Source organism: Hippopotamus amphibius, chromosome 5 (assembly GCF_030028045.1).
Source record: "Hippopotamus amphibius kiboko isolate mHipAmp2 chromosome 5, mHipAmp2.hap2, whole genome shotgun sequence".
Classification (NCBI taxonomy): Eukaryota; Metazoa; Chordata; class Mammalia; order Artiodactyla; family Hippopotamidae; genus Hippopotamus; species Hippopotamus amphibius.
In genome coordinates this window covers 6,843,870-7,132,227 of record NC_080190.1, presented here as the reverse complement: position 1 = coordinate 7,132,227, position 288,358 = coordinate 6,843,870, and the positions used below count along the sequence as shown (strand labels likewise).

At 42.4% G+C, this 288,358-nt stretch overlaps 1 pseudogene; it reads right to left on the bottom strand.

Annotated features, from left to right (window-relative positions):
- Positions 1–166,230: 166,230 nt before the first annotated feature.
- LOC130854165 (40S ribosomal protein S27-like) lies at positions 166,231–287,926 on the bottom strand (annotated as a pseudogene).
- Positions 287,927–288,358: the final 432 nt, after the last annotated feature.

Sequence of the window (288,358 nt, the reverse complement as noted above, 5' to 3'; positions counted from 1 at the left end):
CTTTTACTAGGAAGTGCAATCCTAGGTACAGGGAGGGTGACACAGGGGAGGAGGACGTGCATTGCCTGGTCTCCCAGGACCATCCTGTGAGGGGCCTGATGGCTCCCATCTCCTGTTGGCCAACCATTCTTCCGGTGAGACATTAACGCCCCCCACCTCCAGGCTGCCTGGGTGTGAGTGCCTGATGGGTCCTGCAGTATCTCATGCCTCAGCATCGGCAGGGAAGACTGAGGGCAGAGGCAAGACCTGGTCAGGTGCTGCCTGCGGGAGGTTGGGCTAAGCCCTCCTGGCCCTGCTTGATGCAGCTGTGACTGGAACAAGGACGCCTGGGAGGTGCCCACGCGGGACCCTGGCTGACTCTGCCTCTCGTTCTCTTCGTCACCCTGACCCACACCTTTTTCTTTGGTGTTGTTTGCCGTGTTGTAGATGTGATGACAGGGAAGAGGAAAGATAAATGCACAGTCCGTCTTTCACCATGAAAAGCAAGTATCCTCTTCATTAAATGCTTCATGTGCTTCTTGAAATACGAAGATGTGAACTTGGTGGTGTGTGGAGGAATGTTGAACAACTGGCTTTCTGTGGAGCAAGCCCTGATTTGTAGCATTTGCTGATGTCTGTGGTGTAAATACTGCCACCACAGCCAGTGTCAGGCACTCCACGTAATGTCACTGAGTGCAAGCTGGGAAGAGATGCCTACAGTTAGCTCTCGTGAGCCGTACCCAGCACACCCCTGTGTGAACTGGACAATAAGTAATGAAGGATAAAATAATGTGGGGGGCCTGCTCCACGGTCAAGTTGTGAGTAGCAGAAAAACTGAGCAACAAACAATCAAAACAGCAGTTTTCCATGAGCTGACCTTTTGTACATAACAAATACCCAACTTACCGATGAAATATTATAAAATAGCTGTTCCTAAAATGGGTACTGCTTATATTTCTCAGCTAGGCCTGACCGTTTTGGATTATTTCCAAATCCAAGTAAAATATCAATGACAGCAACAACAAAGATGAAATAGAGAGTTTGAGGAGGATGCAAGGACAAAGCGTAGCCCACCTGTTGAGCCCAAGGCTCCACAACCAAGCAGACCTAGGATCCCATCTCCACTCCCACCCAAACAACTATCCTTCCCTGCAACGTCGAACCTCAGTGACCCTGACCCACGCACTTAACTCCCGTGGCCTCTTGTCCATCAAAGGGATTTTCTTTTGTGAAACACAGCGATCTCACCAGATGAGCTTTGCCTAGGCCCCACTCTAGACAAATTAAATAAAAATCTCCTTATGATTCTAATGTGCCTCTGGGGTTGAGAATCACAGCTCTGGTTGGTATAAAACACAAATGGGCTTCATGGCAAGGGATGAGTCGTGGCTTTTGGTGTCCTCAAGGGCATCCCTGAAAAATCAAACCCCGCCTGTCAAGAAAATTCTTCTAGTGGCTTCAGTTGTCACTTGAAGACCCCTGAGGGAATGCCTTTGAGGTTGGTCCACATGCCTACGGCCACACTGGATCCTGAACAGCCCAGAGTCGTGGCCTTATGACGGACTGGCGCTCCTATCCCAGTTTCATGGAGTCTAAGAAGGCATGGCTCCTGTAAGATGAATGGAGGTCATCCAGGGGCTTACAGGATTGTCTGCAGAGAAGCTTGTTGCTCTTCTACGACCTGGCTGGATGGAAATGTTCATAAGTCCTGGCGACTCTCAGGGATTCAGAGAGATGATTTCCCCAGAGCTCAGGCTCACCCTCAGCCCACGCATGCAGGGCTTGTGTTCACCTCCATGCTTTAGCTGCCCTGACATTTCAGGGTCTGGCATCCAAGTCCACCTGATCTTATCAATGATGCTTTTTCCTTAATGGATTTTGACCATATTTACTCAGATTTTGCTTTTCTTTCTTTTTTTTAAGCTCTTTATTGGAATATAATTGCTTTACACTGTTGGGTCAGTTTTTGCTGTACACCAAAGTGAATCAGCTGTATTTAACACATAAATTCCCATATCCCCTCCCTCCCGTGACTCCTTCCCATCCTTCCTATCACAGCCCTCTAAGTCATCACCCATTATTGAGTTGATCTCCCTCTGTTATGCAGCAAATTCCCACTAGCTATCTATTTTACATTTGGTGGTGTATATATGTCAATGCTACTCTCTCACTTTGTCCCAGCCTCCTCCTCGCCCCTCCACCCCATGTCCTCAAGTCTGTTCTCTACATCTGCATCTTTATTCTTGCCCTGTCACTGGATTCATCAGTACCATTTTTTTAGATTCCATATATATGAGTTAGCATACGGTATTTGTCTTTCTCTTTCTGGCTTACTTTGCTCTGTATGACAGTCTCTAGGCCCATCCATCTCACTACAAATAACTCAATTTCATCCCTTTTTATGGCTGAGTAATATTCCATTTTATATATGTGCCACATCTTCTTTATCCATTCATCTGTTGATGGGCATTTAGGTTGCTTCCATGTCCTGGCTATTGTAAACAGTGCTGCAATGAACATTGTGGTACATGTTTCTTTGTGGGTTATGGTTTTCTCTGGGTATCTGCCCAGTAGTGGGCTTGCTGGGTCATATGGTAGTTCCCAGATTTTGCTTTTCTAGACCAAAGAGGCCCACAGCTTGCAGCCTGACCTCCTCAGCAGCTTCAGCACCACTTGTGTAGCCCTTCCACAGGTGGCCTCCTCTAGCTCACGGTTTTACAAATATGTAGATGGGTAAATGCTGTCCAGTCTTATTTCATTGCTTGTATACACTGGATGCTCTTGGTTGGAAGTAACAGAAAACCCAACTAGGAGTGACTTCAACAAAAGAATGTTATCTCATGTACCAGGAATTCTGGAGGTAGACTCACATAGTATCAGAGACCCAGGTTCTTCTTACTTTCCACTCTGTCCTAACTCTCCTGTTGCCTGTTTTTCTCAGGCTTGTTCCCTAATGTTACAAGTAGGTGCCCCAATGCCCAGCTCCCTGAGCAGACACACGATGTGAGCAGCAGAGGAAGAGTCTTTTTCTCCTGTGATTTCCTTCTTATCACCTTTTATCATTCTTTTCTTTTTTTTATCAGATCTTGCTCTGGAGCTTTCTAGAAGTTTCCCTTAATATCCCATAGGCCAGAATTTCATCATACTCCCACCCCAAATGATCATTGGCAAAGAGAACGCATTTATCATGAATGATTTAAACTCATATTTAACTTCTGAGCTGCCTGCCTGAAGCACATTGCCATCTCATAGCAAAGAAAATTGGAGTTTATTAGCAAAGTAAGTGGGGATACGTGGTTGTAAGGTGAGCATCTAATCATGTCTGTAGCCTCACACATCTTGATCACTGCAGTGCACTTAAGAAATATAACTAAACTGCACATGAAAAGATGCTCATCATGGTTTATTATTAGAGAAATGCAAATCAAAACTGCAATGAGGTATCACTGGTCAGAATGGCCATCATCAAAAAGTCTACAAATCATAAATGCTGGAGAGGTTGTGGAGAAAAAGGAACCCTCCTACACTGTTGGTGGGAATGTAAATTGGTGTAGCTACTATGAAAAATAGTATGGAGGTTCCTTCAAAACTAAAAATAGAGCTACCATACATCCAGAAGACAAAAACTCTAATTTGAAAAGATACAAGCACCCCGATGTTCATAGCGCACTATGCACATTAGCCAAGACATGGAAGCAACCTAAATGTCCATCAACAGATGAATGGATAAAGATGTGGAATATATACAATGGAAAATTACTCAGCCATAAAAAACAATGAACTAATGCCATTTATATCTACATGGATGGACCTAGAGATTAGCATACTAAGTGAAGTAAGTCAGACAAAGATAAACGTTATATGATCTCACATATATGTGGAATCCAAAAAAATAATACTAATCAACTTATTTACAAAACAGAAACAGACTCACAAAGAAAACAAACTCATAGTTACCAAAGAGGAAAGAGGAAAGGGGAGGGGGAGGGACAAATTAGGAATTTGGCATTAGCAGTTACACACCTTTTCTAATTTTCTAGCTGCTTGTGTCTTCTGTACATTATCTGAGATTTCCTTGGCTGACCTTCTAGGCCAGGAGTCAGCAAGCTACAACCTATGGGGCAAATCTGGTCCACTGCCTGTTTTTGTACGGCTCTCAAGCTAAGGATCGATTGTATATTTTTAAAGGGCAGAGAAAAGAAAAAGAATAATAATATTTCAAGGCAGGGGAAAATTCAAATTTCAGTGTTTATAAATAAAGTTTTATTGATGCACCACCTTGCCTGCTCATTTACATCTTGCCCCTGGCTGCTTTGGGCTACAACCGCAGAGTTAAGCAGTTTTAACAGAGACTGCATGGCTTGCAGTGCCTAACATATTAACTCTTTGGCCCTTTACACAGAAAGTTTATTGATTCCTGTTTGAGAATTACCAGCTCGGGTTTTAGCCATGCTCATTCTACTGTTCAGGTGGTCCACTGAATTTTTCGATAATAGTATTTTTAATTCTAAGAAGTTTATTTCTCTGGTATGCTTTTATGAGATGGATCAGCTATTTTGTTATGGGCTTAATATTCATTTTTATTTTAAGTAAGCTTTTCATATAAGTACAAATAAAGTACAAAGTGTAAAACTCAATAAATTTTCACAAAGTGCATATATCCATTTAACCAACTAAAAGGCAAAGATAAATAAAATTAGGAGTACCTAAAAGCCCCATTTGTACTCCCATAAAGACTTCGCACCAAAAGGTAACCACTCTTCTGATTTCTAACTGGGTTTCGAACTTTACATAAATAGAACCATTTGGTATGTATCTTTTTATGCCTGGCTCCTTTCACTCAATATTATGTCAGTGAAATCTATGTTGTATGTAAAGCCATCGGTTGTTCATTTGCATTTCTAAATATTATTCCATTATATGGCTATATCACAACTTACTTAACAATTATGCCAAAGTTGTTTACAATTATGGGCTATTAAAAATAGCACTGCTAGTAATGAGGTGGATAGACCTAGAGTCTGTCATACAGAGTGAAGTAAGTCAGAAAGAGAAAGACAAATATTGTATGCTAACTCACATATATGGAATCTAAAAATGGTACTGATGAACTCAGTGACAAGACAAGAACAAGAACGCAGATGCAGAAAATGGACTGGAGAACTCGAGGTTTGGGGGGGCGGGGGGTGAAGGGGAAGCTGAGACGAAGTGAGAGAGTAGCATAGACATATATATACTATCAACTGTAAAATAGATAGCCAGTGGGAAGTTGCTGTATAACAAAGGGAGTTCAACTTGAGGATGGATGATGCCTTAAAGGACAGGGATGGGGAGGGTGGGGGGTAGTCGAGGGGGGGGGAATACGGGGATATGTGTATAAATACAGATGATTGAACTTGGTGCACCTCAAAAATAAAAATAGCACTGCTGGATATAGGGAACAGACTTGTGGTTGCTAAGGGGGAGGGGGAGTGGGGGAAGGATGGATTGGGAGTTGGGATTAGCAGATGCAAACTATTATATATAGAATGGATAAACAACAAGGTCCTACTGTATAGCACAAGGAACTATATTCAATATCCTGTGATAAACTACCATGGAAAAGAATAGGAAAAAAGTGTGTATGTATATAACTGAATCACTGTGCTGTACAGCAGCAATCACCACAACACTGTAGATCAACTATACTTCAATAAAATAAATAAAAAACAAAAATAGCACTGCTATAAACATTCTTGCACATGTTTTAGGGAGCATGTTGGGTACATTTCTGTTAAAGAGGAATAGGTTGCTGAGTCATAGAATGTTCAGCCACAGCTGATAGTGTCACATTCCCACCAGAGTTCCACACCCTCACCAGCACTTGGTAGTACTAGTCTTTTTAATTTATGTCATTCTGGTGGATTGGTGGATATGTGTTCATATTCATCATGTTTTTTTTTTTTTTTGGCTGCTCCGAGTCTTCATTATTGTGCTCAGGCTTTCCCTAGCTGCACTGCGTGGGGGCTACTCTTTGTTGCGGTGTGCAGGCTTCTCATTGTGGTGGCTTCTCTTGTTGTGAAGCACAGGCTCTAGGTATTCAGGCTTCAGTAGTTGCAGCATGTGGGCTCAGTAGTTGTGGCACATGGGCTTAGTTCTTTGTGGCATGTGGGATCTCCCCAGACCAGGGATTGAATCTGTGTCCCCTGCATTGGCAGGCAGATTCTGAACCCCTGCGCCACCAGGGAAGCCCCTCATTGTGGTTTTAATTTGTATATCCCTCACGACTAATGTGTTGGAAAATTACCCTACATTAATGAGCCATGTGGATAGCTTCTTTTCGTGGCGTGTCTGCTCAAGTCTCCTGCCCAGTTTTCTTTTGGATTGTGTGTCTTCTTTTTGGTTCACAGGAATTCTTTATATATTTTGGAGACAACTCCCTTGTCACCTCCTCATTGCCTGCCTTTTTCATACTCTTAATAGTATTTGTTGTTGTTGTTTTTGTTGTTGTTTTTACCAGAAGTTCTTAATTTTTAGTGGTCTAACAATTTTTAAACTAATTTTTTTTTTCCCTTCAAGGTTAGTGCTCAATGTGATGCTTAAGAAATCTCTGCCTATTGTATGGCCATGAAGATATTCTCCTATTGTCTTCTAAAAGCTTTTTTGCCTGCCTTTTCACAAGTTGATCTTCAATTAACCTGAAACTGATTTTTGCTAATGATGTGAGGTGGTGGTTATGATTCCTTCTGCCCACATGGATATCCAATTGACTCACCTTCATCTGTGGAAAGGGTCATGATCTGCCACTTCACGGATGTGTCTCCTCTGTCATAAGTACAGTGCATGCGCATGTGTGGATCTCTTTCCGGACCCTGTGTTCTGCTCCACTGCTCAATTTGCTGGTAACACATGGCCTTCATGGCTGCAGCCTGGCAATAAATCTTGATACCTGGTAGTGCAAGTCCTCTGTCTTTGCTCTTCTTCCCGATCGTCTTAGTTATCTTTGACTTTTATTATCCCCTCATACATTTTTAATTTTTTTAAATAAATTATTTATTTATTTATTTATTGGCTGTGTTGGGTCTTCATTGCTGCATGCGGGCTTCCTCTAGTTGCAGTGAGCGGGGGCTACTCTTCATTGTGGTGTGCCGGCTCCTCATTGCCATGGCTCCTCTTGTTTCAGAACATGGGCTCTAGGCACTTGGGCTTCAGTAGTTGCGGCACATGGGCTCAACAGTTGTGGCTCACGGGCTCTAGAACACAGGCTCAGTAGTTGTGGCGCATGGGCTTAGTTGCTCCTCAGCATGTGGGATCTTCCTGGAGCAGGAATCGAACCTGTACCCCTGGATTGGCAGGTGGATTCTTAACCACTGCGCCACCCTAAGAATTCCCCTCATAAATTTTATTTTATTTAATTTAAAAAAATTTTTAAATTTATTTATTTACTTATTTTATTGGCTGTGTTGGGTCTTCGTTGCTGCACATGGGCTTTCTCTAGTTGCTGCAAGTGGGGGCTACTCTTCCTTGTGATGCGTGGGCTTTTCATTGGGGTGGCCTCTCTTGTTGCAGAGCACGGGCTCCAGGCGCGTGGGCTTCAGTAGTTGCAGTACATGGACTCAATAGTTGTGGCTCATGGGCTCTAGCGCACAGGCTCAATAGTTGTGGCGCATGGGCTTAGTTGCTCCACGACATGTGGTAACTTCCTTGGGCAGGGATCGAATCCATGTCCCCTGCATTGGCAGGCGGATTCTTACCCACTGCGCCACCTAGGAAGTCCCTCCCCTCATAAATTTTAGAATCAACTTGTTAGTTTGTATACACATTAAAAACATTTTCTGAATTTTTTTGGTATTTCATTGCATCTGTAACTTAATTTGGGATGATTTTATATCTTTATAATATTGACTCTTCAAATTCATGAATGTGGTCTTCCTGCCTCTCTCCCTTCCTTTAAGTCTTCTTTCATTTCCATCGATACTGTTTGCCTTTTGTTGTGTGTGTAGATTTTGCAACATTTTTGTTAAACTTATTCCTCGATATTCTGTTTTCTGATGCTGCTGTAAATGATATCACTTTTGAATTTAATTTGCTACATATTTGTTGCTGGTACAACTGATTCCTGTATCTTGACTTTATATCCAGTGACCTTAAATTCACTTAGTTGTATCATCTTTTATATTCCTAAGATTTGAACATGTCTGTGAATGATGGCAGTTTTTTTTCTTCTTTATTTAATGGCAGTTTTACATTTTCTTTCTCTATTCTTAAACTTTTTTCCTTGCCTTATTGCACTGGTGAAGACCTCTAGTACAATGTTGAAAAACATTACAGTGGGCAATCTTGTTTCATTCTCAATCTTAAAGGGAGGGGGAGATTTCAATATTTCACCATTAAATTATAATGTTTATTCTAGTTTTTTTGGAGGGTACTCTTTCTCAGTTTAAAGAAGTTTCCTACTATTCTTATTTTTGTTATGAATGGATATTGAATTTTATTAAATGCTTTTTCTGCATCTATTGAGATGATTATATAATTTAATAATGTGGTGCATTATTTTGATTGAATTTAGAATGTTAAGTAACTGCATTCTTAGAATAAACTCTAATTAATAATGACGTATTACCCTTTTAATCTATCAGCATTTGATATAGTTGGATTAATATCTACCATTAGACATTAATGATTTCTAACAGTTTTCCATTTTTTTGTCCTTGTTCTTTGTTTCTATTTTTTATTTTGACTTTTTTGTTTTTCCTGAGCATTCAAGCATTTTATTTTAATAAAATTTTTTAAAAATGTTTTTCTAAAAATTTTAAAGGTTACTTTCCATTTACAGTTATTACAAAATATAGGTTATATTCCTTGTGTTGTACAACACATCCTGGAGCCTGCCTTACATACAATGTTTTGTGCTTACTACTCCCTCATACCTATCTTGCCCCTCCTTCCCCACTGGTAACCACTAGTTTGCTCTCTATATCTGTGAGTCTGCTTCTTTTTTGTTTTATTCACTTATTTGTTATATTTCTTAGATTCCACATATACGTGATATCATACAGCTTTTCTCCTACTCTGTTTGACTTATTTCCCTTAGCATAATTCCCTTTAACTCCATCCACGCTGCTGCAAATGGCAAAATTTCGTTATTTTTTATGGCTGAGTAGTATTCCATTGCACATGTATTCTTTGTTCCTACTTTTGTCTCCCACTTGTTTTGCCTTTTGTTATTTTAATTGAGCATTTTATAAGATTCCATTTTTTCTGCTTTCCTATCATATGAGTTATACTTTCTTTTCCCCACTAATTTTTTTAGTTGTTGCCCTAGAGTTTGCAGTGTATACATGCAACTAATCCAATCCACTCTCAAATAACACTATATCACTTTATGGGTTGTATGAGTACCTTACAATAGCAAAATTACCCTAATTTCTCTTTCCTAGCCCTCATATCATTGCTGTCATTCATTTCACTTGTATGTAAACATACAGTATGTATATGTGTATACATACATGTGATACATACCTCATACATATATATGATGCATACATACCCCATATACATACATACATATATGCATTTTTACATATGTATACATACCTATACATATGTATGATATATATATGATACATACACATAATTGAATACATTGTGCTATTATTTTGAACAAACTGCTATCTGTTGGATCAATAAGAAAAAAAATTTTAAGAACTTTTATTGAGATACAATTGACATACAATAAACTGCATATATTTAAAGTGTACAATTTGATATTTCTTCTTATTAGTAATGTATATATGGCAATCCCAATCTCCCAATTCATCCCACCCCAGCCCCTCCACACACCCCCACCCCTGCTTTCCCCACTTGGTGTTCATATGTTTGTTCTCTACATCTGTGTCTGTATTTCTGCCTTGCAAACCGGTTGATTTGTACCATTTAAGAAAAATAAGTTTTAATTTAACCTTCACTTATTCCTTCTCTGATGCTCTTCCTTTCTTTATGTAGATCCAAGTTTCTGACCTATATAATTTTTCTTCTCTCTAAAGAAATACTTTTAACATTTTTTTTGCAAGGCAGGGCTACGGTAACAAATTTCCTTGGCTTTTGCTTGTCTGAAGTCTTTATTTCTTTTTCACATTTGAGGGATAATTTCACAGGGCACAGAATTCTAGTTTGGTGTTTTGTTTTTTGTTTTTCCCTCTCAACACTTTAAATATTTTATTACACTCTCCTCTTATTTGCATGTTTTCTGAGAAGAAGTTGAGTGTAATTCTTACCTTTGTTTCTCTGCAGGTAAGGTTTTTTCCATATGCTCTGGCCTCTTGCAGGATTTTTTCTTTATCTTGCCTTTTCTGTAGTGTGAAGATGAGATGTTTAAGTGTAGGTTTTTGGGATTTACCCTGCTTGGTGTTCTCTGAGTTTCTTGGATCTGTGGTTTAGGGTCTGAAATTTATTTGGGGGAAATTCTCAGTTATTATTGTTTCAAATGTCTCTTCTCTTTCTTCCTTCCTCTCTTTCTTCTCTTTCTGGTGTTCCCATTACATGTATGTTACACATTGTGTAGTTGTCCAACTGTTCTTGATACCGTCTTTGTTCTCTTTGCTTTTCAGTTTTGAGGAATATCCTCTAGCTCAGAGAGTCTTCCCTCAGCTGTGTCCAGTCTACTAATAAACTCATCTCAGGCATTCTTCATTTCTGTTATAGTGTTCTTGATCTCTAGCATTTCTTTTTGGTTCTTTCTTAGGATTTCCCTCTCTCTGCTTACATTGCTCATCTGTTCCTGCATGCTGTCTGCTTTATCCATGAGAGCCTTTAGCATATTAATCAGAGTAGCTTTAAATTCCCAGCCTAATAATTCCAACATACCTGCCATGTCTTGTTCTGATGCTCTCTCTCTTCAAATTGTGATTTTTTTGCCTTTTAGTATGCCTTATAATTTTTAATTGGACAGGATGTACTGGGTGAAAGGAATTGCTGTAAATAGGCCTTTAGTAATGTGATGCTGAGGTGGAGGAGGGAAAGTGTTCTAGTGTCCTATGATTAGGTCTCTGGTTCTAGTGAGCTTATGTCTCTATGCTGTGTGTTTCTCAGTTTTTTTCTCCGCACCTTAGGTGGGACAGGATGACTGGAGTGGAGTTAGGCTCTGATGAAACCCCAGAAAGTTAGGCTCTTGTTAACCAGCTTTCCCCAAGGACAGGGCAGGACAGAGCGCTTGGGTATATGTCAGTGTGGTTCCTTTTCCCCTTCCTCTGCTGGAATCCTGAGGGGATTCTTTTTTACTTCTGAGATTTATTGTGGGAATATGGTGGAGCTCCTGGAAGTAAATCTGACAGTATTTTGGGACTGGGTCCCCCTGGAGTTTTCAACTTCAGACTTGTCCATATGGAGCCCCTAACAATTCATCAATTATGGCTCAGGTTTTCCAACCCCAGCCCTGGTTCCCTCCATGGTTTCTGCTCTGGGTCTCTGCTCCGGTAAGTCATGACCCACTGTATTTCCCTGTCTGTGGCTCCAATCTTGGGGGCAGAGGTTTGACCTGAGTTCTCCCCTCTCTTAAGGACCCCAGGAGAGTTGTTGCCTTTTCATTCTACCCAGCTTTTTACTTATTGTTGGGATGGGGTGGCCACTTCCAAGTTCTCGGTCTGCAGAACCGGAAGCTGGAAGTTATCACTGAGTTTGACTTATTAATATTTGTTTAGGTCTTTTGCTCTTATGCTTATGAAGGATATTGGCCTGTGATTTTCCTTCATAGCTAACTGCAGATTCTAACATAGCCTGCTTTACACCAGTGTTTCTTACAGAGCGACCTGCCAGTTTATAAACCCCATCTATTAGGATTCTGGAAAGAACTGTTGAGGAGGGCAGCTACACATATTGGGAGGCCAGTTGGTATGTGTGCTTGAGCCCACCCAAGTCTTCTGTATTTCAGTAAATTGTACACCATCCACTGGTTGGTCAGGCCCCAAGCAGTATTCACCACTGGTTTCTCTTTTTACCCCACACTACCTTCACACATATTCAAAATTCAAACTACTTCTTGCATCTTCACTGCCACACCCTGTCTTAGCCACTGTCTTCTTTTGCTTGTATTACTGTAATTCTCTCTTAACTCATCTCCCCACCCTACTCTTGTCTTCTGTCCCCCTATGCTCAGAAACCAGAGACATCTTTTAAAAATCTATATCTAATCATGTCACGTTCCTGTTTCATCCATCCGATGAATTTCCATTGCAATTAGCATACAATTTAACCTTCTTATGGGGTTTCCAATAGGATGCAGCCCTTGTCTACCTGGTATATGTCATTTCCTCCTCCTTTCTCTCTTGTTATTGGGATCCAGCCTCCTAAGTACTCCATGAAATTAACAGGTGTTATTCTCTTTACAGCCCTCATCTGTATACAGTCGTATTTGTTTGTGTGCTGGTCATTTTCTGCCTGCCTTACCCCCACTCCCTGAGAGCTGGACATTCACTGACTGCCTACCCCAGCACTTAGGATGGTGCCCGACCCTGGAGGGCGCTGGAGACGTGTCTATTGACAACCTGCTTTGTGTAACCATCAGTTTAGTCCCACCTGCAGCTTCTCTTCCAGAGTTTCCCTAAACTCTCTGCTTGGCTGCAGACTCACTTTCTTGTTTTTCAAGACTGCTTTTTAAAATCTTAAAAGAAAAACCTCCTCTTTTTCATTTCAATGGAACCTTGCAAAGTAAGAGAGACAGGTGTGTGTACTTAGCCCAACCACGATTTTGATGGTATTAGCCCTCACAATTATGTGGTTTTCTCTGGCACTATTTAATGTATTCCTCCATTTCACTCATTATTGAGTGCCTGCTGTGAACCAGGCACTGTGCTGGGCACTGGGGAAATACCAGTGAACAAAACAGACAGAGATTCCTGTCCTTGCAGCTGGGAAGACCAGTAATAAATAATTAACATAACCAGAGAAAAATTAGATAGTACATAAGAAGGTGGTAAGTCATATGGAAAAAAGAATTAGAGCAGGCTGATGGGGGTCTGAGGTAGTGGGTGTGGAGGTGGAAACAGGTTGTGATATTTGGTAGTGGTGCGAGGGAAGGTGAAAAGGTGAAATTTGAGTAAAGACTTGAAGGAGGAGAGAGTTCACCAAGTAGGCATCTGGGAGAAGAGGCAGAAGGAATACTCGGCTCTAAGGTGGGAGACTGCCTGGAGGGTTTGAAGAACAGCAAGGGGGCTGATGTGACTGGCATGGAGTGAGTGAAGGCGAGAGACATAACAGAAGAGGTTAAAGAGGAACAGGAGGCCAGAACACATAAGGTTGTTGCTACAGACTGAATGTATGTGTCCTCCCAAATTCAAATGTTGAGATCCTGAACCCTAATATGATGTTACTAGAAGGTGGAAACTTTAGGAGGTGATTAGGTCATGAGGGTGAAGCCCTCATGAATGGGATTAGTGCCCTTATAAGAGAGACCCTAGAGAGCTCCTGCGCCCCTTTCACTATGTGAGGACAGAGGGAGAAGATGACCGTCTAGGAACAAGGAAGTGGGCCATCAGAGAATCTGCTGGTACCTTGAGTTTGGACTTCCCAGCCTCCAGAACTGGGAGCAATAAATTTCTGTTGCTTAAAAGCCATCAAGTCTATGACATTCTGTTATAGCAGCCAGAATGGGCTAAGACAGTTGTATGTGCCAAGGTTCTTAAAATGTGGAAGAAACTATGAGGTGGGATGAAGGAGTGAGAAGGCCAGGAGGAGGTAACGTGATATGGTCAGAAAGCGGTGCCCTGACATTACGATTTCCACTCTGGAGCAGTCTGTTGTGATGAAGAGGTCTGGAATGTAGCCATGGGAGAGGATGGCAAAGGTGGATGTGAAGTCATAAGGCCTGAGATGGATGGAACATGCATGCAGATGATGAAGTTATCCACATGTTGGAAAGGTCTGGGGTGGGGAGAAAGACTGGCTCACTGGACCCAGTTCCCCTCGTTCATCCAGCTGGACCAGTGCTGGACGAACGAGGGGAAGTAAATGGGAGATGAGAAGATGACAGCGAGGAGATGTGGTAGGGACTGGTACAGCTGAATGGTAAGAGACCCATGAGAAAGGGGGTTACAAGATGGTAAAGGAGTGATGGTTCTGAAGTCTTTTATCACCACCATCCTTGTCCCTGTGGTGTTGGTATGTGGGGAATGAGCATTCCCAAGAGATAAGGGCTTTCAGTAGAGCATGGCTTCAGCTTTATTACTCTTAAAAACATTAGGGGGATTATTTCTCCTCCGTCATTCAAGCCTTCAGTAAAAATAGTCAATACCAAATACTTTTCAGTCCCAAAGCTGTAAGTGCTTGGCATTCTGTGCTCATAATGTTTTTGCAAATTGATTGTTTCAAGTGTTTTGTTTTACTTAACTAATCAGGGTTAGCGGTAAGCCAACGAACAAATGTGTGCTCTCCACAGAGCCTCTCCAACTTCGAAGTACTGCTACCTCCCACCTCCTCCCCTCCCCCATCTCCCCTGGGGCTCAAGAGCATCTCCTGAGCCCTTCTGAGCACTCAGGTCTCAGCTGTCCTGGACGATCCCCCATCCTCCTCCCCAATCTGTTCTTTATTTCAGCACCCACTGCTTTTCCTTCATATAACTGACTCCAATCTGTAACCAATTTATTGATACTTTTTCTTTTTGAATAATCGATTTTTCTGATTAGAACATCATTTCACTAGAAGCAGCGACATCTGTCTTGTTTACCACTGTATTTCCTGTATAAGCCATAATACTTGGCACACAGCAGGTATCTAACTTGTTGGGCAGGTGATAGTGTCTCCAGTTTACAAATGACAAAAATGAAACTTGGAGAAAGTGGCACAGTCTGGATTCCAGCCCATGTCACCCAACCTTCCTATTTCCACAATCCCTCCTGGAATTAAGGAATGGCTTATTCCCTAATTTACCATGGTGGGTTAAAACAACCATAAGTCCTTTATCACATGGTGCGTAAGTCCCACTCCTCTGATCCTGGCTGGTCCAGAATTTACAATGGTGCTGCAGAAAGGAAGCTGCTCCGGTTCCAGGCTTGTCCTCTGCAGGGACTGGAGACTCTGCACTCCTCCCTCTTGGAACACTCTTGGGGTGCCTGAACTGCCATGTGAGGCTATCTTTCTGGAGCGACCACATGGCAATACCACATGGGGAGGCAGAGCAGCCCAGCTGACTCAGCTTATCAGTAGAACCCCCAGGTGACTCCAGTCCTAGCTGCCAATCTGCCGCAACTTCACATGGTCTCAGGGGAGAGCAGTAGAGGAATCTACCCGATGAGGCTGTTACCCTGCAGCCCATGAGAGATAAAAAGGTTGTTGTTTGGAACAGGGTGGGGACTAGGGTGAGGTAGGAAGGCACCTAGGCACAGGTGTAAGGAGGTGCCCACCCTGCACTTGTTGGACCTTGAAGATGAACATCTCCTTAAACCCAGTGCCCAAGGGGCCTCACTTGCCTCACTTACCTCACTTAGTCCTGGACTCTAGTTTTCAGCCGTTTGGTTAGGATGGTTTTTATCTGGCACTAGAGAATTGAAACACCGTGATACCTGGCCCAGAGCAGGTGCTTAGGGACCCACAGTAATGGAATCAATTAAGGTACAAATTACAACTTCCAAATAAGGTAATTTCCATAGGAATTCCTGGCCCTGGAATATTTTGTATTGAACTTTCTTTGACACATTCATTCTTGTATTAATATATTTCCCTGCTGTTCTAAACTCTGTCGTTTTCTCACCTCAGGAAACATTTCTGAGCATCTTCTTTGGACTTGGCACCATCCAAGATGCTCAGGGAGGGTGGGGAGAGGGTGGAGGAGACAAGTGAGCAAGACGTAGTTCCTGCCTTCCAGGAACTGAGACAGAGCAAGGCAGCCCTCTGTGGACGGCTGAGGTAGCAGAGCCGGTTCTGGGCTTCGGACGGGTGGGAGCCGGTGCCAGGGAGGTGGAGGCTGTGGAAGGGGCTGGGGGCTGTGATGTTTGAGCGGGGGGATGGGGGAAAGCTGTGGGGGGAGTGGGTCTGTGCGAGCTGGGAGGATGAACAGGGTTCTGACCAGGAACAACGAGGGGACAGGACAGAGAGAACACCTCGTGCAGAGCCATTCGACCTTGCCATTCGAGACATGTTGCCTTTTGTCCTTTTGCTCTGTTTTAGCCCTTTCCCTCACCCTCTCTGGAAGGATCAAGTACACGGGTGTTTACAGAGGTTTTGCCTCAGTGGCTCCCAGGACACTGCCTTTCTAGGCAGGTCGGTGACAGTTTCTGGTCAATGGCTGGCAATGAAGTCTCCATCACCCCTAGTCCATGCCATCGTCCTTCAATAAAATGCCCTAAACAGTCTTGAGCTCGGTGCTCCTATTTGCAGATGTTCTGTAAAAACCGACTCACTCAGAGTAAACACGGGAAAGCCTGTCTGAGTTCAAGACCCCAGCACTGCCTCAGGTCTGAGAAAAGGGAGCCGTGCAGAATGTCAGGCTGGGTCCGTTTTAATGTAGTTCTTTACACTCAGCACGTGGACTGTCTGAAGAAAAGTGCCCCAAGTGTCTTCAGAGAGCTCCTCTCCGTAGGTTAAACGTTTACCTTCTGCTCTGCTAACACGATTAATTTGCAGAATGAACCCTCTTTCCTCGTGGGGAGTGTCAAGGTAAATTCCTGTCCGAACTTCCAACGAATGCACCCAAAAGCTCCAGGCCCTCAGCTGGGGAGGGGAGTTGAGAAGTTGGTTCAGAATCCCAGGGAGGAGGCGGTGGGTCCCAGGTGGCAAAGGAAGTGGTTAAAGGGCAGATTGTCTTCCTGTGGTAACCTGCATGGGGCCAGGAGAAAGGTCGAGAAAAGCCCTTTTAAACCTTTGTGACCCGCTGGGGTATTCAGGTCCTCAGGGAAAGAATCCCCTTATTCTGGGACTCATGACTTCGGGGACAGTGAAACGTCTCATGGATCATACATCTTGTTCATAATGTAAATGTAAATATGTCAATCACACTTCTTCATTTTTATGTTGACAGAACCATCCTTTTCTTGTTGGGATGTCTAACGGAGGCTTGGCCCCCGAGGGCTGACCAGGCACCTGGCTGGCTGCCCCTCCCCATCCTTGGATCTGGGGGGCATTGTCAGTGGTGTTTCTCTTTCTTCCAGCCTCTTCTCCCTCAGGCAATAATGCAAACTCTCCGTCTCAGGCAGACAGGAGATGCAAATAAAGGTCAGGTGGAGGGCAGGCCCATGGCCAAGTGAGGTCCTTGCTCCCTCTGAAGGAAGGCAGGACTCAGCAGAGCCTGCCTATGGGAAACACAGGCCCAGTGTCCTACGCGGTCAGATCTTAATAAGAGAAGATGAATTTTTTCCTTGAAATTGGCAAAAGAACCTTGATAGATAAAACCAAACTTGTCTGTGGTCCCCACTGGACAGGGGTCGGGGAGGGGGTGGACATCTGACCTCTAGCTCTCTCAAGCCACTGGCTGTGTGACGTTGGGCAAGCCATGTCCCTTCTTGGGTCTCATTTTCCTCATCTGGAGAGTCTGGAAGTTTCTATCTCCAAAGAGTGGTTTAGCTGCAGGATTTGGAGCCCCCAGCACACGGTGTGACAAATGCTCTACCAGGTGGTCAATAAATTGATGTTGAATTAATAGAAGAATGAATGATTCATCTGGCCTTTTTTGCAAAGGTAATCAACCTCAGAACAAAGTCTTAGACAAGTTCCTCCTTTTTCTTAATGATTTCTCCATTGTTTTCTAAAATCTTCCTTTGATGTCATTCCCACCCCCCCCACCCCCCGCAGTTTTCAGTTTCTTTTTTCCATGAAACCTTAGCTTTTGGAAAAGCAGACCCCTAGACCCCTTTGCCAGTCTCTGGTAGCCCCGGGCTGGATGGCCGCCCACCCCTTGACAAAGCTTCTGGGGTGGTCCTGATGTGCTCCCGTGGTCCAGAGCTACTGATGGGAAGACCACACCCTTTCCACATCACATGAATGCGAACCTCTGAGAACCAGACTCCCCTGACGAGGCAGCCTAGGGCCAGCAAGGATGCTGGGCCCGTGGGGACGCCCTTAGTGGCTCAGCAGTCGGAAGGGAAATCGTTGATGGGGTTCATTTGTGGTTGTGGAAGAACAGGTGATTTCCCCAAGCATCTCCAGTCCAGGTGATCACATGGCAGCTGCAGCTTCTCCTTGCGGAAACCCCTACCTGTGCAAATGAAGTCACACCAACAGAATCGGATCCCAAAGATGCTGCAGATTAAGATGGGGTTTTCCAGTATGTATGGAATCACAGAATTTTTAAACTGAAGGGACTTTAGGAAAGAGGACAACCGGAAAAAGAGACTGACTACGTGTCACCCATTCTTCTGAGAGCTCTTTGTCACTCAGTCCTCAGATGAGATGAGGTATTATTATACCACTTTACCAATGAGAGATTGAAAGCTCAGGTGAGGATCACATAACGCATAAGCTGTAGAGCCAGGACTCAAACTCAGAATTATCTGGCTCCAAAATCCTCATTCCTCCCAAGGAATCTGGAGACAATCTCCCAGATTCGTCTCCTTCACTTGATAGGTGAATAAATGCGAGCTCAATGGCTTTGCCGAGGTCAAGAGTGAGTGCGCGAGCAGCTGGGGCTGCTCCTGCCCCATGTGTTTTCCAATGTCAGTTGTGGCCAACCAGAGCCCATCGGCAAAGCATCCAGCTCCAGGTGACGCCAGGCTGGTGGAGTCGGGTCCCCAAACACCAGGGATAGAAACCCTTGTGCCACTCCCCCCTTCTCATGGCATCCTCAACCCTGAGTCACTTTGGATCAGGCCAAGACAGTCACCTTCCAAAAGAAGCTACTGGAATGGTCATCAAAGGCCACCCTGAATATGGCTTGGGACACAAGAGCTTGTGGACAGTGGTCCATATATAGAGACCCACAGAACCCCTTCTCCTCTCGTCTCCCCTTGGGGTGCTGGCAGGCTTGTGGTCCAGGGATTTCACTCAGGGCACACCAGGGCAGCAGTGGTGGGGGTGACCCCATTCTTGTTTGCTGACCTCTCCCCTCCACTGTTCACCTGGACCTGCGAGGTTTCTGTGAGCTTCACAGCCGTTCTCAGATTCGTTTCAGCCTGGAAAGTTCTCCCACCGCTAAGCCACCTGTCAGCCAGCACCTCCCACACCAGATGGCCGCCCCCTCCCGCCCTCCGTGCAGTCCAGCCAAGCCCAGGCCCAGCATGGACAAAAGAGGTCCTGAGTGGCCATGGCCAAGGTCAAAGTGTCCATCTGGACGCAGGTATCACAGAGCTGCGGCGCTTCCACAGAAATGACTTTGGCAGGAGAGAGGTTCCCTGGCTTCCGGCTCTTGGTTCCCTGTCATTCTTGCTTCAAAATCAAACACTGTGTTCAGACGCCCAGCTTCTCCGGCAGGTAGGCAGCCCGCCTGGAGAGAGCCTTCCAAACGCCTCCTCAGGCAGGGCGGGTCTGCTTTCAGTAACTACTGAGGGCAAACCCTCCCATTCCTTTGCCAGAGAGAAGCCTGACCACAGATGGCTCCCTGGTCTGCCTGTGCAGGCCCTGGAGGCCTGGTGCTCCAAGGTCACGGCCAGCAACCCCTTCCTGCCCCTCCCTCCCCAGCTTTCCACACCCCTCCTGGGAGAGCCTTGAATTCTGAACTTTTTTCAGTGCCATCCCTCCTAAAGACTTCCTTTCAGCTCTTCAACTTGACCTCATACTGTGAGTCAGTCAAATGAAAACGAGAGGCAATGTTATGGTACCAAATTGTTTACAAAATAGAAAACTGAAGAGGAAAACTATGCTTTGTTTTCCACACAGTGAGAAATCTAATGGACCTACTTCTTTTCAATTCTCCCCTTTTCCTACGTGAACATAAGAAGGACGTTGAAATGGCCTTGCGAGAAGCTTGTTTTTGCTTTCAACCAGACCCTCTCCCTTCAAATCCCACTGGTAAATAATATATTATGAATTAAAAAAAAAATCCACTTCATTCTGAGTTTCCAAACCACAAGAACCCACTTCTTATTCTAAACAAGTGAACAAACATTTGTCTTCAGGGCCAAGATGTCAGTGTTAAAAAAACAAAAAACCGTAATTCCAAGTCTGGGCAAGGTTGACTACATGCAGTAGCTGATAACTGAGGTGTATTCATGTTTTTTCCTTACTTATTTTATTTTATTATTTTATTTTATTTTATTTCTGAAGTGGTAGCTTCAGGAAGGCATCTTCGTTTTCATTCCAATGAGGTATACATTGGCTTCAACTTTTCAAAACGGTACCAGAAATATCAGTTTCCCCAGGAACTGGTAAAATGGAACCCATAAGAATGATCTTTTTTTTTTTTATGAGGGACATGTTGAAACAGGGCAGTCTTATTTATATTAAGCCTGTCTGGGATGGTGGGTGGACTTGGCGCACATGAATTAAATGTTGGACTTGCAGTTCTGTTGGACTTCAGACAGGCATCCACGTTGACTGAACACTGGTTTGCTGGCACTCCTCAAATCATTGTTTGCTATCTCAGCATCCCAGCTCTTGCAGTCTTTTCCATTTGCTTCTTTATGGATGGGCAAGTCACCTGACAGCAGCCGCCTGGACGAAGCTGGCATTGCAGTTTTGCCATTCTTGCTCAGCTGTCATCTGACGCCTGCCATCACTTGCCAACCTCATTTACGCATTGCCAATTCTAGGGGGAGAATCAGATCTAATTTGAGCACCATTTGATCTGCTTATTTTATACACAGATGTGAGTACATCTCCTCTCTCTATTACATAAGTATTTAAGCTTTCATTCCAACTGTCTTTAAGCAGTTACTACAGCAAACAACTAAATAGACAACCCCCATGGTGCCAGAAATACCTTTTCATGGGCCTTGTTCTCCAATGCTCTCAAAAATAGAATGTTGTGAAATAAAGCAAGACTAGTGCAGGTTATAATAAAGTCACCCCAAATTAGCCAAATATCTCTCTGAACTATTTCATATACTCTGAAAGTGTCTGCTGAGAAGTGGTGGGTGGAGTGAGTCTTCCATGTTCCCAGTTTTAGCTCCTCCAAATGAAATATTAAAAATATTACTCCTGCTACATTTGGCAATATAAGGAAGCTTTCAGTAGTAAGTTGTTTGCATTCATCGCAGGTTAGCAGAACCACAATTTATGTGGTATAATAGGTGTGTATTCCTCAGGCACATAAATTGATCAGGGAGTTACTGAAACCCTTGAGGATGATTCATTCGCCCCAATGAAGGCTCACCAGGGGATGTGGCTAAAGTGCTGTGTCAGTAAAACCTTGCTCCCGTGAGTCAGGACTCAGTTATTCTTTTTGGCTGGATGATTCCGGATGCAAATGACTCAGTGCTGCTGTCCATGCAGTCAACGGGTGTAAATAAGCTATTTTATGGGTGCAAAGTATGTGTCTCTGAGTGCATAGACTTTCAGTCTGACTGATGTTTGTGGTTGTTCTGGTGGGCTTTGCAGAGAGGACCGCCATGCAGTCTTGGAGTTTAGAGGCAGGAGGCACCCCACCAAGATGGGAAAGATGAGTCAGCTCAGGCTGCTGTAATAAATACCATGGACTGAGGGGTGGGGGCTTAAACAACAGACATTTATTCCTCAGAGTTCTGGAGGCTGGAAGTCCAATATCAGGGTTCTAGCACGGTTGGGTTCTGGTGAGGGTCCTCTTCCTGGCTTGTTGCCGGCCACCTTCTGTATCCTCACATGGCAGAAAGCACATAGTAAGTATTTTCAGTTTTGTGAGCCATACAGTCTTTTTTTTTTTTTGTGGTGGGTGGAGGGGAGAATCATTTGGCCAATGCTGCCCATCATTGAAATTGGTGTTCCTGGCCTCCATCGTTTACCTTGATGCCCCTCAAGGTAACTGTGACCCGAGCTGAACCCCCACCTGTCAGATGATACCCAGAGCCTTCAACTTCAGTTCTTGCCCACCCCAAATCCTCCCTGGGCTCATTTCCATCTTTGGGAGCAAGTCTCATCTGTGAATGGTGAATGAATCCACTGAAATGGACTGCAGAGGTAACGAGAGCCTCCCCACCACGGGACCAATGTGTCAACAGCTGCTGCCACTCCAGTGGCTGCTCTCAGTGGTGACACTACCAAACTCAGGCATGGATGGGGATTGAGGCATCTCATTGTCTAGCATTTGTTTAAAGCCAGCCATGGGCAAGGTGTGGTGATATTATACAGAAGAGAAAATTGAGACTTGGGGCTGTTTGCTTATCTAAGGCCACATGGGTATTAAGTGGAAATGTGATTTCAATCAAGGCCTCTCTGACTTCAGGGATGGAGTCAGTCATTTTTTTTTTTTAAATCTTTATTGGAGTATAATTGCTTTACATTATTGTCTCAGTTTATGCTGTACAACAAAGTGAAAGAACCACATATATCCATATATCCCTATATCCCCTCCCTCTTGAGCCTCCTTTCCAACCTCCCTATCCCACTCCTTTAAGTCTTCACAAAGCATCAAGCTGGTCTCCCTGTGCTCTGCAGTAGCTTTGCACTAGACATCTATTTTACACTTGGTAGTATGTACATGTCGATGCTACTCTCTCACTACATCCCAGCTTCCCCTCCCCCTGGTGTCCTCAAGACCGTTCTCTACGTCTGCATCTCTATTCCTACCCTGCTACTAGGTTCATCAGTACCATTTTTCTAGATTCTGTAAATATATGTTAGCATACGGTATTTGTTTTTCTCTTTCTGGCTTACTTCACTCTGTATGACAGATTCCAGGTCCACCCACCTCACTATGAATAGCTCAATTTCATTCCTTTTTATGGCCGAGTAATATTTCATTGTATATATGTGCTACATCTTCTTTATCCATTATCTGTCAATGGACATTTAGGTTGCTTCCATGTCCTGGCTATTGTAACTAATGCTGCAATGAACATTGTGGTACATGCAGCTTTTCGAATTATGGTTTTCTCCAGTATATGCCCAGTAGTGGAATTGCTGGGTCATATGGTAGTTCTATTTTTAGTTTTTTAAGGAACCTCCATACTGTTTTCCATAGTGGCTGTATCAATTTGCATTCCCAACAACAGTGCAGGAGGGTTCCCTTTTCTCCACACCCTCTCCAGCATTTATTATTTCTAGATTTTTTGATGATGGCCATTCTGACTGGTGTGAGGTGATACTTCATTGTGGTTTTGATTTGCATTTCTCTAATGATAAGCGATTTTGAGCATCTTTTCATGTGTCTGTTGGCCATCTGAGCCATACAGTCTTATAGCACTAATCTCAGTCAGGAAGCCTCTACCATTGTGACCTAATTGTTTTCCGAAAGCTCCATCTCTAAATACCATCACGTAGGAGGTTAGGGCTTCAACATGTCAATTTCAAAGAGACACAGAGATTCAGTCCATAACAGAAAGTGATGGTTATAGATTGCTTTTTGGGAGGGAGACTACAAGGATGATTTAGGAAGGACCAGTGGGGGCTGAGGAGTGTAGAAGCAGTCACTCCAATGGGCTTCAGTGGCTCAGACCAGTTAGAAGCTTCCCCATCCTGCTGTGTTGAAGGCTCTTTGGAAATTTAAACTGCCCTGTGCTCTGCATCCCTCAGCTTTCATACCCTGAAGTGAAATACTTGAGCTGAAGTTTGTGATTCTAGGTCCAAAACTGAGGAGGAAAATGTGGTTCATGGTTGAGCTTAAACCTTGGGGAGATGCAAGAAAGAGAGGGTTCTGGTGAGCAGAGGGCATGTGGGAGGGCAGGATTGCCACCATCCTACTCTGCTTGACCCATGAAGTCTGGCGAATGGAAGCTCTTTGGGTAGAACCATCTTCAGGCACCTCTTCACTACATAAGTTACCAGCATTAATGAGATGAGAACCTCCTGAAGCTCCTCAGATAAAACATCTATTCACCAATGGCATCATTACTTTCACCTATGGATGAGGTGTCCTTGTGAAGGAGTTTCCTTCTGCATAAGAAGACTTGCTTCTTCAGGATCATTTGGGGGTTTGTGCAGAGGTAATGCACTAAACAGAATTCTGGGCTCAGAAATTGTTTCCCGGCTCCCTCCTGATTCTACTGAGGCTTAATTGACATGGAGTAACTTCCAGTGGGCAACCACTGATGACTTCTGATGAGCTGCAAAAGGAATGATGTTACCACTATTGTATACTCAAGAACAAGCACAGTGACTGAGTGAACATAGGTCACCAGAAGAGAGATGCTACATCACATGGTATGCATATATTTAACTTTATAAGAAACTGCCAGGAGAAGAATCAAGATGGCAGAGTAGGAGGACGTGCGCTCACTCCCTCTTGCAAGAGCACTGGAATTACAACTAACTGCTGAACAACCATCGACAGAAAGACACTGAAACTCACCAAAAAAAACCACCCCACATCCAGAGACAAAGGAGAAACCACAATGAGACGGTAGGAGGGACGCAATCGTGTTAAAATCAAATCCCATAAATGCTGGGTGGGTGACTCACAAGCTGGAGAACAGTTATACCACAGAAGTCCTGAGGGTTCTGAGCCCCACGTCAGGCTTCCTAACCTGGGCGTCCAGCAATGGGAGGAGGAATCCCCAGAGAATCAGACTTTGAAAGCCAGTGGGATTTGATTGCAGGACCTCCACAGGACTGGGGGAAACAGAGACTCCACTCTTGGAGGGCACACAAAAAAGTGTGCTCAACAGAACACAGGGGGAAGGAGCAGTGACCCCATAGGAGACTGAATCAGACCTACCTGCTGGTGTTGGAGGGTTGCTTGCAGAGGTGGGGGGCAGCTGTGGCTCACCCTGGCAGCAGGGGTTCTGAGAAGGGCTCACTGGCATGAGCCCTTCCAGAGTCCACCATTAGCTCCACCAAAGAGCCTGTAAGCTCCAGGGCTGGGTTGCCTCAGGCCAAACGACCACCAGGGTGGGAACACAGCCCCACCCATTGGCAGACAAGCAGATTAAAGTGTCACTGAGCTCCACCCACCAAATCGGATTAAAGTTTTACTGAGCTCCACCCACCCAGCCCAACCCACCATCAGTCCCTCCCATCAGGAAGCACCCACAAGCCTCTTAGACAGCTACCTCCACAAGAGGGCAGACAGCAGAATCAAGCAGTATCAGCACTATTTCATCTTGTGGAACTGAAAATCACAGCCACAGAAAGACAGAGAAAATGAAAAGGCAAAAGACTTTGTACCAGATGAAGGGACAAGATAAAACACCAGAAAAACAACTAAATGAAGAGGAGATAGGCACTCCTCTGGAAAAAGAATTCAGAATCATGATGGTGAAGATGATCCAGGACTCTGAAAGAAGACTGGATGCAAAGATTGAAAAGTTGCAAGAAAAGTTTACCAAAGACCTAGAAGAATTAAAGAACAAACAAACAGAGATATGCAACACAATAACTGAAATGAAAAATACACTAGAAGGAACCAATAGCAGATTAACTGAGGCAGAAGGGCGAATAAGTGAGCTGGAAGACAGAATGGTGATAATCACGGATGCAGAAAAGAATAAAGAAAAAAGAATGAAAAGAACTGAAGACAGCCTAAGAGACCTCTGGGACAATGTTAAACGCACCAACATTTGCATTATAGGGGTCCCAGAAGAAGATGAGAGAGAGAAAGGACCCGAGAAAATACTGGAAGAGATTCTAGTTGAAAACTTCCCTAACATGGGAAAGGAAATAGCTATCCAAGTGCAGGAAGGGCAGAGAGTCCCAGGAAGGATGAACCCAAGGAGAAACATGCCAAGACATATAGTAGTCAAACTGACAAAAATTAAAGAAAGAGAAAAGTTATTAAAAGCAACAAGGGAAAAACGACAAATAACATACAAGGGAACTCCCATAAGGGTAACAGCTGATTTCTCAGCAGAAACTCTGCAAGCCAGAAGGGAGTGGCATGATATATTTAAAGTGATGACAGGGAAGAACCTACAACCAAGAATACTCTACCCAGCAAGGATCTCATTCAGATTCGAGGGAGAAATCGAAAGCGTTACAGACAAGCAAGAGCTAAGAGAATTCAGCACCACCAAACCAGCCCTCCAACAAATGCTAAAGGAACTTCTCTAAGTGGGAAACATAAGAGAAGAAAAGGACCTACAGAAACAAAAACAAAACAATTAAGAAAATGGTAATAGGGACATACATATCGATAATTACCTTGAGTGTAAATGGACTAAATGCACCCACCAAAAGACACAGACTGGCTGAAGGGATACAAAAACAAGACCCATACATATGCTGTCTCCAAGAGACCCACTTCAGACCTAGGGACACATACAGACGGAAAGTGAGGGCATGGAAAAAGATATTCCATGCAAATGGAAATCAAAAGAAAGCTGGAGTAGCAATACTCATATCAGATAAAAGAGACTTTAAAATAAAAAATGTTACAAGAGACAAGAAAGGACACTACATAAAGATCGAGGGATCAATCCAAGAAGAAGAGATAACAATTATAAACATATATGCACCCAATATAGGAGCACCTCAATACCTAAGGCAAATGCTAACAACTATGAAAGAGGAAATTAACAGTAACACAATGATGGGGGGGAATTTAACATCCCACTTACACCAATGGACAGATCATCCACACAGAAAATTAATAAGGAAACACAAGCTTTAAATGACACAATAAATCAGCTTGATTTAATAGATATCTACAGGACATTACATCCCAAAACAGCAGATTACACATTCTTCTCAAGTGCACATGGAACATTCTCCAGGATAGATCACATTCTGGGTCATAAATCAAGCCTTGGTAAGTTCATGAAAACTGAAATCGTATCAAGCATCTTTTCTGACCACAATGCTATGAGATTAGAAATCAATTACAGGAAAAAACTGTAAAAAACACAAACACTTGGAGGCTAAACAATATGCTACTAAATAACCAACAGATCACTGAAGAAATCAAAGAGGAAATCAAAAAATACCTAGAGATAAATGACAATGAAAACACAACAATCCAAAACCTATGGGATGCAGCAAAGGCCATTCAAAGAGGGAAGTTTATAGCGATACAATCCTACCTCAACAAACAAGAAAAATCCCAAATAAACAATCTAACCTTACACCTAAAGAAACTAGAGAAAGAAGAGTAAACAAAACCCAAACTTAGTAGAGGGAGAGAAATCATAAAGATCAGAGCAGAAATAAATGAAATAGAGACAAAGAAAACAATAGCAAAAATCAATAAAACTAAAAGCTGGTTCTTTGAGAAGATAAATAAAATCAATAAACCTCTAGCAAGACTCATCAAGAAAAAGAAGGAGAGGACTCAAGTCAATAAAATTAGAAATGAAACAGGAGAAGTTACAATGGCCACCACAGAAATAAAAAGCACCATAAGAGATTACTACAAGAAACTATATGCCAATAAAATGGACAACCTGGATGAAATAGACAGATTCTTAGAAAGGTATAGCCTTCCAAGACTGAATCAGGAAGACATGGAAAATATGAACAGACCAATCACAAGTAATGAAATTGAAACTGTGATTAAAAATCTCCCAACAAACCAAAGTCCAGGACCAGATGGATTCACAGGTGAATTTTATCAAACATTTAGAGACGAGCTAACACCCATCCTTCTCAAACTCTTCCAAAAAATTGCAGAGGAAGGAACAATCCCAAACTCATTTTTATGAAGCCACCATCACCCTGATACCAAAACCAGACAAAGGTACTACAAAAAAAGAAAACTACAGACCAATATCACTCATGAATTTAGATGCAAAAATCCTCAACAAAATACTAGCCAACAAGGAGTTACTAGCGCTACAGTGGTTAGGACTCTGCGCTTCCAATGAAGGAGACATGATCCCTGGGTTCGATCCCTGGTCAGGGAACTAAGATTCTGTATGCCTCGCAGCGTGGCCAAAAAAAAAAAAAACCGCACAAAATACTAGCCAACAGAATCCAACAACACATTAAAAGGATCATACACCATGATCAAGTGGGGGTTATCCCTGGAATGCAAGGATTCTTCAATATATGCAAATCAATCAATGTATACACCATATTAACAAATTGAAGGATAAAAACCACATGATCATCTCAACAGATGCAGAAAAAGCTTTTGACAAAATTCAACACCCATTTATGATAAAAACTCTCCAGAAGGGGGGCATAGAGGGAACCTACCTCAACATAATAAAGGCCATATATGACAAACCCACAGCAAACATCATTCTCAATGGTGAAAAACTGCAAGCATTCCCTCTAAGATCAGGAACAAGACAAGGAGGTCCACTCTCACCACTACTATTCAACATAGTTTTGGAAGTCCTTGCCACAGCAATTAGAGAAGAAAAAGAAATAAAATGAATCCAAATTGGAAAGGAAGAAGTAAAACTGTCACTGTTCGCAGATGACATGATACTATACATAGAAAATCCTAAAGATGCCACCAGAAAACTACTTGAGCTAATCAATGAATTTGGGAAAGTTGCAGGATACAAAATTAACACACAGAAATCTCTTGCATTTCTATACACTAACAATGAAAGATCAGAAAGAGAAATTAAGGAAACAACCCCATTCACCATTGCAACAAAAAGAATAAAATACCTAGCAATAAACCTAACCAAGGAGGTAAAAGACCTATACTCAGAAAACTATAAGACACGCATGAAAGAAATCAAAGATGACACAAAGAGATGGAGGGACATACCATGTTCTTGGATTGGAAGAATCAATATTGTGAAAATGACTATATTACCAAAAGCAATTTACAGATTCAATGCAATCCCCATCAAATTACCAATGGCATTTTTCAAAGAACTAGAACAAGAAATTTTATGATTTGTATGGAAATGCAAAAGACCCCGAATAGCCAAAGCAATCTTGAGAAGGAAAGATGGAGTTGGTGGAATCAGGCTTCCTGACTTCAGGCTATACTACAAGGCTACAGTGATCAAGACAGTATGGTACTGGCACAAAAAATGAAATATAGATCAAAGGAACAGGATAGAAAGCCCAGAGATAAACTATGGTCAACTAATCTATGATAAAGGAGGCAAGGATATACAATGGAGAAAAGGCAGCCTCTTCAATAAGTGGTGCTGGGAAAACTGGACAGCTACATGGAAAAGAATGAAATTAGAACACTTCCTAACACCATACACAAAAATAAACTCAAAATGGATAAAAGACCTAAATATAAGGCCAGACACTATAAAACTCCTAGAGGAAAACATGGGAAGAACACTCTTTGACATAAATCACAGCAAGATCTTTTTTGATCCATCCCCTAGAGTAATGGAAATAAAAACAAAAATAAATAAGTGGGACCTAATGAAACTTCAAAGCTTCTGCACAGCAAAGGAAACTATAAGCAAGACAAAAAGACAACCCTCAGAATGGGAGAAAATATTTGCAAACGAATCAACAAAGGATTAATCTCCAAAATATATAAACAGTTCATCCAGCTCAATATCAAAAAAACAAACAACCCAATCAAAAAATGGGCAGAAGACCTAAATAGGCATTTCTCCAAAGAAGACATACAGATGACCAAGAGGCACATGAAAAGCTGCTCAACATCACTAATAATTAAAGAAATGCAAATCAAAACTACAATGAGGTATCACCTCACACCCGTTAGAATGGGCATCATCAGAAAATCTACAAACAGTAAATGCTGGAGAGGGTTTGGAGAAAAGGGAATGCTCTTGCACTGTTGGTGGGAATGTAAATTGATACAGCCACTATGGAGAACAGTATGGAGGTTCCTTGAAAAACTAAAAACAGAACTACCATATGACCCAGCAATCCCACTACTGGGCATATACCCAGAGAACACCATAATTCAAAAAGACACATGCACTCCAATGTTCATTGCAGCACTATTTACAATAGCCGGGACATGGAAGCAACCCAAATGTCCATCAACGGATGAATGGATAAAGAAGATGTGGTACATACATACAATGGAATATTACTCAGCTTTAAAAAGCAATGAACCTGGGACTTCTGTAGAGACATGGATGAACCCAGAGACTGTCATACAGAGTGAAGTGAGTCCGAAAGAGAAAAACAAATATTGTATATTAACACATATATGTGGACTATAGAAAAATGGTACAAATCAACCGGTTTGCAAGGCAGAAATAGAGACACAGATGTAGAGAACAAACATATGGACACCAAATGGGGAAACTGGGGAGGGTTGGGGGGGGGATGAATTGGGAGATTGGGATACCAAATTGTACACTCTAAATATATGCAGTTTATTGTAAAAAATTAAAAAATTAAAAATTAAAAAAAAAATTGTTTCCCATCATGAGCTGCTCAGGTCTTGAGACTCAATAGCTCCTGATCACTGGCACCTTATCTCCCTAATTCCCAGTCCTACAACCAGAGGGGTCAGCAAACTTCTTCTGGAAGGACCAGATAGTACATATTTTCAGTTTTGCAGCCTATCTAGTCTTGTAGCACCTGTTTAGTTCTGCTGTTATTGCATAAAAAGTAGCCACAGACAATATGTAAACAAATAGGTGTGGCTGTGTTTCAATAAAACTTTATTTACAAAAACAGGAAGGGGACAGGATTTGGCCCCTGCTGTAGTTTGCTGACTCCTAACCTAGACGATGTTTGTGGGTCAGCTGACTTAGGCAATAAAACATTCATTGGTTTAACAAATGTTTACCATGCATCTACTCTGTATCAGAAACAGTTCTAGATGTTTGGGATATATCAGTGAACAACAGCAACAAAAGTCCCTACACCTCTGTGCTCTTAAAACTTACATCTTGGTGCGGAGGCAGACAACAAACCAATGTGATGGCTCCCTTCTGTACATCTACTCTCCACCTTCCCCATCCCACCCAGAGATGCTCTGTTCCCTGTGGCCCACATGGGCTGCATCAATACACTCTCTTGTTTCCGACTTCCTCCCATTGGGTCCAGCCCATGAGAGGCACAGGCAAGGAGGATTTTTATTCCTCCAGCTTCTCAAGTATTCAGTCTATTTGGGTGTATATCTGTATACAGGTATCTGTAGCTGCATACATAGGTGTATTTCTAAGTAGCATAATTTTTCTCAAGAGAATATACTGGAAGCCCAATAGCACAGTGGTTAAGAGTATGGAGTCAGACAGACTGGGTGACTTCTTGGAGCTTCTGTCTTCTCAAGTGTAAAATGAAAATAGTAATAAACTGCCAAACTCACAGGACTGCCATGAGTGTTACCTGTGATGATGCAGGTAAAGTGCCTGGAACAGGGCCTGGCACATAGAAAAGCTCAGGAAACGATAGCAGTAATCAGGATATAATAGGTGGTATGCTGCAGGTCATGTTGGTGAGTTACTTTAAATATTGGGCTTGCTATGAACACATCCATTTAGGTCATGACTATAACAGACCCAAGGGCAAGTACATGGAGAGATTCAGTTGGCTTTGATACAAATGTGTCTTATACTGATCCATGATCTGGGGCCTGGCAAGGGGGAAGCATTAGAAGACCCTCCCTTCCCCCCCCCCCCCCCACCCCACCGCCACCACAAAAAATCCAACCAACCAAAGGAAAACACAATGGGTTCCTACAGCTACCAACTCTGAGACAGCAACCCTCACCTTGAGTCCTCTCCTTAACTCCTGGGTGTGTGACAGAACAAGGACCATTGCTGAAGTGAGAAGTGTCATCTGCTTTATGCGCAAGAAGAAGTGGCATGAGTGAGAATATATAGACGTCTAGGCAGCGGCCACTGACTTAGGCAGCTGGCTGGAATGGGAAGGTCAGAGACAAGGCAGTGGTGTAGAGGCACATAGATGTGCATGTGTGAACGGGCACAAAGTGTGCAGATCTTTATATCACATAGTGATGCTCCCTGGAGAGCATCTACTACAAACGAAGAGCTGAACAACAAAGCAGACAAAATGACTCTGCCAGCTGACAGTAACTGGACTTGATCACCGGCCACCCAGAAGTGATAATACAGGCACACGAGTGGAGGGGCCACGATGACAGAGGTGGAGGCTCTGCATGTGCTCAACAGCGTGGACTCCCACTTACCAGGGTCGGTCTAGCTATTCTGCCTCCAAATGTCCAAGCTGCAGCAACAGAGACCCACGCTGAACCTCTGATACGGCACTACTTCTTGAAGAGCCCAACCAGTCACTTGATGGAAAGTCAAATTTATTGGGCCCTTGCGTTCTGGAATGGCCCATGATTCATCCTCAAAGGGATATATACCTATTCCAGTTATGGGTTTACCTTTCCCGCCATAGAGGCTCAGCCAGCACTAGTAACTGGTGGTTTATGGAATGCTTGATCTGTAGGCATCGCATCCCAGGTACTATAGCATTCCACCAGGGCACTCACTTCTTAGGGAGGTGTGGGACTGAGCCCCTGACCACAGGATCCACTGCCTGCATCATACACCGTGTCACCCTGCAGCAGCTGCCTCAGGGAAAGCTGGAATGGCCTCCTAAAGGCTGTGCCAGCTCAGAGGCAGCACTCTTGAAAGGCTGGTCTGCCTTCAGAACACAGTATATTCATTAAATCAGAGACCTCACTATGGCTGGCCCTGCCCTCCCAGCAGGGAGAACGCATGATTCCCAGGCTTTAAACAGCAGGAGCAGGTGTGGCCCCGCTCACCGTCATGCCCAGTAACTGACCAGGGGATTTTGTGCTTCTTGTCTCCATAGCTCTGGACTCTGTTAAAAAAAAAGTTCCAACCTCAGAAACACTACCTCAGTCAGGTAATCAAGGTTAACCTCAACAGTATGTCATATTGATAGCATATACCCTTGAAATGATGTGATGAAGAGAAAAACAAATATTGTATATTAATGCATATATGTGGAATCTAGAAAAATGGGTACAGATCAACTGGTTTGCAAGGCAGAAAGAGAGACACAGATGTAGAGAACAAACATGGACACCAAGTGGGGGAAGTGGAGGTGGGGGGGCAGTTGGGATGGGATGAATTGGGAGATTGAGATTGCCATATATACATTATTAATAAGAAAAAAATCAAATTGTATACTTCAAAAAAAAATGATGTGATGAGACTGACACTCTCCTCTATCAAAACACATACCCCAGCCTAGGATAAGAAAAACATCAGGCGAATTCCAATAGAGGGACATCCTACAAAACCCTTGACCTAGTAGTTCTCAAAACTGTCAAGGTCATCAGAAATAAGGAAAGTCTAAGAAACCGTCACAACTCAGAGGAGCCTAAGGAGACAGGGTGACAAAATACGGGATCCTGGATGGGATTCTGGAACAGAAAAAGAACATTAGGGAAAAACTAAGGAAATCTGAACAATTATTTATTATAATTTAGTTACTATATTTTAATTAACATTCAAGAAATAATGCATTTAGTTAATAATAATGGGTGAATGTTGGTTTATTAATGGTGACACGTGTGTCATGCTAATGAAAGATGTTGACAATAGGGAAACTGGGTGTGGGTATAAGGGAACTCTAGGATCTTCACGGTTGTTCTACAAATCTAAAACTATTCTAAAATAAAAACTTTATTAAGAGAAAGTTTTTTGCTCTCAGAGGGAACCCACCCTTGCTGAGGGACACAGCAAGGGTCTCACTGAACTAGAAGCTTTGGCTGTTGCCCAGGAACGTTGGGCTCCTGTGCCAGGGACCATCAGACAAGGAACTGCCATCTTGGCAAGGAAAGTACCATGATCAGCAAAAGAAAGGGCATCTCTTTTCCTGTCCTTCTTTTCGATGACGTTTGGGAATTTTGTACCATGGCGTGAACATCCTGCTCTCTGGGTTCTCTGCTGTCCCGACTTTCCATTTCCTGCAGGCCTGAGTCGGAAGACACAGGACCTCCCGCCAGATCTCAGGACTCCGCAGAACTAGCTTCACCAACTTTTGTACAGGCCGCTGTGTCTTGGGGGCCACAACACTTTTAAAAGCTCAGGGTTTCAAATTCATTTTCTGGCAAAACAATGTTATCTCTGTAAGATATCACCAGGGTGCCCCTAAGAGCCTGTTTAATAAATAATGGTGGAATGGAATCCAGAACAGAACTTACCAGGGTGTTAGGTGAGACACAGTGGAGTTTGGAGTCAGGTGCAAGTTCCAAGCCCAGCTCTGCCACTTACTCACTATGACCTTCGGCAAGTTGCTTCATGTCTCTGACCCTCAATCTTCCTATAAATCAAATGGGAATGTACAGCTGTGTCACAATCTCTAAGTATTAAGTGAGATGACAAACCTAGACAGGTACTTAATATTACTTTCTTTTTCCTCCTTACAGTTTTTTAAGCTCTTTATTGGTGTACAATTGCTTTACAATGTTGTGTTAGTTTCTGCTGTACAACAAAGTGAATCAGCTATATGTATACATATATTCTCGTATCCCCTCCCTCTTGAGCCTTCCTCCCACACTCCCTATCCACCCCACTAGGTTGTCACCCATCATCGATCGAGTTGATCTCCCTATGCTCTGCAGCAGGTTCCCACTAGCCACCCATTTTACGTTTGGTGGTGTGTATATGTCAGTGCTACTCTCTCACTACATCCCAGCTTCCCCTTCCCCCCACATCCTCAAGTCCATCCTCTACGTCTGCATCTTTATTCTTGCCCTGTCACAATTTCCTCCTTAAATTGAATTACAGCTCCCCTTCCTGCCAGGCTGGTAGAAATCTCCATGTTAGTAATTATCAAGGGGCCCCTCCTTTCCTTAAATCACAGACATTTTCTTGGTGGTAAGAAAAGTAAGAGAAAATTCCCAGCTTTTTCCAGTCTTCCCATCCTGGACCTGAAAGACCCTTTAAGTGCAGGGGCGTGTAGGGGTGCTGCCCACCTCCGCGTTTGCCGTTCATTGGTCATTCATTCGTTCACTCATCAAAAGAGGTTAACATTCACAAACACTTAAAAACCTCTGTATGTTACACTGACTTCTGTTATTAAATACTATTGACACGTATATTGTGAATAAATTCTCCCTGTCCATGGGAAAAAAAAAAAAAGAGGTTAACATTCAACTGCATGTTATGTGTCAGACACATTTCTAGGTGGTGTAAGAGGGAGCCAAGGATGGAGCACAGTGGACCCAGTAGTGCGATGCCCAGCTCCCCGTCAGCAGCAAAGCCCTTATCCCTGCAGCTGATGGCTCTCAGCTGTGTCCCTCTCAGGCCGATTCTTGGAGCAAGGGTATTGCCTTGCCCAGGATCCTCCCCCTCTTAAGGGTAGCCCACGTCCACTGTGTGGTCGTTGTGGGGGGACAAAGGTCTGGCCCCTTGCACCAACTCTGAAGGGCTGCCCCTTTTTCTCCTTCTGAAATACCATCTTCAAGTAATTTCCTCAAAAGAGTGGACTAGGCATAAATTCCCTCCACCTTGCATCTGAACAACTTTGCTGAACACTTCAGTGTCCCCTCCAGTGTGCCACCTGCTTCCGGACAGGATCTTGGTCAAGGCACTAGGTTCAAAACGAGACGCCTGCAGGATTCTCAAGATCAGGCTCTACCACTTTCCAGCATCTATCTTGGTGATGACAAGTCTGAGGCCAATCCAATTCTTATTCCTTTCTAGGTATATTTTCTCTTTTTTATTAATTCTTGCTATGAAATTTTACAAAGATGTGTTATACCAGTTAGGAATGCTTTTACCTCTAAGTAAAACAACCTCCTCCTCAAAAAGTCCAACCAAGAGTGGCTTAAGCGATGCCCTTGAGAAGTAGATGGTCCCAAGTCAGAGGCACCAATTCAGTGGTTACATCAAGGGTGCTTTCTGTCTGTCCTACTTTACAAAGATGTAGAAGGAAAGGAATCTTCTCATTCCTGTGCCTGTCGCCTCATGGTTGAAAGACAGCTTCCACACCACACTCCTGCAACTAAGCTGAGGCAAATCGCGTCTCTTTATGCGGCTCTGATGAACCTTACTATGAAAGAACAGCCCCACCCCCATCCCACCCCATAACATCTCAACATCTCACTGGCCAGAGCCTGGCCACAGGTTGACCCCTGGACACTTGCTATGATCTGAATATTTGTGCCCCTACAAATTCATATGTTGAATCCTAACCACCAAGATGATTAGGAGGTGATTAGGTATCAGCAGATGCGGTCCTTGGGAGGTGATTAGGTGGTGAGAGAGTCAGCACCCCTTTCACCATGTGAGGACACAGCAACCACTCAGCCATCTACAACCTGCAAGAGGGCCTTCACCACCACCCAGCCGTGCTGCGGCCCTGACCTGGAACTTTCAGCCTCCAGAACTGTGCAAAATAAATGTTTGTTTTTTATAAGCCACCCAGTCTGTGATATTTTGTTATAGCCTGAATGGACTAAGACAACACTCATTGGTGAAAGCGAGTGTAATTTATTACAGTTGGTTAAGACCAATTAGAACTCATTCCCTGGGGCTAGAAGGGACATACTTTCCTGATGTCATAGGATGTCTGCCTGCTACCTTGGCCCCCAAATTGGAGAACTGTTAGCAGGAAAGAAAGAGGGAAATTGTTTTGGGGTCAGCTGTAGATGTCTGCTTTCTATGTCTAGATGTGGCCTTTTTACTTTCATGCTTTTCTTAATTTGAAGTCTCACTTTTTTTTTTTTACACTGGGAATTTTTTCCCTCATTATTTCTCTGATAGTTTCTTCCTCTCTGTCTTTTCTATTCTTTCTTTTCAAAATACTTTAAAATGAATATTGGACTTACTGGACTAATCCATCATACTTATTAACTTTTCTGCTAAATATCCTCTCTGTCCTTTTTTCATCTGTTTTAGATTTCCTTGACATCATCTTCCAATCTTTGTATTTTTTATTTCATTTACTATTTTATTTCAGATCTATTATATTTATATATATATTTCAATTCTTTTTCCTTTTTTCTATAGCATCCTATTCTTATTTTAAGAATTCAATATAATCTCAAATCTCTTTGAGGATATTAGAGAGTTAAAAAAACTCCTTTCCTATTTCTTGAGTTATCTCTGTTTCTTGCAGAGTTATTTTTGCTGATGTTGTTGTTTATTTATCTTTCTCTTTCATGCTGCATATTTTCCTCAAATGTCTGGTGCATTTAAAGAAGAGGGGATAAAAATGCCTGCTTCAGGGCCTGAGGCTATGTTCGGGGCCTGCTGACCTGAAGGTTCAGCATTCCTTAGGGTGCAGGGGCCCTCGTCAGCTTCCGTGATGGGACTGCCCCACGTGCCAGAAGGGTGCTTTGTTCTGGGCCAAGAGCTGTCCTTGTTCACCCTAGACTTTCCTTAGATAAATTGATTTAGAGAAGAACTCTCTGTTTTCTTCCTTTTAGGTAGTAATGCCTGGCCGACCCCTGATGGGTCTATAGAGAAAGGGATGTGTGAATCTGCGTGGGGACTTGACCATTCCAAATAGAGACCTTTAACAAATGCCTATTTTCAGCCCAACTTCTCACTGCTGCCCCCTGGAGGTCTGCAGTTATCAAGTCTGGAGACTCTCTGGGTACTTCTGTGCCAACTGAACTCTCCTGCCCCCCAGGTTCTGCCCCACTCTGCTCTGTTTCAATAACCAGGACTCTCCCATTGCCTTTACATCATCTAGAAATTCATTTACATTATTCTCTGAAGGCTCTCTTGGGTTCCCTTCACTGGTGCGTGCTCCTACATTTTAAATTTTCTTCAGTATTATTTTAATGAGGTCTCTGGAGAAAGGAGGGGCTCCATCTGGCCCTGGAAAGCTACTTGTGGAGGTTTGTTTTTTGATAGCTTCATTTCCTAAATATTTTTAAAATTTTAAACTGTGGTAAAAAACATATAGCCTAAAACTCACCATCTTGACCATTTTTAAGTGCACAGCTCAGTAGTGTTAAGTACATTTACATCGTGCAATCATCACCACCACCCGTCTCCAGAACTCTTTTCATCTTACAGAACCGCAACTCCACACCCGTTAAACAGCAACTCCCCATTCCTTCCGCCCAATCCCTGGAAACCACCATTCTACTTTCTGTCTCTATATATTTGACCACTCTAGCTACTTCACGTAAGTGGAATCATACACTGTTTGTCTTTTTTGTAACAGGCGTAATGTTCTCAAGATTCACCCATGTTTTAGCATATGTCAGAATTTCCTTTCTTTTTAAGGCTGAATAATATTCCATTTCAGTTACCTACCACAGTCTATTGATCTATTTATCCATCAACAAACACTTGGGTTGCTTCTACATTTTGGGCTCCTGTGAAGAATACTGCCATGAACATAGGCGTACAAATACCGTTGAGTTGTTAACAGGCTGCTATGCAAGAGACCCACAGCCAGTCAACTCCAAATTAGAGGCATCTGTGTGCCGATTTCCCACTGTGTTGGGATGAAACCATCACCATCATCACACTGTTGTCTATGTAATTCTCCAGTGTCTAGAGTTGTACCTGACATACCTCTTCTGGGTCCATTACCATAACTCATGGGGTTGCTGATGCAGATGCCATTATTTCTGCATTACGGTTGAAGAGTGTGAGCTACAGAGAGGTTAAGTGACTTGCCTCAGCTGGGAAGAGCTGCAACTAAAACTACGGAATAATTCTGTCAGCCTAAAAGACGTTGTTGAATTGTTGTATTTGCATAGACTCTGCTGTGGGTAGACGAAGTAGACACAGCCATGGAATGATTGTCTCTAATCTAGTAAATTTAATGCAACTTTTCCTAACTGATGAGACAGGTTGACGTAAATTTCATGTGAAAAAAAGAAATCTCTCTGAAGCTCTGCCAGCTAAGATAAGACAGAATATTAGATATGATTTAATTGTTAAAATTATAGAGATTCATTTCTCTTTATTTTTCACACAAGGGAACAAGGTAAATGCTCTTGAGTTGTTGGCGCTACGTCTCCCGTTTGTACATTCCTTCTAAACATGAACGTTATGTTGTTTATTCATCTGTTAATGACAGCTGATTATCAAACCATAAATATACATGTTGGATCTAATGGTTTGTGAACGTTAAACATCAGAGAGTAATATTTGTGGATATTTAGAGAACTCTACGGCTTCATCCCAATCACTATCTAGCTTGTTAGTTTTCTGTAGAATTATCTGATTCTTTGTGCTGTCAGCCAAATCATGTGTTAGGCAGAAAGCAGATTTTTTTCCCCCATTATTGCTATTTTTTTCTTCCTGTCAGTAAACAGATTTAAAAAAGAAAGAAACATAACTCTCTTGTGTAATCTAGGCTACAGATATCACATTTTTTCTATTTCTTTTGGAAAATAGCAAATGTGATTTCTTAAGGCTTTTCATTTTCAAATCATTTTAGGAACATTAGCAAATACATATGCACTCAGTATTTTTGTACCATATATTGGAGAAAAATAACAGATATGAAAGATGTTAAAGTTCAAAGAGCCCTCATCCTTCAGCCCTAAAGCCCCATGGTACTTATTTAAAATTAAAAAATATTTAGCCACTAGCGGTTTGCTTCCTGAATGCCAAGATACATTCATTTATTTTCTAAGCAGAGCCAGAGTAGCCTGGTGTTTAAGCTCTGACAGTATGCTGATATGTGCTGGAGAAAGACACACCGCTCCCCAGGGTATAACCAGGAGCCTCTGAGAACTTTTCTTACAATGTCTTCTTTCTTCCATTCACCCAGCAAACAGTGAAAAGCACCTACTAGTGCCAGGCCTGCACTCAGCCCTGGGGAAATAGAATTGTCTGTGCTGGAGGTTCTCAAGGTTGGTAGGATGGAAGGTAACATGGCAGAGTGGAAAGGGCTTGGTCAGAATCCTGTACTTACCTGCAAATAGTGTGGCCTTAAGCTCCCCAAGCCCTTCCTTGGCAGGGATGAAAACATATACCCCAAGGAGCTGGGAGATGAACTGGTTTACTCACAGTTGGCTCAAGGCACAGAGCTGCAGCCCTCAGGACACCCTTGGTTTATTTCCATTTCTTTTACTCCCTTTGACCCCTTCCAATGGTATTTCTATTCCACACACTCTACCAACAATGCTTTTTTATCTTCCTGCATTTTTGCTGCTATTTGGACCCTACTGACCCTCAAGTCTTGCCTTCCCTCCCATTAGCACTGTCCTGTTCTCATCTCTCTGACCTCTTCTTTTCTGGGGCCCTTGCACTATCTCTTCTCTTTCTCAGATAGTGAATTTTCACAAAGTCTCTGCTCGTTTATCCCTTCATAATAGTGGTCTTTTTGCATAAACCATCTCTGCCAATCCTTCTTCTTCTTTAGGCATCACTAATGTCCACTTTCCTGGTTTCAATAATCATCTTCACTCTGATGATCCCCAAACTGACGTCTCTGTTATTTCCACATTCAAACCTGTAGCTTGAATTTTCAACCAAATAGCCAACTTGGATGTTCACCTTCAACTCAAAAATCTCTAATGTTATATATATAATCTTTCACCCAAACCAACCCTCCAATTAGAATTTTCTTTTTTCCCCCCTCACTGTCAGTAGCACCATTTTCTCAATTATCTACAAAGGAAAAATTAGAGTCAAATCTAATTTTTTCTTTTCTTTAACTGCTTTTTCATTTACTTATACTATTTTTGACTCTTCTTTCAGAGCATTTCTGAGTGGAAAAGCATTAGACTAAGTCACGAAAAACAACAGCAATTTTTAAAACCCGTAAATAAACCCATAAACTAATAAAGCAGTGTATACAGTACGATCCCAATTTTGTTATCATTGTATTGTTTGTGCCTCTCTCCCATGGGCCAATCTAATTGACCTACAAATGTGCATAAAAATGGACTGAAAGAATGTTCAGAAAATGTTGATGGTAGGTGTCCTTCAGTAATGGAATTATGAGTGAATTTTACTTTTTTTTTTAAATGTTTTATTTCCCTTTTTATTTTTATTTTTGGACTTTGGATGCCCAGGATAGGATTAACTATAAGCCTTAGTTTATGATACACACTCATAATTGGCCCCTCTTATTTACCCTTTTGTTTACATCTTTGATGACTGCAGTCACCATCTATGCCCACCATCTAACCCAAGCTCTCGAACAGTAACATAAGCTTACATTTCCTGTGTGCTGCCCCCAACACCCAACATCTCCTGGGTCCTACCAGCAAGGCTTAAGGGATCCCACTGTTCCGCATCCCATCTGACACTTAGGATGTCAGGTTTCTTAATTTTTGCCAATTGAATGGGAATAAAATAGCATTTTATTGTGGTCTTGGTTTGCGTTTCTATAGTGCTAACAAAATTGAATATCTCTCTGTATATTTATAGGCTATATCTTTTTCCTCCTCTGTGAATTTATGGGCTTATGACTTCTCCATTTTTCAAAGAGCTTGTTTGTTTTTGTCATACTGATTTGTAGGAATAAGACGCCCACTAATGCCACTGCTATTCAATACTGTCCTGGAGGTCCCTGTCAAAGAATGATAAAGACATGAAAAATAAAGACTTTAGGACTGGAAAGGAAGAAATATATGACTATCGTTATCTGTAGATAATATTAGTGAGTACACAGAAAACCCCAAATAATCTACACATTTTTAGAATTAAAGGTGACTTTAGCAAGGTGGTTGAATATGAAATCAAAAGACAAATGCTGGTGGCATTTCTAATCACTAGCAATAAAGTTAGAAAATGTAATATTAAGAAGGTCATCATTATAATAGCAAAACAATGCAATACAATGACTACAAGTAAACCAAATAAAAAGATGCAAGACAAAATCTTAAAAATATGAAAGTCTTCAGTGAGACACATTTAGAAGACCTAAATAAATTGAGAGAAATTTCATGTTTGTGGATAGGATTTCAATCCGCTCCCCCCTCCACCCCCAATCTGATCTATAGTGTCAGTGTATCTCTATTCTGTGTTTGCTGTGAAGCTTGACAAGCTAATTCTATTTATGTGGAGTAGCAGGAAGACCAAGAGTATTAATAGGATATTTCAGAAAAGAAGAAAGAGTAAGACATACTTGCCCTATCAGATCTAAAGTATTATTTTAAATTTATTTATTTATTTATTTATTTATTTATTTAATTGGCTGTGTTGGGTCTTCTTTTGCTGTGCGCGGGCTTTCTTTGGTTGCAGTGAGTGGGGGCTACTCTTCGTTGTGGTGTGTGGGCTCTTCATTGCTGTGGCTTCTCTTGTTGTGGAGCACAGGCTCTAGGCACATGGGCTTCAGTAGTTGCAGCACATGGGCTCAAGAGTTGTGGTTCACGGGCTCTAAAGCACAGGCTCAATAGTTGTGGCGCACGGGCTTAGTTTCTCCGCGGCATGTGGGATCTTCCTGGAGCAGGGATCGAGCCCGTGTCCCCTGCATTGGCAGGCGGATTCTTAACCACTGCGCCACCTAGGAAGTCCCTAAAGTATTATTTTAAACATACGGTAATTAAGATAGTTGCATCAGTGCAGAAATAGGCAAACTGTGAATGGAACAGAACAGAGAGACCAAGAACAGACCCTTGCACATGTGGAAGTTTGAACTACCACAGAGGCGGCATGAGAAATCACTGGGGAAAGAGAGACTACTCAATAAATGAAGCTGAAGAGTTCCTTATCCATATGAAACATCAAATAAACTCTAAAAGAATTGAAGTCTTAACTATCAGAAGTGAAACATTAAAATACAGATGAATACCATTCTGATCTTGAGCCAGGATGGACTCCTTAAACAAAACCCAAATAAGCTGATCATAATAGGAAAGAAAGATGGCTAAATCAAAATGAAAGTCTTCTTCTTCTTTTTTCCTTAGTCAAAAAACTTTTAAAAAAGTGAAATGGAAAGCCAACAAACTGGAAGATATTTACAAAAGCGATAAGTGATAAACTATGAGTGTCAACAAAATATGAAAAACTCCTATAAGTCCTTTAAAAAAGATAATCAACCCAATAGAAACATGTTGTTTTTATATTTTCACAGCAAAACTCTACTTGTGTAATAAAAATGCACATTCTAAAGATATTACAAAAATAAGAGAAGATTAAAAGAGAAGTTGTCTTATCTATGAATATATGCTTTTTCTCCATTTTTATTCTTTAATGTCTCTCATTAAAAGGCTTTTAATGTTTTTCATGTTTAGATCTTGTGTATTTCTGATAGATTTCCCTTTAAAGATATAAAATAAAAAGAGACCAAATGTTAAAACAATTAATATAGAGATAGTTCTTATGGCCCAATACGAAAAGTACTCAACACAATAGAAAAATAGGCTAAGAATCTGATGAAAGAAAAACACAAATAGAGAATAACCATAAAAATGTTCTGTCTTACTAGCAATCAAATACATTAAAATAATAATGAAATAACATTTCTTCCATTTCCAAAGATTATAGGGATGATTATACTCAGATGAGTGAGAGAGTCATGTTCTCATCTACTGAAGCTGGGTGGGTGAATAATTCATTTCTGGGAAGCAATTTGTTAGTTTGTATCAAGAGCCTTTAAAATGTTCATATTTTTTGACCAAGTAGCCTACCTTTTTAAAATTCATGCTAAAAACAATTAGAGATGTGGTAAAAGTTTATAGATAGATAACAATGTTTACTATAGATAGATAGTAACTATAGATTGTTAATAACATTGTTATGTATAAACATAGATAACAATAGATAGATATAGCATTATTTATAATAGCACAAGACTGGAAACAAACAAACAAACAAAAACAAAAAGTGAAATAAAATGTGGTCCATCCATTGGATGAACTGTTGTACAAACTTAAATTTTTTTTATGCTCGAACAAGCTCATAAAGTCATATGAAAAAAAACCACATGATACCAATTTTTAACCTGTGAGATGAAAAAGACTGATAACACTAGTGATGGGAAGGATATAATTAAACAGACAGTATCACACACTTTGGGTAGGAGTTCAATGGTGTAGCTTTTTTGGTGGGAAATCTGGCAGCACTAATTAAATTTTAAATGTATAAACCCAGCAATTTTACTTCAGAAAAATTTTCTATAAATATATTTGTATGTGAGTGCAAAGAGTTTTTAAAAACAGTTTTCACCACATTGTAATTTGAAACACTCCAAAGTTTACTAGTAGATGACTAGTTAGCAAGTAGATTCGTATTATTAAATACAATATCAATCATCCTTACAAAATAAGATAGAACACTTGTGCAGAGATGAAAAGGTATGAAAGGTATAAGATTAAGGGAAGAAAGGTATGTCTTCATGTGAGTTTTCCTGGAAGCAGAGCCTGAGATAAGGATGTGGGTGCAAGCGGTTTATTTGGGGTGAGATCCCAGGAAGCAGGAGTGAGGGAGCAGAGAGAATGAGACACAAAAGAGGGAAAAGCAAAGGGGGCACATTACCACAGAACGTGGCAGAAGGGGCGGGATGCAACTGGGATCTCCTGAGAAGAGTATGGAAGGGCTCCAGAATTGTCCCCTGACTGTGGGACAGGAGATGGAGTCTCCGGGATGGAAGGTGAAAAGATGGACAGCGTGGGTGAGAGGAGTTGGCTCTCACACAGACCTGCCCACCCCAGTCGGGGCTGAAATCAGGGGTGGTCCAGGGGATGGGACCTAGGGTATCAGAGGAGTCCACTATAGACTGATTCAATTTGGTTGAAAGAAATAGTTTACATATACATAAAGACACGCACAAGACGCTCTCTTCACTGTGATCAGATTAACCGATGCCCTCTACTCGCTTGATGAAACATGGTCCATGCTTGTGTAGAATGCTTGGGACTAGTAGGTCATTCTCAGATGTTAGGGAGCATCAGAATCACCTGGAGTGTTTGTTAAGCCACAGGCTTCTGGGCTTCATCCCGAGAGTTTCTAATTCAATAGGTCTGGGTCGCGTTGGAGAATTTGCATGTCTAACAAGTTCACAGGTGATGTTGCTGTTGCTGGTCTAGAGCTCACTCATGTAGAACATGTGTGCACTTCCCCCAACATCTGGGTTGTGTGATTACCCTGAGTCCATCATGTTAGTTCCCAAACCTGTTTATGTCAGTTGTACTTGTTACTATAACCACATAATTTAATTAAATGTCAAATGAAATGATGAAATGTGAGGGGTCAGAGAAAAACATATGTCTGTAAAATATGAGTTGAATGCTACTGAAAAGATTCAACATAGACGAGTCATTGAAAAATTGCTACAGAATTAGGAGTGGTCAAGACAATGGTTAAAGTATCAATAATTGAAAATTGAAAATAGAATATTATTCAAAAAGATTGTTCGTAAATATCTGTTAGTCCATGCTCCATTATAAAGCATCTCAAAATAAAAATGTATGCCAATGTATTAACAGTGTGAGCTGTATAAGAAGTACATCTGTAATGCTCTTGAGTGCTTTACACTTAAAGAAAAGGTCTTGCACCTATATTAGAACATTGTCAAACACATATAAATTTGTTTTAATTTAAATATAGAGTTGAAGGTACTTATGAATTTTTTTCTGATTCCCTGCTTGCACTATTTTGATCAACTGACCTACCCTGATCTGACTGAATGAGAGAATTTCCACAGCCTCCACTATGAATCTTGTCCTAAAGCAGTACCCCACCCCACCCCACCCTGCCCCAGGCATGAAACTGGAAACCAGAAATTCCCATGAGGATTCCCCAATGTCCTAAACAGTATTTTGTTATTAAAAATGTCAATTTAGTGTTTTAAATTGGCAGCAATGTATAAAATGTACGATTTGGTGCAATCTATTTGAAACACTACCCTATCCCCCAAGTACACACAGAATAAATCTAAATCCTTACTGTGACCTTCAAGGGCTCTCTCAGACCTGATAAACATCTGTCTCTCACTCCCTGTCACTTCTTCTTCTTCCCTTCATATCCCTTGAATTACACATGAATTACATTTCCTAATTATGCAATATGTACCTTTTTTATGAGCTCTTTCCTCTGGTTATCCATCTAGAGACTCCTATTTATCCTTTAAAGCCCAGCCCAAATGTCTCATGACTGGGAAGCCTTTCCCAACTCCTTCCTTTATTCCAATAGCCCTTTGTGCATGGTCTTTGATAGTACTTATCAGATTTGCTGTGGTTTCAGTGGAACCCACAGAATCTTAGCTTTCAATGTCTAGGACATTTATAATCTTTCACCACATTTTACTTTACCACTTTACTATAGGTTTGTTCCATTTCTAACACTTGGAATGGGCTCAGTGACATTGTTCAAAAATATGAATGAATGAATGGGCACTCAAGACCTCTTATTTTTTTGATACTTTTTACTCAACTACTTGTAGAGGTAAAGATCCACTGCAGATTTAAATAAATATAATATATATTGTCTTGAATTACATCACTCATTCTCTTAATGCTTAGCAATCTCTTTTTATATTCATAAATAAAGCCCATCCCTGTTCTTAAAACCGTTTTAAACATAAAGGAGTAAAACTAAAATTGTTGAATAAATAGTTTTACTAAATATGATAGCTTCAGCAATTTACAGATTCATCAGTGAAACTTCTTAACCAAGACAACATGTGCTCCTCAGTTTCCTCAGCTGTAAAATGGGGCAATAATAAAACTGGCATCTCAGAGTTATGAGTTTAGAGAGATCATTTTTATAAAGTATCTGAACACAGTGGAGATCCAAGAAATGAACTGATTACGCTTTTGTTAAATTCAGTTTAAAAATACTTAGAATCTGTATAGCTATAGAGACCAGAGCCAACCATATGCATAACCTAAGATCCAGGAATCCCACTCCTAGATATTCACCCGATAGAAAAGCTCACATAGGTGCATCGAAAGACATGACAAGAATATTGATAACATCTGTACTCATCATAGTGCCAAATTGGAAACAATCCAAATGTCATCATTCGAAAAGATAAGTGCATTGTGTTACATTCACACAACAGAATTCTACACAACAAGAACACTAAATTACAACAGGAAAAACATGGTTGACTCTCCTCAACACAACGTCAGGGAAAGAAATCAGATGCAAAAGAGCATGCACAGTATATTCAATTGTCATAAACTTCAACAACAACAAACTACCCCATGGTGATAGAAATCGTGAGCAGTCATCCTTGCAGGGGGAGACACCGGGAGGGATCTGAAGGGGCTCTGGAATGCTGTGATGGTCTAGGTCTTGAACCAGGTGGTGATCTAGGTGTGCTCACTTTGTAAACCTTCATAAGGCTATTTACGACCTGTGCACTTTTCTGTATGATGTCACGCTTCAATAAGAAGTTTAATTAAAAAGACAAAAGACAAAGCTGGCTGGGTGATTGGAAGGATGGATTTGACAAACACAGCAACTAGGAATTCACCATGTTTGAATATGTAGCAGAGGTGCAGGGAAGCAGTTAAAGGAACCGTCAAGAACATATCCTCAAGTCTCTACGTGAATCTCGGGATGAAAAACAAAGCCTCTGACAGTAATAACTTGTTTTCTGTTTTCTTTTCTGGATGACACAGCAAAAATGCTTGTCACCAGATGAGACTGGAGAGCAGCCATCTGGAGAAATAAATAGTAATCTAAACTTCACACTGTACATCAGGATAAATTCTAAGTGAATCAAAGATTTATATGCAAAATAGAAAACCATAAGTTAACTACAAGAGAAATGAGAATTCCTTTTTAATCTTGGAGTGGAAAAGGCCTTTCTGACTGTGACAAAAGCAAGGAAACACTGACAAATTTGAAAACATGATAGTAGAAGTCTCTTGTATGGCAAAATAACCACAACCACATTACACACACAAAAGAAAGCAAACAAGAAACTTAAAAAGCAAAGCCAAAAGGCAAATGAAAACTGAACAGATAAATTGTAATTCATACCATAGTAAGAGGACTAATCCTCCAAATATGTAAAGAGCTCCTAAAAATCGATAAGAAAAAAAACAAACCAAACCAAAAACTTAGTAGAAAAATAGGCCAAATGATACGAATAGGAGAGAAAACACAAATTGTTCTTAAACATGAAAAGATGCTTGATCTCTCTCAAAATAAGAGAAGGGAAAATAAAAATGGAGACTATTTTTCATTTATTAGATTGGAAGAAAAACACGTTTGATAATACTCTGTTGGTGAAGTTGTGGGGAAATGTATGTTTATACATTGCTGTTGGGTGTGTAATTTGGTGCAGCCCTTCTGGAAGGCTATTTGGCGATATCTATCAAATGTATATGCCCTTGAGCTTGAATTCCAGTTCCGGGAATTTGTACTGTAGATTTTCTAGCTCACATGTAAAATGACGTATGCACCAGGTTATTCACTGCAGCATTGTAATCAGGAAAGACTGCAGAAAATCCAAGTCCATCAACAGATGGCTGACGCATCCACACCATCTCTATTTAGACGAAGAGAGATCTCCAAGATACACCATTATGCGGAAAAAAAGCAAAGGAGAACAATGTACATGATATCGTACTTTTTACCTAAAGCTGTGTGTGTGGCAGGTGGGGGCGATAGAAGAATCTATATTTGTACTTGCTTGATTTGTGTTACAATGCTTGGAGAAATACATTAAGAATCTCAAAACAGAGGTTATCTGAGTATGGAGATGGAAGTGGGTACAGACTGAATGGGTAGCAGACTTTTCCCTGATTAACTTTTCATATTAAAAGGTGTTCGCTCTTTGTGATTGTGTTAGCTATGTAAATAATTTAAGACAAATTAGGTATCACATCTTAGCCTGCACTGGTAGAGTTTTGGGTCAAATGCCCTGCCTCCTTCTTAAGCTGGTGATTTGGCAAAGGAAGATTAGAGAGACTTTACGTTCTTTTGTGGTTTGGGTCTTTCCATTAATAAAAGAGCAGCTAGGAGTCATGTACTAATCCAGGACTCATGTTTTCTTACAATGGTTTTTAGTGAAATAAAGGGATTTATTTATATGTGTGGGCCAACCTACTTTTGAGACTCATCTTAAACAGAGTTTTGGAAGCCTAGAACTGAGGAAGCAGAACCACAGGAAGGGTTTTTGGATCACTCACTTGTAGCTTTGAAGCCAGAGACAAAGGAGAGGCGGGTAGCAGCAGGGTTTGTGGAAAAAGTCAGCACATGCCAGTTTAACCCAATTACCTGGATCTTTCAAACACAAGGAGCCTTTAGGTAGAAATAATTCTGTGGACAAGTAACATGACTTCTTATTTTTTATTTTGTACAACTCGGAGACGAAGGAACCAAATCCACAGCCTGGCCGTGTCTGATTTCCAGACCCTCTCTTGAGGGGAAGGAGCTCCTGGCTTATGCCTGCAACACGTACTTCCTGAGTGAGTAACTGAGTGAACGAGGCTTTGCATCTCCATCGTTTGGGAAGAACTTGCACCATGCAGCCGGCAGGGTGAAAAGGAAATTAAGATGCATGTGGCCCGTGGACCAGCTTGATGAGTGGCTCTCCTTTAATTAAAGAGAACGTGAGGTGAAGTCGTTGTCTGCAAGTTACAGACTTTGAGAAATTGTCTCAATAAAGGAGAACTTCATTTGGCCTTAGGTAAAAGCCAATCAATAAATTAGTTGGCTGAGGGCAGAGACGTGAAGAGAGAGAGAATAGGGGTCAGGCCAGGGATCTGTGTAAAAACATGGTAGCGGCTGAAGGGGGGGCAGGGAGCGGCGCAAAGCAATTTACAAAAGGTAACAAAATAAAAGGGAAGGCATCGCCGCCCCATCCCCAGCGTGCACTTCCCGGTGATGTATAAACTCGCTGATCTTCGTTAGTGGTGCTTAGCCTTGGGAGAGGCGGACAGGGCGGAAAGGGGGCCTACTGTCACACCCCCCTTCATCCATTCCCCACACCTGACTGTTTCCACAGGAGAGAGGATGGAGCCTTCCTATCAGGAAATCACCGTCTTCGAGGAGATGTTCCGGGCTCTGTAATTCTCCTCGGAGCTGTTGCTAATGACGCTACGCGATTCTGAGGGGTGTCCTGGCCGAGACTCGGACCTCTCCTCACAGCCCGGGGGCTGAGGGCTGCGCTCCATCACCTGGAGGAGGGCGGGGGGGGGGGCCGCCGGCGAGGGCTCCCCCTGGCCTTTGTAAAACTTGAGTCATGGTGACAGAATCCTTTCCATCATCCTCTATGCCGCACCTTCCCGACTGCATTACCGTTATTTAGCATCCTTCCGCCACCCATAAAGCACTTTCCTGCCGTTTGTTGGTTATTTCTCACTCTCCTGAGGTTCGCCGTTCTCATCCGCTGTCTTGAGGAGAGGAGAGGACAGGAGAGGGAGATGGGAGGACCCTGTCCCAGGCTGCTGCCCTGACAAGGCCTCCTGTGCAGGTTGGGAGCCTGGCTTCTCTTTGGAGGAGGCCCCTGTCAGGTGAGTGCTGCGGGGCTGGAAATTCAGGGCCTGGCATATGGCCCTCTCTCCCCCACTGCTCCATTTTATGACGGTGGGCAAATCTTTCAGGCTCTTTTGTGTATCCTGATCTATAAAATGGAGAAATTATGGTGGCCCTTTTTCCCCTACAACGATGTCAGGCCAGATCTTCTGTTTTTCCCTAAGGTAATAAATTGGAGAGACCAAATATGAGAGTCAAGAAGAATTCACTGCGCTCTGAAGAAGGGCTCGTTTCTACGCTCTCCTGCTCACCTGCATCCTTGCTGAAAGGCCCCTCTGGGAAGGTTCCCCAACCCCTTCCCAACTCTCCAACGGCCCCCATCTCAGCAAAGTCAAAATGGGTCCCCAGAGTGGCCTGCGGTCCGCCATGGGTTTGCCCTCTCCCCATCTCTTACAGCACAGCCACCTGGCCCCACTTCCTGACCCCTTGCTCTCTCCTGCTCCAGCCACACCTGCCTCCTGTGCTTCCCGTACACACCAGCATGACCCCTCCTTGTACACACCTGTACCTACACCTCTGACTCAGCACTTGCTGGTTCCCAAAGCTGCGTGGTCGCTCACCTCCTGGGCTCAGCTCAGATGTCACCCTCTCTAAGAGGGCTCCCTGACCATCCTTGGCACCCCTGCCTTAATTCCTCCATAGCACTTTCAGCAGCTGACATGCTTGGCACTGTGCCATGGGTTTGCTTGTGTCTGTCTCCCCAGACCAGACTGTGAGCCCCTTGAGGGCAAAGATTTTGCTGCTTTCTTCCCTTGAGCATCTTCACTGGAGCCTTGTACATGGTAGACAATAAACATTTACTGAGTAAGTGAATATAGCTTGATTGCAGCAACTGATAAGAATTAGTAATAAACATTCACAGTACAATTTGCAAAATGCAAGGCCCCATAGTATTCATGTATTTTCATGTATTGCAGGCAATTTCTCAGTCACAAATTCACATGTGCAAAGATGATCACTTTATGTATACTGGGAGTTCACTTGTTTCCAAACCCCCAATTCCACCTGAGACAGAACATTCCATCTTGCCAATACAAGGGAACTCAGCATTTGCACCTGCCCCCTTCTGCCTCCATGGTTGGCTCCAGGGGACCAGCCTCTTGCCTGCTGCGTCCTCTCAGGCCGTGCTGGGTGGGGAAGCGGCAGTCTCCTGATGTGCCTCACCCCCACCTGGCTCTCCTGGGGTGCTCGCCCTGCAAAGGGCCACATCCCCCTGACCATGCCAGGCTGGGGAGCCCACCTGTAGCCTCACCAAGGAGACCCTTACAGCACCCCAGGACATCTTTTGCCCTCCACTCAGGCATGAGATGACTTTGCTGTCTCCTCTGATGCCCCCAGGAAGCACAGGCTGGTCCCCTCTGCCTACAGTTGCCATAGTCATTACTCTCTTCCCATCCTCTTTAAGGCTCTTTCCTCTCAGAGTTCCAGCAGGGAATAATTTTGGATCTTCTGACCCATCAGGGGCATCTTAGATGCCAGCCTGGGTGTTGGGAGAGAAGAGGGCCCATCGCTGGTGCTTGGACCCCAGCCTCCTCTCCCGGTTCTTCTAGCCCTTTCCTCAGCCTCCTGGAGTGGCAGGAGAACCACGCTGCTGGTGGCACGTTCTTCCCTCCACTGTGGTTCACACCCCGTCTACCAGGTTTCAGTTTTGATGGGCCAGCCAAGTTTTTAGAAATTCCCAAAGCCATTTCTCTCTTCAGGACCTGCCACTTGCAAACCAAAGGCAAGGCTGGCTGTCAAACCATGGCTAGGCATGGACTTTTGAGTCTGTTGGAAACTCAGAGCGAAATCACAGCAACCATCCAGAAGTAAAGCTATGTTGAATAATATTTCAAAATTGTATCTGCATGCACACGCATTGCTGAAATACAGTTTATCCAAATATTTCTACCTACGTAAGAGCATCTGACTGTATAGTCCTATTGTAGAGACGAAACAGAGGCCTCTCAGGGAGGAAGGGCACTGCCATCCTGAAACCTGTCATCTGGTTCCAAAGCTTGGGTGTTTTCTATGTCAGCTTTGCCTCTTTGGGCTCAAACTGGGCTCCATCATAAATATTTGATGACCTGTTGCCCTCATTAGCCTAAAGACCATATCTGATTGAATTCTGTGTCTTAAATTTAGCAGACCTGTTAGGTGTGGATTGAATACAAATTTCCGCTCCCCGAAGGCAGCTGCCCTTGGGCGCTTATTACAGAAGTCACCCCTCTTCTGGTGTTTTGCTCCTCTTTTCCATCTCTCTGTTGTGTAACTTGCTGGATAACTTTGGGGGGTATATTTTTTTTGCCCAATGTCAGAATAATGGGTGCTTTATAAAATTTTCAAATAATAAAAGTCATTAATTTTTCTCTGTAACAAATGCAAAACATATAATGAAATTACTGTCGCAAACAAATATTTTACAGAGAAAAATCGTAAGGTCCTTTGGTCCTCAAAGTGGATTTTCAGAGCTGCTAAAAATATACAATTATCCAATTATTTCATAGAGGACTACCTCTTTTTAGGTTAAGTAAATGATATGTATTTGTGTATACACGGATTTTAAAGACGTGTTTTTGTTTTTTTCTCCTTTGTTGAGCAAATTTCATTGCCTAATCTCAATGTTTATTCTGCTCACAAGACCGTCTGTTGGTGAGAGGTTGGGTTAGAAGTTCTCTTTAATTGCCTGGAAAGTCTTATTGCATTTCTCTGGTTGTTAAATACACATATTTATTCTGGTAGCGTCATGCTTAACACATTTGAAATGTGCCAAAATTTGGTTTTCCAGTCGGTGCAATAGCTAATTTCTAATTTTAAGGACAGTGACAAATCAAGGTCACTTTTAACAGTCAATCGTGCCATAAAAGCACGAAGACTGGCAAACGCAGCACCAGACTGACATATACACATGACCATGTATAAACTAGATGGCTAGTGGGAACTTGCTGTATTGCACAGGGAGCTCAGCTTGGTGCTCTGTGTTGACCTAGATGGGTGGGATGGGGGTGGTAGGAGGGAGGTTCAAGAGGGAGGGGATATGTGTATACTTATAGCTGATTCACTTCCCTGTTCAGCAGAAACTAACATTGTAAAGCAACTATATACTCCAATTAAAAAAAACACTTTGTAGAAAAAAAAGTAAATGTTTATTTTTCTGGTTCTCTCTGTATCTCTCCCACTCCTTCATTCATTCAATCGTTTGTGAATTCATCTACTGAACAAGTATTTATTGAGCAGCTATTATGTCCCAGGGGCTGCCCAGGCACCTGCTGGGTGCCGGGACACAGTCTTCTGGTGATACAGTGTCTGCCCTCAAAGAGCCAGTGATGGAGGAGGAAGGAGGGGGCGTGGGAGGCTTCCCCAAGGAGAAGATCCTTAAGGTGGGCTCTGAGGAGATGATCAGGTGAGAGAGGGCTAAGGGTGAGAACCTTGCTTCAATTTCCAAAACACTCCTTTCCCTGCTATAACTAGTCCCTGGGTTTTGTGCAATTCCATGTGGTTTTACTATTTCAAGCTCACACCTTCTATATCATGCCTTTGATAACTCTCCTCAGATAAAATAATTAAAATCTGCCCTTTGTTTCCTGCCAAGCCCCCCACCGATACAACTGCTTGGAAAGTTGTTTGATTGTTTTGTCCAGGCTGCCAGCCAAGATCCAAGTGTGTGCTTGTGTCTGTATGAGGCATGGGATTGGGGTGGGTTCCCTGGGCTCTCCCGGATGGAACTGATAGAACAGAATGCTGGAGAAGACCGGAGGGGTGAGAAGCAGAGAGGAGGAGGAGAGGGTCCAAAAGGAGGCCGTGGAGGTGGCCTGAGAGGCTGAGTCAAGGGCTGGAGCCTGACGAGGAGCTGCAGGTGAGCTGAAGCGAAAAAGAGCCATTTCCAACTCCCGGGACCCTGAACAGGGTGTAGACGTCGTTCTTCTGAGCCCTCTGTGCAAACTTGACTGATGGTAAAGCTGTTTGATGATGGGATCTTGTACCCCTTCCTCCAAAGGGAACACAGCATTGGAATTTTTTCTAAACCACCAGAATAACTGGAAACAACCAAATATTCAACAACTGGGGACAGCTTTAGTTTCTTTAGTGAAAGATTATCTAGGCCCTACAGATGATAGTTACGAAGATAACAGGTAAACATGGAAAATGCTTCCGTATGTGCTAAAAAACATGAATAAAAATGGTCTGTCCACTATGCTTACAGCTATGTAAAAATGAATGCATGTTGATAAGAACTAGAAGGGAATATGTAAAAAATAAAAACAACTTTGAGATTGGGGCAACTGTATTCATTAAGGTAACACAGGTAGTTGTAAAAGAGAAACCCTGAGATCTCAGTGGCTTAATGCACTAGAAGTAAATCGTTGCTCACAGCAAGTCCAATACAGGTACTCAGAGCCCAGGGCTCCTTCCAGCTCATGGCTTTGTGACAAAACAGTAAGGAGGTGGCTGTCTGCAAGCTAGGAAGAGAGTCCTCAGGAGAAACCAACCTGCTGATACCTTGATCTTGTACTTCCAGCCTCCAGAATTGTGAGAAAATAAATTTGTGCTTTTTAAACCACCCAGCCTCTGGTATTTTGTTACAACAGCCTGATCAGACTAATGCATGGCCCTCCCCCCACCAACTTCTCAGCAAAACTATTTGTCCCTTTAAAGCTCAGGCAGGAGATGCCATCCCCTCTGGGAATCCCATCCCTATGCCCAAGCTTCACTGAACATCTCTCCCTTGGGTTTTCCCAGGGTCCTGATGTCACCCTGCCCACATTGCTTATGAAACCTCATGGAGAAGGTGAGCTCCACAAGAGAAGGGACCATATCTGTATCTCCACACACCTGGCACAGCGTCTGTCACATAGCGAATACTCAATAAATGAATGGAGGAATGACTATTTCCAAACTAACAACAGTAGAGCAAGTAGGTACTCATTTTGATTGATTAAGGCTGCTCAGTGGCAGTCTTTGAACTGTGTGGCAAAGAGTCAGAGGTGTTTCTGTCAACAGGATGTCTGGAAAGACTTTATTTATGCTTGACTATGCCAAGCTTAATAATACAAAAGGGCAATTACGAATATGTTGAATGAGAAATAGGGCACCTCTCCTTAGCATGGTGGCTCCTCTGGGACAGGCTTGGAGGCTTGCAGGGTAATTATTTTTCTGTAATTTTTGATATCGAGTCTGTAGTGACTCTCTTGGCTAAACTGAAAACATCAACAGTTTCCTAAAACAATGAATGCCCCGGCACTTTACCTTTCTGGTAGGTGTTCTTCTCTCCTCCCCACTCAATTAGGTAGGCTATTTAAAATTCCGTCTTTCCTTCAAGGATCTCTTCAAGTCCCCTCTGCTCTCTGAAACCTGCCCCACCCACTGCAACCTCAAGAGCAGAGCTCTCACTGTTGATTTCAGTCCATGAATCATACTTTCCTCTTGAAGTCACCATAGGTTGGTGGCATTCAAGAGACCCTGGGTTGAGGTGATGTTGACAATAAAAGAAGGCAGACTAAGGATCTCTGAAAATCATCTCCTATAAAAGCAATGAGAACATTAGGAGAAATGGTAAAGACCAATTATTTTTAAAGAATTCTGGAAATTAACCAGAGGCTTGCAGTAACCCAAGGAGCATTTATTTATTCAAGAAAAATGGTTGAATCTCAATATGAAAAGCAAGATTTGTGGCAATTTTATTTGCCTTATGCCCACTGTCTCCTCCCCAGCCCTCAGTAACCTTGAAAACCAATAGCCTGCAATCACAATGAAAACCGGCAGCCTGGCAGACACTAGAAGGATCAGAACAGGGTTGAAGCTCCTTTGAAGCCCCATTACCAGAGATTTCTGTTTGACCAGTCTAGTGATTTCCTGGGAGACATCCCTCAAAAGGCTGCATTTATCTGACCTGACTCATAGCTACCCCTGTATGAGCAGCCTTTTCCCTGGCGGCATTTGTCAGAAACAGTTAGAGGTAATTGTTTAACATTGCAGCTTCCTGAGGTGGTAGATAACATTTGGGCAAACAATACACAAACCAAAAAGTTTAAAGGGAAAAACTAGAAAATGAGATATCCATAGGGAGCTTTGGAAATCTCTGACATCTTGTTAGGAATCTAGAAGGTCATGTACATGTTTAGGGATGTGAACATGCCCTGTGCTATGCATATGCTCAGGAAAGACCTGAGAAGGTCCTAAGTTCTCAACTTTGGCTAACTTTGAGGTTTTGTGCAAGCAGGAAGTGAAGGCTAAGATGGAGTTGAAGCCTGGCTGAGTGTTAAGGAGTGCCTAACACGTACACAGAGACTCTCAGAAAAGACTGGGAGACATATTGGTTCCAGGCATTTAAGGAAATCTCTGTCCAGTTATTAGCTGACCACTCAGACAACTGAGCAGAGACTTCAGTGGCCACGCGCACACAACAAAGAATAAGACTTTACAGAATTGGTTCATAAAAGTCTCCAAAAAACCAACAGCAATTACAACAAAGAGCAACAAAGACAAACTCTGGGGAGCGGGGAGAATCTAATATCCAGAGTTGTCACACTATATTATTTTAAATATGCAGTTTTCTGCAAAACAAAAACACAAAAACAAAGCAAACCACAAGACTTGCAAATAAACAAGAAAGTACAGTCCATACACAGGGGGGAAAAGTCAATAGAAACTGTTCCTGAGGAAGCCCAGACATTGAATTTACTAGGTAAAGATTTTAAATCATTTATTTAAAATATGTTCAAGAACTAAAGGAAACTATGTATAAAGAACTAAATGAAAGTATGAGAATGATGTCTCACCACATACAGAATATCAATAAGGGGATATAGGTTATGAGAGAAAAACAAATAGAAATTCTGGATTTGAAAAGCGCAATGATTGAAATGAAGAATTTACTAGAGGGGCTCAGTCACAGATTTGAGCAAGCAGAGGAGAGAATAAGAATACTTGAAGATAAGTCAACTGAGATCTTCCAGTCTGAGGACAGAAAGAAAAGAGAATGAAGAAAGATAAACAGATCTGTGGAACTCCATGAAACATACCAAAATATGCATTCTCAGCATCCCAGAAGGAGAGAAGAGAGAGAAAGGGTCAGAAAGAATATCTGAAGAAACAATGGCCAAAAACTTCCCAAATTTGATGAAACATATTCATCCACACATTCAAGAAGCTCAACAAATTTCAAATAGGATAAACTCAGAGATTCATACCAAAAACATCATATTCCAATTGTTGAAAGACAAAGACAGACTCCTAAAAGAAGCAAGAAATAACTCACCACATATGAGAGATCCTCAATAAGATTAACATCTGAGTTCTCATCAGAAACTATGGAGGCCAGAAGACAGTGGGATGACAATATTCAAAGTGCCCAAAGAAAGATGGTCAAGCAAGAAATAAATCCAGAAAATCATTCTTTGAAAATGAAGTTAATATAGCTCCAGAGGGTTTCCCTTGTGGTACAGAGGTTAAGAATCCACCTGTCAATGCAGGAGACATGGGTTTGAGCCCTGGTCCGGTAAGATCCCACATGCTGCGGGGCAACTAAGCCCGTGCGCCACAATTATTGAGCCTGCGCTCTAGAGCCCACGAGCCACAACTACTGAGCCTGTGCTCCGCAACAAGAGAAGCCACAGCAATGAGAAGTCTGCATACCTCAACAAAGAGTAGCCCTCACTCGCTGCAACTAGAGAAAGCCTGCATGCAGCAATGAAGACCCAATGCAGCCATAAATAAATAAATAAGTAAATAAGTAAATAAATATTAAAAATTTAAAAAAAAGTTCTAGAAAAACAAAAACTGAGTAATTTCATTGCTAACAGACCTGCCCTGTACGAAATATTAAAGGGAGTCCTTAAGGCTGAAATGAAAGGACAGTGAGCAGCAACTGAATCCATGTGAAGAAATTAGCAATACCAGTAAAGGTATTTACATAGGTAAATATAAAGGACAATATTAACGTGTTTTTATTTGTAATTCTTCCTTTCTATCTGATTTAAGAGACAAGTGCAAAAAGCAATATTTGTAAATTTGTGTTAAGTGACATACACTGTATAAAAATGTAATTTGTATGCCAGTAACAGCACAAGGGATGAGGGAGAAAATGGAAATATACAGGAACATAGTTTTGGTATGATACTGAAATTAAGTTGGTATTAATCTGAATTGTATTGCTGTAAATTAACATGTTAATTGTGATCTCTAGGGCACCCTCTAAGAAAATAACTACATTAAAAGAAAAGAAAGCAAAAGAGGTGACAATGGAATTAAAATGGTACATGAGAAAATACTTAACACAAAAAAAGGCAGCAACAGAGGAATAGAGGAACAAAAAGGACATAAGATATACAAAGCAAATAGAAAAATGGCATACATAAATCTTATCCTACCAGTAATCATAAAATGTAAATGGATTAAAACATCAATTAAAAGGCAGATATTGCTAAAATGGATTTAAAAAGTGATTCACTTATATGCTGTCCATTACAGATGTGTTTTAGATTCAAACACAAAAATAGGTTGAAAATCAAGGAATAGAAAAGAAAGACCATGCAAATGTTAATCAAAAAAGAGCTGGAGTGGCTGTACTAAAATCAGACAAAATAGACTTTAAGGCAAAAATTGTTACTAGAGACAAAGAAGGACAGTTTATAATGATAAAAGACACCAAGAGTATACGGCAACAATAAATGTTTTGCATCTAAAACAGTTCCAAATGCATGAAGCAAAACCTGACAGAATTGAAGGGCGAAATAGGTAATTCAACAATAATAGCTGTACCCTTCAACACCTAACTTTCAATAATAAAGACAACTAGACAGAAGATGAACAAGGAAATGGAAGACTTGCGGAAAAAAGTCTCAATACATTTACAAGGCCTGAAATCATACAAAGTATGTTCTCTGACCAAAATGGAATGAAATTAGAAATCAATAACAGAAGGAAATTTGGGAAATCACAAACATGTGGAAATTAAATAGCATATTCTTAAATAACCAATGGGTCACAGCAGAAATCACAAGTGGAATTAGAAAACTTTTTGAATGAATGCAAATGAAAACACAACATACTAAAGCTCATGGGACACAACAAAAACAGTGCTTAGATGGAAATGTATAGCTCTAAATACCTATAGTAAAAAAGAAGAAATATCCTGAATCAATAATCTAAACTTACACCTTAGGTAACTAGAAAAAGAAGAGCAAACTAAATTCAAAGCTAGCAGAAGGAAGGATATAACAAAGATTCAAGTTGGAATAAATGAAATAGAGAATATAAAAATAGAGAAAAATGAAAGAAAACCAACAAGATAAAAAAAATTCAAAAATCTTTAGATGGATCAGGAAGAAAGAGAGAAGACTCAAGTTACTAAAAGCAGGATTAAAAGAGGAAACATTACTAAATCCAAAGGATGGTGATGTAGTACTATGGATAACTGTACACCAACAAATTAGATAACCTGGATGAAATGGGCAGATTCCTGTGAAAACAGACATTACTAAAACTGACTTAAGAAGAAATAGAAAATTTGATAAAGAGATTGAATTAGAAATCAAAACGCTTCCCGCAAAGAAAAGCTCAGGATCAGATAGCTTCACTGGTAATTTCTTAAAGAACCAAACCTTAAAGAAGAATTAGCATCAATTCTCCACTGTCTTCCAAACACAGAAGAGGGGGGACAACTGCCCAAATCATTCTAGGGTCAGTATTACCCTAATATCAAAACCAGACAAAGACTTCACAAGAAAAACTACACACCAGTATCCCCTATGAATATAGGTACAAAAGTCCTCAACAGAATACTAGTAAACTGAATCCAGGAACATATGAAAAGGATTATATTCCATGTCTAAGTGGGGTTTATCCTAGGAATGCAAGACTGATTCAACCTATAGAAATCAATGTAATAGACCCACCCAGCCCTACCCACCATCAGTCTCTCCCATCAGGAAGCATGCACGAGCCTCCTAGATAGCTTCCTCTGCAAGAGGGCAGACAGCAGTATCAAGCAGTATCAGCAGTATTGCATCTTGTGGAACTGAAAACCACAGCCACAGAAAGATAGAGAAAATGAAAAAGCAGAGGACTTTGTACCAGATGAAGGGACAGGATAAAAACCCAGAAAAACAACTAAATGAAGAGGAGACAGGCACCCTTCCAGAAAAAAGATTCAGAATAATGATGGTGAAGATGATCCAGGACTTGGAAAAAAGACTGGATGCAAAGATCAAAAAGTTTACCAAAGACCTAGAAGAATTAAAGAGTAAACAAACAGAGATATGCAACACAATAACTGAAATGAGAAATACATTAGAAGGAACCAACAGCAGATTAACTGAGGCAGAAGGGCGAATAAGTGACCTAGAAGACAGAATGGTGATAATCACGGATGCAGAAAAGAATAAAGAAAAAAGAATGAAAAGAACTGAAGACAGCCTAAGAGACCTCTGGGACAATGTTAAACGCACCAACATTTGCATTATAGGGGTCCCAGAAGGAGATGAGAGAGAGAAAGGACCCGAGAGAATACTGGAAGAGATTCTAGTTGAAAACTTCCCTAACATGGGAAAGGAAATAGCTATCCAAGTGCAGGAAGGGCAGAGAGTCCCAGGCAGGATAAACCCAAGGAGAAACATGCCAAGACATACAGTAGTCAAATTGACAAAAATTAAAGACAGAGAAATGTTATTAAAAGCAACAAGGGAAAAATGACAAGTAACATACAAGGGAACTCCCATAAGGGTAACAGCTGATTTCTCAGCAGAGACTCTGCAAGCCAGAAGGGAGTGGAATGATATATTTAAAGTGATGACAGGGAAGAACCTACAACCAAGAATACTCTACCCAGCAAGGATCTCATTCAGATTTGATGGAGAAATCAAAAGCTTTAGAGACAAGCAAGAGCTAAGAGAATTCAGCACCACCAAACCAGCCCTCCAACAAATGCTAAAGGAACTTCTCTAAGCGGGAAACATAAGAGAAGAAAAGGACCTACAGAAACAACAATAAAACAATTAAGAAAATGGTAATAGGAACATACATATCGATAATTACCTTGAATATAAATGGACTAAATGCACCCACCAAAAGACACAGGCTGGCTGAATGGATACAAAAACAAGACCCATATGCATGTTGTCTACAAGAGACCCACTTCAGACCTAGGGACACATACAGACGGAAAGTGAGGGGATGGAAAAAGATATTCCATGTAAATGAATATCAAAAGAAAGCTAGAGTAGCAATACTCATACCAGATAAAATAGATTTTAAAATAAACAATGTTACAAGAGACAAGAAAGGACATTACATAAAGACCAAGGGATCCATCCAAGAAGAGGAAATAACAATTATAAATATATATGCACCCAATATAGGAACATCTCAACACATAAGGCAAATGCTAACAACTATGAAAGAGGAAATGCAAGGCAAAAATAGAGACACAGGTGTAGAGAACAAACACACAGACACCAAGTGGGGAAAGCAGGGAGGGTTGGGGGGGAGTAATTTGGGAGATTGGGATACCAAATTGTACGCTCTAAATATATGCTGTTTATTGTCTGTTAACTGTGTCTCAATAAAAGTTCTTAAAAAAATCAATGTAATACACCATATTTATAGAATAAACGACAAACTCCACATGATTATCTCAATAGATGGAGAGACCCTGAATCCAAAAGCTGTCTTGGCCACTCACTGATTTTGTTGTCTTGAGTGAATGCCTTGACAATACGGAGCCTTAGTTTCCTGAGTTGTAAAGAATTTAGTCAGTTAACATAACCAGCACAGTCACTATATTCTAGTAATTCTTACTGGAGAATGTGGGAGATTCCAATGCAGTAGACCAGGAGCAGGCTCAGGTGTGTCTATATGCATTTGATTGAGAAACTTTAACTAAAAAGAGAATATATGCGTTAATGTAAAAAATTACAAAGACATATGTGATAAAAGTCCTCTCGCGGGTGATGAACAGTTTCACATTTTCTGTGGCATTGGATGCCATGGGAGCCACATTTGCTGGGACTGATACTCATTAACAGGTGTGAAACACCACTTCTGGTACATAGTAGGTGTTCAGTGAATTTTATTTCCTCTTCTCTGGATACACTTCTCGTCCTCTTGTGTGATTTTTATGGAGCTCATTACTGTTCACATTGTTGTGGACTGAATGCTTTGTCTTCTGAACTAGCTTATGAGCTCCTTCAGGGGAGGGACCTGTGTCTTCTGTCACTTTTATGGTCATGCACGTAACAGATGTGTAGATTTGCTTTTAAAAAATATGTTGTTGGGACTTCCCTGGTGTCACAGTGGTTAAGAATCTGCCTGCCAATGCAGGGGACATGGGTTCCATCCCTAGTCTGGGAAGATGCCACATGCTGAGGAGCAACTAAACCTGTGCACCACAACTACTGAGCCATGTGCCACAACTACTGAAGCCCACGCACCGAGAGCCCGTGCTCCGCAACAAGAGACCCCACCGCACTGAGAAGCCCGTGAACCACAACAAAAGAGTAGCCACTGCTTGGTGCAACTAGAGAAAGCCCGTGCGCAGTAATGAAGACCTAATGCAGCCAAAAATAAATAAATTAAATAAATAACTTAACAAAATAAAAAATACGTTGCTGAGACCACATTAGAATTGATAAGCTAAATGAAACAATTTTGCTCTCATTTTAATTTGTAAGGTCATTTGGAAATGTTATAATCTAGCAACAATGCACTAGATACACTATTCTTTTTTCCCTGATGGCACTTAATTTATCACAGTGGTAGTGCTTGGGCCCTGCAGAGAACAATTACTACTACAGTGAACAGCATAGCACTGAGAGCATAGTAGGTCCTTAAACAACTGTTGAATTCACTGAATAGCGGTGCAGTATGGACTCATTGTTATTGATGAGAGAACAAAGAAAAACAGAGAACCTGTTTAAGACATGAAAGATGTTCGTGTCAGGATGAGCAATGAGTTCTTACCTATACCAAATGTGCACAGCAGCTTTTTGGAGACAAAAACAAAAGGTTATTTTGAAGGCAATCAATTTTGTTTAATTTTAACATGGCCACGTTCATGCCAAGCGATTAGCATTTTCTCGTTAGCTTAGCAACTGTGATATGGCGAAAATATTTGGCAAAATGCTGATTTTAGAAGTCAGATGTTGTGCCAACCTTGCTAAATGATCTAGATGTAATTTTTAAGCCACCCAACCACTTCACAATTGTTTCAAGGGGCCATAATAGCTTTTCATCAAAAGAACAATATTTTCCTTGGTGGAAAGAAAGATATTTAAAGTACTGAAGATAATGTTGGATACTAGAAAAAAAGAGAACACATTTGAGGCATTCGTAAGGTAGAGATATTGGATATTAAAGAAAAATCACTCCCTGGAGGAATCTGCCACTGTAGTTTTCATAAGGCCAGACGCTAGGAATGAGGTCCTGGTTTGTCACTCTCCGGGACCACGCTTCATGGGGTCGCAAGTGAAAGCGAAGAGCCTGTACTGCTCACACTGAAATTCATTTTTATTTTTATTTTGCCTTTCCATGTCAATTAGAGACTCTTTGGTAAAATGATTACATAATTTTCACAGAACTACGTTACTGCAGACTGGAGGATATAAAGCCTCTTAAATGTGACTAATGTACTCACAAATTCCTGCCCAGAGCACAATTTCTCAAGGGGGCCTTCAGCATACCATCTTTTTAAAGTGCAGCAGAGAGAGATGTAAATGCCCAAGAGATACAAGTGAGGCTTTTGGCTGAGATGGGGGATAAGCTCCTTGTTCAAACAGCCGACAGAGGTTCCAGGAACTAAAGTGTCCTTTGCTTTGGAACTCATCTCCACGCTGTGTTCCTGTCTTGTGATAAGGTTACACTGAATGGGGCTGGCATCCTTCAAGGTTGCTGTTCCAGAAAATATTTGCAAATAATTTGATGTGCTGTCAGCTAGCAGGCTGCAGTGAGCTCTTATAATTCAACATACTAATGTGGGTTTTCATGCCTTAAGCTATAAATAAGTTGGATATGCAAAAGTTTTTGTAATGTTTATTTAATAACAATATTTAAAAAATAAATCTTGATTATTCCATTGCGCTCCGATGGAAGTCTTCCACTCTGACGGTTGTCTGTGACCTCAGGCGGTTTCTCCCTTCCTTTGTCTCATTTGATATCACTAAAGAAACATGCTTGTTTTTCTTTTCGGGCTTTTGGAAGTAGCACTCTGATGCTTCTGCCTACATGCTCCCCATCCAAGTCTCTGCTTGTTAAATGACTGAACTCAATTCAAGTTGAACAATCCCAGCGGGATGGCGCCTCCATGGGCACAGGGCCCTAGGCTGGGCCACAGGAAGTAGAAGCAGGCACCCCTGGACCTGGAGCCCCAGGCTCATAAAAGACCAATCATATCACAACAGCAGTGCCCCCAGACTCTAGAAGAACACAGAAGGGAGTAACTGATCTTTTGTGCAGGAAGTAACCCTGGGCGGTACCTGCAGAGATGAACATAAGATTTCACCAGGTGGAGGCTCAGGAGCCAGGCATAACCATCTGACTGCACAAGGAGAGGGAGGCAGAAAGAGCGTGGCTCATTAAGGCAAGACAAACTGTAGTGGCCATTTTTCTACTAAGCATCTGGAATGAGGTCATTTAAACTGTGGATCTGCCCAGTACAGCTGCATGGCCCGGGGTGTCCCTTGCAGGAGACCTCCAGGAACTTCCTGAAGCTGGGCGCAGCCAAGAGCAGTGGAGTTGGGGGTCAGCAGGTAACGGGATCCTGGGGGACTGAAGGGCATCTGTCCGAGTGGGGGCGCCCTTCCGAGGGCCCATGGCTACACGCCCTTCGTGGGGTTGCTGTCACTGGTCCTAAAGGAGTATGGCATTTGACCAAGAAAGGAAACTAAAGTGATGCTCGTCCTTAGCTGATGTGCGTGCCCCAACTTGCCCCACACGCTCATTAAGGTTAGAGTGGCGGAGGCTGCGAGGTGGCAGACGCAGGATTGGGGGAACAACTTTGTGGCTTCACGTTGTCCCCAGGGCTGTTCCTAGAGCCAGGGTGGCACCTGCCTTTGGGGGAATTTGGCCTGTGCGCAGAGGCGGCCCGTGTGCAGCGCACAGCTGGGTAGGAAGAGGCTAGTATCCACCCCTCCCCGGCAGGAGGCGTGGCTTCTCAAGCCGGTGTGTCTGTTTTCTTAAAAAATAACTTTATCGAGACATAGTTTATACACCATACAAGATGCGCATTTAAAGTGCACAGTTCAATGGTTGTATATTCACAGAGTCGTGTACCCACCACCACAATCAATTATTGATTACTTTCATTACCTCCAAAAGAAGCCCCTCACCTGTCACTTCCCATCCCATCCCTCTCCATTTCTCCATGCTCCCAGCCATAGGCAACTACTAATCGACTTTGTCTCTGTCGGTTTGCCCGTTCTGGACATTTCATGTAAGTAGAATCATAATACATGGTATTTGTATTGGCTTCTTTCACTCAGCATAATATTTTCTAGGTTCATTCATGTTGTGGTTACAAGCTGCCTAAGTATCTGACACATGATAGGGGCTAAAACATAAGTGTTGAATGAAATAACGCACAAATTATAGTAGCTGTGGGGCAGTCACAGCCCTGGACCTGCCACGTGAAAACCTAGGTTTCTTCCCAGCCCAGCTCAGTCACATGCTGCCCTATGAGCCTAGGCTCTCATTCCGCCTCACTTTAGCGCTCATCTGTACCACCAGGAGAGCAGTCTCTGGTTCGTGGAGACTTGAATGACTCAGAGATGGTAAATTATTTTTGAAAATCTTCATGTCACATCTACATTTAGGGAAATACTGTGAACAGAGCAGTTAAAGAATACAAAACAATTTCGGCCTCTGGTGCAGACCAATAGTCAACAGCTTATCAACACAGATAAAAATTTTATTAATACTTTTTCCCCTTTCCTGCCCCACAATAAAATATACAGGTAAAGTAAAGGTTAAACCAGTCTTGAAAATATTTTTGTTGCTTTTTGAGCATATACAATTTGGGGGAAAGAATTTATTCATTACAGTTATACTCTACTAAGCAGAAATATATCTACGACTATGATTTCTTTTTATATTTTAAGTAAGTAGACTGGCTTTTTTTTTTCTCAAGCAAAGTCATAATTGTATTTATTTTAAATTTATATCCTGTCTGCTTCAAAAAGAAATTTGAGGCAGCCAGGAAAATCATAAGCTATAAAATGAGTAAGCTCCATTTTATACTAATAAAATAAAAGTTAGGATCTCATCAGTGAAACAACTTCTCTTTGTGCTGTACTGTGTGCAAATATTTGGATTACTAAAGTGAATTTATGAAGCAATTACTTTTAATGCTATAAGAGGAAATTAAGTACTCATTGATTCTTGATTTATAAGCTAGAGCTAAAGATCATGAAAAAGCAAATATAACTTAATTAAATGTCCCTTGGCTTTGCTACTCTTGAGGTCTTCACTCATAAACTTAGTAAAACAAACCATTCCTAGAACATAAATGTATATTGGTTCTTCCAGTTGGGAAGGCAAATAATTTACTGGTTAAATATATTCAGCAAAGTTAACCCAAGTGAGAGATTTTCCCAGTGTCCTCTGGGGCTTGAAGAGATAAAAGCTATTGTTGTAGTTTTAAGGAAACCATTGTCCTGGGAATGAAAGGCACTAACTTGCTGTAAAAAGGAGTAAACAAAGGGCATCTCATTTTTTTTTCTGTTCGAAATATATTTTAATATGCTTACAAAATAGACTATAGATCTGTGAAAGAAATAGAGCTTTATAGTCTATTCATTGGCTACACACTTGTGGTTATTCATTGCTGACAGTGAACACATTAACCTGGGATAATTTAATTGAATCTTCTAGTAATGTTGCTATTTTTCTACTCTGAAGTGTAAATGATTTTTAAAAATTGGGTTCTAAAATGTAACACTTCAAGTGATGTATACAGCAAATCAAAGCGCCAGCGCAAGTCCCCTTTTGTGCTTCGTGAGTTATTGATTAGAACAGAAAGAAAAAAGAAAGGAAAAAGAAAAAAAATACAGCAGCAAAAGAGTGTCCAATGGAAACAAGACCCACTGGCCAAGAATGTCCTCTCATTCTGAGGACAATGGTTTCCTTAAAACTACAACAATAGCTTTTATCTCTTCAAGCCCCAGAGGACAGTGGGAAAATCTCTCACTTGCGTTAACTTTGCTGAATGCTTACATTAGAAAGCTCCTCTTACGTCTTCTTCTCCTCAATCTCCACTGAGTAAGTGAGTCAAAGTTTAGGCTTCCTACCTAGTTGAGTCAAGGGAAGATTTATTCAAATCAGCGGTAAATGAACATGGACATTAAGAGTTTCAAAGTTTGTCATGGAAAATGAGGGTTTTGTGAAATTCTCTCCTTCATCATTGGGATAGATTGGAATCTCATCCTCAATGGCATATCACGCTGGTTTGAGGAAGAAAGTATCAAGAGACTTGACTTTTTAGGTTCTAGCCCAGGAAGCATTAGGATAACAGTTGTGAAAAATGGAATATGCTGACACCAAGAGGATGGAATTACCACTAGCAGAGCCTGGACTTTAGAGGCACTTTTTAAGGATGTACCCATGGGCTGGCAGATTTTCTCTTGGGTTGGTCTTGTGAGTAGGCAAACATTTATGTCTAGTGATTGACTGGCATTAGGGGTGTTCTGCAGTGACAGAGAAGCTTTCCTCCTGTTTTCCATTCTATGACTGAGTCCATGACCTTGGCCTCATTATGTTCTAATCACGGGTACCAATTGGTCCAGATTTGCATACTGGGTGCACTAAGAAATGCACTAAAAATATGAGAAAATCAAGGTGAAAAGATATATTAGTTTGCTAGGGGTGCTATAATGAGTACCACGGACTGGGTGGCTTAAACAGCAGAAGTTTATTTTCTCACAAATCTGTGGGCTGAAAGTCTGGCACCAAGGTGTCTGCAGGGTTGGTTTCTTCTGAGGCCTCTCTCCTTGGCTTGCGGGTGGCCATGTTCTCCTGTGTCTTTATACAGTCCTCCCCCTGTGTGTGTCTACACCCTCATCTTGTATAAGGACACTGGGCACACTGGATGTGGGCCCACCCCAATGACCTCATTTCAACTTAATTACCTCTTTAAAAATTCTGTCTTCAAATACAGTCACACTCTGAGGGCCAAGGTTAGAACCACAACATATGAATTTGGGGGGGCCACAACTTGGCCCACAACAGAAAAGCAATCTGGTAGACACAGTCAAGGCAAGAATAAAGAACTAAATGAAGAACTATTGTCTTTTTTACTTTTTTGGTTCATTTCTGTCAGGGGTGTGCTGGTAAAGGCTGGCCAAACAACTCTGAGGAATAAGAAACCTGATTTGTAGCATTTGCTGACTTCCATGGTGTAAATATTTCCAATCTGGCCTATTTTCAACGTACCAAAGTGACTTCACTGCATGTGGAGTAGAGAGGAAACCTGCAGAGTCATCTCCAGAATACCACCAATTTTAGGGACCAAGACAGAAAAGTAAAGGTGAAGAAATGGTAAGTTGAAAGCTATTCCTATAAGGGTTGATAATAGGAGGGAATTTTAAAATGCTGATTAAAATAAATTATAATTTTCATTTTGCTCTCATTTTCTTGTTAAAGGTAAGAATTTTATAGAAGTAGGGAGAATGAGGTCTGGGTGAAAAGAGGTAATATAAAAAATGTTAAAAGAGCTCCCATTCCTTGTAATGTGGCAGACTTGGAACCCGGAGACACCCCCCCCACCACCACACACACACCCCTTTTAAGTGTGTTAGTGATAAAAATAGGCCACTGAGGTAGGTCGGTTTTCTTCTTGAGAGCATTTGATGAACAGGATAACCCTGAATTTTGATTTTCACAGCTCCATGGGAACAGGAGACAAAGCTCAAGATCTATGTAAGGAAAATCCATGCTGCTACCCTAAAGCAATAGTTCTCTCCTAAGTGAGGGTGACTTGCCTACCAGGGCACATTTGGCAATGTCTGGAGACACTTTCGATTATTATGGCTGGAGAGCTGCTACTGGCACTTACTGGGCCACAGAAGGTGTTCCACACATGCTGTTGTGTTTGAGTTTAGATAGGAGCTATAACTATCAGTAGGATGACTGTACTTAGAAGTTAAAGGGACTTATCAACAGATGACTGATAAAGAAGATGTGGTACATATATACAATGGAATATTACTCAGCCATAAAAAGGAATGAAACTGGGACATTTGTGGAGACATGGATGGACCTAGAGACTGTCATACAGAGTGAAGTAAGTCAGAAAGAGAAAAACGAATATCGTATATTAATCCATATATGCGGAATCTAGAAAAATGGTACAGATCAACCAGTTTGCAAGGCAGAAATACAGACTCAGGTGTAGAGAACAAACATATGGACACTAAATGGGGAAAGCAGGGGTGGGGTGGGGAGGGGCTGGGGTGGGATGAATTGGGAGATTGGGATTGCCATATATACATTACTAATAAGAAAAAAATCAAATTGTACACTTTAAATATATGTAGTTTATTGTATGTCAATTATATCTCAATAACAGTCCTTAAAAAATAAAAGCAAAAATAAAAGTTAAAGGGACTTAATTTTATTATTCAAATTATTTAAACAAACAGTTTTTCATAGCAAAGCTTAAATAGTGTCTCATCTCTTCAGGGGGCTGTCTTGACTTGGGTTCCTCTAGAAGCAGATCCTGAGATAAGGTTGAAGGGATGAGTAGTTTATCTGGGAGATAATCCCAGGAAATACTGGCAGGGGTGTGGGGAAGTGAGACAGGAAGGGAAGGCAGCCACAAAGGAGGAATCACGGAGCCTGTCACTGGGTGGTGTCAGTCCCTCCGTGGCCTCATAGAAAGGGAGCAGCACGCGTCAGAGTTAACCCAACCGTGGACTTGGCATCTGGGTAGCTTGCACCACTGCCCACGTCCATCACCAGGTGAAGCTGCTTCCCCAGCGTTCGCTTCTTCCACACTTGTGACTCGTCCTGTGCACAGCCCAGCCCTCTCCCTGCTGGAGATAACCCCCTTGGCAGAGAGCTGCAGTGTTTGCAGTAAGCCTCTTTCTGCTTGTAGAGGTGAAAACTGGGGGAGCACGGGCAGGACACCCTCGGCATCTGCTTGAGCACTAGAGGCGTTTTGGGTAGAAAGCTGGGACATGTGAGCGTGGGCAGGAGTGGAAGAATTTAGCTTTGAGGAAGCAAGTTAGAGAAGAGCCTTGAGACAGTAAAAGGGCTTGAAAAAAAGGGGCAACTGCAGTAAGTAAATGGTCTCGGGGGCAGTAAGTGGCCAAAGATAACACTGATACTCACCTCGGATAGTGAGGGCTGTGACAGTCATTGGGGCTTGTCTGAACATAAAGGTAGAGAATTAGGGACATTATAAGCGTGCGCATTCCACATATGGAGAGGGTGAAGAGATAACAGTGAGCGTTGAAGTTAACAAGAAAAAAGGTTAACATTTTCATGCAGGGCAGGTGTGAAGAGAGATGATTTAGGCCGATCATTCCTAAGGGTGAAACAATGGATGTGGTTTCACTTCCACAGGATGTAGATTATATATTGATATGAAAACATACTATATAGCATAGGCAAGCAGAATTTTTAAAAGCAGATACTAGTAGGAATATCAAAGAAGAATTCAAGGAAAAAGGCGTTGAGCAAGGCAACCATTAGGAAGGGAGTGAATGGACATTTACTGGTTGCTCATTCCCCCAACAGTATCCTGATTCCCTCCCTCCTTGAGGAATTCATCAGTTTTCCATTATTAGCCATGTGTCCTATGGTGGGAATAACCCACTTTCAGCTCTGGGATGGGCCCCGAAAGAAAATAGATACTTAGTAGAAAGAGGGAGAGAACCAGATCTTGGTAGCATCGTTGCCGAACAAGGACTCCCTGTCTGATGCACAGAGAAGCCAGCGCTACGGCACCTGCTTTTGTGAAAAGAAAGCACTTTACTGCCAGGTCCACCAGCAAGGAAACAGGTGGCAAGGCTTGCAAACCTGTCTCCCCATTCGGGCAAAATTTAAGGGGTTAGAGGCAGAAGACTAGATTGGCCAGTCTCGAATCAGCCCATATAAGCTACTCCGGCTGCTGCAAGCCAACTTTTCCTCATCGAAGGACTTCTCTCTTCGTATAAGGGCTCCAGCAGCAACGTTTCTATTCTCTGAGTTCCCATCCTAGAGACATGGCATCCTGTCTCTGCTAAATAACTCCAGGCTTGATAAATCAACAGCCTGTTTGAAGCAAGCAAAACCAGTTTCAGCTGGTCGATGTTTTATGTGCTGCTTTAGCATCATTTGGGGCTGCTAAATCAGGCCTCATTTCTTTGACTTGTTAGTTACAAGAACCAGTACATTCCACTTATTGTTTAAACAAGTTCAAGTTGGGTTTTCTATCACTTGCAATGTGAAGAGTCTTTACTAACACAAAAAGTATAGTACACAATTAAGATGAAATTGTCATAATCTTTACTAACCAAGTAAAACTAATCATTGAAGTATATAAAGGAAAACTCTAGGAATGCAGGAGAAATAAGATTGTAATGGAAGACTTTAAAACTCCTCTTTAGCGACCAAATAAGAAACAAAAGTGAGCGTGTGAAAATTCGAATACTATAATTAATAAGGCAGGTCTAACAGATGTATTAACTTTATAGAGTATAACTGTGCAGGAGCCAATAGAACATTTACAGGTTTTTCACCATTAAACCACAACAAAACATAGTGTGTTCCCTAAAGAAGAAAGAGTACCACAGTCTCTGCCAAATATTCTGGGAGCTCATAACAAAGGTGGACGAGGAACACTCCCCCAAGCCTCTAAACCAAAGAAGAACCCTCCTTTCTAACCCATTTTCTGAAACAAGAAGGAAATAAAACTTGTAACTATAGAATATCTGGGAAATAACTACAATAAAAATACAAGTTTAAAACCTTTGAGATATAGCTAAAGTTGGACTCTAAGGGCATTTTCTATTAAGCACTTGGTTAAATAAAAAAGAAAAAATACATAACTCACGTACAAGTCAAGTAATAAAAAGAATCTGTATTTTCTGCTCAATTTTTCTGTGAATCTGAAACTGCTCTAAAAAAATAAAATCTGTTAGAGATTTCATAAATCTTAGGAAAATGGAAGTAAAAAACAGATAAAATTAAATGTTGATAAATTATAAAATGGTATTACTAATAAATAAACACAAGAGATAATTCTTGGGAGGTAGGGATCAATGCATTGCATGAAACTATTAACTAGCTTAGTCAAGAACTAGGAGAGAAAGTCCAAATATTCAAAACTAGGAATCACACAGGGAAACAAAGCATGGAGACATAAAATTTGAAGGATTCTAAGATAGTACGTTGCTGACTTTTGTGCCAATCCACTTAAATATAAGAATGAAATCAATGATTTCCAAGGAAAATACCCAAGTTCACAGTCAATGGAAAGATAATCAGAAAATCTAAATGGGCTGGTAACCAAGGAAAGAGAAAATATGTAGTTTAAGAAGTCTTATCCTACAGAGGTTCTAGACCCAGAGGTTTCATGGGCCATTCATTCAGACTTGCAAGGAACAGATAATTCCTAAGCTCTTTCAGACCACAGAGAAACAAGAAAAATCTCTAAAATCTGGTTAGAAAGCCAGAATTGGTAAATGACAGCATGCAACAAACCAGCCTACTGACAGACAAACAGCAGGACAATTTCTCTCAATACCCAGGTGAAGATCGGAATCCTCTACTGAAATATAGAATTTATGGGATATTAAAGGAATTATGACCAAGAGGAGTTTTTAGTAGAAGAGTAAAGGTGGCTTAATATTATGAAATCTATTAAGATATTCCACCATATATTAGCAATAGATACCAAAAACATTTGATATGCTTCAACAGCTTACTCACTTTTAGAAAACCCATGCTAAAATAGAAATAGATACTTTCTAGATATAATTTTGTGTGTGTATGGTATGTGTGTATTTTATAACACAAAACAATAGCCAATATACTGCTTACTAATAAAACACTGGAAGTAATGCCCATTAAAGTCAATAAAAGACAAGAGTGCTGGCTATTATTATAATTTGAGAGTTATCACTAAATTCCCATGCAACAAGGTTTTAGTAGTTTATACTCACATCAGCTGGATATGAAAGTGCCTGTTAACCTATACTCTTATCTAATTATGCTTTATAACCCTTTTAAATCTTTATCAACTTGATGTAGAAAATATTTTACAGTAGTTTTAATTATTATTTCCTTAAGTGTCAGTAAGCTGAATTCTTACATGTTTAAAACCCATTTATGCTTTTGTGAATAACCTATTCAAGTCCTTTGTCCATTCTTCTTTTTTGGCATTCTTTGTTTGATATTGTTGCATTTGTAAATTAATATTATTAACCCTTTGTCATACAGCTTATGAATATTTTTCTCACTTTGTCTTTAATCTTGTTGATGTTTCTGACATGAAGAAATTTAAGTGTTTTTATATAATAAAATACTCAATCATCTCTATAGCTTTCTGGCCTTGGTGTTCATACTGAGAAGGGATCTCTTGCAAGAGCATAAAAATATTCCCCATTGTTTTTTTCTAACAGTCCTATAGTTATAATTACAATTTTACATTGAACCCTCATACCACCTGTAATTTATTGCAGTGTAAGGATGGACGTAAGGCTACAATAGCTAGCAAATTTTCCCACCTTCATTTAATAAGCAATTCATTTTTCACTCATTGATTTCAGACATCCTCCTCAAACACTATTTTCTTTCGTAACCTCAGGTTTGAGTGTGTATTTTCCACTTGTCTGATTATTACTGTTCCACTACATATTGTTGTAGAAACCAGCAATATCGGCTCTAATAATATTTGCCAGAGCAAGTGCTCCATTATTCTTATATTTCAGATTCTTTCTTGTTTTTCTCACAAGCTAGTTCTTCTAGAAGAGCTCTAAAATTATTTTTTCAAGTTCCAAAAAAGAGTTCTCTTGGCATTATGACTGACACTCTATTGAATTCTAGTTTGATTTAGAAAGAAATACTGAGTACTTCTACCTAGGAGTAAAATACGTTTCTCTATCTTAAAAATCATTTTTATATTCCTCAGTGGAGTTTTATAATGTTATTCATGTACATCCTATGCATTCTTCACTAACTTTGTTCTTAGGTGTATTATATTTTTGATGCTAGTATGGATTTTCCATTATATTTCTTTAAATCATGTTTTGAAACCAGTTATTGATTATATATTGAAAGCTATCTGTATATTAATTTTAATTGGTAACCTACATAATATAAGTAACATAATATTATGAAAAATAACTATATTTTCTAAAAATATTATAGTAAATGGCATTGTTTTACATTTTTGCAAAGCTCTTTAATGTTTGGCTTAATGCAAGATGGCTTGATTCTCATATCTGCTTCTGCGTTCAATCTATTGTACCATCACATGTCATGTAGCCCCTGGAAAACTCTGAACTGTATGCTAGTAACAGAATGAGAGCGAAAAAAATTCAAATAACATCTTTATGTTATTATAGTCTTCTCAGGGACCTCCAGGGGTCCCTAAAGCACACTTTGAGAACCACTGCTCATAACCACTATTACTAATATTATTTACACAGGCTATAAAACATAGTTTTAAAAGAATCCTACTGCCTATTGAATGTCTACTTTGTGCTGGACACTCTCTTGAAGTCTTCAGGACAATCTTTCAGGGCAGGCATTATCACCTCCTGCCCCCTCTTCCTTTCCCCAGCTTAGAGACGAGCAGACTGAGACACAGGGACTCAGCCACTTCTCCAAAGTCACACACTGGAGGACAGTGGTGCTACAATCCACACCCAAGTCTACCTGACTTCAGAGTTCAAACTCTTTCCATCAACCCTGTCTCTCAACATATTCCATTAAAAACAATATATTAAGGTGAATTAAATGACAGCAACTTCTTTGATTTCCTCCCTGAGTATTCTGTTTAAATGCAACATGGTATTGGGACTTCCCTGGTGGTGCAGTGGTTGGGAATCTGCCTGCTAATGCAGGGGACCTGGGTTCGAGCCCTGGTCCAGGAAGATCCCACATGCCTCGGGGCAGCTGAGCCCATGTGCCGCAACTACTGAGACCTGCACACCTAGAGCCTGTGCTGCACAGCGGGAGAGGCCATTGCAACGAGAGGCCTGCACACCACACTGAAGAGTAGCCCCCGCTCACAACTACAGAAAGCCTGCACACAGCAATGAAGACCCAACATAGCCAAAATAAATAAGTAATTAAAAATTTAAAAAAAATGCAACATGGTATTATGGTACTTTGCGTGGCCAGGACTCAAGCCGACCTAAGCCCTTCCCTGGCCCCATCCATGCAGGACAACCAAAGCTCCTCCACGTGCTTCGCTGCCATTGCTTCTGACAAATGGCTCAGAACATGCTTTTAGCATACTGCATCACACGCTTTGGCGTAAGGACAATTATTCTGTAATAAATGAAAGGATCACATCCTCATGAAGAATAGGCAGCCGTGGTAGATCAATTTCTTAAAAAGATTTTCCCTTTATTACTGTCAAGGGGTTAGATCTAGGATAGTGTAGCACACAGATAATAAAGGTGAAATACAGGATACTTTGTAGATAACGACCATCCACTTTCTTTTTTCTGACAGTTATGGAGGGAAAGGAAAACCACAGATGTCTGATAAGACCCAGAGACATCCTTTCATTATGTGTCTTAAGAGACAGGAACAGTGAGAGTAGAGAAAGAGACATAGGAAAAAATTAGGAGGATAAAGAAAAAAACTGAATAGTCCCATATTATATGGGTGGTTTCTGATTACTGCACATCTGCAGACAATATTTGAGATTTATTTCTTCTCTCTGGGGATTCCTTGCTGGGCTGAAGTTGATGTCTGGAGCTATGTGTAGCTTCTGTGAAAGGATCCCGTGGCAAATTAAATTCTACGGTTTTGTCTTCATTCATAATACATACTTTATACATCTCTGCAAATAACCATTGGAATTTAAACTAGAAAGCGACAAAATAGTCCTGGCTGTGGGTCTAAGCAAAATTGGAACATTTGACTATTCTGAAGTCATCCCTGATCATCTTTTTCTTTTAACACTAGGCTAATCTTCTCCCACTGAAATGGTTCTTTCTTACTTTTAGAATGATCAACAGTGAAGAATGAAAACAAAGATGCTACAGCACAATTTCTCAAAATAAGTCTCTATGCTAACATCATCCATATGAAAATAGGAAGAAAATTACCATAAAAATTTAAAAAGAAAGGAAACGAAAAAGGAAAAAAAAAAAAGAAGCTAATCTATACTCCTTGCACGTACTGGCCTGGCCTTGAGAACATAGTAAAAGTTCTTTACAAATGACCACAAGTAATAATTGTGGGCAGGTTCAACTTTTTAATGGAATTATTTCAAGGTCTAAACTTATGGTTCCCATAACCACAATTCCAAATCTCCAAGTACTCCAAAGGCCTTCACCCCAGTCAAGCAGGATAAGTAAGACACTCCTCACTATTAAGATCACTAAGGGATGAAGTGAGAGAGTAGCACTGACATATATACACCACCAAATGTGAAATAGATAGCTAGTGGAAAGCTGATGCAGAACACAGGGAGATCACCTTGATGATGGGTGATGACTTAGGGGGATGGCATAGGGAGGGTAGGAAAGAGTCGCGGGAGGGAGGGGATATGGGGATGTATGTATAAATACAGCTGATTCACTTTGTTGTATAGCAGAGACTGGCACAACAGTGTAAAGCAATTATACTCCAATAAAGAGCTTAAAAAAAAATAACTAAGACAGAAGCACGCCCTGCTACAGTATCGAAGGTGGGGTTCACACTGGTCATAACTGATGAACTGACCAGCTTTTCATGTCAGTTTGGAGATCCGGGAATTTTCTAGACACACTTTAAGTCCAGGTGAAAATTCGCCTTTTTCTATATCTATTTGTAAGTGATCAGTTAAGTGAAAGAGAGGTAAGAGAATAGATTACAAAGACATCATGGAACAGTGCACATGGAAATAAATATATAAACATGAATGTAACAGAGTACCTAGAGAGAAAAAGGGAAAGCAATTATCCATAATTTCACCATCTTAACACGGCTCTTTGTAGCATTTTAATTTTTTCCCCTTCTGGTCTTTTTTACTATGTGCTTATGTATGTACATTCTCTCTCTCTAATAAAAAAAATGGTCATATTCATATTGTGCTACAATTTGTATCTTGTTTTTTTAAAATTAAACATTTAGTATCATTAGCATTCAGAAAATGCCAACATAATTTTAATAATTCATTTAGTGGATGTACCATAATTGATTATTCCCTTATGACTCTAAGGGCATGCTGTGTCTAAATTTTGTGTGTGTGTACAAAGAATATCTTCATACTGCTTCCCCTTTGTTCTCGTTCCTTTTCTCATCTTTGTTTTCTTTTACCCCAATTCTCACTTTCCCATTTCTTACTTTCTTCATTGAGCCCCAAGGTTTAGCTCCATCCACATAGCTGTGTTGTTGTTTCTGGCTGCAGTCAACATTCCTCGGTGTGCAGTCATCCCACTGTGTAAGCTGTCCACTCTCCGGGGCTGGGACCTGGGTAGTGGACTCCCCTCCACTACTGGTAACCCTGTCCTTTACATGTCCCTTTTGGGAACATACTTGTAATGTATGTTCCTTTTTGAATGTGTTTGAGAACTTCTGGGGAGGTATACCTGGGTGAGATTGTTGGATCATAGCTCTTGTAATACTGACTTTGACAAAGAACAGCTGAAGTTGCTTTCAGAATGATTGTGACTTTCTACATTTTTACCAGTAGTACATGAAAATTTCGTATCTCTATGTCTTTTCCAACACTTAAAGTCATCTCACTTTCTAATTTTTGCCAGTCTTGTAGATATAAGGTGGTTTCTCATTGCTGGTTTAATTGTCATTTTCTGATTTCTAATAAATTTGAGTGTCTTTAAATTGGCCTGCTAGCCTTTTGGGATTCCTCTTCTGTAAATTGCCTTTCCCCCATTTTTCTATTGGGGCTGTCCTTTTCTTTAGATTTGCAGGACTTCCTTCACTATCTCAGATAACTTTGCTGGCTTTAGACACTGCAAATAAATTCTCTGCTATCATCTTACTTTAATCTTTCTCTATGGTGTCTATTACGGGCCAGAAATCGTTACTTTTGATATAAATTCATTCACTCATTCATTCAGCATAAACATCATCATTATGCTTTATGATTTGTGCTATTAACGTTTCATTTAGAAAGTCATTCCCTTCTCCTAGATCATAAATACACTGTCCTATACTTTACTGTACAGACTTTATGATTTCATATTTACAATTAGGTTTGATGTGTCTGTAGTTCACTTTTGAACATGGTGATAGGTAGGAATCTCATTTTTTTCTCCATATAGTGAGCAAGTTTCCCCAATCCGATGCAATAAAATAATCTGTCCTGTTCATGTTGATTTGTGGTGTCACCTTTGTCATATATTAGGTTCTCATATATACATGGATCTGTTTCGATTGCATCAGTCAGGCTGTTGTCTGCCCTTATACTAATATCACCCTTTTTTTCTTTGCAGTGCATTCAAACAAATGTTAACTCTTCTTCACATTTAATTTAGCCAATCATGGATTTTTTTCCTATTTATAGCCACAATAAGTGTACTGAGTTCCTAAAAAATTTCAGAGGGAACTCTGGTTGATGTTACTCTGAATTTACACAGCAATTTGGGACAGCTAACATCTTTACAATACTAAATCAGCATACCCAAGAGCATGAAAGTCTCTACATTTATGCAATTTGTGATCTATGTATTATATTGGAGTTTTAAACTTTCCTCCAGAAAACTCTTGTATACTCTTTGCTAATTCCTAGATATATTTTTTCTATTGCAAATAGTGTCTTATTTTTTTAATTAATTAATTAATTTATTTATTTATTTATTTTATTGGCTGTGTTGGGTCTTTTTTGCTGTGTGTGGGCTTTCTTTTTAGTTGCGGTGAGTGTGGGCTACTCTTTGTTGTGGTGCGCGGTCTCCTCATTGCTGTGGCTTCTCTTGTTGTGGAGCCCGGGCTCTAGGCACATGGGCTTCAGTAGTTGCAGCACATGGGCTCAATAGTTGTGGCTCACCGGCTCTAAAGTGCAGGCTCAACAGTTGTGGCGCATGGGCTTAGTTGCTCCATGGCATGTGGGATCTTCCTGGAGCAGGGATCGAACCCTTGTTCCCTGCATTGGCAGGCGGATTCTCAACCACTGCGCTACCTAGGAAGCCCCAGTGTCTTATTTTTTAAATTGTATCTTCTAGTTGGTTATTGCTGGTATATCCTAGTTTGGTAACCTTGTTAAACTCTTTTATTAGTTCTTTTACTGATTATTCTAAATAAAAAAAATATTTACTTAATATTTATTTCATCAAAATTTTAAGATTTAGTTGCACACAGTTGTTCATAATTTTCTTTTATTACATTTAAAATTTCTATTATGACAGTATTAATTTTGTTCTATACATTTGATATTTTCCTTACTGATTTTGCTCTCTCCTTAAGTAGATGAACATGTCACCTATAAATACTCTCAGATTAACCTCTTCTCTTCTAATCCTGTGTCTCTACTGCTATGTGAGACAATACCGGTGAGAGTGGGCATTCTTGTCTTGTTTCTTTCTTAAGGGAATGTTTGTAAAATTTCTTCATTGAGTGTAAGTTTTGGTGTAGATTTTTTTTAAGAACTTTTACTGAGATACAGTTAACAGACAATAAACAGCATATATTTAGAGTGTACAATTTGGTATCCCAGTCTCCCAATTCATTCCCCCCCAACTCTCCCCGCTTTCCCCACTTGGTGTCCATGTGTTTGTTCTCTAAATCTGTGTCTCTATTTCTGCCTTGCATTTCCTCTTTCATAGTTGTTAGCATTTGCCTTAGGTATTGAGGTGCTCCTATATACGGTGCATATATATTTATAATTGTTATCTCCTCTTCTTGGATGGATCCCTTGGTCTTTATGTAATGTCCTTTCTTGTCTCTTGTAACATTGTTTATTTTAAAGTCTATTTTATCTGATGTGACTATTGCTACTCTAGCTTTCTTTTGATTTTCATTTGCATGGAATATCTTTTTTCCATCCCCTCACTTTCAGTCTGTGTGTGTCCCTATGTCTGAAGTGGGTCTCTTGGAGACAGCATATATATGGGTCTTGTTTTTGTATCCCTTCAGCCAGTCTGTGTCTTTTGGTGAGTGCATTTAGTCCATTTACATTCAAGGTAATTATCGATATGTATGTTCCTATTACCATTTTCTTAATTGGTTTGGGTTTGTTTTTGTAGGTCCTTTTCTTCTCTTATGTTTCCCGCTTAGAGAAGTTCCTTTAGCATTTGTTGGAGGGCTGGTTTGGTGGTGCTGAATTCTCTTAGCTCTTGCTTGTCTCTAAAGCTTTTGATTTCTCCATCAAATCTGAATGAGATCCTTGCTGGGTAGAGTATTCTTGCTTGCAGGTTCTTCCCTGTCATCACTTTAAATATATCATGCCACTCCCTTCTGGCTTGCAGAGTTTCTGCTGAGAAATCAGCTGTTACCCTTATGGGAGTTCCCTTGTATGTTACTTGTCATTTTTCCCTTGTTGCTTTTAATAACATTTCTCTGTCTTTAATTTTTGTCAATTTGACTACTGTATGTCTTGGCATGTTTCTCCTTGGGTTTATCCTGCCTGGGACTCTCTGCCCTTCCTGCACTTGGATAGCTATTTCCTTTCCCATGTTAGGGAAGTTTTCAACTAGAATCTCTTCCAATATTTTCTCGGATCCTTTCTCTCTCTCATCTTCTTCTGGGACCCCTATAATGCAAATGTTGGTGCGTTTAACATTGTCCCAGAGGTCTCTTAGGCTGTCTTCAGTTCTTTTCATTCTTTTTTCTTTATTCTTTTCTGCATCAGTGATTATCAACATTCTGTCTTCTAGGTCACTTATTCGCCCTTCTGCCTCAGTTAATCTGCTGTTGGTTCCTTCTAGTGTATTTCTCATTTCAGTTATTGTGTTGCATATCTCTGTTTGTTTACTCTTTAATTCTTCTAGGTCTTTGGTAAACTTTTTGATCTTTGCATCCAGTCTTTTTTCCAAGTCCTGGATCATCTTCACCATCATTATTCTGAATCTTTTTTCTGGAAGGGTGCCTGTCTCCTCTTCATTTAGTTGTTTTTCTGGGTTTTTATCCTGTCCCTTCATCTGGTACAAAGTCCTCTGCTTTTTCATTTTCTCTATCTTTCTGTGGCTGTGGTTTTCAGTTCCACAAGATGAAATACTGCTGATACTGCTGTCTGCCTTCTTGTGGAGGAAGCTATCTGGTGTAGATTTTTGACACATAACCTCTACTAAGTTAAAATGCACTCCTATTCCTAGTTTGCTAAGAACTATTTTAAAAACCATAAATAAGTGCTGTTTTTGTCATACAACTTTTAGGCATCAATTTTGATAATCAATTGCTATTTCTCCTTGAATCCATGAAAGTGATGAATTACATTCATAGATATTCTAAGGATGAACCATCCCCGCAGTCATGATATAAACCCTACTTGATGATAATGTATTTATTAGCTTTGGTTCAGTTAATATTTTACTTGTCCATCTAAGTTCATAAGTGAAGTGAACATGCAATTTTCTTTTCCTGTGGTTTCCTTATCCATTTTGGGAATCAAGCATACACTAGCCTCATCAAATAATGTAGGCAGCCTTTTCTGACTTCTGGAACAACTTATATAAGATGAAAATGAATTATTCTATGAAAAACTAGTATAACACACATAAAACTATCAGAGTCCTTTTTTTTTTTTTTTGTGGAAGGAGAGGAGATGAGGTCTTTGAACAGCTCAATTTATTTAACATTTATTTCATTAAAGTTTTAAGGTGTATTTTCACACTGTTGTTCAAAACTCCTTTTTTATTACATTTTAAACTATGTAATTGTGCCAGTAGTAATTTTGTCCCTTACATTTGATAATCCCTTTTTTCATTTTTTCTCTTGATCAGTATTGCTAAGGCCTGTCAGGCTTATTAATATTTCCAAAGAATAAGTTTTATTTTTGTCTAAACTTCTCTATTATTTATTTTTTATTATACTAAATTATAGTCTATTTATTATTTCTTACCTTCCCATTTGGTTTGGATTGCTCTGTAAGCTTTTCTCGTTTCTTAGCTTTAATTTGTATTTCATCGTTAAAATCTATTTTTATTGAGGCATAATTTACATACAGTGAAATGAATGATGCTTGTGTATGGTATACCCCAAACCCCAATCAAGATGTAGAGCATTTCCGTGATCCCAGAAGTTTCCTCCTGCCTCTCTCCACTCAGTCTTCATCAGCCTGCTAAGAGGCAAACACTATTATGATTTCCATCACCACATATCAGTTTTGCCTTTTCTTCAACATTGTGTAAATGCAATCATACGGTAGGCACTCTTGTGTTTGGCTTCTTTTACTCAGCATGTTTTGAGATCCATCCTTTTATTACTAAAAAATATTCATTGTGTAATTAAAACCATGATCTGTTTATTCGCTTACCTGCTAATGGACATGTAGGGTTTTTTCCCCCCTCTAGATTACCGTGAATAAATCTTCCAAGAACATTTTTGCACAAGTCTTTTTGGGGACATATGTTTTTGTTTTCTTTTAGGGTAAATCCCCAAAAATAAAATTACTGAGTCATAGGTCAGATATATGTTTAAGTTATAAGAAACTACCAATGTGTTTTCCAAAGTATTTATATGATTTGACACTTCTACCACCAGTGTAGGAGAGTTTGAGTTGCTCTGTGGCTTCGCTAACATTTAATATTGTTGGTCTTTTTGACTTTAGCCAAGCTAGTGAGTGTGAAGTTGGTTTCTTCTTGGGGTTTCAGTCTGCATCTCCCTCATGATTAATGATGTTAAACACCTTATGTGCTTACTGACCATTCATATGCCTTCTTTAATTAAGTATCTGTTTATGTCCTTAGCCTATTTTTAATTGGATTGATTATCTGTTTATTATTGAGTTGTGGAAAATATTTGCACAGTCTGGATTCAAGTCTTTTGCCAGATATATGAATTAAGATTATTTTCTTAATCAATCAAAAGAAAAAGCAATCTTTCAGTGACTTACCTTTCCTTGTTCTCTTTTTTTTTTAAATAAATAAATTTATTTATTTATTTATTGGCTCCGCTGGGTCTTCATTGCTGTGCACCGGCAAGCAGAGGCTACTCTTCATTGTGGTGCACAGGCTTCTCACTGCAGTGGCTTTTCTTGCTGAGGAGCACGGGCTCTAGGCTTGCGAGCTTCAGTAATTGTGGCACAAGGGCTTCAGTAGTTGTGGCTCAGAGGCTCTAGAGAGCAGGCTCAGTAGTTGTGGTGCACGGGCTTAGTTGCTCCGTGGCATGTGGGATCTTCCCAGACCAGGGATCCAACCTGTATCCCTGCATTGGCAGGCAAATTCTTAACCACTGCACCACCAGGGTAGTCCCCCCTTTTTTTCCTTGATAGTATACCTTGATGACTAGAAGTTTAAAATTTTGATGAAGTGGAATTTATTAATTCTTCTTTCATAGTTTGATCCTTTTTTGTTGTTTATTTGCTAAGATATTCTCCTGTATTTTCTTAAAATTAATTTTTATATATATTATTTGCTAACGTATACATTATTTGCTAACATATATTTGCTAAGATATTCTCCTGCATTTTCTTAAAATTAATTTTTATATAGGATGAGCAAGAGGGTACAGTACATTGTTTTCCTCATATACAGGCAGTCTCTGACTTAAAATGATTTGACATGATTTTTTGATTTTACAATAGTGCAAAAACCAATACACATTCAGTAAAAACTGTACATTGAATTTTGATCTTCTCCTGGGCTAGTGATATGCAGTACAATCCTCTCTTGAGATGCTGGCAGCAGTGAGCTGCAGCTCCCAGGCAGCCACACAATCACAAAGGCTAACAACTGATACACATATAACCATTCTGTACCCAGACAACCATTCTGTTTTTCACTTTCAGTACAGTATTCAATAAATTGCGTGAGATATTCAACACCACATTATAAAATAGGCTTTGCGTTAGGTGATTCTGCCCAACTGTAGGCTAATGTAAGTGTTGTGAGCATGTTTAAAGTATGCTAGGCTAAGTGATGATATTAGGTAGATTAGTTGAATTAAATACATTTTCCACTTGAGATATTTTCAACTTACGATGAGTATTTCGAGACGTAACCCCCACTGCAAGCCAAGGAAGATCTGTAGTTACCCAGTTGTTCCAACACCATTTGTTGGAAAAACTTTTTTTTTTCTCATTGAATTGCTTTGATGCCTTAAAATTCAATTAACCATAAAAATGTATGCCTCTGAACTTGCTATTCTGTTCCGTTAATCTATTTGTCTGTACACTACAAGCACACTACTTTGATAACTGTAAGTTTATAATGAGTCTTAAAGTAAGTTAGTGTACATCTTTCAACCTTATTTTGGTGATTCTAGGTCCTCTGAATTTCCAAATAAATTTTGGAATCAACCTGACTATTTATACACACATAGACACAAGCATGCACACACATCAGCTAAGAGTTTGAATGAGATTGAATCAAAACTATAGATTAATTTAAAGTCTTAGTAATGTTGAGTCTTTCAATCCAGGAACATGTTATATTTGTCCATTTACTCAGGTCTTGTTAAATTTCTCTCAGCAATGTCTTGTAGATTTTAGTGTACATCTTACTCATATTTTATTACATTATGCTAAGTGTTTCATGTATTTTGATACTATTGTAAATGGTATTTTAAATATTTTACTCTACAATTTTTCACTGCTGATGTGTAGAAATAGATTGATCTTTAAAATCTTGACTATATCTTGCAAGTTTGCTAAATTTGCTTATTAATTTTAATAGCCCTTTTTATAGTTTTCTGTATAGATGATCAGGTTACTGGTTCATAAAGACAGCTTCCCTTCTTTCTTTCTGAACTATATGCCTATTGTTATTTTCATTATTGCTTAGTTGCACTGGCTAAGACATCCTGTATAATGCTGAGTAGAATAGAAGTGGTGAGAACAGACAATGCTTAATATTTTACCACTGAGTATGATATTAGCTGTAGGTTTTAGCAAATGCCCTTTATCAGGTTGAGAAAGTTCCCTTTAATTCATAGTTTGGGGAAAATGTTCTTCATGGATGGGTCTTCAGTTTCCTTAAATAATTTTTCTAAATATATTGATGTGATCACATGGTTTCCTCTTTAGTTGATTTGACGTGATGAATACATTAATTTTTTAATGTTATATCTATCTTACATGCCTGAGATAAACCCTTGGTTTGTTGTTTATTTATTATTGGTTTATTAATTTAATATTGCTGGATTCATTTACTAATATTTTGTTAAGAATACCTGCATCTATGTTAATGAGGTATGCTTCTTTTTTTTTGGTAAATGTTTTTGCTTGATTTTGATATCAGTATAATTCTGGCCTCATACAATGAGTTGGAAAGTATTCTTTCTTTCTCTGTTTTCTTTGAGTAAAAGTGGTATGATTCCTTTTTTAACAGTTTAATACAACTCACCAGGGAAGCCATCTAAACTTGGAGTTTTGTTTGTGGAATTTTTTTTATTACAAAATCAATTTTAAAATTGATATAGAGCCTTGCAGATTTTCTATTTTTTCTTGTCATAATTTTGGTAATTTTTGTCTTTCAATCGTTTGTCCATTTCATCTGAAGTTTCAAAATTATTGGCTTAAAGTTGTTCAGATTGTTCATAATAATCCCTTATTATCTTTTTAATATCTGTAGGATCTGTGGTGATATCTTTTCTTTCATTCCTGATACTGATAATATATGCCGTCTCTCTTTTTACTTAATCAATCCAGCTAGAGGGTTTTTTTTTTTTAAATCATTTAAATCAAAGAACTAGCTTTTGGTTTCATTGATTTCTTTCTACTATTTGTTCAACATCTTATTGACTTCCACTTATATCTTTATTATTTCCTACCATTTTGTTTGTGTTTAATTTGTTTTTCTTTTTTTCATATTCTTAAAGGGGAAGCATAAATCATTAAGAATAGACTAGTATTCCTTTCTAAAACAAACATTTAAAATTATATATTTTTCTCTAACCACTACTTTAACTTCAACCCCAAAAGTCTGATATTTTGCATTTTCATTATCATTCAGTTTAAAATTCTTCTAATTTTTCCGGCGGTTGTTTCTTTGCCTCATGGGTTATTTAGAAGTGTATTACCTAATTTCACATTATTGAAGCATTTTATATTTGCAAATGATGCGACTGACATGGGCTTAATTTCCAAAATATACAAATAGCTCATACAACTCAACAACAAAAAAACAAACAACCCAATCAAAAACTGTGCAGAAGACCTAAATAGACATTTCTCCAAAGAAGAAATACAAATGGCCAATAGGTACATGAAAAGATGTTCAACATCACTAATTATTAGAGAAATGCAAATCAAAACTACAATGAGTTACCACCTCACACTGGTCAGAATGGCCATCATTAAAAATTCTGCAAACAACAAATGCTGGAGAGGATGTGGAGGAAAGGTAATTCTCCTACGCTGTTGGTGGACATGTAAATTGTTACAGCCACTATGGAGACCAGTATGGAGGTGCCTCAGGAAACTAAAAATAGAATTACCATATAATCCAGCCATCCGACACCTGGGCATATATCCAGACAAAATCCTAATTCAAAAAGATATATGCATGCCTATCTTCACAGCAGCACTATTCATGATAGCCAAGACATGGAAACAACCTAAATGTCCACTGACAGAGGAATGGATAAAGAAGATGTAGTACATATATACAATGGAATACTACTCAGCAATAAAAAAGAATGAAATAATGCCTTTTGCAGCAACATGGATGCAGCTAGAGATTATCATACTAAGCGAAGTAAGTTAGAAAAACAAATACAATATGATATCACTTATATGTGGAATCTAAACTATGACACAGTAAACCTAGGAAACAGAAACAGACGAACATCGAGAACAGACTTATGGTTGCCAATGGGGAGGGGATTGGGGGAGGGATGGAGTGGGCGTTTGGGATTAGCAGATGCAAACTATTATATATAGAATGGATAAACAACAACATCCTACTATATAGCACAGAGAACTATATTCAAAATCCTACAATAAACCATAATGGAAAAGAATATTTAAATATATATATATATTATACTGAATCACTCTGCTGTACAGCAGAAATTAACACTACTTTGCAAATCAACTATACTTCTACTTAAAAAAATGAAGCATTTTAAAGATGCCATTTGTATTAATTTCTAATATAATTCTATAGTGGTTAGAGAACACACTATTCATAATTTCAAATTTAGCAAGTCTTGTTTTGACCTTTGTGTCCACTTAAAAAGAACTTGTATTTTGTAGTTGTTGTGAATTTTGTTGTAAATATCCATCAACTTAAGCCTGTTGATAATGCTATTCTCCTATTTGTCTGACTTTTTGTCTACTAGTCTGTGAATTACTGAGAGCGGAGTGTTAAAATCCTTAACTATGCTTTTTTTCCCCTACTTTTCCCTATAGTTATTTTGTTTTTTACTGTGTTCTCATGCTCTGATTGGGTGCATACACATTTAGGATTGTTAGGTCTTCCCGATTAGTACACCCTTTTTCATTAAACACCTTCCCCTTTATCTCCTGTAGTACCCTCGTCTTTAATTTTATGTCTAATATTAATACAGCCATACGAGTTTTTCCATAACTTATAATATATAGTTAAGATTTTGATATCTTTTTCTACTTTTTAACTTTTAACCTACTAATGCCTGTATAGCCTTTATATTTAAGGGGAAACTCTTGGAAAGAGCAAATAGGTCTTGCTTTGTTTTTTGAATCCAAAGGAATTAGGCTAAAGTCATCTGAGGATAAAGAATACATTACACCAAAACGGGTCCAGGAAACTAGTAGGAAAGTGGGAATTGTTTTAGTAACCAAGACGGTGTCTGGTTAATATGAAAGGAAGAACATTTTAAATCCAATTATCCAGGTGGCCTAAATTTACTAAGCTATTTCTTAACCTCTAGTTTTATGTTTTCTTGACAGTCCTGATCCAAGAATGTATTACAGGAGGGAGAAAGTCACTTAATTTCAACCTCTTAAGGGGAAAAAAAAAAAAAAACAAGTAAAACAATCAAATAAGGAATTTTTGATTATTCCTCTTTAGACCCCTGCCCGTTCCTGAAGATGTGCTCCCTGGATAATTAAGTACTCTAGTGATAATCAGAGGCGTTAAGATGCTGGAACAGAGAGATGAGATTTCATTATTTTCCAATAACCTGTAGTCTTTAGGCTGTGGTACTCCTACAATCAATATTTTTATCTCTGTGAGGGCACTGTACATTCATTTTGTTATACATCTAGCATTTCCAAAGAGGCCATTGTTTCACACAAATAGAGTCAGCCCAGTACTCTGTTATTAAAATGAATTTTCTCCCAAGAGGCATAAAGTACTTGGAAAATTGCAAACTCCTGTTTTTAACCAGCATGACTTCCAGCAGTTTTAATGGATGTTTTTTCAAAAGAAGAAAAAAATCACCCTGACAACAAAACAGTTGTGTTTATCATCTCTGCCATAAAAATAGTGAAGATCTGACTGCTGTTCAGGTAATCAATTTCCATGAATTGCTAATAACAGTTATAAGACTAAGTCTCCCAGGCTCAGCAACTCAACAGTTGTGTGTGAGCTATAATTTGCTTTAAAAATAGTCATCTCACGATACAAATCCTGAGGCCATACTCACTGCTAACTTTTATGTAAGAGATATGGTTTGTTATTTATACAACATGTGCTTGCTACAAGGCACCTAATTGCACAACTGAGGCTTATCACAGAATTTTTATGTGCCAAACATCTTAATTTAACCTCAAAATTTAGTTTCTCAGCTCTCAACCTACCGTGGAAATCATGCTTTTGAAATTCGCAATTGTAACATGATACAGACTGATTTTTTTAAGGAGTTTGCTAAGTAATTAGAAGAATAGTAATTTAAAATTCAGTCTTCAAGAAACATATTGGATCATAACTTGAAGTGCTGTTTACAAAACTCTCCCTGAATTGTGTTAATGTTTGCTTCATGAAATAGGTTCTACGCCTTGCTGCTTTTGAAATCTCAGAGGAAGATTTTGTTGTTTTTATTGTATTCTGACTATATATTTGCATGCCTCTGACTTTGATTCACTCTGCTCTCTGAATGTGAAAAATGAAAAGGCCATATTAACGTGACACTTGCTAGGACAATGGCCCAGGTCCCTCTTGGTCGCTGAAAATCAGGATCATGAATCTTGATGGAGAAAGATGTCATTCCATAAATATGTAAGATGTCCTTAAGCTGAGAGATCTATCATGTTGGCCTTATTTGTCAGATGCTGAGGAGCAAAGCTGTTCTCCTGAGATGCTGGGGGTTCCCAGCAGAGGCTCCCTTCTAGAAAGAAGACTTTCACCGGAAGCTGGCCTGAAGACTGTTTTCTTCCCAGCTATTCTTCCCAAAGAATGTCCATCAAAGTGAAAGACAAAGAAGCGTTATTTAAACTGTGCAAAGAAAAAACTCCAGCAATCAATACCATCTACAACCCTAATCTTTTCGATAGGTTAGGCTGAGAAACTTGGTTGGAAGATCGATTTAGGTATGTTTTCAGTTTAGGTGTGAACTGTGCTTTATCTTGATGGTGTGGAATTTCACCTTTTACTATTAGATATGAATAGAAATTAGAGGTCAGAGCTGAAAATTTGGGCTTGGAATAATTTTCCCATTCATCCCATGTAATGCCTGCCTTCCAAACATTTAAGCATTTTGAGATAACATATACGAAATGTGCAGCATAAATTTTTAAAGCTTGCCTTCTATGAAAATGATTACACATAATACCAAATAACTACAATTTATGGTTCTCTGGGAAAACAGGAGGAATCAAATTATTCATGAAGGAAGATTTCACATGGTTATCAATGGGCTGTATGAGACCAACTGACAGGTAAAAATGGTACCCGTCACCACCAAGTAGATAATGTGACCTTAAGTTCCTTCATACTCTGTGCACTCCTATATTTGAGCGTGTTTTCTAAACTCTAAAAGAGAAAGGCCATAAGAATATACAGTGCCCATAGCTCAGTTGTATTTAGGGAAATGATACTCTTTGCTACCATATGTGTTTGTGAATGTGCAGGGGAATTATTTATGAGGGTGCTGGGGGTGCGGTGAGGGGAATCTTTTGGAAAATTAAATTGTACAAGTTAAAAAAGTTTAAAAAGATAAACCAGTCATCTATATTCTGAAGAAAGCTTATATCTATTTTTGCTTTTCAGTAATGAATGTTGGATACAACAGTTGTAATTTAGACACATTTTCAGCAAATTTTTTTTGTCTTTTAATTTCAAAGTCTTGGAACTTCCCTGGTGGAGCCATGGTTAAGAATCTGCCTGCCAATGCAGGGGATACAGGTCTGGGAAGATCCCACATGCCTCGGAGCAACTAACCCTGTGTGCCACAACTACTGAGTCTGAGCGCTAGAGCCTGCGAGCCACAACTACTGAGCCCACATGCTACAGCTACTGAAGGCCAAGCGCCTAGAGCCCGTGCTCTGCAACAAGAGAAGCCACCGCACTGAGAAGCTGGCGCAACGCACGGAAGAGTAGCTCCTGCTCGTCGCAATTAGAGAAAGCCCGTGCGTGGCAACGAAGACCCAAAGTAGCCGGGGGAAAAAAAAAGAGGGAGAGAGAGAGAAGTAATTTCAAAGTCTTAAAATACCAGAGCAGGGTGGGATGACTGAAACTGTGTAGCTCAGCGTTCCCCTCGAGGCAGGAATTTCTTGGGGAACAAACATTCCAACAAATAGTTATCCAGGAGTCACTCGGACCTTCTGTGAGACCCACACTTCTTCCCTTGTGAGGCAGCCTGCACAACCACTGCTGGTAGAAGAGTCTTCCTCACCTGCCGTGGAAGGTCCCTCTCTGTGACACATGTTCTTCCGTGGCACCACATCCTCTTCAACGACAGAGCACAGCTTTTCACAGGAGGGCCCGTCAACCTTGGGAGAGGGAATTCTAGCACTTTCAAACCTCCCCCTCTTCAGGCTAAAGAGTGTTTCACACTCTTTCCTTTAGAAAGCATAGTAAAGAGGGCAACAATGGCTCTCTCCTTTGCTGGGGTCATTGCTCCCTTGGAAAATCAGTTGCAAGCTGGCTCCCTTTCTCTTTCTAAAGCAAATAGACACAGGCACTTGCCCTTGAAAGTGGATGGCAATCTCGGCGGTCTCAGGAGGGCAGGTTGAGAACCGCTGGTCTCATGGGGGGTGTTCTTGTCGTCACGGGGAGTGGCAGAGGCCAGTGAACAGCACAGGGCATGGAGGCAGAAGAGCTGAGTGAGCTGCTGAGGGAGCACTGGGTGCAAGGAGTCATGGGGACATTTGTTTTTATTTTGATTCTTTTCAATGAAACCACTGACACGAGAGGGTTTTGTTTGAAAAACTAAATGCAGAGGATCCTGGTTCACTAAGGGCTGTGGACATGCTGAGGATCTGGTTGTGAAGGCGGGTGCATGTTAGTGGCCCGTTTTCCTGGGGACCACTGGCATCACATGCTAACCTCGCAGAAGGCCCTGGTGACTGGGAGCTCTCTCCCTTCCTATCACCATCCTTACTGTTACATGGCCATCGTCATCAGAAGAGCTGCCAATCTCTCCTCCATACAGCATCTTTTACTTTAGAATTAACAGCAATGATGCTGCAGCCTCACAATAACGAGTAAGGAACAATTTCACTTTCTTTTAAAGATGGGAAATCAAGTCTCCAAGAAGATAAACGAGTTGCTCAGGGACACGGGGTGAAAGTGTCCAGGACCCAGCTGGCCGGACTTCCTGTTACCCAACCCAGCTCTTTCATCCACACAAAGCCAACTCCCACCTACTAATCCAGTGAGCTGGACAATGATCTCATTAAGATGGAATGAAAATTGTCACATCCCAGCCTTTCCAAACGTCACTTGTCTAAGGCAGTGTCTTCACACAGGTGGGTTTGAAGTCCCAGGAGTGAATCCTTTACTTCTGGTCCCAGAGGAACCAGAGGTGAGCAGAGGGGAGGAGCAGCCTTTGCAAGGGGGAGTGACCCATGGAAGGAGGCGATGCCATCCCTTGTGAGGAGGGGGTTTGCTTGACCCTCAGCTTTGGGAGAACAAGTGGCCTTCCCTGACATTTTGTTCAGGGGCCGGATGACATCTAACAGTAAACAAAATCCTTAAGAAATCACGTTGGCCCTGGCCCCACCTAAGAAGTGTGAGCATGCCAGCCATCTCCAGAGAGCTCCATAGAGAAAACACACACACACACACACACACATACACACACACAGAGAGGAGGAGATGCATTAGGTCGGTGATCAGCTGTGTGTAGCTAATCTCTGCTTTTGGGTGTCTGATGCCAGTGTCTCTTTGACTCTAGCAATGCCTGCTCCATATTTATGCTCTTCACTTGCTTTTCTGACCTTGAAAATGCATGGAAATATTTTCCTCCACCACGGTTCCCAGCTTCACCGGTGAAGTCCATTCACGGCAAGGAGGGAGCACTGGTTGTTCAGACTTCGTGCTGGAAAGCTGTAGCAAGTCAAATCGCCTCACAATGTGGGACAGAAGGCACATCCCAGAGATGCCTTTCAGGCTGGGCAGGGAGTGGCAGCCCCTGTGTGCTGCCTTTCAGGCTCTCCAAACAGCTCGAGGCCACACGACTGGGAGGCCTGAGCAGGGCGTGCGCGCCAGGCAAGCAGAAACCAAACCACCAGGGCCTGCTGCAGAGACTCTGAGGGGACGCTGCGTTTTCCCCACAGTTGTGGACACAAGGCTACAATGTATGGGCTTGCCCCAGCCTCACCCCGCACCACGCAGGACACTCTGGTGCTGATGTGGGACTTCTGCTGTGAAAACAGATATAAGTGGGTTGTAGGTGGGCCCCAGGACAGGACCCCACCCACTGCCAGCACGTGCCCTGGGCACGTCTTACAGGAGGGCAGCATTGCCCACTGTCTAGAAGTGCCAGCTCCGGGGCTGCTATGCACTGTGCCTCCTTGACCTAGGCTTCTGTTAGAGATGCCAGCTGAGCCTTGGAGGACAAGATGGTTAATTTTATGTGTCAACTTGACTGGGCCATGGAGTGCCCAGATTAAATATTATTGCTGGGTGTGTCTGTGAGAGTGCTTCTGGATGAGATTAGCATTTGAATCTGTGGAGTCCCTAAAGCAGTTTGCCCTCCCCAATGTGGGTGGGCATCTTCCAAGCCACTGGGGGCCTGGTTAGAAGAACAAAAAGAAAGGAGGAAGGAGGACTTCACGCCCTCTTTGCTTCCTGCCTCACTGATTGAACTGGGATATCCATCTTCTCCTGCCCTTCCACTGGAATTTACACCATTGGTTCCTCTGGTTCTCAGGCTCTGGGGCTCGAATTGGAATTGTACAACTGGCTTTCCTGGGTCTCCAGCTGTAGATGGCAGATCGCAGGATTTCTCGGCCCCCATACTCATATAAGCCAACTCCTCATGATAAATGATAGATAGATAGATAGATAGATAGATAGATAGATAGATAGATAGATGGTAGAGAGTCTCCTGCTATCTGTTTCACTGGAAAACCTGAGTAACACAGAGGACCGGGGCCACGGGACTATTTCTAGAGTCAGGGATCCCAGTGCAGATCTTTAAAACACAAAGTCAGCACTCTTCTGACCGGCCACACTGCCCCAGAGCCAGTAGTATGGCAATATTCACAACAGATGGTCTCCCTGACCTGCTCACAGGACTCGAGATGACCAGAGAGGTGACTGAGCCTGATGTGCTAAGCCCCTGAGATGCTTTTAGTGGCACCGAGATGGACTTAATCAGTGACAAGTTATCCCCTTTCCAGTTCCCTTTGAATCACTCTGGTTCAGCCACGAGCAAAGTCCCCATCAGGTGTTAATCTTTAACATCTTTCCAATGCCCCAGGCTCAGAGCCTTCTGTGGACAACAGCTTCAGGTCAACTGTTAATAACTTTGTTGTGTGTTCATTGCATTTGCTTTTATAGTTATTTTTTCCCATTTGTGACAAGTGATACTTATTTTTTATTTACAAAAGTGACATGACATATAAAAATCAACATATTAGGACTTCCCTGGTGGCGCAGTGGTTAAGAATCCACCTGTCAATGCAGGGGACACAGGTTCAATCCCTGGCCCAGGAAGATCCCACATGCCCGCGGAGCAACTAAGCCCGTGAGCCACAATTACTAAGCCTGCGCTCTAGAGCCCACGAGCCACAACTACTGAAGCTCACATGCTCTAAGGCCCCTGTGCCGCAATAAGAGAAGCCACTGCACTGAGAAGCCCATGCACCTCAACAAAGAGTAGCCCCCCTTGCCACAACTAGAGAAAGCCCACGCACAGCAACAAAGATCGAACACAGCAAAAAAAAAACACCCCAAAACAAACAAAAAAATGTATTATTTTACAAAAGGTAATCAGTTTAAAGAAAAATATTAATTGAGGGGACAAATAGTGCACAAACTTCACCAAGGTTTGGAAAACACTAGTAGAAGACCTAAGGTGCAATCTTGGTTTTGAACCCTGGCTCTGCTGTTCCCTAATCACATAGCCTTATGCAGATCATCTAACTACTGTTAAACGACGAGAAAACAGAAACAGAGTTCTCCTTGGAGTATAAAGTAATAGTCAATCATTATTTATTGTTATTGTTGTTGAATAGTTATGTTTAAGAGTATCACGTCTCAGTCATGCTTGTAGTTATTTGTTGCTCTGACAACTATGGGTGGGCAAGGGGTGTGCAGAGAGCGCCCAGATACTGTAGGATCTCGGGTAGAGGCCTGAGGGCTGAGACCTGGGCAGGGAGGGAAGAAGCAGATTGTCCTGCTTAGGAGTAGGAACTGCAGAGCTATCCATCGAAGAAATGGACTCCCGATGGAATAAAAGGGTCTCTGCCAACGGGGGATCCAGAGAGGGGCTTCAGGGAAACCCGCAGCTGGATGCCCATGGCTCTGTTACAGATGGGGGCACGTCAGCCAACAGCACTGCCTGCAGCAGAGAAGCCAGCCCTTTCTTGAGGGGGATCCCAGTGTCCATCATGGTCCACACTGAGATTCTTGGATCCACTTCTTCGGGTGCCTCTGGAAGATGCTCCTGCAGGATTACTATTGGCCTCGTCCTGGGAAAACTTAGAAAAGGAAACTTTGCTGGATGTTGTACAGCTCCTCCCACAATTTTGGGGCCATGACTGATAGTATTTTTCTCACACCCCTAGTGCTTTTTTCACCTTTTTAAAAAAAAAAAAACAACTTTTGAGATAAAATTGACATATAATAAACTACATATATTTAAAGGGTATAATCTGATGAATTTTGGCATATGTATACACCCATGAAACCATCCCCATACTCAAGACATATGTTTCCCCCAAGTTTTCTCAGTCATCTGTCCCCCCAGTCCTCCCTGCGCCCCCATCCCCAGATGTGCTTTCTGTCACTATAGATGAGTGTGCATTTCATAGAATTTTATATAAAGAGACTCACATAGTATATACTCTTTGTCCCCCTTTTTTCAGCATAAAAAATCATCAATGCTGTTGTAATAGTTCCTTCCATTATATCACTGAGTCCATCATGTATATACCACAACTTGATTATACGTTTACCTGTTGATGGACATTTGTATTTATTTTCCAGCTTTTAACTGTTATAAATAAAGCCACTCTGAAGGTTTGAGTACAATCTTTGTATGAACATATGCTTTCATTTCTTTTGGGTAAATACCTAGGAACGGAACGGCAGATTTTTATGTTAGTTCTATGTTTAGCTTTTTAAGAAACTGCCAAAATGTTTTCAGAAGCAGTTGTGTCATTTTATATTCCAACTATATGAGGATTCATTCCAGTTCTAAATCCTCCCCAGCACTTGGTGTGGTCAGTCTTTTCCTGTTAGCCGTTCTGGTGGACACGTAATGATATCACATCATGGTTTTAATTTGCATTTCCCTAATTGAGTTCTGATGCTAAGCACCTTTTCATGTGCTTATTTGTCATCTGCACATCTTTCATAAAGTGTCCGTTCAAACATTTTCCCATTTCAAAATTGGGTTGTCTTATTACTCAATTATAAAATTCTCTGTGTATTCTAGATACGAGTCCTTTGTCAGATAAATTTTTACAAATATTTTCTCCCAGTTTGTGGCTCGCCTTTTCATTTTCAAAACAGAGCCTTCTGAAGAGCAAAAGTCTTAGTTTTAATGAAATCAGTGCATTACTTTTTTTATTATATAGTTTGTGCTTTTTGTTTGTTTGTTTTTGATATATTTAAGACATCTTTGCCAAATCTACATCATTAAGGTTTTTACTTGTTTTGTTTTATAATCTTAGCTCTTACATTTAGATATATGACCTGTTTCATGTTAATTCTTGTCTATGGTGTGAGGTAAGTGTTGGGGTTCTTTGCCTGCATATAAATCCGATTGCTCCAGCACCACTATCCTTTTCCTATTAAATTGTCTTGGCTCCTTTGTTGAAAAGCAATTGATCATGTATATGTGGGTTGATTTCTGGACACTATGTCTGTCTTTATGACAGAACCACACTGTCCTGATAACTGCAGTTTTTTAATGGGTCTTGTAATCAGGTAGTATACATTCTCCAACTTCGTTCTTTTTTTTCAAAATTGCTCTTGATATTCTAGGTCCTTTGCATTTCCATGTAAATTTTAGAGCCAGTTTTCCAGTTTCAACTTGCCTTCGTGCATGATGATGGGTCCAGGCATTTTCTGTTTACTTGGGCACCTAGGAAAGGTGGTGAGTGCAGCCCCTCCGTGCATGAAACAATGGGCTGGGGAAATGCCTGCGTCTCTGTCTCTCTCTTTCTCTGCACCCCTGCCCCTAAGTTGTATAATTATTCAATGAGTACTTCTGGCAATTAAAATTCTTGTTATGTAGTCATAGCCTATGTCAAGCATGTCTTCATGGTTGAATCTTTTTCTCTCATCTGGATGCCAGCAATCAGGATTCGCGGTACAGATGAAGACGGTGGAACGCTTATTTTAATAGGCTAGAAGACTTCCTGGCATGTTTTGAGTAAATTGTGCTACAGTCATCCAGAACTGGATTAATGTCTGTTTATTTATTTATTTATTTTTAAAATATATATATTTATTTTTAAAATAAATTTATTTATTTATTTTTGGCTGCTTTGTGTCTTTGTTGCTGTGCACAGACTTTCTCTAGTTGCGGCGAGCAGAGGCTATTCTTTATTGCGGCAAGCAGGGGTTTCTCAGTGTGGTGGCTTCTCTTGTTGCGGAGCATGGGCTCTAGGTGCGCAGTCTTCAGTAGTTGTGGCACACAGGCTTAGTTGCTCCGCAGCATGTGGAATCTTCCCGAACCAGGGATTGAACCCATGTCTCCTGCATTGGCAGGTGGATTCTTAACCATTGCACCAGCAGGGGAGTCCTAAGGTCTGTTTTATAAATAAGACCCAAATGGTATCACTTTGTCTGCAAAGCGTAACAGCCAGTGTTACCTGGTTACATCTCCATCTACTGTGTTAGGAAGCGTTCTCGTCCTCACTGTTTTATGTTTCTCTCTGAAGTACCAGGAAAGGACTCTATGTGACTCAGTCCAAGAGAGCTTTGTAATCATAGCCTAGAGCTGACAAACACAGAATCAGACCCCATTGGCCACAGGACATAGGGCTGTGTCCAGGGTAAAGATGTGAGGTGCCTAGAGCATAAAATGTACTAGCTGTTGGCTGGCCCTGAAAGTGAGTGCCACTTGAAAGTCTGTACCCTGGGCACCTCCTTCTCTGTACCCTAGTCCTGATTTGCAGGACAGTTGGCTGGGAAATGTTCTGAAAACTGCAGTGGATCTTAGTCATCAAGGACTCAAGTTTTCAGCCTAGTGTCATGCATTTTCTATATCCTTCTAAATTAAAAAAAAAAAATCTTCGTCTCCTTATGCAATTCCCATCTCCCAAGTCAAACCAAACTGAAACAAAAAAGACACAACTCATTCCCTGAATTGAGATCACATAGTGGGTTTTAATTAATTTAATTTTTCATAAATCAAACTTTTCTTTGGGGAGGTTTCTACTTTGTGCCAGGCCCTGGCTATGATGGGAAAGGCTGGGGTGGCCTCTGACTTGCAGCAGAGATGACCTCCTAGGGAGAGGAATAAACCCATGCATCATTAAAGGCAAAAGGGAGCTGGAAGATGCTGCAAGAGAGGGGCAGGTGCCTTCGGTCCTTGCTCAGGGCAGGGAGCGAGCACTTCTACCTCCAGGGAGAACCTCAGGGAAGAGGAGGTGTTTGAGCTGGGTCTGAAGGTTAGCACCCATCAGTTTTTATCACCCTGTCAACGGCAAAGAGTTACGACAGCACAGCATTGCAGGCGGGGAACAGTTTATGGCATTTTTCTCTTTTAATCCCCACAAAAATCTGATATATATATATATATTTTCACATACACACACACATATATTATATTATATCTAACATATTGTGTATGTATATTGCCCCCATTTCACAGATAAGAAAAGCAAGGCTTGAAGAGAGGGTAAGTCTCTTAGTTGAGGTTTATTTTTATTAGTAGCTCATAAGCATAAAAGCCAGGACTTGAACCCAGGCAGTCTCATGTCATAGCCCAAACATTAGCAGAGAAAAACCTTACTTTACATAAAATATACTCATGCTGAGCCTTGAGTGGAACCATTTCGGCTCTTATTATTTGGAAAGTTTCAGTATTTAAGTGTGTTGAAAAGGTGTAGCTCAACAAGTACTTTTCATCCTATAAGTGCTTGTGTGCAGACGGCTGTGAGGCTTCTGCTCGTCCACGGGCCTGTGGGGAGGACCGACCTCACCACCCCTTTGCCCTTACATGCATTCACAGCGCTAAATAAGGCTTTACCAGCTACAATAACACCCGTCAGTTATATGAGCTGTAGTGTAAACAATGAAATTCTTATTATGTACTCAGAATCCACAAAGCCATTTCCATGGAAACTCTGTTTTCATGTCATATCTTTAATGAATAGGTAATGAAAGAAATGCTGCATTTACAACTTCATTACTAGTTGAAAAAAATAGAAAGCACACACTCTCACACACACACAAACCCAGCCGTAAATTTGAATGATGGACGTTGTCATATTTTAGAACATGGTGAACATTACAGAGGAATTTTCAAGGCAGTCATTTTGGATTGAGTGGATGAAAGGAAGACAAGAAAATATGTCACCAAAACCCTACCCACCATGTCAGCAACTTGCAGTGTTAGTCTCATGCTTTATCTCATTATGATTTTAGTAATTTTGGCACAGAATGAGTCCCCACACCCAGGAACAAGTATGTTTGGGAGTGGAGAGGGAAAAGGTCAAATGAAACCCTTGTTTCCTCCAGGTACCCCCAGCTGACCTGCCTCTTTTTTTTGAGAGGGTATGTTAAACATGGTTTTTTTCTTTGAGACTTTCCCATCACGAGAAGGTTGATGAGATAGGAATCTGATTTGCTGTTAAAGGATTGCTTTAATGTAACATAAAAGATCATCTAATCACTGCATCTTAATCGCCGAGGGGAATCAGTTCTGTGACATCAGTGCAAGTGTCTTAAAAAAGCCTTTTACAAGAATTATTAACAAAGAATGTAGGCTCCATTCTGATGGTCTGATCAAGACGTGTGAGCAGGTCCGAAGGGACAGCGAGAGAACCGCAGGATGACAGGGAAGAAGAGGAGGCCATGACGCCGTATGCACACCCGCCCGGCCCCCTTCACAACAAGTAGACTGGTGTTTCACCGCCCCTGCCCACGCCCCTCTCCACCCCGTGCCACGGATGGAATGTGCAGATAGGGTGAGACATCGCGGGGCAATTTGATCGTCATGGAAAATTATATAAAACCTTATTCCCATTCCATCAAACCATCCTGTCTTCCCAACCTTGCCCAGGTCAAGTGTCTGACGGCTTAGTAAACGGCTCATGTTTCCCTGCCTGGTTATGCACTGTCAGGCGACCAAGCAATGATGTCCAGTAGCTCACAGAGCCTCATGTCCTCATCACCAGACCCCATCATTTGAGGTTTGTGATAATCTCAGTGATAACTGGGCTGAAGCTCATCTTCATCCATTACTAAAGAAACTGCTAAGAAAATCCACAGGGAAAGAAAGATTTCAGAAAAGATATGTAGACATATTTCAAATGCCCTTGGGTGGAGGAAACGCCCATTTGTCTAGAAAACATAACTTATCTATTCATTAAAGTTCTTTTCCTGAGAGCTTTGGACAGGTGATTTTTTTTCTCTTTTTTTTTTTTTATTTAGTGTAACTCTATGTACCTGAAAATCATAAAGCTGCACTTCTGTAATAATACTCCACAGATGAGAGGCATCATGCTGTCGAAAAGAAAAATACTGTTTGGGCTCCCTTTGAACTTACTGTGTGGCCTTGGAAATTCACTTCTCTGGGTGGTTTCCTCATCGATACATTCAGTGGGTAGGACAAGATGATCTCTGAGCTTCTTCCAGCTTTAGTGTTATATGAACTCACGTGCTCTTCACCAAGCCCCAAGCCCACCCACCTCTATCAGGCTGAAGCACAGGGCTGCCTGTGTGAAAAGTAGCTGGCCTGACACAAACGCTGCCTCTGGAAGGAACCGCAAGGCTCCTGACCTGACAGCAGTTCCCTCTCGGCGTCTCTGTCCATGGGCACTGCAGTCCTAGTCCACACAAGCCCCTGGGCAAACCACAGCTTCAGACTCCCTGGGGGGTGCTGTCCTGTGTCTCTGAGGCACTCCTGATGTGAACCTGTGAGGGCTACCTTGCCTGACGCCAACACACCTTCCCAACCCAGGACAATCCACCCAGCCTTTTATGTGGAGCATCAACTCTGCAGGGGGTGGGGGGGTGCCCTGGGGGAGGTCACAGCCCTGAGCTGGCAGTCAGAGCTTCTGGGCTTTGGGGCCCAGCTCTGTGATCCTGGGCAAATCACTCCAACCTTCCCTTTGCAAGTGAGAATGCCAACACCTGCCCCGTGAATATCTCTCTGGGTGGATCTGAGGACCACCCGAGAAAATGGGGTGGAACTGATTGATGAACTATAACATGAAATATAAATATTACAGAAAAAACACAGCAGACGTGCTCACCTCCCTCTAAGACTCAACAAGCTCCCAGCTTCTGTCAGTCCCACTGCTGACTGCCTGCAGGCACCCACCATATTCAAGTCAGGCCAGGTCATGGCTATGTTCTGCCATGTTTCTCTTTAATGCTTTTTTTTTTTTTTTGAGAGAGAGAGAGATTAGCATTTTTCTTTCCTTATTTCTACTCACAGCACCTTCCACAGTGCTGGGCAGAGAGGACACCACAATTATACTTTATATATGTTTGGGTCATTTGACAATGAACAATGACAGAATCTACAGAAAATACAAAGTGGGTTTTCCCTATAGATGTCATTCTTTTTTTAAAAGAAAAGCTTTTATTTATTTTTTAAAAATATTTATTTATTTATTTATTTGGCTGCACTGGGTCTTAGTTGCAGCATGTGGGATCTAGCTCCCTGACCAGGGATTGAACCCAGGCCCCCCTACTTTGGAAGCGTGGAGTCTTAGCCACTGGACCACCAGGGAAGTCCCGACGAGTCATCCTTTTGGTGAACATTTTCATTTCTGGAATTCTACCCTAAGGATATAATCTGAAATATGTAAAAAGTTTTATATGTTCATTTAAGAGTTATTTATAATAGGGAAAAGTTTTAATTAATATAAACGTCTGAAAGAGGAAAAGGAGTGGATAAATTTAAGTGTCTCAACTATGCTGACTACAGTGCAGCCATTGGAAACAGTATCTGAAAGAGTGGAAGTGCTACAGTTTCACATCCAGGCAGGAAAAAAACAGAGTGCCGAATTACAGACTCACCATTCATCCATTTATTCAACAAATGTCTCTTGAGCAGGTGCCCTGTACCAGGCATTGTTACAGGCGTGGAAGTGAAGCCCTGCACAAGGCATGTGGGCTCCAAGCTCTGGTGGACCGTACACATCAGTGGTAGCAGGATACAGGTGGAGATCTACAAAAAGCCAGCAAATAAACAACAAGGGAAATGCCGGGTGGTGAGAGACAGAAAGGACTGGGGCCATCAGGAAAGCCTCTCTGTGGATGGGATATTTGTGCTGAGGTCTGAATTACAGGATGGAAACACCCTGACAACACCAATGGAACAAGCACTCCAGGTAGAGCAAAGAGTCAGTGCAAAGTTCCTAAGGTGGAAATGAGGGTGGCTCATTTGAGGAATAGACAGAGGGCACAGTGGCTAGGGGGACAGTTATGAGTGAAGGTTGAGAAGGAAAGCAGGGCCAGATTCCAAAGCCTGATAAGCAGGGGAGTCAGTCAGGAGGCTGAGATGAGGACAGAAGGAAGCTCAGGAGAGGGTGGTGTGTGGGACCCCAGGAAAGGGACAGACTACTCAGCTGAGGGCCATGCAGCAAGTGGTCAGGAAGGTGGGAACAGAGAAGAGCAGGTTTTCACAACACGGAGATTGATGAGGACACCAGTAAGAGACATATATCTCCCCGACACCAAATCAGAAGCCTGGCTGGAGCAGGTCAAGGGCATGGAGACAGAGGCTGTAGTCATTTCTTCCTAGGAGTTCTGCTAAGATGGGAGTAGAGAAAGGGGTGATAGCTAGAGGCGATGTGGGGCCCAGGGAGGCAATTTTGCCCAAGATAAACACTAGTGGAGCCCTTCTATGCTGTTGGGAGTGAGGAGGGAGAGGCTAATGACTCAGGAAAGGAGAAGCAAACTGCTGAGAAGGTGCTCAGGTAGGAGTAGGACCAGCCTGGACGCACATGGTGTGGGCAGGGGCCACTGGGCTGGTGGTGGTGGTCATGGCAAGATGAGACCATGCCTCTCACTGCTCCTATTTCCCCAACTAAGAGTAGTTACCAGGTGAGACAGGAGAGCTGTGTGTGTGTGTGTGTGTGTAAGTAAGTGATTTCAGAAGGAAGAAGTTCTGAAGCAGGGACACGTTGGGTGCTCAGTAGGATTCGTGGCTGTGAGTTTTACACACCAGTCAGAATGGCCATCATCAAAAAGTCCAAAAACAATAAATGCCGGAGAGGGTGTGGAGAAAAGGGAACCCTCCTCTACACTGTTGGTGGGAATGTAAATTGGTGTAGCCACTATGAAGAACAGTATGGAGCTTCCTTAAAAAACTAAAAATAGAGTTACCATATGATCTAGCAATCCCACTCCTGGGTATATACCCAGAGAAAACCATACTTGGAAAAGATCCGTGTATCCCAGTGTTCACTGTAACACTATTTACAACAGCCAAGACATGGAAACAACCTAAATGTCCTTCGACAGATGAATGAAGAGAATGTGGTACATACATACAATGGAATATTACTCAGTCATAAAAAAGAAAGAAATAATGCCATTTGCAGTGACATGGATGGACCTAGAGTTTGTCATACTGAGTTAAGTAAGTCAGACAAAGACAAATATCATATGATACTGCTTAGATGTGGAATCTAAAAAATGATCAAATAAATGTATTTACAAAACAGAAACATACTCACAGACTTAGAAAACAAATTTATGGTTACCAAAGGAGAAAGGTCAGAGGGAGAGATAAATTAGGAGTTTGGGGTTAACATATATACACTACTATATATAAAATAGATAATCAATAAGGACCTACTGTATAGTGCAAGGAACTCTCTCAATACTCTGTAATAACCTATATGGGAAAAGAATCTGAAAAAATAATAGATACATGTGTATGCACAACTAAGTCACTTTGCTGTACACTTGAAACTAACACCACATTGTAAATCAAATATGCTCCAATATAAAAATAAAGATATACAGCTATGAATTTTAAAATTCATAGTCTCTCCCACCCCCAGCAAGACTGTCAGCTTCTAACAATGTCCAGCTGCTCGGGGGGGGCGGGGGGGGGGGGGGGCGGGGGGGGGGGGTGGGGGGGGTGATCAGGATGCTTACATGCACCTAAAGCCCAAACCAAAAAGATGGTGAGGAGATAGACCAAAACTCTCATGGTGGGTGTCTTTCGGTGGCAAGACCATGACGAGATTTCTTTTCTCCTTTCAATTTTATATATGTTCCAAATTTCCTATATGGAGTTTTAATAATAGTGTAAAAATAATTATCATTTTTAAAAGAAAAAAAAAACAGATGCAGAGGTGAGGGTGGTTACAACTCCACACATGTCAGATATTTTTTATCTGCCAGGGTTGCTCAGTGATGGTCCAGCAAACTATTCAAATCAGCTGGAGAGTATTTCCAATTCATGTTTTAAAAGTCAACTTTTTATTTTGTGTAATTTGAGATTTAAAGAAAAGTTGCAAAGATAGAGAGTTTCTATATACCATTCACCCAGATTCCATAAATTGACAACATCTTACATAAACATGCTGCATTTGTCAAAATTAAGAAACTATCACTGGTGCGGTTCTATAAACCAAGTCACAGATTGTAGCTGAATTTTGCCGGTTTTCCCACTAACATCCTTTTTCTCTTCCAGGATCTAATCTGGGAAACCACATTGCATTTAGCCAATTAGCTCTAAAAGATTCCTTGGCCAATGTGCAAAAATTGTTAATTTTATCTACTCCATAGTGTCACTGTGAGAATTAACTGAAAAAAGTCTGTAGGAACAAGCTTTGTAAACGGAACAGTGTGACACCGTACTGAATGATGTCGATGATGATACAAACTTCACATTGGGGTTAAACCTGTTCGCTGAAATTGAAGGGGGAAATGAGGATAGAAACTTGCATTTGCAGACCATCTTGTACTTCTTTAAGTGCCTGAATGTCTCATCTGCTAGTAAAAAGCCATCATGAATTGTTTACTGTATATGTCAAGCACTTTATTGTGTGTATATTAGTTTCTTAAGGCTGCTGTACCAAAGCGCCACAAACTGGGTGGCTTAAAACAGCATAAGTTTACTGTCTGACAGTTCTGGAGGCAGAAGTCCAAAATGAAGGTGTTACTGGGGTTGGATCCTTTTTTGGTGGCTCTGAGGGAGAATCTGTTCCATGCCTGTCTTCTAGCTTCTCGGAGTTGCCAGAAATCCCTGGCTTTTTTGTGTGTGTGGTTTGTAGAAACATTGCTCTAATCTTTGCTTCTGTCATCACAGGTGTTCTCTCTTTCTCTCTCTCTCCCTCTCTGTATGTGTGCATCTTTCTCTGTGGCTCTGTGTCCAAATCGCCCACTTCTTATTAGGGCACCAGGCATTGGAATAGGGCCCGTCCTTATCTAGTATGATCTCATTGTAATGCAGTTATGTCTGCAGAGACCTTATTTCCAAACAAAGTCACATTCACAGGTTCCAGGTGGGCCTGAATTTTAGGGGACACTAGTCTACCCAGTATAGAGCTCTAAGTCATTAGTTCATTTCATATGACTCATCAACTTCTACAAGGCAGATACTTTTATTACTCCCAATTTACAGACAGAAAAACTGAGGCTTAGAAAGGCAAATCACTTGCCCCAAGTCCAATAGCTTTAAGTGGCCATGTGCACACCTGGTCTCTCACACTCCATCTTCTTCACCACCATCTCAGTGTTTCTCAGTCTGGGGTTCAAGGTCATATTCTTGGGATTCCTCTAAATCTCAACCATAAGCTACAATTGTTGTACTTTTATTCTGACAATATCTCTTAAAACCCATGTCAACATATTATGGAATCACGCCGTGTAACCAAATGTTGTGCCCAGTGCCCAGCCTTGAAATTGTGGGTAGGATGGAGCTGGGGTCAGGACCAACCATGAGCAAACAGAGGACCACACAGGTAAAGACCGTCTCTCGCCAGGAGAAGCCCAGATGACGTCATGACATACCAGGCAAGCACAGGATCCCTGGGAGGTGAGCTGGGAAAAGCTCCTGTGACAGGGGGAGGTGAGGGGGCGTCAGAGGCAGACACCGGGGAGTTGAGGCCCTGGGAACTCACAGCCCTGCCCACCCAGGAGCACCCCGAGGAGAGTCACATTGTAAGAGGCAGTTTAATTCTGGTTAAAGAACATCATCGGTCACGTTAAATTCATGCTTTTAATTGGACTTTTAAAGTTTTATGGTTTTGTTGTATTTAATCTTTGAATTTGTTTTGGTTTTTATAGCGGTATAAGAGCTATAACCATAAGGAAATCACACCTAATTTATGTTTGCACATATTTGAGTAATATTATAATAAGAAGAATATGGTCAACCTGAGGAATTCATGAAGTTTTGCTCTAGTTGGAGAAAAACCAGCCTCTGCTCTCTCTTGTCTGCTGGCTTTGCTCCTGCCAGGACCTACCAAAGACGATGTGCTCTCACCCCGCTTTTGGGGGAGGAAACCTGGTCACCAGGAAGATGGGTAAGTTCCCAAGTGACGTCACACAGGTGATAATGTAGGAGAGCTGAGAGGACCCACCAACCGGTCAGGACTCCAGGAAGTAAGGGGTGGAAAACTTAATTCAAACCCACTGGAAATGTAAAGGGAACTTACTGGTGCATATGACTGCATAGATGAGGAGTAAAACTGACTTTGGGCTGGTTTTGGTCTGGGGTTCAAATATGTGACCAGGACTTGGGTTATCTCTTCTTACCCTCCCCCCCCCGCCCATTTCTCAGGTCAGCCCTGCCCCCAGGGTCCCAAGATGGCCACCAGCAGCTCCTGGGACTTGGTGCTTCTCCACTGAAGCCCAGCAGGGACCTAGCCGCCTAGAGGAAACCCCCACGATCCTCTTGGCTCTGAATGGGCTGCATGCCCATTTCCAAAGCATCCCTGGACCCAGGGGAACATTTGTGTTAACTGGCTTACGTTTAGGTTATGTGATCCCCTCAGAGCCTGGGGTGTGGCCAAGGCCACCAGAAGTGCATGGACTGAGGCTGGTATTTCCCAGAAGGAAACTGGGTGAAGTTACTAAGAAAAGAGTAAATGGATAATGGAAACAAACCTAACAGGTATCAAGGCGAAAAAACACAGTGGTTGAGATTGCATGCTTTATCTGAGTTTTTATCTCAATGCTACCACTTTTTTTTGTTGTGTGACCTTGAGCAGTCGCTTGACCTCTCAGTACCTCGGTGTCCTCAGCTGTCAAATGGGGATCATGATAATATCTATATCTTAGTGTTTTGGGGGGTAAAAATTAAATCAGATAATACACTTAAAGTGATTAGCCCAGCATCTGGGAGATAGAAGTCCTCACCAGATGTTAGCTGTTATTCACACCAGTTTTTAACTTGGTCCCAAAACACAGAGGCAAACAGTGAGGATAATGATGTCCAGGGTGAGGGCTGGTGAGGGCTCCTGAGCTTGACAGGTGAAGAACCTATACTTGTTTAGGATTAAGACCCCTGTTTCATCCCTTAGTCATAAAACCTCTTAAAAATGGTGTTGGTGGAATAAACAAATGAAATTTAATTAAACTTAAAAGCTTTTGCACAGCAAAGGAAACCATAAACAAAACGAAAGACAACCTACCAAATAGGAGAAAATATTTGCAAATAATATGACTGGTAAGGGGTTAATATCCCAAATACATAAACAGCTCATACAACTCAGTATATAAAAAAACACAACCCAGTTAAAAAAATAGGCAGAAGACCTGAATAGACATTTTTCCAAAGAAGACATACAGATGGCCAACAGGTACACGAAATATGCTCAACATCGCTAATTATCAGAGAAATGCAAATCAAAACCACAATCAGACATCACCTCACACCAGTCAGAATGGCTATTATCAAAGAGTCTACAAATAACAAACGTTGGCAAGGATGTGGAGTGAAGGGAACCTTCCTACACTGTTGATGGGACTGTGAATTTCTGCAGCCATTATGAAAACAGTATGGAGGTTCCTCAAAAAAACTAAATATAGAACTACCATGTAATCCAGAAATTCCACTCCTGGGTGTATAGCTGAAGAAAATGAAAACACTAATTTGAAAAAATACATGCATGCCAGTGTGAAGATGGGGAAGGAGGGGGGGCAAAATAGGAGTGTGGGATTAAGAGATGCAAATTGCTATGTATAAAATAGATAAGCAACAAGGATGTGAAATATAGCCATTATCTTCTAGTAGCTTTAAATGGAGTATAATCTATAAAAATATTGAACCACTGTGTTGTACACCTGAAACTAATATAATATTGTAAACCAACTATACCAAGTTAAAAAAGTGGGGTTGGTGGCAAGGTTTCCTTAAAGGTGGAAAAGGCTCAGGTTCATAGATGTCCTGTGTCCACAACACAATGCATGCACCTGTGTGGGTGTGTGTGCATAGGTGTGTGTGTGTATGTAGAACACGTGTGTGAGTATATGGATGTGTGTGGGGGCAGGGATCTGGAAGAGTAATCTGAGGTCCTCAGACCAATCTCCATTTTGGAACCATGCAATTAAGAGGATACCAACAGGCCAGTGGTCGGTGGGGACAAGAGCCCATGACCCTGGAAACTGTCAGAGGCAAAGGTGTGGCTCAGGGACCCCCAGACCTCGCCCTTCTCCCTCCCAGTGAGGTTAGGCTCTTGCTGATACTGACTCTGGTTCAAGGACCAGGAGGACCCTGGTGTAAAATTGTCCCTTAAACGGAAGGGCTTGGAGACAATGCGAGTCTCTCAGCACATGGTGGGAATCTGGGTATAAACAGGCAGTGGAGTAGCAGGAATTCCTCTGTTTTCTCTGCAACTCTGGTGGGACCCAGTGGTGCTGTGCAGGGAATGAGGTGAGCAGGAAAGGCCAAACCCCAAACCAGAACAAACAGCAAAATCTTTGCCAGCGCACGCTTCGCCTGCTTCTGCTCTGTGGAGCTGTCCCGCTCCTCACACCAAGTTCTGAATCCTGGGGACTTTCACATATATACACAGTATTTATATCACATTACATATGTAGTATGTGTGTGTCTGTGTGTAACTCCGTTGGCTGCCGAGGCACCGTCTTCCCCTACCTGGTATTATAACAACAAACCACCCCTCCAGTGGGCCTTAGGCTGCACAGGGTGACGTGCCAATGGGCAATATTCCTTAGGACAGGGACACTGAACACCATTCAACCTTGTTCACCTGCAGAGAGGATGTTCAGCTCCAGGTGATCAGAAATCCACCAAGGTGATTTAGATGCCCTCAACATTCTGTTAAAAGTTTTGGGTTTCTAGGTAGGGTTCTAATTCAAGCTCCTGTTGAAAATTTAATTAAAAACCATGAAAAGGAAATGCAGGGAGTAAATCAGTGAGGGGCTGTTCACGCGAGCACATTTTTTTTCATGGCAGGTTTCTTTCTGATCGGCAACCTGGGGACTTGCAGCAGGAAGGACTGAGAATCGTCTTTAAAGGTGAAATTGTAGAAAAGAGTGTGTAGCGATGCCTTCTCAGAACCTTCTGATTCATAACCAGGATAAAAATGGAAGGGTATAATTACTGATGTGCACCAAAATGTATGTAAAGAAGGCTTATCGTTGTGCATTTATGGTGCTGAAAATTGGGAAACGATCTAACTTTCTAAAATAGGAAAAGAGTTAAATCATGTTATTTTCACATGCTGGTCTTTAATGTAGTTATTAAAAATCATATTTGAAAAATATTTAATGATAGGCAAATACCTATGACTCAATGCCCAGTTTGAAAAACAAGGATTCAAAAGTCTATATATTGTATGATCCCAATTTTGTATTAGAATATACAGAGAAAAGACAGGAAGGAAATATTTAATATGATAACAATGGAAATGAAAGGTATGTCTTCATTGCTGAGTGGGGAGATCGTTGGTATTATTCTACTTTCTTCTTTATGCTTTCTTTACAAACCTTTTGCAAATGAATATATGTGTGTGTGTAGATATACATGTATACATGTATATATCACATATGTAATGTGATATAAATATTATGAATATATCACATTTATAATCAGATGGCAATTTTTTTACTTTTTATTTTTATTTTTTAAAGTTTGACTGCACTGTCTGGCATGCGGGATCTTAGTTCCCTGACCAGGGATCGAACCCATGCCCCCTACATTGGAAGCAGAGAGTCTTAATCACTGGACCGCCAAAGAAGTCCCTCAGAAGGCAATTTTGAAGATATCCAAGATAATAGGGAATGGCCACTGGGGCTACAAGTACATACTGTCAGCAGATTAAGAGCTTGGACAGTTATCTTGAGAATCCTCACTGAGCTGTGGGAAAATTTTTAAAATCAAGCCTTTCTGACTCTAAAAAAGCTTCCCTTCACTCTACCTCTTGCTGATGACTGTAGACTTTTGCCTTCTTCCTTCCTTTCACACTCATCTTTCTTTTTTTTTTAAACTTTTTATTTTATATTGGAGTATAGTTGATTAACAGTGCTGTGTTAGTTTCAGGTATACAACAAAGTGATTCAGTTATACATGTACATTTATCTACTCTTTTTCAAATTCTTTTCCCAATTAGGTTGTTACAGAATTGTGAGCAGAGTTTCCTGGGCTATACAGAGGTCCTTGTTGGTCATCTATTTAAAATATAGCAGTGTGTATATGTCAATCCCAAACACCCAGCCTTCCTGAGCTTCCCACGTGCGCCATCTCTGTACCTCTGAGACTCTGTCCTGATGATGATTGGACTTCTACTCCTCAGCTCCTTGGACAGTCTTCTCCCTTAGAACCTTGGTGACCTCCTGATGTTTGAATCCTCATTTGTTTTAGTCAGCTCGGGCTGCGTAACAGAACACCACAGCCTGGGGGCCTTAAGCAACAGACACTTATTCTCACACAGTTCTAGAGGCTGGATGTCCAAGATCAAGATGCTGGCAGGTTTGGTTTCTGGTGAGACCTCTCTCCCTGGCTTGCAGATGGTCACCATCTCACTGTGTCCTCAGGTGGCCTTTCCTTTGTGCAGGCACACTCTTTGTGTCTCTTTCTCTTCTTAAAAGGACACCAGTCTTATTAGCTCAGGGTCCCACCCTTACAATCACATTTAACTTTACCTCCTTAAAGGCCCCATTCCCAAATACAGTCACATTGGGAGTTAGGGCTTCAGCATGTGGATTTGGTGGGGGGGACATCATTCAGTCCATGACACCATCCTGCCAACACTGACAGCTCTGTGTCCACCATCTCCCACTTAGCTTTCAGGTACCATGCTCTTCTGCTTCTGTCTGCCTCTCTGGTATTTCTTCTCTAGCTTATTCACTATTACATTTTTTAAATTTGTTTCTTAAATGTTCAGGCTCTTGGGGCCTCCTTGGCCCCCCTGTTGTCTTATCCTGAGTGATCTCATCAATCTCTAGAGGTCTGTGTGCTGATGGTACCCAGATCTCCACTCTGACTCTCAACTTCTCCGCCTACTCCTGTCCCATTGTTCATACTGCCAACACCAGTCATTCTTTTTTTTTTTGGTTGCACTGGGTCTTTGTTGCTGTACAAGGGCTTTCTCTAGCGAGCAGGAGCTATTCTTCATTGCGGTGCATGGGCTTCTCATTGCGGTGGCTTCTCTAGTTGTGGAGCACAGGCTCTGGGTATGTGGGCTTCGGTAGTTGTGGCACACGGGCTCAGTAGCTGTGGCTTGTGGGCTCAGTAGTCATGGCTCACAGGCAGTTGTGGCACATAGGCCTAGTTGCTCCATGGCATGTGGGATCTCCCCAGACCACGGATCAAATCCATGTCCCCTGCATTGGTAGGCAGATTCTTTTTTTTTTTTTTTTTTTTGGTAGGCAGATTCTTAATCACTGTGCCACCATGGAAGTCCCTACACCATTCTTAACTGGGGACAATTCTGCCTCCCAGGGGACATTTGGCCATGTCTGGAGATGTTTCTGGTCATCTCAGATGGGGTTGGGAGTGCTACTGGCATCTAGTGGTTGCTGCTAAAATCCTACAGTGCACAGGACAGAATGATCCAGCCCCCAAAGTCAATAACACTGAGGCTGAGAAACCCCAGGTACATCTTGACTGAAAGTGTCCCCATCTCCTCTGCCTCCCAAGTGAGAACCTCCGTTTCCAAGCTGTGCCTCTCACACCTAGGTCATCCAGACAGATTCCCAGCCCCCACACCGTCTCCACCCACTGCCTCAGCTGGGGGCCCTTTAGTCTCCCTGATGTTGCAAATTCTTTGGGCTTAAGATGCCCTCCTCTCTTCCTATTGTTTTTCTGCTTCTGGAAGATCTTTTTCTTTAATTTGAAAAATACATAGAAGGATACACTGAGGAAAAAAATCATTACAATCTCACACTTGATATGTGAAGTAGAAAGCCCTTTCAGTCCCTCTAATTTCATCCCTGAGAGATTACCACTGGTGACAGTTTGGAGTGTACCCACCTAGTTATTTTTTCTGAAAGGATATGCGTACAGACATGCACACTTAAAAAAATAAAACAGGATTATGCTACATGTATTGTTCTGCAAATCACTTTTGTCCTTTAAAATTATACCAATTCCCAGGTCAGTATATATAGCTTTTCCTCATTCTTTTTAAAAGTATCTGGTGATACTGTTCTGCTCTTGTAATACTACAAACTTTTGCAGTATAAAATAACATGTTCATGACTAGGGCTAATAAATTATCTTGAAGGAAGTATATCCCCGGTAAAGAGCTATGGGCCGAAACTATTGGCTCAGTCAGAAGAGGTGTCAGAATGCATTGTCACTTGCAAAAAATTGGTTTGCAATTGAAAATAAAACCTCCCCCTTGGGCTTTTTTAAAGCTCTTGTGCTACCTGTTGGAGATTACTATGATATTTTCACATTTATCAACCAAGTTTACAAAAGCTTGGAACAAAAAATTCTCTTCCTCAGAGAGCTTGCTAAAGAGGAGGTAAGCCTCATGCACCCCAGTCCTCCTTCCCACTCTGGTTCACTCATTTTCAGCCCAAGAAACTTAAGCATAATTCTGCCTTCCGCGCACTACCAAAAAAAGGTCATTTCAGCACATTTGAGAAGGCTGGGTGGATAGCCTCCTGAATTGTTTGGGAATTTTGGGGTTATGAGTCCCTGACATACACAGATACTACAAAGAAATTACCAAACAAGCACGAAGTGCTCAGAATCATTTGTCTCCAGGTATACTTGTTTATAAACAATTGGCTTCAGCAGAACCATAGAAAGATACTTTTGTTCTATTCTGCTGAATACAGCAGTGAAGTCTGGTGGAATAAAGAAGTCCTTGCCCCATATAAAGAGTAACAAAAGCTCAGTGAACCACAGAGATGTTTTTCCTAACACCATTCCTGGAATTTGTATTGCTTATGATAAGAACATACTACCCAGTTCATTTATAAAGTCAGCTAACCAGTGGCCATGAGAAAAACAGTAGCCTATCGAATTTCGAGACTGAATTTCTTTCAGAAGATATGTGGGTGTTATTGAATCTCAGAGACCCAAAAGAGCAGATTCACAGACCAAAGCTGCCTAGCACATACAGCTGAGGTAGTAAAATAGCCTAGCAATGGATATGCACTCAAATCTAAAGGATCCTTCAGGCTAATCTCTTCCTTTCGCCCCAGTGGTCTTCTTAGTCCACGTGGGTAATTGAAACAATCTGTATTTTGACTGCGAGTGGTCTGAAAATGAAGTGACTGCAAGTTAGATATAAGACCGTGTTAAAAAAAAAAAAAAGAAAAAAAGAAATAAGACCGTGTGGGGTCAGGTGGTCTTTACTATGTCAGGTGATGGAATGAGATGTTTCTTGATCTTAAGGGTATAATCTTTACTTAGAGTTTCCTTAGTGTTTACTTAGAACTGGAAGGGCTCTGCGGGGATGGGGGGGGGGGTGTTTGGGGGGAAGGGCACAGGGTCCCACCCCTAATGCCTGACTTTACAAATGGGAAATCTGAGGGCCAGGATGTCAGCAAGTCACTTGGCTGCTCAGAGGTAGACATGAGCTTGATGTGAGTCTCCTGAGGCAGGTTCAGTAACACATCAGAGGGCAGAACTTGAACTTGGTAGAGAAACTGGAAGTGTAGGGGCCGTGATGAGGAAGAGTCAAAGTCTGAGTACAAACTGTGTCTAAATCCTTGGCTAGTTGCTGAACTATGGCAAGCATGTTCTTTTAACACTCGGAAGGTGGATGCAAGAGTGCTAGGTGCTGTGGTAGCTCATACATACTGTGGCTGATTTACCAGCTTACCTTGTTGATGGGGTGGTGTAGCTAGGTTTGCAGTTCCATCAATCCTATCAGGTCCCTTCAGCTTCTCTGGTCCAAGCCCATGCTGAGATGCAGAGGCAGCAAGTGGACATAAACTGTCTAATGATCTCCCATAATTACCCAAAGTCAAATGCCTTAGAAAAACTGCATATTCTCTATCATTGTTAGTGATTCTTGTTGTTTTAAAATCACACCCTGAGTGATACAGCATTCAAACAGAAAGAATAAGAAAGCTGCAGTGGCTATATTAACGTTAGATGAAATACATTTTAAGTCAAAGAGAATTATTAGAGACCAAGTTGGATAATTTATATGGCAACAAGGTTAGTACAGCAGGAAGATACAACAATTACATTAAATGTGGGTCCATGTAGTAACAGAGTTACAAAATACATGAGGCAAAATGGACAGAACTAAAAAGAGAAATGGACTAATCCACAATCATAGTTGGATATTTCAATACTCCCATTTTAGTATTGATTAAAAAAATAAAAACAGTAAAGACGGAGAAGACTTGATGAATACTATCAACCAATTGGACCTGTTGATATTTATTTCATCCAACAAGAGCAGAATGTACTTTTTTTCAAGGACATGTGGAACATTTACTAAGATAAACTGTAAAACAAGTCTCAATAAATTTAAAAATGTTAAAACAATACTCTAATCACAACAGAATTAAATTAGCAATCAAAAATAGAATGATCAGGCTTCCCTGGTAGCAAAGTGGTTGAGAATCCACCTGCCAATGCAAGGGACATGGGTTCGATCCCTGGTCGGGGAAGATCCCACATGCCACAGAGCAACTGAGCCCCTGCGCCACAACTAATGAGCCCCTGCTCTGCAACTACCGAAGTCCACACACCTAGAGCCCATGCTCCAAAACAAGAGAAGCAACTGCAATGAAAAGCCCATGCACTGCAACAAAGAGTAGCCCCTAGTCTCCGCAACTATAGAAAGCCCACACACAGCAACAATGACCCAATGCAGTCAATAAATAAAAATAAATTAATTAATTAAAAAAATAGAATGATCTCTGGAATATCCCCAAATATTTGGAAATTAAACACTTCTAAATAACCCATGGATCATGGAAAAAATTTCAGGAGAAACTAGACAATATTTTGAGCTGGATGAAAATGAAAACACAATTTATCAAAATTAGCAAGATACAGTAAAAGCAGTGCATAAAGTAAAATGAATATCTTTAAATGCTTATGTTAGAAAAGCAAAATGTTCTCAAATGAGTAATCTAAGCTTCCACTTTAAAAAGCTGGAACTAGATAAGCAAATGAAACCCAAAGTAAGTAGAAAGCAGGAAATAATGAAGAGTGGAAATCAATGAAACAGAAAACAAAAAACACAGACAAAATAACTAAAACCAAAAGCTTGTTTTTTGAAAAATCTCAATGAATTTAATGCACATCTACCTAGACTAATCAAGAAAGAAAGAAAGAAGACAAAATGTACCAATATCATGATGAATGAGAGAAGGGATTCTACAGGTATTTTAAAAAATAAGGAATTATTATGAACAACTTTATGCCAATGAATGTGATAACAGATGAAATGTACAAATCCCTTGAAACACATGGATTATCAAAATGAAAGCAAGAAGAAAAAAAAACATGAATAAAGAAATTGAATTCTCTATTAAAATCAGTTCTGCAAAGAAGATTCTAGATATTCAAGACTTTACTGGTGAATTCTATGAAATATTTAAGGCAGAAATGATACCAATCCTATAGAAAATCTTTCAGAAAATACGGAGAGAACATGTCCAACTTACTTTGTGAAGCCAGAATTACCCTGATACAAATGCCGGACAGACATCAGAAGGAAAAATATTAGAAAATTGAATCCACTAAAGCAACAACATCAAAACACATACCAGGAATGCAAGGTTGGTTTATCATTAGAAAATTAATGACTGTAAACTATTATATTAATAGAACAAGGTGAAGACCATACAACTATCTCAATAGAAGCAGAAAAAGCATTTGGTAAAATACAACACGTGTTCCTGAAAACTCTCTGCAAATCAGCAATAAGATAAAACTTCCTCAGACTGATAAAGAGAATTTATTAAAAGAAAAAATCCTACAACAAAGATCATGCTTAATGATGAAATAGTGAACACTTTCCTCTCTGAGATTGGGAATGGTCAAAGGATGTCCACTCTCACCACATCCATTCAGCCCTATACTGGTAGCCCTAGCAAGTGCAATAGAGTACACACACACACACACACACACACACACACACACACGCATACAGATTGAAAAGGAAGAAGTAAAACTATTTTTTTATTCTCAGGACACATGATTGTGTACATAGAAAATGATTCCCAAGGAATCTCCAAAATGGTACTAGAACTAATTAGTGATTTTAGTAAGTTCCCCAAATATAAGGTCAGTATAAGATTCAATATTTTTATGTACTAGCAATGAACAATGAAAATAAAATTTTAAAATATAATTCACAGTAGTATAGAAATGTGAAGTATTTAGGGATACACTTAATAAAATATGTACAAGAGCTATATACTTCAAAATACTGGTGGGATGAATTTAAAAACATAAAGAAAAAGCAAGATATAACATGCACGGGTTGGAAGATTCAACATTGTGAAGATGTCAGTGTTCCCCAAATCGATTTACAAATCCAACAGAATTCTTCACAGTTGAAGAATTCTTAGAAGTTGGTCAAATTCTTAGCAGTTCTTTCTGTAGAAACTGACAAGCTAAACTAAACTAAAATTTATATGGAAGTTCAAAGGACCTAGAACAGCCAAAAAGATTATTTAAAAAGAACAAGTTTGGAGGATTCACACTACCTGATCTCAAGGTTTAGTATGAAGTCACAGTAATGAAGACAGTATGGTATTGGCATAAGGATAGACGTATAGGCTAAGACTCTTATTTATATGATTAATTGTTTTGCATTTGGTAATTCAATGAGAACTTTTGGTCTTTCCAAAAGAACAATTGGATAGCCATACAGAAAAAGTCCTTATCTCTCACCATATGGAAAAATGAATGTAAAAAAATAGATTATAGACATTTCTGCATGACCTTAAAACTATAAAACTTCTTAAGTCAACATCAGGAGAAAAACTTTGTGACCATTGGTTTAAAAAGACTTCTTAAAAAGCAAAACAAAAACAAATAGAATAAAACCACAAACAAGAAAACCCTTTGCTCTTCATCAAAGTGAAGAAAATGAAAAGCTAAGCCACAGCCCAGGAGAACATATTTCTAAAACAAACATGACAAGGGGCTGTTGTTAAGAATATATAGAGAACGCTTACAATGCAATAAAAAAAAAAAGAGAGAGAGAGAACCCATTTTTTTTGAAGAGCCAAAGACTTGAACAGATATTTCATAAAATAAAATCTACAAATGGCCAATAAGCAAATGAAAAGATGCTCAGAAACAAATTAAAACCACATTAATAACTTAGTGAGAGAACACCAATCAACCATTTGAATGGTTAGACAACAGCTGATCATATCAAGTGTCAGTGAGGACGCAGAACTAGTAGAACTTTAATATATTGCTGGTGAAAATAAAAAAATGGTGCAGCCACTTTGAAAAACAGTTTGGCGGTTTTATTGAAGTTAAACATACTTTCCAAATGACTATCAATACCACTTCTAGAGGTCTACACAAGAGAAATGAAATATGTCTACACAAAGACTTACACATGAATGTTTATAGCAGCATAAGAGCCCCAAACTAGAAACAACCCAGTTGTCTTCATATGGTTAATGGTTAAACACGTTGTTTATCCAGTCAATGGAATATTACTCAGCAATGAAAAGGAACAAGCTACTGATATAAGAATACAGATTTATCTCAAAAAATGAAAGAAGCCAGACATAGAAGAATATAGGCTGACAATTCCATTTATATAAAAGTCTAGAAAAGGTGAAACTATAGTGACACCAAATAAGTTGCCAGGGGTCAGGGTTGGGGGAGAGGATTGACTGCAGCAGGGAAGTTTTTTTTTTTTTTAATTTAATTTTTTAATTGGAGTATATTTGTTTTTATAATGTGTTAGTTTTTGCTGTACAACAAAGCGAATCAGCTATATGTATACATATACCCCCTCTCTTTTAAGCCTCCCTCCCCCTCTCTCCCCTCCATGTCCCACCCCTCTAGGTCATCACAGAGCACCGATCTGAGCTCCCTGTGCTATACAGCAGCTTCCCACTAGCTATTTTACACATGGTAGTGTGTATATGTCAATGCTACTCTCTCAGTTCGTCCCACCCTTCCCTCCCCCTCAACTGTGTCCACAGGTCTGTTCTCTACACCTGCATCTCTTAGCAGGGAGCTTTTGGGGTGATGAATATATTCTATGTTGTGACTGTGGTGGAGGTTATGTGACTGTGTACATCTGCCCAAACTCATTCAACTGTGTACTTAACATGGTTGAATGTTATTGTATGTAAACTCTACTCCCCAAATGTATCCCTCTAAAAGCAAGAATAATTTCTGAACAAATAAGGACTTTAAGCAGGAAATTTGCAAAAAACTACGTTCTCCTCCCTTGTTGTACCTATACTGTCTATCACTGAGGAAGCAAGTTGATTCTTGCTTAAGATTAATAAGAGACTCTAGGGTAGCATTTGTGAATCCCATGATTACATGCGATATCAGAGGGCTTTTCTCATGGATCTCCCACACCCCTGTGCAGTAAGGGTGGCTATCTTTCCCCTCTCTCCTCCAATAGCTTCAAATCTCAGAGACCTTGGCTCAAATGTTGTACACTGGCATCTTTTTCCTCTTATCTAGCAGGACCAACCCAATGAGACTATCTTATTTTCACAGTTTACCAAGGGACGTTTGAACTTCCTTGGCACCTGATTTTACTGCCAATTCCTCCTTATCTACTCCAAATCCTTAATGCCTCCATTTTCTCTCATCCCCTTCCTTTTCTTCCCTGAGAGCCAATGAAGCAAAGCTTATAACCATCTTCTGTAAAACAACCATTCACACCCTTGAGGTATGGTCATTCAATCACATGCCATCCTTGCACACTGAGCTAAATACTCCTTGCGTTCACGCTTTTCATGTTTCCCTGTATTTCTCCCCAGAGAAGGGTGCCCTGGGCCTCTGGTTGAGAGTGTGCTGTGGTAACAGTCATTGTTTCCCAGGAGCCTAGGATTATGTGTTCCAGGAAGTGGGGAATGGGTTCTGCTACTTATTCATTGTACGACCTTGGGGCAAGTGGCCTCTCTGAACCTCAGTCTCGTCATCTAATTACTGGGCATCATAATATCTATGAGAGGTGCTGATGATGAGCAAATGCTCACTAATTTTCCTTCTCCACTCTTGCTCCCCAACCCAGAAATCTGCTAACTCCCCTCACACCTTGGAAAGTGTCCCCTGGCAAGTGCTATGACTGAAATCTACTTATCTAGGTGATTAAGATATTGCTTAGACACTGTATTTTTGAAAATTAATGAAGTAAGATAATAATACCTAGTACTGATATAGTCTTTGGTCTGTTATCTTAATTATGCTTTATGAAGCTACTATAAAACTGTTAAGTAAGATTACTGTAAGTTAATTAATATTTATTATACTCCTGGAAGCAAAGCAGAGCCTTTATAAATCAGGTACAGTGAACTAAAGAAAATTCTTCCTGAATTTGCAGGATCCAGTGCCACTGATGCTGTTGATTTGCAGCTAAATTAACCCTCAATTTTGAGCCAGCACTGCTGAAATCAGCAGGGACCCTCATGTATGAGACCTGGTGTGAACTAAGAACCAAGAAGAAAGAACTAAAAAGTCACTGAGGACCTGTAGCCCATTGCAAAGTACAGTTCTTGAGATAATGCCTGCAAAATGACAATAACAGCTCTTTTTCCCTTTTATCTCCTACTTTTCCTTTAGCCTTGTCACCAACTTCCCAATTTGTTGTCTTCCCATTAGTATATACCTATTCTTTCAGGGGAAGGGAAAGGAGGAGGTGGCAGGGGGAGGGAGGGAATAAAAGATGTGAAAGCACTGAACTAAAAGTAGCTATTGACTTGTCAATCAAACTTTGATTTTGCGCTGCATCAATGTTCCATTTACCTGCTCTTGCTTTATGCTACATGGCCTGGTGGTGTCTGTGATTTGGTGACTTAGTAAGAAGTAATATTTGGTGTCCAAATGTGCTTTAATTTACATGATCTTATAGATGTCTTTGATAAAGCTAAACATGCTTTACATATAGCCTCTCTCACCGTTATCATCACAGATTTTCTATTCAAGTTTGTTTCAGAATTGGTTTACATTTAAGTATCTAATGGAATGTTGACCAATTTGAAGACAGAGGGATTGACTACCCTGTATCTAAAAGCCTACCCTGCACCCAGAATAGACAGGTGTGTTTGCCTACACTCATGTGCACACGTAAGTCATTTATAAATATTTACATAGTACCATATGTACAAACCATATTTCTAGGATTTGTTTAGATGTTGGGATTTACCTACAGTGTGGTATTGGTGAAAGAATATGACATCTAGCAGAACAGCCCTGAGAGCAAATCCTGCCTCTAAAACTCACTAGCTATGTAACATCAGAAAGTCATTGTGTACTATTACTGCTCCAGTTTCCTCTTCTTTAAAAGGAGGACCATAACAACACAATAATAATAATTCCACCCATCCCTCCAGTCTTATACCTTATTGTATTTTCCAGGCACAAAAACCATGCATTTGGAAATTCTGCCCAAGGCAAGTTATTGCTTCCAGATTTTATAGTAACATGGATATCCAGAGTCACAGACTGGAATTGAATTTGGTACAATCTGAATACAACATTTCTCTAATGATTTTAAAAGATATAAATTCCATGCTTTTCTAAGATACGTTTCTACTTCACAACTATTAGGATGACTATTATAACAAAAAATTTTAAGCCCAGAAAACAACAAATATTGGCAAGGATGCTGAGAAACTGGAAACTCGTGCATTGCTGGTGGGGGTATAAGATGGAGCAGCTGCTGTGCAAAACAGTATGGTGGTTCTTTAAAGAAATTAAACATAAAATTACCCTATGATCCAGCAATTCCAATTCTGGGTATACATCCAAAAGAATCGAAAGTAAGGACTTGAACATGATCATTAGAGCATTGTTCACACTAGCCAAGAGATGGAAACGGATACACAAAATGTGTTCTCTCCGTAAGATGGAATATCATTCAGCCTTAGGAAGGAATGAAGTTTAGACACACGCTGCAACATGGGTGACACTGGAGGACATTATTCAGAGTGGAAGTAGTCAGACACAAAAGGACACACCTGTGATTCCACTTACAGGAAGTACCTGGGATAGGCAAATTCATAGAGACAGAAGGTAGAATAGAGGCTTCCAGGGGCTGGGGGAAGAGGAGACTTATTTCATGGGGACAGAGTTTCAGCTTGGGGGGATGAAAAAGTTCTGGAGACGGATAATGGTGACACTTGCACAACAACGTGAATGTACTTAATTCCACTTATTTTAAATGGTTAAAAGGTAAATTTTATGTTATGTATATTTTGCAACAATAAAATTTTCCCATGCTTTTCTTTTTTCCTGATCTAGCTACTTTGATTTAACTATCAGTCTTCCAAATACTAAATTTCAAAACTACCCAGCTTGGAAGGCCCAGCAGAAACTGATTAACTAGAGAAATTACTAGACTGTGACTTTGGTTGTGTAACTTCATCCCACGCCCCTCGTAAGTTGTGAAATGCTTTCTTTCCTCTGTGGTAGCTCTTATTTTAGCCTTTATAACCACGGTTCCAGTTCTCTATATATATATCCCATTCCACAGTACTATCTGTATCCCATTCTATACCATTTTAAAAAGGGTTCGTTTTATTTTACTTTGTTCTTGGGTTTGGTTTTGTTGGGGTGGTGGTGGCTTTTCTTTTTTTTTTTTTGACTGCACCAGGTCTTAGTTTCTGCAGGCGGGCTCCTTATAAGTTGTGGCAGGTGGGCTCCTTAGTTGTGGTTGGCAGCCTCCTTAGTTGCGACCGGAGGCGTTCTTAGTTGTGGCATGCGAACTCTTAGTTGCAGCACGCATGCGGGATCTAGTTCCCTGACCAGGGACTGAACCTGGGCCCCCTGCACTGGGAGTACACAGTCTTAACCACTGCACCACCTAGGAAGTCCTAGTGGTGGCTTTTGTTTTATGTTTTCTTCCTGGTGCTGCTTCCTCACGTGGCAACACGCTTTGCACTATGTGCTCACACCTTCATTTTCACCCCTGTCCTTTCTCACCTGTCACTTGTCCTGACTCTCGAAGGCTCTTGGCTAATTTATCGTGCATCAGTTAAAACAGAACCTTCACCTGCATCGTACTTTCAGACAATCTCAGATCTGTCTGGTTTTCTTCCAAGGAACGTCTAACTCACCAGCCGCTCCAAAGCTGTGTTGTATTACTCCCTCTCCTCTCCTACCAGAAGGCCCTGTCTTTCTCAACCAAGACCTTTTCCATGATAGGGCCCCGTTCACCTTCCGGACTGGAGCATTTTCCCATTTCTCGGGACATTTTCTTCCATTTCCGCCTCTGCCCTGAAACTAAGTGCTCTCCCAACACTGTTCACTCAGGTCAAATGCACCACAAGATGCGTGTGTATCGGACGCCTGTTCTCTCCTTCCCCTGCCAAGAAATTTCTCTGCCTAGCATCCCTTCTCTTCTCAAGTTCATTTTCATTTCCCTTTGCTGGTGCTGACGCTTTACATAATGTCTCTAAATAGGAAATTGGAAATTTAAGAACGTTTTCTATGTTCTTCCCCCCTCCCCCCAGACGATACTGTAGCATGAAAAACATCTGATTCCCAAGAAAACTTCTGAATTTCATGACAGCTCTTCTCCATTGCTGGGCTAACTTCAGTGCCTTTTCAACACCTTGGCACTTAGTCACATTGGCCTTACTGTTCCATGAGATGATTTCCATCTCTGCCTGCCTCTTATTGTCTCTGGTCTCCAGCAGCCTTCCTGGGAGGGTGGGTTGAACGTGGTGGTCTGCTGCTGCACCCTGGGCAGGGAGGCGGCTCAGCATCACGGTTCAAAACGTGACTCCGAGCCCGACATGCAGGGTTGGGCCCTCTATCCACCACTCGCCACACCGCTGTAAGCTCTGTGAACTTGGGCAGGTAACTCGGCCTCTGTGAGCCTCTGCTTCCTCATCTGTGATGTGAAGGGGCTTTACAGTATCTACCTTGCTGCGGGAATTGATGACTTAACACGCATGAAGTCGGTGCCACCAGCGTCTGAGCTGCACGCTCCCTGGGGCAGGGCCTCGCTTTGCCCGCCTTGGCCCTGCCTGGCTGGCGCAGAGTCGAGTGTGACGGGGGCAGGTGGGGGATTGAGACAGCGATGCTCTCTGGCGCCGCGCCTGCCCGACCCTCAGGGCCTCCCCCATGATGCTCATCCTCCCCTCGGCAGGCGCCTCACTCACAAGCCCACACTAGAAACACGGGCACCCTCTGCAGCCTCCTCCCCTCAGTTCTGGCACGCTCTGCATGTCAGACTTTACCTTTCTTCTCAACGTGGACGCCCTCATACTTTTCTATTGTCTCATCCCGAAAGCTTGCCTCATCCCGCCGAATCCCCACCCCAGTCCCCAATCCGGGCTCACCAAATGGCTTACCTCTTCTTTCACCTCTTTTATACCCCTGGGTCTCTCTGCAGGAAAGGAAATCTCTGCTCTGCCTGCCTTGCATTGTTTGGAAACCATGTCAGGCTCTATAATGAAAGGCCTGTTCACTGCTATAATCTGATTTTAATAATACAGGGGCGTCTAGTCTTGGAGGGAAGGCTTTTCACACTTCAGAACATGTCTCAGCTACTGCCCTTCCTGTTAAGGTCACACTAGAGTGCAGGTTCTGGCGCCGGGACACCTGGGTTTGAGTCCAGATCTCCTGCTCTTTAGCTGTGTAACCCTGGGGAAGTTACTTAACCTCTCTGTGCCTCATATGTACAAAGGGGATGATGGCTTTTACATCTCACAGGGTTGTCATGGGGATTAAAGGAGATAACGCCTATAGGATGCTTAGTGTTTAGAACGTAGCAACATTCCCAGTAAATACTTCTATGCGACACCCACCACCAGTAGCAAGTCTTTCCATGCTTCTTAATTTCTGCTTTTTGCTCAGCCAAGCCACCTGGAATTGCAAGGAGAAGTTGTGCTGGGCAGGGCTCGTGTCCAGCTCCTGCCCTGGTTTGCACCCACGTCCCTCCTCCCGTCCTGCCATGTGTGCTCACCTGGGCGTTCCCATGGGAACTGGCCAGGCAAGCACTGCATGAGGAGTCAGAGTTGCTTCCTCCAGGTATCCAGGGCAGCTGAGAAATCTGTGCCTCCTGTCTCTGTGCCTCCAACAATGGCCACCGTCAGTTATTCCACCAACGCTGTGAGCCAGACACAGGGCGGGGTGACACAGAGGGTCTCCGGAACCCGGTAACGTGTGGTGGTGACGGATACAGACATGGAGCCCCAAAAACTGATGCGGAAGCTTAGCAAGGGAGAGGGGTCAGCACTGGGGGAGGGCGCGTGGCCCACCTGGGGGAGGAGGCGGAAGTGGAGGCCACGGCGGGGCCGGGAGGGACTGATGGTGACGTGAGGCCTTGGGGATGCATCGGGAGGGTGGGCCAGGGGATGGGGTGGGCAGTGCCTCCCAGACAGAGGGAAGCCCAGAACTAACTGCAGCCGAGTGTTACTGGAGTGGGAGGGACAGAACGCTGTAACTGCTTGATGGTTGATATTAAAACCTCCTTGGTGCCCAGGCCAAGGCTGGCTCCCTAATATCTGCTCCTTCTAATAAACTTACCTCCCCAAACTGCTGCCTCTTCCCGGGTAGAGCCTGCCCAGGTGTCACACCACACGGGATGAGACAGACCCAGAGGAGCCGCGTGAGTGTCACCCCCCTCCCGATCCTATACCCACTGCCGTGTGGGAGGGACTTCTGTCTGGGAACTGAGGAGGGGAGAGGTGGGCCCTGCACTGACATGACCCACCGTCACCTGCTGTGCTCCACGCTGCCTTCCCCGCTGCGTGCGGAGCCCAGGGTTCATCCCTCTATAGAAGCTCTGTCTACACTGGGAATTCCTGCCTGTCCTGCCAACTGTGGGACCCAGAATCCTGACCACAGGGTGCACTGCTATGTATCTGGAGCAGACATGCCTGTGTAAGGCTACTTGCACTAATTTCACAGTCAGAGCTTTATAAAGAAAACCAAAGGATGCATTGAAATATCATGTCGGCAGCTGGAACTCAAAGTCCTTTTTTATAACCAGCTCCTTTCAGTGTTGCCTGTTTCAATAAATTGTTGTACCAGCCAAGCATGGCAGAGCCATCCTTGACACTTCCTCTCCCATCCACTACCAAGTCCTGCCCATCCTACCTCCCAAATGTCTTCCCAATCCATGTGCATCTTTCCCTCTTCCTCCAAACCCCAGTCCAAGCTACCACCACTTCTTTCCTGGACTCCTAAGAAATCTACATGCCATCTTGAAAGTTCCCAATCCATTTTCCAGCCAGAACCTGGGCGATTGTTTTCAGACTAGAAATCTGGTGGTGTCTCCACCATCCACCCCCTTCTCTGCCTCCCTCTGCACCTAGAATGGAGATCCAAGTTCTCATTAGGACCGAAGGGGTTTGCGTGGTCCCAGCCTCCCGCCTCCACTTGTTCTCCCAGGGGCTTCCTCTCTCCCCCCTCCTCCCTCATCTCCTGGGGCTCTGCTCACCTTCTACCTGGGAGCTTCCTCACCCTCACTCTCACGCTGATGCATCCCTCAGAACTCTGCCCACACGGAATTCCCTCAGGGAAGCTGCCCTGACATTCCCAGTGACCTCGGGTGCCTGGTCACCTGTCCTTGGCGCCCCGTTCCTGTCCAGCCCTCAGCAGGGTTTCTTATCCCTTCATCTCTGCAATCAGCACGATCATTCTGTCTCTCCCACCAGCTCAGAGGTTCCCTGAGGAAGGTTTTTGCTCCCCATGGCCTCCCCACGGCCTAGGACAGTAGTAGAAACGCAATATAAGTTAACGAATTCCTCATTACTAATTTAGAGGCCATCAAGCAGAGTCCTACCAGTGGGCTCCTTAAGTATGGAATTTACTGCCAAATCCCTATGTAATTTTAAACAGTTCTTTCACTAAAATTTGGGGAGAAATGTCATAATGAGAGCCACATGCGGGGGTACATTTTGTATATATTTGCACAAGTGGAGATGTGTGTAAAATGACATTCTCTGGGAAAATTCCCAGACTAATATTAACCCAAGGTTAAAACAAAAGTTATCTCCCTGGTGAGTTGCACTGAACAGGAAAGTAATGCAGAAGGGTGAAGCATCCTCTCACAGACCTCTGAGCTCCTCGTGACTTTGGAGCAGGGAAAAGAAACTTCTCAGAGCAGGCACGAGTGACACAGTAAACGTCTCTGCAGCTACTGCTCTAACAAATTCATCTGCGGTTATAGGACGGTGCAACACAGACACGGAATTCGTCGTATCTATCATTAGGGTGCTAATGAGAAAACATCACACACGTATCACCTGGAAGCTGCAATTGAAAGAATCACTGTATCACTGGAAGGAGCTAGACATGGGGTAATCAACATCAACAAAATCTATTGTTCCCAGGTTGCAAAATTGAGGGATTATTTCTACTGCGAGTCAGAATGAAACCTGTTTACATTTGTCAGCAAAATGATCACATTTTACACCATTAACATTTGGCAAGACGGAGCACCCTCCATTAGCTAATCTGCAGATGTCCCAACCACGGATTCAGGAAAACAAAGAGCCTGGCAGTGCTGACTGGTCCCCACCGAGCCGAAACGAGGAGTGAGGGCCGCGTCTGGGTGACGACTCAGGTAAGGCGGCAGCCTGGTGGGTAAAACGGAATGGTTCATTAAAACAATTCAGGATCTGGTGACTGCTGGGAAAAATGTCACCAGGATGCATTAAATGTCAGGAGGTACTCAGGCGGGGACCGCTGGCATATTAAGATATGCATGAGGTGGCCATAAAAGGCCTAAGACACAGCAGTAAATAAAATAAACACCCCTCATTAACTTACGTCCCAAGGATGGAGAGCAGGCGCCACGTATTTGGCTCTAAATATCGTCGCTTGAGCCCCCCATGCTAAATGCTGAGCTGGGACCCCGCCCTCTCCTCGGCCCTAGCTTTCTCCTGGGGATGTGGCCACTTGGCAATGTCCTCTGATTTCGGTCCTTCTTGGTGGAATCTAGCAAATGACTTTTCCCAGCTTCACCTGCCCTCCAGTCCCAGCTGTCCTTCCTGGCTCAAAACTCATTTGTCATCTGGGAAGTAAGGTTTACAGGGACCACCCACCTGCGGACCACTGGACATCCTCCCCAGGGAGGGAAGCCCTCACGCCATGCTGCAAAGCAAAACTTGCCTGGTGGGGGGATAGATGCGGCTGAACAGTGAGCAGTGCACCGAACACAGGGGGTGCCCGTCATGACTTGCTGGAAATTACCCAGCAGACCCGTCAGCAGCACCGAGACTGGGAACTAACAGCTGGTCCCCAAGTTCTCCTTGATACGTGGACTTGTGGAGCTCTATACACGGGAATCTAAGAAAACATTTTGAAATAGAAACACTACAAAATTCATTAAGAAAGAATCTTAACTCAGAATTTGGAACAAACGAATGAATGAATGAGTGAATCCTGACTCCAAGAACAGATGTGCTACCATGGAGTAAAGTAAAGCATTCCATCTTATTACCCAGACTGTCCTTCTTAGCAGAAACAAAAACCAATCCCCATGAAGCAAATAAATATAGGGCCCTGGGAGCAGGGCTGCCACAGGTATTTTTATGCAGAAAGATTAGCAATCGTGGAAACTGGGAGCTGTCCATGTAAATGACCCTTAGTCAGCAAACAGGGCCATTTAATATATACTAGCTGGACAGCTCACAATTGTCACGGTTGAGGTAAAATCCCAACTGGAATCTTCTAGCCCAGAAGATGCCATTAATGGACTTTTCCAGCGTGACCCCTAGTACCGTGATAAAACATCAGACTGATCTGAGCTCTAGCCAATGGTATTGCTATTTTGCATTTGCATGGTTCTTTGAAAAAGTACTTCTATCCACTATTTCATTTGCACACAGAGAATCTCTGGGAGGAGAGTGAGACAGATACTGTCCTCCGTAAAGATGGAAATCCAACACTCCGGGAAGCTCTACTTGCCCTCAGTGGCCCCGGGGTCAACGGTGAGCTGGACAGAAGCCCGCTACCTGTCCTACAGCAGGTAGGTAGCTAGATATGAACAGAGAAAGGGGGACATGGGCCAAATGACTGGAAACTGCACATCTTGTAAAGAGCGGGGGTCCACGGGCAACAAAGAAAAGCAGGAACCTCCAGACTGACAGGAAACCACACATTTCGGGGTGATGAGAGTCCTGGAGGCAGACAAAGAAAGGTAGGAAAAGGCAAGAACCTACAGTGTCTGAATGTTACCTGCTGCTCATTATGCTTTTATTACAATAAAATTAGCCTTGCAGATAAGAAGGTCCCATCACGTACCCACACCATGACACTTCTGATCAAGGCTAAAGAAGGACAAAAATCCCCTCCTCCCCTCGGGAAGGTGGCATTGGGATGAAAATCAGGGAATATGACCCCCAAGCCCCTCCCTCCCCGATGAATATTCCACCCCCCTTCACTGATACGCCCCACATAACTGGCTTGCCAAAGAAAACTCAGGGCAGCCACTCACCTGAAACTACCTGCTCTCATCTCAAGAGTGTACTACCAGTTAAATAAATCCTCACCTTACTTTCTTAACTTCCCTGCCTTGTCTCTGAATTCTTTCTGAGACGAGACAAGAACCTTTTGGCAGGAACATCCGCAGTCCAATGCTCTACCCCTGAGCTATACCCCCAGGCAGGAACATCTGGACCTAGCAGACCTAGTCCCACTGGGACACTAAAATCTTCCTACCTCTGGCCACTTGTCCGTGTGTTCCCTCTGCTTAGAAAATCACCCTTTCCCACCCCACCCCCACATTCTGTAGGTGGAGAATTTCACGTCTCAGCCTAAAGCTTTTCGGAGAGGCATTCCCAGGTCACCCCATCCAAATCTGTCCTACTATTTGTGTCCTTCTCAGAACTCATCAAACGGTGTAACGACCTATTTATTTCTATGTATATGCATTAACATCTGCCCACCTCAGGAGCCCTAAGCTGCAGGGAGGGTAGAGACCCTTTCTGGTTTGTTCCCTGAGGTAACCTGCTTCACTGGCATCATCCCCTGCTGCACCGTGTCTGTTATCAAGCTCTGTCTCTGAGCTCCAAACCCAGCCTCTATACTCCCCTTGGAGTTGGGGGCTGTCTCTGCAAACATCAGCTCGCCTTTGCCAGCTGGTCTCAGTAGTGGGTGCTGGAGGGAGTCTGGGCAGGTGGCAGGAGAAGGGAAAAAGCACTGGCCCCTTCTCGCCGGCTCTTCCTGCCAGCATTTCCCTAGGAGTTTCCAGGTTTTATTTCTTCTTTTCCTTTCTACATTCCCCGAGTCTCATCATGCCCTTAGGCATTCACTCCCCAACTCAGAGGTCTGAGTCCCAGCTCTGTAGGTTCTCTCCGCCACGGGCCCAGGTCATATAATATGTACTATATATATATAATAACCTCAATGTCCCCCCAGCCCCAGCTGGGCGGTGGCGGCTTCCTGCAGTTGCTGCCTGCATTCCCCTTTCACTTCTTCTGTTCACCAATGCTTGTTTAACCAGCTTCTCCTATTAAATTCGCTCTGTTAAAATAACAGGTGCAGCTTCTGTCTCCCTGACTAGACCCCTGCTGATACAATCACCATAGTCACCATCATGGCTAACATTTACTGAATGTATGTTACACGCCCAGCACTGTTGCAAGGGTTTCACGTGAATTCATCTAATTGTCCCAATCCTGTGAGGTAGGCACCAGCCCCTGAAACTTATGAAAAGAAATGGAGAGGGGCGTCCCTAGTGGCGCAGCAGTTAAGAATCCGCCTGCCAATGTAGGGGACACGGGTTGGATCCCTGGTCCGGGAAGATCCCACATGCCGCAGAGCAACTAAGCCCATGCACCACAAATACTGAGCCTGCACTCTAGAGCCTGCGAGCTACAACTACTGAGCCCACATGCCACAACTACTGAAGCCCGCACGCCTAGAGCCCATGCTCCACAACAAGAGAAGCCACAGCAATGAGAAGCCCTCGCACTGCAACAAAGAGTAGTCCCCGCTCACCGCAACTAGAGAAAGCCTGCATGAAGCAACGAAGACCCAACACACACGACAGATAGATAGATAAATTAATTAATTTAAAAAAGGAAAAAGAAATGGAGAAACAGATTTAGTACGTTGCCTAACATTTCAAAGCCAGTACATAGCAGAGCCAGGACTCTTCTGAATGAATGAAGGTAGGAAGGAACGAATGACCCAATCAGGGAATGAAGCCCTCTACGCGCCAGCACCAAAGGTGCACCACTGTGCAGTGAGCCATCCTGGGGTCCACTCCCCCCACCCATCCTGCTTAGAAGCCCTTAGTTTGGTTTGATCTCCAGTCTGAACACTTCCAGGCGCTGCTGTTCAGTTCATTCTTAGAGACTGGCCAGAACAAGACAAGAAAAGCTCCCTTCTCTAAACCTCAGTCAGTCTCTGCGTTCAGCCTCCGCGGTCAGGAAAGATCAGGGAAGTGGTGAGCACCAGGCAGGCGATGGGAGGTGGAGCCAGGGACAATTTCAGGTGGTACCTGCAGGGATGTGGTGTCCTTCACGTAACCCTCTGCGCTGCTCTGATTCTGCCTCACAAAACCCTGGAGGGCCACCAGGAAAGGCAGTGTGCTTACTGGGGACATAATGTAGAAGGATGAAGCTTCGAAATGCTGGCAGATGCCTAACGCTGAAGAGGAATTACGCTTTTGGAGTGAGGTTGTTAGGAGTTACCTTGCCGCGCTCGGCCTGAGGGTGCTCTGGAGTAGAAGAGGCTTTCCTCCACTCTGCAGGATAATTACTTCAATTTCCTTCACTCACATGGATGTTTAATTTTATAACATTGCTATTGCGCCCAGAAAAAGTCCCCTCAGAGCCCATTATTAACATCCTGAAAATGGAAAGCATCATCTCAGAACAAATAGCTAAAATAATATTTTGCCAGGGTTCTATTTTTGTGTTGGGAAGAGGGGACTCTAAGCAGTCTTTTGGAGTTTGGTGTCAGAACAAAGTGCTCTAGAAACAAAGGGAACTGAACAGAACGGGAAGTGGATGGCGGGAGACTTCACTCCTTCCCACAACCTTGGAGTCCAGTCATCACACACTTCAGAGAGAGAACGGTGGACCAGGGCAGAAGTGAGACCTACCGACCGAGGAGACCCCAGCCTCCCGCACTGTACCTGGTGCTCCCGTGTGTTGGTTTGGACTGTGGACAGTTCCCCATCCACTCTGCCTCTGGCATCTGCAAGCTCAGAATTTGGCATCTCTCAGGTACACTCTCAAATAATCAACTCATGTAATGCTTGGCACTCTTGGCCACGGCTGGGCTGAGCTGAGCATCTACCCATGCTGTCCTGTTTTCTGGGCCTTCGGGCTGGCAAATGGTTTGGGATTCCATTTCTCAACACCCAGACTGGGAGTTTGGATCAAGCTTACTCCAGGGTTGGGGGCAGCGCAGTTCACAAACCATCCTGAAAACAGAGAGACAGTGGCTTTCTTCCTGCCCGAGTTCACTTACTACCCCATGCTCATCACTTCACTGATCAGCCATCACTGATCACCCATCACCAATCACCCATCACTGATCACTGAGGATATATTGTGGGGCTTCCTGGGCCCACCTTTGGCCTAGCACATGTGAGTGCTGGGCGTCCCGTCCTGCAACCTTAGCCCCCCTCAGTGCAGGACACGGGTGCTTGACACATGGCTGGCCTGGCAGTCATCCTGAAGAAATGCATTTATTAATTTACTGATGCAGGAAGCACTCTCCCTGAGACTTATTCAGAAACACGTTTTAAAACTATAATCCAGAAATTTAATTTAAATTTTAAATAAATACACTGAACAGTGCAATTTGAACAAGACTTCAATGGGGTGAACTTAGGAATCATGCTGACATTGATGTTGGAATTCCAGCCTCACCTCCCCCAACCCATGCCAAAAGACCTGGGTTGTGGGTTGGATGAACTGGAGGTTGTGCAGGAAACTTCTAAGGATGCAGAAAGCTGGGTACAGAGGAATTTCCTTGGGCGCAGAGGCCAAGAGGAAGCACTGGGCTGACCCGCCATGGGAACAGGCGTGCTAATGCAGATGCTCATTTTAATTATACCTTCTGTGCTAGGTACTAATACGTTAGATGCTGAGTTAAACAGTCCCCTCCGGAGAAACTCCCCTCCCTCCTCGCCATCCTCCTCCCTACCTCCCACTCTCCCATCCCCAAAGCCTCTTCCACACACGCTTCAAGCTTTATTTCATCCACTTAATGCACTCTGCTCTGTGCTCAGGTACTTAAAATCTCCCATTACTATCACTCTGGCTCTTTTACGGCTTTTTTTATTTGCTCTATCATTTCACAGTCCAGTTGCTCTTTTCGGTCAGGTGGACTATAAAATACTCCGATAACAAGTTCACACCAGGAGCCCATGGCGGGCTCAATCCATAATGACCGCAGACTCTTCTATTACTAGTGTGTCCCAAATCGACACTTCTGAAAGGCTGCATGTTCCCCTCCTACCCGGAGAACTGATTTCCTTACTCTTCTGTTGGCTGCTCAGAGGGTGTCTCCTTTCATACTAACAATTTTTCTTTTAAATAATCCAGCCTTTTCCAGCCTCACTTCTTAATTATCTCTCTTCTCTAAAGGTATTTTTATCTATTGCTATACATTTAATATCATTTCTCTCTACATCGGTAACTGAAATAAAATCGGTGACGTAGCTCGTCTCAGTGGAATGTCTTCACTGGCATGCTACCTTTGCCTGTATCTTCATAACACACCTTTGCAGGCTGAGTACCCACCTGGGGAGGGACAATGGCTAACAGCACACCCCATCCCCTCCTGCCCCCCACGGTCAAAACTCACACCATCTCTTCTGTGTCCTTGAGCTTCTCTGAGTCTGTTTCTCGTTTCATTTGTGAGATGGGAATAGTAATAGTTCCTCCCTTGGGGGTTGTCCTGAGGACAGAAGGAGGTGACCTGTGTAAGCACCTGGTGTGCACAGGTCGTATCACCAGGGGTTAGAGGGAGCGTTTCTCTTCTCTGGGGGGAACATCTCGTAGAAGAACACGGTCCTTCCTGATCCCCTTTTTGCCTCAATCTCAACCAAGAATAGCCCAGCCAAAATTCAGAACCCACTATTGGTGCTGCCTGGGCCAAGGCCAAACCTGCGTCAGCCAAATGCAGCTGGTCCTGAGCAGTCACCCTCTGCATAAGGACATGTGAGCATTCCCTCACTAATTCAGATCCAAGGTGACTGTTAGGCTTCTATCATCTCATTTCATTAATCCAAATTTGCTTTAAAGTTTATTTTCTAAAGATATCTGCATGGCTTATAATATCAGTAGAAATCTGGTACCAACAAAGCCAACTTCGGGAGTATTATTATTGCTATCTTTCTGTGAAAGAATTTTTTGATTACATATTAACTGTATACCAGACTAAGGGTGAGGTGCTCAGCAAGTGTCTTAGCTTGCAAAACCCGTTGAGGTGAGTGTTATTTTCACCCATTTTACAGATAAGGAAACTGAGGCTTTAGCCTCTTTAGTCTTTCTTTGCAAGGTCATGCTGCTGGAAAGCGAGTGGCAGACAGGATGCAGGCTTAAGTTTGCCTGATTCCTGCTCTTGATCACTCCCTCCCAAATCTGCCCTCTGGGGAAGGACTGCATCTCTTAGGCCCCACTTGGTCCCACGTGGGCTCACATACGCTGGCCCCTCATTTCCCACAGTCACCTGGAGTCCCGATATCATGGGTCAGAAAGTGCCAGTGGGTCAAAGTGTTGGCGGGTCCAAACATGAGCTCTGTGTGTGAAGGGTGGAGGATTTATTACCTGCAATCATTCTTCACCTTGAACCCATCACACTGGTTGCCGGCTGGAACATAATATGGCTCTATCCAATGACAGCAGTACATTCACATCACATAAATCTCATTTTGCATAAGATTTGGTACTTTTTCCTATCAATTCATCCCACTAAAAAATAACAATCTAAAATTGAGATTCTTCTCTCTTCCATCTTATTTTCCTCCCAGATATTTTATCTTTTTATGAACAGAAAGCACCTTGAAAGTAAGATGACAGGATCAATTCATCAGTAGGACATGAAATCTACTCATTATCCCAGATAACTATATTTACTTACAACGTACCCCCATCCATTTCTAAAAATTATTTGAGGTGACTTATGGTAACAAATATACAGATGCCAAGATCATTAAGACAAATTTAAAAAATTAAAGACTGTAGACATGGAGAGGAGCATATGGTACTCAGCCAAGTGAGATCCTCCTGAAAGTGCTATGTCCGGTGGAGATTAATTATAACAGTGTCACTCATTACATCTGCCATTTGTTAGCGCATCCTCTGTTCTACTTGCTTTATATACACTATTTCATTAGAGCCACCCAACCAGTTTCCTGGCAGGTATTACTGTCCCTGGTTTCAAGATAGAGTGACAGTCCAGTGGTTGTCATAATTTGCCCAACACCTCAACTTCTGCAGGCTGTAGGAACACTCTGCCTGCAGGGTCACCTTACACAAGCTGCACAAAGTTCCACCCCCAGCAGCCCTGCCCTCCACATCGCAGGAAGTCTCTCTTTGCAGACTTTGCCTGTTGGACCACTTGCTCCCTTCCTCTGTTCTTTTTGGCTAATCCATCCCCTCGGGTCCCTTGCTTACCTTTCGCCCACTCCTCTGGACTTGCCATTTTCTGGTTTACCACACTTCCTGGTCTGGTCTGGTCCAAGAAGCTGCATTGCCTCTTTTGGCCACAGGACAGCTCTGTCCAGCACTTCCCACCCCTCTCTTTGAGCAGCGCTACCTCTTAGCACTCAGACCAAGCCTGCTGTTGGCCCCCAACACCCTGAGTAGGCTAGGTCTAGTCCTTAGCTCACTGCCCAGCCACAGCCTGATCTTATGGACTGAATATGTTTCCCCCAAATTCATACACTGAAACACAAGCCTCTAATGTGATAGTATTAGGAGGAGGGGACTTTGGGGTGAGATCAGTTCATGAGGATGGAGTCCTTAGGAATGGGATTAGTGTCCTTATAAAAGAGACCCCAGAGAGCTCCCTTGCCCCTTCCTACATGTAAGGATACGAGAAAACAGCTGTCTGCAACCCAGAAGAGGGCCCTAACCTGACCACACTGGTGCCCTGCGCATGTATGTACAGCCTCCAGAACTGTGAGAAGTACATTTCTGTTGTTTATAAGTTACCCGGTCTGTAGTATTTTGCAACAGCAGCCCCAACTGACTAAAACACATGCCAACCCATCCGCCTTTCCACTGGGCCATCGGCTCTCCACAGTTGCCCCTGGGTGACCTGTGTGTTGGGAGGACCTGGCGAACACGTATCGAATAACTGAGTGATGAAGTGTGGGAAAGAGGAACGAATGACTGGCAGAAGCCACAGGATCACATCCCTGGATCCAAACCCACTTGTGCCAGTTTCTCTAAGGTTCAGGCCCATTTCTCTGTACCCTGGCCTCCTTGGCATGCCTGACCTCTTGAGCTGTACACAAATAAGGCAGAACTGAGTGCAATGCACACCATCAAGCCACTGTCCATTCTGGATTCCCTGGGGACGTGTCTCCTGGAGCTGTGCGATGCCACGCCCTGCCCTCCATTTGCCATCACCTCCACATTTTGCAGAGGCTCCCTGGCAGCAGAAAAGTCTAGCCACTGCAATTCCAGAAAGCTGGATGTGCCCCAGTGCCCTGACACCTACAACAAAGTTGTATCTTGCTAAAGCACTGCCAGGCATTCCAAAGGGAAGGCCACAGGGGACTTAGGGCAGGATCAAACTTGACTCTCTTACAAGTTTCAGCCGTTGTCTTTGCCTTGGGAAGTAACAATGGAATATTCCATGAGCGTCACACTTGGTTTCTTTACAATGCCCATTCAATACGTTGTTTTGATGGAAACATCACAAATCCATTTTGTGAAAAGCCAATGATATTTGCACCCAAGAATTCAATAATAGGACATGAAACTCAGGGAAAGAAATAATCAAATTGTCCACCCAGAGTAGAGTTAAAATTGTCATAAACATTGATCCTTCATTGCAGGGAACAGAAATAATAAACAGTTGCTGAAATTGCATAGCTGCAGAGATTTCATTCTCTAATTGTCAAAAAGCATTAAACATCAACCATTTATTCTGCAGCAAAGGAGGCGAAAACAGACTTCAGTGCATCCCTTCACCAGAGGTTGTCCCTAATTGTCATGCACAGATTGCAACAGAGGTTACTGAGAAAAATTGTTTGCATTTATTAATCAAAAGGAGTCAAAGGCACACAAGATATCATCAAGGCTCCCTTGTGCTGGGGGTAGGCTGACAACATTCCTGATGAAGTGTTTGCAGAGTGTTTGCAATCTGTTCAGAGCCTTTTTTCTTTGCAGGTGCAAATCTTTCTATCTGAAGCATCAAAGAAACAATTGAAAATTAAACATAGTAAACATCACGATACAGGTTTCAATCTTCCATTTTTTAAGACAATGGAAGAGGTGTAATTAATTTCAAAGCAATGTTTGTGTTCTTTCAAAATTCATTTGTGCACATTAGCATTTCATTAGCTGCGTATTAAGCACCATTGCTCCTCTCCCACTCTCTTTTGCCCTTTTTGTTTTTTAAAAATTAGAAAGTTGAACGGCTCCTGAGATGTCTTTTACACCAAAGCATCCATGCATAGATAATTATCTTGCTCAGCCTGTTTGATCAATAGAATAAGTCACAACTGCTTGGGTAAAGTCAGGCAGCAGAAAACAGATTAAGGGGGAAAGAATTCCTTTCTGGTGATGATAAGAACTTCAGAAGCAAACGTAGCCTCACTAAATTTTGCTATGAATAATGTATTTACCACACTTATTGCAGGTGCCTTTTAATAGGTTGATAACCTCACTCCATTTAGTTTTAAACTCATCTCCACGCAAGATAAACTAAATGAAAATACAACCAGCATATATTATTTTGTTTAACATCTAAATAGTACAAGTGTCTTTTTTATATTTTGTACTTAACCGACATCTGGCTTTTGGACATTACATTCAACTGGTGATATTTCCTGCATCATAAGAGTTAAATACTGATAACCTTCTCCCTTAAGGTCTGTTAATTTTATACATCCTGGACAGGAGATTGACTTTCTTAAACAGATACAAGGTCACTCGTGTTAATAAAAATATAACCCTTTATTGTGCTCCATCAAATGCACACATTAACATGAATTCTGTGGTTATTAATATTTTTTAGTAAATAAGAATAATGCTTAAGGTTTTGATTGAGCACATTTATTAAGAGATAACGGGTTATTCAGTTACTTTGTCCATTATTCAAGTATAATATATAATTATTCTATTTGTATTTAAATCCTTAATTTGTGTAGCTCCAGTGGGTGGGGAATGGAATATTTACTAACAAGAATTCAGCATGGGAGACCAAACAGGCCTTAACCCTAGTGGGTTGCCTCAACCCCCGTCTCCTGGGAGAGCTGTATTTGATGCTTGTTCTGTACACAACAGGTGCAACAGGACAGGTTGTGACCCGCTGTCTATCTAATCAGTGCCAATTCCACAAGTATTTATCAAATGGCTGTTCTGTGTCCAGCATCAGCCTTGTAACAAGCTACGATACCACGGGATTCCACAGCATTGACACGTGCTCGTGAATATCATGCCTATCTGCTGTAGCACCCCTTTCCAAAAGTAAGACTGGATGAATAGAAATTTATTTTTAAATTGCCCTTGACCATTGCAGAGTGCTTTAGAAGCGCTGTAACCAGAAATTCGTAAATATTTTATTTGGGTGACTTCAAAGCAATGATATCGGATGACTAATGTCTCCCTACTCAGCACTGAAAATGACTGGAGGAACTGATATTGCAAAACACTCTAAAAAGTGTTACCAAACTAAGAACCATCAAGAGAGCCCACCGATTGCCTGGACAAATGGTCACAGCCTTGGAGACATAGCTGCACATGTGCAGTTCCTTCACTTCATCTCTTGGATTTAGGGATGTGCTATTGTCTCTCCACTTGTGCCCCTATGCTAGGCCAAGATACAGAGATCCTAACAACCACCAGCAGGGTTAGTTAGTTGTTTACTTAGCTAGTTAGCCTGGCAGATTGGTAGTTAACCTCATACCCTAAGGGAGAGAGAAGGAAGGCTCAGTTAGTGACTGGTCTACCTTGTCCTTGCTTTAAGTCTGATTGGTTTCTTTGGGTAGAGAATGTTAACTAAATCTGAACGGGAATAAGCCAAGGTGTTTTGGTCATTAAACCAGGATGAGAAGTTTCCGGCTTCTCCCTTCTTAGAGATTTTGAGCTTTCTTTTTAAAAACTGGAAACAAGGTTTGAGTTTTCCCAAGAGTGGTGTGAAATGCCCTCTCTTCGTCTGTGGCCTCTGCTCTCCCTGCTGTGACCTTGAACATTAAACCCCATGACAAGTAGCACAAGGAAAAAGCAGAGGAAATCAGAATGGGACTGAAGAGGATCCCTTTTTTGAAAGCTCACTGTATCACTTTATTAAAACTTCTGACTAGGAGCATTAGTAACTTCTCAGATAAGGGAAAGCCAGGGTTCTACAAAATCACAGAAAAACCTAAAGGAAAAATCTTCAAAAGAGCAATTTTCCATGCCCGTGGGGCTCCCTTCAGGTATGTCCCCGGCGTGGCTGCCCGGGTGCCCCTCCCACTCGCTCTGCGGGCTCCTCGGACTCAGGGCTCTTACATCTCCATCCCACATCGTGTTGAAACATCTGACAAGGTCACTTGGAAATGCACTAGTTTAAAACTGTCAGCCTCTCTCAAGCAAGCAGTTGTTAAAGAACATACTTAAGCTCCCCAGTAATTTACTTGTTTGAGACATCCCGGAGGCTGCGTTTTGATGCTGGAGACAGTAGGCAGAGAGCACAGATTAACACTGAAGTTCCGCTCTCCAGAGGGCTCACAGCTGGAAGGACATTTACATCCGTTGAGCCTTCTCAGACAATAGGCTACGCAGGCTTCATGTGCCGGGTATTGAAGGTTAAGTCTAGGGTAGCTCTGTTTATTTGCTAGGTCAGTAATTTCAATGACTTCTTTTCAAAGACTTCCTTCAGAAAGGAGAGAAGTGGTTCCGCTCAAATGTAGAGTTAAAGCATCCTCAGTGAGAGACGCTGTGTTTTTCTTTTGAGAGTCTAAGGCCCCATACTGATCAAGAAATACAAATTCCATTTTACATGGAGCACGGTGATTTGAACTGTGATGAAAACTCGAAGTGTAGAGCTTCCAAAAATTTCATATGCCTACTGAGACTTGAAAACGGTGAAATTCTGGAGAGATTAAAATTTTCTATTCAAGTCAAGTGAAAGAACACAGGATCGATTATTTTATTCCCTTTTCGTGGTTCTAAAATGACTTGTTCTACGATCAAAGGGGAAAATGTTCATTCATTCATTCATTCATTCATTCAATCATTTTATAGGAAATAGTTACTGAGTACCTACTATGTGACAAGTCCTGAGCTAATTTCTGGATGTAAAAATGAAAATACCAGGTGAGCATGCAATCAGGAAGACATTCATCAACAACAGGCGTCAACCGAGTGTAAGTCAACGGCCCCATCGTGCTGGGCACCAGGGGACTGTGGTGGACAAGACAGACCATCTCCATCTTCATGGGGCACAGGCGTCCTGCATGAGACACAGACATGAAACAGACGACTCCACAGTTATTTACTGCTGAGTGAGGCCAGTGCTCTGGGCCCTGGGATGGGGAGGCCGTCCTTGTGCAAGGATCCAGGGGATGCTTGCTGAGGAACTGACGCAAGTACCAGCAAAACAGGGCCACCAAAGAAAGAGTGTTTTTAAGAATTATATTTGAAAAAAAATGTTAAAGCAACAGAGTGGTCGTTGTGTGAGAAATCAGAATTGTATTTAATGGCCATGTGTCTACTGCGGGGCTTAGCACTGTCTTTGAGTTTTCAGCCCATTTTGTAGACAAGCACCATCATCCCTCCCACACTTCAAGCTTCTGAAAGTCTTGGTCTGGTTCTGGACTGGTTCTGGGCAGGGACCAGAGAAGGTGCTGCCTCAGGGACCAATTTAAGGATTCTGAGCACTGCTCTAGGAGCAAGGGGATTTTAGGCAGCTGAGTGGTGCAGTCAGATTTGCATTTTAAGACCTTCTCTCCTCTGTGTGTTTAGGGGGAGGGATGGGATAGGAGAGGAAATGCAAGGAGCCTCGTGAGAAGGCACCACAAAAAATGGTAATAATTAACTACTATTTACTGGGCATTTCCTCTAACCACGGTCCAGCAGAAGCAAACAGGAAGACCTGCTCCATGCTGGCAGGAAAAGGTTCAGTGGGTGCAGGTAGGAGGCACTGCTCCGTTTGAAGTATAAATAATTGATTACTTTGCAGGCAGACGGTCTGGGGCAGGGCTTTCCAGGCAGAGGGAGAAGGATGTGAGCCTGACTCTCTGTGGGGACCACAGGTGATTCGGGATGGTGGCACAGGGGACACCCCAGGGAGCATCGTGGAAACTCAGGCTCATAAGGCATGGAACTGTGAAGGAGAGCAGAATCCGAATGCTACGGGAAGTGATGGAGGATTCAGTTTGGTGAGAGGGTTTGGATTATTAGAAATCTCACTGTGGGGGTAATACGGAGGAGAACGGGAGGTGGATAGAGCTGGACTGTTTCATTAGTTCTGCTGAGAGGCCACTTCAGCTGATAACCAGGGCAGTGGGTGTGGGACTGCAGTTGATGTGTCTGTCTTTTTAATTTCACCATCACAAACATTTCCGATGGTAGGATGGGGCACAGCAGATTTTAACAAACAGGACTAAGGCCTGGTTACGAAGTGGGGACAGATCACCTTCAGTAATAGACGTCCCCTTCCCTGGCCTTCTCTAGGCCTTTTGATAGGAGGAGCATGTCACGTTCACTGCTGCATCCCCAGCACCTAGTTTAGGGTCAGCTGTATGGCTTATTTTTATTTAAAGAAGTGAAGATCCGCCCTCTTGATGGGTAGACCATGATGTTCTAACGAAATACAAGGAATGTTTCTAACTGGTCGTGACAACACTGCATGAACAATGTTTCCATCCACGGTGGTATTTCAGCCCAGAGGACTTCTGCATGGTGGTTCTGGGGGATTGCTGTTTTCTTGCCACTGACAGCCCCCAGCCCACTTTAGTCCTCCCCCTCTGAACAAAGATGACTGAGATTCCAGACGCTGGCTGCCCCACACCTTGACTATTGAAAAGCTGCCCCCCCCTCCTTTTCTAATCCATCCTTAGAATCATCTAGCATAAACTCATCTTTCCCTGTTGAGATATTCCCTAAACTTCGGTGGGGGTGGGGGGGTGGGGGGGATACATCCTTCCTTGCTGCATCAGGATAAATAAGCCTAGACCTAATTTTGTTGACTACAGATGTGTCCTTGGTCATCTAGGGCCCATGGCTCCCACTCATTCAGGGGATGGATGCTGAGGAAGAAGGGGAGCATCCAGGGTTTGGGGGTCTGATAGACCTGGGTCCACTTGTTATTTACTAGCTGGGGAGCTTTTAGTGAGTTATTTGACCTCTCTATATTTCAGTCTTCTCATCTGTAAAATGGGGATAATACCATAACTTCCACACGGGGTGGTTAATGACGGCAAAATGCTATGACTCATAAGAAGAGTTTAGCACATGGTTCACAGCAAGGAAGCTCTGCTCATAAGCAGCAGTTATGGGGACGTGATGCTGGAAGCTCCTTCAGACCTACTGAGACTCTGAAATAAGGCTACACACAATTAATAACGTTGGCAATTTCCCCAAGTGTTAGTTTGGAGTCTGCATGAATGGAATTTTCTGGAAGGGTAGGCATCTTTCACTCAAAGAGGTTTATTCTTTAAGACTGATACAGAAAAGAGAGGCACATCATAGACAGAATGAAGGGTATTCTCGTCAAACATGAAAGACAAAGAGCTAAACATTAAAGCATTTTTTTTTTAACAGTTGAATTCCTGAGTGATCAATTACTACTGCCTGGAAAAACCCTTCCAGACCGTATTATGTGCCTTCAAATAAGTGGCTATAATAATGAAAAGTTATACCCACTTTAACGGACGTGGCATGGAACATGTTATAAGAGCTCAGTACTGCTGACACAGGCTCAGATTGTCCCCCAGCACCCAGAGGGAAAGAGGTCTGAACCACCCGGAGACTTGAGGTTGCTGGGGGTCTGCATAGTAACTTGCACTGGGCTCCCTGGAGTTGGTATGTTCCCTTAGTCTGTAAAGGCTGATAGGTTAAGAAGGAGCCCACTTCCTGCTATTCCACATGTAATGGACTTGGTGCTTCTTGGAAGAAAGTCTCTGTTATGGACTGAATGTTTGTGCCCCCCTCAAAATTCATATGTTTAAACGTAACCCCCAGTGACATGGTCTTAGGAGGTGGGGCCTTTGGGAGGTGATTAGGCCACCTAATCATTAATGGGATTAGTGCCCTTAAAAAAGGGACCCATCAGAGCTCCCTCACCCCTTTTGCCTGTGAAGATGCAGCAAGAAGATACCAGCTATTGGGACTTCCCTGGTGGCGCAGTGGTTAAGAATCCACCTGCCAACACAGGGCACACGAGTTCAAGCCCTGGTCTGGGAAGATCCCACATGCTGCAGAGCAACTAAGCCCGTGTGCCACAACTACTGAGCCTGCACTCTAGAGCCTGTGAACCACAACTATTGAGCCCATGTGCCAAAACTACTGAAGCCCACGCACCTAGAGCCTGTGCTCCGCAACAAGAGAAGCAACCACAATGAGGAGCGCATGCACCACAATGAAGAGTACCCCCACTAGCCGCAACTAGAGAAAGCCCGTGTGCAGCAACAAAGACCCAACACAGCCAATAAAAAAATAAATTCAATAAATTAATTAATTAATTAATTAAAAAAAAAAAAGATACCAGCTATGAACCAGGAAGCAAATTCTCACCAGACAGTGAATCTGCTGGTGCCTTGATCTTGGACTTCCCAGACTCCAAAATGGTGAGAAATAAATGTCTGCTGTTTATAAGCCACCCAGTTTATGGTACTCTGTTCTAACAGCCTGAACTAAGAGAGTCTCTTCCAGAATCAAGATCCAACAGAGGTCGTTTTAAAAACAGGCCAGGGCTTCCTAGGTGGCGCAGCGGTTAAGAATCCGCCTGCCAATGCAGGGGACACGGGTTCGATCCCTGCTCCAGGAAGATCCCATATGTCGCAGAGCAACTAAGCCCGTGAGCCACAACTATTGAGCCCATGTGCTGCAACTACTGAAACCCACGTGCCTAGAGCCCGTGCTCCACAGCAAGAGAAGCCATGGCAGTGAGGAGCCTGCATACCACAACGAAGAGTAGCCCCCACTTATTACCACAACTAAAAGAAAGCCCACACACAGCAAAAAACACCCAACACAGCCAATAAAATAAATAAATAAAATAAAACAGAAACAAAAACAAAAAAAAACAGGCCAAACATCCCATCCCTATTTCATCTCATATTAGGTCATATTTAAAATATGCAGTGGCATTACTCACTGAAACTCACGAACGTGGATATCATCTACTTTAATGGCCAACTAAATTCTTCTAGATTTTCACTAGATGTTACCATATTGAGGTGCACGTTTGGAGCTGCAAAATATTGAAATCGCAAATGTCAAATACTCTTTCAAGCAAGTTCTAATGCATAGGAGACAGCTTTCTGAATTGAAGTCCTAGGCACAAGGTATATAACACAAGCAATGGAGGCAGAGAGAGAAAACGCTGGAAGTGTTCCATTTGCCAAATTCCATGGACACTTTTGCAAAAGGCATCATTACTTCTTAATTCCTGTTGGTTCCGTAGGGATATATTTTTAGAATAAAATTACTGAAGATTTGAAATATATAGTAAAATAGAAAAAAAATGGGAAAAGATTTACACAATCTCAGTTTTGTGGGGTTTTCCCCACTCCAGTTCTTGTAACAATTTTTGCCATTTTTCCCTCCATAATTTAGATTTTATTGTGTACGCAAGTTTGCATTCTCAATAAACGTCACAGTATATACTTTTACTGTTGTTATTATACACCTTTCATGAATATCATTTTATACATTTCCAAAAATTCCATCTAGTGGGTGTTCCACAGCTTATATGGCCACCCTCCTTTTGCTTTAGACAGGTTGTCTGCAATTTTTTTTTCCTATTAAAACTTACATGGTAACTTAACTTGTGCATTAAGGGGCTTTAAATATAAGTTCTAAATTATTCGCTTGATTCTAGCATGAGATATGGGATTGTTGGGTTTAAAGTAGGTAAGAGTTCAGGGCTCTTGAGATTTACAGTGTATTTACAGCAAGTTTATCTCATAAACCACTAACCGTAGGTAGTCGAGGCAACCAGAGCACTTAATCACATAAACCACCTGATTGGGTCCAACACTGTCTGGGTCTTTAGATGGAGTGCCCTGCGCTACAGTCTGTGGGAAGAAAAGAACTGATGACACTGTTCTCAGCCCCAAGCAGCACATCCTGTTGGCCGGGGGTTGTCACTGCAATACGTGTGCGTCATCCCTCATCTTCCTCAAGGATGTTCTCTCCTCCTGGGCTGGGTCTTTCCTTACACTCCCGCCCACCTCCTGCTCTGTGGACCACATACCTGGTTTCCTTGCCCTCCCATTTTCAGTTGGGTCAATGGACAGCGTGGACAAGAGATTAGAGAGGTCTTACCCCATTCCCTGCCTCACTGCGGTTCTGGTGATGTCTGTGGTTGCAGCTGCTGTGGGAGGTCCCTCCTCCAAGCTCTTGCTGGGCCCTGGTGGCACCACTCCCTCCCTTTGCCCCATAAACTTTAGGGGTGGGAATGGTTTTCTACTGCAGCGGGTCTCTGAGTGCTTCACCATTCCTTGTTGCTGCTTTGACCATCCCATCTCTGCAAATAGTAAGTTCATTAAACTCTCCTCCAGTTAAATTCTCTGAGCTTCATCTGTTTGCTTTCGAGGCAGATACACCTCCTGCCCAGCTTAGGTCTGATTTGCTCACTGCCCCACTCCCATGCCTTCTCACCTGCCCGGCCAATCACAAACTCCAGGGACACTGCTCACCCCAGGCCAACAGCCAAACAGCTGAAATGTGCTCTTAGATTGAGTTCCACCCTCAAAATCAGCACATAACACTACCTGATAATCCTTCTAAACTTCTTCGGCATCTTTCCTTTCCTCATCTCCAAAATAACCGTTTCATATGGTTTCTGTTTTCTCAGACCCCTCAGTTCTCTTCCCTGTTCATTATCAACTATGCACTATTCACTGTCTCCTACCCTCCACATCTCTGAACTCAGCTGTCAACACTCTCGCACTTGCTGATCATATTCTGGCTGTACTGGTTTTTCTTTTGTTCCTTAAATGCATTAAGCTCCTAATTGCCTTCTACTTCCCTGAGAAAAGACACCCTCCTGCTCCCAGCAGCTAATTTACCGAGTTACCTGCATTGGGACCCACTCTGAGCCTCCCCTCTTACACTATGAAAGAAGTGCCCTTGCCTCTATGGAAAGCAACTCTCCTCCTCGTGTTCTGCCTTCCAGCCCCTCTTGCCTCATCGTGCAATTCCACTCCCTCATTCCCGCAGGATGAGTGTCACGGGATCATCTCCGTGAGCACTTAGGTATGTTTGACGAGTATCTCCCACAATAACTATCACTACCCAAACCCCTTCCCAGACTCCCCAGACCCCTTGCTTGGCTCCCATCATATTAAAGCTGCTTCTTGGAAATGCTGATGCATGTGTCCACCACCTCCCATCCCACTGTCTCCCTGGCCATCTCCCCAGCTGGGCTCATGCCCCAATGGTTCCCTAAGACTGCTCTCGTCAGGTTCCCCAAGACTGCTCTCGTCAGGTTCCCCAAGGACCCTCCAAACAGTCCAACACAATGGTCTTTTTTGTTCTCATTTAATCTAACCTTTTAGCTGCATCTGAGAGTTAACCACTCTTTCCTTGAAAGGGTCCTTTGTCTCCTTGTGGTTTCAGGGTCGCCTCACTCATCGATGGCTTCTTCCCACTCTCCTTTACCGGTTCCCCCTCCTCCACCAGGGACCCCAGTCTCAGCAGGGGTCTTCTTTACCTATCTCCCCCTTGCTAATTTCATCTAGCTTCATGGTTTTCAGTGCTACCTGTGGGCTGATGAGATACCAGGTTTACAGGTCCAGTCCTGACCTCTCCCTTGGGCTCATGCATTGGGCTTGGCATCTCCAGGCACCTCAGACTTAATGTGGCAACACACGACTCTTGAATTGGCACTGCCCTTCCTCAACTCACACACCCAATCACATATGAGGGAATAAACACGCATGCTTCTTCTCCTGCCTTTATCGCTCTACCATCTGCCACCTGCTCAAGCTAAACCCAATTCTTTCTCTACTCATCTTTCGCCTGCCTCTCCCACACGAACGGCTCCACCTCCAAACTACACCCTCAATCCATGCATCTCTTTCCATCTTGCTGCTCCCACCTGGTCCCAGCTACCTTTATGTTTTACCTACGTTGGAGCAGTAGCCTCCTAACTAGTCCTCCCGTGTCCATACTTGCCCCTTACAGTACTTTAGGACACACTGGCTAGTGTGATCTTTTAAAAATCCTTCTGCATCACTTTCTTGCTTTAAACTCTCCACCAAAGGAAGTCCCAGTGTACCAGGAATAAAACCCCACCCTTTAGTCTGAACTATAAGGACCTACACGAGCTGCCAGCCTCCCCAGTCCCTAGGGCACCCATGTCTCTGACCTCAGCTACCAACACTCTCCTGCTGACTGACCATATTCCAGTCACCACACTGGTCTTTCTTCTCTTGGTGTCCATTGGGCTCTTCAGTGTCTCAGGGCCTCTGTACCTGGTCTCCTCTGCTGGGAATGCAGCCCCTAGAGCAGCTCAAGGCTGGCTCCTCCCTCCTGTTCACAGGACTGCTCAGATGTCACCTCTTCCCTGAGCCTCCATCCTTCCCCCCAACTAGCTCACCTGCTCTTGTGTCTATTTGACTACCTTGAGGCACTTCTTTACAGCACTGATCTCTTTAATTTATTCTGTTTACTTGTTTGTCGCTTGTCTTGTCTGCCCTCCCCTGCCCCACTGGGACATATGCTGCAGAGAGTGGAGCTCTGCTTTGTTTGTTCACTATACTAGGTTCCCCATCCAGAACAGTGCCTGGCACATAGTATGTGCTCAAAAACTATATGTTTAATAGCAAATGAATTCAGCAGAAACCGAAATAACTGTAACAACTATAACTTAAATAACTGCAACAGGCAGACGGGAAAACACATGCTCTGTGCCCTGAAAAGGAACTCAAATGTATTTCAGCTCTAAGCCAACTGTATTATATAAGGTTCTCAATGACTCTGGGAAGTAGGGATTGTTACCCCCATTTAAAAAACGAGGAAACTGAGGCACGCAATGATTGAATGACTTGCCCAGGGTCCCACAGGGCAGCTGTACTGGCTGGTTATGACCTGAGTCCAGTTCTGACTTGGCATGCCTGTGACATCACAGCTATAGGAAGTTTGACCATCACCCCATGGTGGTGAATTTTACGTGACAAGTCGGCTGGGCCACAGTGCCCAGACAATTGGTCAAACATTATTCTGGATGTTTCTGTGAATGTGATTTTTAGATGACATTAACATTTAATTTGGTAAACACTGAATAAAGCAGATTGCCTTCTATAGTGTGGAGGGCCTCGTCTAATCAGCTGAAGGCTTGAATAGAACAAAGACTGATATCCCCCAAGCAAGAGAGGATTCTGCCACCAGACAACCTTTGGACTTGACCTGCAACTCTTCCGTGAGTCTCCAGCTTGTTCGCCTGTCCCATCTGAAGGGAACAAGGATTTGAATCTGGCTTATAGGACTTCAGAACCTATATTCTTTCCACTGGGCTATGATGCTTCCCAGAAACAAAAACAAAAATAAAAAGAGCAAAAACAAAAATAAAAAGGAGGAAATGAGCACATGAGCAAGAGATATAAAGATGTGTGGAAGTGCAAACAAGGAGTGAATCTATCTTGCCACAGTGGCAGTGATTGGGGACCAGGTCCAGCCCTTCCCTGGGCCTGATACACTGGTGGAGTTCCTGACAAGAGAATTCCTGGGCCTGCTGAGGGCTGATGGTGTCAAGACAGGGATGATTTCCAGCAAGGGTACAAGTGGGTTAAAAAAAATCTTGCCAAAACCTGAATGTTTTAAAAGTCCAAACTACAAGTTGATGAAATCTGGCATCGAGATACCCTGTGGTTTTCAAGCACAACCCATGAAGCCTCTGCCTTAGGACTGTAACGTTCAGATAAGGCCTCATCCCAAGACAGGCAAAGGGGGTTTGATGAGGTTGTTGTCACTCAGACTCCCACATTATTTCTGTGAAGATATGGCCAAGAGGCACTTGGTTGAAAAATTTGGGGTACTTAATCCAATTAGTAACTCAAGCCCTTAAAGTACTATTATGTCCAAAAATGCTTTTAAATTGCCATGTTTTAAACAGAAAGATGAAAACAGAGATATTTTATTAAATATTTATCTCATTAATAAACACAAGATAATCATTGCTTTTTATTTTGAATTAACTTTTCCATTTGGGTTCAATGCACATTTCATAGACATAGTCTTTTCTCTTGATATGAGGGAACTTAATTACAAAAGCACAATTGGGCTTCCACTCTGTATGGAAATGAAGCAAATGAAATTGCTTTCCCCCCCAAAGGTTGTTGTGATGAAGAAACACAATTGAATATGACAGTTCTCTGCTACCCAGGAATTGTTTTTGGATGAAGTTTGGGGATTATATGCAATTATATTACAGTAAATTTTCCATGACCATTCGTGTTAGAGGACTTATTTTAAAAATGAAAGGAAAGCCTAAGTACAGGATAAACAGAACCATGATAAAAATAAATAGGACCATGATAAGAATAAACAGGACCATGATGAAAAGTGTCCTTTATACCTCTGTTATATCAGTATAGCCGTGTTATACCTGTGTACCAGAAATCAGTATCACAAAAAATGTGCAGGAGAAAACTGCTAATTCGATCCATAGGAAAATCATGTCAGCAAGGCATGGCATCTTTTTATACCTCCTTTCCCATGCTCCCAATATTCACTCTTGCTCCTCGTTACATAGTTCTGCCTTCCTCGCTCTATGGCCAGATAAGACAAAGTGAAAGATGAGTGAATATGATGCCTGGCAACTTGGCACTGCCCAGCGCCTGTGGATGGACGGACAGCGCTGGCTCCCGGCTTGGTCCCCCATTTGCCAGCAATTAGGTCAGCAGATGGCTTCCCCCAGCAAGAACCATGGCCTAGGAATGCTGCCTAAAGCCTAGCAGGCTGTGCACTGCATGACGGCAGGGGTTGGGTGGGGGAGAAGTGGACAAAATTCACACAGACTGCGGTAAGAACAAGGCCTCAGAGCCGTGCAACCTGTGGTATCCCCAGTCTCCAAACCAACCCCCTCAGAGGCAAATCATCCCCTCTCTGCTGGCCTCTGGGAGCCAGCCTGCAGCGCCTTGTCGCCACTGATACCAGTGGTACAAAGGGGCCTTTATGGCATCCAACCCCAGAGCCCTTTCTCTCTGAGTTGAACTCTGGGCTCATTCAGCGTCTGAGCCACAGCACTCCTTCCCCCGTCACTGTGGTTGGCTCAGGGCTCTCTGAATAGGCTACTGACTCAGTTTCCCTACTTGGTGAGAGCTGGCTGCCCTGCTCCATAGCCCGGTTCCTCACTCTAGGGCGGCACCTTGACATGCTTGCATCATCTATCTCCTGCTAAACTCCCTTCTGTGGGGCCTGAGTCCTGCCCTAATCCTACCAGAGCTCATGGTCAGATCTTCTGGGCAATGACCACTCCCTGCCAGACTTCTGATTTGTCTCTGCTGGGTCCCATCCTCCAGGCTGGATAGCCCAAATTCCCAAACCTGGGGTGAGCAGGAGTGGCTGCCCCCCAGACACACTGTTTGCGGTTGTTTGACTGTTATCTTTATGCGTCACCCCGAAGTCCCTCCCTCAGTGGTGATTGGGGTCCTCAACCTGGCTTCCATCTCATCCTGGGAAGTGAGCAAGTCTCCATCCAATCCAGTATGCTGCTCCATCTCTGACAAGTGTCCCCTGAGAAATATTTCGGGAAAGAATTTTATCTGATCACTACAGGCAATGATCAAAGAAAACTAATTCCACTGTGTTTGTTACAACATCAGTGAAAGAAGTCAAGAATATAGTCTCAGAAGGAGCATAAAGTATGCAATAAAGGCTAATACATAATTGACGAACATCACATCTCTAACATGGTGCTCTTCAAAACCAAGCACACAAGGTGTAATTATTCCTCACATCATCATAAAGTAGGGAGTGGGCAGATGCTGCGTGCCTCTTATAAATAAGGAAACGGGAGAAAAGTCAAATAATTTTTCCAAAGGAAACCACCACTAGAAAGTAGAATGAAATGCAACAATCTTGAAACCCAGTTGTGATGCACTTAAAATGTCACTGTAAATCTCCATCTCAAATTTCCACTAATCTAAGGCAAGCACTTGGCATATCTGTTTTACAGTATCTGCTGTTGAGAATCCCAGTGCTGTCACAAGGTTGAACCAGTTACGGGTCACACAAGAAAATCAGTCTAATTACTTACAAATGGCCACATGGTACCATGGGTAAGAGCACAGAATCTGTCATGTTGCTTCTGTTTTAATCCCAGTTCTACTGCTCACTCACACAGCTCTTTTGTAAAGAAGAATTAAGTTAGTAGATAGATAACGATGTTTTGATTACTCTACATGCTTAGTGTATGGTAAGCACTATATAAGCAGGAGATCTTACAATCATAATATATACCTGTTTCATTCTGACCCCAAAATGGAATTAATTACCTTCTTGATCATGGTTGTTACTCATCACAATTGATTTGAAAATCTCTGGTTTAAAAATAAAAAAATTAAAGGGAATTACGCGGCAGTCCAGGGAATTAGGACTTGGTGCTTTCTCTGCCGGGGCCTGGATTCAATCCCTGGTTGGGAAACTAAGATCCTGCAAGTGGAATGTCCAAGAAGAAACAAACAAAATCCTCTAAGATAAGTTGAATATATTCAACAGAATGGTTCTACAAGTTCTAAAGGGAATGGAGGCATCTTTAAAATATTTTGAAGGGGCCACAGATTCAAATGTCTCCAGTCATGTTCTATGAAAGTGAGAAGTAACCTGGTGTAAGACAGTAAGAAAATCTTTTAAAGTAACATTGCCTAAACAAAGCATCCTTTCAGGTGATGTTTGCTGAGTGCTGGTTCATGATGAAATTGTACTAACCTATTTATTTGCACCTTTTCGGTGTCTTCTCTCTCACACTCACAAAAGAAAGTTTAAATAAACATACATATTAAATTAATTCCACACACACAGGCCTTCTTTTAGCTGTATACTTTAAAAGAACTATAACTGATTCTAGGTTGGAGGTGGATTTACGGACCAATCCTTTTTTGGTTTGGTGATTCTGATTATTCTAGCAACCCCTCAGCCTGCAATTGGTGAGACATATTCGTGCCTATTTATGTAAATCTAATTTGTGGTCTCGGGAATTTGGGTTTTTGTTTGTTGTCTTCTCTCCATCAGAGTGGAAATTCCTCAAGTGTAAGAATCATGTTTCTACACAGCCTAATAATCAAACGTGTCTATTAAGCACCTAATTGTACTCAGTGCTGAGCTAGGCAAATAAGAAGAGATATCAGAGCTCAACCTTGCTTCTTGTTCTTGGATTCTCAGAGGTGGCTCAGCTCAGTGAAATGCTCTGTAGAACTGTGACCATCTCTCTGAAATATTTGCTGAGGGGTTCCACGGTGCCAGATCTCTTCTAAATGCCTCATACCTATTATTTCATATAATCCCACAACAACCCTATAAGGACTTTCCTATTATTACCCCCATTTTACAGACCAGAACTGAGCAGAGGAGATGAAATACGTTGCTAAGATGACACAGCTGGTAAATGTAGACCTAGGCTAAGATGCTCTAGACCCCAGTCTGCCTTCTACACATCATACCTGTGCACGGAGCACCTGCAGTGGGTGTAGCACTGCGGGAGTTGTTGTGCAGACCTCCTCACCGCAACCCCCACCCCAACACAGGCACTTTCTATAATATGAATTTCAGACACATAATAACAGAAGGGCAGGTTCATTGGGTATAGGTATCTATTTTTCCTCTGCCCCCAAGTTCTAGACATAGTAGGAAAAATAATTCTTCTAATATTAACTCTATAACATTGAAAAGAAAAAGCAATGTTAGTGATTTCTTGGATAAAAGGAAGCAGATGGAATAGGATTTAGGGAAAAATGACAGTAGAGGAAATCATGGGTGCAGTAGACATTTCTCAGACATTTACAGATCAAGTTGACAAAAATAAAAGTGAGTCCAAAGGTTACTGCAATAGCACAACTTATAAGCTTGATCTAATAGCTATACAGAATTTTCTAAACAAAAATAGAGAACTGTCATTCTCTTCAAACATCCAAAAAGTATTCACAAAAATTAAACCTGAATTATGCTAAAGAAAAAAAATCTAAAAAAATTCCCAAAAGCGTATATCTCAGAGACCACCTTTGCTGCCCATACTGCATTAAAATCTGAAACTAGCAACAAAAGACAAGGCAAGACAAGACTTTGGAAATGAGAGTAAAAATACAATCTTTTAATTTGTTCTTATTATTCATAATTATTATTTAGAAGTGAATGGCAAGTGCCGTGTATATAAATAGCAGCAAAGATATAGTGAGGGCAATTTTACTAGGGTAGTGGATGGAGATGCAAAGAACAGAATGGTCTGAGGAGCTAATTAGAAGCAGAATCAACAGAACTTGGAAACAGAGTTGACTGGTCCCCCGCGCCCCCCACCGGCTGGCCCTTCGCTGCCTGGGTCCACAGACTTGCTTTGTCTGAGCAAAATTTTATCGGCTTGTTCAGAGCTGGGCTCCAGGGCCTAGCACAGACCCAGACCTAAGCCAAGAGATTCATGTATTTTTGGTGAAAATCTTCTTTAGGCCTGTCCACTCAGTATGGAATCCCACCCAATGAGGTCTCTGACATCTAGTTACAACCCTTTTCCATCTCCAGCAAACACCACGCCTGGCCAAAGCTTTGAGAAATAAAGACCATCTCACCTTTACAAATACTCTGCAACTGACAGAACTCTTCAGTGTAAATTATCAACTTTTGATTCTTAAAACAAGATTATTCTCATTTTTCAGATGCTGAAATCGAGACCCAGCTTATCAAAAGTCACAGTTGGCGAGCAGCATAGCTAATATTTGCTATTCTAAATGAAAATTGAATAGTCTATGAAAATAAGTAAATAAGCTAACATTTATTGATTTGTCGAGTACCTACTATGTACTAAGCACTATGCTGGTGCTTTTAAATAATTATTATCTCTCTTTTTAAAATTTTTATTTATTTATTTATTTATTGGCTGCATTGGGTCTTTGTTGCCGCACACAGGCTTTTCTCTGGTTGTAGCGAGCAGGGGCTACACTTCATTGCGGTGCATGGGCTTCTCATTGTGGTGGCTTCTCTTGTTGTGGAGCACGGGCTCTAGGTGTGCGGGCTTCAGTATTTGTAGTGGATGGGCTCAGGAGTTGTGGCTCGCAGGCTCTAGAGCACAGGCTCAGTAGTTGTGGCGCACAGACTTAGTTGTTCTGCGGCATGTGGGATCTTCCTGGACCAGTGATTGATCCCTGTCCCCTGCATTGGCAGGTGGATTCTTAACCACCACGTCACCAGGGAAGTCCGAAATAATTATTATCTTATTTTGTCCTCAAAAGAACTTTGCAAGGTATTTATAATATATATCCATTTTCTAAACTAATGAGGAAACCAGATAGGGATCTGTCTAAGATCACAAGTAGAGGAGCCAGACTTTGAATCCAGGTCATGAGTTCAAGGCTCATGCTTTTTTCCAAAAGGATACTGCCTCTCATCGGACCCCATGGATTCAACTTCAACATTATCAGAGCACTAAGTAAAAATTTCAGTGCAATTTAATTATGATCTGGATCTTTTCTCAAGGAGGATGCTGTTTTTGTAGTATGAAAGTGATGCTTTATGAAACTAACTAAGCTAAGGGACTGTTTGAGAAATCGAAATACTATTGATTGCTTAATAGCTACTACATAAATTACCCTGGACGCAAATCGTCTATTACTCTTTAAAGAGCAGGAGCCCAATATCTGAAAGAAGCTGGACAAATGAGAGCACATGCATATTAGAATCCAGTAGAAAAGACCCACAGTAAAGGTGGTTTATAAATATTTCATAGGCTCAATAGCTATTTGTCCCAGAGTTCTAGTTTTCATAACCACTGTAATCAGTTATTTTTAAGAGAGTATCTGGAATAGAATCTTAAATTCTGATGGGTAACTACAGCAATATTATAAAAGCACAAATCATCTGGATTAATTTTATGTGAACTGTAGTCTAAAAGATATCCATTTATTGATTTAAGAAATAGGGTTGGAGGCAGAAGCAATTCTCGGATACCTTCAAATGGTAAAATGAATAGCCCTAATTACTGTGACACCCACTTTGTGTTTGCTACAAATTTTAGGGCCATAAATTGTAAAGCTACTTCGTGTTCCATATTTTAAGTGTTCTGAAATTAGGATCAATGTCCAGCTACACATGAAAATTGTCCTGAAAGAATAAACTGTATGTTTCCATTTTTTTCAGCAGAAAATGAAAGTATTGAGGAATTTATGTTAGGATAAACAACAGGTTGGTAACTGGGCTCATTTATTCATTCTTTTACTCATTCACAACTTCAAGGAGCGTTTATGGGATAGGTAGGAGGTACCTTTAGGTTAATTGTTTTGGAGAAGGACAAAGGTGTAGGCAGTATATTTCACTGATTAGTATTCCTTAAAAAAAAAATCAACAAAACTTTGAGATATAATTGACATACAATAAACATGTTTAAAGAGCACAATTTGATAAATGCTGACATTTATATACAACTGTGAAATCCTCAACACAATTACGATAATGAACATACCCATTACCCCCAAACTTTCCTAACGCCCCTTTGTAATCTTTCTCTCCCACCTCTCTCCATTAGCTCACCCCCTCAATTCCCCAGGCAACCACTGATCTACTTCTGTCACTACAGATTAGTGTGAATTTTGTATAATTTCATATAATTGGAATCACACAGTATGTACTCTTCTTTTTTTTTTTTTTTTTTTTGGTCTGGCTTCTTTAGCTTGGTATAATTATTTTAAGATTCATCCAGGTTTATTACATGTATCAGTAACTTATCCCTTTTATTTCTGAGTAGTATTCCATGGTGAGGATATTCAACTCATTTTTCCATTCACTTGTTGATAGATATTTATGTTGTTTCCAGTTTTGTCTACTACAAATAAAGCTATGAACATTTGTGTACAAGTTTTTGTGTAGATTTAAGTTTTCATTTCTCTTAGATAAATATATAGCAGTGTAATGACTGATTTATGTGGTAGGTGTATGTTTATAAGAAACTGCTGAACTGTTTCCAAACTGGTTATACCATGTTACATTCCAACCAGCAGTGGAGTGCCAGTTGTTCCTTATCCCGTCCAACACTTCTTATGGTCAGTCTTTTAAGTTTCAGCTATATGTGATTTGCAAATTCTTTTTCCAAGTCCATAGTTTATTTTTTCATTCTCTTACCAGTGTCCTTTGAAGAGCAGAAAGACATATAGCTGGATCTTGTTTTCTTGTTTTTGAATTTGCTTTTAATCCAGTTAGATAATCTCTGTCTTTTGACTGGAGTGTTTAATCCATTCATATTTAATGTAATTATTGATGTGGTTGAATTTACATCTGCCATTTTGTGATTTGCTTTCCATACGTCTCACGGCATTTTTGTTCCTCTGTTTCTTCTTCACTGCATTCTTTTGTAGTAAATAGATATTTTCTAGTATACCATATTACCTCCTTTGTTGTTTTTTTTAACTATTTTTGAATTATTTTCTTAGTGGTTGCTCTGAGGATTACAATGCACATCTTAATTTATCATAATGTACTTCAGATTAATACTAAATTTCGTGAAAATAGAAAAACTTTTCACCAATATAACTCCATGCCTTTCTCCCTTCTTTGTACAATTGTCAGCATACAACTTCATCTATATATGTTACAAATTCAACAACAGTTTTGTAAGTATTGCTTTTTACAATCTCATACCTTTTAAAGAAGTTAACAAAAGAAAGAAGAAAAATGTGTGCATAAAGTCATTTGTATTAACCTACATATTTATCAGGTAGGTACTCTTCATTTCTTCATATGGATTTGAGTTGCCATTTGGAATCATTTCCTTGCTCCAAAATACCTCCATTCCCTACCCCTCCATTGTGCTATTATTGTCACATATGTCACATAATTATGTTGTAAGCTCAACAATGCAGTTTTATAATTGTTGTTTGTGTAATTGCCTTTTAAATCAATTAATAAGAGAAAATATATATTTATACTTTCATAATTACCTTTACTGGTTCTCTTCATTCCTTTGTGTGGATTTTAGTTATAGTTTCTATTATTTCCTTTCAGCCTAAAGAATTTCCTTCAGTATTTCTTGAGCATAGATTTTTCCTGCACTTTTGCTTGAAATAAAGACAGCCTCTCTGCCATATCCTGATAGAACTACCACACAGTGGAGATGGGGGGAAGGGGAGGAAGGCAGTAGCCCTAGGCTAAAATTCCACAGGCTCCCACTGTTCTTTTCAAGGTTCAGTAGTTTTATTGAATAACTTCTCAATCTGTTGTCTGCCTTTGGTCAATTCCTAGAGTCCTGAAATGATTATTTGTGACCATTTTCTAGTTTTACGTTGCTTTTTAGGGGGAGAGGATTTGCTGAGACCCTCATTCAAGCATTTAGGAGTCTAAAGCTACCATCTAGCTGTTTTGTTTTGTTTTTGTCCCATCAGTTTTTGGTTCTCTTTTTCCTCTTTTTATGCCTTCTTTTGGATTAAGTAGTTGTTTTTTTTTTTTTAATTCCATTTTATTAGCTTTGTTGGTTTATTAACTATTGCTCTTTTTTTGTGTTATTTTAGTGTTTGTTTTAGCCTTTATAGTATATATATTTAACTTTTCACAGTCAACCTCCAAATGGTATTATACTGCATCACATTTGTCATAGGAAGTTTACAAGAATATACTTCCATTTTTCTCCTGGCTTTTGTGCTATTATTATATATTTCACATCTGCATGTATTATCAACCCATTATATGTCACTATTTTTTTATTTAAGTAGTAAATTCTCTCTGAAAGAGATTAAAATAATATGAAAAAAATCTTTATATTTATAGTTACCATTTCTGGTATTCTTCATTTCCTTGTGTATTTCCATCTTGTATCATTTTCCTTCTCCCTGAAGGGCTTCCTTTAACATTTCTTGTTGTTCAGGTCTGCTGGTGATGAATTGTTCCAGCTTTTGTATGTATATGCATGTATTGCCTTTATTTTGAAAGATATTTTTGCTGGGTAAAGATTCTAGATTGAGACTTTCTTCTCTCTTTTTTTCCCAGCACTTTAAAGATGTTGCTTCACTGTGTTATAGCTGGCATTATTTCCACCAAGAAATCTGCTGTCATCCATATCTTTGTTCCTCTGTGTGTAATATGTCTTTTTCTATTTCTCATTTAACATTTCTTCTTATCACTTATATTAAGTGATTTGGTTATGATGTGCATTGGTATAGTTTTATATTTCTTAAGCTTGCTTTGCTGAGTTTCTTGTATGGGTTTATAGTTTTCGTCAAATTTGTAAAGATTCTAGTTATTGTTGTTTCAAATGTTTTTCCTTCCCTACTCTTTCCTCTCCTTTAGAGACTCCAATTATAGGAAAATTAAGCCACTTGAGGTTGTCCCATAGCTCACTGATGTTCATTCATTTTATTGTCAGTTTTGGGTGGTTTTTTTTTTTGTATATTTCATTTTTTGATAGTTTCTATTGCTATGTCTTCAAGTTTACTAATCTGTTCTTTTGATGTTTAATCTGCATTAATCCCATCTGGTGTATTTTTATCTTTGATGTTTTCAACCCTAGAAGTTTGCCTTGTATCCTTTTTTATGTCTTTCATGTTTCTGTTTAACATAGTCTTTCTCTAGCTTCTTTACATAGAATATAGTCAAAATAATTGTGTTAATGTCCTTGTCTACTAATTCTATCATTGATGTCATTTCTCCAACAGTTTCAGTTGATTGAACTGTATTTTTCAGTTTCTTTGTATGCTTGGTAGTTTTGTTTTTTTGAATAAATTATTTATTCATTCATTCCTAAAAATATTTTTGAGCTTTGTTCTGTGACCCAGTTAAATTATGTGGAAACAGCTTGATCTTTTGGGGTCTTGCTTTTAAGCTTTGTTAGGTGGAACCAGAGATGTGCTTAGTCCAGGGCTGAAAATCCCACTCTGAGGCAAGACCCTTCATAGTGCTCTAATACTCCATGAATTACGAGGTTTTCCTTTGTAGCTGTTGGGAATAGGCACTGTTCTCTGCCCTCCATGAACTTCAGGCACTGTTCTCTCTAAGCCTTTTGGGCGACTCTTTAAGCCTTTTGGGCAACTCCTTCCCTTGCCTTGAGTAGTTTCCTCATGTGGGCGCACTGATCAGTTCTTATTTGAATACTCAAGTGGGACTATCTGTAGAGCTCCAGAGCTTTCTTTCTGTGCAGCTCTCTGACCATCTCTTAGTTGTCTTGGCATTCCAGGACTCCCTGCCCTGTCTCCTCAATTCAGGGAGTCCACTGCACTCTGCCTAGATTTCCCCCTCTTGTGCTGTGGCCTGGAAACCTTCTCCAGGCAGAAAGCTGGGTCAATTATGGAACTCATCTCATTAGTTCTTCATCTCTCAGGAATCTCTTTCCTTAATTGCCTGATGTCCAATATCTTGAAAGCCATTGTTTCTAATAGTTTGCCTTGCTTTTTAGTTGTTTCGGGTAAAACAGTAAATCCATGAAACCTGTTACTTCATCTTGGCCAGAAGCAGAAGTCTGATTAATATTCTTATGAAAGGACTCTTATTACAGTGTTGTGTTCAACAGCCACTATGTACCAGGCACTCTGCCTACTATGTTTGTGGTCCCATGAGGTTTTAGGTTATGTGTTTTGTTTTGTTTTGTTTTCTCAGCAGGGGCAGTGGGGAAGGAAAGGGGGTAGAATGCAAAAGTGGTAAGACAGGATGACCCCACCCCCGCCAAAGGAACTCACAATCTAGCTGGGAAGACAAGATACATTCACAGTTCAGAGTGAAGACAACAAATACTACAAAGAAGAAGAAAAGGACCCAGAAACATTTATTCAACAAACACATATTGAGGGCCTGTTCTAGTTGCTGTGAAGCTGAGTGGTGAACCAGACAGACACAAGTCCTCCTCTCATGAAGCTTACTTTTTAGTGGAAGATTAAATAGGGTCAAGGGACAGAGAATGACTGCGGTGCTATTTTAAAAGGGAAAGGCTTTCTGAAGCAGGACCGTTGGAAGGGAGAAATGAATTCAATGAAGCCAGTAGTAAAAACAAGTGACCTATAAATTAATTTCAAAGGAAGAGATTCCCCTTTTAACTGGGGTGATCAAGGGAGGCTCATGAATGTTACATCTGAATTTCTACAGAATTTTCAAAAAGAATGACTCATTGCTGGTGGGGGGCATTTTTGTAGGACAGAGAACAAAGCTGCTTGCCTGGAACTGAGTATTCCAGGATGGGGGTAAGTGAAATGTGGAGGAGAGAATCAGTCTTAGGGCCCAGCTGCAGAATGCCTGAATGGACAGCCTAGAGTGCTTTTGGTCTTTGCTTTTCTGAAATCATGCAGGAAGTGAGGCAATCGAAGTTTTAGGATGACTACTCAGGCCTACATGTATACACGTATACAGGATAAATTAGAAGCATGGCACAAGGATGGAAGAACAGGCAGAAGCTGGCCCAGCAATGACCATGTGGGAAGATGCGTCAGACCTGGAGGGGGAAGGGAAGATGGCATCACAGCCCAAAGGAAGAATCAGCAGTTCTTGGACACTCAGTGTGGTGTTGGGCAGCCAAGGGGTGAGGGGTCCATTATGTCACCAGTGTCCAAATTCATTATAAAGGCTTAAACTCAGGGACCACAGAGTAAGATGGTAGTAGAGTCCTTCTGCAAAGAAAGACCCGACTTAAAAATATCAGACTGTTGGTTTCAGTTTTTTGCTGTGACTTTTCTTAATCTACAGGTAGGACAGTGATGCCAACGGTCTTGGTTTTCAAGTGAACAGTTCCAATCCAGCATCTTTGAAAATCTGAAATGTCCCACTTTCCCTGGCAACTAAATACATTGCATTAAAAAAAAAAAAATCACCATTTTCAGAAAGTCTTTTTTAGCTTTCCCATCAGGACAAAGATTTCTGAAAAAAAAAGAGGCAAGTCCTTTAGACATCACATAAAGCAAACTACACCTGAGGGACAATTGCAAATGAACTAAGGGAAGCTGCAGCCAAACGAAACGCGACAAACAACTGTCATATTCCAAATGGTCAATCAAAAGCTGGAACGACTTGAATGTAACAGAAGTCTATTATGATGAAAATAATGATCTCAGGACAAGGGATACTTAATAATTTGCAAATTTAAGTACAAAATAAATATTCATCCATGTCCAATGGTAACTTTCAAGCTCTAACCATTTTGTATTGCTTAGAGTATCACCTGGAACTGTGGGGGCACTTTTAAAGTGAAAGGGGAAACAATTCATCTTCATTTTAATTTCAATACAATTGCAGAATACACTGCTACACTAGAAATGTGAATGATACACTGAAGGGTATCTTTTTCACATTCCAGAGTATCTCACTGTTTGGGCAGAATGGTTCTCTTACTGGAATTGTTCACAAAGCAACCTATTATATGGTGAGAGGTACCCTCCCGGCACCATTGAAATTAACATGAAAGGAACAATCAAGAATGCCAAGTGCTGTGCATAAAACGCAGGTAGGTGGTGGAAGACAGATAAGCAGCCTAGGAGGTTTAAGTTGCAGAATCTGAAGCTGCAGAGAGATGTGTTATACAATTTACATTACAACCAGTCACCATTTCAGAATGGGCAATGAAAAGCTCATATAGTTAAGTATTGAGTCCATAAAAAAACACAAAAAGCTCTACAGCACAAGGGAACTAAATGATGGGTAAAGAGACAAAGAAGATCATCAGAGAGCAGGAGGAGAAAGCCAGACTCGCTTTCACAAAATTCCTCTGGTTTTGGCAACTTCACCCACACCTCACAGGTAGCATGTCTCTACAGTGGGATTATTTTAAAAGAGGCTTTCTCAACCTTGGAACTGGTGACACTTGGGGCCAGATAATTCTTTGTTGTGAGAGCTGTCCTGTGCATCATGGGATGTTTAGCAGCATCCCTGGCCTCTGTCCATGAGTTGCCAGTAGCACCTGCTCCCTCGGTTGTGACAACCAAACACGCCTCCAGGCATTGCCAAAGTCCCCTGGGAAGGGGGTTGGGGAACTGCCCCCATCTGAGAACCACTACCTTAGAGGAAAGCAACAGTATAAACTACTCCAGTGAATTCTTTCCCCCTGTAATCATATGCACTTCACCCTTTCAAGAGCATTAATTATAGCCAAACGCTGATTTTAGTCAAAAAGTTCCGTTGCACACCAAATTAATCTGGAGGGTAACCTAATAGTAGTTTAAAATAACCGATTTCCACGAAGTCTAGAAAATCACTTTGCTGTTTTCTCCCTCAATTTATCTTAAAACAACTGGGCAAGTGTTTGGTTTCCTACCCATTTGTGTAGGAAGCAATGCTTTTCTGTCGCAAAATAAAACCACGGACCGGCACCCTCCTAGGATATAGCAGCTACACTGTAGCCTCTGGTGGAAGCGCGTTCCGGTGGTGCCCGGAACCAGCCCAGCATGGGGCGCGGGGCATGCGTCCCCTCCTCCCCACCCGGCAGTCGTGCCTCCCCCAGGGATGTTCCCGGTTCCGGTCCCCCGGCCAGGCTGTGACTGAGCGGAGAAACGCGCACCGCGGGGATCGGGTCTTGGCAATGAGTCCCCGCCGCCCTGAGCTCCGCAAGGTTATGTTTTAAAATTGCATGCTGTCTGCATGGTTATTGCTGTAAGTTAAGCTAGTTTCTGCCCGATCGTTTCCTAACGTAGAAACAGAGCTAGATATAAACTCCAGGAGGGCAGGGATGATGTCCTGTGGGTCTTGCTCACCGCTGTATCCATAACACCTAGCCCAGTGCCTGCCCTACAGCAAGTGCACAGCACACGTTTCTTGAATGAATGAATGAGGACAGAAATGCCAACTTTCAAGCAAATAGAACAGGGGCCTTTTCTTATTTCTGTGCCACAGCCAGCTCCGCGGTTGGTGCACAGTAGATGGTCAAAGATCTCATCTGTTTGTGGAATTCGTCTGAATGTGAGGTCTCAGCCTGTATCTTTTGGGCAGCAAAACCCACTGGGGCAGCGCAAAACCCACTGGGGCAGCGCAAAGCCCACTGGGGCAGCGCAAAGCCCAGGCAGGTGTGCTGCCTGAACCTGGTGACCATGCTCATCCACTCGGTTCTGCCCATGGACAACACGGAATGCAACACATATTCCATCATGAGGAAACAAGACATCTGTGTGGAAAGATTTCAATACACGCTGTGCAAAAGGACACTGTCACCCCTCTGACAGATGAGGGGGCGTATCTGGTCCCTCAGCATCATGGTCTCCCTAGTGGAGAATTTCTCGAGTGCTACAGCAGCCACCCGTACCAGACGTGAAAGCACTGGCAGCGCTGCAGCCTAGGCAAAGGCAGGGAACATACTGTGCAGATTATATCATCACAGGCATCAAGGAGTTTATCCTCATCTCAAAAGGCATTATCTCTCATGTTGAAACTTTAGCAACTCATCTAGAATGAAAAATCAAAAGTGTGCCAAAACTCAGAGCTGCTGGAGGAATAAGATGTGGCTCTTCGGGAAGGCATGAGATTCTCTCTAAGCACAGAGAGCCGGGCAAGTGGCGCTGGGGTACGCATTAGGCTGCTGGAATGACAGTGCCCAGAAGCTACTGTGAATGGTAATGACAGGCCATAAAATACCCCTTTAAAAATCCAGCAAAAGATAAAGACAGTAGATTGTAGCGGCGCTTCAAAAACCAACCGTTAGTAGATTAGCACAGACCTAGCAAGAAAACACAACTAAAAATTATTCAATCTTACTGAATGCTTGCAGGGAAACTAGGCCAAGAAAGCAATCAAAATCACATAGAAGCAAGGTGAGTTTATGTAATCCAGAAGTTCAAAAGAATCGAGAAATGCATTGCAAGGATATTTCAAGAAAAAAAATTAATGAAACCTTCATTAAGATGGAGAATGAAGAACACAGTTCTTCTCTATTCCCCCCAACCTAACCAGTGTTACTAGGAGATATCATATTTTGTATGAGAATTCCAGGATGCAATCATAAAATACAAAACACATTTATGCAATTTGAGTTAAGTTTGATTATACAACATATGTGACAGACCTCTCAAATTAATTGCACTGAATGTTTTCACTTATAGAAAGAAGATTCATGACTCACAGAGACCGTAAATGAAATACGGCATAGGTAGTAATTACTTGAATTGCATCCTTGAGTCTTTAAAGATAAATTAGCCAACAATGAGAATTTGATCGCTAATGTTGCAATTAGTTACAGGTATAACGCGGTGACCTATATAACTTACTATTTTTAAAAAATCTAAAATTTACACAGGTTAATAGCATAAAAGATTTTTCACTGTTACTCATGGCAGCAATGCAATTCTATTAATGCACTAGTGTGGCCTTCTTAAAATAACTGCTTAACTCTTCACATGCAAGTAGAATTAGTCATGTTAATTCTCTGACTAAAAAAGACGCAGATCAAACTAACATCCACTGAGCCTCGCTGCATCCTAGGCACCTGGACGAAGGATATCTCACTCCATCTTTCCATTGCTCCCATGTGGTTATGTCACCAGCAAAGCGCATTAACAACTCCCAGGAAATAAAAACAGAATCTGGGTAATAAAGTCAAGGCTAACCTTTCTTTTCTCCTTATGCGTAGTCTGGCGTCCTTTGCTCATAGGGCGCCGCGTGCCGAGGCCTCACGCTCTCCGCGCTTCAGACCGGAGTTCCTGGTGCGAAGCGGCTGCGACGACGCCTCAGAAGGTTGCGCGGGACGCGGGATTCAAGATGGCGGCGGCGGGCCGTGTGCAGAGGCTGCGCCCGGCACCAGATCTGGAGCGAGAGCCCCATTGTCCGAGAACCCCGCCCCCTCCCCTCCCGCCGCTGAGATCCCTGTGCAGCAGCCCCGCCCTCGGCCTGTCAGGAGAGCGTGTGCTCCAGAGCCCAGCTCACACTTCTCCATTCTGTGATTAGAGAATACAGCCCTCCTTTGCTTCTGAACCAAACTTGCTCTTGTTCTAATGACGCGAGCAACACCAGGCAGGAGGACCCCTGTTGGGGATGGACGCGGGAGGGTTGGTAACAGTTAGAGACACTTCCATCCCGCAGATGAAGCAGTGGTGGTGGTGACGTGGCTTTCCCCAGGCCATGTGTAGCTGCCCTTCAAGCCCTCTTGTTACTGGGCTAGATTTGGGTTGTATCATATTGTGTCCCTTCTTCTGGGAAACCAGCTGTCCCTCAGTCCCTAATAATCTTCCTGGTCTATGGGGTTTGAGTGTAACTGACAGCTGCATCTTAGTCCAGGAAGAAACACTTGGTTGGCCCAGGCAGGATGAGGTCGGGTCAACTGGAGAATCTATTCTGGGTTCTCAAGCCCACAGGACCACACAGGCCTGAGTGCAGCAGCCTCATTGCTTTGAGGAAGATAAGTCTGCCTGAGAAACGACCAACAGAGGTGAGAGATGGAGGGAGAAACATTATCAACACCATTTTAATTGTACCCTGAAGGCAACTCTATCTCAAAAATATTTTGTTGTTGTTAACTAAATTCCATTCTCTATGACAATTTCATTAGTTTTCCTCTAATACCCCTTTTCTGACCCAGGATCCCATCCCAGATACCACATTATGTTTAGCCTTCAGGTCTTGGACCTCTCTGGGCTGTGACAGCTTCCCAGACTTTCCTTGGTTTTTGTTGACCTTGACAGTGTTGAGGTCAGGTATGTTGTAGTATGTCCCTCATATTGGTTCATCTGATCCTTTTCTCATGCTTAGTCTGGAGTTGTGAGGTTTGGGGAGGAAGGCTACAGACTCATCACATTCTATCAAGGGTACAGTATTGTCACGGTTGATGCTGTGAATGTCCTTCAACCAACGACCACCAAGAACACTGCTGCAGTTAAACGAGTTAGGTTTGTCACTCCCTGTACCAAGGGAGCACACACTGTGGGGAGCTGTGGGTGTCTCAGTAGAGGGTGCTAGAAAGAACCTGTCATAGACTTTGGGCTTTAGTTGGTTGGTTTGGGGGCCAGTGTAAGGAACTGAGGGTTTCCTCTGCATTGTAAGCTCTAGATGGTCCAAGCACAGGGCAATTCTGTGATTGGTATCTATAGGGAAAGCATTCTAGCACAAAATTTTTCCTCCCTATAATCAAAATTTCATTGAGAACTGACACCAAAATAGGAGTTCACTGTGGTATACCTTACAAAATATAACATCATTACACTATCTGGTTAGATTATCCAGAACTACGGAACTGATGAAGCTCTCTGTGACAGAACACAGTCAAGAAGGTGTGTGGATAACTAGTGCTGCTTTCTTCTAAGTGAACATCCTTCCTTGAGCCTGGCTTTTCCTCCTGTTGGCCGGCACAGCACTGCTGCACATCCTGCACGAAGAACCACTGTCTGAGCATGGCTGGAAGCTGTATTCATCTTGTAGCAGCCTGGACATTTTACATCCATAAAGTCAGAATTTGGATTCTAAACTAGCTATTTCTTTTCATGTTTTTTCTTTTCCTTTTCCAAGGATGGATATAGTAAATCTCTAGCCAAAGGCTATTGATCCCTATCTATATTTATCTACCTACATAGACAGATACAGCTATATCTAAATCTTATCTACGGGGAGGCGAGGCTGCACCTGGAAAAAGCTATCGTGGTGAAGAGGTGCAGTCACTCACTCTGGCTGAGAGAGGGGGTGTGTGGTATTTTGTGGGTGGCATGGTGACCTCATTTAAATTGGTCTTGCTTTGTCTCATTTAATCATGGTCTCAGAATAACTGAGTGTGGTTTCTGTGAGATTGGCTCTCACCACAGAAGACTGTGGTCTAACTGTGAGAGCCGGAGCACCTTCTGAATGTCAAGGGCATTTTCTCTGGCAGTGCTCACCTCCCTCGCCCGAGTTTGCTGAGTTCCTGTGCTGCACCGTTACTTCCCGACCCCACCTCTTTCCGTGCTGTATTCTTTGGAAGGACATCACAAAGTGTAGCCGACGTTTAAGGGGTGCGAGTTACACCCACTGCCTTGGGAGGAGGATGTCCTAGAACTTTGAAATCTTTTTCACTTATGCAGGTTTGAGTCGGGTTTGGGAACCCGGGACAGTTCTGATGAGTGTTCTCAGACCCCCATGGTCTTGTTATTAGGGCTGTTGTCCTTATTTGAGGTCCTCTTCTTTATGAAAACTTTACAATGAAGTCACCCGGGAGATTTCTTTGGAAACAGGTTAAGGAACACCACATGTCTAGACCGGTGAATTGAGTTCTAGGTTTTTCCAGGTTTCCTGCTGGTGGATCCCCTGTATCAACTAAGAACCAAACGTGCTCCTGGGAGGCTGGGGTGTCCACCGTACTCCAGACAGAAACTTACTTCGAAAATTCAACTTGAACAGAAAACCAAGTGCTACTCAATGTGTGTCTGTCTAGAAACAAACAGCAACAACAAAAATGCTATACTAATGGGAGAAGAGTTTCTAAGAAATGAATGAAGCAGCATTCTGGCCCTGAGCTGGGATGATCTGAAGAAAACAGGTTGCTCTTTAAAAAAAAAAAAAAAATGGCCTCTTTTGTTCTGCACTAGAAAAGATAGAGTTCTTTCACTTCAGCAGTCAGTTTCTATTCACCACAAGCATTCTCCTGTGTAGGAAAATCAATAAAGACAATAAATAAATGGCAATCCCATTGAGGGCTGCTTACTAAGTGATTAAATGTTTCAAGCCCCAAATACTTACATGCTTCAGGGATACAAATCTGAATGAACATATGTAAATGGAATTAATGCTCAAATAATTTTCTAGTTACTTAGCACAAATGTGCAATTATTAATACTGCCATAATTTCTGTTTGAATATTTATCCCTGTTTTCCTAAGCATAAAACCTTTAATCTACTTTTCTGACATAATTTGAAAATAGACATGGGAATCTTTTTAATCATCTTATCCTTTTTAGTGGAGAGAGAGAAAAGACCAAAAAAAAAAAAGAAGCAGCCTTGCAGGGACGCTCATTCTGAGGTGAGGGGGCCTCATTTCTGATGTCTCCACTCCCCATACCAGAAAGGGAGGCATATAGGCTTCCCAAATCCAGGATGAATTTGGTACTTGGATATCAGATAATACTTCACTCTTTGTTGCAGAGACCCTGCAAATAAGAGTTTTTACAGGTTATTTTTAAGAAAGCTTTTTTGAGATATAATGAGGTGCCTGCAGGAGGGATACATTACAAAGATGGCATATTTGAGTCTTCTGACACATTAACATTGAGAGGAGGGTTTACACCTGAGCTGGGAAGGTGTTTTCTATTTGCTCTTACTCCCCTCCCCCCTCCCCCCACCCCCCAACCCCCCAATTCCTTGGTGAGCATAAAACTGAGCAGAACCCTGTGGGGCTCCTGGGCACAGAAGCCTTCCTGTGTCCCCCGTTCCTTATTTGTAGGAACAGACTCCAGCCTCCTTGACCTCCCCTGAGTTCCAAAGGGCAAATTCAAACTGTTGCTTATCAGGGAAGAGAGAGGAACAGCCAAGAAACAATAGTGCAGCCTCCGGGCAGGGTCCTGGTTCCATCTCAAGGGATACACAATAACAATATCTTTGAGCTCTTCATAGAACTAAAACCCCCAACAAGTGGAAGATGTCAGCATTCTTCATTCCAGAGAAAACCACCTGAGGCCAGATTAAAGGAACCAAAGAAACTCATTAAGAGATTACCTGAGACCAGATTAAAGGATTGCAGGCCCTGAACACACCCTAATCTTATCAGTAACCCTGCCCTTGAACCATTGCTATAAAAACCCCTCAACAAATCCTCCCAGGTGGGGACACACGGTTTTTGAGGGCAGGAGCCTACTGTGTCCCCCTTTGCCTGGCAGAGCAGCAAAGCTATTCTTTTCTACTTCACCCAAAACTCTGTCTCCGAGATTTGATTCAGCACCAGTGCACAGAGGCCGAGTTTTCTGCATCAAGCACAGGTGGGCCCTGAAGCCTACCGTCTTGGTCAGTCTGCATCATGCCTCACACCAGCAGGGGTTCATGTCCTGTTTATCACTCCTGGCCTGCAGTCACATTGCCTCAGTTTGAAAACTATGGTCCTTTAGATGCTACCCAAGTGTCTTCTAGACTTTGATGCAGGACAGAAAAGCTCCCATGCCCAACCTCTTCACCTACCCTTCCCTGCCTGCCATCCTGGAAGGGAAATAAAGCAGACCCTGAGAAAGGCAGAGAAGACAGGGGAATAGCTTCTTATATCTGCATCCTTTTTCTGAGAAAGAAGACTTGGGTCTGAATTCCAGTTCTGCAACTCACTTGCTGTATGATGTTGGAGAAAGTTCTTCTCTTTGAACCTCTGTTTCATCATCTCTTAAGGAAGGAGGGAGGGAAGAGAGAGGGAGAAGATGGAAGAACAGAAGAGGGAAGCAGGGAGGAGGTGGGGAGAAAAGAGGAGTAACCTGGATAGTCTCTAAAGCTTCCTTCCAATGAGATTCTACAGTTCTGAAATTCCCAGATACTTCAATCTTTGTTTGCTATGTCTTCTACACTTCTCATGTGTCCTGCCAGCCTCATCTCTTCCATCTACCTGCTGCATGGTGGCCACGGACCTACTCTTTAGGAAAGTCCAACGAGTGGAGATTAGCATGCAGAATTTTCACTATCTACAAGCCTCCAAAGTCCCACGAACCTAAGGATTGGAGGAAGTGAGCTGGGTTTGAATGTCAATGAGATGTAGTTCCAGTTTAATGAAAATTAAAGTATACGGGATCAGGAAATATTGTTGACATTGACTTTAACAATAGAGACTGGAGAACCAGGTAAGAAGAGAAAAACTACAGAAAGTCGGTTTGGTTATAAAAAGTAAATAATACTGTCATTTATGGAAATTCTGTTCATTTCTCATTACTACACAGAACCTTATCTTGAAGTATATGTTAAACTGTTTACATTTTAAAATATGTATTATTTATTTTGAATTAGGCACTTCATTCACTTTGTCAAAGTACCAAGGTTTCAAAGTGTGTACAGTGAAGAGTCTTCCTCTGATGCTATCCCTCAGGAATGCAGTTCCCCTTTCCAGGGGCAAACAACATTACTAATTTCTTATATATCCTTGTTTATAAATGCAAATATATAGATTAAATATATAGATTATTCTTCCTCTCTTTTTACCATAAATGATGACACACCATAAGTTGTGTACATTTTATAGCATTAAAAAAATCAGCAGGTCACAAGGGCTCAGCCTTCATAATTGCTCATTTACTTAAGAAAAACTTGGCACATTTTGATTGTCATTGACGCTGTTTATGTACGTAATAAATACATACTCAGTGCTTACAACATGACAAGCATTGTTCCCAACTCTTTATAAGTATTTGGTGCTCATCTATCCTGTGATCTATTAAAGCTATCCTAAAGGAGGACTCAGTTTATTTAATCAGTAGCTCTCGAGGGAGTTGTACCACCCCCTAGGGGGCATTTTGGAAACTTGCAGCGATGGTTTTTGGTCATTACAGTGACTGGTTGGCACCACTAGCAGGGATTTGGCTAAGAGGTCCTGCAATGGATGGGACGGTCCCACTTGACAAAACAACATCCTGTCCTTGGTATGACCTCTAAACGTCCTACTGCACATTCAGGTAGGTAAACACCCCACTCATGGTTATCTAACCCTAGAATCCAGCCCTGTTCAATATACAAGCACAAAATCCTTTTTGCATGGTTTTCAGATGCAATGCAATGTCCAGGAATGCAACAATGATGAAAACTGAGGGAAGATTATATTCTGTTTCCTTGTTCACTTTATCAGAAGTTTCCCCTTATTTCAGAAAATCATATCACTGACAGCAATTCCTCTTACAGGATTTGAGTCCTCAATGCAGTACACCTGTATCAGAGCAGACCATGTCCTTGCTAAACAATCTACATCACCAAGCAGCTTGGGCTCACTTTTTCTCTCTAACCATGATTTGGAATCAAGATACCTAGAGAGGGACTTCCCTGGTGGTCCAGCGATTGAGACTCAGTGCTCCCAATGCAGGGGTCCCGGGTTCAATGCCTGGTCAGGGAACGAGACCCTATGCATGCCACAACTACAGATTCAGCACAGCCAAATAAATAAATAAATATTTAAGATACCTAGAGATAAGTGTCAGAGAATGCTTTCAAACACCTGTCAAACTCTTTCAATTCAACAGGCTGTGACAACACCAAAACCAAAAGTCACCCAAGAATTGTAGAATGTGTGTGACTGTTATCTTAGAACTTGCAGTGCATCTTGCAGCGCTCCTGAAAGTGCACCTCACCTCTGGGCAAGTGGGAGCCTGGGACTTGGTGCAGGCAGAGCTTATAAAAGCCAGGGTGGGAGGGGGCAGGACCACTTAAGTTTAAAAAGCTGGCACCTGAAGCAAGGAAGGACCCAAACATCCAGATCAGGTGGACTGGGAAAAGGGAACAGAAACTGTGGAATTAGGAAGCAGAGCTGACAAGATTCTCAGAGAAGGCAAGGACAGAGTGACTTTTGTGATAACCTGAAGGGGAGCCAGGGAACAGGAGGGAACTGCAAGGACCCTGGGGTGGTTTCCTTTCTGGAACCAGCCTGGGATACCAACTGACCATGACGAGGCACACGCCCACTCGCTCTATCTAGCTAAAGCCAAGGTTAAAGACTTCACAAACTGTTTTTGCAGAGATGCTGGTGGTTTAATTATCGTCCTCTACCTGGACGGTACTATTGCTTGAATTTGACAAAGCACGGGCGATAAAGGAAATGAACACTTAACATAAAAAGACTTAGACAACTTTTAATTAACTCTTTAGGGGTTTAAACGTAGGATGAGCTATTTAGCTAGTAGTGTGTGTACACTTCTGGTAAATTTAACCTGAAAACCCTGGACTATTCTCCTTTAGTGTAAGATTGAAGATGAGGTTAACATCCTTGGTATCTGCATCCGCACGGGTTCCGTCTCATTCTCACTTTCCTCTCCAATCCACCCTCAACATTCAGCAAGGGCGAATTTTTTTTCTAAAGTACATCATCATGTCCCTTGCTTAAAACCAATCGGTGGTTCCCTATTGAACTTAAAACCAAGACAAAACACAACTCCTTAGCATGATCTATAAGTCCCCGCACAATCTGTCCCCTGCTTCCTTCTCAAGCCTCAAATGCTACTGTTCTTTCCCTCACTCACCATTTTCCAGTTATATAAGCAACCGTCACCTCTATTCATAAATGTCCCATAAGTGTCCCAAGGTTTCTTCCCCCTCGTGCCTTGTCATGATCTGCCACCTGCAAGCTGGAGAACCAAGAAAGCTGGTGGTGTAATTTAGTCCAAAGGCCTGAGAATCAGGAGTATTGGTGTCCAAGAGTGGGAGAAAGTGGGTGTCCAGTTCAAGCAAAGAGTACATTTGCTCTTCTTCCACCTTTTTGTTCTATTCAGGAGCTCAGCGATTGGGTGATGCCTACTGGCTTTGGTGAGGGTGATCTGTCTTAGTCTGATTCAGATGCTAATCACCTTTGGAAAGATCCTCACAGACACACCCAGAAATGTTTTACCAGCTATCTGGGCATCCTTAGCCCAGACAAGTTGACACATAAAGTTAACCACCACACTGTCCATAAAATCGACCCACTGAATACAAGGGAAAAACAATGATCAACAACAGGAAGACATATCTGGAGGAATTTATTGAACTTTAGAAATAAAGAACACTCCACACAGAGAAAAAGACAGGACAAGTCTCTTTGAATGTGAAGAGTTAAGCCGGCCTCAGAGCTCAGGTCAGTAATAGTCAATGCCGACAGACAGTGGAGCATCCTTTATAGATTCTGAGGAAAAAGATATGTGACCCAAGTCTCTATGTGCAGCCAAACTGTCATTCATATATTATGACAACACAACGACAGTCATAAGTGTGCGAGGACCAAGGGGATACATTGCCTTTCTATGCGAATCAGAAAAGTCTACTTAATGAAGAGAGGATGTAAAATAGGAAGCCATAGTTCTAAATGATTAAAGGTGGGCATTGAATTCACATAAACAAAGTTAAATAACATGGTTGTGATGTTATTATATACAGAATGTAAATTTATATGCAAAAATTTTTAATTTTTTAATGTAAAAATTTTACAAAAATTGTTACAAAGAGCTTGTAAATGTTTCGTGCAAAAAGAAAATCAAAATGATAGTAGACTGAGATTTAAAAATATATACTAATTAAATATACTAGAATATACCAATTAAAATCAGGAAGAAAAGAAGTGAAGCAAGCAAAAGAAACGTAAGCATAGTAATTTTATCATATCATTTCATTTTCTAAATTGAGAAATGAAGAAAGATTTTAAAATATTGTTTAAAGTTGTAAAGGTAGCCATTTGTTAGAAATTAAAACAAATTGTGTGTCTTCTATATGCCTCCCAGGGCAATAAACAATCAAAAGCAAGCTAAAATATATAGTGAACGAAAGAACACAAAGAAAAAGTCCAGGAAACAAAAACCCCAGAAAACATTAAATAGAATTAAATTGAAATTAAACATAGTTATTATAAAAGTCAATGCAAATGGAATCAATAACTAAAGCCAGCTACATGTTCTTAATGACAAACTTTAAAAGTAAAAGAATAGCCAAGGCTACACCAGACAGCTGCAAACAAAATAAAAGAAAGCCAGGTTTGCAATATTAATATTAAGTTGAATTCAAGGAGAAAAGCATTATAATGCTGAGGTACAAAATTCAAAATGAAAATATATGTTTTATTCATGTTTATATACTGAACAATATAGCATCAAAATATATAAAGTAAAAATTGCAGGATAAACTAATTGAAACAAAATAGTAAGGGGAGACTAACACACTTTTCTTAGTCACTAGTGACTTCAATAGACTATTATAAGTAAATAGACACACACACACACACATACACAACCCCACTGGATCTGACTAATGTAATTAATAGCAATTTCTTTTTGTGTCCACATATTTTTCAAAAATTGGGTAACAGATAAAACTTCAGCCAATTCTAAAAAAAATAAAAGGTACAGATTTTCTGAACATGACTCAATAAAACTAAAATTAAATAGCCAAAAAGAACAATAAAAATAAAAAGCTCTCCATGGGAATTCCCTGGCAGTCCAGTGGTTAAGACTCCAAGACTCCACACTTCCACTGCCAGGCCAAAGGTTTGATTCCTGGTTCGGGAAATAAGATCCCACATGCCTTACAGCCAAAAAAAAAAAAAAAAAAAAAAAAAAGGCTCTCTGCTATTAGTAAATGTACAAACATTTAAATTACTCTTAAGCCAAAGAATAAATCAAAACCATAAATGTAGAGTAGCTAAAAATAACAACAATGCAAAATAAATCCTAAAGCTGTACCCAGATGAAAATATCCATTTTAACTTCTTTCACTACCAGCCATTAAAAAATGAAGCAAATGTATTAGGTATGCAAATCAAGGGTTTAGGAAAATAACACTAAAATATACACAAAGAGCAAAAGTAAGGAATTAATAAAGATAAATGCAGATACAAATGAATTGGCAAACAAACTGCAAAAATTGGTACATAAAATCAAGAGCTGGGTCTTTCAGTAGAAAGAGAAAAGCTCCTAAGTAAAATAAACTAATGACTTGATAGACTAATCAACAAAAGAGTGAGAAAGCATAAAAACACAAAATTAGAATAAGAATAGCAAAAGAATCATAGATACAAAGGGAGTTAAAAGAATTCAAAACCATATTTTGCACAACTCTGGCTAATACATTTGAAAACCTGAATGAAAAGTCAATCATTATATTTTTGTCCCCCAGGCTCCCAGCCTCCCTTGCCAAAGGGACTCCTTCTGGGGGCTTTTGGGAAAGTGTCTGCATTCCAGATAGAGGACAAACATAGTTGCCGTGGTCCTGTCCTTCCTCTATTTTGAACACAGATGTACTCCCAGAGATGCTTCAGTCTCCTTGCAATCTTGAGAGAAAAGCCAAGAGACTCAGACACTGGGCAAGGTTGAGCCACCAAATGAACTAACATCTTCTACCTCCAGCCTTCTTGTTGTTCATTTATCATCATGCTGGAAGTCTTAGCCAATGTAATTAGACAAGTGAATCAAATAAGAAATATAAACAATAAATAGAAGGAAAATTATCATTATTTTAGATGCTGTGATTGATAGTATGCTAAGTGAATGATCTAAAAACTATTATGAAAAATATAACTTAAGGCAGCTTGCTGCAACATTAATATACAAAAATAAATGGCTTTATCACATAAATACAATCACTAATTAGCAAATATAATGAAAGAAAATATCCCATTTATAAGAGCAACAAGTTCATAAAATAACTAGGAACACATTTGGAAAAACGGGACTTAAAACTGCAAAAATTTACTTGATATATGCAGAAGTACATGCCCAACAAATGGAAAACAGTCATTCTACTCAAAACCATTTCAAATGTTCATGTATTATATCATAAAGAAATCTCAGTTCTCAAAGGTAGAAATCATAAATTCCACTTTCTGACTATAGCTCAGTTAAACTAGAAATTAATACCTCTAAAACTTTGGACATTAAAAATTATCTTCTAGATAACATAATTTAAAAAGAAAATAAAAATTATAGAATATTTAGAAACTGACAAAAATCAGGACACAACAAATCAAAGTTATTGAGATGTGGCCACAATACTATTAAAAAGAAATTGTATTGCCTTAACTACATTTATTAGAAAACAGTGGAGGCTAAAATAAATGACTAAGCATTCAACTTAAGTAATCTGAAAAAGAAAAATAATATAAAATAAAAGGAAAGACATTTATTCATAACTCATCTCCAGAATAAAATTAGAAATTATTGAAAGAGAAAGCAAAAAGGTAAGCTTGATCAACATAATCAATAGTTGGCTCTTCCAAATAGCAGATAAAATAAACAAATCTCTGGCAATTCTAAGCATAAAAAAGAAAAGAAAACATACAGAAAAATATTAGAAAAGAAATATGAGACATAATCAAAGCCATGGAAAAAATTTAGTAAGAGAATAGTTGCATACTTTCTCTCTTATAAGAAGATGTTTTAATAAATCTTAGAAATTATGTTCAGAGAAATGCAATAGCTGCTAGGCAGAGGAGTATGTTGTGGCAGCTGTCACTGCCCACACCTGGCAGAACTTAGCTTTGCTTAGGAACTTTCTCTTCACGCCATCTTCACCACAGTAAAGTTACTTACAGTGGCGAAAACAAAAGCATTGAATTTTTAACTTAAATTGAGACCCCTTGGGGTTGCATAAAATGTCTTCAAGACTGATCCCACTATCGCAAAACACTGAAGGGAGTGGGGCCGTGGGTTCAGGGTGAGCTCCTAAGTCTAAGGAAGCCGAAACACTCCAGGTCTCTGCAATTACTGGGAGAGACATCTTAGCGGCCAGAGAAAGGACTTCACTTTCGTTTGCTTCCTAGAAGAGTCCACTAAATTACTGGAAACATCCGGCTATGAAAATAACATAGTTGACATAACTAAGGGCAGACCTCTAGTTAAAAGAAAACTAAAAAAAAAAAAATCCCAGTAACGATTAACATGCCAAGTGCCCAGATCTTGCTTTCTGATAACCCCTCTCCACTGAAAGGAATCAGGGCTCCTTGGAGAAAGGGATGATTCTAGGCCTAGGGCAGGAAATATATAACATGAGCTTGGAGCATTCTGTGGGGATAGAAAGAAAGTGTGCTAGTGCTTAACAAACAAGCAAACAAACAAACGAGCCCCCAGTAACGGGGATTTGTCAAAGAGACACGGGGGCCAGCTGAAAGAACTTCCAAAGGCTGAGGATGGAGCAATTTAAGCAACAAAATAAAGTTGTATTGGGTTATAACTCAAAGTATAAAATACATATTCATGGGTCCATACTGATATAAATGACTGAATAGATTAAAAATGGGGGAGCATAGACAAATCTTCTTGCAGAACGCCAATAATTTATGTAGATACTCTGACCTCAAAAAAGGTAGAGCATTAATCCCCACTCCTTAAGTGTCAGCTAAGTAGAAAGACTTCCTTCCAAAATGTACAGAATGGAAAGGGGGCAAAAAAGAGTGGCTTTACAGTGGAGAGACCTCCCAAGCCAGGTGGTCAAGAGCAGCACTCAAGATCATAAATCACATGGAGAGGATGTACTCTTGACATGATGTAATGAACACGCACTTTAACTCAATGATCTTTCTCCCAATAACCCATTAAGTCCAGTCTTATCATGAGAAAACATTACACAAACTTCCACAGAGGGGCACCCTGCATGATGCCTGACCCGCACTCCTCAAAACTGTAGAGGTCAGCAAAAACAACGAAGTCTGAGAAACTGCAGCAGTCAAGAGGAGCCTAGGGAGACACAAGGACTAAATGTCTTGTGATGTCCTCGTGGGGATCCTGGAACAGAAAAAGGATGCTGGGGAAAAACTAGGAATCTAAATAAACTATGATCTTTAACGAAAAGGTATCAATGTTGGTCCATTAATTGTTACAAGTGTGTCACAGTATGTTAACGAGAGGAGAAACTGGGTGCCCTGTATATGGGAACTCTCCATCTTTCTGAAAACCTAAACTGTGATAAAAAGTAAAGTCTATTAAAAAAAATAGATGGCATTTGACGGAGTTAGGATATGGACAAAGCGGCTTGACTCCATCGCCCATACTATTAACAATAAATAATTTTCTAGAAAAATAAAAATTATCACAATTTTCTTAACAAAGGGCATAAAAAAACCTAAATTGAACACTAAACCCAGATAAATGTAACAGCCTGTCAAAATTATGTATCTTCACTACCCCCTCCCTCAAAAAAAGGCAACAGGCCCAAGCAAGTTTTTCCAAAGAAACCAATGACTCCTGTGACGTTTAGGTTGTTCCAAAGAATTAAAAAAGAAAAAGACTGAAGGTTTCTCAACTCATTCAACAGAGCTAGTATAACCCTCACACCAAACAGGACAAAAATAACACACACATATAATATAAACCGATGCTATTTGTGAGCACATATGCAAATTTGATGTTATGATACATTCCACGCTGGGGAGGAGCAGAGGTAGTTCAGGGTGAGTTACCAGACAGGCCTGCGGGCTGCTGCTATTTACCAGCTAGTATGGAACTAGTCCAATATTTAATAGCTTTCCTTATATTCTGGGTGACTGTCAGCCCTGGTATCAGCCCCTTTATGTTGAATATATGAGCAAACCTGTGTTTTCAAGTCTGTAAATACACAGATCAGGGTCGGGAAGGACACTGACCAAACTGCTAACAGGGGTGAGAGGACTGAGACCAGATCGATGGCTGGTATGAAAGGGAACTTCTACTTTTTACTCAATAATCTTCTGTTATTTGGGGAGTACAAAACTTGCCTTAACACGTATTAAAATATATTATAAAACTCAGCATTTAAAAAAGTGTCATACTGACTCAGGTATAGGTAGAAATGTCAATAAATCAGGGTACACTATCCAGAATAGACTCTTGCATATACAGAAATTTAATGTATGATAAAAGTGGCATTTCAAATCAATGAGTAAATGATGGATAACTCAGATGTCCAGGCATTTGGAAAACAAAGTTAAATCTCTATCACATTGTTTACATTGAAATAGATCAGATGTATCAAAGATTTAAATGTAGACATCTAAAACCATGAAAGTACTAAAAGAAGTCCTGAGTGACTTGTATAATATTGGCATGGGGAAAATTTTTCTGATATGGCAAGGAAACTAAAAACCACACAAAACCAGACAGTTAGGCTCCCTAAAAATTAAACACATTTGCACAAGAACGAATACCATAAACAAAATCAAAGATAAGCTGGGGAATGTGTTTGCCACACATGAAGGATAAAAGTGCGCATCCACTGCAAAAAATAAGAAAAAGTGAAAAATGCCAAGACAAACTGGAAAAAGAAAGTGGTGGAAGGAGAAACAGGCAGAACCCTGCTGGAGTGCCACTCACGAGTCTTCCTCACATATAAAACGTGCATTCTTTTTGGTCTAGGCATTCCACTGCTACGAATCGAGCCTCTAGACACACTCACAGAAATTGTAGCATTGTTTGTAATAAGAACAAAATGTAGGAAAACCAAATGTACACTATGGAGTGTTGATTAAAGAAATTGTGGTATATCAACACAATGAAATTGCAACTGTCAAAAATAAAAAGGTAAATCTATGTGAACTGACATGAAAGTCTCCAAGATAATTATTTAAGTGAAAAAAACAGTTAAATAGCAAAGTGGCCACATTTTTATAAAATAATTAGAATACATATATTTGGATAATTATAGAAAAGGATCTTGGAGGAACACATCCCCATTTGATGAAAGAATGATTTCTGAGAAGTGAGAAAGAAGTGGAGTGGAGATATTTCTATTCTGTGTCTTACGCTTAAGCATAGTTTGAATATTTTTACAGTTTGCGCTATACAATCAAGGAAAATGACAACTAAAATTCAGAAATAATTTTAAAATTGTTAAGGTTCTTGTCTCACTTCCATCTTCTGTATTATTAGCAACATGAAAATTTCTAGAACAGAAAAAAGCAACCAACCTCATGGATTAGCCAGCTGAAGGAGTTGAGTGTCACAGGCAATCTCAAATTTTCAGCCAGAGTGCTAGTTCATTCATAAAGAACTTTCAGTAATGGGATTAGGAGAAGAGCCCCAGGGAAAACCATCGCAATCTCCCCCCAAAACTGGTTCCTAGTCCTTCACTCTCCAAGCAGACTGATGGTGGCATTAGCCAGGGACCATGAGTGGAGAATAAAGAGCTCTGGACAGGAAGCAGCCATTCTACAAGGGAACTTGGCAGGAGATCTGAACGAAAGGAAGCTTTGTGAAGTGAAGAAAGCCCACCAGCTGTGGAGCATGGCTGACAACTGAGGTGTATGAAAGATCAGTGGACTTGAGACTCATGAGGATCTCCGTGGATACTTGAGTTAGAAAAGAAGGTAAATGAAGCTCTTGGAGCCTCATTTTCTTCATCTGAAAAATGGGACTAACGATACCCATCTCACAGGGCTGCAATGAAAGATTGAATTTAAATATGTGTATGGAAGACTTTGTCAATATTAAGACAGTGTACATGTGAAAACTGTTACTTTACTAAGCATGGAATGTGTAGCCAGTAGAAGGCAGTAGTGGGACCATAAGTCTCATCTCCTGAAGATAATGCCCCACAGAAAGGCTAGGGTTTCTGGATAAAACACAGGATGCCCAGTGGAATTTGACTTTCAGATAAACAATAAATATTTTCATAGTTTAAGTATGGCCAATGCTAACTGAGCAGAAGTTAACATTTACAAGGGTGAGTCAAAAATTATCCGCACTCTGGCTGTAGAATTTTCATTAACTTTTAGAAAAGACAAATACATCGTTTTGTGGCATAATCTCCTTGCTTTTCAATACAGTTTGTCCATTTGTCAACAAGCTTTCATATTCCCTAATTAAGAAATATTTTAGGCTGAGCTGCAAGCCACGAATGCACCACTGCCTTCTCTTCTTCAGCAGAAGTGAATCTTCGTCCTTGTAGGGCTGCTTTCAGGGGACCAAACAGGTGAAAGTCCAATGGAGCAAGATCAGGATTATAGGGAGGATGCTTTAATGTCTCAAAATGAAGTTTTTGCAGAGTGTCGATGTGTGGGCAGAAATGTGCAGATGTGCACACCCTCAGACCACAAAAAACGAATCACTGCACCCTGCTCTTCTCTCGTGCAGATCACAAGTGGGGCATCCATTTTTGCCAGCACCACGGTTACAAATGAACTGATGTAACACATTCATACCTGCACAGCAGTAACTGGTGAGACAGAGTAGTCTTGCATGGAAAGCACTGATAAGACAGTGCAGCCAACAAAAGTTTTAATGTAACCAGAGTATGGATAATTTTTGACTCGCCCACATAGTTTTAACTGCTTACTAATGTTCTTTCCTCATTCCAAATAAATTAGACCCATTTCCCCAAGCATTTTGAAAGCTCTGTGGGAAAACAGATCATATCATATATTTATCTTGGATCCTCCAGGATGCTTGAACACTGCCATGCCCATAACTGGTGTGAAATAAATGACAATGAGAGCAAGGATTTGGTTTGGGTGTCATCAGTTCCACTAATACCTTCAGTGCTTGAATACATACGCTAATATCCTCAGGGTTCTCCCTCTAATCCAGCTGCCTCAGAAACCTGTGAATCAGCCCGTGCTCTGGGGCTTAAATATTAGCCCATTTCTGAGTTAAGGAAAGAAGGTCTCAGAAACTTAGTATGATATAAATGGCACTAAGGTCATTCTCATCTGCTCCCACACAACTGCATGACTCGGGTGTGACTTGAGTTACCCACACTTGGCTGAACATCTTAAATTCCTTCTATACTCTGTTTTAGTGTTGCTGCGTGGTCGTGCTTCACTAAGAGATAAATGGAAATTTTTAGCCTCTATTTGATTCATTGAAAAAGAAGAAGGATAATTTATACCTTTAAACACGGAAACCAACTCAAGTTTGGCTGGGTTTTAGGCTACCAGATTTTGAAAAGAAGGCAGTTCCTAAACTGGTTTCTGTCATTCTTCTTACTTGGCTTTCTTGCTAAAGTTTTCAATGAACTTTTGGAACTGCCACAAATGTCCCTGGGTTAAAAGAACATATTAAATCAGTGTTTGGTTAGAAGGGAGGAAAACCAAAGAATATAAGAGTTACTCTATCCAAAGACAAGATGATAATCTGGATGCATTTTGCATAACATGCTGGGTGTTTTTGGATTTGTTTCTTTTATTTGGGGAGGAGAGGAGGGGGAAACATCCAGAACTTTCTCTGGAATTCTTTGATGAAATATACACTTGAATCACACAAAAAGAAAATGTGACAAGGAAATACTTTGCATACTGAGTTGTGGCCATGATTATGTAGAAGTGTACACCATTTCCAATTAAACAAAGAAATAGGCAGTAGAAAACACTTTTTGAAAACCAGAGAGTCTCTTTGAAAGAAGAGTGGAATTTGCGCTCTACCTTATTCATTAAAGTTAGAAACTGCCATTCCTTTAATGAGCAGCCTGAGGGTGGAGAAAGTGTCTTGAATAGCTGTATTCCAGGGAGTACTTGGCATCATCACTGAAACATAATGTGGGATTGCAATTGTGTGGGGTTTTTTCCCAGTGAATAGGAAGTGATCAAAGATAACATTGCGGGAGAAAGAATTAAAATAGTGTAACATTGCATCAAGTTATAGCCAACGCCAATCATTACACGGATGAATGAGCAAGACACTTTAAATAATGGTATAGACGTGCTGTGGCATTCAAAATATAATGACCAACTTCAGTGAGGTTTAAATAAAAATGCAAAAGCATGTGCCCACTCATCTGGCCAGAACAGTGACGTATAAGCACGTCTCTTTAAATAGATCTGTAAGCCACATCCTTCATTTACATCACCTATAAAACACTGGACTATAGGAAGTAAATTAATTCAGAAAACTGCCTTAGGAATTTTATCTTAGCAATGGAAATGGTATCTGCTAGGAGACTGGAAAAAACTAGGGGCACAATCAGAAAAAAATAAAGTAAAAAGGACTTCTGTAATTACAGTGTGATCACCTTTCCCGCTGTGAAAGGACAGGAAAGGAAAGCACAATACAGGAATTGAATTCATCATTGTGTAGATGAGAGTTCCTGGCATACTACGCTAGACAGAGCTATTTACTGGAAAAAGTGTTGGTTTATTTACATGCTAAACAGCACCACCTTCTAGCTTCAGCTGACTGACAAATAACAGCACAGCAAGGGAGAGAAAGAAAAGGCCATCGTCCCTGTTCCAGAGAGAATCAGAACAGGACAGACAGGGGCTGTCACAAATCCAGACATCTTGACCCATCATTATAAAATGGAATGCTCAGCTTCTCCAAACATCTCCAAAGAGAGAATCTTTCCTTTTTCAGTAGCAAGAATCCCAGCAAGGAAACTTGACTCTGCATCCAAAAGGAGGGATGGGGGGGCGGTGAGGGGGGTAGGGGATCAAGGCTCACCTAATCCAGTCAATCTCCACAGCACAGCTCTTCCAAACGATGGGAAAAGCAAAATTTAATCTTTGTCAGAGGGCTCATAAATAAGGCCAAATGCACCCTCGTGCACTTGACTGAAACAAAAGGGCAAAATATCTGATGTGATGAACAAAGACTGGCCGATGAATGGAGTGAATTGTTTTAATACAGTAAACAGGCTATCTGAATAAAGAGATCAAAGGAGGCCAGAGAGCCCTAATGCGCCCACGACTGCAACGGCTCCCCAGGGAGTAAACAAGAATAAAACTGGAAGATTCTGCTCAGAGAGATGCAGCCGCTGACTCTAACCTAGTTGTCTATGCTCATCAAGGCACAGCCTTTGAGCCCCCTCTAAAAGTTTCCACTTTTTTGATTAGAAAATAATGCTTGAACTTGCAGTTGTTATATATAAATTCTGACAGATATTAAGAGGGGGAATGAGGGCACTGAGTGGAAAAACAAAACATTCAGGACTTCGTTCTAGTCTTGCTATTCCTTGCTATGCAAGCTTTGGCAAATAATTTTATCTCTGGACAAACGTTTCTAAACTTTAGGTGTCTACCTTATCCTAAACATTTGTATTTAGCAATGAAACACACTATCTCTCTCTCTGTCTCTCTCTCTCACACACACACACACACACACAAAAGGCTCATTTTTCCCCACTCAACACAAGATTGGGTAGAGAGAAAACATCACATGAACTGTATTGACAGAATATCTACATTTTTCTTTTCTCATTTGACATTTAGTTTACCGAGTGGGATAAAGTCTATAAAGAGGTTATGTGGGTACCATTTACTTATTTTAAAATTTGTTAACAAGGCTATAGTTAGTTGGACAGAGATGAAAAATAAATGTTCCTGCACAGCAACGGAAACTATAAACAAGACAAAAAGACAACCCTCAGAATGGGAGAAAATATTTGCAAACGAATCAACAGACAAAGGATTACTCTCCAAAATATATAAACAGTTCATCCAGCTCAATATCAAAAACTAAACAACCCAATCAAAAAACAGGCAAAAGACCTAAATGGGCATTTCTCCAAAGAAGACATACGGATGGCCAAGAGGCACATGAAAAGCTGCTCAACATCACTAATTATTAGAGAAATGAAGATCAAAACTACAACGAGGTATCACCTCACACCGGTTAGAATGGGCATCATCAGAAAATCTACAAACAGTAAATGCTGGAGAGGGTGTGGAGAAAAGGGAACACTCTTGCATTGCTGGTGGGAATGTAAATTGATACAGCCACTATGGAGAACAGTATGGAGGTTCCTTGCAAAACTGAAAACAGAACTACCATATGACCCAGCAATCCCACTGCTGGGCATATACCCAGAGAACACCATAATTCAAAAGGACACATGCACTCCAATGTTCATTGCAGCACTATTTACAATAGCCAGGACATGGAGGCAACCTAAATGTCCATTGACAGATGAATGGATAAAAAAGATGGGGTACATATATACAATGGAATATTACTCAGCTGCAAAAAGGAATGAACCTGGGACATTTGTAGAGACATGGATGGACCTAGAGACTGTCATACAGAGTGAAGTGAGTCAGAAAGACAAATATCGTATATTAACACATATATGCAGAATATAGAAAAAAGGAACAAATCAATCAGTTTGCAAGGCAGAAATAGAGACACAGATGTAGAGAACAAACATACGGACACCAAGTGGGGAAAGTGGGGAGGGTTGGGGGGGGTGGGAATGAACTGGGAGATTGGGATACCAAATAGTACACTCTAAATATATACAGTTTTTTGTATGTTAATTGTAGCTCAATAAAAGTTATGTAAAAAATTAAAAATAAAAAAATAAATAAATGTTCCTATGACTCTGTTTGAATTTCAGTTTAAGTGGCCCAAGGAATGATGATAAGCTCACAGTGAAGCAGTGCTTGGGAAGGTGGTGATGAAAATGGCTGGAAAAAAGGGGGTGGGGGGATGGTCACTACCTTCCTAGAAATTGGTAATGTATGCTTCACAGATGAAAGCGTTTAGTGTGTTCAGTGAGGGGCCTCACCGACGATAAAGCACTCACAAAGGACGTGCTGCACGAGGACATAAAACCCATGTGTCCATCTTTCCGATGACATGGACTGAGCCCAGGCCAGGCGCTAGGCCATTGCCTGGCAACCATCACCCAGCAGTCTTTGCCCGCCCGCCGCTGTGCAGCCGCCATTCCCCAGCAGTCTTTGCCTGGCAGTCATTACGCGGCAGCCATGAACCACTGCAGTTACCTGGCCGTGTGACCAGGAGGCCACTGCCACCTGCCACTGTCCAGCAGCCATTCGTGTCTGTCCCCAGTGCCCCAGCTGTGCCCCAGCTGCACTCCTGCAGGAGGAGGTGGCTGCGAACTCTCCCTTCCCGACCCACGAATCCTTTAGAGCTATAGAGCCCAGCCTGAGCACCTGGGCTTCTGTTCCCAGTCAGGCCCCACCGGGATCTTTGCACCAGGGATCCCAGGCCTTGGGGGCATGGACTCCTTGGGAGGGAGAGAAAGTGACTTCTCCCGGTGGGCAGAGGCTGAGTGATGCCTGGCCACATGGGCAGTTGTCCAAGGTGCCAGTCTGCAAGGGACCACAGGGAAGTCTGGAATCCTTCTGGAATTCTAAAGAGATTCAGAGATTGTTTTATTCACCACAATGCATCTCACTTCTGGTGTTGGACGATTTCTCTGAGATGCTGACTTGGGTAAGATTAACTGCCTAAGGGGGTGGTTTGACTATAAACTTGTGCCTTGCCGGGATAGGTGTGCCCTCAGCCGGCTAATCCCCGTCATCTGTGGTGGGCCCACCTCTGCCCTTTCTCCCTTCATCCCTTCACCTCTGCAGCGCTGTTTCACCTCTAAACGCAGGACAAAACGATTATAGGATTGTGCTCCTGGTGGAGGAAGAGGACTTGTTAGCAGGCGTGTGTCATTTACATTGTACCTCAGCCCAGAGCTTTGTCCCTTTGCAATGGTGGGACAAAACCCAGGTCACCTTGAACTCAGAGTTTCTGCCTAAGAGAACTTGAGGCGAAGCAGGGCCCCAGAGCAGCAGGAGACCTCATTCACAGCAGCTGGAAAGGAAGGGAGGAACATGGCAAACAGCGGAAGGTTTCTCGGCTCCATAGGGAGTAGAATTAGAGAAATCTGTTTTGTGACTGTCATTGTGACTCTTTTCTCCACAGGCTGGGTGGCCTGGGAAACATGGAGAACTGAAGCTGCTGTGGTACCTCAGAATTTGGACGTTTGACAGACAAGTGCTGGCAGAGAGACTGCTGGCTTTGGGAGTCATTTTGTAAACAGGCTCTTGTTTGTGCAAGTGTTTGTGGAAGGTTTTAACATTCAGCTTCCTGTGCAGAATGGGTGACTTAGATTTCAGAACCCTGGACCAATCCAAGGCACCACACATCCCCAAACTCCTGTGAATGAGCTCTCCAGATAATTTGAAGGGGTAGAAAGACTTCTATGAAGAAATCAACCAGAAACTGGATTTGTTCTTTTTTTTTGGCTGCATTGGGTCTTCGTTGCTGCGTGTGGGCTTTCTCTAGCTGTGGCAAGTAGGGTCTTCATTGCAATGTACGGGCTTCACATTGCAGTGGCTTCTTTTGTTGTGGAGCACGGGCTCTAGGTGCATGGGCTTCAGTAGATGCAGCACGCAGACTCAGTAGTTGTGGCACACAGGCTTAGTTGCTCCACAGCATCTGGGATCTTCCCCGGCCAAGGACTGAACTTGTGTCCCACGCATTGGCAGGTGGATTCTTAACCACTGCACCACCAGGGAAGTCCTGGATTTGTTCCTATTAATGAAATTTCAAAATCCATGCCCGACCTAAATGCAAATCATGGACTAGAACTGTATCCTAGAATGGCATAAAAAGAGAAAAGGTTTTGGGTAAAAATATGGCACTTCCATCCTAGAAACAAAATTTCATCTTGGAAGCTTAAAGTTCCGAGATTTAAACTTTAAAGTTACAAGCTTATCACAATATTTCCAGCACTGACTGATTATGCAAGTAAAGTGGTGATTTATAATTTAATTTTCACAAGAAAATATTTTACATCATTTATATCCCCTGGATAAGGTCAATTTTCTGGTTTGGTTTTGTGTTTTACATTTTTAGGAGAAGGCATTTCTGATAAAAATAAAAGTCACAAGAACTCCATAAGCTCTAGCCTCAAGAAGATTAGCCTGTGGGCCGCAAGTATAAAATAGCATGCCTGACAAGGTTACTTCAAGTTTGTGTACATCATATTCTTAACACTGTGTTCTCTAAAATTGGTGATCTTTAAACAGGAAGATTTAGATAGAAAAAGTGGAGGGCATATTGGAATTTCCAGGGTAAACTCCATAGCGTGCTAAAGAAAGACTATTCTTTAGACTTAATATTTTTATAATACAAATTATGGAAGTTAAAGCTTGAAAAAATCTTTCTGGCTCATGGGGGATGTGCAAAGGTTAAAAGGGAAACGTTAATTAAAGTAAATTAATTTAAAAAGATTGAGAAACTCTCAATGTTAAGCTGGTCTGAAGAATTTATCTACTAAGAAGAAATTTAGGTAGAGAAAATAACTGTATGAAAGCATAAAATATGGTATAGCTGATGCAAACTTCTTGATAACTGAATTAAACGTCAACATTGCGTTAGAAAACTTCAACCATAGATGATAAATGATAGACTGTAGATTTCTAAAATAAAGGGACTAAGAGGATTAAATTCACCTTTTCATCCCTATTTTTAGACCAAAGTAAACTTAGGTTTAAATTTGAAAGCAGGCATGTATTCAGGTCCTTAATACTGTGATTTCATTCTGAATAATTGCCTTTTATTTTCAATGCCTATTGTGTCTTTACTGTACATCATGTCACAATTTAATCTCTCTTTAAACTTAATTTAATGCCCAATTTAATCTCAATATGACAGCTAATAATTAAGAGAGCTCATGTTGTGTAGCCTAATGTTTGGTTGTTTTGGTCATGTACATGTGTCATGTACGATATTGTTTCATACCATGCAATTTAATGAACAGCATCACTTGATATGTTTATTTCTGAAGAACAAAAAACCAAACTACTGTCTTTTGAGAGTCAAAACACAGGTTTTCATGGTGATATTGTGAACAGCAAGAGATTTTATACACTACACTACCTTTAGTATTTGTACATTACACGTAAGAATATACAAACCTCTAGATTATGTGTATTTTACATGTATACATCTGAACATTATATGCACAAATATGAAATAACCATTTTGTAATTATAGTAATTACTTGGATTAATATTTTGTATCAGTGGTTTTCAACTTTCTTCCCCTTTTTCTTCAGTGAAATCTTTCAAAGGAATTCTTACTTGGAAGCCCAAATTGCAAAACAGACAGAGGTGGCTCTGCTCTGATCAAAGTGTTTGTGGGGGCCAAGAGGCAGCCTTTTAGGTTCACTCTCAGTGGCCCTCAAGCCCTTTCGCAGAGTCTCTGGTTCTGGAACACTGGAAACCGTTGTCATATAATGCCATACATTTGTAATGGGCTTTTATATATATTACAGCATTTCATTCTCATAATATTGTTCAGTTTGTTCCATTTTGCAGATGAGAAGACGGGGAGTCAGATCAATTAATTTTCCCACTGCCATAGAATTATTGAGTGCTTAGATCTAGGACTTGAACTCAAACCCCTGAGTCCAATGTTATTCCCATTATTTCATACTGTCTACATCAAGAGAAACATGCTCAGAGTCTCACCCCAGGTAGGATGAGATAGAATTTATGTAAAGCATGTTTCTTAATGTTGTCCTTCTTTAGCAGATGTGAGTGATGTCATCACATGGGTCACCCCCCCGTGGTTTACCCAGTTTACTGATTGCAGAGGCTGTGATACGTGTGTAATTCCCAGCCCACAAACCTGGCCTTTTCTCTCCCACTTGAGAAAGCGTATTGGACTGCGGGGCATGAGGGTGATGTTGTTATCTGGATCTATTTTTACTTATGAGCAAGGTGAACAGTTCACAAATTTCAGTACTTTAATTATTAGTGGAAACAATTGCTTTTCATCACCCTAGTTGAGAGACAGTGTATCAAGATGTAGAATTAGTGGTCAGCATCTTGAGAAATATTATTAGAATATAATATTAGAATCAAAAATTACCTTGGTGGGAGAAGAGACTCAGTAAGGACCAGTTGGGGGGAGGGTGGGAAAGTTAAGGAAGAAAAATAAACTGCTTGGGTATAAGATGGGAAGTGTTTAACATAACTGGGATTAATGTAGCAATCAGAATTATAACATTTAATACCAGTCAATGATGAAGTACTTAATTTTGCATGCGGCAGGTACATTCAAGACTGGTCAGATGTTCACCAAATGAGCTTTCCCAGTTCTACATTTTTTTCCTTCCGAGGGTCTAAAAGGATCCTGGAATGGAGTAAGAAGGAGCTACAACTATCAGGGAAATGCAAGATAAACCACGAGCTATCACCTCCCACCTGTTAGAATGGCTGTTATCCAAAAGACAAGAAATAACAAGTGTTGGCAAGGAGGTGGAGAAAAGGGAACCCTTGTGCACTGTTGGTGGGGATGTAAATTGGTATGGCCCCTATGAAAAATAATATGGAGGTTCCTCAAAAAGTTAAAAATGGAACTACCATATGATTGAGCAATTCCACTTCTGGGTATTTATCTGAAGGGAATTAAAAAACTAACTTGAAAAGATATCTGCACCCCATAGTAATGGCAGCATTATTTACAATATCCAAGATATGGAAGCAACCTAAGTGTCCATCGATGGATGAACAGATAAAGAAAATGTATTTATGTATACCATGGAGTATTATTCACCCATTAAAAAAAGAAGGAAATCTTGCCATTTGTGACACCGTGGATGGACCTTGAGGGCATTATGCTAAGTGAAATAATAAGTCAGATAGAGAAAGACAAATACTGTATGATCTCACTTATATGTGGAGTCTTTAAAATAAAAAACTGAACTCATCGATAAAAAGAACAGATTGATGGTTCCCAGAGGTTGGATAGGAAAAATGGGTGAAAGGGGTCAAAAGATACGAACTTCCAGTTAAAGTCATGGGGATGTAAAGTACAGCACAGTGACAATAATTTATAATATTTTATATTTGGAAGTTGCTAAGAGAGTAGATCTTTAAGGTTCTCATCACAAGAAAAAAATTGTAACTGTATAGTGATGGATGTTAGACTTTTTGTGGTGATCATTTTGCAATATATACAAATATTGAAGCATTATGTCATATACCTGAAACTAATGTCATATGTCAATTATTGAATGTATCTCAATAACAACAACAAAAGGAGCCACAACTTGAAATCTTTAAGAAAAAAAAAGAGAGTAATTTGGGTCTGCAGAAGGGAAAGCTGAGGTTTCAATTGAACCAGTTTGAGGAGAGAAACATAAAAATGAGTATGGAACTATTTTGTCTCAGTCTCTTAAAGGGCAGGATGAGACATTTATAGGAAATAGATAAGAGAATTTTGCCATGGTGAGGGTGGCAGATAAAATAAGGTAGGAGAACAAGTGAAGCTGAGAAGCTCAATTACACATAGGAAAAGTTCTTACTTGTCTAAACAATTGAAGTTAGTTCTTAAAGACAAAGTTGTGGACCAATGAGCCCCCTTGGATCTCTTATGTATGGTTTTATGACTCCTATGGCCAACAGAGTGCAAGAGAATTTTTAGCAGAGGAATTATGGACGTGCAGCAGTAGTCCTGTCCCATCATATGTTAGTAGATGCTATGGGAAAATTGGTTCTGGTTTAAGTCATTTTGGGGAGTACTAGGCTTACAAAAAGTATACGGGTGTCTTCAGGGGAAGATGTCTCAGAACCCTTGACATGTTCATGTACGTTGCAAAGCTCTCAGCACAAGAGAACCAGAGCATTTTACAAACTTAATTAAATAACCTTTTTCCTACTTCTTTATACCTCATAGAACGCTAGAGTTCTGGGGAACATAGTTTGGGAAATGCTGCATAGCACTACTCTTAAGCAAGGAGGCAGTCAGAAAGTTGGCAGATTCCTCCTATTAATAGAAAACTCAGTACATCTGGGTTCGAACTTAGTAATTTCGCACTATCTTTCTATACCCCAAATCTTACAGGACTAGGGTTCTATGGAACACCCTTAGTCCTCTGGGTCGTGCTGTTCTAGCCCAACTGTTTTTGCTTACCCAACACAACTTACAAATTCCTTCCTTTCTTTAATTGACTTTCCCCAGTTAGAATGTCTTGCGCTGAGCCGTTGCTAGACACAAATAGAGAACAGAGCTGGTGGCAGGAGAGGAAGAAGGAACTGAAGATCCTGTCCTCAAGAAGCTTCCAGATCAGCACGCAGCCTCTGACCTGAAGCCTTGCCAGTGTTTCCTCTGTAGATGTTATGTCTACACCTCTCTTATAACTCTTACCATATTTGCTTTGTACAGTAGTTATTTGAAACAATATTAATTGAGTATATACTCCATGCCAGGCACTGTGCTTAGAGCTGTAGGGGACAAGGAAATGAGTCTTGTCTTCAGAGCAAATAGCATTCAGATAGAAGGTAATATGTTAGAGAGGTAATTTTTTTTTTCTTTTTTGACAAATTGACAATTGACAAATAAAATTGTATATATTTGAAGTGTACAACAGGGACTTCCCTGGTGGCGCAGTGGTTAAGAATCCGCCTGCCAGTGCAGGGGACACGGGTTTGATCCCTAGTCCAGGAAGATTCCACATGCCTTGGAGCAACTAAGCCCATGCGGCACGACTACTGAGCCGGTGTGCTGCAACTACTGACGCCCGTGCGCGTAGAGCCCATGCTCCGCTACAAGAGAAGCTACCGCACTGAGAAGCCCACGCATCACAAGGAAGAGTAGCCTCCTGCTCGTCTCAATTAGCGAAAGCCCACGTGCAGCAACGAAGACCCCCCACAGCCAGTAAATAAATAAGTAAAAATTTAAAAAAACATGAAATAAAAATAAAGTGTACAATATGGCGGACACTTTGAAATGATCATGACACTCAAGTTAATGAACACGTCCGTCACACCGTGTAGCTACCCTTTAAAAAAAAAACAAAACTATGGAATGTGAATTTGCATGTCATTCTTACGAAGGGGCCAGACTAATCATAACATCATTCCAATTTTAGTGCATGTGCTGCTGAAGCGAGCGCTAGTCGCCGATTGTTAACACAAGTCTTAGATCTCTTGACTTAAGTAAAATTTTCCATTCATTTTAGACATGTAAGTATGCAGACACACCCTCATGGCTTATTTTCCTTTGCCACCTCCCTCCCAGCCTCCAGTGCCATGCAGGAAATCAAAGGCTCTTTCCTAATATAGCTTCAAATTCATGTTTCTTTGTACACAGAAATGTGACCATGTCTAAGATGCCCTGAGCCTATCTTTAAATTGATTTGAAGGAGAGGAAGGAAATTTAATATTAGTGTTGCTCAATATTATATTCTTTTTTTTCTTTACAATCTTTTCAGCTTATCTTTTATTTCTTAATTGTTTTCTTCTTCCATATTTGTTTTTTTCCACTTAATGCTAAATAATGCCACATGAAGTGAATGTGGAAATATTTTAAAAAATAATTATCAGTATTACCCCCTTAGAATTTTGCTTTATGAAAATATTTTTAAAGCTATTACTCATGTTGAAGTTTTAGCATTCATTAATATATGTATTTTGTGCAAAATCAGCAAACTCTACATTCCCGGTTTGGCTGTTATACACACAAATTAACGAATGTACTTTAATGAATTTGATTAATATGCAGCAGTTTAAGATCCATTTTGCATTATTAGCACAGAAATGTTCCTCATTGAATGCTGCCGAATCAGAATGCTGTGTTTGCCTAGGAAGGCTGTCATACACACACATACACTTCACAAATAATGTAAAGCTAAGATTTTCATAATTATCATAATTCACTCATTAAGGTATTAGCAAACTGTCGCATCCACAAAAGATGCTCTAGGCATGGAATTTTCCATCTTTTGCCTGCACCCAAGATACATGCAGTGCCAGTGCCAGAGAGTGTAAATGGAAACTCGACTTCTGCATTTTATTAGCAAATTTTGCAAACTACAAACAGTTTGAGTGTTGTATAAATTTATAGTTGTACTTGCACATTTGCGATGGGGTGGTGGTTTTCAGCATGCAAGTTTTATCTAAGAGCTTTTACTTGGAACTGCACATAGCAATTCCAAAACCTGAAAACTAAAGGAAAATAAAATTGAAGTGCCTTTACAATTGAGTGATTTATACATTAAAGTATTTATTTTAAAATGAGATTAAAAATACTGCACTCCTAGAAACATTCTCCTGGTAGAAGCCACTCAGATGGAAAATTTCATCTATTTCAAACTGATTTTTTGCCTGAATGACTCTCACATATTTTCCTAAAACATAGTCATGTCAAATGATTTATTCTACTTTAACAATACTGTGCAAGTAGCCAGGAAGATTCAGGTGTTGAAGTGGTAGAAGGCAGTTGTCCAATTAGGTGCTCAACTATATTTTGATTTTTTGTGTGCTTACACATACTTATTCTTTCCTTACCTCTGATCCCCTATTCAGCAGCACTTTCTTCTAGATGATAAGATTTGCATATTTCTGTCCTAGGAAAACTTAGCCAAATTTGAACTACAGAATGTATGTTAGATCAAAATTCCAAATAAGGAGAAGGTGGGAGAACCCATTTTCCTACAGTTTAAGAGCTAATAGAGGGAGCTCAGGTATGGTGAATAAAGGGTGCACGTATTTTCAATGTCCTTCCCATGGTACAGCCTCCCCCCGCTTCACAGAGCAGTGCCACCTGTGACGCCACAATGCCCCTAGTGATAGGGATGCTCTGCGTCTTGTTAAAGACGACTGGCCTAAACAGAGCTACCTGCTTACAATTCACAAGGCCATTCTTCAGTTAGATTATTGATGCTTTTCTTCAGATTTTAATCCCTCTTAATTAAAAAATAATATTTTGCTTTAACTATCATTGTTATTGACTCACCATCTTCTGTGGCAACATATATTGTTTTTGGAAAATTGATTTTAAAAAAACAGCACGTAAACTTTTCTTACAGAAACAGTTGCTGGGTGGAAAAGCTAAGGGGAGTCTGTTATTCTGTGAATGGGTTCACATCACGATCTTAAAATGAAAAGAGAATGTGGTATAACTCTCAAGGTGTGATCTCATGCAGTATGTGAGAAAGCTACAGAAGTAGGTCCAGACTTTGATATTTGGCATTTTCTTGGGATATAGTGATGGCTGGTGAGGTTTCTCCAGAGGTAGACTCTCAGCTATTTTGATTGTACTCAACAAATCAAAGGAGCCATCATTATTTTTCTAAATAGCAGTACAACAAACAAACAAACAAACAAACAAACAAGCAAACAAAAAAGCCCTCACCTTCTGGACCAGGTTCTTGCTTTGATCCACTCACACACGTAGAAATTCCTTGAGTGGAGGAATTTGGAGCTTCCTGTGACAGCACGCATTGGGCAAGCCACAGAGAAGGATGACTTGGCCAGTTAAGCCCACATCAAACGAATGTGTAACTCATTTTCTGACGACAGAAAATGGAAAACGCATTAAGATTCAAGCTTCTTCCTTGATAATGCTTCATTTGGAATAAAGAGGTCAAGAAAAAAGAATTCTTTCTTGCTACCCTGACACACACCATCCAGGGACTAGAAAGAGATAATTTGTTAATACCGTTAAGCAAATGCTACTGTGGCCCTTATTACCTCAGCACTACTTTAATTTTTCCAAATTCCAAGATACTGGTTGAATTAAAATGAAAAATAAAATTATGATGCTCCTTAGAAAGTTATTTTTGTCTCTTTCCAGCTGTCCAGTGACATATTTTTAACCTTGTAAAGTCACTTGTTTATAATTTACACTAAACTTTAGTTAGCGCACAACTTATTTACCTGTACATAGCCACTAATTTTTAATGACAGACGAGAAAGATAACTGAGTACCACTAACTCTTGTGAAGAAAGTACAATTAATAGCATTCTGTCCCTAATTTGGGGAAATGTATGCTGTGCATACATCAATCAGGGTACTGCTGTAAATAATAGAAGGAATACTATTTTAGGCAGAAAAGGATGTTATACAGGGAATTAGAAACTTAAACATTCATTAGAAGGCTTAGAAGAGCAGGCTCTCCACTGACCTCCAGGGATGACTCTTAGGACAGTTTTGTAAAACCTCGCTTCCACTGGCAGTGAGTCAGGAAGCTGCAGCAGTAAGTGCTACCCCAGGATCACTGCAGATCCCTGATTTTAGCAGCTTTCCAGAAATCAGGAGGTCACCACTGCCATTATTGGCTCTAGGGAGTCACCACTTAGGCTGCAATCTGCTGATGAGAAACTGCAGCCAGAACTCCTAACCCCAGGACCACACTGTGCCTACTAAATGCACAAGAGGAAAATGGATGTCTCCTTGCATCCCCGCCTCTGCCTCCACTGAACTCAGCTCCACATTCAGGTCTCAGGAAGGTGCATCTGATTGGTCAAACCTAAATCACATTGGTTTCTTTAGCAGCAAGGGAGTCTAGGAAATGTAGGTTTTATTTTAATTTTTTGCCATGACTCAAAGCTTAAAGATCTGGTTCTGCTGTTCAGTTTCTCAAACTGAAGCTCATTGGAAAAATAATGTATAATGTTACCTGTTTTATTATAGCAATTCCTAATTAAAGCACTATTTAATGCAATTTCCAAGGGGGTTTTTTGTGCATGTGTGTTTGAGAATTCTGTTTTTACTGCATTACTTTGAACATTGGGAAGATGTGGTATATGTTGCTTGTTCCTTATAAAAATAAGTAAGCACAATAAAGTGGATGCTAAACTTAAAAATTGTTTTTTCAATCCAAGAAAGCATGCTAGCAGGAGCTAAGAGCAGAGTTGAGATAGTCAGTTTATCAAATCTACCCCCAAATCCACAGATTTTCTACTATGTTAGTCATGCATAAAATCCTTCATAGCTTCTTTGTTTTTTTAAATTGGTGTTTTTCCTACTTTTACCTTTTTGGGAATCTTACAGATAATTATTGTAAAGTGATTTTTGAGATCACTCTATCACTCCCATTTTGTTAGGAGTAAATCGGTTTCCTGATCTAATGGAGAGAGTAATGTCCCCCTACAAAGATGTTTACATCCTAATCCTATGAATATGTTACATAACATGGAAAGGGAGAATTAAAGTTGCAGGTAAAGTAAAGGCTGTTAATCAACTGACTTGAAGACGGAGAGATTACCCTGGATTATCTAGGTGGGCCTGATGTAATTACAGGGGTCCTTAATGTGGAAGATGGAGATAGAAGAGGAATTCAGTGTGATACAATGTGAGAACTTGACCCACTGTTGCTGGCTTTGATGGTGGAGGAAGGAGCCATGAGCCAAGGGGTGCAGGCAGCCTCAAGAAGCTGGAAAGGGCAAGGTAATCGTTGCTCCCCTAGAAGCTCCAGTAAGGAATCAGCCTGCCAGCACCTAGCTTTTAACACCCTGAGGTCCGGTTCAGTCTTCTGAATAACAGAATTGTAACATAATAAATTGGTGTTGTTCTAAGCCTTTAAGTTGGTAGTAATTTGTTACAGCAGCAATCAGAAACTAATACATCTGACATTTGAGATTGGGGGCTGCTTTTCTGAGTGCTGCTTTTTTGTCATGAGCTTTGACATTTTTGCTTGCAGGTTCCTCTTGAGTGGTGTTTTCCCCCTTTCTACATACTTCCCCTACCCTGTCTCCCTGTTTTGAACACTAGGAAGCTCCCTGGGACCCCAGATCTTAACCTAGTAATTCAGTGTCCATTCCTACAATGATACTGGTGCTGTCCCAGAGTCAGCCACCAGACCAGTGAGTGAACAGCTTGGCCCAAGTGCTGCCCCTCTGCCTCCTTCCACCACTGCCACAGTCAGTGAAAGGCAATTAGGGCTTTTTGCATCTCCTTTCACATATTAAAAGCCTGACCCAGCCCTTAGTTGTGTGCAGAAAGCCCAACTTTGTCCCTAACTGTACATAGGATGCTCCTGTCTAGGTTACCCCACATATTTTTACCACCCTGCCTGCTTTAGTGTCAAAGCCCCATAGGCTTCTGGCTCATGACACACTTTCTGCTTTGTAGTTCTGTTTCAGGTCTGCTAGGATGTTTAGCTCATTTTTTAGCATAGTCATATTTTTACATTTATAATATATATTTAATATTTAATTTAATTTGTAAAATATATATGAAATACTGGCTGCATATTTTGTACAAACACAGCAATGACAAGACCACCATATGCCATGTTTAACATTTCAGAGAGCACTGTGTCCCAGGTTTGCACCATTTAGTTGAAGAAAAAATAGAGTGAGTGGTTAGATATTTCCATTGCTCTCAGTGATTTGCTTTCTGTATTCTCAGGGATGTCACTTTCTCCAACAAATGATACCCTCTTGGCAAAGGCTTGGCTGGTTGAAAATTATAAGAGAAAGTTTCATTGTATTGCACCTTAAGGTGGTTGTTCCAGAAATTCATCTTAAAACTTGCTATTTCAGGTAGCTGGCTCAGCTCCTCTGCTTTTTCTGTAGTCCATCAATTCCATAAATTGGCTAGGCGTTCCTGGGGGATGATTGTTAGGGTCAGGAGGGGGAGGAACAGAACACCAGGTGTTACATTAAAAAAGGTGGCATAAGTCCCCGGTTTTGTCATGTACTTTAAGAGTGTGGAAAATAGCTGTTCACAGTTAACACCAGAAGTGCTCATTAAACTGATTTTCTGTTGGGAATGATTTCCCCCCAAACGTCTTAGGCTATCAAGTAGCTAAAATTCTATCAGGATTATGATACCCACCGAGTTACAAGTTATAAGAGATGATACTTGAAATAAAGGCTTTGCAGGCAAATTAAAATTGTAATAATTTCAGTTAATGTAATGGTATCTTTTTTTTTAATCCCTTAATATCATTCAGCCAAAATTACATATTTGGGAAAAAATGAGCTACTAAAGAAGATTTCCTAATTGTATGTAATATGCCTGAAGGCATATTGCAGATGTAATTCAGATGCCTGGACAGAGAGGAAGATGGGTCTGATGATGATATTGTGCAATAGAGCTACATTTTAGTCACAAACAGTCATAATGTAAAATTATTTCCCAGAAACAGGAAGCTGGGAATATGTTACAGCTTCCACAGTAAGCTCTGTAATCCTTGCTACACTCTGGAGATCATAGAAATGCGTGTGCAGGCTTCTCTGTAAGCCCCCAAACTTTGCACATCAAATTTGGACTTCTAACATCTCGGTATTTCGCAAGTGATAGTGCTTATTTTCCTGAAATTCAATCGAGTCTTTTGCCTTCTTTGTTTGATTTATGCCAATGCGGTATTCTCTCAACCTGCTCATTTTTGACTCATCCTGCTTCATCTTCAGTGAACAAAGCCCTAAAGCCATTTCTTAAGGTGAAAGGAGAATTAGTTAAACCAAACATGAATCATTTGCACTATTTATAAGTAGGAATAACAGTTTTCAGAAGGTTTTTTAGAATTAATTAAACCAAACATGAATCATTTGCACTATTTATAAGTAGGAATAACTGTTTTCAGAAGGTTTTTTTTTTTAATTTTATCTTGTTGAGCTACAACATGTTGTCTATCAATCTATCAATTAAAGTATTTACATTTACTACTGGTCAGTGGCCACAGGCTTTTGAATAGAATTCCAAAAAAGGCACACACGTAATCTTGACAAATGACTAAAAATCAAAACTAAAACTTTAGGACACTGTATATTGATTTGCTAACTCAGGTAAGTAAATCTGGAATATTTTTTTAATGCTCAGGCAGGGTTCGTAGACCAGACTGGCGAAAGCTCCTATACGCGTAAGTCTCATGGTGGTGACCCCTTCCCTCCCCAAATCCCATGGTTTCTTTTCTTGCCCTTGCTGGTTCAGGGGTCGGATATCATCACCTCTGACATGTTGATTTTAGATTTCACAAGATAAAGGCTCAGAATCCACCTGGGCCACACTTTTGTGAGCTCTGCTTTCTCACCGGCCTCAGAGCTCATCATGGTTCTTTCTCCTCCAAGGAGGCTGAGCCCCTTCCCACCCTCCCGTCTTTCCCTTACACTGGGCCACGTGCATTCCTCTGGGGTGGCTGGGACAAGGGAGGCTTCTGGGGTAGCCTGGACTTCCAAACAGGCTTCAGGGCTGGTGAGTCTGGGTTCACAGTCCAGTTTCCCTACTGGGCCTGTAGTCTGTTTATGCTTGTCTCCCCAAACCCTCAGGGCCAGCCTCATGATTGCTTTTCAGTTGGGTCTCAGCGCTAGCAAAGCACAGCTGTGGACTCTAGCCTGCGATGTGGCCAGGGCTGTCACTTGCTTGGGTTTAATACACCCAAGGGAGAGACCGGAGATGGGAGAGCGAGAAGGAACAAGTGGTTGTTTCTCTGGCCTTGGTCAAAAGTTTCTCCAACTATTTCCAGACACTCGGAGAAGCATTCAGTGTTCAGGACGAGCTCAGGGCTCAAGTCTTTCCAGAAGACAAAGGAAGGTGGAGACCTCTTCCTAACTTCAGGCTGGACTTTGTAAGAAGGCCTCCAACCTCACTGCAAAGGCTGAGTGACGTACCCTCAGAACAGAAGAGGCCCCTGCTTTTGCTGCTTTTGCTTGTTTCCTAGAAGAGGCCCCTGAATCATGGAATCGTGGTAGCTGAGAGGAGGAGATAGCTGGCACTAGCAGGCATAACCAACACCAGATACTGTATGAGGATCAAGCTGTGGTTCTTCAGATGACAGTGTAACTCAGACCAAGGCCAAGAATTAGGTAAGCTGGGATGGTACAGAGAACCCTCCGACCTCTTACCATTTTATGATACTAGAGATCTGCCTTCCTGTCTTTACCTTCTGTTTGAAATAAAGATGATGGGTATCATCCTTTTTCTCCTCACAAGAGAAAGGGTCTGTGCAGATCTCTATTTACAGTTTAACTTCTTGTTTGTCGAGCTGTACGTGTGGAGCCTTCGTGTGCAATGGAGGAGGACAGAGAGAGATGTTTAAGTGTTGTGGAAAAGCCCTGCTCTGGAGGGCTAGGATTGGATTTGGCTCTCATAAGCCAGGGTTCCTGAGGTCTCAATGTATTCCTCTGCAAAGCGGGTTGACAATAAAAAAGCTCTGTTAATTCCCCGATTTTGTCAGGAGGAGCAAGTTGGAAAAGGGATGTGTAAGCTCTCAGAAAAGAAGTTTACAGACATGTTTAAGAAATATCTAGTGAGCAGCACTGTGCCAAGCCCTGGAGATTAGCAGTGAAGACACTGCCCTGCCTCCTGGAGACCAACGCTTTCAGCCACTAAGAGGTAAAGTCACCGCCCCCCAAAGACATGACATTATTACTATTATTATCTGTTAGTGACTTTAGTTCAGTGTCCACACTGCTGCAGCGTTACTTTCTTCAGGTAATGATCCGTATGTTTTTTTTCCCCTCACCTCTGCCTAATTCTTTCCTTGTATCTTCCTCTTCTTGCAAAACTGAAGATAGTGCTTGAGGGAAATAAATGACAGTTGGTTCTGGGAAATACGTCGGGGATCAGGGAAGGCTTGTGGGCAGAAGGGGCGTCTTAGCTGAGGCCTGAAGGATGAGCTGAATTTGATCAGGTCAAAGCAGGGTTGGAAGTGACAGAGGAGGAGGTCCAGGCTGAGAGAAAACAGCATGTGCCAAAGCCCATGGCTGAGAGAGAACGCTGGACATTTGGAGAAATGTGAGTGATTAGCGGTGATTGTAATATAGAGTCCAAAGGATTGGGGGAAAAGAGGTGAAAATGGTGAACATTTTCAAATATCTGCATGACAGGCATACGGAAGAGAGATTAGCAGCTGGCTAGCTCGAGGGAGCAGAACCAGAGTCAAAGGGTAGAATCCAGTGAAAAGGACATTGACTAAAAATTAAATCATAGTAATGGCTTCCCCTCAGCCCTTACAACATGCCGGACACTGTGCTAACGGTTTTATATCCACTATCTCGCTGGATCCTCAGAACAACCCTATGAGGTAAATGTCATGAGGAAATCAGAGACAGACAGGTTGAGTTGAATAGCTCAGGGTCACACAGGGAGGAGAGAGCAGAGCTGGGAATCCAGAGTTGGGCTCCTAGTCACCACCCTCAGACTGCTTCCTTGTGAGAACTATGTAGTCACAGAGCAAATGTGTGACTCTGAGAGTTGCCCATCCATGCAGGTGTTTAACCAGGTGGCTTGGAAATTGTAGAGAATCCAGGCATCAGGGAGAACCAGTAACTTTCTGAGGCTCTTCTACTGCAAGAGTCAGGGATTCAATGTGTCAACAGCTGCATATGTAAACTAGCCCTCAAAGACAACCACTTTCTTGGTTGGGGGCAGCTTCATTGCCATTTGGAATGGGCTCTCCTGAGGTACCTTTAAGGGGGGTGTTTGTTATCAGTCTCCTCCGTTGCAGAAGAGAGGGATGTGGTGAGCACTGAAAGGGAGGCGGAGTGAAATGGACCGAATGAGGGCAGCTCAAAGCTCCAATAAAGACATGCATCTTTCACAAACATCTGCTTTAGCTAATGCTAGCCTTGGGCAGTATTAAATTACGTATTCAGCTCTTAAACTATCACAGATTCATGTTTCAAGAACATAACTGTGAGAAAATATTGCACCAGTAGCAGAAACAAAACAGCCTCGCTCACTTTGCATTAAAAATTTTTTTGGTGGATTTCTATAATAATTCTTCATTTTCTTTCAAATTAAAGGGCATTGTGGGAGACCAAATAGGTTAGAAGAATGCATAGGATTTTTTTCCCCTGACTTATTGAAAAAAAAGAATAAAAAATTGCTTCTTTTGCTCACCATTCAGTGGAGGCTATCCAAATAACAAACAGCAGTAAATTACACAATGAATTTGGGAATCTTAGGGGTTGAGAGATCTTAGAAAGCATTTCAGTGTATTTTCTAGAATGTGGGAACTGCCTTCTATTTATAATGAAGTACTCCTCTAAGGTCTCAAATATATGTACCCTGGGTAGCCTGACTCCTACCCCTGTACCAGCAATTTCTTAAAACAGAAAGAGTCATAGACTATCACAGTATGAGGACCTTACATGTGACTTTTTTGGGGGGGGGGGGGATGTGGAGGGAGAAGGACTCTATTTTATCATCAACTCTGACACATTTAGTGGTGAGTAGTCAGAAAACAGTATTCGAAGTTTACCAAAATGTGTGTTTTTCAGAAATACCAATAAAATAAAACTGAGTCACTGACAGAAATCTCTTTTGTAATGGCAACCCAAGGTCCTTGTACACTGATGGAAGATATTTTCCATAGTGATAACGTGCACAGGTGTTATCTCAAACAAAATTCAGAGTTGATTCTCCTCTCTCTTTCTTTTTTTTTAATACATTTATTTATTTATTTATTGGCTGTGTTGGATCTTCATTGCTGTACACGGGCTTTCTCTAGTTGCAGTGAGTGAGGGCTACTCTTCATTGTGGTACACGGGTTTCTTATTGCAGTGGCTTCTCTGGTTGTGGAGGACGGGCTCTAGGCTTCAGTAGTTGTAGTACATGAGCTCAATAGTTGTGGCTCACGGGCTCTAGAGCGCAGGCTCAGTAGTTGTGGCGCATGGGTTTAGTTGCTCGTGGCATGTGTGGGATCTTCCTGGACCAGGGATCAAATCCGTGTCCCCTGCATTGGCAGGCGGGTTCTTAACCACTGCGCAAGCTGGGAAGTCCCTGATTCTCTTCTCGCTTTAACTGAGCAAGTTATTTTCATTCCCTTTCCTTTTCCTCTCCCTCCAAACACATAACAGCTTTCATATCTCTTAAGTAATTGCTCAATTAAAATCCTGCCTTCTGAATGCTTTCTGGTTCTTTCCTTTCTTTCATGAAGGAAAATCTCCTCTCTTACATATGTAACAACAATACGTGCAGAGCATATACTCTTAAAAGAGTTGGGATAAGTCAAACTTTTAAAAATAACATTCGAAGTCATTTCTTTTGCAGCAGTCATTTCCTATGTTACTCCTTCCATAAATATTTAAATAAATGTTTAGATCCTCGTTGTTTACAGAAAGATAAGCCAGTAGCCTTATAGAAAAGAATTTCTCTGGCAACTTGAAAATGTAGTTATTCACAATAAATGGACAGTAAAGATTTTACAATAAGGACCTTGTAAGTAACAAAATACCTCAGCTGTCAAGGAGCAGGCAGGTGGGCAGGTGATTCTTCTTAAACAGAATTCAACCCACTGACACCAGTCATGGTCCAAATGAGGGGACCGCTGTGGGTCAGGGCATGGAAGACAGAGTCGTACAGAGACAGTTACAGCTACGGCGAACTGAAAACATCTCTGCTCATTTCCTCTCTGCTCTAAAGCCCACAGGAGAAGTACTGATCTCTGCCAGCCGGCCCCGAACACAATCTGTAAGAGGAAGATGAATTAAACTCAGCAGAAGCGCACTTGCTCCCATGGCTACTGAAGAAGCAGGGAGGGTTTGGTGTGGGGGACAGCAGGACTGACAGTGTCCGAGGTGGGCGGGTGGGGTGGAGCTGGCCGGTGCCCAGAGGCCATCAGAGGCTGGGACTTCTGGGCCCGCCCCCCCGCAATGCCCAGCAGCAGTGTCTCAGCATGGCAGTCCGACCTGCCTGGACATCTGGACACCTTGATGCCTCTGTGCCAGGGATTAAGCGGCCGGAAGAGGTGTAGAAACCTATCAAGTTTCTTTCTGACAACGACATTTCTCTGAGGTCTTCCACTGGTTTCAGTGACTCACCATCACTGAATAGTGTCAGTCATGTCAAGCTGTCCAAACTCACACGAGTGTCTTCGTTAAGCACTTTATTCCTCCAAGTCAGCACAAAATTTGAGGTCTGTAGGATGTTCTGCAACGTTTTTGTTTCCTTTTTCTCCTCCAAAAACCATTTTCCAGGTTGCGTATTTGTGTACGTGTTAAAACTAAAGACATCTGTCAAACATATCTGCTTTAAAATGGTTTTTGTGTTTGTCTCCTCATGGATAGGGAACTGCTTTATTTTCCTTTACTGTTTGTCTTCCTTCATCTGGCAAAGCTGTCCCCTCTCCCCCCAGTGATTTAGAACAGAGAGGAAATTAATATCAGGCCTTTGTTTAACAGCGGCACTACATCTGCCATTAGACAACTTTTACTTCCCCTCCGAGTAGCAGAGAAACTGTCTTTCCTCAACCGAAATGTCAAATGAACACAGTCCTTAAATAAGAACACGAATTTGACCTTTACCGGATGTCTTTATTCTTTAACATTCTTCAAAGATACACACTTGAAAAGTTAAGACTGAAGTGATACCCAGCATGGATGCTTTCTGGTCTGTTGTTTCCAAGCTGCCGGAGGCTTTCTTATGTGGACAAAATGACTATTTCCGTCATAATGGAGCACAGTTATTTACTCACCTAGCAGAGCAGAGGAAATAATTTTTAGACTAAAAACACAAAATGGGTTGTTTCTACCACAAACTCCCCACAAAAGCGGGAATCTTACTTCATAAGTAGAACCAGACCCTCACTCCATTCTCTGCCCAGCAGAAAAATTACATGGCTTTTAGCTTTAATGGCCTTTTAGGCTTGTCGCCAAAAGAAGTTCCAAAAAACTTTTCTGGTCCCAATTTGCCCTCTCAGCCCAGTTCTTTTGTAAGCAGGGAGGAGAGACGCTGGCGAGCTTCCAAAGCCAGGCTCTGTGAAACGGAGCCCGAGGCCAAGGAACCACTCCACACAATTGAGAGGAGAGAAAAAGGAGGCCCACAACCTCAGTGAGTCAGACTGTGGCTGAGTGGGTTTCGGGGTGGTGGGCACAACTTAACAGATGGAGTCACTGCCGGGTACATGTGTCATTGACGTTGTACAGGCTGGTACGTGGCTGCCAAGGTGGGGCCGGGGCAGCACCTGGACCGCGCACATCTGGAGATGCGACCCATGCCCTTGTCTGTCGTCGTCGGGCTGTGTTCTCATCTGCTTCTGTCTTCAGTAAACAAACGTGGCTTTTTTTTTTTCTTTAAAGCTTTGGGCTTTTCCTTGAACATTTCACAGGCCAGAGAACACTTCTCTGATTCTTCACAGGCATCTCCAAGCTACAGGGATTTCAGGAGAAGAACCTAGCAGTATCCAAGCCAAGGCCGCAGGGGAATTTGGGAGTAACATCCACCCGTGCCTGGTTAGACGTTATCCTCTCCATTAGCTCAGCTTCCTCACTCTGAAGACAGCTGTAACTGACTGTTATAGCTGTAGCCTCTGGGATAACTACATCTCCCCTAGGCTTTACCCCCCAGAACTCCGGCTTTCTGTCTGGTTCTCGCCTTTCCTTCCTTCATTCCACCCCTGTTTCCATGCTGCTGAGGCACTGTGAGAGATGCAAGGTTGAATTCCACTCAGTACCTTCCTGCAAAGAACTTCAAGTTACCCAGAGAGATCATAAGATGACATAGGAGTAGCCATCACGATTTCCCCAAGGCGGTGAGAGCCGTGAGGAAGGCACCAGAAAGCAGCAGTTCTTCAAAGGAGGGGAGGGTTGCTTCAGCTCTGGTGACCACAGATGGCTCCGAGGAGGGGCCTGCACCTGAATGGCCTGGAAGGATGCCTGGCCTGAGGTCTGCAGAGGCTGAGGGCGGGCATTCCAATCAGAGCTGAGGAAGCACGAAGCATCATCTTCTTTTCACTTCCTACAGCCAGGTGGGTCCCTGCGGAGGCTGGGAGGTGCCTCAGCAGTGCTGGTGGATGTGCCCTAGGCACCTGCTTCCCCCGGCACAGCCAGGTTAAAAAAAATTAAAGCTGACACAAATAAACAAACAAACAAAAAACCCCCGAAAGCTTAAAGTGATCTGGATTGGAGGAACTTTAAAAAATATCTCTGAAACAAAAAAGGGGGTGCCCTGTAGTGTCCATGCATAATTTGGCTGGGTTGTAAATCGTGCCTGGGTGCTCCCTGAGCCCTGGCTTGGAGTTGCTAGAATGTTCCTTACGTCTGAGGGATTCTCAGACACAACAGGAAGACCAGAGCCCTGCCCTGGAAGCCTCTGGAGATGGAGCTTGTGTGACTGTTTTCAAAATAAAAGATGATTCCTGAGAATCAGAAAGCTGCAAGTGCTGTGACAAACTCACACCTCAGGTTTCATAGGAACAAATCGGAACCTGTGACTGGAATGTTCTCACAGTTATTTAAGTTCCCAGAGTGTGTCGAGTTTTCCTCCTAACCATATCATCATTGTTGAAATGTAAGAAAAAGAAAGCTGTGAAATAGCATCCTTCGGAATAAGTGTCAGAGAGCCAACAATGTAATAGTCCATCACAGGCATTTCCAAACCTTTCAAATATAAGACAACACAGTTAAATCATTTTTATTACAGGCATAAAAGAAAAATTAGTATAAAATACTAAATGTTTATGAGCACAGACTCTGCTTTTAACAATTTCCAATTTAGACAGGATGATTTAGCAATTAAATTATCTCATAATTACTCTCCTTGATACATTAAGTTCACTAAATTTCACCTCCAGTCATTTAATGGCAAAAGACAATGGTATCTTTAGTCATGTTGAAAATATTAGATCTATAGTGAAGAGAACTCTTCCACCAGCGGCCTTTCCTTCTCAGCTCACTAGTCTCTAATTGGTGCACAGGGAGACAGTGGGAAGGGTCAAGACTGGTGCGGGGGTGGGGAGAGAGTGGGCAGAGAGTGCCATTCCATTTCATGGCAGGTGTGGCAGCCATCCCCTGGAATTTCTGTCTTCAGCCCAACTTAAGAAACAGTTGCTTGGGCTTCCCTGGTGGTGCAGATGTGAAGAATTCGCCTGCCAATGCAGGGGACACGAGTTCATCCCTGGTCTGGGAAAATCCCACATGTTGTGGAGCAACTAAGCCCGTGAGCCTCAAGTACTCAAGCCCACTAGCCTAGAGCCCATGCCCTGAAACAAGAGAAGCCACCACAATGAGAAGCCCACACACTGCAACAAAGAGTAGCCCCCACTCGCTGCAACTAGAGAAAGCCCGTGCACAGCAACAAAGACCCAACACAGCCAAAAATAAATAAATAAATAAACAAACAAACAAATAAATTAGAAAGAAGAAAGAAAAAGTGGCTTGGGGAAAGGCAGCCTTTGCAATGGAGAGGGCTGTGCAGGTTGCAAAGGCCCTTCGTGCAGGCCTCCCGGTGTGCAGGGCAGCTGAGTGCTCATGGTTATGTTACATCTGGAGCAAGGGGACAGCATTCATTCTGGTAGACCAGGTGGAGCAAGGGAGTGGACTGTCTCCTTCAGGCCATATTAGAAGGCTCCACTATTCACTCACGCCTTTCTGAGTCTAGGCTCCACTACTCACCCCCACCCCCAGAAAGTTCACTTAGGTTACAATATCTTACGAAGGCAGTGTGAACAGGGGAAGAGGTTGATAAAAATCCAGTGCAAAAGCTGGTCAGTGGGCTTGCGCAACAAGGCATCTGTAGGTGGTAGGTGGAACTGCATTGTCCCAGAGCAGGGGTTTGCACCTGACTGGCATGAGGAGGGTGTCCGTACTTCCGGGAAGGTAGTTGCCCAGTGCAGGATGTTGGGATGGGAAAAAAGGGCGTCTTCATGGGAGGGCAGGGGGTGGAGGTGGGCTGATGAGAGGGTCAGAGTCTGAGTGACTGAAGAGGGCATTCACATTGGATTCTGAATAACTAAATACTATGTAAAGGATAATGGGAGCTAGATTTCTCACTCTGAGAAGGGAGTTCTCAGAAGAAAGCTAAAACTCTTCACGTGTTGGTGTGAACACACAGTTTTCAATATGTGTGGATAGATATAGAAAAAAACAATGTAAATATGTGTATGTATATGTACGTATATTTCCTGCTTCGGTCCACCAAAAGGACCTGGGAGCAAGGACATCTCAACAGCACTGAACACATCTAGCACTCAGCTACTGGTTTCTAAATACCATTCTTTACTAAAAGAAACCAGGGCAACCTTGGAGAAATAGCTAGTTCCATGGCTGGTACAGAGATAGAACAAATTGAGCTTATGGTTCCTTTTTGTGCTCAGATGCAAGAAAGTGCTTAAAGAATGATGAGGACATGCCAAAAAGACACAGGAAACAGACCGAAGGAGCTCTCACTGGCCAAATCTGGTATAATTTGAGCATCAAACTAAATAATTTTAGTTATGAATTATAACCCATTAAATAAAATAGGAAACCATGAGTTCACAGTGATATAGATGAATGAGTAAGCTGAAAGTATGATGAGGAATTGGATGTTTACATAGTCTCAAATTATCTCCCCTCAAAATACTTATTAATTACTAACAGAAAAAGAGAACTTCTGCAGTGGAGAAGCCTGGCAGAATCCACCTTAAGGACAGGATCAAAGTAAGCAACATCAGCAATGGAACAAACTGAGATTGTGTGCCGTCTGATAAGATCCAAGAGAGGAGCACAGCCTCATGCCTATGGTTTTCCTGCCACAGATCTGTATCATGACTCTAATCTCAAGGAAATAGGAAACCCAAATGGAGGGAAGTTCCACAAAATCACCGGCCTGTAATCTTTAAAGTGTCAAGGTCATGATAATCAAAGAAAGACCAAAGAGATTAATGAGAAATGATAACTAAGCTGAACCTGTGATTTTGAACTGGATCCTTTCACTAGAAAAACATTATTGGGGGGACTTTCCTGGTGGTCCAGTGGTTAGGACTCTGTGCTTCCACTGCAGGGGGCACAGGTTCAATCCCTGGTCAGGGAACAAATATCGGGCAGGCTGCGCGGTTTGGCCAAAAAAAAAAAAATTATTGGGATAATTAGGAAGACTTGAATGCTGTCTGAGGCTCAGATAGTATTATTATATCAGTATTAATTTCCTGATTTCTTTTTGTTGAATTTTATTTATGTTGGAGAACATGTATGAATATACAATACATACTAAATATTCAGGGATGTTGGGAGCATCATGTAGGCAACTTTCTCTGAAATCATTCATAAAAGAGTTATTTGCACCATACTTGCAATTTTTCTGTAAGTTTGAGATTTTTTTAAAAGCAGTTAATTAGTTACTTCTCTTTTCAATGAAGTTGATTCTCATTGTGAAATAGGCCAGTTACCCTCATCAGGGTTTGCACAATTCGCCATTCTCAAATACACATGGTGATGAGAAGACGACGTTTGGAAACACCAAGAACAGTTGACTGTACAAACAATTAAATTTCGTTCCTTATAACTACAAACAGATAACAGTTTTCTTTGTTTATCCTGTATTCTCTCTGTTTGTTAGGGATTGCTACATTGCAGAAGTTTTCAAGCTAGTGATTTTGTCCAAATGACTGCATCACATCACACTGAATATAATTCTTCAGTAGATGCACTAATAGATCTTTTTTGAAAAATGATATATTAATGATGCAAATTATTTAATTATGCCATTATGAATGGGCCTATCATCTTGATTTCTAGAACTTTGTATACATTCTCCTGGTTTATGGAACTTGTGTACATGAGCCTTCAAGCCTGATATTCCCACACAAGTAGGAACTTTTTGGCAAGCAAATTTACCAGCCACTTTCTGCCTGCTTCTTCACCTAAACTATCATTTCGTTTAAAACCACGTTATAGCCGCTTATCTTCTCAAGAAAATCTTTGGGATACCCCCCTTTTGAAATTTTTCCACACTTCTATTGTGTTATATAATCATTTTGTTACTCTATAAGAAAGGAAACAGTGTATCTCTATGAATAATTACTGAAGTAACATCTTTTTCAAGTGAGAGAACTATTTCTTTGGTATGTTTGCGTTGTTTCTCAGTACATTGTCTGCACTCATTTTATGTTGTTAACAAACTTCATAGTTTTTAATACTAATAATTTCATTTTATTAAAGATTTTAAAATATACATACAAAAGATCATACGATACACATATTTCTGAATCTTGCTGTTTTGAACTCAACAAAACCTCATAGAAATGCCTCCAAAACAACTGGTATAACTAATTCATTTTGAAGTGTCACATAATATTTCATAATGTGGGTGTGTCATAATTTATTCAATCATTCTCCTGCTGACAGGGCTTAATTTAATTTCCCCTTTTATTTTTTGCTAAACATTGTACAAATAAATATCCTCTCATATATGTCCTTACGTCCTTCTGCTTTTATTTCTGTGGCTCAGATTCCCAGGCATGGGACAGATCAGGGGTCCCCAACCCCCTGTTAGGAACCAGCTCACACAGCAGGAGGTGAGCAGCGGGCGGGTGATTGAAGCTTCATCTGCTGCTCCCCATCCCTCCCCATCGCTTGCAGTACTGCCTGAACCACTCCCCCCCACACACACCCCGCCCCCCATCCATGGAAAACTTGTCTTCCATGAAACCGGTTCCTGGTGCCAAAAAAGTTGGAGACCGCTGGGATAGATGTTTCCAGATACCATCTTAAAAAAAGGGTTGAAACCATTTATAAGGTGTGCATATCCTTTAATGTTCATCCCTAACAAAATTAAGGATGAATTTTGAGTTATTTAAACCTTTTTCTAGTCCAGTGGCTGTAAAGTGATTCACTCATTCATTCAACACACACTTATTGAACATCTTTATAACAGGCACTGTGGTTGACAGCTGTGTACAGCTGTGAACAAAGCAAGGCAAGTCCTTGTGCTCACAGAGCTTCTATTCTGGAGAGGTAGATGGAGAACAAAAACATAAATACACGCAAGTCAGAGGGGACCTGAAGAGAAGGGGATGGGAGTGACAGAGGCAGTGGAGCAGACAGTGTTATTTGAGACAGGGTGGTCAGGAAGGACATCTCAGGGGTGGCATTTGAGCAGAGACTTGGAGAAAGTGTGGAACTGGGTCACAGGAAGAGTGGGCAGCCGGTGGAAGCTCTGAGGCTGCTGCGTGTTTGGCACGGCTTGCTGGAGAAACAGCCTGGGGCCGGTGCGGCTGGCGGAGATCCCCGTCGCCATTTACCTCAAGACTCCTGGAAGCCACCTGCAGAAGTAGGGCCACTAAAACTCACTGGGGGTGGCACCACCAGGTGTCCTGCCCGATGCTGGCCGTTGCATACAGCAGGAGCACAACGAGAATACAAAGGAACAGGAAGAAAGACCCCTAGCTGCCCCAGTTCTCTTCCAGAGTCTCTACTGGCAAAACTGGCACCTAAATACATTACAAATATTTTTTTTTTATAAATTTATTTTTTTATTTATTTTACTTGTTGTGTTGGGTCTTCTTTGCTGTGCGCGGGCTTTCTTTTTAGTTGCGGTGAGTGGGGGCTATTCTTCGTTGTGGTGCGCGGGCTCCTCATTCTCATGGCTTCTCTTGTTGCAGAGCACGGGCTCCAGGCACATGGGCTTCAGCAGTTGCAGCACATGGGCTCAATAGTTGTGGCTCACGGACTCTAAAGCACAGGCTCAATAGTTGCAGCACACGGGCTTAGTTGCTCTGCAGCATGTGGGATCTTCCTGGGGCAGTGATTGAACCCGTGTCCCCTGCATTGGCAGGTGGATCTTCAACCACTGCACCACCTAGGAAGCCCCATTACAAATATTTTTTCCAAAATCACCATTTGACTTTGTGCAGAGCCCAATTTGTCTTCCCAGAGTTTAAAAACTGTATATGTATAAATTTTAAATCTATAACTTCTAGGTTTCCAGCGGTGATTAAGAAGACCTTTTCAATCCCTAGATGGTATGCATACACTTCTGGATTTTCTTGAAATTTTTAGAATTTTATTTTTTTTACTTTCAAGTCTTCAGTCCATCTAGATTATATTTTTTAATGTGATGTAAATAAGGATCTAATTATATCTTCTTTTAGACATCCATTATACTGACATTATTTATTAAATAATCCATCTTTTTTCCACTGAAGTGAAGTCTTGTCATCTATTATATTTCTGCGCTTGCTGGGATCTAATTTTGAATTCTCTATTTGGCTCCACTGATCTCTTTGTCTCTTCCTGAATCCACACTGACTTGACTGCAGAGCTTAGATCACGACCCATTATTTTGTAAGGAAGTGTACTCACTGTTCTTTCCCGTAACTTTCTTAGCTATTCTGGGGGCACTTATTCTTCCATTTAAGCTTTAATATTATTCCATCCAATTTGGAAACAACTCATTGAGATTTTAATTAGAATTAGATTACTTTCATATATTAACTTTGGAGAATTGACTTTTTATGGTAGTAAGTCTTCCTATCCAAAAAGAATATTTGTTCAGATCTTGTTTTATATTATCCAATACGAGTTTTTGGTTTTCTCCTTCTAGAGACTGCACTTATTTGTTAAATTCTTTTCTAAGTATTTGTGGCTTTTGTTACCATTGTGAAAGAAATATATTTTCCAGTTTCTACTTCCAGGTGCTTGTGGCAGTGTCCTGGCCAGAAACACATGGTATACTGCAGTGAGGTACTGAAAATCTTTAAAAAGAAAGTGTTTGTAAAGGTGTGGGCAGGACAGTTCAAGATGCCGGAGTTGGAGGACGTGCGCTCATTCCCTCTTGCGAGAGCACCAGAATTACAACTAACTGCTGGACAATCATCCACAGAAAGACACTGAAACTCGCCAAAAAAGACACCCCACATCCAGAGACAAAGGAGAAGCCTCAGTGAGATGGTAGGAGGGGCACAATCGCATTAAAATCAAATCCCATAAATGCTGGGTGGGTGACTCACAAGCTGGAGAACAGTTATACCACAGAAGTCCACCCACTAAAGTGAGGGTTCTGAGCCCCACATCAGGCTTCCCAACCTGGGGGTCTGGCAATGGGAGGAGGAATCCCCACAGAATCAGGCTTCGAAAGCCAGTGGGATTTCATTGCAGGACCTCCACAGGACTGGGGGAAACAGAGACTCCACTCTTGGAGGGCACACAAAAAGTTGTGCTCACCAGGACCCAGGAGGAAAGAGCAGTGACTCTGTAGAAGACTGAACCAGACCTACCTGCTGGTGTTGGGGGGTTGCCTGTGGAGGTGGGGGGCGGCTGTGGCTCACTGAGGAGATGGGGGCACTGGTGGCAGGGGTTCTGGGAAGTGCTCATTGGCATGAGCCCTCCCAGAGTCTGCCATTAGCCCCACCAAAGAGCCTGTGGGTTCCACTGCTAGGTGGCCTCAGGCCAAATGACCAACAAAGTGGGAACACAGCCCCACCCACTGGCAGACAAGCAGATTAAAGTTTTACAGAGCTCTGCCCACCAAATTGGATTAAAGTTTTACTGAGCTCCATCCACCCAGCCCTACCCACCATCAGTCCCTCCCATCAGGAAACACACACATGCCTCCTAGATAGCTTCCTCCACAAGAGGGCAGACAGTAGTATCAAGCAGTATCAGCAGTATTTTGTCTTGTGAAACTGAAAACCACAGCCAAAGAAAGATAGAGAAAATGAAAAGGCAGAAGACTTTGTGCCAGATGAAGGGACAAGACAAAACACCAGAAAAACAACTAAATGAAGAACAGATAGGCACCCTTCCAGAAAAAGAATTCAGAATAATGATGGTGAAGATGATCCAGGACTTTGAAAAAACACTTGATGCAAAGATCGAAAAGTTGCAAGAAAAGTTTACCAAAGACCTAAAAGAAATAAAGAACATACAGAGATATGCAACACAATAACTGAAATGAACAATACATTAGAAGGAACCAATAGCAGATTAACTGAGGCAGAAGGGTGAATAGGTGAGCTGGAACACAGAATGGTGATAATCACTGATGCAGAAAAGAATAAAGAAAAAAGAATGAAAAGAACTGAAGACAGCCTAAGAGACCTCTGGGACAATGTTAAACACACCAACATTAACATTATAGGGGTCCCAGAAGGAGAAGAGAGAGAGAAAGGACCTGAGAAAATATTGGAAGAGATTATAGTTGAAAACTTCCCTAACGTGGGAAAGGAAAAGCCACCCAAGTCCAAGAAGCACAGAGAGTCCCAGGTAGGATAAACCCAAGGAGAAACACACCAAGATATATAGTAGTCAAACTGACAAAAATTCAAGACGGAGAAAAGTTATTAAAAGCAACAAGGGAAAAATGACAAATAACATACAAGGGAACTACCATAAGGTTAACAGCTGATTTCTCAGAAGAAATTCTGCAAGCCAGAAGGGAGTGGAATGATATATTTAAAGTGATGAAAGGGAAGAATTTACAACCAAGAATACTCTACCCAGCAAGAATCTCATTCAGTTTCGACAGAGAAATCAAAAGCGTTACAGACAAGCAACAGCTAAGAGAATTCAGCACCACCAAACCAGCCCTCCAACAAATGCTAAAGGAACGTCTCTAAGTGGGAAACATAAGAAAATAAAAGGGCCTAAAAAAAAAAAAAAAACAAAACAATTAAGAAAATGGTAATAGGAACATACATATTGATAATTACCTTGAATGTAAATGGACTAAGTGCACCCACCAAAAGACACAGACTGGCTGAATGGATACAAAAACAAGACCCATATATATGCTGTCTCCAAGAGACCCACTTCAGACCTAGGGACACATTCAGACTGAAAGTGAAGAGATAGAAAAAGATATTCCATGCAAATGGAAATCAAAAGAAAGCTGCAGTAGCGATACTCATATCAGATAAAATAGACTAAAAAAAATGTTACAAAAGATAAGAAAGAATACTACATAAAGATCAAGGGATCAATCCAAGAAGAAGAGATAACAATTATAAATATATATGCACCCAACGTAGGAGCACCTTGATACATAAGGCAAATGCTAACAACTATGAAAGAGGAAATCGACAGTAACACAATCATAGTGGGAGACTGTAACACCCCACTTACACCAATGGACAGATCATCCACACAGAAAATTAATAAGGAAACACAAGCTTTAAATGACATAACAAATCAGCTTGATTTAATAGATATCTATAGGACATTACATCCAAAAACAGCAGACTACACATTCTTCTCAAGTGCACATGGAACATTCTCCAGGATAGATCACATTTTGGGTCATAAATCAAGCCTTGGTAAGTTCAAGAAAATTGAAATCATATCAAGCATCTTTTCTGACCACAACGCTATGAGATTAGAAATCAATTACAGGAAAAAAATGTAAAAAACACAAACACATGGATGCTAAACAAACAAAACCCAAAGTGAGTAGATGGAGAAAAATCATAATGATCAGAGCAGAAATAAATGAAATAGAGACAAAGAAAACAATAGCAAAAATCAATAAAACTAAAAGCTGGTTCTTTGAGAAGATAAAAAAAATCAATAAACCTCTAGCAAGACTCATCAAGAAAAAGAGGGAGAGGACTCAAATCAATAAAATTAGAAATGAAACAGGAGAAGTTACAATGGACACCACAGAAATAAAAAGCACCATAAGAGATTACTACAAGCTACTATATGCCAATAAAATGGACAACCTGGATGCAATGGACAGATTCTTAGAAAGGTATAACTTTCCAAGACTGAATCAGGAAGAAATAAAAAATATGAACAGACCAATCACAAGTAATGAATTTGAAACTGTGATTAAACTCCCAACAAACCAAAGTCCAGGACCAGATGGATTCACAGGTGAATTTTATCAAATATTTAGAGAAGAGCTTACACCTATCCTTCTCAAACTCTTCCAAAACATTGCAGAGGAAGGAACACTCCCAAACTCATTTTATGAGGCTACCATCACCCTGATACCAAAACCAGACAAAGATACTACAAAAAAAAGAAAATTACAGACCAATATCACTGATGAATCTGATGCAAAAATCCTCAAAAAAGTACTAGCCAACAGAATCCAACAACACATTAAAACCCCACCATGATCAAGTGGGGCTTATCCCTGGAATGCAAGGATTCTTCAATATACACAAATCAATAATGTGATACACCATATTAATAAATTGAAGGATAAAAACCACATGATCATCTCAATAGATGCAGAAAAAGCTTTTGACAAAATTCAACACCCATTTATGATAAAAACTCTCCAGAAGGGGGGCATAGAGGGAACCTACCTCAACATAATAAAGGCCATATATGACAAACCCACAGCAAACATCATTCTCAATGGTGAAAAACTGCAAGCATTCCCTCTAAGATCAGGAACAAGACAAGGAGGTCCACTCTCACCACTACTATTCAACATAGTTTTGGAAGTCCTTGCCACAGTAATCAGAGAAGAAAAAGAAATAAAAGGAATCTAAATTGGAAAAGAAGTAAAACTGTCACTGTTCGCAGATGACATGATACTATACATAGAAAATCCTAAAGATGCCACCAGAAAACTACTTGAGCTAATCAATGAATTTGGGAAAGTTGCAGGATACAAAATTAACACACAGAAATCTCTTGCATTTCTATACACTAACAATGAAAGATCAGAAAGAGAAATTAAGGAAACAACCCCATTCACCATTGCAACAAAAAGAATAAAATACCTAGGAATAAACCTAACCAAGGAAGTAAAAGACCTGTACTCAGAAAACTATAAGACGCTCATGAAAGAAATCAAAGACGACACAAACAGATGGAGGGACATACCATGTTCTTGGATTGGAAGAATCAACATTGTGAAAATGACTATACTACCGAAAGCAACTTACAGATTCAATGCAATCCCCATCAAATTACCAATGGCATTTTTCATAGAACTAGAAACAGAAATTTTACCATTTGTATGGAAATGCAAAAGACCCCGAATAGCCAAAGCAATCTTGAGAAGGAAAGATGGAGTTGGTGGAATGAGGCATCCTGAATTCAAACTATACTACAAGGCTACAGTGATCAAGACAGTATGGTACTGGCACAAAAAATGAAATATAGATCAATGGAACAGGATAGAAAGCCCAGAGATAAACTATGGTCAACTAATCTATGACAAAGGAGGCAAGGATATACAATGGAGAAAAGGCAGCCTCTTCAATAAGTGGTGCTGGGAAAACTGGACAGCTACATGGAAAAGAATGAAATTAGAATACTTCCTAACACCATACACAAAAATAAACTCCAAATGGATTAAAGACCTAAATGTAAGGCCAGACACTATAAAACTCCTAGAGGAAAACATAGGATGAAGACTCTTCGACGTAAATCACAGCAAGATCTTTTTTGATCCACCCCCTAGAGTAATGGAAATAAAAACAAAAATAAATAAGTGGAACCTAATGAAACTTCAAAGCTTCTGCACAGCAAAGGAAACTATAAGCAAGACAAAAAGACAACCCTCAGAATGGGAGAAAATATTTGTAAATGAATCAACAGACAAAGGATTAATCTCCAAAATATATAAACAGTTCATCCAGCTCAATATCAAAAAAACAAACAACCCAATCAAAAAATGGGCAGAAGACCTACATAGGCATTTCTCCAAAGAAGACATATGGATGGCCAAGAGGCACATGAAAAGCTGCTCAACATCACTAATTAGAGAAATGAAGATCAAAACTACAATGAGGTATCACCTCACACCAGTCAGAATGGCCATCATCAGAAAATCTACAAACAGTAAATGCTGGAGAGGGTGTGGAGAAAAGGGAATGCTCTTGCACTGCTGGTGGGAATGTAAATTGATACAGCCACTCTCTAGAACAGTATGCAGGTTCCCTGCAAAACTAAAAATAGAATTACCATATGACTCAGCAATCCCACTGCTGGGCATATACCCAGAGAACACCATAATTCAAAAGGACACATGCACTCCAATGTTCATTGCAGCACTATTTACAATAGCCAGGACATGGAAGCAACCTAAATGTCCACTGACAGATGAATGGATAAAAAAGATGGGGTACATATATACAATGGAATATTACTCAGGTGTAAAAATCAATGGACCTGGGACATTTGTAGAGACATTGATGGACCTAGACACTGCCATACAGAGTGAAGTGAGTCAGAAAGAGAAAAACAAATATCATATATTAATACAATTGTCCTTTTTGATAATTTTTTGGTCAGGTTTTGGTATTAAAGTTATGCAAACTTCATAAGCTTAATTGGGAAGATTCTTTATCTCTGGTCTAGAATAGTTTACATAATATTGGATTTATTTATCTGAGCTTTAAAAGTTAGAAAAAGCTCAACTGTGAACCCACTTGTTTTGTGCTTCTTAATGACACATCTTTAAGCAGCTTTACAATTTCTTCTCTGGTAATTGGTCTATTCAAGGTTTCCACTTTTTATTAGGCCAATTTAGGTAATTTATACTTAATTTAGTTTTTTCCTCTACATTTTCAAAGTGTTTGCCATAGTATTAAATGTAATATTTTCTCATAATTTTTCTAAGTTCTCTTTTATCTGTGATCCAATTTCTTTTCTCATTTTTATCTTGTACATTTTTGCTCTCTTGTTTTATTTTCCTTAATCAAACTTTTTTTTTAGTATTCTATCCAAAGAAGTAGCTTTTGGATTAATTTATCTTTCTACTGTCTTTGTTGCTATGGTTTTCTACTTCATTAATTTAGTCTCTTACATTAATAAATTCCCACCTTCTAACTTTTTTTCATTTACTTTATACTTCCTTTTCTAATTTCTGGTTTCTTTCTTTTTATTATTTTATCTTTTTCTTAAGCTCTTTATTGGAATATAATTGCTTTACACTCTTGTACCAGCTTTTGAGGTACACCAAAGTGAATCAGCTGTATTTATACATATATCCCCATATCCCCTCCCTCCCACGACTCCCTCCCATCCTCCCTGTTCTGGCCCTCTAAGGCATCACCTATCATTGAGTTGATCTCCCTTTGTTATACAGCAACTTCCCACTAGCTATCTGTTTTACAGTTGGTAGTGTACATATGTCCATGCTACTCTCTCACTTCGTCCCAGCTTCCCCTTCCCCCCCGCCCCCCCAACCTCATGTCCTCCACTCTATTCTCTGCATCTGCATCCTTATTCTTGCCCTGTCACTGGGTTCATCAGTACCATTATTTTTTTTTAGATTCCATATATGCGAGTTAACATACAGTATTTGTTTTTCTCTTTCTGGCTTACTTCACTCTGCATGGCATACTCTAGGTCTATCCACCTCATTACATATAGTTCAATTTCATTCCTTTTTATGGCTGAGTAATATTCCATTGTATATATGTGCCCCATCTTCTTTATCCATTCATCTGCTGATGGGCGTTTAGGTTGCTTCCATGTCCTGGCTATTGTAAATAGTGCTGCAATGAACATTATGGGAGATGTTTCTTTTGGGATTATGGTTTTCTCTGGGTACATGCCCAGTAGTGGAATTTCTGGATCATATGGTAGTTCCATTTTTAGTTTTTTAAGGAACCTCCAAACTGTTTTCCATAGTGGCTATACCAGCTTACATTCCCACCAACAGGGCAGGAGAGTTCCCTTTTCTCCACACCCTCTCCAACATATATTGTTTCTAGATGTTTTGATGATGGCCATTCTGACTGGTGTGAGGTGATACCTCACTGTGGCTTTGACTTGCATTTCTCTGATGATTAGTGATGTTGAGCATCTTTTCATGTATTTGTTGGCCATCTGTATGTCTTCTTTGGAGAAAGGTCTATTTAGGTCTTCTGCCCATTTTTTGATTGGGTTATTTGCTTTTTGGTGTTAAGCTGCATGAGCTGCTTGTATATTTTGGGGATTAATTCTTTGTCAGTTGCTTCGTTGGCAAGTATTTTCTCCAATTCTGAGGGCTGTCTTCTTGTCTTGTTTATAGTTTCTTTCACTGTGCAAAATATTTTATCTTTTACTTTATTATTTTTTATTCTTTTCCTTATTTTTCATCTTTGATAACTAAATATGTAAACCTGTAATTTTTAAAAGCTTTTCAATGCATCCCGTAGTTTTTAGAATAAAGTATTCTCTTCATTATTTTCTAAGTAGTTTGCTCTTTATCTTGAATTTTCTATTTGATCTAAAGACTAACTAGGACTGTGGTTCTTAATTTACAAGATTTTTGGTCAATGTTTAATTATTTATAATTTTTTGAATTTGCTATGATAACAAGCCTTTAAATATCTGCTTTTTGATTCTTTTGTGTCCATGTTTACTTTTGATTTTTCATTATTGTTTTCATTTCTTATTCATTTAAAAAATTTTCGTGTTTAGCTAAGTTGCTATTTGTTTCCTTTTTCCCCTAGCTAATGTGGAATTTTAATTAAAGATTTCTATTCAGTTAATGGTTATTGGACTTTCCCAAGAACTCTTAAACAGAAACATATTTCTAAATTATTATTTCAATCAAGATTCTAAATACTTCCCCCATCAGGAGGTACCATTTTCCCTTTTTCTCTACTCTATCCTGATAAGATGAAACCATTTTCAAGATGTTCTTGTTTGTTTTTTAAATTTTATTTTGGTAAATTTTACCTTTGATTTATTAAATTTAAAAGAATTAGCAAACACAAAACTAAAAAGGAAATTGGGATTGTGATAGAAAGTGCATTAAGCAGATTTTTGAGGAGTGGTGGTGTTTTTACATCGACTTTCCTGATCTGAAAACATAATCTGTCTCTATTTATTCAGGTGTGATATAACATCCTTCAGAAAAATTTTGTCAATTTTTTATACCAAAGTTATGCATATATCAAATTTATTCCCCAAATTTTATACTTTTAATAGCTATTGTGAATAGGATCTCTGTTTCCATTATATTTTGTAGCTGGTTATCATTGTAATAAAGGAAAACATTTTGTATACTCATCTTGTATCTACTTGGAAAATTGCCAGCACACTAAATTTTAAAGTTGGTGATAATAATTATTCATCTAATTCTCCTGGATTTTCTAGGTAAACAATTATATACTCTATTCATAATGATGATTTCCAATACTTATATCTTTAGTTTTCTTTTTCTTGTCCTATTGTGCTAGCTAGATGTTCTACATAGTGTAGAATAATGATACTTAAGGTTTTCTTGTTTTATTCCTAACTTCATCCAAATATCTTTATTTAAATATTAATTTTTATATTCAAACATATATTATATATTATTTTGAAAGTTTTATTTTATAGCTATTTTCTGAGTTCTTTTTACTTAAATCTAGAATGAATAAATCTGAAATTTTGTAGGCTGTTTTGATGTCTCCTGAGATAATCACTAGATATTTTCCTAATCTTTCAATGTAATGATTTACCTTAATAGATTTTTTAACAGTGAATGGTCTTTGCATCCTTAATCTATTCTACACCCTGTTGTAACTGATTTGCTAAAATTTTCTTTTGGATTTTTGCATTTTTGTTTAACAGTGAATGACCTATAGTTTTTCTATCTTGAGCTGCCCTTGTCTGATTTTGATATCAGAGATGCATTATTCACTTAAAATGTGTCTGAAAGGCATTCCAAATGTGTTTTTGCAACAAATATGAACTATATCTTAATTCTATTGAAAAGTGTCAGTCATGCTAATAAATTCTTGAAAAAAAAGAATTCCATGGTCTGGGAAGTGTATCCCTCTGTTGGAGATTCACCATACACCATGTACAAAGGCTCTGAAAATTCCTGCTGGAAGATTATTTCTTCAACTCAGCCTTTATCAAACTAATTTGAGCACAGAACACTTTTTTTTTAGTTTATTTATTAAAACATCCCACAGCATATTTTTTAAGAGATACCAGTTTTTAAAATGCCATTTTAAGCACAAAGATGTTTCTTATAAACTATAATAAAAAGATTAGGAAACAACCTAAACAATAGGGGAATGTGTAGGTAAATTATAGTGGAACAGAACATTATGCAGTCATAAGCTGCTGTGTGCAAAATTTATAAAGGCATGAAAATGCATTCATTTTAATGTTAAGTGAAAAATCAGGATAAAAATATACTATGTGATCACATGTACATTAAAAACAAAGAAATGAAAACAGAGAAAATGATTAGGAATAAATTCATCAAGATTCAAATAGTCATCTTGTTTGGTGGTTGTTTTGTTTGTTTCAATTTTCTTCTTTCTGTTTCTATAAGCATGTATTGCTTCCATATTTGGGGGAAAATGGTAATATCAAAATAATAGAAGCCTCCAATTTTTATCCAAAGGGAGCATGGAGGTGGGAGCTTGTTGGCAGAGGGAGGACTGTCAGGAGGAGTTGTTGGGTGCCAGGACCTCTGCCTAGTGTTCTTTCTTGCCTCCTGCTTGTGGAAAGGCTTCCTAGGGCTGGGCATGTCCTTGGGGTGGATGTGTGAGCAGCTTCTCCTACGCTGCAATATAAGACTCTCTTACACATTTATTACACATTTGACCACAGCTTCTCCAAGGCTAAGGACAGCGTCTGAATGACCTCTGAGTCCTTCCGGCAATTAGCAGAGGGCTTCATGAAGGATGTACATGGGCACCTGTTTGGTCATGTTCTAAACTAACAGAGTGGCGTCATTCTCTTTAGACCCAACCCTGGAATCAACCTGGAATCAACCCCGCTCAGCAGAGTTGAGAAGGAAGCAAAAGGATTCTATAGCTCCAGGAAGAACGAGTGTTAGAGGCACAAGCTCTGTGGAGTCACTGAGGCCACGTCAGACTCTCTCCCTCCAAATCCATTTTCTCCATTTTTGGACTTTGGACCCCCCAAAGTCCAAGCAGAGATTTTCTACATTATTGTATTGAATTTTAATTGATTACACATAACTATTACCCAATTTCAGAGTAACAATGAAATATTGTATATTGGACAATCACCCAGTAACAGAATTTTTTCATTACAGAAAGAATGGGGATATCTAGTAACAGCTCCAACTCCTGGTATATTTATCAATGGGATTCTGATTCTAATTACAGAAGGCTTACATAATTCCTGACCTCTTCTAACACAGAGACCACTTTACTATGCAATTTTTGAAGGCTGAAGATACAGAATCTCCTATAGGGGCTGAGTCCACACAAACACAAAAAAATCAAGAGCTAATTTTTCAAAAAGCGATCTCTCTCCTGCTTTCAAAATTCACATGTGCAATCCAGAATCTATTCACCCACTACTTCACTCTGTATTATTTTTATTGGCTCTGTCAGATTAAGACAAAGCCTAGTTTTCCTAAGATTTTAACATAGTTTTGACAAACAGCGACTTAATCCCGAGAACGGCATGATCATAAAGGCTTTTCGTGGACGGAGTTCTTCCCCAGGGCCGGGTACCAGGTACATGCGCCCACATTTCATCCTCAGAACCCCTGGGTGATGGGTTCAGCTATTGCAGGTGAGCAACTGAGGCTCAAGGGGGTTAAGTCACTACACGAGCTAGCATAGCTAGTGAGTATGCACTAGATCAGGGGTTCAGGCTCAGGTCTGACGTTCTCCAAAGCCAGACCATTTGTTTGTAACTGCTATACAAGAAAACTGGAATTAGCATATGAATTAGACAATACTCATACAGTGTGGCAATAATAGGAGGAAAACTCCAACTGTCTACCCCCTGAGCAGCACCAGGCGCTGTTCTGAGCACTCGACAGAGAGGAATTCATTACATTCTCAAAATAACCCTAGGGGGCGGGGACCATTATTGTCTCTGGTTTACAGGGAAAGCAGTGGTAAGTTAGACAACTCGCCCAAGGCCATGCCTCTGGTGGCAGCAGGGCAGGGCTTGGATCCCAAGGAATCTGGCTCTAGATCTGGGGAAGAAGCTGTTACTCTCCCCTGCATGAGAGCAACAGAAGCCCTGGGACTCTTTTCTTGGCTGTTGCTCATCTCCATTAAGACGGATTAATCCAATGCTTTCTTTGCCATTTTCAACTTGAAGAGATTTTTGGATTATCTCTGGAAATTGGCAAGGCATGTTTGTTCTGGGCTAGTCAAGCTAGCCCAGACCCAGACTCCTTTCAACTGAACGAGTATCTTCAAGCACCCTTGGGCAGAAAAAGCGGTGGGAAAAGTCTGGCTCTTGACTCAGTATTTGTAAAATCTGCATGGCACTTTGGTATTAATTGGGCTTTGGACTAACTTCTTGGTTTAATCAAACATCTATATCCCTGTATATGTGTGTGTGTGTTTAAAAGGACTTTCCTTCAGATTTTTTTGAATCCAGCAAATTCCCTCCTTAAGATGGTTAAGGAGGAAAAAGAAAGTTCTGTGCTTCGGAACTTTACATTTTGGGGCACCAGCTGCCTCAGAACCGTATTAGTGACTCTTGTGAAGCACTGCTTTCCCAGGAGGTTACTATCATCAGAAGAGCACCTCAAGTTAACATTTTCCAGGAGCTTCCCACCCCCTTCATATTTATTATTTGGCTTCAAATTACCTCAGTCAATAAAATTACCATTGCTGGTTCGCACCTTTCAGAAAATTTGTGTGCATTAAACACTTTGGCAATATTTATTTATTCTACCATCTGTCTCACTATCTACACATTCTCAACAGTCTGGCCTAGAAAGAGCCCAAAATCACCTGAGCATCATAAAATTAGTCCATGGCTGTCAGAGTAACGCATGGAGAACACAGCGGCTGTCCTGCTGCCTGATTTAATGAGGTTCCGAAAGTATGTGGACAAGGATGCTTTCCCTTGGTTACCATGGAAACAGGACAGGCACTCAGAGCAGGTGTCAGCAGCATCGAAATCAAGATGAATCCGCTGATGGCTCAGTCATCTGGGGGAGGCGGTGACCAAGCTGAGGTGGCTCCAATGTGTGCGTAATCTCACCCTCCGGCTCCTTCCTCCGACAAACTCCAGGACAGAGACCTCCAGACTCCACCCCGACTCTTTTCTGAACGTATTGTGTTGCCATATAAGCTCTGTGAATTTAAAGGACTTACATTTTGAGAATTTCAAAATTAGAAATGCCTAGAGTACTTCTGTTCTTGAAGATCCTAATTAATTGGTGATCTGTTGTTTTATCTGAAAAGAAATAAACAATTACACAATCCACCCCCGCATTTCCCTTCCTCCAACATGGGTTTATTTGATTTTATTCAAAGTCAGAGTCACCTGAGGAGGAAACTTTTTGTTTTAATGAAAAGAATAAGGTAGCCACTGCTTCTGGCTAACCTCACCATTTCCAGGGTCAAAGGCTTTTCACACAAAATTGGTTTTCATCCTAAATTATGCTGTCGCCAGTGAAGCAACATAATTTATAAATTCTAGTGTTAGCTCCATGAGTCACTAAAGTTTATATTCTTTATATCACTTGTAAAGAACAGAAAATTGAATATAAAATAATTCTCTATGATTCATTCTATATTTATGGAATAGTTTTCAGGTGAGAAGGTGTGAATGGAGAATGCAGCTAACTGGGATGAAATATTACTGGAGAACTAAGAAAAAGCTTGAACACCATCCTTCACAAAGTTCCAATTTGGCACCAGAAACTTGAAGCAAAATAACCTTTTGTGAATATGGATCTCTTCCAACTTCTGCAAAGAGAAGGAATCTTTAACTTCTTGGCTTCATCTTCTTAAGATTTTTCTCCCTCTTTCTACAGGGTCAAACAGAATTCATTAGCCAATTAGCTCAGAGAAAATAAGGCAGCATATACGCTATTTCATGTAGAAAAAGAGCAAAGTGTTCAATTTTTCTGCTTTTTGGCTGAACTGACAGATATTCTTTGTTCTCTAGGAATGTGATGATTTAGGCTAAAATTCTGCTTCCTGAATAATTCAGATAATTGCCTCAACCCCACACTTTGTTGGAGTTGGAGAGACGACTTCAAAAGGCAGGTGATAAAATTAAAATCACATTTTGATGGACCTTATTTAAGCTTTTTTTGAGAGAAAAAAGATATTCACTGCTTAATTAAACATTTCTGTGTATTTTGAAAACATAGATGAACCATACTGAATGTTATTAGTCTAACGTTAAGTGGTGAGCAGTGAAAAATCTCTTTTGAAATGGAGTGGAGGGTGTGTTTGATATACTAGACTTTGTTCCGAAAGAAGCATCCAATCAGACAGTTTTGTCAAGCAGATGTTACAGTTTAGATGTTCGAGGAGACAACGCTTTCATCCTGGCGCTTAGCAGTTGTGCGCGCAGGTGATGCCTGTTACATGGCTCTGTTGCTGCCAGTCTGTGTCACATCACTCAGTGCCATTGTCCTAAAGAGTCTGAGGGCTAGAGTTATACCAAGCATTTCTTGGGTGTTAGTGACATAGGAGCATCTAATTGCACATGAAAAGAAATTTAAAAGATTTAATTTAAAGAAATGGTACTGGGACTTCCTAGGTGGCACAGTAGTTAAGAATCTGTCTACCAATGCAGGGGACATGAGTTCGATCCCTGCTCCAGGAGGATCCTACATGCCTCGGAGCAACTAAGCCCGTGTGCCACAGCTATTGAGCCCGTGTGCCACAACTACTGAAGCCCACGTGCTTAGAACCTGTGCTCTGCAACAAGAGAAGCTGCCTCAATGAGGAGCCCAAGCACCACAAGGAAGAGCAGCCCCCACTCACCAGAGAAAGCCTGTGTGCTTTTTTAGTTAAAAAAAAAAAAGAAATGGTACTGTTGTCAAACTTGCCTCCTGTGGTAGAATAAGAGCTTCATTTTGGTATCATGATGTGATTGTTTACTCACTTTGTGAACAATTTCTCAAGCCTTTGGGTAATGCTCCTAACTCAGAACTGTGGTTTGAGCACATGAGTCGTTTGCCTGGTGGGTGCATGGTTCACCCGTGCCATCCGCAGAACTCCTCCCGAGTGACTCAAGTGCGAGAACGTACACCTGTAGCCGCAGAGCAGAACAAAGCCAGAGAGGCTTCCACCAGAGAGGGTGGAAGCAAAGGGACTCATCTGTCTGTGGTGCCCAATGCACAGGACCCACCTTAGATGGACCTAGCTCTGTGCCAGCTCCCGGCTGGGCCCTGGGCTGCTCCTTGGTGATGTCACACCCGGGGCGGGTTGGAGCCTGGACTTGGTGGGACCTAACCTCAGCTGGGCTGCAACACTGCCCCTGAAGCCCAGGGCCTTTGGGGGGGATGACTCCCTCTTCAGCTCAGTGAAGACCACTTTGAATCGCAGCCCCGCTCCTCAAATGTCTGCCCAAATCTGCTAGGGTGGCCCCTCCTCTCAGCAGGTGACCTTGCCGCCCAGTTGACAGAGAAAACAGAAGCCCTCAGGCAGGAATACGACCAGCGCTACAGGCCAACCTGACCTCACCCATCCTCTCCTCATTGTCTCCTGTTTTAGCAACAATACCGACATAGATAATGCTTATGTATCGCTTATCATGAAGTCTCTACACGTGTTACTTTACTTAACCCTCATGATAACCTGATGATGTAGGTGCTGGTGTCATCCCACATCACAGACAAAGAACCTGAGGGACACGGAGGCTGAGACCCGTACCCATGGCCACTCAGGTACTGTGTGGTGGAACAAGCATGTGCACTGTTTAAGCCCCACGCTAAGATGCAGACCAGCTTTTAAGGTCAGGCCAGTTCCCCCTCAGGCCCTGGATCCTACCCCATCCCCCCGTCTGAGGGACTCACTCTGGGGACTATTTCTACCTCCTCCTGGACCATCAGTTTCTCCTTTCCTATTGGCCCCTTCCCATAGACAGTTAAATACACCCAAGTCTTCCAGGCACCAACTCATTTTTAAAAATCCTGGATCCCTCTTCTATTGTCATCTCTTCCCATCCTTCCCTTCCCTTTCTTCTCCTCCCCTCCTCTCTCTCTCGCTCTCTCTAATTTTCTCCTACCCTCCTCTCTACAACCAACCTTCATACAAAAGTCACCAGGACTCATGGGGCCCTGGCTTCATCACCTCCACTTATTCAGCAAACCGGCTTGTGCTCTCATCACCCTATAGAATATCCCTCAGTTTGCCAATGACCTCCATTGGGCTATTTCAGTCTTTTTCTTGGCACACAATTGGTTTTAATTAAATGTTTGTGTCAAATAAATAAAGAAATAGATAAACAAATCAGTGAATATATAATAGAAGAAAAACTCAGCTGACTTCTCCCCCTCTGTTCCCCATCCCTCTAACTAGCTTACTTCTGGAGATCCCCCAAATCAGCACACCCCCGCCCCGTATCACAGTTTCTCAACCTGAGGACCTGGGACCACCTGCATGGGAATTTCATGCCCACCCCTGTCCCCAAGACCTAGTAAGTAAGATTCTCTGGGTGGGGTGTATATGTGCATTGCGAACAGACACTGGAGGCGGGACTTAGGCACGTGACAGTTGTAGGGCCAGTGCTCCCATGTCTGCCCTTCTGTTAATCTTTATGATTCAGTGCTCTCCTTATAAACAAAAGATTTAAGGCTATAAGAAGGGATTATGCCTTTGGAAACATTCACAGATACAAAGGAAAAATAAGTGTTACCTCTGGCATGCAATAACACTTGTGGAATTTCATCAGTCCTTGCCGTTTGTTTATGACACTTACCCTTTTCATCAAGGCTGTTATTAAAGGTTGCCACAACAGAACAATAGCAGGAGCAGTCAAGGCTCAGATGTGTGCTCTGATCAGCTTCCGCCTGGGAGCTGACATCTTGGAGACTGATGATCTATTTTCTCTGCTCCCACTTTTTGGAGCAAGAAAGTCTCATTTAGAAGGCAGAATTGCTTCGCAGACAAATGCAGATCAGGGAATATTTTCCCCTTATGTGAAAATGCTCAGTGTTTTGTGTTTTGCGTAATTAATAACTCTGCTCTTCCTGCTTGTATGTTAGTTTGCCATTTACACCACACACTGTGTACTTTAGCATGTTGGACTCTGACAACAATACAGAGAAGTGGGTAGGGCCTTCGAGGCACCTTTCCTTCCACAGATGCCCGACAGGTGCCTCTGCGTGACCAGCCCAGCCCCTGTACCATGGGAGCACGGAAGAGGGTCTGACTTGGATGCTGCTGTCAGATACCTTGCAGCTAATGGAGGCCATAAGCCATGGATGCAGCATCCGTACAACCTAGAAAGTGTCAGGGGCCTTGAGAGTAGAGTGTAAAAGCCCTGAAGTCAAGAGCTGGCTCTACCATTTGGACCTCAGTGCCAAGCACAGGGTCTGGCAGGAGACGATGCTCACTAAACAGGGTTAAATGAGTGAGACAGATCAAATGCTTTGGAAATGCAGATTCGGGTTGGGATTGGGGAGTGGATCACGTCCTACTTGGGGTGTACCAGTGGATTGGCGCTTCCTGAAGAAGGGAACGTGTGGACCCAGCATCTCTCACTATTCTATAGGACTTCACTGGGTCTCTTTGCTCAAACCTTTACAGATTAAGTGTAAATTCATGGTATCCTTGGAAAGACAAGTATCTTTCTTCAAATGTCAACTTGCATATCTTACAGCTTTTATTTGGGTGAAAGGATTTCTCCACCCCAGTGCCCACCCACATTCAGTAGTCTCTCAGAATTAATTTCAAAGGCTTTTCTCCTCTTTCTTTTTTTTGTTTGTTTGTTTTTACTTTATTTTCTCATAAGAAAAAGGTAAAGCAGTCTCACTGTAAACAACTTGGAAAGTAGAGAAACTCTGGAAGAATTAGGTGGGAAATTAACCATAATTCCAATACCTAGAGGCAACTGTGATTATTATTTTTGTCATATTTTTTCATAGCATTCCTTTATGTATGTATTTTTAACACTGTTAAGCACCATTAAAAACAATTTAGAGTCCTTTTCACTGTCATTAAAAAGTCTTAACTTTTTAAAACTACAGAATGTGACATTGTTTGATTATGCAATAACTTAAATTTCCATCGTTTGACATTTTGATTGTTCAACATTATGTTAAAATAAATACAGCTGAAAGGAAACCTTTATAAAGCATTGTCCACACTTTGAATTACTTGCTTGGAATAGATTCCTCAATCTTTTGGAATGGTGGACTCTAATGGAATCGGTGGAAACAACTATGTTACAGACCCTAATTAGGTACACCTTACCAAATTGCTTTCTAGAAAGTTTTCCTCCATGTACCCTGATCCCACAGGTTTGAGAGTGCTTTCAACACTCCAGTTCACCAGCTTTTCCACTTACATACACTCCAGAATGAACTACCCCCAAAGTGAGCAACTTAACATTACAGCCATTTTCTTCTCCACCAACTGTGTGGGTCAGAGGTGCAGGCAGGGCTCAGCCAGCCAGTTCTTCTGCGCTGCATGGGCTCCTTTGAGGCTCGCCATTTCTGAGAGGCTCTTGGAAATCTTTATGTCTCCGTGATGGTATTAGATCAGCGATAATGAATACGTAACCTCAAAAGATAAATAAAATATTCTTAGAATGGGGAAGAACTCCAGGATTTTGGACTGGGGTTTCTTGGAGGTGTTAAGCTGGCAGCGGGTCTTCGCTGGAGGTTTAGGTTAGCGTTAGGCTCCCCGTAAGTCCTGCACCCTGGCAGGGGTGGCTGGAAGGCTGGGCTCTGTCAGGTCCCTCCCTGTCTCCCTGTGGTCTCAGGGCCTCTTCACAAGGTCTCTCTAGCAGGGCAGCTCAGGGCACCAGAGGTGAGCCAGGGTTCCCAGAGACAGGAAGTGGAAGCTGCCAGTATCCTAAGACACAACATCACTTCTGCCATACTCTGCTGTCAAAGCTGTCACAGAGCCCACCCAGGTTCAAGAAGAGGGGTCTGAGACATCATTTCTCAGTGGGAGGAATGTCAAAGAATTTGTGGCTACCTCTAATTCACTATATCAGCATTGAGTGTTATTACAAGAAATATTTATTTGCTTGCTAATTTGAAAGATAAGATATGGTAAACCAGTGTTGCTTTCATTTTAACTTATTCCAATCTTCAACTCTTTCGTTTAGTCATTGCCACTTGAATTTTCCTACCTGTGAATTTTTGGTCCTGCCCTTGGGTCTCTGCCACTTACAACTTGGAGATATTGGAGAGTTTATTCAAACTCCATGAGCCTGCACTTTTTCATCTGTAGAATGGGGGTGATAATATTATCTATATGGAAACCTGCAAGAGTTGCTGTGAAGCTTAAATGAGAGAAAGCGTTTAACCCGTGCCTGACACATGACAGACACTCAGTACCCGCTGGTGACTGTTGCTTGTTCAGGATCTTGTTGTGATACTGGGGAAGTGCCAGCTTGGGGAGGTGCCAGCTTGGGGAAGTGCACATAGAGAGGATGCAGGGCCCTGGGTTGCTGGGGGCACTGAGTAACCTCAGGAAAAGGAAAAGCCAGGCATTCTGTGTTCCACTTGATGCCAGTTTACAGCCCCAGTTCCCTGGCTCCTCCGCCTGAGGGCAGGGAGCTGTCGGCTTGTGAGTGGGCACAGTGCCATCCTACGAGATGGGAATGAGAACAGGCAGCCAGGGGAACATGTAAGTGTCCTGCTGTGTTTGTTAAACAAACCATTCCCAGCTGGGGAGCACTAAAACAGCTGTCAATCCTGGTCTTACAAACCCTGGTAACTGGAGACGCACAATCATTAATCTAGTTCTGGGAAGAATTACCTTTCAAACTTTTTTTTTAAAGAAATAGTATAGTGCACCCAGCAAATACAGAGAAGTTGATTTACGCCTCATCCATCAAACTGAAATAAATGTTATTCCATGGAAACAGGACCAACACTTTGAGACTGGAGCTAGTAAATTCATTTGCTGAGCCCTGACTGAGGGGTACTCGCATTTGTCACTTTCCCCTCTTGTCTGAAGGTGACACTCTGACTCTGCACCCTGCCACCAGCAACACAAGTTCTTTTAGTGGCTTTTCCTCCCCATGAGTGATAGTGGGCCAGGCACACACTCCCTTCCTGATTTGAGCCTGGCGGTGCCTGGCCACAGCTGGTAGCGCCTTTGGGTGACATTTTGGACCATAAGTAGACCAAACGTCAGCCTTGAAAGCCTTTGGCACCTTGGATGTTTTAGGCAGGTAATGGGCCTGGACAGAGCAGACAGGTTCTGGATGCAACAGGGAGGGAGAATCAGGTCATGAAGCCTCGGAAAGCAAGGGCTCCCCCATCACCTACCAATTGTAGAACTAAGGCTTCCCGAGCCTTGGTTTCTACATCTGCTAAATGGGGACACAAATGCCTGCCCCGCCTACCTCACAAGAATGTGAAACCACACAAAATGAAGACCTTATTACTGTATGAGATGTGATCACAACTGAAGCAAACATTATGTGCTCTTTCTGTATTGTTCTTTTAAAAGGACTCTCTTTTTTTGTGTGTGTGGAAATAAATTTAATTTATTTTTCCTGAAAAGTAAAAAAGAAAATTCAAGAGACTGCTAAAATTATTAGAATTTTTTAAAAGGTAAATTAAAAAAAAATAAAAGGACTCATCTAGTATATATTTTATTCTTTGACAGCTTTGGAAGGGTTTAATAAACATTATTTTTCCGTTTTACAAAGTAGAAAGCTGAGGTTCATTGAGTTGACTCCCCAGGGTCACAGAGGGGAGCCCAGGTCTCCTGGTTCTCAGCAATTCCCTCTGGACCACACAGTATCCAAATGGCACAAGGATACTGGGGCCTGGATATCCTTCCAATGCCTTGTTTTTATGCTCCCGTAGGTCAGTTCCAGCCAGGCCTCAGGGAGCCGGGACTCAACTCGTATGACTGTAGGTTTCTCACCTGGAGAAGCTCCTAGGAGCCTCATCTTCCTCAGTCCACCTGGATGACTGGCTTGTTCAGAGAGACTCAGACTGGCAGGATGGCATGAGGCTTGGACAGGCCAGTGCCCTGCTGTAAAGACTGACCATTAAGGTCAGATTTGTCAAGCGGGTAGAACTGGGTTTTAATCTCTCCACTTGTTGGTTAGTTAAGTTACTCAACCTCTCAGAGTCTCAGTTTCCTCAAAAACTGGGTTAGTAAATCATGAGTGTGTGGTTGTTGGAGGATTAAAGAACGTTCACTGTGCAAAGTATCAGACCTAGTGCCTGGCTCAGGGCAGGCGGTCAATGTTGTCTTCCTTCTTTTCTTCTTATATTGCCTTCTTTCTTTTCTTTTTTTCACCTTTTCTTCCTTCCCTAGGGGTCTTGAAAATGTCTCAGATGTGAACCACTCATGATGTGAACCTGGGGATTTCTTGAGCAGATATATCCATTTTGGTGTTCAGCAGATACACAGAGGCAACAGCGATGGTCAAGTATTAATAGATAAAATGGAAAGAGATTGTTCCACAGCCTCAGGAGGAGCCAGACTGGCCTCCGAGGACAGAGACAAAGCCAGAGGGAGCTGCTTGTTCATACAACTCAACTCCTTTCATTCAAGTATTTCTTGACTGGTCCACGGCTCATCACATGAAGGGCAGCAAAATAGCCTCAGAAGCCCTGGAAGCTGCTCCAATTTTCCCAAGATAACCGTGTATAACCTGAGTAAATCCTGCGGTCCCACACGGTCCACTCTCAGATAGTGTCGTGTTAGAAACTATCAAGCAACAATAAAAGGTTACAAATAAGTCCAATCTCCTTCACAGAAATATCAGAGGAAATCCAAATTATAGTATCTAGAAACACTTCTGAAAACCCTTTTTTCCTTCTTTCCCTTCTTCTCCGGTTCTTACACAATCCCCGCAGGGGTTCTTAGACTATAAACACTTCACTCTCAAAATTCTGCTTCCAAGTGTCCCAGATCCTTAACCCACATGGCTTCTGAGTCTATTCCTTCTACCAAGTCCCTCTTCCCTCTCACCACTGCAGCCTGGGTCTCTCTGTCCAGTCTTGGAAATCTGGGAAGTGTGTGGGGAGAGGCAGAGCTCTCCCTGGAGGAAAGAGGAGGAAGAGAAGAGGAGCAAGGGATGTGGGGGGGAGACACGGGGAGGGGGTGTGGCAAGTGACAGGACAGGAGCATCACATGTGGATATCTCGTTTTCATTGCATGTGCCCGTGGACCAGCAGAGCTCCCCAGTGTGAGCAGAGACAAGACGCGGTGAGCTGGTGCCCTGGGACTTTCTCTAGTGTAGCTGGTGTGGAAATGGCGCACAAGGGTCCTATGTGCAGAAAGGGGCTGCAGTGAGATCCCCAGGACTCTACAGGCAGATCATAGTTCTTCTCATCTCTTCTTTTTGAATAGAGGTACTGGGTCATTTTTAAACTCATTTTAAATTCATTTTGTAAATTTCACTAAGCCTTAGATACTCAATTTCTAACCCAACTTAAGACATTTTCATATCTCCCTGACTATAATAAAGTTAACTCAAAGCTTATCCTATTCCAGCTGTAAGGAAGTCCTTCCTCTGCTGGGTGACTAGTAATTCACCCGTTCTAGGTCTTGTGCTCGCTCCTCACTGCTGCTCTCAGCGTCTGCCTTCAGCTTGATTGGGCCACCTGGTACTGTTGCACTCACGCTGCTGAGCTGAGACTCAAGAGCACTGGCTTATAAATTCCCCTGCTCTTTCATTGACCTTAATGGTCCGTGAGCCTAGGCAGGAGCAACCCTATTGGAAAGGCTGGAGGCTACTATGGGTACCACTGGATATTTTTAGAATGGAGTTTTTTTTTGCAGGGGGAGAGGGGGAATGTAGCCTTTTTGATACTAAATATGCCATATAAGTAACATAGCATATTAAGAGTGTGTGGTGTGAGTTTTTTATCCTCTCCTGCCCCCAACCTGCTGAACAGTTTCTACTGTCCCACTTCTTCCCACTCTAATCTGCAAGCCAGAGGCTCCATGCACTCGGTCAGGTGTGTGCTGCTCCCTGTCCTGCCCGCAGGGTTCAGTGGCACCCCACCGCTCAGATTTCTTAGGACAGATGGGTACTTCGTCTCACAGCCTGCTGCTTCCTCCGAGTACAGCTCTGCTCCTCACCCATCTTCACCCAGCCCTGGCCGACTCGGCTTGGCGTCAGCTCCCCAGGAAGCCTTTCCAACCACCCTCAGCCCACCCAGCCCCACATGGCCCAGGAAGGGAGCCCCTCCTATGTCAGCTCCTCCTGTGTGGGGGCCCTGGGCCAGGCAGGCCGGTGCAAAGGTGAGCAAGACACATCTGCCTTCAGGGAGCAGTGACATGGGGGAGACAGACAGTGCTGTGCTCGCAGTTCTTCCTTCCCCTGCAAGTCACATCAGTTGCTTCTCTGTCTCCCCACTGTGCACCCCTGCAGCCCTGGGAGGGGGTCTTAACCTGTCTGTGTCCCTTCACCAAGCACAGGTCCAGGCGTATGCAGTCCTGTGCTCTCAGTGCACGCACGGACCACTGAATGAGTGAGCAAACAGACTCAGCCATGAAGGTACGTGCAGGTGTGTAAGGCGCGGTACAACCCTAGGTGCTACCTGCAGACTGACCGTCATGTTAGAGGCTGATAGCCTGTCGGGCATATGTGCTGATGGAGAAGTTCATACTCTGGAGTTCTCTGAACAAACGCTCTGGCACAGAAACAAAGGGGTCTCCCTTCCCAAGAGATTCCTGCTGAAACTCGCTTCCTGCTGAAACTCGCTTCCTGCTGAAACTCGCTTCCTGCAAACATGCACTTTTCTTACAAACTGGAGTCGTAGGTTAGGTTCCTCCAGGATAAGAATTTGTGTGAGTGATTTATGAAAGGAGTGCGCCTGGGGACTCAGGTGGAAGTGGGACAATTTCGGGAACAATCCCAGCCCCAGCCTGACCCTGCAGGGAGCTCTGGAGCGTGCGATACACCTGTGACAGTTTATTTTACAGGTGCATTTGGCTGGGCTGAGGGGCCCCAGATAGCTGGTAAAACATGATTTCTGGGTGAGTCCACGAGGGCGTCTCCAGAAGAGATTAATGTTTGAATTGGCAGACTGAGTAAAGAAGAGCACCCCTCCCAATGCAGACGGGCATCATGTAGGGCCCAAACAAAACAAAAAGGCAGAGGAAGGGCAGGTTCTCTCTCTGCGTGAGCTGGGACATCCATCTTCTCCTGCCCTTGGACATCAGTGCTCTTGGTTCTTGAGCCTTCAGACATGGACCAGAACTCACACCATCAGCTCCCCTGATTCTCAGGTTTTTGGACTCAGACTGAACCATACCACCAGCTTTCCTGGTTCTTCAGCTTGTAGACAGCAAATCTTGGGACTTAGCCTCCATAATCACGTGAAAAACGTCTGTAATAAATCTCCTTATACCTGTATCTGTATCTGTATCTATATCTTTATATCTATGCCTATATCTATCTATCCTATTAGTTCTATTTCTCTGGAGAACCTAATACATCTCAAAGCTGAGCCCAGGGAAGCACGACCTCAAATCCCTTTAGACCCCAGTAGCTGGCAGACAGAAGGAGGCTGGCCAGGAGAGGCAAAGCCCAGGAAGCTGGGGATCTGGGAGGAACATCTACACCTTGTGGGGAAAGCCCTGGGGTGGGGGGACCCCTTGCTTCTACTTTTACTTCAAAGTCTGCTTAACTGACAAATGACGACAGCTACAATCAGCCTCCGACACGCTGAGCACCCTGTACACGTCCTGCAATCAAACCATCTGGTTGGACGGCAAAGGTAGATGCCATGGGCACGGGCTGAACCCAAACACAGGCTCCCTTGTCCATTTCTAAGAGGAATACCAGCTGTGCCCTCAAGTTCTCTGCTAAGGACTTTAACACACTGTGTCAGAGTGGGCAGGGGTGGCTCGGTGAATCCAAGAAGGCAGAGAAAGGTCTTCCTGAAGATGAAAGCAAGGCTCTGAGATACCTAGTAAACTGCTGGAAATGATGAACAGAAGGTCGCCACAGAAGCCCTGAGGGCTGAGCGCAGAGAGATCAGAGTTCTCTTCCTTTCTTTGTGAGTTTATTTCTAGAAAACATTACTGTTTAAAAAATCATTAAAAGCTATATTCACGGAAAGCCGTGGCCAAAACATTTTAGTAGGACATACCGTTCACCTCACTCCCTGCTGTCTCCGGTTCTCAGGAATGAAAGCGTTTTTCTCCAGAAAAATGAAGGCTCATGTGAGAAAGAAGTGCTTGGGGAATTACACCACTTAACTAATTTCATAAGTGTTTACAGCAAACACAGCCTCAGTGGAAACTTTGGAGGGGAAGAGGAAGCCTTTCAAAGCCTTCATAAAAGGTAGCAGCAGCCCCTCTGACACCAGGAAGAAGGCAGGGATCAGGAATAAAAGAGCATCTCAAAATTCAAAAGGAGGAAAGGATAGCTGGAGGGGGTGAAGGGGAGGCAGAAAACACATGAAAAAGACATCATTCCCACTTTGCTGATTACAGAGCTCCAGCAAATCCTCCCACACCGGAAAGAACAAAGTACTCATTTCTAGCAACCCCAGAGCAGAAGAAGGGGATATTGGCGGAATCCCTTCTTATTTAAGGAGCAATTAAGTTATTAGGAGGTTTCAGAGAAGTTCCAGGGGAACAGAGCCATTTTGTATGTTACAAACGACCTCTGAGCCCTTCACAAAATCACAAGCTACAACATTGTTGTGTTACTCGTTATTACTTGGCTGTTATGTTCACTCATTCACTCAACAAATGTTTATCAAGTGATTTCTGTGTACAGGACATGGAAAGCAATTTTAAGGACCCACCAAAATCCTGTAGAAGAAAGCATCAGATCTGGAGTTAGAAAACTAGATTCAAATCCCCACTTTTCTGAGTGCATGCTTTTTCACAGGCATTTAAAACTCCAGGGCTTCAGATTTCTCACCTGTAAAGTGATACGCTGATAATGCTTCTCAGAGTAGGTGAAACGGCTCTGTAAACCATAAAGTCCTCTACGAAGGTTAGTTATCATTATCTTTGTAAAGTTCCCGGACGGGATGGGGCAACCACACACCCTGGTTTGCCCAGAAAAGCCCCAGGTTACATCTGTTCTCCCAGCCCCTTTTCACTCTTACAGGTGTCCCAGTTTGGCAGATAAATTATACGATCCCCTACTGGTAGAAAAGCGTGAGAGGAGGGCCAGGGTTCCAATGTGATTGTTCTGTGGCAGGAATTGTCCTCACTAGCTATCGCAGAAACTCCTCTCTGCGTGACAATACCTGCTCTTTTTGAAGTCACAACCAACTCAAGTGTGAAAATTAAACATGTTCACAGAAATGAATACTCTGCTGCACACTTGCAACAGAAGTTTCTAAAAAAGAAAAGAAAAACATGATTTGTGGAACACCCATTATGCATGCAGAATCAGGGCATAAGGAAATGTTTCCCTGCACAAAGGCATTCATGGGTTCATAAACCAAAATATTGTATTTCAAGGCAACAGTGCTGCCAGCCTGGACAATAAGCACAGAGCGCTAGCTTATTCTGGCAGCCACAGAAACCCCGGAGATTTGGGGCTTACCAAGTGGAATTAGGCTGCTGAGTTGTGGTCAGGTGGGAGACACTGCTGAGGCTGGGTCTTGGATTTCAGTTCTCGGCTCTCCTGCCCCTGGCTGTGTTTCTCAATCCCACTTGCTTCTGTTTTCTGACTTGGGGAGTGGGTATGGCGAGTACCTACCTCCTAGTGCTGTTTTGAGGGTTAGGAGGGCTGGTGCATGTAGAGTGTTCACACAGCCCCTGACACACAGTAGATTGTCGGTTGTAGAAAGGCTTGTCATTCTCAGTTCTGGTACTCCCGACAGAGTGGTCTGCAGGGGTCAACGAGCATTTCATAGGTGGCAGAAGTAAGGGGCCAGCCACTGCTATACCTCCTCTCCCTTTGGCCTTGATTCCAAACACTCATGAGAGTTGTCCAGAACAAAGCCTTTCAAATAGAGTCAGTGAATTTGGATCCTACCTGCATCAGTTAGCTACCTCCCCAGTAATGCTGTGTAACAAACTACCCCAAACCTCAGCAGCTTAAGACAACAATGATTTATCCTCACCAACATGTAGGTGAGCTGGTGTCAACTAAACTAGGCTGAGCTCTGCTTCTGACTGCTCTGGTTGGGGGGGATTTCAGAGGCAGCTCTGCAAGGACCTGTCTCTCCTCCTCCTCCTCCCGCAACCCTAGCCGATCCAGAGGATGCTCCTCTGATGACAATGGCAGGGGCTAGAGGGCCCATGGAAACCCCCCAGGTGTCCCAAGGTCTAGGCTCAAAACCAGTCACTGTCACTTCTGCACAAATATCATTGACCAGAGCAAGTCACAGGGTCAAGCCCAAAGTCAACACTCCCCCAAAAGGGCCATGGCAAGGATGTGGTGGGAGAGAGGAGTAAAGAACTGGGGCCAATTCACAACATCTCATTTTTGCAGGAAAGGATGGAGCAAACAAATTCTCAGCACCACTTATTGGTTAGGACTTGTTTCAGCGTCAAGAAACCCTCTGAAGTAAGTAATTTTTCTCTCTTTTACAGATGAGACTGAAGGCTAGGACTGACTCAATTAGCTTTTGCTATATAACAAAGCCCTCCCAAATTTCGTGTCTAAACGGCACCATTTATCCAGGTCACGATGCTGCCCATCAGCAACCTGGGCTGGGCTAGATGGACTCTTTTGAGCTGATCTCAACTGAGACCACTAAGCACCCATGGTCAGCTGGCAGGTCAGCTGGAGGCCGGCCAGTCTGAAATGGCCTCACACACCTGTGTGGTGGTTGGCTGCCCATCAGTTGGGCAATAGAGATGTCTGGGCCATGTGTCTCCTCCCCCAACAGACTAGCTGGGGTATGTTTACATGTGGATATCCTGGTTTCAAAGGAAGCGAGAAGGCCGTCCCAATGAGCAGTCTTTCCGCCCTCACTGGCCTGTTTGCTAACGTCCCTTAGCCAAAGCAAGATATGAGGCCAGTCCAGAGCCAGCGTGGGAGGGGACAACCCACGGGGGTAGGCAGAGGAAGTCAAGTAAGTGATGGCCATTTTGGTAATCTACACAAGTACCTTGCTCGGGGCACACAATAAATGCATGGCAGGCTTCCTCCTTTGGAGCTTTGGGCTGACAGGCATGTGGTAAGCACAGCCTGCAAGTCATCTGGGCCCCTGATGTGTTCCAGACATGCATCACCTCCCACAAGGCCTCATCAGCTGCCTGGTCCTCACTGGACTCATACACAGCTCACAAGGCTCATGTCGCAGGAGTTAAATAAAAATTAGCCAATAAATGTATTTACATGACCTTTAAAAAAGCAATGTGAACGTTCTGAGAGGCAAAATGTACTTTCAGAAAAATAAATCTTGCATATGTGATACTAGATTAATTCTCAAAAAGCATTTTTACAGATAGAAGTAGGGGATCCTATAGGTCTCTGCCTTCACGCCCCCAATAGGGCACCAACTTGTCAGGCTATTGCTGGGCCTGGTTTCTAGAGGATTGCCTAGGATTGGCTAAAGGTGCCCAGGTCTTAGCATCTGAGCTTTTACTATGTAAATATGTTCAAATGCACTCACCCGTTTTGCATCATATATCTGGAAAAGGGCAAAATCATTTTCCAAATTGGAGGGGACTCGGAGTGGGGGAAATGTGTTCAGTGTTATTGCAATTAGTCACGCTTTGGAATATCCTGGGGAAAGTCTACTCTCAAGTTATTATTGACATAGTGAAGTGGAGGAGGTTAAAAAGAAGCCTGCAGGCACCATTAATTAACCTCTCCATTATTTTTATTTCCCCGTGCATTTTTTCTGACGGATGGGAGATCACGGGGTCAAACCCTGTTAGAGCTACAGGCATCCCAGCATTCTCCTACCTCCCAAAGACGGATGGAATTGTGGGCAATCTTCACCATCAGAGTGGGCTACCTGGCGGGCGTAGATCCTGGCCCCGCATCGTCTGTGAGGTGGTTCCTCCTCCAAATCCTACCAGTCCTCCAAAGGCTGCTACTGTGCTACTTCTCCAGGAAGCCCTCCTGGAATGGATTTCTCCTTCTTCTGCAACTCGCAGCCCTTTCTTTGTGCCTCCCACATGGATAGTGGGGTATTCTGCTCAGTTCCGCTGTGAAGACCAAAGCATTCATCCCCCAGCTGCTCACAGCAGCAGCCCTCACTGGCAACTGCCTTTGGCCACGAGAACAGACTTGCTCAAGGTCCTGTGCTCAGGGGAGCTGGCAGCCAGCGACAGGCTGAGGCTGGGAGACCAAGTTCAGCTCATTTGGGCAGATTCTGGCTTCCGAGCTCCCGTGGGGTGGTCTGAGGCCTGTGCTGCGTGTGCATGGTGAGCCCAGTCCTCCTGCCCCATCCCTCCTTTCTGAGATCCAGCTCCCAGTGACACTTGCCAGGACTCCCCTGGATGCAGCTCTCCCTCTCAGAGTCTGCTTCCAGGGAATTCGACCTGGGACACTCCTTCATGGCACCTGAGGTTTATGTTTGCTAACTGGCTGCTCTGGGGCTGAACTCACACTGAAATTTATTTTTCTGAAAACTTAGTGGCTAAAAATGAGAAAAACTGCGATTTTAAAGAGGCCCACCGTTTCCTCTTTAGCTAGAGGTGGAGGCTGACCTTGTCCCTGGGAAAAGACTGTGTGTGTGTCTGTTTGTTTGGGGGTGGGAAGGACATGTCAGTGTCCTTGTGGTCATGCAACGTGGAGCCCCAAGCCTGCTCTGGGCTGGAGAGGCTGAGGCCACCACACAATCAAACACCGTGTGCTGCTGTCCTGGAATGTCTCTGCCAGGCAGGGAGCTGCATCTTGTCAGGGAAACCAGTTCAGGGGGTGGGTTTCTTTCCATCTCCAGGCTGAGAGGAAGCACACGGCCTTGAATCGATTCTTGTTAGAGGAAGATGATGAAAAACATCCCCTCACTCCTGGGAGGAGCCAGCTGGCCCTGACAAGCGTGGCTGTCTGTGATGGACACCTAGGGTGAGAGAGAGCAAAAGGGGCCCCTGCCAAGGGCATGGCCAGCGGACTCCAGGAGATATTACTTCTGGGATCTATTTAAAAGTTGTCTTTCTTCACACTGTGGCCCTGATGTTCCCCCCAAGCCTCCATGGCTATGTAGATACAAGGGAGGAGCCTGTGTCCACACGCAGGCGGAGAAGAAGGGCTCCAGCAGGCTGGACAATGAGAGTGACACAGAAAGTGGACGCGCCCAGCCGAGGTGGTAAACCATAACTCAGTCAGATTTATGGGATGGAAGCATTCTCCAGAGCCTCGGAAACACTTGGGGTGGGAGCAGGTGGCCAGCTGAAAATAGGACTTGTTTGGCTGGGTGTTGATGGAGAACTGGGTCTATGGACTCTGGCTGGTGAGCTGTGTCCCTATTCAAGGTCAGAAGGTCCTTGAGAGCAGGGGGCATGCCTCACACCTTCCTTTGGTCATTCTCATTGCCTAGTAGAGTGTTTGCCCATGTTAGGACCTTAAAAGACATTCATATTTGGATTCTAAAGCAATCCTCCCTACAGAGAGCGCAGTGATGCCACTTGCCCAGCGTCCCAGAGTGAGTGAGTGGCAGAGCCTGGGCTAGAACCTGGATCTCCAGACCCCTGGGTCTGTGCTTTCCATTTGCTTGGAAACTATGAGTGCTCTGAGGAGAACTAGGGTCAGCTTCAACCTCCTGGGAGAAAACAGTAAGTGGGTTCCCTTGAACCAACGGTATATCGCTAAGCACCCAAAGGCCAGCAGTTCCAGCCCATTGTCTGTGGTGGGCAGAATTCTAAGATGACCCTCACTCTCATGTAATCCCTCCCTGTGTATATGATGAACTATCTTTCCATTGATCATGGTGTGTGATGTGGCAGAGGGATTTTGCAGCTCTAATTAAGGTTACTAATCAGTTGACCTTATGATAGGGGGAGTATCCAGGTGGGCCTAACATAATCCAAGACTTTTCTCTGGCTGGTGGCAGATAGAGAAATCAGTGATGCTCAAAGCACAAAAAGGATTCAGTGCATCATTGTTGACTTTGAAGGTGGAGAGGGCCACATGCAAGGACTGGAGAGTTGCCTGTAGGAGCCAAAAACAATCCTGGCCAATAGTCAGCAAGGGTATGGGGACCTCAAACCTACAACCACAAGGAACCAAATTCTGCCAACAACCTGAATGAGCAGATTCTTCCTAAGGTAAGAGCCCAGCCAGCTGACACCTTGGTTTTAGTCTTGTGAGACCCTAAGCTGAGCCCAGCTGAGCCCAGTGGACTTCTACCTATGGTACAATGGGATAATGGGTGTTTTTCTAAGTCACCACATTTGTGGACACTTGTTACAGAGCAATAGAAGACTGATACAGTCTTCTTTGAAAACTCTTTGCAGTAGGTTTTGGAGCATAATAGACTATGGATGAATTCCTTTTATTCTTATCAGCTGTACAACCTCTGAGCCTCAGTTTCTTCATCTGAGTGATGGATATAACACTTACCTTTCAGAGCAGCCCCGTTTACTGGAGTCTGAGGTAGGTGGCTGCTCTTGGAAGAGTCCTTAACCATTCCACACCTCAGCTGTCAGCTTGTAAAATAGGGCCCCTTTAATACTCATCTTACCATTGTTCTAAAGATCATATCACATGAGATAATGGACAGAGGGCACAACACCTATGTTCTTTATTTACACCACCAGCCCCAGCACAAACCACAGACATCACACACCCAGGAACAGGCCATAAAGCACCATTTCCTGCAAGCATATCACCAAGCAGCATCATTTTTGTGTAGTTTAGGCCCCCCTAATTAAGAAATTATTGAATGTTCATGAAAACTTCCTAAATATCATATAATCCTCTTGAATAGCCAAATATCTCAATGCAATATTTCATTTGCATCAAAAAAAAAAAATAAGACATCATGAAAATTCAGAGGAGGTCCTGGGTTTTGAGTTGCTTTCAGCAGTGAGCACAACTGGCTTCGTTATTTTATCAAGGAGTCTTTGCTAAAGGATCCCCACCACCAAAGAGTTTTTGCCATAGGAAGTCATCAAACCAGAAACTATATGTCATCCATCTTTTCATTCACATCCCATCCTTCGCTGTCCCACAGGGAAAGCTCCTAACTAAGGCACAGGAGGGCAATAAATTAGGAGAAGCAGCTGACACGTCACTGTGGCACAAAGAAGCCACATGGCCAGCGGAATCCACTGCTCCGGATGTAACTGTCTCCCACTCGCCATGCCATATCTGAGCACCTGTGATTCATGGGTGCTCCGATCACGAGCCCCATGTTATCTAATAGATTTCTGAAGTTTTCCACCAAGCATTTTATTTTAAATGACAGTTATTTCTATTAATGGGTGGGCCCTGTCAGTTTCCTGACCCCGGTCGGAAAGGATGTCTTTCTGTTCAAATGGCAGTCATCATTTCTGTGAAGTGATGCATGTAAAGGAGGCAGCCAGTGCAAGGCACCTCACACGGGGCTGTCACTCAAGTTGACATCTCCATGTCGGAGCATTTTCTCAAAGTTTTCTCCATGTGACCTGCAAGTTAAAGATCAGGGGCCCCCCTTCATCCAAGCCATCCATGTGCCAATCATCCTTACCTAAAAATGAAAGTTACAAATAAGCCAGAGCGACTATTTATACTCCTCTGCCTGGCCCATCTTTTTCCTGTCAATCTCACTCCTTCACTGTGGGTACGTGGTGCCTCTTCTCCCCTGCTAGATCACAGATCAGCTGCTCCCGTTCTCCCACTATTTGTTTTCTTTCACCTTCTGCGATGTTTTATAAAATAATCGTGTCCTCCTGGACTGAATAGGAGAGGAGGGAATTTTCCTCTCCTTCTCTTCCTTCCTTTCTTCTCTCCTCCCTCCCTCCCATCTTTGCTCCCTCTCTTTTTTTCTTCTTTCCTTTCCTTCTCCCGTTTCCTCCTCTTCCTCTTTCCTCTCCATTCCTTCTCATTTCTCTTTCTTTTTCCTTTCCCTCCTTCTTTATTCCCTTCCTGTCCTGATACCTTCACACCAGGAAGTTAAGGTTTGGCCTTACCCTGCCCTGCCCAGCTCCTTTCTTTACACCTGCCCATTGCCTCCCTGCACGCCCCTACCCCGGGGCCTCTCCCACCCACCAGTCTGAACCGCCGGCCCACCTGACGTCTTCCTTTCGTCCTGGCTGAGCCGCCCGCTTGTAACTGACTCCCTTCCCCAATCTGGGTCTGCCTTCTCCCTTGGACCAACCTCACCTCTCCACCCAGGGCATCTGCTTCCCTCCACAGTCACCGCTTTGGGTCTTTCTTAGCTCCCCCAGTAAAAGTGGCCTTCTGCTCATTCGTTCAACAATTTTTCATCAAGCACTTTCTACGTGCCAGGCCAACAGACACCAAGCTAACATCTGCCAACACATGTTCATCACATGGTGACATGTGTCACAAAGGAAGAGTCTGCCATCCATCCCACACGTGGTGTGCCCACTCCGTCAGGGCCACCAAAGGTGCTGCTCCTTGAAAACCACATTCTGCATTTAAGAACATCCCACCACAGGGTATGGAAGGAGGGCCCATCCTCAAGGGTGGACGTGGCCTTCCACTGTTCTCGGATGGCTTCAGGATGCTGAGCTGAATGCCAGAGGCTGGAATGGGTAAAATAACTGCACTGTGGTCCTTCCCTTGGGAGGGAGCTCGCCCTGTGGCCACCCCGTCTAAGTGCTCTGTGGGACTCAAGTGTGTTTTCAAGTGCTTTGCGAACACGGTGCATTTTTCCAGCCTTCTCTCCCGCTCCAACTGCTGCCTCCCAGCATTTGCCATTTGCCTTCTCTGGGGCAAAGCTGGACCATGAATTTAAAGACACAAGTGTGAACACGGAACTGTGAGAGCCCCAGGTTCCTTGCTACACAGAACAAAGAAAAAAAGTGAGAGTCTTAAAAAGCCTAAAAATAGTGAAGAAAGGGAAGAAAATCATTAGTGGTGTCAGCCCCAGTTTCCCATGTGTGACATGGGGATGGTGACAGCACAAGAGACATTTCCAAAACACTGCACACATTGCCCCCCAAAATGTCAATCCCCTTTCCCTGATATGTGCGATTTCAAGGTTCCAATTGAGAACTCTATGCTAACTTGGGGGGGTGTCACCAGCCAGGAGATGTGCCCAGATCTCAGCACCGGAACAGCGTGGGGCGGGAGAAGACAGGCGTGCACATGCGCTGTGGCCTTTTTCTATTCATCCTCCCTCGTGGATGATCATGTGGGAGGAGGTAAACTGAGGGATGTGGACCTGGCCGACCACAGGCTTTTGCATACCAGCATCTATACAGATACTGGCAAAGTGAGACTCGTGACAACTTTATGAACTTTCCATGAGATGCATCTCCTTGCAGTTCAGAAAGTTCATATAAGTGCAAAACTGCACGGAGGCCGACGTTGCTGACCTCACTGACCAGGTGTCATTGGGAAATCGAATGCTTTACCTGGACGACTGGCTTGAGGACACTGGGAGTTAAAACAACAAAACAAAAGTACTCAACTTTTAAACTAAAATAGCAACCCAAAGTCAGACAATTAAATGGGGAAACCATGCACAAATGCCATACATGGAGGAGGAGATCAAAGCAAACCGTGATCTCTGATAAAGATCAAGAGGGACAACTCAGATGTTTACGGCATATGCTGATAAATGGCTGAAGTGGAAAAAAAATACCCAGTAACTTGATTTCTCAATATGCTGCAGAGATCAAAGGCTGGCCTCAGAAACGAAATACCACACGAAATGGCATACCCTTTGTTTTTATTATTATTTTGGGGGGCAATTTGTATTTCAGACCCATAACTCAAGGGCTGGAAATTCATGAGCCAGTGTCAAGAGAGGTCAGTCAGCTGGCTGAACGGCGAGGAATATTGCACTTAGAAATGCTTTTCATGCTTCTCCTCCTACCCGCTCCCCAGTAAAGAAGGTGATACAAGACCACTGTAAATTACATGGGATCCCAATTAAACCCTCCATGTCTGAGAAGTCTGCTTTTTCTGAGTTGGACACTATGGGACTGTGTGTGCACATGTCAAATATCCCATCATTATTACTTTCTGGCATTTTATCCCCTCATAGTATTGGGGTGGCCAAATAACCCGAAACAACTTTTTGGCCAGCCCAATATATCCGTATCCCCTGGACATGAATCCCTGAAACTTTCTCTTCAACCTCATCTTTATCATCTTCTAAGTCCAGTCTTCTTTGAATTGTCTATGGTGACATCTGTATCCACAGCACTGAAAATGACCCATCTCTGTGATCTGTCCCAATGTGTAGACGTTTGGCAGGAGGTCCATAAAACATCCAGATGTGCAATCGCTTCCGTCTTCATCAGGAGCTTTGGCATCATGTAGAAATACCCTGGATGGAAGCTAGCCTATCTTTCCAATCTTCCACATTTGATTAACGTTACATTGTTATTTATTGTTCTTTTTATGTAATTTACCAGCTCATCAAGGTAGCCATCAACGGGCATAATAATATGGTTAATATCTTACACAAACAATTATGCTTCAAATGTAAGTTACTAAATGGATTATGAATGAATCCAAGAATATTTTGGCAAATATCCCCGTGAAGCTACACTGGGACTAAAGCCATGGTAACAAAGCAACGTATTCAGGCTGGGGGATCAATGGCGTGTTTGAAAAGCTTAATAAAACACGGAGACCGTTGATATTGCTGATTCCAGGAAGGTAGGTAGAGATGTTTAATCAGGTATCAGGTAACACAGAGAACGTAAATAAAATAGATCAGAAATACATGTCCTGTAGTCAGCATGTCTGCATCTCTCCAGTAGAGCCTCACACAGAGTTAGGGTGGTGCACAGATTATTGCAGGGTGTGAGAGGAACCTGAGAAGTAACAACTGGCTGCCTACTGTTGCTGACTAAGTTGCTAGCAGGTGTGGTCCAGGCTCTCATGGGCAGCACTGAACTCTCTTCTGTCTCTGCATGGCCGAAAGTGACCCACGTGCAAACCAGTGTTTCAGCCCAGGCTCACACATCCTCAGCCCCTTTGGATGTTTCAGAATCCAGATCCTCAGGTGGATCCTCAGAAATCCAGATTTCTCAGCTACTTTTCTTTTTACAGAAAATTCAAGCACTCTAAAATCGGGACAGCAGCGTAATGAGCCTCTGTGAGCCTCCTCCCATCACTAAGCTTCACCAATTAGCAATCTTGTACAGTCTTACCGCCGATTTCTTTTTTTATTTGGTAAAAAACTCACAACATAAAGTTTGCCATCTTAACCATTTTTAAGTGTATGGCTCAGTAGTCTTAAGTATATTCACATGTTGTAAAGGAGATCTCCAGAACTTTTTCATCTTGTGAATCTCTATATCCATTAAACAGTATCCCCTTTCTCCTGTCCCAGTCCCTGGAAACCATCATTCTGCTTTCTGTTTCTACGAATTTTACTACTTTATGTACCTTGTGTAAATGGAATCATACAATATTTGTCTTTTTGTGACCCGCTTATTTCACTTAGCAGAACGTCCTCAAGGTCTGTCCCATGTTGTAGCATGTGACAGGTTTTCCCTTCTTTTTAAGGCCGAATAATATTCCATTGTATGAATGTATCACCTTTTGTTTATCCATTCATCTGTAGGTGGACACTTGGGCTGCTTCCACCTTCTGGCTATTGTGAATAGTGCTGCTATGAACATGGTACTCAAATATCTCTTCAAGACCCTGCTTTCAGTTCTTTTGGATATATACCCAGAAGTGAGATTGCTAGGTCATTTAGTTTTGTTTTGTTTTTTGAGGAGTCTCCATACTGTTTTCCATAGTGGTTGCACCATTTTACAATCATACCAACAGGGCACAAGGGTTCCAATATTCTCACATCCTTGCCAATACTTGCTATTGTCTGGCTTTTTGATAGTAGCCATCCTGATGGATAAGAGGTGATGTCTCATGGTGGTTTTGATTTGCATTTTCTTGATGATTAGTGATGTTGGGCATCTTTTTATATGCTTGTTAATCATTTGTATATTGTCTTCAGAGAAATGTCTAGTCAAGCCCTTTGCCCATTTTTTAATTAGGTTATTTGACTTTTTTATTGTTGAGTTGTGATTTCTTCTTAAGTAGAGACGTAAAAGTTTTCTGTTTTGTTTTTAACCATTATAAAACTGTAAGACAAACAAACAAAAAGAGATCTGGATAATTATGCAGAGGTGGTTTCAACATGAGCCAGAAGAACTAGCAGGTGCATCTGAACTACCCATATGGCTAATGTGCCGCACCATTCAGTCATCACACACCTACCGGCACCCTGCTGAGCCAGTCCCGGGAGGCGCTGCAATATTAGTTGTTCAAAGAGCTTACGATAGTTGAGAAGAAAGGCAGGGTTTTTTGTCTGACTTTTACTGAGCTATACCTCCCATAACCATATAATTTACCCATTTAAGGTATATAATTAAATGAGTTTTTGTATATCAAATTTTGAGGTTATGATAAAATATATATAACATAAAAGCTGTTATTTAAACCATTTTTGAGTGCATGCCAGGGCACAAGATTTGGGGGTACACACTCCATAGGCTGGCCAGCAACCTTCTGTGTGACTGGGGGTTCTTCCTGCGACCTCAGCCTTGATGGTCAAGTTTTCTTCTTGAGTTGCTTGAGAGAGAAAGCAAATGCATTAGCCCTTATTTCTTATTTCTGCCTTAACTGTTCCCTTCGGCTAAAGGACAAATACTAGAGAAAAGCTCCTGGAGTATCTAAAGGTGCCCCTCCTTCGTTTAGTCACTAATCACCAATTACTTGGTATGGAGGTTTTAAAATTAAATAATTTGTTTTTTGCCACATTATTCATTCATTTGGTTCAAATGTTAAAAAATCCCCAAAGGATGCCAATTCCTCATCTCTCCCAATAGGGCACAAGCCTTCTTAGATTTGTTTTTTGTTTTTGTTTCTTTTTCCTCCCAGAGATTTCAAAGCATTTACAATCCAATGCAAATACATATTCTTCTCCCCCTACTTTTATCATAAATGGTAGCATATCATGTACATTGTTCTGCACCTTGCATCTTTCACTTAACAATATATTTGGAGTGCTTTCATGATGAGTTTTTGATCATCATAAATAGTAAGAAATCAAGACATCTGATGGGAGTAATTTTTTCCAAAGTATTTAGTTATTACTGGATGACTAATGTGTGAGTCATTTATAATCAGTGTCTACCAGAGCACACCGAAGTTCACAGCCTAAATTACCTGGATCATTTAGGTGGAAAGAGATCGCATTTCTACCTGAATTAACCAGGCAATTGTGGTTGATTAGAGTGGATCTAAAAATACATGGCCCTTTTCCCCTTTCCCATCAGGGACATACTGCTTCATATTTCGATCCCAACTTATTTTCAAAATCAGCATCACTGTGGCTTGAATTGCTTCACAGACACTTCAAAAGTGAAGCAACGGCTCAGAAAGATGAGAAATGGCTGAGTGGGGAGCATTTTGTATTCTAGAACACCAACAGAACTCTCTGAAGAGTAAATAAAGAGCACCCGAAAGGTGAAAACCATTCACTGGAACGTGAGCCCCTGAATTCCTGATCCCAAATCAGTAGATCAGCTCCTCCAAGCAAAATGGCATCATTAATCAAAAGGGAAAGAAATCCCCTTGCAAGAGTGATATGCACTGTGGGAAACGGAACTCAACTTGAAAATTCACTTCCCCACTGCAGGTGGGCTGTTCCTGAGGAGAGCTTCTGAAGATTATCAGCTGGAGAGCTCAGGATACACCAGGAAGGTGAATGGATTTAATTGCATCAGAGGAAACAATGGGGTACAGAGAGGGGTTATTGAGTATGAAAAGGGACTAAATTTGTTAGATCTCAACTGATGAAACTTTCCTCTTGACCTTAGGTGCAGAAGTAAAATAACATAAGAAACTTGGGAAGTTTCATTTTGGCTACAGTATTCCATCTACGGGCCTCTATGATCACAATTATCGCCCATTAAATTATCTTCTCCTCGTTAAATTTCCATATGAGCCAGACCACCAGCTATCTCATCCCACCCGCCTTCATTCATTCATTGCATCTTGGCCCCCAACCCTTTTGAGATAGATACTTCTAAAAGGCTCCATCTCCCTTCAGTTCTAATGACGTGGACAGGGTTCCTGCAGGTGTACATATCCTAACCCAGCACGGACCCCAATCCCGAGGTTCTGTTTCCATCTCGGATTAATGAAGCCTGCCGCCTTGTTCTGCAGTCTACACACCTCTCCTTGCAGTCTTCCTCTGGCATGCTCAAGAATTCGCAGAATTTTAATAGCTCCCCCCAGATGTCCCACAATTGTGCCAATTCAATGTTTTAAAAATAATCTATATTTTATTTCCTTAATTCCATTAACAGATTTATGGTTTAACATTTCATCAATAGCACGAACTTGTGGGTTTTTTAACCAGGGAAAGGGAGTTTAATCACTAGAAATTGTTGCAACATATTCTTAAGCCTCTAGTGAGAGGAGCTGGCTGGAGGTGTGGTGCCTGTCTGAGGATGAATCCGTTTGTGCACCTGCCCCAGAGCCATGGTGCGGCTTGAATGAGGAGAACACTGGGGTTTGTGAGCGCATTGTTTTGGAGAAAGATAACATGGCAGGAGGCTGTTATTTAATAACCAGTTGCCTTCTGAGCTGGAGAGTTAATCACTACCATTAAGTAGTGATCGCTCCAGGTGAGATGATGAGAGATGCTTCACGTTCGAGAAAGTTTGGAAGATGAACAGCTAATGGGCTGATGCCGTGGACGCTTGACAAGAATGCTGTTTTCAGTTCCAATTGTGTTGGAGCTTCAGCGCCTTCCTTTTGGGTTGAGTTCTTTCATTTAAATGAAAATTAAAATAAAACAACTTGATACTGGGGACCGCCCCTTTCTGGGTTTTGCCTGTCCATCATTGTTGAAAGTTTTTACCATCAGACTGTATAATTTTTATAATTAGAAAAAGCAACTGACATTCCTTAACACAAAGGAAAACAATTTATTTTTACATTCTTGCTTTTTGTCTAGCTCAGTCTTCTGTGGATAGCAGAAGCAGCTCAGGGTTCAAGGATGTTTACCCAATTGTGGTAAACAACAGCAGATTTTTGCATTTGCTTCCTGACTCTGTGAGACAGCAGAATCAAAAACAAGGAAGATGGAGATAAAATGGTCATAATTACTATCCTGTTGGCGTTTGTCTTCAGCTTGTCTTTCAGTTCCCCAAAGCCGTTCCATGCATGTTGCCGGGAATCAGCTTTGACATTAAGAGCCAGAGAACTTAACGTACAGGGATGGGAGTGGTGTGGTTATGGAAGGGTAGTCTGCTGATACTGGCTCAGAGACACTGCCATTCAACCTTGCCTGCACTTTTAACCACCTGGGGAGCTTTACAAGACACTGATATCTAGGCCCACCCCTCAAGGATTCGGATGTGATTGCCCTGGATACAGGCCAGGTGATTCTATTGTGCAGCTGAAGTCAAGAACCTTTACTCTCTCCTCCCACCTCCACCTCCTGGTTAGTGTGGTCCACGGACCACCAGCATCAGCAGCATCTTGGAGCATGATGGAAACCCAGCATCTCAGGCCCCACCCCAGACCTTCTGAATCAGAATCTGCATTTTAACAAGATCCTCAGAGGTGCCATGTGCACGTTAAACTTTAAGAAGGAGGAAGTGAGCGAGTGGCATAGACATATATATACTACCAACTGTAAAATAGAAAACTAGTGGGAAGTTGCTGTATAACAAAGGGAGATTAACTCGACGATAGGTGATGCCTTAGAGGGCCAGGACGGGGGTGGGGGGGGAGTCGCAGGAGGGAGGGGATATGAGGATATGTGTATAAATACAGCTGATTCACTTTGGTGTACCTCAAAAGCTGGTACAAGAGTGTAAAGCAATTATATTCCAATAAAAAGCTTAAAAAAAAAAAAAGAACTAATCTAGGCCTCAAAATCTCTTGCCCGAACTCATCCACAGTCTCCTGGGGGGGGGCTTCTAGATTTCTCAGTTCTCTCCCATTTCAAGGCAATCCCCATATGGTTGAAGGGGTTCAGAATAAGCCTCTGTAAAATTATTTTCAGCTGAGGCACCTGAGTTCCTGAAATCCCCTACCTGCCTAAAAGCAAAGCCTCCCGAAAGAACTCAGTGGTCATAAATCCCCTCTCCCAGAGCAGCTCTAATCTTCCCTTCTCTGACCCAAACAGACACTGTCACAAGACTATCATATCTCCCCTCTATTCTCCATTTATCTTTCCAAAAAGTCATTTGCTTTTCCATAAGTGCCCTTTTCCCCCTCTTCTAAAAAGTCACTTGTTCTCTCAGAAGTGTCCCTCTGCCCCATCCCATCCCTTAGTAAGATGGTATATAAGCCACAAATTCTAACCACCTCCTTGAATCACATTTATTTGTGAACTCTCCTGTATGTATCTAATTAAAAGTTTTTTTCTTTTGCTAATCTGGCCTTTGTAAGTTTAATGTGCACGACCCCAAGCACTCTTCCTCCCCAACACTGTGATCATGTCATGCTGGTGCCTGTAGAATAAAATACAAACTCCTTCACCTGACAACAAGGCCATTCAAAACTAGGCTCCGGCATACCTCTCTAGATTTAGTGTGTGTTCCTGGCTCCCTGCAAGCCTGCCCTCCAGCCATGTTCAAACCGAGACATCAAAGCCCTTTCACAAATCTGTACATTTGCACAAACTGCTCACTTCCTCTCTTCCTCTCTTTTCTCTCCCTGGGCATCTCTCACCCTCAAAAATACCTCCAATGTTGCCCCACCCATACAGCCTTCCCTATTATCTCCCTAAGCAGGGTTCTCAGTGCCCCAGCCTCCAGCACCTAGCACAAAACCTAGTACATAACCTAGTACATAGGAAGTACTCAAAAAATAGGGTCTTTTTTTTTTTTTTTGAGTAAATGAATAGAAGAAAAGATGGATGGATTGATGGATGGAGAGACTAAAAGCCTTGTTTCCTAAATCTGTCCATCCATAAAAGTATTTAAAGGTCAGTACCACCCTTAATTTTGGGCAAGAGGGGCCTCTGTCCTGGGTTCTGAACTTCTGAGGGCTCTGCATACCACAAACACACAGACACGATGTGACAGAGGGGCCTCTGCCACTGGGGATCTGACAGGTGACGCTGGTATAGTGCCACCAGCAACTCCAAACATCCACCCAGGTGAATAACACAGCTCAGGCCCTAGGGAAACGCTTCTTTACATGTCTTGCTCTATGTCCTTGAAACAAAAAATACCAGAGCTCATATGCCATGAAGGTCTGGGGTTGTACCTGTAGATGTCAGAAATAGACACAGCTTCAGAATAGGGGGGGATTTGAGCAGCAGAAATGCTTAGGTAAGATAAACAACTAATTAATTACCTTGTCAAATGCATTCTCCTAGATAGGACAAACACGAGAGGTTCTTGCATAATGAAGCGTTCTTTGTGATGCTGAGAGTCCGTTTCCCTGTTTCTCTTCATTTTCCAATTTGTGACCCAGACGTACTGAAAAACATTTTGCAATAGTTAAATAATTCATTTTACTCTTAAATTTGCATATATATGGATCTAGCTATAACATGCATGAAATGTGGTATTAACTCCTGTGCTTGCAGCTAAATGAACACTGAACACTAGGACTGAAAGTAATCCTGCATTTGTAAACTATTTAATATGAGTAGCTAAATTTTCAAAATTAAATAAAAATTCAACTTTAAAAGTTTCACTTTTTATGTTCATTTACGAAGTTTTCCATTTTCTCTTTTAATTTTAATATATTTTTACTATATTAAAAGAAAGTAACTTAAAAAACATGAAAAAATGTTAATTTTTTGGGTCACATTTGCTTTCATTTCCTTTTTCATATAAATATATTTAAGGGACTTCCCTGGTGGTGCAGTGGTTAAGAATCCACCTGCCAATGCAGGGGACACGGGTTTGAGCCCTGGGCCAGGAAGATCCCACATGCCTCGGAGCAACTGAGCCTGTGCACCACAACTACTGAGCCTGTGATCTAGAACCTGCGAGCCACAACTCCTAAGCTCACGCACCGCAGCTGCTGAAGCCCACGCGCCTAGGGCCTGTGCTCTGCAACAAGAGAAGCCACTACAATGAGAAGCCCACGCACCACAACGAAGAGTAGCCCCCACTCGCTGCAACTAGAGAAAGCCTGCGTGCAGCAACGGAGAGCCAACACAGCCAATAAATAAATAAATAAATAAATTTAAAATAGATACATTTAAATTATATTTACTTTAAGTACAACTACACTCTATTTTTAATCTTTAAATCATGGAGAATAAATATAAGGCAAGATCATGATAGGAATAAAAAATAGAAAGTGGAACTCAGAAAAAAAAACTAAGAAAAAATAAATAGAATACCTTCAAATAAATGGTCTGTCTAGATTTTTTGAAGCTAAGAATAATAAAAGCGTGAAGTCTGTGTCAGGCATGACCCGTCTAATATTTGCTAGTAAGATATTTTAAATTATATATTTAATAAAGTTTTAATTACCAATCAAAATAATGAAAATGAGCACGAAAATTATTCAGATAAAATTCACAACTTCAAGAGCTTAGATGGCATCCCTGGAACCTCATATTCTTTACTACATGAAGATTTAATTCCTGATCAAAGCCATGAGAAGGAAAAAGAGGACTGTCCATAACAAATTCAGAACTCAGAAGCAGCAAGTGCAACCCTGGCCCGTCCACTGGAAGAGGCAGGAAAATCCACTCACGACATTAGCAAATTGAATGAGAGAGATGAACTCTCTGGAGTGTCACTCGTGTACTGTAGGACCATCCTAAGGTTGGCGTCAAACCCTCTGTGACAGCAGGAGGATGTTTCTAGCAAAACACAATCCGATTCAAATCAGCTAATACGATTTTTCATTGGATGAGTACGGCAGAGAACTCAGAGTTTAATTTTACACCAACGTTCTTTCAAATGCAAAAAGAACCTCTAAAAGCAGGTTTTCATATTCCAAGGAGAAAGACAAAGTGCGTAGTTACACAATGTGTTACACAATTCACAACCAATTTTCAAGATCAATTTTGGCCAAGGAAGTTACTTGTGTCCAAAAACATTCAGGCATCTTATTAAAATAATACAAAATGTCACTCACACACATTTGAAAAAAAGTACATATGCAAGCACCAGAAATTTAAAAATAGGCTGAATAAATAGCAAACCACCAATCATGGTCAATAATGACAAGCAAATGCCAGTTTAGAACTCTGATGTGATGTTCTGAAAAAATATTGTTTGGGGTGCAAACAATATTTTAGCCAAGAGTTGTAGTACTTTTTACTGTAGAAACAGCACAATATTTATAGAAAGCAATACAATTTTTGTAGGTTTAATAGAAATATGTTAGGATGGCCAAAAATATAAGATGGGTAAAAGTAATAAAACAAGCAATCACTACCTATGATGAATAATTTAAAATGAAATTCTTAATGTAGCAGAAAACAAAGTGAAAGAATCAATCACATGTAAGACAAAACCATAAGCAAACATTACTCAATGCAGCTGTCATTGCAACCACTGACAAAAGTCATATTGAACAACAAGCATATGCTACATGTGCTGTCGAAGAAGAAAACAAGAACATATTGCACTGTTTTCACACCTAGAAGTACAGTTTTTGATTTAAGTAAAGAACTGGAAAAAGAACTTTCAATTTTAGGCATTGATTTGAAAGATTGTTGAGAGTAAGTCTATGAAAATGGTACAAATATAGTTGGTAAGGAAAAAGGTGTATGGGCCAGAATTTTGTCAAAAATTCAGAAGCATCACACATATAACTCACAGTTCGGATTTGTTACCAAGACACATGCTTTTACGTTGGTCCCTAGTGATGTGTCCTTCAGAATAATCAAGCATGTATAAAAAGTATTTTCTCCATTTTCCCAAAATGGGAACAGCTTGATCAAACATACATCAAATTTGACCTTACAAGTTCTCTCAGGCATACAATGGGAAGGATAACTAATTGCTGTTCAAGCAATTAGATTTAATTCAAACAAAATCTGAGAAGAGTTAAGCAAAACAACAAAAGTTCCACCAGAAAAGCAAATGAGTGGAAAATGAAATAATTTTGAATTTGCATTATTCACTGTTGCTTGGTATATATTATTGCCTGCTCTCAATAATATTTTCAAAAGCTTCAGAAATAAAAGAATAGTTTGTGTAGCTACTCCATTTTTTAATTATTAAAAAAATCAAAAGAAAATACATGTGAAACATGCGGCATTCCATTAAAATATAAAGAAATTAACACAAGGAAAAAATAATTATGAAGATTTATGTAAAATAACTCCCCAGTTAGTTTCTATAGAGATTATTTTCTGGTTATTATGGAACAAGGAATAGTCTCAGTTGAGTAGAGGTGTTAAAAAGTTGAACAATTTACTGATATTTTCAGTTTTCCTCATAATATCCCAGCACTGAAAAACTTGAAAGAAAGAATAAAGAAATATTGAATAAATCTAGACACTGCTTTAAGAGACGGCTAAAATTGCTAAATAGATGATAGTTATATGATAAAATTATATTTGCTTCAATAATTTATCACATTTGATTCCATTATCATATGTGAACGTGATATGCACAAGTCACAATCCATTTTGGACTCTGTTGCTTGAAATTTATTGACAGGTCGATTAATTACTACTTCACAAAGTTTCTCCAATTTGAAATTAATAAAAAACTAAGAACTACAGTAACTCAAGAAATGTCTAGCGTGGCATTATTCCGTACAATATGTAAGCTATATGAAAATCTTTATTATGACAATAAAATTAATAATTTTGCTGAAATAAAAATAAGAAATATAAACTTTCTGCCATAAGTATATAATTTATAAAGTATGCATCTCTATTTTATTACTTACCATTCATCACTGACCCATCAGCAAAATGTGTGCACATACACAGTAATTAAATTTGGTCATCTTTGATATTTTGCCAGCTTTCTATCATGTGAAAACTATAGTCAAACATATTTGTAAGCTATTATAACAATTTATTTGAATGTGTTAATATTTAACATATATCTAAAATTTTAACATATTTAAACATACTTTTAAATTGTTCTTGTGAAGGTGCAGCTCTCGAGTGAGGATGGACATACTTAATAGCTCGTTAGATAGATGGTATTCTGAATGACCATCATTGACATGTGGTATGAGGGCTTCCACTTGTGCTCTGCCCCAGGAATAGACCTTTTCGGATTCAGCGACAGAGACATTCATCCCCAGTTCATTCAGTGACATTCCTGGGACTCCAACAGTCCTTTCCTTTCTCCTCACCTAGACTGGTTTTAACTCAGTGTGTGAGGTGGAAATGGGGGTTGGGGAGCACCCATCATTGGTCTGTCCCCAGACCCCTGGGACTCAAGCTGCCCGCATGGAGTACTCAGCACCAGCCCCTGGACCCTTCAGCGGACCTCCTGTCTGCTGGTGGCTCCCATACAGCAGGGCCCCTCCACCCCAGGTGCCCTCTTCCTTCAGGACATGGCTGGGAAGATGGCCCACTTGTGGTGCCCCGGAGGGACTGACTCTCTCCAGCTTCAGTTCGGTAATCCCAGGACCCAGAGTGTACCCCTAGAACTAAAGCCGTGTGCTTGCAGCACCGCCACTGACGGCTCCCCCTGAATATTATGGCTGCAACAGAGAAAGAGGGGTTCCCCCAAATCACCCCAGGGTGCAGTCTGCAGCCAGCTTGCTGCTGTGCCTTGGCGTCCTGACCAAGCCCAGACTCCCCACATCCAGAGCGGGGCTCTCCTCTTCTGTATGAACTTTCTGCTGCTGCAACAAACGACCACAAACTCTATGGCTTAAAACCACATAAGTTTATCTGGAGGTCAGGAGTCTAAAATGGGTCTCACTGGGCTCAAGTCAAAGTACTGGCAGGGCTGCTTCCTCCTGGAGGCTTGAGGGTGAGTCGATTTTCTTGCCTTTTCAGGCTTCTGGAAGCTGCCTGTACTCCTTGTTCTGCAGCCCCTTCCATCTTCAAAGCCAGCAGTGGCATGCTGAGTCTTTCTCACAATGCATCACTCTGACCCTCTTTCCTGTCTTCCTCTTCTACTTGCTAGGACCAGAGGAAGGACTGTGTGTGACCAGGCTTGGTCCCTATGCCCGTCCCTGAACTGGTGTCAGGGAACGGGGTGGCATTACTGGCTCAATTTGAGTCACATATGTGTCAGTCCTTCTAGCCAGAGAGGGGGGATGCAGTAATGCGCGGCCTTCAGCAGGAGCTCAGGGGTGAAGTAAGGGAAGAAGTTATCTGAAAGGGCTCAAATGCTCTTCTCTGAATGAACAAAACAATATATACCTACTACAAATATTCACTATTTAAAATCATGGGAAAATGTTAAAAATTCAGAGTAAAAATAATCCTGTCATCCCAAAACAACTGTGGTTAACACTATGGAATATTTCCTGCAAGTCTTTTTTTTCCTAGGCACACGTGCATGTTGATTATAGTCTTACCAGCTTGTATAGGCAATTCTGCATCCTGCTCTTTTTACTTGAAACGATAACAGAAGGATTTTCTCATGTTATTTCCTTTGACTCTGTGCCCTGTACAATCACTTCCTTTCCCACTCAGCTCTTTGGCAGCAGAATTTGTAGACTGCACAAATAGCGGGAAGGAGTAAGGGCTTTTTTTGATCTGGGGGAACTTGAGCAAAGAGAGGAGAAAGAGGGATTAAAAGGGCGAGCCTCTCTGACCTCACAGAGCTGCTAAGATGAACAAAAGACACATTATGTCTGAGAGTGCCTTGGAAATGGCTTATGTATCAGAGTCATAGTTGTTAATCACCAAATGCTCTTTTTCCAATTTTAAAAATAATTGTGTCCACTGGAGAGTCCTGAATGCCAGTGGGAAGTTGTGCTCTCCCACCAAAGAGTCCTGCAGGGAAAGGAGTGATTTCCCAGAGAATCCATGGATTTGCTGTGTGTGGTGGTGGGGGTGGGGAGGTGGAGATGGTAATAGGATTTTCCAAAAGCACTTTCAGCTTCAGGTGAGGAGAGGATGCTACTTGGAGAGCTGCAGATAGTACATGCGTCCAAACCCACAGGCTTTGAAGCTGCTGAATTGAAATTCACATCAAAACCTAATTCTGGCGTAGCTCAACTTGACTACTATGAATGATGAAAATACATCCCTGGGTCACACAAGGATGGCGATTGAGTAGAACTTGTTTGCTGGCACAGAAACAACATTTCCACTGGAATTAAACTGTCTTCATTTAACAGAACTAAATTTTCTGTCATTCTCTGACTTGGATTTTCCTTTTACCCCAGGATAACATGGACAGCACCCAGGTACTGTCAGTGACTCAGAGAAGACAGTTTGTATATGCAGCCAAATTTGGATGTGGGCTTACCCGGTATCCAGTGGTCTCTGCCTTCCTTGAAGAACAGAGCCAAGGGAAGATGGGGTGCCCCACCCTCCATCCTCCTCCCATTCCTCACCCTGTCTATCCCACCCATCAACAAGTTCTGCCAGTTCTACATCCAGATTCTCCTCTGCTACCACCCATAGCTGGACCGTGCTCATCCTACCTGTACTCCTGCAGGTTAGCCTCACAAGAGCAAAAATGGCCTTTCAAAACCAAAACCCCACGCGCCATTCCCCTGCTCACAGCCCTCCAGTGACCTCCTGCTGCACTGAGATCAAAACCCCCACTCTTCACCACGGCCCTGATCCTGTGATGGAATCCCTTTCTAGCCCCCACCCCCATCTCCCTTTCCCCACACACCACACCCCAGACCCTTGTCTTCCTTTTTAGTTCCTGAGCACCTCACACTGCTTCCTGCCTCAGGGCCTTGGCACGTGCTCAGGCCTTGCCTGAGCTGCTTCTCCCCAACTTGTGACACCAACAACTCAGATTATTTAATGACTCAAAGTCCAGGCCACCCTTAGTGAGACGTCCTTGAACACTGCCTGTTTTATTGCACTGCTGGTACATTCATTCTTGTTTTTTCATTCACACATGCTATCTTCTGTCTCCCCACCTCAAGTAAGCTTCTTGAAAGCAGCAATGGTGTCGATCTCAGTCAACACAATTTATTAAGAACCTGCTGGATATTTAACAAATATTAGTTGAAGGAAAGAATGAATGATCCTACAGCAAAGTAGGATTCTAAGTAAGAAATAGCACAGGACAGTGTTTTCAACAGTCCATAGGAGTTCATTCATCATGGTGATTGTAGAGCAGCCTGGAACTGTTGGAGGGGGAATCTATATGTCCTCTAAAAGGGGAGGGAAGGCCCTCAGGCATAGAGTGATGAAATAAGGCAAGAGTAGATGTTGGCTTTGAACCCAAATGCCTCACAGTGAGGACTGCCACTTCCTTATGCAAACAGTTATCCATGTTTTTAAAGAAAAGATGCAGAAGAAGGAGCATGTCATCATTCCAACAAAACTGGAAGAAGTTGAACTGTCCTCCCATGAAAGGACTTGGCAGAGAGAATGATCCCTTTCCCTTGTTTTTTGTAAGCTCTGCTTTTGGAAACGTTAGCATTTATGTGGACAACGGCGTGGATTTTTCTAGTGACCAGAAACTATCTGATGATGCTGAGGAAACTGACAGCCACATGAAGAAAACAAACAATTGAGATCCATGTCACTCCTCAAGGTGTCCACAAAGCAGGTTCATAGTTAAACAACGTGAGGAATAGCTATGCTTATCTATGAATTTTGAGCTCTTTTTCCTTCTTTCTCTTTCAAGAGCTTGGATTGATGAAGGTGAAATAAGTACAATCAGGTTTAATGTAAAAGGCGGTATCACCACAGTTGTTCAATAATAAACCCACTTAAATTTTCTGGAAAAAAAAACACGAACATCCAATTCTGAGAAGACACTTATTTTTATTAGACATGGAAAATGATATTCTGGAGAATCAGTTTCATACCAGTCAATGTCCTCGTGGTTTTTACCACTAGTTTTCTGTATATTGTACTTGTCTTTGAGCTATGAAAGGATCCCCTTAACATTCACTAGGTCAGGCAAGGGAAAGTCTTATTTCCAGTAAGGGAAAGCGAAAGCATGAGTCGAACTAAAATGTCAATTGCCCTAAGGTGTGAAAAGTATTTTAAAATTTTCCATTTGCTCTTTTGTGGTAGTATCCTTTGTCAAAACATTTTGTCCGAATTTTGTTCATGTCTGATAAATGGAAGAAGAGCGTTTCCCCAGAATACCATAAAACACATCCAGCTGGATGGGGTTTATGAGTTTTAAGCGCCTACCTAACTTGCAGTCCTTGGTCAGCTGGAAGTAAAAGTGGAAAGAGGGGAGCAAAGGGCTAATTTAAATTTAGTGTCCAGAAACCTCTGAACAGGAAGGGATCAAGGTCCCAAACTCTCTTTAACAAAGTTCAAAATGCCTGAAGCCTGCTAGGTGGGCTGCCTGGTCCCAGCCAACATCTAATGGGGAAAATGCCCAAAATTTCTTCTGGCCTCACAATTCCATGTCTGGAAACAGACCCCGCCCCTCTGGCCAGGCATGGGTGAATGACCCATCCTGGGCCAGTTGTAATCCTCCATCACCTGGACTGTCCAGGGATGGTCACACGATCCTACCAGGCCAATCAGAGTCCTTTCCTGGGACTTTGCTGGCTGGAGCCAGAAGGCAAGAGTCCTCCATGATGGACATCAGCCCAGCGTTGCTTGAGATCAAGTTCCCTGAAGAAACTCCCCTTGCCGTCAGAAGGGGCAAAACAACCAGCAGAGGCAGACAAGATAGAGAGTCCCTAGGGCATCTGGGCCCAGAGCAGGAGCTCGTGCCCACTCTGAAGCCCTGGCCCACCTGGGGTCTCCAGCAGCAGCAGCAGCCTGGGGCCAGCTTCCCCTCTCGAGTCCCTGCAGCTTGCTTCTTCTCTGCCTGGGCTTTCTTTCTCCAGCAGGCACAACCCCAAACTACAGGGAAGCTTAGGTTCCCAGGGGCAGCCCTCAATCAGCAGGGGAAGAGCATTGGTAGATAAGTGTCCCAGCCTCCCCAGCCTGCACTGAAAGAGACTGGCTTCTCCAGGGTCTAGGTGCCCAAGCAATAACTCCTCACTCATGCAGGTGCCCACGGCTCTCCTTGCTTCCCTGTTTTACTTCCTCCCACATCCTCACTTGGGCTTTCTGGAAATACCTTCTACATAAATGAACTGCAGCCACATCCTCATCTCAGACTCAGCTTTGGGGGAACTCAAATTAAGCAGGAGTGACCTGGCTATGGTCAATCCCAAAGCTAGTCTGTCTGTGCCCTTCTGGGGGCTGTGTTGCCTGAACCTAAAAATTCCCTTCTGGCCTAAATTGGTGGAATTGAATTTGGCTCCTGTCACTCTCGAGGAATCCTGGAAAAAAAAACAAAAAAAAAAAACAAAAAACACCAAAGATAAAAACAGGTGGGCAAGTCACTGTAGAGAACAGGCTTTGAGGGAAGTGGTCATTTGTTAGGGGTGAGGGGTGGTGGACTTGCAACCCTGTCTGGGCTCGTGCATCCCCTTCTGTGGAAGTAAGTGGGTGAAAAGTAGCTGCCCTGGGAGCACGACCGGCTGGACACAGGCTTCAGTGGGGAGGGGACTGTCTGTCCTCCCACCAGGAGGAACCTGTGGCCATAGTGCAGCATCGAGAGTAGAAGCCTGAACCCGACTCACAAGGCTGCAGTGACACATTCCACAGGGCAAGCAGGGCTCTACCCACACTGCGGCTCCAGACATCGGGGTCGGGGATGGGGAGGCACACCTCCTGGGCAGCCGGCTGGAGGAAGTGGGTCTGAATGCCCTCCAATGGCAGAGGCGACCAAGTCAGGAAGCAAAGGGATATGTGGCCCCTCGGGCCTGACAGCTCAGGCCCAGGGAGGTGGGCAGGCAGGGGTGGGGTAGTACCTGCTGGGTCACTGCTGGGCCTGTAGCTTACATCCTAAGTGCTACATCATCCTTAAGAAGACACCTCTGTGATGTCTAGCAACAAGGCACTTTCACCCCAGTTATCCAACTCTATCTTCTCAACCTAGAATCTAGAACATAGACTTCAGGCACATTTCACAAAGGAGGAAGCTAAGGCTCTGGGAGGTGGGGTGGCTGCCAGGGTGCATCCCTGAAAACAGAAAAGAGAAGGACGCTTCCCCAGACTCCAGAGCTTGGGCAAGTCTAAGTGCAGATGGCTAACTTCACGATAGGTTCTCCCATTCAGCTGAGTGCATGCTTACAGATTGGAATTGGTGACCAAACATACTACATTTTACTGTTTATTTGTGTGAACTTGACGGTTTAATTAGCTCCTTAAAAGTTTAGAGAGTGACTCAGCTGCTAATATACCTTAGGTGCAAATCTACCATTTGTTCATTCAGACAATCCACAAATAAACCCTAGGAATTTACTTGGATTAAGAGCCCAAAGTCTTCTTGACATGTCATTTTTCAGTGCTTATTTCACTTTGGGTTGCTAGGAGATAAATTGGTTTTTTAAAAAAGCAATTTGCATAAAGACCAGGAAAGCATTTTAATAATGTCAATATATAGCCAAATGGACTAAAGTGCTAAAGTGACTATTTTTCACTGGATAATTAAGCCTCCAAATTTAAATGTTATAAAAAGAGATATACTTGTATTCCGTGGAGGTCTACCCACTTAGGTAGCTAATTATTTCTCAAGAACAACACTGAGTCATGTTAGACATCTTCTTGCTAATCTAATAATATTAAGCTGCTGGGAGATGGTTCCTATCCTATCACATAATCAGGAATGGAAAGCGGGTAGGGTTTTAATTGCAGAATTGTCAGAAATTCATTTTTCTAATCACTAGCACAAATCTGACTATTTGTCTGGCAGCCAGGAACTAAATTAAAGAAGTTTTCTTTCCCTAATACATATGCTGTAAGTCCCACTAATTCAAACTGATGGAGAGGAACAGCCAATCTATTTTGGTGAAAAATGTTCACTGTAGGACTTATTTAATGCTTTAAAATTTTTTTCTTTCAAGTCCAAATAGAATCTTGAGTTTGGTACAAAATAATCAATACGAAAGTGTTAGCCATTATTATTGTCTCAATGTCGGTACACAGACTAGAAGAAATTTTAGAAGAACAATCCCTTAAAATGGTAATGGTAGATTGTTTGCAAATCTTTACCAAGAGAACCCAATGATTCTTTCCATCCCTGTACACTAGCCTCTTCACACCATAACTTTAGCACTTCTCCCAGCCAGAGGAGGGGTTTGTTTCCCCACCCTTGAATCTGGGCGGGCCTTGTGACTTGCTTTGACCAACAGATTGGGGAGGAAGGGCCAATGGGTGAGCCCAGAGCCTAGGCCTTAAGAGGTCTGGCAGCTTCTAGCTCTGCCCTCTTGGAATGCTCCTGCTGCCCTTTGATAAAGCCCCAGCTGGCGCTCTGGAGAGGAAAGAGCACTTGGAGAGAGAGGCCCAGCAGACAGTCAGTACCAACCACCAGGCACGCTAGGCCACCTTGGACCAAACAGCCCCAGGAAAGCTGCTAGACTACATGAGTGACTCCAGCAAACAGCAGCAGAGCTACCCAGCTGAGCCCAGCCCAAACTGCTGACCTACAGAATCATGAATAAATAAAACGGTTGTTGTTTGAACCCACTAAGTTTTGGGGTAACTTGTAATGCAGCAATAGAAAACTGGTACAAATGTTTTTCATGTGTGTTTGTTTCTTTCTTTCTTTCCTATTTTTTGGCCGTGCCACACGACATGCAGGATCTTAGTTTCCCGATCAGGGATTGAACCTGTGCCCCCTGAAGTGGAAGCAGGACTGCCAGGGAAGTCCCAAATGGGTTTTTTGTTGTTGTTTTTAATAAATGTAAAAAATTCATAAATAAAACAAAGCACAAAAAAGAAAAATACCCCCCACAATCTTACCTCCAATATGAATTACCATCAATGTCAATATTTTTCTTCCAAATATTTTCTTTTGTGTTTATTTCTTACATGAATGGAAACATATTAATGTTGTTTTACACACGTGCTTTTTGGATAAAATGTGACTGTTCTTCTGTGTCATAAAACAGCCTTTGTTCAGAATTCTTTTATGTGATGGTCGGTTGGGTACAGTCACAAGAGCAGATGCAGGAGAGGCCCAGGAAAACAAAGTCATTACACTCACAGGTCTTAGACACAGGAGGCACCCGACCACGCAGGACACAAGGGAGGCACCAGGGTGCAGGAGGCAGAGGGGCAGGAGCCAAGGGACGGCCAAGGCCACAGCCTTTACCAGTTTCCTGGGGAAAAGGAAGGCAGGGCAGGTAAACAGGTTAGGTAGGATTGGCAAATGTGAGTAATTCTGGCAGGCTTTGGGCTACAGGGGTGGTTTCCTGTTGTCTGGCACCTGGCCCTGGGAGGAGCAGGGCAGAGGAATGCTGCTTCCTGGGCTCTGCAGGCTAAGTTTGCAGGTCAAACATACACTCCCAGCTGTGCCCCTTGCGACCTCTAAGAACTGGCTAGCCCCAGGAGGGGCAGCCTCTCGCCAGCCAGAAAGGTTCTTAAGATGTCAAAACATCATAATATATAGAAAATAAGAAATATATATAAATAATACAGTCTTCAACATTATTTCCAATCACGGCTTAGTGTAATGTCTTCACATGGGTCCTCTAGAGAACATAGCCTTAGGCAAGGATTAAAGTGCTGATAATTTATTTGAGAGCTGCAGGCCCAGGGCCCAGACAGTAAAAAGAAAAGAGAAGAAAAACACAAGGAAAAACACAAGGTAATGCCCTGTAATGAGTCACCATGCTGGCCACGATCTCAGGACAAGTTGCAAACTGATGCAATAGGTCCCTCAACAGACATGTTCCCTGGGCTTCAGAGCTTCCCAGAGGGCTTCAAGGAGGAACTTCGCCACGAGGTAGTTCCTGAAGGGGAGAAAGAGGATGGGATGTATCTGCCCTATTCCTTCCTGTTTCTCATCTCCAGTAGGTCTGAGGTCATCCCCATAGGGGAGCCAATTCTCCCACACTACCTAGTGGTGTTTGCTCGGGGAGTTCTAGCTTGTGGTGTTTTGTCTAAGTTTGGTAATAAAGGGTGACTTGTGCATGTGAGATGCAAAGCCCAAAAGATAGTGGCCATCCTTATCTTCTACTTGACTTTAATGAGAAGGCTTCCAGCATTTTGCTAGTAAGTGATATGATATTGATTGACAGTTTCAGGTAGACATTCTTTATCATTTTAAAGGAGTGTCCTATTCCCCATTTACTGAGAAACCATTAGTAACGTTTTTTAAATGCAATCAATATTGGACATTAAATTTTAGTAACTATCTTTCCAGAATATATTCAAATAATCTTTTTTTTGTCTTATGACAAATTATATTAATAGATTTCCTAATCCTGAACTATCTTTGCATTCCTAGAATGGTGCATTAGGCTTTTAATATATTCAAAGACCCAACTGCCTAATATTTTATTTAGGATTTCTGCATCTTGTATATATTCATATGAGAAGTTACTGCATGGTTTTCCTTTTGGTAGTAGCTGTAAAGTCTGGGTATCACAATCTATTAGATTGTTCTAGAGCAATCTTAAACTTTGAGCCTCATTTTTCTTTTTCACATCTGCATAATTTAGTCCCATTTTGCACAAGGACCATCACCTGCCTGCATAGTGTCAGCAGACATTATTAGCATTATAATGACCTCGGGCAAGTTCCTTAATCTCTCTCAGCCTCATTCTCCTCTTTATTTTAAAAAGGGCAAGGGGTATAAATACTCTCTCATGGTGACAGGACTTTGTGAGGACTAAATGAAATAATGTTTATGAAAGCCTTTAGCACAATGTCACGAAGTAAGTGCTCAAAATGTAGCAGATATTATTATCATTAGGCTAAAGGTTTTTCTTGATAACCACTCCCATCTGATGGAGGTTCATGTCAATAATGTGATGTGTTGCTGAATGCTCAAATAAGATGTTTGTGAAAATACACTGGAAACGCAAGCACTATACAGATGTTGGCTACTATCAGTGGTATTGTCGGGACTTCCCTGGTGGCGCAGTGGTTAAGAATCCACCTGCCAATGCAGGGGACACAGGTTTGAGCCCTGGGCCGGGAAGATCCTACATGCCTCAGAGCAACTAAGCCTGTGTGCCACAACTACTGAGCCTGTGCTCTAGAGCCTGCAAGCCACAAGTACTGAGCCCATGTGCCACAATTACTGAAGCCTGCGCACCTAGAGCCTGTGCTCCACAACAAGAGAAGCCACCACACTGCAACGAAGAGTAGCCCCTGCTCACCGCAGCTAGAAAGCCTGTGCTGCAATGAAGACCCACTGCAGCCAAGAAAATAAAAAATAAAAACAAATAAATCTTAAAAAAAAATGATACTGTCTTGTGAAGAAGTATGACTCACACCGTGCTGATCTTTTGAACAATGTGGTTTATAGGAACACACTGTGGCACCACACTGAGATTCAATATATGTAAATATTAAGCAACCAGGGGTACAAAAGTGCCAAAAGTTGTCCTATTGCACAGTTTCAATGTGTCTCTGTAGTTTCGTTCCATTTTAATGGAATATGTTTTTCCCAACATACGGCCCAGAGGTAAATAGTCTCAACAATGGAATTGGCCTGGGACTGACTACACTTAAGAGACAGCTCAGCCCAGCAATCAGGAGCAAGGTTTCCGGGACTGGGGCTGGGGAGGGTGGGTCTTGTGTCCTTACCTATAAGCTGTAAATGAAGATGGAAACCACCTGACTTGCAGTTGTGAGAAATGGACACTGCACCAACGGTCAGATGTTTAAAATCGTGCCTGGCCCACGGACATGCTCCGCGAGCGCTGACGTCTTTCACGCTCTTCCTGCTACTGCACCGTGCCCCTGATTATCAACAGGGAGCGAGATGTGCGGGCTGGGGGGTGGGAAGTCGGGGAATTGCACATAGCTGGTTCTCATCCGGGACCCCAGTCCCCAAATTCCCACCAAGCTGGCCATTTAGTTCTATCTGGAGTAGCTGGGAGACAGCAGGTACCAGACCCGGGGGTGCGGGGCCCCAGGCTCCGTGGATCTGGGGTAAGATCTTGCCCACAGGGGCAGGCGATGGCTGGCTGGATGCCTTCACGCTGTGTGTGGAAACACCCTGGGAAACCTCACTGCCAGAACCCTGTGTCCCCACAGTCCTCCTTACGCTCTGATTTACTTCGGTCCATAGGAAGTTAGTATCCCTGTATCAAAGCACATCTTAGTCGTAACACTGAAAGTGTACATACTTGGAGCTGCCACAGGAAAGAGGAAAAACCTCTCAAACTAAGAGGATCAATCAGCAGATGTGTTCACGGTGGTCCTGCTTACTCTGCTGCTGTGGACTTTTCTGTGTTTAAACCGACCTCCCCCATGTTCATGAGAGTCATTAATGCCTGACGAGGAATGATGGGCCTTTGTATTTCACAAGTCAGAGAGCTTTCATTTCTGAGCAGGGTTTTCACAAAGTGACAGCTATAATCAAGTCCTAACAAATGACCATCCTGCACAAGAGAACTGCAAATAGAACTCTCGATGTTGAATACGCTTATTGTTCTTTCTTGTTTGCAAACATGTACTCAGTGAGATCTTGATTATTTCAGAGTTTGGGAAAACAAAATTGTCTTCCAGCCTGTTTGTGCACTGATTGATTTTTCTGGCTTCTGGAGAAATGCCCAACTCTTTTCGAAGAGCACCTCCTGTGCGTCCTACACCCTCCCCCTGGAAGAAAATTCTGGTTAAAGGCGGTGGGCCTAAAGAGTGTGAAGCTGGAGGCGGCAGGTGGGGACCATCGACATGGAGACAGACATGCACGTGGCACCCCTGGCCCACATTTGGCCCTCCACCAGTGGGCTCTGACCCCACGTAACAAGTCTCCGCTGATCACATGCTCATAAATTCAGCATGATTCTTCCCTTGCTTGTATAAAATGTAGTTATTTGAACATTATGTTTGGATTCCCAAGGAAAGGAATCATTCCCAACTTCTGAGAAGCTGCCAGACTCCAGGGAAGATAACAGAATCTGAAGACCTGGGCTTCTTGTCCTGATTCGGCCACTTGCTGTGTGACTTCAGACAACATAATTAGCTTCTCTGGACGTTGGTGTCATTAAAGTAATAAGGTCTGCTGTGCCTGCCTTTAAGGGGCTTTATGAGACTCAAACAGGCTAATACATTAGAAAAGTCTTAGAAGGTGCAAAGTATCACACAAATGTAAGGTATTTTACAATGACCTCATGCGAGGTGAGCTTCTATGAAATGCTTTGATGATGAAACATAAACTTTAGAAAATGAGCAGATGCACAGAGGACAAGTATTGTATGATTCCACTTACATGAGGAACCCAGAATTGGCAAATGCATAGAGACAGGAGCAGAATAGAGGTTACCTGGGGCTGGGGAGGAGTGGAGAGCTAGTGCTTAATGGGGACAGAGTTTCTGTTTGGGATGTTGAAGACACCCTGGGGATGGATGGTGATGGTGGTCACACAACACTGTGAATGTACTTAATGCCACTGAATTGCACACTTAAAAATGCTAAAGTTTATGTTATATATATTTTCCCACAGATGGCTTAGGAGACACAGGATTATTTACAAGGAATGTAACTTACATATAGTTGGAAACAGTTGTGTCCATGTCCAGCATGTTCTCTTTCTGAGGTTAAAGTATGTAAGAAGATAAATCATCATCAGAAGACATTTATTCTTTTGCCTTTTGACTGGTACTATTCATGCTCATTGGTGAGCATCCCTGGCCTTATGTCCTAACCAAGAGCGGCCTGGCTATTGGCCTGGTCCACTAGCCAGGACAATCTCTCATTCCTTAGATGGATATGAACAGACACTGCCTATGTGTGCTCACTCTCTCCTTTATCTCGTGTCCAGGGCTGACCGTTTCCCCTGCACAGAAGAATCTCTTTCCTTAGACTTGTTGTAACTGAATCAGGGAATGGACAAATTCCCTAGTTATAGATGACCTTATAATTTATCCTCCAAAACAGGATTTTTCAAGAAAGTGGGACCACAGCCATAAGTTGGAGCTGTCTTAGGAAAACCAGGGTGTGGGAATACTCTGTGTCTGTCCCCACCCATCAAGGCTGCTCTTACGGAGAAAGTCCTGGCCATTTCCTTCCCTCTTACCTCACTTTGTCCTCTCTCCAGGGAGGGGATCCAGGGAGAGAATTGAGTTATTCAGATGAATTTTGATAAACACTTTGGAATGGAAGCTGAAATTTGGGAAGATGGCTCAGAGTGAGTGGGAATGTTTTGTGGCCTATGAGGTGAAGAGCATGTTCGTTCTCCAGGGAAATGGAGGAGAAAGAGGGCAACGTGGGATGAAGCCCCCAGAAATGCAGGCCACCTGCTTGGTGGTTAGGGTGAGTGATTGGTTAATGGCATGGGTTTTATTTTGGGGTGATGAAATTTTGGAGCTAGACAGAGGTGGTGGTTGCACTACACTGAATGTACTAAATGCCACTGAATTGTTTGCTTTAAAATGGTTAAATTTATGTTATGTGAATTTCACCTGAATTGAAAAAAAAAAGACATGATCTTCCTAGCAGAGCTGGCACAGGAACACTGAGGACAGGGAAGCAGGGCTGGATTGGAGCTGAGGGTCCCACACAATCAGACTTCCAAGAAGCAGGGGGGCCCAGCTGCCATCTGGGTTACACTGCGGGGAGAGGGGCTCACTTCACTTTAGCCCACAAGAACGTAAATGTTAAACTTCCAGTCTCCAGCACATAGTAGCCAACTGTCTTTTCAAACATGTAGTGCAATAGACTATTCACTGTACACACATTTGAACAAGAAAAGGTTGAATGTAAAGGTATGAAAAAAAAATGTTCCAGCTAAGGTGAGCATAAAAAGAAAGCAGATGCAGTAAAATTAATACCAGACAAAACTGAAAATCATTACAGGAGGCAACAGGGATGTTTTATATTGATGAAAAGTTTAAGCCTGAGCTTTTATATACTTGACAACATAGCTTCAACATAGGCATTTAGAAAGATTAGAAGGGATTGATAAGCCTGCATTATACTTTAACACCTCTCTCTCAGAAATTGATCAAGTAGACCAAAAGTTTTTCCCACCAAAAGAACACCCAAACCCACATTCTTAGAAATTTAACAGCACAATTCAACATCATGTGTTTTGCTAGTGCTTTACTTAAGGGAAGGTCAGAGTTTTAAGGATATATAAATATTAGGAAAAAGAAAGGTTAAAAATGGATAAACTGGTTTAACAAGTGAAAAAAAGAACAACAGCATATTCACAAAGAAAGCAGAAGAAAGAAATTATAAAGCCAGCAAGAAATACACAGAATAAGATAATGGAATCCACAAAACCAATATGCTTTTTAAGAGATTAATTAAAACAGACAAACATAAGTCAAGTTTGGGTGAAGAAGAGATAGAAGGAGATAAAGAAAAGGCACAATACAAACTGTGCAGCATGAAAGGGGGAATGTAATTATAGTTATAATTAAGATTTTAAAAATCAGAAGAGTGCTTTGAGGTAAAAAAGTATTCTTTATACAACAGTTTAAAAACTTAAGGAGAATGAGTAGTTTTCTAGAAATACATATTACAAATATTGAGTTTAGAAAAAATAGAAATTGTAATGGGTCTATTAAACAAACTGAATCATAGTCAAAACTCTTCTCACACAAAGGGCCTCTGATCCGGCATGGTGACAGGTGAGTCCAAACCTTCAAGTGATAAGTAGATTATCTCTCATTTCTATAATGCCCCCCCCCAAAATACATAAATAAGTAAATAGAGGAAAAGTTTCCCCAACTCATTTCACTCATGTTAATATCAAAACCAGACAAGAACATTTAGAAAAGAGAAAGTATTGGCCAATTTTACGCAGCAGCTCCCTGGCTAAACCTCCTGCTGTTCTTGCCCCCTTAGTTTATCCTGTGCTTGCAGCTCAGCATGATGTATTTAAAGTAGATCAGACTGAGGCACCATCTACATACTCCGGCCCCGGCCTCCTCTCTGTGCTGGCCTCTACCTCGCCCCTTCGCTGCTCCGCAGGCTCACCAAGAGTACCCCTGCCCTGGGGCCTGTGCACTGGCTATCCCTCTGCCGGGACCACTCTCCTCCCCACATTCACATGGCTCCCTCCCACCTTCATTCAGCCTCTGCTCAAATATTCTCTGCTCAGATGCCTCCCTGACTGCTTTAAGATGGCAGGCACCCCCCTCCCCCCACCACCTCCCTCACCCTGGTGACTTTCTACATCGTCCATAGCATTACCTAGTGTTATGGTCTGAATTGTGTCTCCTCCCCCTCTCCCCACAAATTCATATTGACGCCCTAACCCCACTGTGATGGTATTTGGAGTTGGGGGCCTTTGGGAGGTACTTAGGTCTAGATGAAGTCACGAGGGTGGGGTCGTCATGATGGGATTAGTGCCCTTTTAAAAAGGGACCCTAAGAGAGCATAACTGCATCTTGACCAGGTAATGTCTATCTCAGGAATGCAAGAATAATTTAACACGAGAAAATTTGCTGATGTAACTTCTATGGGCTGACAAATGCCCACCACCACCACCACCAAAGATATTCCCGTCCTAATCCCTGGAACCTGTGAATATGTTACCTTGTGTAGCAAAAGAAATGCTGCAGGTGTGATTAAGTTAAAATGTGGAGCTTGGAATTCTATCCTGGATAACCCGGGGGTGGGGGTGGGGGGGCTGATGTAATCACAAGGATCATTATGAGAAAAGACAGGAGGGTCACAGAAGGAGAGGTGAGGACAGAACTAAAAATGAGAGAGAGAAAGGGGTGGGGAGAGAGGTTGGGATTTGAAGATGCGAAACTGCTGGCTTTGAAGATGGAGGAAGGTGCCATGAGCCAAGGAAAGCAGCAGCCTGTAGAAGATGGAAAAGAGAAGGAAACATTCCCCCCAGAGCCTCCAGAAGGCATGGAGCTGGGCTGACACCTTAATTTTATGGCTTTTGACCTTCAGAATTGTAAGATACTAAATGTGTTGTTTTAAGCTACTAAGTTTGTGGTGATTAGAGCAGCACTAGGAAGCTAACACAGTAACTTACATGAACAGATTAAAGCGGAAAATATCATCTCCATTGATGCCGAGAGAGAATTCAGCACCTGCCTATGATGTGGGCAGGCCAGACCCTCAGTGCTACTGGCAAGGCCAAGGTCAGCTATTTGTTATGGAGCACTGTTCCCGTGCAACTGAGTGTAACAGATGATCAGGGACTCTGGATTCTGACATTTCTGGGCAGGAATATTGGCTCACGAGGCAGTGTGTAAATTTGGACAAGTGACCTAATTTCTTGCATTACTTTTCTCGTGTGCAAAAAATCCACCTACAGCAAAAGCCGTCATGGGGTTACATGAGGTGGCCCGTGCAGCACTCCTGCAGTGGAGCCGGTGCTCACTGCGGGCTCAAAACAGTTAGCTCCTGCGGGCTGCCTGCCCTGGGACAGTGCCCTGCGGGTGTAGGGGAGCGACCCCATCACGCTGTTGGCGTCACTGTCTCCCAGAACCGCCAAGTGCCGCACCGCCCAGCCTCCTATTCCACCCAGTGCGGGTGGGGTCTGGACCTCAGGCTTGGGTGGACCCTACGTCCTCCACATGTGACGTCAGTACCCTGACCCCAGGATGAGGTCCCTCCAGAGCCCAGCCGCCTCCTCAGGCTTCGGGCCACCTGCACATGTGATTCCAGCCTCTCATCCAGCAACCGCAGGACACAGGGCGTGCCCACCCCTCCCCCACATATCCTCCAGCCTGCCTTTGAAGAACCCACTGCCAATAACAGCCTAATGACGACAGTAACAACGTGCACTGGTTGGGTCACAGCCCAGGGCAGGCCCTGCCCATCTGCTATCTGTTAGCTCACGGCAACCCTGCAGCGGAGCCACAGTGGAGGAAACCAGGGCCCCTGGGTGATGCCCAGGCCAGTGCTCTTCCTGCCTTCCCCCCCGCCCCGCCACCCACACCCCTCCTTGGTCTGGGTTTCCACAGCGCAGCAGCCAGCTCACGTTGACCAATAACAAGTGGGAAGATAGGAAAGTCTGTGCTTGGGGTCCACGACAAGGCCAACTCTCCCCAAATCCTCCGAGCCCAGCAGACGAGCATCCCCCTGGCTCAATGGGCCTAATTTTTGTGCTCAGAAAAATAAACCCAGAAGGTGAGTGCGTTCCTGCCATTCTCAACATCTATTTTAACTCCATACTTCACTAATCAGTCAATTTTACAGATTTTTCACTTGGAGGTTTTCAGAAGCCCAGAAGATTGATTATAGGAAATCGAATCCACTCAGAAGAGCCGAGCCCCGTTTCATCACTGGCCAGGCTCAGAATTGTTTCAACAATAACTGACTTTACCTGAATTAAACTGTACCTTTTCTGTAGGGAAAAAAAAAAATGACTAACACCTAGTAGTCTTGAAATTTCCATACCATTGTGACAACTCCTAATCCAAAATTCCTTCTTTGGTCCCACTGACTAGCCCGTGAACAGTCGCCTGCAGCAAAATCCAAAGCTGACCATGTCAACCTCCTGCTTCCGGGAGCGGAGACTCTCTGTGGAGTCCTAGCTCTCTAAAGCGTCACCTTGCTCCCCTTCCCGTGCACTCTCTGCTCATCACCTGAAAAATCACTCAACGGAAAAAATAAAAATAAAAACTTAAAAATTAAAAATTAAAAAAAAAATCACTCAACAGGTGAGAGGTGTTCTCATCACGGATTTTTCTTCTTAGAAAAATAGGGAAAAAACACTCTTTCATTATAAAATGTAACCACATTAGAGACAATTTGGAAAATGGAAAAAAAACAAAAAACACCCATCACACTGGCAAAACGAGCCAGCTAATGGTTTATGGTGAATGCCCACATGGCGGTCCTTGCAGATGTCCAGCTGAGGTGCACCCTCATGGTGACGGGCTCCATGGCCTCCCAGCAGGTGTGGCTTCCTCTTCAGGGTGTGACCACGCGTGCACGTGTGGGTCCTCATCACTTTTGCGGTTGCTCCCCCCATCCATTCCTCATTTTCGGTCTTGTTCTTTTGCCTTTCCTTCCAGGCAACGTTCTTCAAGAGGTGAGTCTCTCATTATACGTGCTCTCAAATTCCGCACATGCAGGAGGAAATGAAGAGAGAGCAAGTGGAATCTGCCCTTCTGCTTGGGGGAAGAGGGCCCACGTGCGCACAGGGTTCACCCACCCCTGGGGGCCGCACAACTCCCCGGAATTAGTAACATCTCACTGCTTCAAACAACTTGCTGAAAAATCCTGCAATGAAACCTCCCGCGTGTGTGCAGATACAGCATTGTGGCCCAGTATCTCAGGGTGAGCACTGGGCAGAGGCCCCAAACGTGAATAAGTGTCCCTGATGGTGATCTTTCACAAGGGGCTCGCTGCTCGCAGCCGCCTGTAAATGTGAGCCTCAGGTTCCCCATCTGTAAATGTGAGCAGTCTCTAAGGACCCCCATGGGGGGCATGCCCTGGCTCCCCAGCCACCACTCCCCCCTTGTGGGAGCTGTGACCGAGACACCCACCCCCCTACACCCGGCCCCTGCCCTGGACGTCGAGGACCCGTGCTGGTCTGAGGACAAATGAAGGCTCAGCTCCTCGTCCTGGGATGTGCCTCGTGTCCAGCCCCGACACCCCTACTCCAGGCCAGGAAACTGGGCTTGGGTCCGATTCATTCAGGCAGCAAACACAAGTGAGCTTCTGCTCAGAGCTGGGCGCTGCGGCAGGATGTGCAGAGGAGCTCGTCCTCCCCAGGGCAGCCAGGGTAGGCGGACAGGACAGCACAGCACTGTCTTCATGCCTGCCTCTTCTACCTGTGCCCCTGTGCTCAGACCAATGAGTCGATTTGCCTGGTTCCCTGGACCTGGACCTGGACCTGGCCTGCACCTGTGACCTGCCTAGTAGCCACACCACACTCCCACTCCCACCCTTGACTGTGCCCTTCTCCCTTAGGGACTTAGACTTTAGCCCTGAGCCTGGGTCTGGGGCCTGAGGCCAGGATTTCTAAGAACTCACTCCTCCCAGCCTCCCTGACTGAGCTGCCCTCTCCTGCTTAGACCGCGACACTCAGGGTTAGGCATCCTGAGCGCCTCACAGCCTGGGAAGAGCCCCACACTGCGGGGCATCTGCTCAGACCCTCTTCTCTCTGCACTGTCCCTCCCACCACAGGGGCCGTGCCCCCAGCAGCCACCGCACCCTGCCCCCCTGGCCATAACTGACCTGCCTACGAGGGAACATGTGGCGTAGGTTAGGATTCTCAGAAAAACACTAGATGCCCAGCTAAGTTTGAATTTCAAATAAACAATGGGTCATGTATAGCATAAGTATTTCACTATGTAGTACTTAGGCATCCTTTATCTTAACTGGCTAAATGTAATCACTCCACCCAAGCTAGACCAATCAAATTCTCTCTGGCAGAATTTTGAAGCTAGAGTTCAGTAAGACTATAAGGTAATATCTTGGGGTGAGAGCAGGGTAGGTAGATTCCACCAGGTAGGAAGAGAGGAGACAAATTAGATCTCCAAAGAGAGAGACTGAAGCTGAAGGAGGCGAGCGGGAGCCGCTTTCTTCTGAGTCATGATGGGGACATTTCCTAAGAACTGGCCCATTCCTGGCTTCAGTTTCCTAGGATGCCCTGGCGTCCTTATAATTAATACCCTCTCCAGGTGAGGGGTCTCGCCCAGCATGTTTTAGGTATAACCCATCCCTTGGAACCTGGGCAGACTAGCTGGTGTGAATGGTCCCCTCCATGTCCCAGGCATCACTCTGGATTCCTCTCTCCCCCCACCACACCCCTGCATCCAAGTCCTGTCTACTCCATCTCCCAAGTCTATGTTAGCTCTGTCTTCTCTCCGTCCCAGTGCCTGCCACCACCCTGCTTCTGGCCACTGGCATTTCCTGCCCGGATTAATATAATGGCTTCCCATTTTCCTTGTCTCCAGTATTCTCTACCCTCCAGCCAAAGCAATTGTCCTAAGACATAAATCTGACTTGATCCCCAAACCCTCCACCTGAAATTCTTCTGCGGTTTGCCCCCCCAGAGCACAGAGGTTCCTCCGTGACCTGCCTTCTGGTGAGTTGCTCAGCACACCTCTTACCTTGTTGTGCCCCCACCCCATTCTAGACTCTGGTCACACTGACCAGCTTTCACATCCTCCTCCAGACTCTCTCTCCCCTCAGGGCCTTTACACCTGCTGCCCTTCCTACCCCTCTTCACCTGGCTCTCTCCCACCTTTGAGGGACCCAGTCTGGGGTCACCACCCACCTTGACACTTGCCATCTACTTCCTAGCAGGTGTGACAAGTGCTTCCCCTGCACTGTGCCCTGAATCTCTGGAACACCTGCAGCAGCAGCACCTGGGAGCATGTTAGAAATGCAAATTCCCAAGAGCCTCCCTACCCCAAACCCCCTGAATCAGAAAATATCTGGGGTGGGGTCCAGCAATCAGTGTTTCAACTAGCCCTCCAGGTGGGTCTGATGCTCACCAATGTTTGATTACTGCTGCTATACTGTAATTGTATATTTATTTGTTTGAAATACATAGTTTGAAAGCCTTGAGAAGAGCAGAAGGGCCATGGCACCTTCATCAGCAAATACAGTAACTGCACGTGATCGATTCTTGGTAAATGTTTGTGGATGGAAGGAAAGGGGAGAAAAAGGGAAACTAGAAGGAAGGATGGGAGGAAGGCAGGCGGTCACAATCCTGCCTGCAGCACACTTGCTCCTTCTGACCCTCCAAGCGTTTCTAGACCCAGCCACCCATTTGGACATTTCCCTGGATCTCCCTCCTGCCTGACATAAGGCTGGGCATAGAGACAGGGCAGGACTCAGGCTCTGGGCACCTGCCATCTCTATTTCAGCAGGGGCAGCAGGACTTGCCCAGCTCCCCGTGGGCCCCACAGTTCTTGCATGGAGTTGGGTGCTTGAGGAGGCCCAATGAGCTCTGCGTTTGCACAAATGGCCAGAGACGGTGTTGGAGCTTGTCAGCGTGAAGAGGCTACGGCTCTGTTGTCCCCGCCCCCTAAGGCTGCTTCAGACCCTGTGTTCTGGCACGTCTTCCAGCTCTCCATCTGAGGCAGGAGGAAGGGCTCTGAGATGAGCATCGATTCTTTTTATTTTCAGTGATACGCACTGACCATGGTCCCCAACTGGGCAGTCCATGGCAGCCCTGCTGTCCCATTTCCGATCTCCACTCCCCAGGCCTGCTTCTGAGTCAACACATCTCTAGTTGCCAGGCCTGAGCCATCACCAGCGTAGCTAAAAGGAATGGGCAGAGGTCAGTGGGAAAACTCAAGAAGTGAGTCACCCACAGAGGAGGGAGGGGCCTGGCCTCTGGTGCAGGAGCTTCTGGAAGGGATCTCCCGACTGGCTGCCACCAGCACCCCTCCCTCACACAATGAGAAGGCCATACAAGGACAGGCTCAGGCCCACCTTCCCAAAGAGAGGAGTTGGAAGGACGTGGGGGGAATGGTTGGCTGCTGAGTGCCAGACTCTTACGCAGAAGAAAGAGCAGCCGTCTTCAAACTGGCAGTAAGACAACCTGGTCCAGACAGAACCACAGCTCCCCCATCACTGCCCCGAAAAGTGAGACCCTCATTGCAGAACTCCAGCTGGGGTGGGGCTCCTCCTACAGGAAGAGGCTCCCACTTTCCCCTGAGTTGTTAATAATAATCTCACACTTGAAAAGCTCTTCACCAATTTCAAAGCCTGTATCTCACTTAATCCTCTCCTGGGAAGATATAAGATTTCAACACATCCTGTAGTAGATGAGAAAATTGAGGCTCAGAGAGGTTAGGGCCCAGGTGAGGAAGGAAAGAAACAGAGAGCAGGGGCCAGTTCTCATTCCCCTGCCCAAGCCCCTCACTCAATCAGACAAGGGCGAAACTAACAAAAACAAAGAAACAATCAGAAAAGCCTGTATAGAGAAGGCTCTGTTCCAGCTGGTCCAAGTAGAGAGGAGGCTGCAGAGGCTTTAACTGTCACAGCCTCTTAGAACGTGGGAAGGATGTGGGAACTGGAGGATACAGAGGCAGGACTGCCCTCTGGGTATTTTCTGGGGGGGTTTCGCGCTGCTTACACTGCTTAAGCTTATGGAGGGAGTTGCGTCCTCCTCTCTCTACCCCAGGCCACTGCTGACCACCCACCCCACCCCCCTCAACCCCAGGCAGGCAATTGATCTAATGGGAGCCCCCTACAGGCTGATCAGTAACTTAGGACCTATGTCCTTCATTTGATAAAACAAGCTGGGCCAATCTGATTCCTTTCTCAAAAAAGGCAGCATGAGAAAACTAAGAGATTGGGACAGTTGACTGCAGGGATTAATCACGAGTTTGCGTAGAGGGGGCCGGAGAAATTGTGATGGGTTCCATGTGGCTGGTGATGGAGTGGAGACTAGGAACCTGAGGGAGGGAAAAGCGGGATCCAGGCAGATGTAAAAAGAGATGGTGTCCTGGGAAAGACCACATGGCTGTCCCACCACTGTCCCTACTCCCGTAAGAACCACTCTATCTGGAAACCCATATTCCTGAGCCATTCCTGCTGTGCTTCCAACAGACCTTCCTTCGCTGAAGCTACTGTGGGTGAGTTTTATTCCTATTTGAATTATTTAAAATCAGAGAAAAGGAAGCACTCACTTCTAACCCACTTTCGACATTTGTGGAAACTAAAGACCACAGCTAATCAAAGAACTTGAACCCAGGCTGCCCAGTGATACCCCAGGGTCCCAGTCACAGCCCTCACAGTGATGGACTTCGAGTTACAGAGCTCAAGAGGGCAAGATACATGCTTCCCTTTTTAAACTAAACACAAATCAGTCTGTTTCTAAATACAACCCCATAGAAAGACCTGAAAATCTCTTGGCATCTCATTAGTATTTCAAGGAAGCATTACATGAAGCATTGTCTATGAAAAAGTAAGGAGATCTGATTTCGTAAATGTGAGATGCTGAATACCACCCAGCCATTTCTATTTGGGTCTTACCTGAAATGCATGAATAACAAAAGCCTAGCTGATGACCTTAGCCTACAGGAGCAACTGCTGAAGGCTACAATATATTTGCCAAGTCCAAAAGCAATTTTGTTTTAGCTTTCTTGCTTGGCCAGAGGAGTTTGGCATGTGCAAGGGTTGACTCAATTTGGCTCTCTTGTTAAAACATAAGACTTGGAAAAATTAAATACATTTGTGGGGACTTCCCTGGTGGTCCAGTGGTTAAGAATCTGTGTTGCAATTCAGGGCACACGGGTTCAATCCCTGGTCCGGGAACTAAGATCCCACATGCCGCAGGGCAACTAAGTCCCTGTGTCACAGCTAAAGAGAAGCTGATGCGCTGCAATGAAGAGCCCTCATGCCACAACGAAAGATCCCATGTGCTGTAACTAAGACCCAACGCAGCCAAATATATATATATAATAAACAAGTATTTAAAAAAATATTTGTGAAATCTAAGCATACTTCTGTCTATTAATGTCCACATATTTTTGGTTTAATTTTCAGCTAATAATAATAGCTAACATTTACTATGCGCTTAGCATGTGCAAGGAACTTTTAACTAATAATCATATTTAATCTTCACAGTAACCCTATGGGACAAGTATATTATTACAGACATGAAAATAATTATTATATGGAGACCTCCCAGGAACTTGCCCAAGATGCACAGCCAGGAAGTGGCGACGCCAGGCCTCCACCTCGGAGGCCCAGTCTCTCTCAACCTTTCAGCCATCTCGCCCCAGGGGAGGTTAGCTAAGGAAACAGATGATTGCTTGTTTGTTTGAGGTACAGACAGGGAAGATAATTCAGGAATTTGTAATTGCTCATCCCTGCTGGGGGATATTAGCTAGACATTAGCCGTGACACGTGAATCATGACACTTGTTTCCGGCTGAGTTATTACCTATGCACAGTGCTGCTCACCAGCTTGCCTGCTTGCTTTAGAAAATGCTGGAAAAAGATGGTCTTCGCTGCTTCCAGCTGCTCCCCACTGCCGGTGGCTCAACCTGAAATCCAGGGGCACCCCCTCCCCACATTGTTAGTGGGCGATCTCTGGCTTCAGTTCTACATCTGTAGGGTGAGTTGTCGCCCCGGCACATTTTTTAGGGAGGTTGATGTATCACAGGCAGCTACTCAGACACTTTCTGGGAACGCTGACTGCAGGTCCTTGGGGACGACAGCAGATGCTCAGCGATCCTTGATGGAATGCGTCCTCAGGGTCCCCAGGGCCACTAGCCTTTACTCTGGTCAGGCGCCCCGGGGCAGGAACTGACCTCTGGGAGCCTCCTTTGTCCCTACTCTTGAGCTCCTGGGAGACCTGAGCTGCCCTGGCTGCCCCCAAGAGGGAACTGGACAGATTCCTAGCGAGATCTGGGGTGGAGACCTGCCCAGGTGCTGCCCCTCCTGCTGGGCAGGCCACTATCCCTCTCTGTGCTTCAGCTTCCTTATCTGTCCAAAAGAAGAGGTACCAGTGGACTGGGGATGTGGGGAGCGGGGGAGGTGAGGGGGGAGGGTTCAGCTGTGACTCAGTGAGGCAGAGACACTGTCCTGCTTACTCCTGGGACGCAGGGCCAGCCCAGGGCCTGTCTCCTAGTAGATCTTCCACCAGTATTTCCATCCCATTTCTGGGGATACACAAGGCCTTCACTTTTATCATGAAGTCTGGAGTGAAAATTGTCATTCGTGTGCTTTAAAATATAGGAGGGGAAACACTTTTCATCTATTCAAAACAAAACAAAACTCAGCTCCCCCTCTGTGTTCTAGTCTGGAAGGATTTCCTTATTCCCCAGACACCGCCTGGTGCTTTCCTGCCCTTTCTCATTCTGTTCCCTCCTGTCTGTCCTTTAGGAATCAGCCTGAAGTCCCCTGTGATGCCCTCACCTCTGGAAACCTCTCTAGCTAGAATTCACGCATTCTCCTGTGTGCCCCGGCCCCTGCAGGGCATTATATAACTCTGACTTGTATTTGAACCATTCAGTCATTCAACAAACACACCCTGAGCCCTTCCTCTCTGCCCAAAGGATGTTCAACAGAGGCCAAAGGAGCCTCATGGTGTCCAAGGCAGGTAAAAGGCATAGGAGGAAACGTAACCAAATAAGCCTACATACGCTCCCAAACTCTGTCCACCCAGTTTATACTCTTGTTTATATTTCCAAGCTATATAGAATTTCATTCCTTTTTAAAAAAAACTAACACTGCTGTTCTTTGCATGGAACACCTATCAAAATATACCACACAAATGTGGTACAAATGAGGCCTTCGAGTGGAGTGTGATTATTAAGGGCACTGGAGATTTCCTTCTTCCTGTACCTGCATTTCCTGGGCCCAGGCCCACCTGATGTCCAACACACAGGAAAGGTATGGATGGCTCCCCTGGGCAGAAAAGGGGCAGGAAGAGATTAGGATGAATTCTCAAGCGTGACTACTGCCTGGGGTAAGGCCAAGTGGTCTTCCTTATTTAAATAAATGATTTAAATAAAAGGACCACCACTCCTTACCTCTCCCCTATAGAAACTACAAAAACAGATGGTTTCCACTTAGATTTCTCCAACATCCATGGACCCAACCCTCCCATCCCCATGCCAGAAACCTGAAGATGGGGGAGGGGTGGTGTGGTTCACAGGAAAGCCCTTGTCCCCTCCCCCACTACCCCCCCTCTGTCTCCTGCATTTTCCTTCCATCCTCCTCACAGGTCCTCCCCTGTCCCCTAACCTTCCCTCCCTTCAAGCACCCCCCAGCCATCCAGCATTTTTCTCCTTTAACACAACACTCAACCATATTGATTAACACTGAAACTTCACAGCATACAGGAGTAAGGCTGTGGGATGACTGTTACCTCTAAAAGGTTGGCGGGGGGTTGACAGCAAAGTCAGGGACCCGCTAAACCGTGGCCAGAACTCAGCAGCCACAGAGGGGTTCAGGGGGTGGGGGTGCATGGCGACTGCAGGACCTCGCATCTGGGGGTCAGAAGGGGAGACTCCTTTCTCCTCCTTCTCCTAGAAGGACAGAGCACCCACGGTTCCCCACCGCAATCCTAGGGTTGAAGATGACAGCCCCCCACCATCTGCCAAGCCCGAGCTGCTCCTGCCCCACCTGACAGCACCTGAGAATGGGGCCTCAGGAGTGCCCTGTGTCTGCTAGCAAAGAGTGGAAGGAAGGGGGCACTGACGGTGCGCAGAGGGCAGGGCAGGGTAAGAACCAAGGGAAGGCGGGTGTTGGGGGAAGAGGCTGCACCTGGCCCATCTCTGGTTCAGTCCAGGCCTCTCCCAGGACCCACAAGGGGCGCACAGAAAGCATATGCCTAAGGAAAAGAGATATGATTTCCCCAGGGAGAGGGGAGAAGCATGCTGTGGGGGCCCAGCCAGGTCCTAGCCCCAGGCCAGGGCACCGGACTCCCTTGCTGTGCTCTTTCCCCTCCCGTGACCTCCTCTCACTTTACTTTTCTTTCCAGGCAGACTGTACATTCTGAGGTCAGGACTGTGCTCTCCCAGTTCATCTCAGTATCCAGCACAGTGCAGTGATGTGTAAGTTCTTACTAAAATTTTTTTTGAATGAAAAAAAAAAGAAGTGATGAAGGAATGAATGAAGGAAACCCCTTGGGCCCAAGATTGGCATATGTTTAGATTGTAGTTACAGAGAATCTTCTTCTTATTTATCAAAACCAACTTTGTGGGTTAAAAAAAGAAGATGCATTTAATTCATTCACCTACCACTGAATCACCTACTATGTGATATTTGTATTTGGGAGTTTATTGGCCCTGAGGGATCTTTGTATCTGAGAACATTCTTAGACTCTCCTACTGCTCTAAAATTCAACTTGGAATTCCAACAGTCATGTAACTAGGAGTAGAAAAGAGACAGTCCTTTTAACTGAGCATCCTTGTAGGGTTTTTTCCCCCTATCATGAAACATATTCAAGAATGACAAGATGTCAATAGATTCCTGTTTTCAAACATCTCTCTGAAAATCCAAACCCTGCACCACATCTCCCTGTCTGTCTAAACAGGTAATTATACGTTGTGTATTAAAGTCTTATATCTCTGACCTATCCAGTGCACAGAAAACAGTTTAACCTTTAAACCAAGTCATGTACACCATTTTACTCCTAGAAAGATGAATTTATGTTACTCCGTCAAATCAGTATCAACCTGACCTTTAAACACATCAGTGTTTCTTGGAAAAATATTATGGCTGGGATGCCTACCTACCGAGGTTAACAATATTTGCTGCTCCTACCCAGCGCTGAGCCATGCTGCGCAGAGGCCTATCAGGATAAGGGGGCGGGAGGCAGCAGGATCCAGAGCTCTTCCGACAAACTCCACAGGATATGAAGAACAATGTAAATGCACCAGAGTTGGCAGATATATTTCTACATTATAGTTCCAGAGATAACAGCTAAGGTGAATCATTTCCCACCACCTACCATTGCAAATTATTTCAAATTCTGAAGGGGCCCTGTTTATTTCATTGGTAGCTGGCAATTTACTTAGCTGAAGATCATTATATTTATGTGTGTGTGAAATCCTCACAATAATTACACATTTGAGCTGTCTCGGATGTGCTATACGTAGTCTCATTAGTCATATACTTGGAAGGATATTACCACATTTTGGAGCAACCTTCGCAACGTACATCTAAAGCGCCCAACTGGATGTGAACTGTGATTCTCATGGTTTTCTTACATATCTGATTTATCAAACAGCAGGGCAGCCTGCATTCACACGCAAATGCTTACAGAACGCTGGGAAATTGTCTTAATTTCTCTTTTCTCTAGATCACTTCTGTGCGGCAGCCCTGGAAGATACTGTATTGGGCAGTGGGGAGAACAAAACTAGCTGAGATCTAAAATTACTTGAGGCGCTTACCAGAAAGTTCCATAATGGGAAATGTTTATAAGATCGTATGCGTCTTCCCCAACCGTAAAGTCATCGAAGGGGAAGGGGAAGGCAGTTGAAATTTCCGGTGTTGTCAAGCAAGTGTCCCCAGGTTGAACCCTCAGGACAACCTTTGCAAGGCTGCCGGGTTTATCTGAAAGGTCTATTTTGTCATTTTAAAGCCAGAGATTATTAGAGGGAACCGACCGCCTGATGGCTTTGCCCATCTCTGCCTTCCGCACGTTTATTTCAGAAGAATCCACTATTATTATCAACAGGGCGATTCTCAGAACATCTCTAACCTTGATAGCAAATAACCATGATAGGGGAACAATTCCCCTCCTCAGCAACGATTCTAAGAGAAGATGGCAATTCATGAGCAGAGAACACGGATAGAACCACTTAGCCCAGGTTGGTGGGGGGGGGGCGTCTATTGTATGTACCATGGTTTGCCAGGGCACACAGTCTGTGTGATCATTGCATTAACATGTGACACCCCCCCCAAGGAGATGGTAAACCCCATGAGCTCACGGACTGCACCTGCTTACGTTCCCCTTCACATCCTCAGCACCTAGTACAGTGCCTAGCACACAGTAGTGCTCGATAAATATTTATTAGAAACTGAGATGTAACTGAAGGGGTTATGTGGACCAGCTCTGTGCATTTCGCCTTTAGCTGGGTAGTATGACTGTCTGATATTCAACAGGCATGAGACTGAGAAGTCACGCGTGACTGAAGCCAGAGTCTCCAGACCATCAGGCTCTATCACATTCCATTTATTAAACAATGACTTAATGAGCACCTGCTGCATGCCAGGAACTGTGGTAGGAACAAGTCACAGGGATGCAGCCCACACAGAGCTGCTGGTCTAATAGGAAAACATGGAAATACAGACCTTTAGAAAGAGCTCCCAAGAGAGGAGATTCCCAAACCAGGAAAAATAGTCATCAAATGAGTACAGAATAGAGCCAAGAGAATATGCTCCATTACTACCACTGTATCACAAAGTACCCAAAGCTTGGTGGCTTAGGAGGGGACTTTGAGGGGTGATGGAAAAGTTCTATATCTTGGTTGTGATGCTGGTGACTATACGTTTGTCAAAACTCACCAAACTGTACATCTAAACAGGGTGAGTTTTACTTAAAGTAAGTTATACCTTAATAAACTAACTTTAAAAACTAAAACAAATTTTAAAAACAACTTTAGAGGCTGAAAGCAACAGCCATTGATTATACTCATGGATACTTTGGATTGGGAATCTGGGCTGACATAGCAGGGATACTTATCCTGGGGTCTCAGCTGGGAAGAGCTATAGGCTGGATGTGTCTAAAATGGCTGAGGGCTGAGTCACTAGGAGACCCCTGCTCTCACATGTCAGGTGCCTGGGCTCTGGGCTGGGGTGACTGGAAGAATGTCACCTGGAGCACCTCCATTCAGCATATCCTTGTTGAGTGCCTGCTGCATGCTAGGCACTGCTGTGGACACTGAGAATGTAGCAGTTAACACAATACACAAATCCTTGCCCTGTTGGAGTTGACAGTCACATGGAAGACAGGCAGTAAATAATAAACATTATAAATAAGTAAACTGATGGTATGTTGGAGGTAATGCGTGCATCGAATAAAACCTTAAACCAGGCGAGGGGGACGGAGAGGTGGAGGAGAGACTATGTGATGGCATCTCCTCCAGTCCTGATATTTTGCCCTGCCCATGCCGTGGTGTAAAATGATGTCTTGTGGTTTTAATTGCATTTTCCTGGTTAGCAGAGAGCTGAGCAACCCTTCAGATGTGTGGCAAACTGCTATCTGGTCACCATACGCGGTTCCTCTCTCTTCTGGGTCCGGTTGGATCATACTTCCCAGCCTCCCATGCCACCATTGGCTGTGGCCTCAGGGTTCCAACCAGTAAAAGGTGAGCAGTAGTGTCCTCACCATTTCCAAGTCCAACCTATAAAAACCTCTTTTCTTCTTCCAGCCACCCAGCTCCGAGGGCAACTTTGCAAGTCGCATCGTAAGGATGGCAGGGGGCTTCCAGCAGCCTGGGCTCCTGGGGGCTGTGAGGAGAGAGCCCTGCCCTGCCCCTCACCTGTCTAGAACATGTGCCCCGTTTACATGAGCAAGAAATAAACTTCCGTCGTGGGGCCTCGACGTTACAGCACAAGCCCACCCCAACTAAGATGCATTTACGGCTCACTGGGTTTGTCTTCTGAGCACCGCCTGCTCAGACCCTTTGCCAGACTTAGGATGGGCTTGTTTCTTCTTGCTTCCTTATATGGAGGAGTCCTTTCCTTGCTCCTCAAAAGGTGGTCTGGGGAGCAGCAGCATAAGCTTCACCTGGGACCTTGTTAAAAATGCAGACTCGCAGGCCCCACCCACACCTGCTCAACCAGAACCCACGTTTTCAGATCTCCTGGTGATTCCTGTGCACCATAAAGTTCTGTCAATGTTAAAGCCCATTAACAAGTCCCAAGAAATAAAAATAGAACCTGGCTAATAAAATGAAGTCTAACCTTTTTTTTCCTTCGTGCTTAGTCTGGTGTCACTTGCTCACGGGGGCGGCGTACAGAAGCCTCGAACTCGGAGCTTCAGACCAGAGTTCCTGGTGCAAGATGGCCGCAGGAGACCTCCGCTGGAGGGCTGTGGGCAGAAGCGCTGCACACGACACCACGATCCAAGATGGCGGTGGCGGGCTGTGTGCAGAGAGCCTGCGCCCCGCACTGGACATGGCGCGTGGGCAGCGCATCTGCCCCGCCCAGTGAGAACCCCGCCCCCGCCCCCCCCTTGCCCAGATCCCTGTACAGCAGCCCCGCCCACCGGCCGTCGGGGAGAGCGTGTGCTCCAGAGCCCAGCTCACACTTCTCCATTCTGAGATCAGAGAATAAAGCTCTCCTGGGGACATCCCTGGTGGCACAGTGGTTAAGAATCTGCCTGCCAAGCGGGGGGGACACAGGTTCAATCCCTGGGTGGGGAAGATCCCACGTGCTGCGGAGCAACTAAGCCCCTGTGCCACAGCTACTGAGCCTGTGCTCTAGAGCCCACGCTCCAGCCACCACAATGAGAAGTCCCTGCACCGCAAGGAAGAGTAACCCCCACTCTCTGCAACTAGAGAAAGCCCGTGTGCAGCAACGAAGACCCAACACAGCCAATGAATAAATAA